The sequence below is a fragment of the Patella vulgata genome, chromosome 7 (genome assembly GCF_932274485.2).
Source record: "Patella vulgata chromosome 7, xgPatVulg1.2, whole genome shotgun sequence".
Classification (NCBI taxonomy): Eukaryota; Metazoa; Mollusca; class Gastropoda; family Patellidae; genus Patella; species Patella vulgata.
In genome coordinates, this window is record NC_065885.2 from 43,221,857 (window position 1) to 43,510,214 (window position 288,358).

General features: G+C 37.3%; 2 protein-coding genes and 1 pseudogene across 2 annotated transcripts; 2 read left to right on the top strand and 1 right to left on the bottom strand.

Annotated features, from left to right (window-relative positions):
• Positions 1–9,134: 9,134 nt before the first annotated feature.
• Positions 9,135–10,035, top strand: LOC126827967 (uncharacterized; annotated as a pseudogene).
• A 3,392-nt stretch (positions 10,036–13,427) lies between these two features.
• On the bottom strand, positions 13,428–16,248 carry LOC126827966 (uncharacterized). Its single transcript, XM_050557549.1, has 3 exons — positions 16,237–16,248; positions 14,110–14,416; positions 13,428–13,603 (listed from the first exon to the last, which is right to left on the bottom strand). Exons 1-3 carry the CDS (start codon positions 16,246–16,248, stop codon positions 13,428–13,430), a joined length of 495 nt encoding a protein of 164 aa, XP_050413506.1.
• Positions 16,249–96,808: 80,560 nt separating this feature from the next.
• On the top strand, positions 96,809–203,126 carry LOC126827965 (WASH complex subunit 4). The gene is made up of 9 exons (XM_050557547.1): positions 96,809–96,913; positions 114,438–114,577; positions 140,466–140,631; positions 141,049–141,116; positions 171,232–171,314; positions 172,367–172,409; positions 172,781–172,884; positions 202,615–202,735; positions 203,001–203,126. Exons 1-9 carry the CDS (start codon positions 96,859–96,861, stop codon positions 203,124–203,126), a joined length of 906 nt encoding a protein of 301 aa, XP_050413504.1. The 5' UTR covers positions 96,809–96,858.
• The last annotated feature ends 85,232 nt before the right edge of the window (positions 203,127–288,358 follow it).

Below are 288,358 nucleotides of genomic sequence, written 5' to 3' on the forward strand. Positions count from 1 at the left end.
ATTAATTAACCGATGCTGGTAACAAAATGGTGTGTATGATTGAAGCTCTTAATCCATGCTTTTGATAGCACTTGAATCAGGTTATAAGTATTTTAAGTATACTGAGCGCCATGGAAAACGCATCACTTAGTTTTTCGTATAACAAAATGATCCTGTAAACATATCTTATTTATTTTGCTTCTTATTGTGAACAATATTCAAATGGGAACACATCAATAACAACACATTTTTACACTTATGGATGTTTAATCTGTAATCAACGGTACAAAGTCAGAGCGGTCAAAACCAAAAGTACGACACAGATGTCAGTAGCGCGTGTGTCCTCCACGGGCTCTTACGCACGCTGTGCAGCGACGTCGCATGGAATTTACCAATGTTTGAAAGAAGGCCTGGGGCAAATTGTTCCATTCTTGGACAGGAGCAGCTTCTAAAGCAGCAATGGTGTGCATATCTGATGTCTCCGATACAGACAGCGTCCAATCTCATCCCAGACATGTTCTATCGGTGCCATGTCCGGATACATGGCTGGCCAGTCCAAGACATGATGTTGTTAGCAACCAGGTAGTCCATACTAAAACGGGAGGTATGCGGACGTGCATTATCCTGTTGGAAGTACTGAAGTTGTGGGTGCGCTCGAAACATCGGAACAACAATTGGTTGCAAGACATCATCACGGTAGGCTACAGCATTAACGCGATCCCTGCAAATGTGTAGGGCGGTCCTGTGATGAAATGTGAAGCCTTCCCCACACCATTACACTTCCCCCACCCCATCGATTCGTTTCGAAGACGCAGCAGTCTGCAAGACGTTCCCAAAGACGTACACACGTTGACGGCCATCAGCGTGATAAAGATGAAAGCGACTCTCATCACTGAAGAGCACACTTTGCCAGTCTACTCTTCTCCATGTCTGGTGTCCTTGAGCCCATATCAAACGCCGCTGACGGTGATGATCATTGAGGATAGCTCCCACATAAGGTCGTCGTGCACGGAGTCCTACTTCTCTTAGACGACGTCTTACGGTGTTGGCACTTACTGGTCCTTGTCTTCCGACGACTGCTGCACCTGTAGGAGTCGCTGGGCGGAATCTGTCATGCAGATGAGTGACCCGGATGTAGCGGTCTTGATGTAACGCGTTGTGGACCAGGACGTTGACGGTCACGTGTTGATCCAGTAACTCGAACACGTTCCACCAACCTTACAATAGTGGACTGATGACAATTGAAGTGTCTGGCAATAGCACGTGTAGACATGCCAGCCCGGGACATTCCCATGGCTTCATTCCTTTGATTTTCAGTAAGTCTCGGCATCTCTAGCTCGATTCCTTCACACGTCCAACAACAAATTACGACAGAATGACGTTTCACAGTTTATGTACTGCACATTAAGTTGAAAACATGCTTTTAAAGGGCTCACACACAATGCTGCACGTGAATATTGGGTTTTTCATGTGCATCTCGTGCAATTTTTTTTGTGCACACGGGTCGATATTTTTTGCGTTTGGGAGCATTGTGTGAAACAATAGTTCATAGTATTGCATAATATTATACTTACAAAACCACCTAGTAATAAAATATTTGGGAAAAAAAGTGATGCGTTTTCCATGGCGATCAGTATATATAAAAATAAACAGTTTACGTTCTACGGATAATATTTTATATATTGTTTCGATTTTATCATAGAAGACCAAAAGTGTGCAATAAATAAATAAACCACGAATTTTAATTGCATACTTTGTTTAACGTAACATTTGAATAGAAAAAAACCCCATTACATTTTAACATTCAAACAAAATATTAGGTTTATTGAAGTCACTCCCTCAGTTAATCCGTTAACACCCTCAAAGAAACGCCCTTATAATAAGCCAGAATTGATATATCTAGAACACATGTTTCCTTCATTTTGTGCTTGATAACGATAAGAGGATACTTGTCGAAACGTTGTGCTTTTAGAATAAACTAGTGATTGTATCCCATAAAAACTGTGTTCTGTTAATGTTTCCTTCTGTTTTGACCAACAGGAAATATCTCAAGTTGCCAAGTATATAATTACAACCACAGTTAACCTCTTGAAAGAAAGCCGCCTATAAGCCAGAATTGTTTAGATTGATGTTTATTTCCAACAAAAAAAATCTTAAGAGTTGCCAAGTATGCAATTACATTACATCCATTTTCAATCATTGCCACATTTGGATAATATCGGGGGGTTGATGGTTGAATGGTTAGCACGTGCGTGCTGTATCATAAAGTCTGTCATTGAATCAACTGTCTTGGTTTCGAATCCCCGGTTGTACATGACAAGCAATAAGGTCGCCTGTCCAACTTCGTGGGTTTTCTCCGGGTCCTCCGGTTTCCTCCCACTGCTAAAAACCCCTACGCGCAAGCGAATTATGGAAATAAAATTGAACCATATGTTAGTCCCGAAATGACCTGGTTTGTGTCGAGTGGACGGTAAACTCCATTTCTCTCTCTCCCTCTCTCTCCCTCTCTCTCTCTCTCTCTCGGATATTATCGCAACAAATTATTGAGTAAAAACGCGCATCGGTTGGATATATTCATGCATACATAAGTATTTGGTTTAAGGCAACTATTTTAGTGTTATGTTGTGCACAGACGACCTTGACATCAACAGAAAGCAAGAATACGTCTCGCCGAAAGTCCTTGACATTGATAACGTTCGTGATGTCACAGTACCCCCCAAAATGAAATTCACAGACTTGGAGAACAATCGGAATAAAATGTTTTGGAACAGTTGTGGCCTCCTCTAGCGTCTCGTACTGCCACACAATGTCTTTTCATGGATCTCAGAACATTAGTAAACACTACCCGAGGAAGACGTCGCCACTGCTCAGCAAGAGCATGTTGAATGTCCTGCAAAGTCAGTGGTGGATTCACTTGCTGACGAACACGTCGACCCAGTTCGTCCCAGATGTGTTCAAAAGGATTAAAACCGGCATTTCTTAAAAAAATTCTGGGTAGCAATTGCTGTATGGGGTCGAGCATTGTCTTGTTGAAACGTTAGTCCAGGCCCACATAAACGGAAGAAGAACAGGTTGCACACAAAGAACCCCAAACCATGACGCTACCGCCACCAAATCGGTCAACTCTCTGACGCATACTTGAGCGTAACGTTCACCACGTCTGCGGTACACTCGGGCCTTGCCATCGGCAAATCTCAAAGTGAATCGAGATTCGTCACTAAAGACAACCGAATTCCACTGTCTTTGAGTAAATCTTATGTGTCTTGTGGCCCACACAAGTCGGTTACGGCGATGAAGAGGTGTCAATATTGGTCCATTATAGGGCCTCCGAGCTCGAAGACCAGCAGCCTGCAAGCGATTTCGAACAGTTTGTGCGGTTACCCTTCCACCAAACATCTCTGTACTTGTGGAGGTTGCAGTGACAAATCTGTTTCTAAGATGACGTAAATCGTATTGCTTTGATCTTCCTGGAGTGACGTCAAACGTGGCGCTCCCGCCCTTGGGCGGTCGGCAATAGTTCCAGTTTGAAGCACTCTCATTCTAAGATTAATTATTGTCTGGCGTGACCACAGACTGACCAGCATAGAGCCTACCTATTTCACGTAGACGTTCTACATTTGAAAGGCGCGGCATTTTCTAACAAAGATGAAAATAGCAATTTTAATTTGTTTTTCCAGTTCAAGTTACGTGTGCGTGTTCAGTTTAAGCAAACTTGCATCGATTGACCTCACGAATTTGTGTTTGCACGTGTTTTTCAGGTTTTTCATCTTTATATGCAAAAAAGTCACGTGATCCACGTGACTTTAATTAAAGGCTTCTTACTACTTACTATCGTTAGAAACACTTTCAAATTTATTTGACTTACCAGAAAAAAAAATTTGTTGAAATTCATCAGTGTCAAGTTTTTAATTTGGCTGAGTATATATTAATACTTTATAAATTAACACGTAATTTTAGAAACTCCCACTATTCTGCGATATCAGGTTAGGTTGAAGTGGATGTAAAATCACAGGAACGAACAATGAGGATCCCAACAACATTAGCATTGATATTAAACAGCAATAATAATTTACGCGTTTTTTTCTCTCTCAGTTTGATGTTTTTATTGTTACAGATCTCACAGCCACGTCGTTCCATTTTCAAAATGCACAGTATGTGTTTAGATTGAATTAAAATTGATTGAACAATTATGGTTCAAAATATAGGCTGATTAATTAATTAATGACACATTCCAATGGATAAATACTATGGAATGTTAAATGCATATTTTGGGATTGTAGCTGTGAAGCATAAAATTAAAATTTAATTTCAACAGACACATTATGTTTTTCTTCTATTCCTGTAATGGAATCGCACCAGCAGGTGACTGTCGGGGTTAGTTTGAAGTTGGCTTAGGTTTTAGATTAATCCTATAAAATTAGTTGGCATTACACAAATAGTTACATTCTTGTGGGTATATAAGTACGTGTTTCTGAATTGTTTACACTTTATTTCATTGTGCGAAATTCTTTTTGGATTATATTTGTGCTTTAGGATAGACGTATAGACGAAAGCAGTTAAGTTATTTTTTTATTTCTTCTTATTTTATGTACTTGAAATATTGGGGGTTACATTTTATTTCCGACAAATTAGAATAAATATTATTTTTTTTTGTGCTAGAACTTCTCCATTCCTCATATCGTCCAACGTATCAAGTGACATTAGTTAGTTTGGTTAAAAGTTGATTAGGTTAATATTAAAGGGTTTAAATTCAGGGTTTAGCTAGATCTGACATTGTTCACCAATGGTGACCCGTGCACTCTACAGAAAGTTGGTCTCGACACGGCTAAATGTGCACGCTTCAGTTGCGTGTCTCGAACTGATTTCTGACTACCCCGCACTCTCTTTGAGTCGATAAATAGCCATGGCACGTGCAATTCTCTACAAATATATCAACTATTACAGCCGTAAAAAATCTATTGTTGACGATTTTGAATAGCAGTAAAATTTAGCTTCTTGGTTATTACAGCAGCTTTAGAAATTACGTTTGTTTTATTTTTTAAATTACTTTATCATTAACTGTACCGTTAAGAGCGGCATCTTTTGGTTTAGTACAAATAATATCTCTGAAACACTCGGGTTAGACAGGAACATGATACTAGCAGTAGTTTCATTTTACTTTTACAAGTTTCTTAAAACATTTGTTGAGTTGTCTAAAGTGCTTATTTCTAAATTCAATTTCTTGTTCTAGCTTTTTGTTATGTTTCGTAAAAAAGTAGCCTTGATTATCCCGACCTGTCAATCAGGGGTAGAATGGTCGATAGACTGGTTAAGCGAGACTAATTTCAAAACAAGGGCACGTAACCTATCTTTTACTCAAAAGTGTCTGGATGTTATGGACGACACTTGGAACTAATTTTCAGTCTATTATTTATACATGATTAATGGTCATAGAGTACAACATGATCGTTTATTTATATTAGTGACTATAATTGTGTGAAACTGATTTGAGGCTTGGCATATATATAAATAGTGTGGCGTAATTGTCGAGATATTTGGAGATATTAATTTATGGTGGGTTACCCTACCAATGGGTCTGCTTGATTTATCCGCCGATAGGCGATCCGGTTTGCAAAGGGCGTACGCCGGTCAAGTGACCGTATCGGACCAAATCAAGTAACCCGGCTGATAGACAATATGGCGTCGGATAAGACCAAAATCTTGGTTGGTGCGAGTATTTTGCCTCTGGTAGATCACATCTTGGACAGTGAAGATGATAATGACGACACAGACCGATCGTTATTAGGCTTGGCATCTATGTAAGTGTAATATAACAAGAATGTCAAAATTGAAGGGGACAGATATAAGAATATTCCACCAGACCAGAGAAAATGCCAGCAATATGTTCTTTACCAAAAGTTGAAAATGAATTAGATTTCCAGTAGAATTCCACGCCTACGAAACTCTTCGCACTATTTACGTATAACCATCACTTGCCACAATTGTTTACTATGTTTTCAATCCAAGCTAATCTATAGCAAAATCCGTCGGTGCTTTAATTTTTAACTCATTTAAACCACGGGTTTCAAATACTGTACAACCGTTCTCGCTCTTTCATTGTTGATTGCCCACTTAAATGCAGTTGTATATTGAAGAGCATTGACCTATATATTTCAGATAAATGTGTTTATACATATATGTGTATATATATATACTTCATTAAAATCATCATTTGCTTTGTTTGTAAATGTTTACATTTGCCATTTATAACAGTATTTATGTAAATATTTATATTTTATGTTGGCCTAAGTTCGGATGTTTTGATACAATAAAATCTTATCTTATCTTATTCATTGCTATGTTGACAGCCTAACCAAGTTGCAACAGTGTTTTTGGCTGGAGATTACATGTTAAAAAATTAAATGAAATGATATTTTTTTTCTTGAAAAAAAAAGAGTGTGTGGGGGTGGGGTTGGAGACCCTGTAGCCCCCCCCCCCCTGTTCCGCGATCCCTGATATAATATATGACTGCTGTGTTCATATACTTAATAATAAACAACATCTATTTGAAACATTTTCCATTGTGCAATAATCTACACTTTTAACACAAGTACTCCTATCAATGACTTATATTTTAATTTGTGATAAATAACCCCACAGTATAAAGTAAGGCAAATTCAACAAGTTTAACCGTCTTATTTTAACTATAAATATTTATTATTGTTTAATTTCTCTCACCAGCATCAGAGAAGACCGAGTTAAGACACAGAAATACTTTGAGTATACAATCTCCAGATACCTTCCAGGGCCGCCTTCGGCTCGTCCAAATGTTCGACCATAGTTCAACTAGGTCTCGAACATGCACACCCGAACTTGAAATGGTTAGACTATAGTCGCGACCATGCTTAACCAACCCTTCGAGGTCGGTTGAGGCTGGTCAAGTCAGATTAAAAATGGCGGCTCGCGACAAAACGTGTTGTGTTGGAATTGTTATTTGAAGATAGAACGTATACTACCAAAGTTGCTCCAGAACCTGAAAGTTATTTAACTTCATATAACATATTTAAGTAGGTTCCATGTTATATACTATTCAAAAAAAGTAGGGGATATTTGATTTTGGGGGCATAATACTAAAATATGCAAATGACTACGAAAAAAGTCACTATAGAACCTAACAGAAGAAACATTTCCAGTTACATGTGACGCCCAAACGCACCAATAGCTACCGCATGGAATGCAGGTGATGCTTGGGACCATCATGGGGGTCCAACCCAAGATTTGCACGACTCTGACTTTGAATGTTACAGTCATTGTGGCATTGAATTCCAGGGTGGAAACATCAGTTTAATTGTTTTAGTGACCAGAAAACAAATTTTGATATGCGTCGGCTTACCCAAAATGAAAGGTTACGTGCCCTTGGCATGCTACAGATCGGCACAACACAGGCGGTTGTGGCGCGGACGATGAATGTTTCTCAGTCTGTCATAAGCAGGCTATGGTCCAGATACCGTGATACACAATCTGTACAGGACAGACCACGCTCAGGTCGACCAAGGGCGACAACTCAAGCCCAGGATGATTTATCCGTACCTTGGCCTTGAGAAATCGTGTCATCACAGCAAATCAGATCAGCGCTCGTCTTCAAACAGACACTGGTGTGAGAGTGAGTGGCCAGACGATTCGGAATCGACTGCATAGGGGTCACCTTCGCGCCCGACGTCCTCGCGTGATCCCTTGTTTGAGAGATCATCACATTCAGGCAAGACGTCGTTGGTGTAGGGATCGTCAACACTGGGATAATCGACGCTGGAGCAATGTGATGTTTTCAGATGAGTCAAGGTTCACTGTTGATTTTTTGGACAGACGTAGGAGGGTGTGGCGTCGTCGAAACGAGCGCTTCCAAGACGTTAACGTCATCAGACATGATCGATTTGGGGGTGGTTCTGTTATGGTGTGGGGAGGCATCACTGTTGCTGGAAGAACGGCTTTACATGTTGTTGCAGGGCGTGTTACAGGCCAGTACTACCGGGACAACATCTTGGCAGTCCATGTTGTGCCGTTCGCACGACGTCATGGCCGCCGTTTCATCTTCCAGGATGACAACGCAAGATGTCACAGGGCCAGGATCGTTACAGGTTACCTCCAACAACAGAACATCACCACATTACCTTGGCCAGCACTGAGTCCCGACCTCTCCCCCATCGAGCATGTCTGGGACATGCTTGGACAGAGGTTACGTCAACGTCAACAACGTCCTGCCAATGTCCAAGAACTTGCTGCTGCGTTGCAACAGGAATGGGACAATCTGGACCAAAATGACCTTAGACGTCTCATTAGGAGTATGCCACGTCGGATCAATGCTTGTTTGGCAAACAGAGGAGGATTTACCCGTTACTGACTTGGTTGTGATGCTGTGGTAACTTTGCTGTTTGACCCCGGGTATCATTTTACCCTTATAATGGTCAGTCTGTGCCTTACTTAGTCTAACGATCATTTGGAATAAATCGATGAATGTGAACTTCATTTCATTTTGTCATTTGTTTCTTCGTCAGTTTCATTAGGTGACTTTAATAACACTTAAAAATCAAATATCCCCTACTTTTTTTGAATAGTATATAAAGTGGATAATCATGTTTTATCAATCAATTCGACCAAGACGGGTGTTAGACTAAAATTATGAAAGTGACAGTATTAGGCCTATAGTAAAAATATTTCATCTATTTGTGAATTTTATTTGGAAAAACAGAAACACAAACAAACGATTTTGTTCATAAATACATCAGTTTGATATACATTGTAAATATAAATTATGTAAATAAACTCTGGATATTTTGTTGGTTTGTTCATTTTTTTTTGTCTGGGGATAACTCGGTCACTTACTCAACTCTTGAGTAGATTTCTTGAAATCGTCGTTATCATATTCTTCCTCTGGTATGGCGTTTTCAGCATAGTCGTTGAAAACGTTCCGAGAATTTATCTCCAAAGAATGATGTGGTCATATCAAAGTTCTCATTAAGCAAACTTGCGTTTTCGTTAATTAAAAGGTTTTGTAGCTGTTCATTGAAGATAGTGGCGTCCATTTTGACGACTATGGTCGAACTAGCTTCCGTTCGGGTGTAGTGAACTATACTCTGCCGTTTAGTCGTGACCATACACGCGCACCCGAAGGCTGCCCAGATGAGTTTAAGAGGTTTTTTAAACTTAATGCTACAACAGTTGAGGAACTGTGTCAATTTCTAGCACGTATTCCAAGTAAAGGACTTTCAGTCTGGGAGATCACCAATTCCCTTAGAAAAGAAAGTTTTTATGACATTAAGATACTTGTCATCAAGCGACACAATTCATGACTTAAGTGATAGGTTTAATGTGACTGATTTCACCTTACTCCGTAGCAAGTCACAAGTTATTGATGCACTTATTACTCACCTGCTAAAGAAGTTTATCAACTGGCCAAAATCAAACAACCTTCGGATTCTGGTACAATGGATTTCCCGAATGTAGTTGGAGCGATTGATGGGTCCCATATCGCTATCGCAGCCCCAGCTGAAAACCCCAACTCTTACTATAATAGGAAAGGGTTTCATTCCATTATCTTACAGGCTGTTTGTAATGACGATATGCTGTTCACTGACATTCATGTTGGATGGCCTGGACGTGTACATGATGCAAAAGTACTAAAACACAGCAGCTTGTGGCAATCGGGGTTTTCTAAATGTTTAAATGGCCGTTACCACATTTTGGGAGATGCAGCATATCCGTTAAAAGAATGGCTTCTGGTTCCATCTAGAGACAACGGACATCTTACACGTCAACAAAAAGCATTTAATAAAGCATTTGCCCATACTAAAAGGTCGTTTTCGCAGACTAAAATACATTCATGCTCGGTCAATTGAGACAATTTGTTGCACCATCACCGCAGCATGCATTATTCACAATCTCTGCATACAAAAAAAAGATTATCTCCAGGATTTTTTGGAAGAGAATGCCGACGAAGAAGACAATAATTATAGACAGGTTATTATAGAAAATGATTTACAAGGACAGCTGAAAAGACAGCAGATTACTAACACCTTTTGAGAGTTTTGAAACGGTGTCATTCAATGAGTACAGCTGAAAAGACTGCATATTATTAACTCTATTTAAGAAATAAGATGAGGAAACAAATTCTTTTAACATTTATTATAATGACTTGTAAATAAACGCTAACATAATATTTCAACATTCTAACAAAAAGACTATTTTTGTTTTGTCTTGCAAATATTTTAGGAAACTTATGAGGGTTCACTAAGTTTATAGAACCAAAAAAGGACATAAATCCACTCTGGAATCTGACTAGCACCATAATACATTTAACTTCCGTACATTTAATTTTTGTAATTTGAGACAGATTTTCAAAAAGAATGTTTACACTAGTATCATATATGCTAGCTATACACCCGTGACTTAAACATTATAAAAGTCCTACTTTTCATTTTCATATATTAGCATACGAAAAAGGTAGCCATAGAGAAATAATGGAAAACCAGGAACTTTGAGTTTTAAGATGAACAACCCTCCAAACTGATTATAATCAGTCTAGCATATTTGGAATTCTCAAGTAATTTTAACCCTCTGTGGTTACAAGAATTTAGATGGCAGCTTAGAGCTCCAACTTAGATGCCTATTATTTCTTTTGGGTGACCTAATATATTCACATTTGAAAACAGAGTTGCCAGAGCAAACTTTGATAATTTTCATCAATATAATTAAATTCTGGTAAAGAAAATCTAGTTCTGTGAACTCACTGAATATGTTATTCTTAACTCTTAAACTTAACAAATGCAATTGCAATTATCATGTCTTAAAATAAAAATAAACGAGTATCTCTCCCAGTATTACAAAAACAATAATAATGATATCTCCCAGTATCACATAAAAAATAATGAAAATGTCTACATGTATAACATAAACAAGCGCTTGCCATGCAAGATATGCCCACAATTTTCATTAAGTTATGGTCCGATTATCAAAAGGAACCAAGATCTCTTGGAGACCAATATCTAAAGGTCCATCAAAGTCGAACTCAAAGGTCATTAGGGTGTTATGGTAATATATACTATTCAAAAAAAGTAGGGGATATTTGATTTTTAAGTGTTATTAAAGTCACCTAATGAAACTGACGAAGAAACAAATGACAAAATGAAATGAAGTTCACATTCATCGATTTATTCCAAATGATCGTTAGACTAAGTAAGGCACAGACTGACCATTATAAGGGTAAAATGATACCCGGGGTCAAACAGCAAAGTTACCACAGCATCACAACCAAGTCAGTAACGGGTAAATCCTCCTCTGTTTGCCAAACAAGCATTGATCCGACGTGGCATACTCCTAATGAGACGTCTAAGGTCATTTTGGTCCAGATTGGTCCCATTCCTGTTGCAACGCAGCAGCAAGTTCTTGGACATTGGCAGGACGTTGTTGACGTTGACGTAACCTCTGTCCAATCATGTCCCAGACATGCTCGATGGGGGAGAGGTCGGGACTCAGTGCTGGCCAAGGTAATGTGGTGATGTTCTGTTGTTGGAGGTAACCTGTAACGATCCTGGCCCTGTGACATCTTGCGTTGTCATCCTGGAAGATGAAACGGCGGCCAATGACGTCGTGCGAACGGCACAACATGGACTGCCAAGATGTTGTCCCGGTAGTACTGGCCTGTAACACGCCCTGCAACAACATGTAAAGCCGTTCTTCCAGCAACAGTGATGCCTCCCCACACCATAACAGAACGACCCCCAAATCGATCATGTCTGATGACGTTAACGTCTTGGAAGCGCTCGTTTCGACGACGCCACACCCTCCTACGTCTGTCCAAAAAATCAACAGTGAACCTTGACTCATCTGAAAACATCACATTGCTCCAGCGTCGATTATCCCAGTGTTGACGATCCCTACACCAACGACGTCTTGCCTGAATGTGATGATCTCTCAAACAAGGGATCACGCGAGGACGTCGGGCGCGAAGGTGACCCCTATGCAGTCGATTCCGAATCGTCTGGCCACTCACTCTCACACCATTGTCTGTTTGAAGACGAGCGCTGATCTGATTTGCTGTGATGACACGATTTCTCAAGGCCAAGGTACGGATAAATCGATCCTGGGCTTGAGTTGTCACCCTTGGTCGACCTGAGCGTGGTCTGTCCTGTACAGATTGTGTATCACGGTATCTGGACCATAGCCTGCTTATGACAGACTGAGAAACATTCATCGTCCGCGCCACAACCGCCTGTGTTGTGCCGATCTGTAGCATGCCAAGGGCACGTAACCTTTCATTTTGGGTAAGTCGACGCATATCAAAATTTGTTTTCTGGTCACTAAAACAATTAAACTGATGTTTCCACCCTGGAATTCAATGCCACAATGACTGTAACATTCAAAGTCAGAGTCGTGCAAATCTTGGGTTGGACCCCCATGATGATCCCAAGCATCACCTGCATTCCATGCGGTAGCTATTGGTGCGTTTGGGCGTCACATGTAACTGGAAATGTTTTTTCTGTTAGGTTCTATAGTGACTTTTTTCGTAGTCATTTGCATATTTTAGTATTATGCCCCCAAAATCAAATATCTCCTACTTTTTTTGAATAGTATATTTAAACCGAGATCTCTGGGATACAAATCGATATTTAAAGTTTCCTCAAATTAGAACTGAAACGTTATTAGTGTGTTATGGTAAAATATTTAACCGGTTTTAAAAAATGTGACCCCTAGAGGTACCACAAGCTAACAATGCGATTTTTTTACAATCAGGGGCTATAATCCATGGAGTTATAAAAATAATGACGATCTACCAGAAGCTAAAAATGCAATTTTTTAGTGCAATCTGGGGCCATGAAGTTATAGTCTGACCCATGCCAATATCAAAGGGAACCAAATAAAAATTATGATCTGTAAAAAAGTCTACAAATAAAGTGTAGACAGACAACTGGACGGACACATGTGACGACAATATAAGTCTACTTGAATATTTGGGCATATAAAAATATCACACAAAAAATAGAGAGTATCTTCCTCAGTATAAAAAAAACAGAGAGTATCTTGTTCTGTATCACATACAAAAATAGAGAGTATCTCCCCCAGCATCACATAAAAAGATAAAAAAGGATCGCAGAGTAAACATCTGCGGTATGGAATTAGGTCACGAAAAATGATTAAATTCAAAGTCTGTCACTGTAAAGTGTAGACAGACAACTGGACGGACACATGTGACGACAATATAAGTCTACTTGAATATTTGGGCATATAAAAATATCACACAAAAAATAGAGAGTATCTTCCTCAGTATAAAAAAAACAGAGAGTATCTTGTTCTGTATCACATACAAAAATAGAGAGTATCTCCCCCAGCATCACATAAAAAGATAAAAAAGGATCGCAGAGTAAACATCTGCGGTATGGTATTAGGTCACGAAAAATGATTAAATTCAAAGTCTGTCACTGTATTTTTATTTTTTGGCTACGTCCTTCAATACACCAACCAAATAGCTCCATCTTCTCACTGTGTCTTTTCTTGGCCTCGGCCTCCCTTTTCTCGAAGTTAACTTCCAAATAATCCAGCATATGATCAATTGATCTTTTCTGATTCTTCTTCTTCTTTGTAGAGGTGTCACCTGTCAAAATATGTTAAGAAAATATTTTAAATCAAGGTTATACAAATGTATGATCAGTTCACAGGTTTGTCGGACAAGGGGAAACAAATGGTATGGAAGGTCACAGAACGCTAAATATCAATAGGGTTCGTCCCCTTATGACTACAATGCTTCACACCAAATTATGTTGAAAACTAGCCTCTATCATGTTCACAAGCCAATTGTTGACGGACAGACGGGCTGACGACTATAGTATATACGCCCAAAAACAATATATGGGAGAAAAATCGTTTCTAATAATACAGCTCAGATTGACTGACACAAATTATGCATCTGGAACATTAAGCCGTGAACATATACTGTACTTTCTATTTCTGGGCAAAAACCTCGCTTTGTGCTATGATATGGTTTGAAATTTATATCCACTTCTTGCCCATTTCTTCACCCTTCAATGCCTCTTGAACAGTAAGAAGATGTAGATGGTTGATCTTGATCTTTAGGTTTCACTTCCAGGTCTTCCAGATTGCCTGAGTCAATGGTAAAAGTCGGTCTCATATCGGGCAAAGAATCAAACACAGATTCAACTTCGGACAGATCATCTTCAGAGGGTGGTGATTCACCAAATTTCTTCATTTTTTTCTTGTTTCTGTCATATTTCTGTTTTAGAGATTTTACTTTTAAGCGGCACTGCTCAGCATTAAAATTGTAGCCATATTCATTAACCTTCAGTGCAACTGTCTTCCATTTACATTTCTGGGGTTTACCGGAGTCTACTACTTTAAATATGTGCAGTAAGAGCTTTTCTGTTGTGTCGTTCCACAGACTTGGATTGCACTGAAAAAATAAAATAAAACCTGCTTAAAATGTTGGCAGTCTACTTACTAAACACCTTGAAAAGATACTGAGGTGGATAGAGAACAATCTAGTTAGAACCAGACTAAGATCGGGTACAAAACTTCCCTTCATCGTTTGTGATGAACTCTAACCTGTGTCACATCAAAGAGTACGCGTGTGTCTATAACCTGATAATGTTACAGTGAATGATCAATTGGGCACTTGCAAGATCTTGCAAGCTGATCTGTGATTGGATGTCGATCAGACATTTTGGCCTACTAAGGTGGATAAAGAACAATCTGGTTAAAACCAGACTACAAAACTTCCCTTCATCGTTTGTGATGAACTCTAATCTGTGTCACATCAAAGAGTACGGGTGTTGAAGGTAGTGATCGACAGTCGTTGGCCCGTTGCAACTACCAGGGACCAAGATAATACCACCCCGCGCCCCCGATGTGTCTTAGACGCACCGATAGAGTCAGAGGCTCCGGTAGTGTCAGAACAGGTTACGGACTCAAATTATTCCCCGACTGCGAGTGAAGTGGCAACGGACGAAGTTGCCGTCATTCCGACCGATCTTCCCGAAGCCAGTGACAACGAGGACGTTCCAGCTACTCACCCCGATGCGGAGAGTAGTCCAGAGATAGCCTCTTGCACAAGACACCACAGACAAACTCTTCCGATTATGTCCTCTAGTAGCGAGGATGAGTCTGAAAGCGAGTCGAACTGAACAATCCCCAGACAAGGCATTTGCTGAAGGGCGATACCTATAGGGGGACAACTTGTGTTGGTCTCATCCGTAGGATAAGAAAGTCTGCTGGTTTGTGCCTGGAGCACAGAAGAGGGCAAGGGCGACGCTCACTTGTTTTCCCTTTTAAGCATATAATGCGGTACTAGGCCGAAAAAAAGAAAGAAGCGCGACAATAAAGGTAAATCAAGTTGCAAAATTACTCGATTTCATTCAAAAGAAGCACAATATGGGCACGAGTACAGCAAACCCGAAGTGCCTGTATCAGCAAGACACTTTTTTTTGATTATTTTGATGGGCTCGCGCACGACCTCGATGGCAAAGGGAATGGATGCAGCAAATCTCAAAGTGAATTGTCACTAAAGACAACCGAATTCCACTGTCTTTGAGTAAATCTTATGTGTCTTGTGGCCCACAAGTCGGTTACGGCGATGAAGAGGTGTCAATATTGGTCCATTATAGGGTCTCCGAGCTCGAAGACCAGCAGCCTGCAAGCGATTTCGAACAGTTTGTGCAGTGACAAATCTGTTTCTAAGATGACAGAAGAGGGCAAGGGCGACGCTCACTTGTTTTCCCTTTTTAAGCATATAATGCGGTGCAAGGCCGAAAAAAAAGAAAGAAGCGCCACAATAAAGGTAAATAAAGTTGCCAAATTACTCCATTTCATTCAAAAGAAGCACAATATGGGCACGAATACAGCAAACCCGAATGCAAGACACTTTTTTTAATTATTTTGATAGGCTCGCGCACGACCTCGATGGCAAAGGGAATTTATGCGGCCTGCAAGCCGTAGTTATCACATTTCCCATCCGGATTTTAAGGAACACGCCAAGGTTTTGCTCGAAAGATTGGCGGTGATGGTCAAAAACAACCACAGCAGGATATCCGTTGCACACACGCAGCGGCAAATCCAACATCAGACTGAAGGGGTGCAATACGACATTGCTGCGTTGAGGGAAGAGTTGGAAAAAAACGTTGAAATTAACGATCGATTGACCACAATTAGGGACAAATTGACGCGCAGTGGTGGTCGAATTGATAATCAAAGCGACTTCATTTTTTCACGAGATACTTGTTCAACCATCTTCAGATGGCTGGCATTCAAAGGGTATCGATGTCTGAGGGTCTGACCGTGAGGGAGTTTCACAACGCCAAGAAATGTTTGCCGGAAGAGGGAGATGATATGCTACTCACAAAAACGACAATCGAAATCCTGGTAAATTTGTGATCCCGTCGGAGGTGCATCGCTTGATGGACTTCTATACTCAGCCAAATTAAAAACTTGACACTCGGGATTTTTGGGACTAGATTTTTAATATTTGGTTTAAGGCAACTTTTTTAGTGTTATGTTGTGCACATACGACCTTGACATCAACAGAAAGCAAGAATACGTCTCACCGAAAGTCCTTGAAATTGATAACGTTCGTGATGTCACAGTACCCCCCAAAATAAAATTCACAGACTTGGGGAACAATCGGAATAAAGTGTTTAGAAACGGTTGTGGCCTCCTCTAGCATCTCGTACTGTCACACAACGTCTTCTCATGGATCTCAGAACATTAGTAAACACTACCCGAGGAAGACGTCGCCACTGCTCAGCAAGAGCATGTTGAAGGTCCTGCAACGTCAGTGGTGGATTCACTTGCTGACGAACACGTCGACCCAGTTCGTCCCAGATCTGTTCAATAGGATTAAGGTCGGGGCTAAGCGACGGCCAATCCAGGACTTGGACACCATGTCTCTGCATAAACGGAAGAAGAACAGGTTGCAAAATCTGATCCCTGTACTTGGACAGCATTTAAGTTCCCTTGGACAACAACAAGAGGAGAACGTCCATGTGGACAAAAAGAACCCCAAACCATGACGCTGCCGCCACCAAATCGGTCAACTTCTCTGACGCATACTTGAGCGTAACGTTCACCTCGTCTGCGATACACTCGGACCCTGCCATCGGCAAATCTCAAAGTGAATCGAGATTCGTCACTAAAGACAACCGAATTCCACTGTCTTTGAGTAAATCTTATGTGTCTTGTTGGCCCACACAAGTCGGTTACGGCGATGAAGAGGTGTCAATATTGGTCCATTATAGGGCCAATTGTTAGTAATGAAATTCAGTCAGCCGCTATTGCTAAAGTTAATCCTAATTATAATTTTAACCGTGATCTTTTACAGTCTCTTAAGAGACCTCAAATTGATGTCAAAAAATTTGGAGGTGATCCAATTGAGTAGATGATATGCTACTCACAAAAACGACAATCGAAATCCTGGTAAATTTGTGATCCCGTCGGAGGTGCATCGCTTGATGGACTTCTATACTCAGCCAAACTAAAAACTTGACACTCGGGATTTTTGGGACTAGATTTTTAATATTTGGTTTAAGGCAACTTTTTTAGTGTTATGTTGTGTACATACGACCTTGACATCAACAGAAAGCAAGAATACGTCTCACCGAAAGTCCTTGAAATTGATAACGTTCGTGATGTCACAGTACCCCCCAAAATAAAATTCACAGACTTGGGGAACAATCGGAATAAAGTGTTTAGAAACGGTTGTGGCCTCCTCTAGCATCTCGTACTGTCACACAACGTCTTCTCATGGATCTCAGAACATTAGTAAACACTACCCGAGGAAGACGTCGCCACTGCTCAGCAAGAGCATGTTGAAGGTCCTGCAACGTCAGTGGTGGATTCACTTGCTGACGAACACGTCGACCCAATTCGTCCCAGATCTGTTCAATAGGATTAAGGTCGGGGCTAAGCGACGGCCAATCCAGGACTTGGACACCATGTCTCTGCATAAACGGAAGAAGAACAGGTTGCAAAATCTGATCCCTGTACTGGACATCATTTAAGTTCCCTTGGACAACAACAAGAGGAGAACGTCCATGTGCACAAAAAGAACCCCAAACCATGACGCTGCCGCCACCAAATCGGTCAACTTCTCTGACGCATACTTGAGCGTAACGTTCACCTCGTCTGCGATACACTCGGACCCTGCCATCGGCAAATCTCAAAGTGAATCGAGATTCGTCACTAAAGACAACCGAATTCCACTGTCTTTGAGTAAATCTTATGTGTCTTGTTGGCCCACACAAGTCGGTTACGGCGATGAAGAGGTGTCAATATTGGTCCATTATAGGGCCTCCGAGCTCGAAGACCTCGCATTTTACCGCGTTGTGGGTAGAAGCCAGGCGGCATTTGAAAACACTCGAATAATGAACAATGTTATCAACAGCAGTTCAGCGCCCAGGTGGCGACCCCATTTGTTGTGAACTCGGGGACTAGTTCATCTGGAGTCATGGCTGTCGGCGATCCACGCGAAGTGAACTCGGAAGCTAGTACAACTGGTGTTGGCGTCTCGGGCCCTGGTGTCAGAACAATATCCGTCAGATCCGTCTCCATCGTCGGTATGTTCATTCCCTTCGGTATCGTCGGTTTGGTCAGATGTGATGTCGCTTGATGACATAGTCAAGATACTGCACGGAGCCCTATTTCAAGGCATATCCCGCTGGTCCCGACGAGTCCGTACCCACCAAGGCAATGGCAGGTACACTTTTCAAGGGTACGGATTTTTCAGCAAAGTTGATGAGGAGCAAAAGAAAAAGACGGTAAAAGATACATTATGGGAGATATTAATAGAGAGTTGGCCATTCTTGCTATAACAGTTCAAAATATATGATGAAAGAAGAATGTATTGAAAATTTCAAATTACTTTATTCTGAACAAAGTTATCACTATTGTAATTTTTAACTAGAAATGGGAGTCAACTCTCTCTTCACCGTCTCTGAGAATAGACAATCGTTTGATTGACAGGCGTTAACTTCACCTACATAATCTCGATTATCAAGTAACGTTTTCAATGGCTGTGGTTTGAGACGGGGTTGCAATTCAATTCGTATCACTCATTGACCACTGCTGAGGCATTTTACCGCGTTGTGGGTAGAAGCCAGGCGGCATTTGAAAACACTCGAATAATGAACAATGTTATCAACAGCAGTTCAGCGCCCAGGTGGCGACCCACTTGTTGTGAACTCAGGGACTAGTATGTAGACTTCACACAAAAATGACCCTAAAAGAAATGACCATTAACGCCTCTCTAGTAGGTCTGGGATGTACGGCTTTACGTACATCCCAGATACTAAGGACGTATTACGTAATTATTCGCACGAGTTTTTTTGGTATGTTTTTGATGTTGTCAAACGCGCTGGTCTAGTTCCAATTGAAATTTATAGTTTTGGTAGGACACAATTTTGTATGTAAACTAAATTTCTGTAAAAAAGTAGATAAAACACCCCTAATGTGGCTAAACTTTCCTTCCAACTAAGTCATATATTGAAAATCTACAAAATCCAGTTCTCGGTATACTGATATATCATTGATCAGAATTCGACAAGAGCAGTATTGTTAGAAAAACAGAAATTGTTAGAAAAGAGACAGCAACTAGAGAAAGAGAAATTAGAGATAAAACTACGCGAAGAAAAACTAAATCTAAAGACCGAAGTGGCTATCGCAGAAGCAAGAACTAATGTTATAGATCGTGAACTTTCAAAAAAGGGTTCTTTACACTCCTGTCAAACTTTATGTTAAACAATTACATGTCAATTTAAGCAACTCGAGTGGTGTTCCAAATTTTGTAAGTAACCAAGATTGTAAACCTTTAAAAAAGGACTCTTCATACACTTGTCAAACTTCTGATAAGCAATTAAGTGTCAATCTAAGCAACTCAAATGGTGCTTCAAATTTTGTTAGTAATGAAATTCAGTCAGCCGCTATTGCTAAAGTTAATCCTAATTATAATTTTAACCGTGATCTTTTACAGTCTCTTAAGAGACCTCAAATTGATGTCAAAAAATTTGGAGGTGATCCAATTGAGTATAATAGGTTTATGAGACAATTGAATTCCAATGTTTTGATATTCTGTGACAATTTTGAAGACAGGCTTAATATTTTAGAAAATTATACTTATGGTCAACTCCACCGCATTGTCTCTGGACTCAGTTATCTTAATGCTGAGATAGCCTTTAATTCTGCCCTTAGAGAATTTGATGAACGCTATGGTGATACGGATATTATTGCTTCAGCCTTTGTTAACAAAGCATTAAAGTGGCCTTCTATCAAATCTGATAATGCAAAATCATTGGACGAATTTGGTATTTTCTTAACAGAATGTTTAAATGCTGTCAAAAACATTAATTCTGTAAAAATCTTAGATTATGCTGAGAATCTAAAGCAATTAGTCAGTAAGTTGTCTTATTATCTTCAAGATCGGTGGAGAAATGTAGCTTTAAGGGTTAAGGATGCTAATTGTATTCCCTCTTTTGAGGATTTAGATTTAGTTTATCCTCGAAGAATCTAGAAAATTATCAGATCCTATTTATGGTAAAGATGCCATGCAGGCAATTTGTTCCCCAGTACAACCCCCCAACTTCAGAGGTCACAACACTTTAGTCAAGCACCACAAAGACAGAGGTCTAAGAATTTTCATTAGAAACTCATATGTCACTATTGTGGTGAAAAACATTTTATTAATGATTGTGGTATTCGTGACGAAGACCTTTGCTTCGGTTGTCTTAAACCTGGACATCAACGTTATCGATGTTGGTATAAATTAGACTGTGTTAAGTGTAATGTAAAACATCCAACCATATTGCATAATGATAAAATTGGGGCAAAGGGTGGTTCTCATATGGAGTTGACTATGCACATGTATAATGCCCATAGTACCAGTTAAAGTTGTAAATGGGTGTAAAATTATGCTTTCAATGATCCTGGTAGCAGTGTGTGCTTCTGCACGCGTACTTTAATGCATGCTTTAGGTTTAAGTGGTAAACAAACTAGTATTAATTTACAAACTATGAATAATTATAATAGTATTCCTACTATTGTATTAAGTAATATCAAAGTTTATAGGTATAATATGTCAGATTCTATTGTTATTAAGAATTGTTACACTGTTGATCAAATTCCTGTGACAAAGAGTGATGTTTTAGTTAGTGATATCTCAAAGTATCCACATCTTAAAGATACTGACATCCCAGATTTAAACTGTGGTGTAGGTTTGTTAATAGGTAATAATGTTGTCGAAGCTTATACTCCTCAAGAGTATAGGATAGGGCCGCGAGGCTCTCCCACGCGTCTAAGACTGCAATTGGATGGATATTGTGTAATGTCATGCACGATGAGGATGAATTATCAAAATTAACTGCAAATCGTGTTTTGAGTAACAGTATAAATTTATGTGCTGAAATTGAACAATCTCAAAATTTAGATAGGCTCGTCCGGACTATTATTAATTTAGATTTTCCTGAACGAAACATTGACGATCAGAAGGAAAATTCGGTGTTAGATGAATGCTTTATTAATTGTGTCAGTGAATCAATTACCCTAGATTCTAGTGGGCATTATCGAATTGATATTCCCTTCAAAGATAATAATGTTGTGCTACCAAAGAATTTTAATATGGCAGTTGATAGACTTGAATCTTTACGGAGAAAGTTTAGAAAAAATCTGAAATTTCATGAAGAATATACAAACTTTATGAATTCCATGCTTGAAAAATCGTATGCCAAGGAAGTCCCCGAGGAGGAGCTTCATTGCGACACAGCGATAAACTATGGTTTATACCCCATCATGCGGTAGTTCACAAGCAGAAAGGGAAATTGCGTGTTGTTTACGATTGTTCGGCTAAATACAGAGGTGTATCCTTAAATGACACGTTATTTCTGGTCTAGATTTAGCTAACACTTTATTAGGTGTATTATTGCGTTTTCGTTTAGGTAAGAAAGCAGTTATGGCGGACATTGAAGGAATGTTCTTTCAGGTAAAGGTCCCACCAAAACAGAAACGGTTTACGATTTTTGTGGTGGCCTAATGGTGAATTATCTATCGAACATAAACAATATCAAATGACAGCTCATCTTTTTGGGGCGGTGTCTTCCCCAAGCTATGCGAACTTTGCCTTAAAAACTACTGCGAAAAACAATTCTAATGAATTTGTAGGCTTTGGACAAGATCTCACAAAACTTTGTAAATTAGGAGGCTTTCACCTCCATAAGTGGATAAGTAATAGTACATTCGTTCAGGACTCAATTCCGCTCGCTGAACGTGGTAAAGTGTCGCAAATATCTCTATTGGATTGCACTGAAAAAAAAAATAAAACCTGCTTAAAATATTGGCAGTCTACTTACTAAATACCTGGAAAAGATACTGAGGTGGATAAAGAACAATCTGGTTAGAACCAGACTAAGATCGGGTACAAAACTTCCCTTCATCGTTTGTGATGAACTCTAACCTGTGTCACATCAAAGAGTACGCTTGTGTCTATAACCTGATAATGTTACAGTGAATGATCAATTGGGCACTTGCAAGATCTTGCAAGCTGATCTGTGATTGGATGTCGATCAGACATTTTGGCCTACTAAGGTGGATAAAGAACAATCTGGTTAAAACCAGACTAAGATCGGGTACAAAACTTCCCTTCATCGTTTGTGATGAACTCTAAGTCGGTTACGGCGATGAAGAGGTGTCAATATTGGTCCATTATAGGGTCTCCGAGCTCGAAGACCAGCAGCCTGCAAGCGATTTCGAACAGTTTGTGCAGTGACAAATCTGTTTCTAAGATGACAGAAGAGGGCAAGGGCGACGCTCACTTGTTTTCCCTTTTTAAGCATATAATGCGGTGCAAGGCCGAAAAAAAAGAAAGAAGCGCCACAATAAAGGTAAATAAAGTTGCCAAATTACTCCATTTCATTCAAAAGAAGCACAATATGGGCACGAATACAGCAAACCCGAATGCAAGACACTTTTTTTAATTATTTTGATAGGCTCGCGCACGACCTCGATGGCAAAGAGAATTTATGCGGCCTGCAAGCCGTAGTTATCACATTTCCCATCCGGATTTTAAGGAACACGCCAAGGTTTTGCTCGAAAGATTGGCGGTGATGGTCAAAAACAACCACAGCAGGATATCCGTTGCACACACGCAGCGGCAAATCCAACATCAGACTGAAGGGGTGCAATACGACATTGCTGCGTTGAGGGAAGAGTTGGAAAAAAACGTTGAAATTAACGATCGATTGACCACAATTAGGGACAAATTGACGCGCAGTGGTGGTCGAATTGATAATCAAAGCGACTTCATTTTTTCACGAGATACTTGTTCAACCATCTTCAGATGGCTGGCATTCAAAGGGTATCGATGTCTGAGGGTCTGACCGTGAGGGAGTTTCACAACGCCAAGAAATGTTTGCCGGAAGAGGGAGATGATATGCTACTCACAAAAACGACAATCGAAATCCTGGTAAATTTGTGATCCCGTCGGAGGTGCATCGCTTGATGGACTTCTATACTCAGCCAAATTAAAAACTTGACACTCGGGATTTTTGGGACTAGATTTTTAATATTTGGTTTAAGGCAACTTTTTTAGTGTTATGTTGTGCACATACGACCTTGACATCAACAGAAAGCAAGAATACGTCTCACCGAAAGTCCTTGAAATTGATAACGTTCGTGATGTCACAGTACCCCCCAAAATAAAATTCACAGACTTGGGGAACAATCGGAATAAAGTGTTTAGAAACGGTTGTGGCCTCCTCTAGCATCTCGTACTGTCACACAACGTCTTCTCATGGATCTCAGAACATTAGTAAACACTACCCGAGGAAGACGTCGCCACTGCTCAGCAAGAGCATGTTGAAGGTCCTGCAACGTCAGTGGTGGATTCACTTGCTGACGAACACGTCGACCCAGTTCGTCCCAGATCTGTTCAATAGGATTAAGGTCGGGGCTAAGCGACGGCCAATCCAGGACTTGGACACCATGTCTCTGCATAAACGGAAGAAGAACAGGTTGCAAAATCTGATCCCTGTACTTGGACAGCATTTAAGTTCCCTTGGACAACAACAAGAGGAGAACGTCCATGTGGACAAAAAGAACCCCAAACCATGACGCTGCCGCCACCAAATCGGTCAACTTCTCTGACGCATACTTGAGCGTAACGTTCACCTCGTCTGCGATACACTCGGACCCTGCCATCGGCAAATCTCAAAGTGAATCGAGATTCGTCACTAAAGACAACCGAATTCCACTGTCTTTGAGTAAATCTTATGTGTCTTGTTGGCCCACACAAGTCGGTTACGGCGATGAAGAGGTGTCAATATTGGTCCATTATAGGGCCAATTGTTAGTAATGAAATTCAGTCAGCCGCTATTGCTAAAGTTAATCCTAATTATAATTTTAACCGTGATCTTTTACAGTCTCTTAAGAGACCTCAAATTGATGTCAAAAAATTTGGAGGTGATCCAATTGAGTAGATGATATGCTACTCACAAAAACGACAATCGAAATCCTGGTAAATTTGTGATCCCGTCGGAGGTGCATCGCTTGATGGACTTCTATACTCAGCCAAACTAAAAACTTGACACTCGGGATTTTTGGGACTAGATTTTTAATATTTGGTTTAAGGCAACTTTTTTAGTGTTATGTTGTGTACATACGACCTTGACATCAACAGAAAGCAAGAATACGTCTCACCGAAAGTCCTTGAAATTGATAACGTTCGTGATGTCACAGTACCCCCCAAAATAAAATTCACAGACTTGGGGAACAATCGGAATAAAGTGTTTAGAAACGGTTGTGGCCTCCTCTAGCATCTCGTACTGTCACACAACGTCTTCTCATGGATCTCAGAACATTAGTAAACACTACCCGAGGAAGACGTCGCCACTGCTCAGCAAGAGCATGTTGAAGGTCCTGCAACGTCAGTGGTGGATTCACTTGCTGACGAACACGTCGACCCAATTCGTCCCAGATCTGTTCAATAGGATTAAGGTCGGGGCTAAGCGACGGCCAATCCAGGACTTGGACACCATGTCTCTGCATAAACGGAAGAAGAACAGGTTGCAAAATCTGATCCCTGTACTGGACATCATTTAAGTTCCCTTGGACAACAACAAGAGGAGAACGTCCATGTGCACAAAAAGAACCCCAAACCATGACGCTGCCGCCACCAAATCGGTCAACTTCTCTGACGCATACTTGAGCGTAACGTTCACCTCGTCTGCGATACACTCGGACCCTGCCATCGGCAAATCTCAAAGTGAATCGAGATTCGTCACTAAAGACAACCGAATTCCACTGTCTTTGAGTAAATCTTATGTGTCTTGTTGGCCCACACAAGTCGGTTACGGCGATGAAGAGGTGTCAATATTGGTCCATTATAGGGCCTCCGAGCTCGAAGACCTCGCATTTTACCGCGTTGTGGGTAGAAGCCAGGCGGCATTTGAAAACACTCGAATAATGAACAATGTTATCAACAGCAGTTCAGCGCCCAGGTGGCGACCCCATTTGTTGTGAACTCGGGGACTAGTTCATCTGGAGTCATGGCTGTCGGCGATCCACGCGAAGTGAACTCGGAAGCTAGTACAACTGGTGTTGGCGTCTCGGGCCCTGGTGTCAGAACAATATCCGTCAGATCCGTCTCCATCGTCGGTATGTTCATTCCCTTCGGTATCGTCGGTTTGGTCAGATGTGATGTCGCTTGATGACATAGTCAAGATACTGCACGGAGCCCTATTTCAAGGCATATCCCGCTGGTCCCGACGAGTCCGTACCCACCAAGGCAATGGCAGGTACACTTTTCAAGGGTACGGATTTTTCAGCAAAGTTGATGAGGAGCAAAAGAAAAAGACGGTAAAAGATACATTATGGGAGATATTAATAGAGAGTTGGCCATTCTTGCTATAACAGTTCAAAATATATGATGAAAGAAGAATATATTGAAAATTTCAAATTACTTTATTCTGAACAAAGTTATCACTATTGTAATTTTTAACTAGAAATGGGAGTCAACTCTCTCTTCACCGTCTCTGAGAATAGACAATCGTTTGATTGACAGGCGTTAACTTCACCTACATAATCTCGATTATCAAGTAACGTTTTCAATGGCTGTGGTTTGAGACGGGGTTGCAATTCAATTCGTATCACTCATTGACCACTGCTGAGGCATTTTACCGCGTTGTGGGTAGAAGCCAGGCGGCATTTGAAAACACTCGAATAATGAACAATGTTATCAACAGCAGTTCAGCGCCCAGGTGGCGACCCACTTGTTGTGAACTCAGGGACTAGTATGTAGACTTCACACAAAAATGACCCTAAAAGAAATGACCATTAACGCCTCTCTAGTAGGTCTGGGATGTACGGCTTTACGTACATCCCAGATACTAAGGACGTATTACGTAATTATTCGCACGAGTTTTTTTGGTATGTTTTTGATGTTGTCAAACGCGCTGGTCTAGTTCCAATTGAAATTTATAGTTTTGGTAGGACACAATTTTGTATGTAAACTAAATTTCTGTAAAAAAGTAGATAAAACACCCCTAATGTGGCTAAACTTTCCTTCCAACTAAGTCATATATTGAAAATCTACAAAATCCAGTTCTCGGTATACTGATATATCATTGATCAGAATTCGACAAGAGCAGTATTGTTAGAAAAACAGAAATTGTTAGAAAAGAGACAGCAACTAGAGAAAGAGAAATTAGAGATAAAACTACGCGAAGAAAAACTAAATCTAGAGACCGAAGTGGCTATCGCAGAAGCAAGAACTAATGTTATAGATCGTGAACTTTCAAAAAAGGGTTCTTTACACTCCTGTCAAACTTTATGTTAAACAATTACATGTCAATTTAAGCAACTCGAGTGGTGTTCCAAATTTTGTAAGTAATCAAGATTGTAAACCTTTAAAAAAGGACTCTTCATACACTTGTCAAACTTCTGATAAGCAATTAAGTTTCAATCTAAGCAACTCAAATGGTGCTTCAAATTTTGTTAGTAATGAAATTCAGTCAGCCGCTATTGCTAAAGTTAATCCTAATTATAATTTTAACCGTGATCTTTTACAGTCTCTTAAGAGACCTCAAATTGATGTCAAAAAATTTGGAGGTGATCCAATTGAGTATAATAGGTTTATGAGACAATTGAATTCCAATGTTTTGATATTCTGTGACAATTTTGAAGACAGGCTTAATATTTTAGAAAATTATACTTATGGTCAACTCCACCGCATTGTCTCTGGACTCAGTTATCTTAATGCTGAGATAGCCTTTAATTCTGCCCTTAGAGAATTTGATGAACGCTATGGTGATACGGATATTATTGCTTCAGCCTTTGTTAACAAAGCATTAAAGTGGCCTTCTATCAAATCTGATAATGCAAAATCATTGGACGAATTTGGTATTTTCTTAACAGAATGTTTAAATGCTGTCAAAAACATTAATTCTGTAAAAATCTTAGATTATGCTGAGAATCTAAAGCAATTAGTCAGTAAGTTGTCTTATTATCTTCAAGATCGGTGGAGAAATGGAGCTTTAAGGGTTAAGGATGCTAATTGTATTCCCTCTTTTGAGGATTTAGATTTAGTTTATCCTCGAAGAATCTAGAAAATTATCAGATCCTATTTATGGTAAAGATGCCATGCAGGCAATTTGTTCCCCAGTACAACCCCCCAACTTCAGAGGTCACAACACTTTAGTCAAGCACCACAAAGACAGAGGTCTAAGAATTTTCATTAGAAACTCATATGTCACTATTGTGGTGAAAAACATTTTATTAATGATTGTGGTATTCGTGACGAAGACCTTTGCTTCGGTTGTCTTAAACCTGGACATCAACGTTATCGATGTTGGTATAAATTAGACTGTGTTAAGTGTAATGTAAAACATCCAACCATATTGCATAATGATAAAATTGGGGCAAAGGGTGGTTCTCATATGGAGTTGACTATGCACATGTATAATGCCCATAGTACCAGTTAAAGTTGTAAATGGGTGTAAAATTATGCTTTCAATGATCCTGGTAGCAGTGTGTGCTTCTGCACGCGTACTTTAATGCATGCTTTAGGTTTAAGTGGTAAACAAACTAGTATTAATTTACAAACTATGAATAATTATAATAGTATTCCTACTATTGTATTAAGTAATATCAAAGTTTATAGGTATAATATGTCAGATTCTATTGTTATTAAGAATTGTTACACTGTTGATCAAATTCCTGTGACAAAGAGTGATGTTTTAGTTAGTGATATCTCAAAGTATCCACATCTTAAAGATACTGACATCCCAGATTTAAACTGTGGTGTAGGTTTGTTAATAGGTAATAATGTTGTCGAAGCTTATACTCCTCAAGAGTATAGGATAGGGCCGCGAGGCTCTCCCACGCGTCTAAGACTGCAATTGGATGGATATTGTGTAATGTCATGCACGATGAGGATGAATTATCAAAATTAACTGCAAATCGTGTTTTGAATAACAGTATAAATTTATGTGCTGAAATTGAACAATCTCAAAATTTAGATAGGCTCGTCCGGACTATTATTAATTTAGATTTTCCTGAACGAAACATTGACGATCAGAAGGAAAATTCGGTGTTAGATGAATGCTTTATTAATTGTGTCAGTGAATCAATTACCCTAGATTCTAGTGGGCATTATCGAATTGATATTCCCTTCAAGGATAATAATGTTGTGCTACCAAAGAATTTTAATATGGCAGTTGATAGACTTGAATCTTTACGGAGAAAGTTTAGAAAAAATCTGAAATTTCATGAAGAATATACAAACTTTATGAATTCCATGCTTGAAAAATCGTATGCCAAGGAAGTCCCCGAGGAGGAGCTTCATTGCGACACAGCGATAAACTATGGTTTATACCCCATCATGCGGTAGTTCACAAGCAGAAAGGGAAATTGCGTGTTGTTTACGATTGTTCGGCTAAATACAGAGGTGTATCCTTAAATGACACGTTATTATCTGGTCTAGATTTAGCTAACACTTTATTAGGTGTATTATTGCGTTTTCGTTTAGGTAAGAAAGCAGTTATGGCGGACATTGAAGGAATGTTCTTTCAGGTAAAGGTCCCACCAAAACAGAAACGGTTTACGATTTTTGTGGTGGCCTAATGGTGAATTATCTATCGAACATAAACAATATCAAATGACAGCTCATCTTTTTGGGGCGGTGTCTTCCCCAAGCTATGCGAACTTTGCCTTAAAAACTACTGCGAAAAACAATTCTAATGAATTTGTAGGCTTTGGACAAGATCTCACAAAACTTTGTAAATTAGGAGGCTTTCACCTCCATAAGTGGATAAGTAATAGTACATTCGTTCAGGACTCAATTCCGCTCGCTGAACGTGGTAAAGTGTCGCAAATATCTCTATTGGATTGCACTGAAAAAAAAAATAAAACCTGCTTAAAATATTGGCAGTCTACTTACTAAATACCTGGAAAAGATACTGAGGTGGATAAAGAACAATCTGGTTAGAACCAGACTAAGATCGGGTACAAAACTTCCCTTCATCGTTTGTGATGAACTCTAACCTGTGTCACATCAAAGAGTACGCGTGTGTCTATAACCTGATAATGTTACAGTGAATGATCAATTGGGCACTTGCATGATCTTGCAAGCTGATCTGTGATTGGATGTCGATCAGACATTTTGGCCTACTAAGGTGGATAAAGAACAATCTGGTTAAAACCAGACTAAGATCGGGTACAAAACTTCCCTTCATCGTTTGTGATGAACTCTAATCTGTGTCACATCAAAGAGTACGGGTGTTGAAAGGTAGTGATCGACAGTCGTTGGCCCGTTGCAACTACCAGGAACCAAGAGTAAATCTTATGTGTCTTGTGGCCCACACAAGTCGGTTACGGCGATGAAGAGGTGTCAATATTGGTCCATTATAAGGTCTCCGAGCTCGAAGACCAGCAGCCTGCAAGCGATTTCGAACAGTTTGTGCAGTGACAAATCTGTTTCTAAGATGACAGAAGAGGGCAAGGGCGACGCTCACTTGTTTTCCCTTTTTAAGCATATAATGCGGTGCAAGGCCGAAAAAAAAGAAAGAAGCGCCACAATAAAGGTAAATAAAGTTGCCAAATTACTCCATTTCATTCAAAAGAAGCACAATATGGGCACGAATACAGCAAACCCGAATGCAAGACACTTTTTTTAATTATTTTGATAGGCTCGCGCACGACCTCGATGGCAAAGGGAATTTATGCGGCCTGCAAGCCGTAGTTATCACATTTCCCATCCGGATTTTAAGGAACACGCCAAGGTTTTGCTCGAAAGCATGGCGGTGATGGTCAAAAACAACCACAGCAGGATATCCGTTGCACACACGCAGCGGCAAATCCAACATCAGACTGAAGGGGTGCAATACGACATTGCTGCGTTGAGGGAAGAGTTGGAAAAAAACGTTGAAATTAACGATCGATTGACCACAATTAGGGACAAATTGACGCGCAGTGGTGGTCGAATTGATAATCAAAGCGACTTCATTTTTTCACGAGATACTTGTTCAACCATCTTCAGATGGCTGGCATTCAAAGGGTATCGATGTCTGAGGGTCTGACCGTGAGGGAGTTTCACAACGCCAAGAAATGTTTGCCGGAAGAGGGAGATGATATGCTACTCACAAAAACGACAATCGAAATCCTGGTAAATTTGTGATCCCGTCGGAGGTGCATCGCTTGATGGACTTCTATACTCAGCCAAATTAAAAACTTGACACTCGGGATTTTTGGGACTAGATTTTTAATATTTGGTTTAAGGCAACTTTTTTAGTGTTATGTTGTGCACATACGACCTTGACATCAACAGAAAGCAAGAATACGTCTCACCGAAAGTCCTTGAAATTGATAACGTTCGTGATGTCACAGTACCCCCCAAAATAAAATTCACAGACTTGGGGAACAATCGGAATAAAGTGTTTAGAAACGGTTGTGGCCTCCTCTAGCATCTCGTACTGTCACACAACGTCTTCTCATGGATCTCAGAACATTAGTAAACACTACCCGAGGAAGACGTCGCCACTGCTCAGCAAGAGCATGTTGAAGGTCCTGCAACGTCAGTGGTGGATTCACTTGCTGACGAACACGTCGACCCAGTTCGTCCCAGATCTGTTCAATAGGATTAAGGTCGGGGCTAAGCGACGGCCAATCCAGGACTTGGACACCATGTCTCTGCATAAACGGAAGAAGAACAGGTTGCAAAATCTGATCCCTGTACTTGGACAGCATTTAAGTTCCCTTGGACAACAACAAGAGGAGAACGTCCATGTGGACAAAAAGAACCCCAAACCATGACGCTGCCGCCACCAAATCGGTCAACTTCTCTGACGCATACTTGAGCGTAACGTTCACCTCGTCTGCGATACACTCGGACCCTGCCATCGGCAAATCTCAAAGTGAATCGAGATTCGTCACTAAAGACAACCGAATTCCACTGTCTTTGAGTAAATCTTATGTGTCTTGTTGGCCCACACAAGTCGGTTACGGCGATGAAGAGGTGTCAATATTGGTCCATTATAGGGCCAATTGTTAGTAATGAAATTCAGTCAGCCGCTATTGCTAAAGTTAATCCTAATTATAATTTTAACCGTGATCTTTTACAGTCTCTTAAGAGACCTCAAATTGATGTCAAAAAATTTGGAGGTGATCCAATTGAGTAGATGATATGCTACTCACAAAAACGACAATCGAAATCCTGGTAAATTTGTGATCCCGTCGGAGGTGCATCGCTTGATGGACTTCTATACTCAGCCAAACTAAAAACTTGACACTCGGGATTTTTGGGACTAGATTTTTAATATTTGGTTTAAGGCAACTTTTTTAGTGTTATGTTGTGTACATACGACCTTGACATCAACAGAAAGCAAGAATACGTCTCACCGAAAGTCCTTGAAATTGATAACGTTCGTGATGTCACAGTACCCCCCAAAATAAAATTCACAGACTTGGGGAACAATCGGAATAAAGTGTTTAGAAACGGTTGTGGCCTCCTCTAGCATCTCGTACTGTCACACAACGTCTTCTCATGGATCTCAGAACATTAGTAAACACTACCCGAGGAAGACGTCGCCACTGCTCAGCAAGAGCATGTTGAAGGTCCTGCAACGTCAGTGGTGGATTCACTTGCTGACGAACACGTCGACCCAATTCGTCCCAGATCTGTTCAATAGGATTAAGGTCGGGGCTAAGCGACGGCCAATCCAGGACTTGGACACCATGTCTCTGCATAAACGGAAGAAGAACAGGTTGCAAAATCTGATCCCTGTACTGGACATCATTTAAGTTCCCTTGGACAACAACAAGAGGAGAACGTCCATGTGCACAAAAAGAACCCCAAACCATGACGCTGCCGCCACCAAATCGGTCAACTTCTCTGACGCATACTTGAGCGTAACGTTCACCTCGTCTGCGATACACTCGGACCCTGCCATCGGCAAATCTCAAAGTGAATCGAGATTCGTCACTAAAGACAACCGAATTCCACTGTCTTTGAGTAAATCTTATGTGTCTTGTTGGCCCACACAAGTCGGTTACGGCGATGAAGAGGTGTCAATATTGGTCCATTATAGGGCCTCCGAGCTCGAAGACCTCGCATTTTACCGCGTTGTGGGTAGAAGCCAGGCGGCATTTGAAAACACTCGAATAATGAACAATGTTATCAACAGCAGTTCAGCGCCCAGGTGGCGACCCCATTTGTTGTGAACTCGGGGACTAGTTCATCTGGAGTCATGGCTGTCGGCGATCCACGCGAAGTGAACTCGGAAGCTAGTACAACTGGTGTTGGCGTCTCGGGCCCTGGTGTCAGAACAATATCCGTCAGATCCGTCTCCATCGTCGGTATGTTCATTCCCTTCGGTATCGTCGGTTTGGTCAGATGTGATGTCGCTTGATGACATAGTCAAGATACTGCACGGAGCCCTATTTCAAGGCATATCCCGCTGGTCCCGACGAGTCCGTACCCACCAAGGCAATGGCAGGTACACTTTTCAAGGGTACGGATTTTTCAGCAAAGTTGATGAGGAGCAAAAGAAAAAGACGGTAAAAGATACATTATAGAGAGTTGGCCATTCTTGCTATAACAGTTCAAAATATATGATGAAAGAAGAATATATTGAAAATTTCAAATTACTTTATTCTGAACAAAGTTATCACTATTGTAATTTTTAACTAGAAATGGGAGTCAACTCTCTCTTCACCGTCTCTGAGAATAGACAATCGTTTGATTGACAGGCGTTAACTTCACCTACATAATCTCGATTATCAAGTAACGTTTTCAATGGCTGTGGTTTGAGACGGGGTTGCAATTCAATTCGTATCACTCATTGACCACTGCTGAGGCATTTTACCGCGTTGTGGGTAGAAGCCAGGCGGAATTTGAAAACACTCGAATAATGAACAATGTTATCAACAGCAGTTCAGCGCCCAGGTGGCGACCCACTTGTTGTGAACTCAGGGACTAGTATGTAGACTTCACACAAAAATGACCCTAAAAGAAATGACCATTAACGCCTCTCTAGTAGGTCTGGGATGTACGGCTTTACGTACATCCCAGATACTAAGGACGTATTACGTAATTATTCGCACGAGTTTTTTTGGTATGTTTTTGATGTTGTCAAACGCGCTGGTCTAGTTCCAATTGAAATTTATAGTTTTGGTAGGACACAATTTTGTATGTAAACTAAATTTCTGTAAAAAAGTAGATAAAACACCCCTAATGTGGCTAAACTTTCCTTCCAACTAAGTCATATATTGAAAATCTACAAAATCCAGTTCTCGGTATACTGATATATCATTGATCAGAATTCGACAAGAGCAGTATTGTTAGAAAAACAGAAATTGTTAGAAAAGAGACAGCAACTAGAGAAAGAGAAATTAGAGATAAAACTACGCGAAGAAAAACTAAATCTAGAGACCGAAGTGGCTATCGCAGAAGCAAGAACTAATGTTATAGATCGTGAACTTTCAAAAAAGGGTTCTTTACACTCCTGTCAAACTTTATGTTAAACAATTACATGTCAATTTAAGCAACTCGAGTGGTGTTCCAAATTTTGTAAGTAATCAAGATTGTAAACCTTTAAAAAAGGACTCTTCATACACTTGTCAAACTTCTGATAAGCAATTAAGTGTCAATCTAAGCAACTCAAATGGTGCTTCAAATTTTGTTAGTAATGAAATTCAGTCAGCCGCTATTGCTAAAGTTAATCCTAATTATAATTTTAACCGTGATCTTTTACAGTCTCTTAAGAGACCTCAAATTGATGTCAAAAAATTTGGAGGTGATCCAATTGAGTATAATAGGTTTATGAGACAATTGAATTCCAATGTTTTGATATTCTGTGACAATTTTGAAGACAGGCTTAATATTTTAGAAAATTATACTTATGGTCAACTCCACCGCATTGTCTCTGGACTCAGTTATCTTAATGCTGAGATAGCCTTTAATTCTGCCCTTAGAGAATTTGATGAACGCTATGGTGATACGGATATTATTGCTTCAGCCTTTGTTAACAAAGCATTAAAGTGGCCTTCTATCAAATCTGATAATGCAAAATCATTGGACGAATTTGGTATTTTCTTAACAGAATGTTTAAATGCTGTCAAAAACATTAATTCTGTAAAAATCTTAGATTATGCTGAGAATCTAAAGCAATTAGTCAGTAAGTTGTCTTATTATCTTCAAGATCGGTGGAGAAATGGAGCTTTAAGGGTTAAGGATGCTAATTGTATTCCCTCTTTTGAGGATTTAGATTTAGTTTATCCTCGAAGAATCTAGAAAATTATCAGATCCTATTTATGGTAAAGATGCCATGCAGGCAATTTGTTCCCCAGTACAACCCCCCAACTTCAGAGGTCACAACACTTTAGTCAAGCACCACAAAGACAGAGGTCTAAGAATTTTCATTAGAAACTCATATGTCACTATTGTGGTGAAAAACATTTTATTAATGATTGTGGTATTCGTGACGAAGACCTTTGCTTCGGTTGTCTTAAACCTGGACATCAACGTTATCGATGTTGGTATAAATTAGACTGTGTTAAGTGTAATGTAAAACATCCAACCATATTGCATAATGATAAAATTGGGGCAAAGGGTGGTTCTCATATGGAGTTGACTATGCACATGTATAATGCCCATAGTACCAGTTAAAGTTGTAAATGGGTGTAAAATTATGCTTTCAATGATCCTGGTAGCAGTGTGTGCTTCTGCACGCGTACTTTAATGCATGCTTTAGGTTTAAGTGGTAAACAAACTAGTATTAATTTACAAACTATGAATAATTATAATAGTATTCCTACTATTGTATTAAGTAATATCAAAGTTTATAGGTATAATATGTCAGATTCTATTGTTATTAAGAATTGTTACACTGTTGATCAAATTCCTGTGACAAAGAGTGATGTTTTAGTTAGTGATATCTCAAAGTATCCACATCTTAAAGATACTGACATCCCAGATTTAAACTGTGGTGTAGGTTTGTTAATAGGTAATAATGTTGTCGAAGCTTATACTCCTCAAGAGTATAGGATAGGGCCGCGAGGCTCTCCCACGCGTCTAAGACTGCAATTGGATGGATATTGTGTAATGTCATGCACGATGAGGATGAATTATCAAAATTAACTGCAAATCGTGTTTTGAATAACAGTATAAATTTATGTGCTGAAATTGAACAATCTCAAAATTTAGATAGGCTCGTCCGGACTATTATTAATTTAGATTTTCCTGAACGAAACATTGACGATCAGAAGGAAAATTCGGTGTTAGATGAATGCTTTATTAATTGTGTCAGTGAATCAATTACCCTAGATTCTAGTGGGCATTATCGAATTGATATTCCCTTCAAGGATAATAATGTTGTGCTACCAAAGAATTTTAATATGGCAGTTGATAGACTTGAATCTTTACGGAGAAAGTTTAGAAAAAATCTGAAATTTCATGAAGAATATACAAACTTTATGAATTCCATGCTTGAAAAATCGTATGCCAAGGAAGTCCCCGAGGAGGAGCTTCATTGCGACACAGCGATAAACTATGGTTTATACCCCATCATGCGGTAGTTCACAAGCAGAAAGGGAAATTGCGTGTTGTTTACGATTGTTCGGCTAAATACAGAGGTGTATCCTTAAATGACACGTTATTATCTGGTCTAGATTTAGCTAACACTTTATTAGGTGTATTATTGCGTTTTCGTTTAGGTAAGAAAGCAGTTATGGCGGACATTGAAGGAATGTTCTTTCAGGTAAAGGTCCCACCAAAACAGAAACGGTTTACGATTTTTGTGGTGGCCTAATGGTGAATTATCTATCGAACATAAACAATATCAAATGACAGCTCATCTTTTTGGGGCGGTGTCTTCCCCAAGCTATGCGAACTTTGCCTTAAAAACTACTGCGAAAAACAATTCTAATGAATTTGTAGGCTTTGGACAAGATCTCACAAAACTTTGTAAATTAGGAGGCTTTCACCTCCATAAGTGGATAAGTAATAGTACATTCGTTCAGGACTCAATTCCGCTCGCTGAACGTGGTAAAGTGTCGCAAATATCTCTATTGGATTGCACTGAAAAAAAAAATAAAACCTGCTTAAAATATTGGCAGTCTACTTACTAAATACCTGGAAAAGATACTGAGGTGGATAAAGAACAATCTGGTTAGAACCAGACTAAGATCGGGTACAAAACTTCCCTTCATCGTTTGTGATGAACTCTAACCTGTGTCACATCAAAGAGTACGCTTGTGTCTATAACCTGATAATGTTACAGTGAATGATCAATTGGGCACTTGCAAGATCTTGCAAGCTGATCTGTGATTGGATGTCGATCAGACATTTTGGCCTACTAAGGTGGATAAAGAACAATCTGGTTAAAACCAGACTAAGATCGGGTACAAAACTTCCCTTCATCGTTTGTGATGAACTCTAATCTGTGTCACATCAAAGAGTACGGGTGTTGAAAGGTAGTGATCGACAGTCGTTGGCCCGTTGCAACTACCAGGAACCAAGAGTAAATCTTATGTGTCTTGTGGCCCACACAAGTCGGTTACGGCGATGAAGAGGTGTCAATATTGGTCCATTATAAGGTCTCCGAGCTCGAAGACCAGCAGCCTGCAAGCGATTTCGAACAGTTTGTGCAGTGACAAATCTGTTTCTAAGATGACAGAAGAGGGCAAGGGCGACGCTCACTTGTTTTCCCTTTTTAAGCATATAATGCGGTGCAAGGCCGAAAAAAAAGAAAGAAGCGCCACAATAAAGGTAAATAAAGTTGCCAAATTACTCCATTTCATTCAAAAGAAGCACAATATGGGCACGAATACAGCAAACCCGAATGCAAGACACTTTTTTAAATTATTTTGATAGGCTCGCGCACGACCTCGATGGCAAAGGGAATTTATGCGGCCTGCAAGCCGTAGTTATCACATTTCCCATCCGGATTTTAAGGAACACGCCAAGGTTTTGCTCGAAAGCATGGCGGTGATGGTCAAAAACAACCACAGCAGGATATCCGTTGCACACACTCAGCGGCAAATCCAACATCAGACTGAAGGGGTGCAATACGACATTGCTGCGTTGAGGGAAGAGTTGGAAAAAAACGTTGAAATTAACGATCGATTGACCACAATTAGGGACAAATTGACGCGCAGTGGTGGTCGAATTGATAATCAAAGCGACTTCATTTTTTCACGAGATACTTGTTCAACCATCTTCAGATGGCTGGCATTCAAAGGGTATCGATGTCTGAGGGTCTGACCGTGAGGGAGTTTCACAACGCCAAGAAATGTTTGCCGGAAGAGGGAGATGATATGCTACTCACAAAAACGACAATCGAAATCCTGGTAAATTTGTGATCCCGTCGGAGGTGCATCGCTTGATGGACTTCTATACTCAGCCAAATTAAAAACTTGACACTCGGGATTTTTGGGACTAGATTTTTAATATTTGGTTTAAGGCAACTTTTTTAGTGTTATGTTGTGCACATACGACCTTGACATCAACAGAAAGCAAGAATACGTCTCACCGAAAGTCCTTGAAATTGATAACGTTCGTGATGTCACAGTACCCCCCAAAATAAAATTCACAGACTTGGGGAACAATCGGAATAAAGTGTTTAGAAACGGTTGTGGCCTCCTCTAGCATCTCGTACTGTCACACAACGTCTTCTCATGGATCTCAGAACATTAGTAAACACTACCCGAGGAAGACGTCGCCACTGCTCAGCAAGAGCATGTTGAAGGTCCTGCAACGTCAGTGGTGGATTCACTTGCTGACGAACACGTCGACCCAGTTCGTCCCAGATCTGTTCAATAGGATTAAGGTCGGGGCTAAGCGACGGCCAATCCAGGACTTGGACACCATGTCTCTGCATAAACGGAAGAAGAACAGGTTGCAAAATCTGATCCCTGTACTGGACATCATTTAAGTTCCCTTGGACAACAACAAGAGGAGAACGTCCATGTGCACAAAAAGAACCCCAAACCATGACGCTGCCGCCACCAAATCGGTCAACTTCTCTGACGCATACTTGAGCGTAACGTTCACCTCGTCTGCGATACACTCGGACCCTGCCATCGGCAAATCTCAAAGTGAATCGAGATTCGTCACTAAAGACAACCGAATTCCACTGTCTTTGAGTAAATCTTATGTGTCTTGTTGGCCCACACAAGTCGGTTACGGCGATGAAGAGGTGTCAATATTGGTCCATTATAGGGCCTCCGAGCTCGAAGACCAGCAGCCTGCAAGCGATTTCGAACAGTTTGTGCAGTTACCCTTCCACCAAACATCTCTCTAGTGACAAATCTGTTTCTAAGATGACGTAATCGTATTGCTTGATCTTCCTGGAGTGACGTCACACGTGGCGCTCCCGATCTTGGGAGGTCGGCAATAGCTCCAGTTTGAAGCACTCTCATTCTAACATTAATTATTGTCTGGCGTGAACAATTAAAGGCTCTTGCAACAGTGACCACAGACTGACCAGCATAGAGCCTAGACGTTCTCCATTTGAAAGGCGCGGCATTTTCTAATAAAGATGAAAATAACAATTTTAATTTGTTTTTCCAGTTCAAGTTACGTGTGCGTGTTCAGTTTAAGCAAACTTGAATCGATTGACCTCACGAGTTTGTGTTTACACGTGTTTTTCAGGTTTTTCATCTTTATATGTTCAAAAGTCACGTGATCCACGTTCATTATTCGAGTGTTTTCAAATGCCGCCTGGCTTTTACCCACAACGCGGTAAAATGCCTCAGTCAAAGAGCAACGCGGAAGGCCTTTTCCATGACCAATCCCCAAAACTGTCTTCGGCAATGGGCCACTCATTGACCACTGCTGAGGCATTTTACCGCGTTGTGGGTAGAAGCCAGGCGGCATTTGAAAACACTCGAATAATGAACAATGTTATCAACAGCAGTTCAGCGCCCAGGTGGCGACCCCATTTGTTGTGAACTCGGGGACTAGTTCATCTGGAGTCATGGCTGTCGGCGATCCACGCGAAGTGAACTCGGAAGCTAGTACAACTGGTGTTGGCGTCTCGGGCCCTGGTGTCAGAACAATATCCGTCAGATCCGTCTCCATCGTCGGTATGTTCATTCCCTTCGGTATCGTCGGTTTGGTCAGATGTGATGTCGCTTGATGACATAGTCAAGATACTGCACGGAGCCCTATTCAAGGCATATCCCGTTGGTCCCGACGAGTCCGTACCCACCAAGACAATGGCAGGTACACTTTTCAAGGGTACGGATTTTTCAGCAAAGTTGATGAGGAGCAAAAGAAAAAGACGGTAAAAGATACATTATGGGAGATATTAATAGAGAGTTGGCCATTCTTGCTATAACAGTACATCCCAGATACTAAGGACGTATTACGTAATTATTCGCACGAGTTTTTTTGGTATGTTTTTGATGTTGTCAAACGCGCTGGTCTAGTTCCAATTGAAATTTATAGTTTTGGTAGGACACAATTTTGTATGTAAACTAAATTTCTGTAAAAAAGTAGATAAAACACCCCTAATGTGGCTAAACTTTCCTTCCAACTAAGTCATATATTGAAAATCTACAAAATCCAGTTCTCGGTATACTGATATATCATTGATCAGAATTTGTTAGAAAAACAGAAATTGTTAGAAAAGAGACAGCAACTAGAGAAAGAGAAATTAGAGATAAAACTACGCGAAGAAAAACTAAATCTAGAGACCGAAGTGGCTATCGCAGAAGCAAGAACTAATGTTATAGATCGTGAACTTTCAAAAAAGGGTTCTTCACACTCCTGTCAAACTTTATGTTAAACAATTTACATGTCAATTTAAGCAACTCAAGTGGTGTTCCAAATTTTGTAAGTAACCAAGATTGTAAACCTTTAAAAAAGAACTCTTCATACACTTGTCAAACTTCTGAAAAGCAATTAAGTGTCAATCTAAGCAACTCAAATGGTGCTTCAAATTTTGTTAGTAATGAAATTCAGTCAGCCGCTATTGCTAAAGTTAATCCTAATTATAATTTTAACCGTGATCTTTTACAATCTCTTAAGAGACCTCAAATTGATGTCAAAAAATTTGGAGGTGATCCAATTGAGTATAATAGGTTTATGAGACAATTGAATTCCAATGTTTTGATATACTGTGACAATTTTGAAGACAGGCTTAATATTTTAGAAAATTATACTTATGGTCAGCCCCACCGCATTGTCTCTGGACTCAGTTATCTTAATGCTGAGATAGCCTTTAATTCTGCCCTTAGAGAATTTGATGAACGCTATGGTGATACGGATATTATTGCTTCAGCCTTTGTTAACAAAGCATTAAAGTTGCCTTCTATCAAATCTGATAATGCAAAATCATTGGACGAATTTGGTATTTTCTTAACAGAATGTTTAAATGCTGTCAAAAACATTAATTCTGTAAAAATCTTAGATTATGCTGAGAATCTAAAGCAAGTTGTCTTATTATCTTCAAGATCGGTGGAGAAATGTAGCTTTAAGGGTTAAGGATGCTAATTGTATTCCCTCTTTTGAGGATTTAGATTTAGTTTATCCTCGAAGAATCTAGAAAATTATCAGATCCTATTTATGGTAAAGATGCCATGCAGGCAATTTGTTCCCCAAGTACAACCCCCCAACTTCAGAGGTCACAACACTTTAGTCAAGCACCACAAAGACAGAGGTCTAAGAATTTTCATAAGAAACTCATATGTCACTATTGTGGTGAAAAACATTTTATTAATGATTGTGGTATTCGTGACGAAGACCTTTGCTTCGGTTGTCTTAAACCTGGACATCAACGTTATCGATGTTGGTATAAATTAGACTGTGTTAAGTGTAATGTAAAACATCCAACCATATTGCATGATGATAAAAATGGGGCAAAGGGTGGTTCTCATATGGAGTTGACTATGCACATGTATAATGCCCATAGTACCAGTTAAAGTTGTAAATGGGTGTAAAATTATGCTTTCAATGATCCTGGTAGCAGTGTGTGCTTCTGCACGCGTACTTTAATGCATGCTTTAGGTTTAAGTGGTAAACAAACTAGTATTAATTTACAAACTATGAATAATTATAATAGTATTCCTACTATTGTATTAAGTAATATCAAAGGTATAATATGTCAGATTCTATTGTTATTAAGAATTGTTACACTGTTGATCAAATTCCTGTGACAAAGAGTGATGTTTTAGTTAGTGATATCTCAAAGTATCCACATCTTAAAGATACTGACATCCCAGATTTAAACTGTGGTGTAGGTTTGTTAATAGGTAATAATGTTGTCGAAGCTTATACTCCTCAAGAGTATAGGATAGGGCCGCGAGGCTCTCCCACGCGTCTAAGACTGCAATTGGATGGATATTGTGGAATGTCATGCACGATGAGGATGAATTATCAAAATTAACTGCAAATCGTGTTTTGAGTAACAGTATAAATTTATGTGCTGAAATTGAACAATCTCAAAATTTAGATAGGCTCGTCCGGACTATTATTAATTTAGATTTTCCTGAACGAAACATTGACGATCAGAAGGAAAATTCGGTGTTAGATGAATGCTTTATTAATTGTGTCAGTGAATCAATTACCCTAGATTCTAGTGGGCATTATCGAATTGATATTCCCTTCAAGGATAATAATGTTGTGCTACCAAAGAATTTTAATATGGCAGTTGATAGACTTGAATCTTTACGGAGAAAGTTTAGAAAAAATCTGAAATTTCATGAAGAATATACAAACTTTATGAATTCCATGCTTGAAAAATCGTATGCCAAGGAAGTCCCCGAGGAGGAGCTTCATTGCGACACAGCGATAAACTATGGTTTATACCCCATCATGCGGTAGTTCACAAGCAGAAAGGGAAATTGCGTGTAGTTTACGATTGTTTGGCTAAATACAGAAATGACACGTTATTATCTGGTCTAGATTTAGCTAACACTTTATTAGGTGTATTATTGCGTTTTCGTTTAGGTAAGAAAGCAGTTATGGCGGACATTGAAGGAATGTTCTTTCAGGTAAAGGTCCCACCAAAACAGAAACGGTTTACGATTTTTGTGGTGGCCTAATGGTGAATTATCTATCGAACATAAACAATATCAAATGACAGCTCATCTTTTTGGGGCGGTGTCTTCCCCAAGCTATGCGAACTTTGCCTTAAAAACTACTGCGAAAAACAATTCTAATGAATTTGTAGGCTTTGTACAAGATCTCACAAAACTTTGTAAATTAGGAGGCTTTCACCTCCATAAGTGGATAAGTAATAGTACATTCGTTCAGGACTCAATTCCGCTCGCTGAACGTGGTAAAGTGTCGCAAATATCTCTATTGGATTGCACTGAAAAAAAAAATAAAACCTGCTTAAAATGTTGGCAGTCTACTTACTAGATACCTGGAAAAGATACTGAGGTGGATAAAGAACAATCTGGTTAGAACCAGACTAAGATCGGGTACAAAACTTCCCTTCATCGTTTGTGATGAACTCTAACCTGTGTCACATCAAAGAGTACGCTTGTGTCTATAACCTGATAATGTTACAGTGAATGATCAATTGGGCACTTGCAAGATCTTGCAAGCTGATCTGTGATTGGATGTCGATCAGACATTTTGGCCTACTAAGGTGGATAAAGAACAATCTGGTTAAAACCAGACTAAGATCGGGTACAAAACTTCCCTTCATCGTTTGTGATGAACTCTAATGTGTGTCACATCATAGAGTACGGGTGTTGAAAGGTGTCAATATTGGTCCATTATAAGGTCTCCGAGCTCGAAGACCAGCAGCCTGCAAGCGATTTCGAACAGTTTGTGCAGTGACAAATCTGTTTCTAAGATGACAGAAGAGGGCAAGGGCGACGCTCACTTGTTTTCCCTTTTTAAGCATATAATGCGGTGCAAGGCCGAAAAAAAAGAAAGAAGCGCCACAATAAAGGTAAATAAAGTTGCCAAATTACTCCATTTCATTCAAAAGAAGCACAATATGGGCACGAATACAGCAAACCCGAATGCAAGACACTTTTTTTAATTATTTTGATAGGCTCGCGCACGACCTCGATGGCAAAGGGAATTTATGCGGCCTGCAAGCCGTAGTTATCACATTTCCCATCCGGATTTTAAGGAACACGCCAAGGTTTTGCTCGAAAGCATTGCGGTGATGGTCAAAAACAACCACAGCAGGATATCCGTTGCACACACGCAGCGGCAAATCCAACATCAGACTGAAGGGGTGCAATACGACATTGCTGCGTTGAGGGAAGAGTTGGAAAAAAACGTTGAAATTAACGATCGATTGACCACAATTAGGGACAAATTGACGCGCAGTGGTGGTCGAATTGATAATCAAAGCGACTTCATTTTTTCACGAGATACTTGTTCAACCATCTTCAGATGGCTGGCATTCAAAGGGTATCGATGTCTGAGGGTCTGACCGTGAGGGAGTTTCACAACGCCAAGAAATGTTTGCCGGAAGAGGGAGATGATATGCTACTCACAAAAACGACAATCGAAATCCTGGTAAATTTGTGATCCCGTCGGAGGTGCATCGCTTCCTTAGAGAATTTGATGAACGCTATGGTGATACGGATATTATTGCTTCAGCCTTTGTTAACAAAGCATTAAATTGGCCTTCTATCAAATCTGATAATGCAAAATCATTGGACGAATTTGGTATTTTCTTAACAGAATGTTTAAATGCTGTCAAAAACATTAATTCTGTAAAAATCTTAGATTATGCTGAGAATCTAAAGCAATTAGTCAGTAAGTTGTCTTATTATCTTCAAGATCGGTGGAGAAATGTAGCTTTAAGGGTTAAGGATGCTAATTGTATTCCCTCTTTTGAGGATTTAGATTTAGTTTATCCGCGAAGAATCTAGAAAATTATCAGATCCTATTTATGGTAAAGATGCCATGCAGGCAATTTGTTCCCCAGTACAACCCCCCAACTTCAGAGGTCACAACACTGTAGTCAAGCACCACAAAGACAGAGGTCTAAGAATTTTCATAAGAAACTCATATGTCACTATTGTAGTGAAAAACATTTTATTAATGATTGTGGTATTCGTGACGAAGACCTTTGCTTCGGTTGTCTTAAACCTGGACATCAACGTTATCGATGTTGGTATAAATTAGACTGTGTTAAGTGTAATGTAAAACATCCAACCATATTGCATGATGATAAAAATGGGGCAAAGGGTGGTTCTCATATGGAGTTGACTATGCACATGTATAATGCCCATAGTACCAGTTAAAGTTGTAAATGGGTGTAAAATTATGCTTTCAATGATCCTGGTAGCAGTGTGTGCTTCTGCACGCGTACTTTAATGCATGCTTTAGGTTTAAGTGGTAAACAAACTAGTATTAATTTACAAACTATGAATAATTATAATAGTATTCCTACTATTGTATTAAGTAATATCAAAGTTTATAGGTATAATATGTCAGATTCTATTGTTATTAAGAATTGTTACACTGTTGATCAAATTCCTGTGACAAAGAGTGATGTTTTAGTTAGTGATATCTCAAAGTATCCACATCTTAAAGATACTGACATCCCAGATTTAAACTGTGGTGTAGGTTTGTTAATAGGTAATAATGTTGTCGAAGCTTATACTCCTCAAGAGTATAGGATAGGGCCGCGAGGCTCTCCCACGCGTCTAAGACTGCAATTGGATGGATATTGTGGAATGTCATGCACGATGAGGATGAATTATCAAAATTAACTGCAAATCGTGTTTTGAGTAACAGTATAAATTTATGTGCTGAAATTGAACAATCTCAAAATTTAGATAGGCTCGTCCGGACTATTATTAATTTAGATTTTCCTGAACGAAACATTGACGATCAGAAGGAAAATTCGGTGTTAGATGAATGCTTTATTAATTGTGTCAGTGAATCAATTACCCTAGATTCTAGTGGGCATTATCGAATTGATATTCCCTTCAAGGATAATAATGTTGTGCTACCAAAGAATTTTAATATGGCAGTTGATAGACTTGAATCTTTACGGAGAAAGTTTAGAAAAAATCTGAAATTTCATGAAGAATATACAAACTTTATGAATTCCATGCTTGAAAAATCGTATGCCAAGGAAGTCCCCGAGGAGGAGCTTCATTGCGACACAGCGATAAACTATGGTTTATACCCCATCATGCGGTAGTTCACAAGCAGAAAGGGAAATTGCGTGTAGTTTACGATTGTTCGGCTAAATACAGAAATGACACGTTATTATCTGGTCTAGATTTAGCTAACACTTTATTAGGTGTATTATTGCGTTTTCGTTTAGGTAAGAAAGCAGTTATGGCGGACATTGAAGGAATGTTCTTTCAGGTAAAGGTCCCACCAAAACAGAAACGGTTTACGATTTTTGTGGTGGCCTAATGGTGAATTATCTATCGAACATAAACAATATCAAATGACAGCTCATCTTTTTGGGGCGGTGTCTTCCCCAAGCTATGCGAACTTTGCCTTAAAAACTACTGCGAAAAACAATTCTAATGAATTTGTAGGCTTTGGACAAGATCTCACAAAACTTTGTAAATTAGGAGGCTTTCACCTCCATAAGTGGATAAGTAATAGTACATTCGTTCAGGACTCAATTCCGCTCGCTGAACGTGGTAAAGTGTCGCAAATATCTCTATTGGATTGCACTGAAAAAAAAAATAAAACCTGCTTAAAATGTTGGCAGTCTACTTACTAGATACCTGGAAAAGATACTGAGGTGGATAAAGAACAATCTGGTTAGAACCAGACTAAGATCGGGTACAAAACTTCCCTTCATCGTTTGTGATGAACTCTAACCTGTGTCACATCAAAGAGTACGCTTGTGTCTATAACCTGATAATGTTACAGTGAATGATCAATTGGGCACTTGCAAGATCTTGCAAGCTGATCTGTGATTGGATGTCGATCAGACATTTTGGCCTACTAAGGTGGATAAAGAACAATCTGGTTAAAACCAGACTAAGATCGGGTACAAAACTTCCCTTCATCGTTTGTGATGAACTCTAATGTGTGTCACATCATAGAGTACGGGTGTTGAAAGGTGTCAATATTGGTCCATTATAAGGTCTCCGAGCTCGAAGACCAGCAGCCTGCAAGCGATTTCGAACAGTTTGTGCAGTGACAAATCTGTTTCTAAGATGACAGAAGAGGGCAAGGGCGACGCTCACTTGTTTTCCCTTTTTAAGCATATAATGCGGTGCAAGGCCGAAAAAAAAGAAAGAAGCGCCACAATAAAGGTAAATAAAGTTGCCAAATTACTCCATTTCATTCAAAAGAAGCACAATATGGGCACGAATACAGCAAACCCGAATGCAAGACACTTTTTTTAATTATTTTGATAGGCTCGCGCACGACCTCGATGGCAAAGGGAATTTATGCGGCCTGCAAGCCGTAGTTATCACATTTCCCATCCGGATTTTAAGGAACACGCCAAGGTTTTGCTCGAAAGCATTGCGGTGATGGTCAAAAACAACCACAGCAGGATATCCGTTGCACACACGCAGCGGCAAATCCAACATCAGACTGAAGGGGTGCAATACGACATTGCTGCGTTGAGGGAAGAGTTGGAAAAAAACGTTGAAATTAACGATCGATTGACCACAATTAGGGACAAATTGACGCGCAGTGGTGGTCGAATTGATAATCAAAGCGACTTCATTTTTTCACGAGATACTTGTTCAACCATCTTCAGATGGCTGGCATTCAAAGGGTATCGATGTCTGAGGGTCTGACCGTGAGGGAGTTTCACAACGCCAAGAAATGTTTGCCGGAAGAGGGAGATGATATGCTACTCACAAAAACGACAATCGAAATCCTGGTAAATTTGTGATCCCGTCGGAGGTGCATCGCTTCCTTAGAGAATTTGATGAACGCTATGGTGATACGGATATTATTGCTTCAGCCTTTGTTAACAAAGCATTAAAGTGGCCTTCTATCAAATCTGATAATGCAAAATCATTGGACGAATTTGGTATTTTCTTAACAGAATGTTTAAATGCTGTCAAAAACATTAATTCTGTAAAAATCTTAGATTATGCTGAGAATCTAAAGCAATTAGTCAGTAAGTTGTCTTATTATCTTCAAGATCGGTGGAGAAATGTAGCTTTAAGGGTTAAGGATGCTAATTGTATTCCCTCTTTTGAGGATTTAGATTTAGTTTATCCGCGAAGAATCTAGAAAATTATCAGATCCTATTTATGGTAAAGATGCCATGCAGGCAATTTGTTCCCCAGTACAACCCCCCAACTTCAGAGGTCACAACACTGTAGTCAAGCACCACAAAGACAGAGGTCTAAGAATTTTCATAAGAAACTCATATGTCACTATTGTAGTGAAAAACATTTTATTAATGATTGTGGTATTCGTGACGAAGACCTTTGCTTCGGTTGTCTTAAACCTGGACATCAACGTTATCGATGTTGGTATAAATTAGACTGTGTTAAGTGTAATGTAAAACATCCAACCATATTGCATAATGATAAAATTGGGGCAAAGGGTGGTTCTCATATGGAGGCCGGTCCTGCACAACAGAGTTGACTATGCACATGTATAATGCCCATAGTACCAGTTAAAGTTGTAAATGGGTGTAAAATTATGCTTTCAATGATCCTGGTAGCAGTGTGTGCTTCTGCACGCGTACTTTAATGCATGCTTTAGGTTTAAGTGGTAAACAAACTAGTATTAATTTACAAACTATGAATAATTATAATAGTATTCCTACTATTGTATTAAGTAATATCAAAGTTTATAGGTATAATATGTCAGATTCTATTGTTATTAAGAATTGTTACACTGTTGATCAAATTCCTGTGACAAAGAGTGATGTTTTAGTTAGTGATATCTCAAAGTATCCACATCTTAAAGATATTGACATCCCAGATTTAAACTGTGGTGTAGGTTTGTTAATAGGTAATAATGTTGTCGAAGCTTATACTCCTCAAGGGTATAGGATAGGGCCGCGAGGCTCTCCCACGCGTCTAAGACTGCAATTGGATGGATATTGTGGAATGTCATGCACGATGAGGATGAATTATCAAAATTAACTGCAAATCGTGTTTTGAGTAACAGTATAAATTTATGTGCTGAAATTGAACAATCTCAAAATTTAGATAGGCTCGTCCGGACTATTATTAATTTAGATTTTCCTGAACGAAACATTGACGATCAGAAGGAAAATTCGGTGTTAGATGAATGCTTTATTAATTGTGTCAGTGAATCAATTACCCTAGATTCTAGTGGGCATTATCGAATTGATATTCCCTTCAAGGATAATAATGTTGTGCTACCAAAGAATTTTAATATGGCAGTTGATAGACTTGAATCTTTACGGAGAAAGTTTAGAAAAAATCTGAAATTTCATGAAGAATATACAAACTTTATGAATTCCATGCTTGAAAAATCGTATGCCAAGGAAGTCCCCGAGGAGGAGCTTCATTGCGACACAGCGATAAACTATGGTTTATACCCCATCATGCGGTAGTTCACAAGCAGAAAGGGAAATTGCGTGTAGTTTACGATTGTTCGGCTAAATACAGAGGTGTATCCTTAAATGACACGTTATTATCTGATCCAGATTTAGCTAACACTTTATTAGGTGTATTATTGCGTTTTCGTTTAGGTAAGAAAGCAGTTATGGCGGACATTGAAGGAATGTTCTTTCAGGTAAAGGTCCCACCAAAACAGAAACGGTTTACGATTTTTGTGGTGGCCTAATGGTGAATTATCTATCGAACATAAACAATATCAAATGACAGCTCATCTTTTTGGGGCGGTGTCTTCCCCAAGCTATGCGAACTTTGCCTTAAAAACTACTGCGAAAAACAATTCTAATGAATTTGTAGGCTTTGTACAAGATCTCACAAAACTTTGTAAATTAGGAGGCTTTCACCTCCATAAGTGGATAAGTAATAGTACATTCGTTCAGGACTCAATTCCGCTCGCTGAACGTGGTAAAGTGTCGCAAATATCTCTATTAGAAGACGATCCGGTTATAGAAAGGGCCTTAGGGTTACTATGGGATGTTTCGTCGGACTCGTTTCGTTTCAAATAAACTTAAACAGCAAACCCCATACAAGAAGAGGGATCTTATCTATTGTTAGTGCCGTATAATAATGATCCTTTGGGTTTGGCCGCACCTGCACTGCTACCTGCTAAAATATTGCTTCAGGAATTATGTCAAAGTGCTTACGGATGGGACGATAAAGTTAGCGAGAAGTATTTCTAGTTAGCAACAGCTACATCTTAAGATACTGAGGTGGATAAAGAACAATCTGATTAGAACCAGACTAAGATCGGGTACAAAACTTCCCTTCATCGTTTGTGATGAACTCTAACCTGTGTCACATCAAAGAGTACGCGTGTGTCTATAACCTGATAATGTTACAGTGAATGATCAATTGGGCACTTGCAAGATCTTGCAAGCTGATCTGTGATTGGATGTCGATCAGACATTTTGGCCTACTAAGGTGGATAAAGAACAATCTGGTTAAAACCAGACTAAGATCGGGTACAAAACTTCCCTTCATCGTTTGTGATGAACTCTAATCTGTGTCACATCAAAGAGTACGGGTGTTGAAGGTAGTGATCGACAGTCGTTGGCCCGTTGCAACTACCAGGAACCAAGATAATACCACCCCGCGCCCCCGATGTGTCTTAGACGCACCGATAGAGTCAGAGGCTCCGGTAGTGTCAGAACAGGTTACGGACTCAAATTATTCCCCGACTGCCAGTGAAGTGGCAACGGACGAAGTTGCCGTCATTCCGACCGATCTTCCCGAAGCCGGTGACAACGAGGACGTTCCAGCTACTCACCCCGATGCGGAGAGTAGTCCACAAGACACCACAGACAAACTCTTCCGATTATGTCCTCTAGTAGCGAGGATGAGTCTGAAAGCGAGTCTGAAGACGAACTGAACAATCCCCAGACAAGGCATTTGCTGAAGGGCGATACCTATAGGGGGACAACTTGTGTTGGTCTCATCCGTAGGATAAGAAAGTCTGCTGGTTTGTGCCTGGAGCACAGAAGAGGGCAAGGGCGACGCTCACTTGTTTTCCCTTTTAAGCATATAATGCGGTACTAGGCACAAAAAAAGAAAGAAGCGCCACAATAAAGGTAAATCAAGTTGCAAAATTAATCGATTTCATTCAAAAGAAGCACAATATGGGCACGAGTACAGCAAACCCGAAGTGCCTGTATCAACAAAACACTTTTTTTTAATTATTTTGATGGGCTCGCGCACGACCTCGATACCAAAGGGAATGGATGCAGCAAATCTCAAAGTGAATCGTCACTAAACACAACCGAATTCCACTGTCTTTGAGTAAATCTTATGTGTCTTGTGGCCCACACAAGTCGGTTACGGCGATGAAGAGGTGTCAATATTGGTCCATTATAGGGTCTCCGAGCTCGAAGACCAGCAGCGTGCAAGCGATTTCGAACAGTTTGTGCAGTGACAAATCTGTTTCTAAGATGACAGAAGAGGGCAAGGGCGACGCTCACTTGTTTTCCCTTTTTAAGCATATAATGCGGTGCAAGGCCGAAAAAAAAGAAAGAAGCGCCACAATAAAGGTAAATAAAGTTGCCAAATTACTCCATTTCATTCAAAAGAAGCACAATATGGGCACGAATACAGCAAACCCGAATGCAAGACACTTTTTTTAATTATTTTGATAGGCTCGCGCACGACCTCGATGGCAAAGGGAATTTATGCGGCCTGCAAGCCGTAGTTATCACATTTCCCATCCGGATTTTAAGGAACACGCCAAGTTTTTGCTCGAAAGCATGGCGGTGATGGTCAAAAACAACCACAGCAGGATATCCGTTGCACACACGCAGCGGCAAATCCAACATCAGACTGAAGGGGTGCAATACGACATTGCTGCGTTGAGGGAAGAGTTGGAAAAAAACGTTGAAATTAACGATCGATTGACCACAATTAGGGACAAATTGACGCGCAGTGGTGGTCGAATTGATAATCAAAGCGACTTCATTTTTTCACGAGATACTTGTTCAACCATCTTCAGATGGCTGGCATTCAAAGGGTATCGATGTCTGAGGGTCTGACCGTGAGGGAGTTTCACAACGCCAAGAAATGTTTGCCGGAAGAGGGAGATGATATGCTACTCACAAAAACGACAATCGAAATCCTGGTAAATTTGTGATCCCGTCGGAGGTGCATCGCGTGATGGACTCAGCCAAATTAAAAACTTGACACTCGGGATTTTTGGGACTAGATTTTTAATATTTGGTTTAAGGCAACTTTTTTAGTATTATGTTGTGCACATACGACCTTGACATCAACAGAAAGCAAGAATACGTCTCACCGAAAGTCCTTGAAATTGATAACGTTCGTGATGTCACAGTACCCCCCAAAATAAAATTCACAGACTTGGGGAACAATCGGAATAAAGTGTTTAGAAACGGTTGTGGCCTCCTCTAGCATCTCGTACTGTCACACAACGTCTTCTCATGGATCTCAGAACATTAGTAAACACTAACCCGAGGAAGACGTCGCCACTGCTCAGCAAGAGCATGTTGAAGGTCCTGCAACGTCAGTGGTGGATTCACTTGCTGACGAACACGTCGACCCAGTTCGTCCCAGATCTGTTCAATAGGATTAAGGTCGGGGCTAAGCGACGGCCAATCCAGGACTTGGACACCATGTCTCTGCATAAACGGAAGAAGAACAGGTTGCAAAATCTGATCCCTGTACTGGACAGCATTTAAGTTCCCTTGGACAACAACAAGAGGAGAACGTCCATGTGCACAAAAAGAACCCCAAACCATGACGCTGCCGCCACCAAATCGGTCAACTTCTCTGACGCATACTTGAGCGTAACGTTCACCTCGTCTGCGATACACTCGGACCCTGCCATCGGCAAATCTCAAAGTGAATCGAGATTCGTCACTAAAGACAACCGAATTCCACTGTCTTTGAGTAAATCTTATGTGTCTTGTTGGCCCACACAAGTCGGTTACGGCGATGAAGAGGTGTCAATATTGGTCCATTATAGGGCCTCCGAGCTCGAAGACCAGCAGCCTGCAAGCGATTTCGAACAGTTTGTGCAGTTACCCTTCCACCAAACATCTCTCTAGTGACAAATCTGTTTCTAAGATGACGTAATCGTATTGCTTGATCTTCCTGGAGTGACGTCACACGTGGCGCTCCCGATCTTGGGAGGTCGGCAATAGCTCCAGTTTGAAGCACTCTCATTCTAACATTAATTATTGTCTGGCGTGAACAATTAAAGGCTCTTGCAACAGTGACCACAGACTGACCAGCATAGAGCCTAGACGTTCTCCATTTGAAAGGCGCGGCATTTTCTAATAAAGATGAAAATAACAATTTTAATTTGTTTTTCCAGTTCAAGTTACGTGTGCGTGTTCAGTTTAAGCAAACTTGAATCGATTGACCTCACGAGTTTGTTTTACACGTGTTTTTCAGGTTTTTCATCTTTATATGTTCAAAAGTCACGTGATCCACGTTCATTATTCAAGTAATATCAAAGTTTATAGGTATAATATGTCAGATTCTATTGTTATTAAGAATTGTTACACTGTTGATCAAATTCCTGTGACAAAGAGTGATGTTTTAGTTAGTGATATCTCAAAGTATCCACATCTTAAAGATATTGACATCCCAGATTTAAACTGTGGTGTAAGGTTTGTTAATAGGTAATAATGTTGTCGAAGCTTATACTCCTCAAGAGTATAGGATAGGGCCGCGAGGCTCTCCCACGCGTCTAAGACTGCAATTGGATGGATATTGTGGAATGTCATGCACGATGAGGATGAATTATCAAAATTAACTGCAAATCGTAACAGTATAAATTTATGTGCTGAAATTGAACAATCTCAAAATTTAGATAGGCTCGTCCGGACTATTATTAATTTAGATTTTCCTGAACGAAACATTGACGATCAGAACGAAAATTCGGTGTTAGATGAATGCTTTATTAATTGTGTCAGTGAATCAATTACCCTAGATTCTAGTGGGCATTATCGAATTGATATTCCCTTCAAGGATAATAATGTTGTGCTACCAAAGAATTTTAATATGGCAGTTGATAGACTTGAATCTTTACGGAGAAAGTTTAGAAAAAATCTGAAATTTCATGAAGAATATACAAACTTTATGAATTCCATGCTTGAAAAATCGTATGCCAAGGAAGTCCCCGAGGAGGAGCTTCATTGCGACACAGCGATAAACTATGGTTTATACCCCATCATGCGGTAGTTCACAAGCAGAAAGGGAAATTGCGTGTAGTTTACGATTGTTCGGCTAAATTACAGAGGTGTATCCTTAAATGACACGTTATTATCTGGTCCAGATTTAGCTAACACTTTATTAGGTGTATTATTGCGTTTTCGTTTAGGTAAGAAAGCAGTTATGGCGGACATTGAAGGAATGTTCTTTCAGGTAAAGGTCCCACCAAAACAGAAACGGTTTACGATTTTTGTGGTGGCCTAATGGTGAATTATCTATCGAACATAAACAATATCAAATGACAGCTCATCTTTTTGGGGCGGTGTCTTCCCCAAGCTATGCGAACTTTGCCTTAAAAACTACTGCGAAAAACAATTCTAATGAATTTGTAGGCTTTGTACAAGATCTCACAAAACTTTGTAAATTAGGAGGCTTTCACCTCCATAAGTGGATAAGTAATAGTACATTCGTTCAGGACTCAATTCCGCTCGCTGAACGTGGTAAAGTGTCGCAAATATCTCTATTAGAAGACGATCCGGTTATAGAAAGGGCCTTAGGGTTACTATGGGATGTTTCGTCGGACTCGTTTCGTTTCAAATAAACTTAAACAGCAAACCCCATACAAGAAGAGGGATCTTATCTATTGTTAGTGCCGTATAATAATGATCCTTTGGGTTTGGCCGCACCTGCACTGCTACCTGCTAAAATATTGCTTCAGGAATTATGTCAAAGTGCTTACGGATGGGACGATAAAGTTAGCGAGAAGTATTTCTAGTTAGCAACAGCTACATCTTAAGATACTAAGGTGGATAAAGAACAATCTGGTTAAAACCAGACTAAGATCGGGTACAAAACTTCCCTTCATCGTTTGTGATGAACTCTAATCTGTGTCACATCAAAGAGTTCGGGTGTTGAAGGTAGTGATCGACAGTCGTTGGCCCGTTGCACGACCTCCTTGGCAAAGGGAATGGATGCAGCAAATCTCAAAGTGAATCGTCACTAAAGACAACCGAATTCCACTGTCTTTGAGTAAATCTTATGTGTCTTGTGGCCCACACAAGTCGGTTACGGCGATGAAGAGGTGTCAATATTAGTCCATTATAGGGTCTCCGAGCTCGAAGACCAGCAGCCTGCAAGCGATTTCGAACAGATTGTGCAGTGACAAATCTGTTTCTAAGATGACAGAAGAGGGCAAGGGCGACGCTCACTTGTTTTCCCTTTTTAAGCATATAATGCGGTGCAAGGCCGAAAAAAAAGAAAGAAGCGCCACAATAAAGGTAAATAAAGTTGCCAAATTACTCCATTTCATTCAAAAGAAGCACAATATGGGCACGAATACAGCAAACCCGAATGCAAGACACTTTTTTTAATTATTTTGATAGGCTCGCGCACGACCTCGATGGCAAAGGGAATTTATGCGGCCTGCAAGCCGTAGTTATCACATTTCCCATCCGGATTTTAAGGAACACGCCAAGGTTTTGTTCGAAAGCATGGCGGTGATGGTCAAAAACAACCACAGCAGGATATCCGTTGCACACACGCAGCGGCAAATCCAACATCAGACTGAAGGGGTGCAATACGACATTGCTGCGTTGAGGGAAGAGTTGGAAAAAAACGTTGAAATTAACGATCGATTGACCACAATTAGGGACAAATTGACGCGCAGTGGTGGTCGAATTGATAATCAAAGCGACTTCATTTTTTCACGAGATACTTGTTCAACCATCTTCAGATGGCTGGCATTCAAAGGGTATCGATGTCTGAGGGTCTGACCGTGAGGGAGTTTCACAACGCCAAGAAATGTTTGCCGGAAGAGGGAGATGATATGCTACTAATACTAATAGGCGATCACAAAAACGACAATCGAAATCCTGGTAAATTTGTGATCCCGTCGGAGGTGCATCGCTTGATGGACTTCTATACTCAGCCAAATTAAAAACTTGACACTCGGGATTTTTGGGACTAGATTTTTAATATTTGGTTTAAGGCAACTTTTTTAGTGTTATGTTGTGCACATACGACCTTGACATCAACAGAAAGCAAGAATACGTCTCACCGAAAGTCCTTGAAATTGATAACGTTCGTGATGTCACAGTACCCCCCAAAATAAAATTCACAGACTTGGGGAACAATCGGAATAAAGTGTTTAGAAACGGTTGTGGCCTCCTCTAGCATCTCGTACTGTCACACAACGTCTTCTCATGGATCTCAGAACATTAGTAAACACTACCCGAGGAAGACGTCGCCACTGCTCAGCAAGAGCATGTTGAAGGTCCTGCAACGTCAGTGGTGGATTCACTTGCTGACGAACACGTCGACCCAGTTCGTCCCAGATCTGTTCAATAGGATTAAGGTCGGGGCTAAGCGACGGCCAATCCAGGACTTGGACACCATGTCTCTGCATAAACGGAAGAAGAACAGGTTGCAAAATCTGATCCCTGTACTGGACAGCATTTAAGTTCCCTTGGACAACAACAAGAGGAGAACGTCCATGTGCACAAAAAGAACCCCAAACCATGACGCTGCCGCCACCAAATCGGTCAACTTCTCTGACGCATACTTGAGCGTAACGTTCACCTCGTCTGCGATACACTCGGACCCTGCCATCGGCAAATCTCAAAGTGAATCGAGATTCGTCACTAAAGACAACCGAATTCCACTGTCTTTGAGTAAATCTTATGTGTCTTGTTGGCCCACACAAGTCGGTTACGGCGATGAAGAGGTGTCAATATTGGTCCATTATAGGGCCTCCGAGCTCGAAGACCAGCAGCCTGCAAGCGATTTCGAACAGTTTGTGCAGTTACCCTTCCACCAAACATCTCTCTAGTGACAAATCTGTTTCTAAGATGACGTAATCGTATTGCTTGATCTTCCTGGAGTGACGTCACACGTGGCGCTCCCGATCTTGGGAGGTCGGCAATAGCTCCAGTTTGAAGCACTCTCATTCTAACATTAATTATTGTCTGGCGTGAACAATTAAAGGCTCTTGCAACAGTGACCACAGACTGACCAGCATAGAGCCTAGACGTTCTCCATTTGAAAGGCGCGGCATTTTCTAATAAAGATGAAAATAACAATTTTAATTTGTTTTTCCAGTTCAAGTTACGTGTGCGTGTTCAGTTTAAGCAAACTTGAATCGATTGACCTCACGAGTTTGTGTTTACACGTGTTTTTCAGGTTTTTCATCTTTATATGTTCAAAAGTCACGTGATCCACGTTCATTATTCGAGTGTTTTCAAATGCCGCCTGGCTTCTACCCACAACGCGGTAAAATGCCTCAGTCAAAGAGCAACGCGGAAGGCCTTTTCCATGACCAATCCCCAAAACTGTCTTCGGCAATGGGCCACTCATTGACCACTGCTGAGGCATTTTACCGCGTTGTGGGTAGAAGCCAGGCGGCATTTGAAAACACTCGAATAATGAACAATGTTATCAACAGCAGTTCAGCGCCCAGGTGGCGACCCACTTGTTGTGAACTCGGGGACTAGTACATGTAGACTTCACACAAAAATGACCCTAAAAGAAATGACCATTAACGCCTCTCTAGTAGGTCTGGGAATGTACGGCTTTACGTACATCCCAGATACTAAGGACGTAATTATTCGCACGAGTTTTTTTGGTATGTTTTTGATGTTGTCAAACGCGCTGGTCTAGTTCCAATTGAAATTTATAGTTTTGGTAGGACACAATTTTGTATGTAAACTAAATTTCTGTAAAAAAGTAGATAAAACACCCCTAATGTGGCTAAACTTTCCTTCCAACTAAGTCATATATTGAAAATCTACAAAATCCAGTTCTCGGTATACTGATATATCATTGATCAGAATTTGACAAGAGCAAGAGCGGGCAGTATTGTTAGAAAAACAGAAATTGTTAGAAAAGAGACAGCAACTAGAGAAAGAGAAATTAGAGATAAAACTACGCGAAGAAAAACTAAATCTAGAGACCGAAGTGGCTGTCGCAGAAGCAAGAACTAATGTTATACATCGTGAACTTTCAAAAAAGGGTTCTTCACACTCCTGTCAAACTTTATGTTAAACAATTACATTGTCAATTTAAGCAACTCAAGTGGTGTTCCAAATTTTGTAAGTAACCAAGATTGTAAACCTTTAAAAAAGGGCTCTTCATACACTTGTCAAACTTCTGATAAGCAATTAAGTGTCAAATCTAAGCAACTCAAATGGTGCTTCAAATTTTGTTAGTAATGAAATTCTGTCAGCCTCTATTGCTAAAGTTAATCCTAATTATAATTTTAACCGTGATCTTTTACAGTCTCTTAAGAGACCTCAAATTGATGTCAAAAAATTTGGAGGTGATCCAATTGAGTATAATAGGTTTATGAGACAATTGAATTCCAATGTTTTGATATTCTGTGACAATTTTGAAGACAGGCTTAATATTTTAGAAAATTATACTTATGGTCAGCCCCACCGCATTGTCTCTGGACTCAGTTATCTTAATGCTGAGATAGCCTTTAATTCTGCCCTTAGAGAATTTGATGAACGCTATGGTGATACGGATATTATTGCTTCAGCCTTTGTTAACAAAGCATTAAAGTGGCCTTCTATCAAATCTGATAATGCAAAATCATTGGACGAATTTGGTATTTTCTTAACAGAATGTTTAAATGCTGTCAAAAACATTAATTCTGTAAAAATCTTAGATTATGCTGAGAATCTAAAGCAATTAGTCAGTAAGTTGTCTTATTATCTTCAAGATCGGTGGAGAAATGTAGCTTTAAGGGTTAAGGATGCTAATTGTATTCCCTCTTTTGAGGATTTAGATTTAGTTTATCCGCGAAGAATCTAGAAAATTATCAGATCCTATTTATGGTAAAGATGCCATGCAGGCAATTTGTTCCCCAGTACAACCCCCCAACTTCAGAGGTCACAACACTTTAGTCAAGCACCACAAAGACAGAGGTCTAAGAATTTTCATAAGAAACTCATATGTCACTATTGTAGTGAAAAACATTTTATTAATGATTGTGGTATTCGTGACGAATACCTTTGCTTCGGTTGTCTTAAACCTGGACATCAACGTTATCGATGTTGGTATAAATTAAACTGTGTTAAGTGTAATGTAAAACATCCAACCATATTGCATAATGATAAAATTGGGGCAAAGGGTGGTTCTCATATGGAGGCCGGTCCTGCACAACAGAGTTGACTATGCACATGTATAATGCCCATAGTACCAGTTAAAGTTGTAAATGGGTGTAAAATTATGCTTTCAATGATCCTGGTAGCAGTGTGTGCTTCTGCACGCGTACTTTAATGCATGCTTTAGGTTTAAGTGGTAAACAAACTAGTATTAATTTACAAACTATGAATAATTATAATAGTATTCCTACTATTGTATTAAGTAATATCAAAGTTTATAGGTATAATATGTCAGATTCTATTGTTATTAAGAATTGTTACACTGTTGATCAAATTCCTGTGACAAAGAGTGATGTTTTAGTTAGTGATATCTCAAAGTATCCACATCTTAAAGATATTGACATCCCAGATTTAAACTGTGGTGTAAGGTTTGTTAATAGGTAATAATGTTGTCGAAGCTTATACTCCTCAAGAGTATAGGATAGGGCCGCGAGGCTCTCCCACGCGTCTAAGACTGCAATTGGATGGATATTGTGGAATGTCATGCACGATGAGGATGAATTATCAAAATTAACTGCAAATCGTAACAGTATAAATTTATGTGCTGAAATTGAACAATCTCAAAATTTAGATAGGCTCGTCCGGACTATTATTAATTTAGATTTTCCTGAACGAAACATTGACGATCAGAAGGAAAATTCGGTGTTAGATGAATGCTTTATTAATTGTGTCAGTGAATCAATTACCCTAGATTCTAGTGGGCATTATCGAATTGATATTCCCTTCAAGGATAATAATGTTGTGCTACCAAAGAATTTTAATATGGCAGTTGATAGACTTGAATCTTTACGGAGAAAGTTTAGAAAAAATCTGAAATTTCATGAAGAATATACAAACTTTATGAATTCCATGCTTGAAAAATCGTATGCCAAGGAAGTCCCCGAGGAGGAGCTTCATTGCGACACAGCGATAAACTATGGTTTATACCCCATCATGCGGTAGTTCACAAGCAGAAAGGGAAATTGCGTGTAGTTTACGATTGTTCGGCTAAATTACAGAGGTGTATCCTTAAATGACACGTTATTATCTGGTCCAGATTTAGCTAACACTTTATTAGGTGTATTATTGCGTTTTCGTTTAGGTAAGAAAGCAGTTATGGCGGACATTGAAGGAATGTTCTTTCAGGTAAAGGTCCCACCAAAACAGAAACGGTTTACGATTTTTGTGGTGGCCTAATGGTGAATTATCTATCGAACATAAACAATATCAAATGACAGCTCATCTTTTTGGGGCGGTGTCTTCCCCAAGCTATGCGAACTTTGCCTTAAAAACTACTGCGAAAAACAATTCTAATGAATTTGTAGGCTTTGTACAAGATCTCACAAAACTTTGTAAATTAGGAGGCTTTCACCTCCATAAGTGGATAAGTAATAGTACATTCGTTCAGGACTCAATTCCGCTCGCTGAACGTGGTAAAGTGTCGCAAATATCTCTATTGGATTGCACTGAAAAAAAAAATAAAACCTGCTTAAAATGTTGGCAGTCTACTTACTAAATACCTGGAAAAGATACTGAGGTGGATAAAGAACAATCTGGTTAGAACCAGACTAAGATCGGGTACAAAACTTCCCTTCATCGTTTGTGATGAACTCTAACCTGTGTCACATCAAAGAGTACGCGTGTGTCTATAACCTGATAATGTTACAGTGAATGATCAATTGGGCACTTGCAAGATCTTGCAAGCTGATCTGTGATTGGATGTCGATCAGACATTTTGGCCTACTAAGGTGGATAAAGAACAATCTGGTTAAAACCAGACTAAGATCGGGTACAAAACTTCCCTTCATCGTTTGTGATGAACTCTAATCTGTGTCACATCAAAGAGTACGGGTGTTGAAGGTAGTGATCGACAGTCGTTGGCCCGTTGCAACTACCAGGGACCAAGATAATACCACCCCGCGCCCCCGATGTGTCTTAGACGCACCGATAGAGTCAGAGGCTCCGGTAGTGTCAGAACAGGTTACGGACTCAAATTATTCCCCGACTGCGAGTGAAGTGGCAACGGACGAAGTTGCCGTCATTCCGACCGATCTTCCCGAAGCCAGTGACAACGAGGACGTTCCAGCTACTCACCCCGATGCGGAGAGTAGTCCACAAGACACCACAGACAAACTCTTCCGATTATGTCCTCTAGTAGCGAGGATGAGTCTGAAAGCGAGTCTGAAGACGAACTGAACAATCCCCAGACAAGGCATTTGCTGAAGGGCGATACCTATAGGGGGACAACTTGTGTTGGTCTCATCCGTAGGATAAGAAAGTCTGCTGGTTTGTGCCTGGAGCACAGAAGAGGGCAAGGGCGACGCTCACTTGTTTTCCCTTTTAAGCATATAATGCGGTACTAGGCAGAAAAAAAGAAAGAAGCGCCACAATAAAGGTAAATCAAGTTGCAAAATTACTCGATTTCATTCAAAAGAAGCACAATATGGGCACGAGTACAGCAAACCCGAAGTGCCTGTATCAGCAAGACACTTTTTTTAAATTATTTTGATGGGCTCGCGCACGACCTCGATGGCAAAGGGAATGGATGCAGCAAATCTCAAAGTGAATCGTCACTAAAGACAACCGAATTCCACTGTCTTTGAGTAAATCTTATGTGTCTTGTGGCCCACACAAGTCGGTTACGGCGATGAAGAGGTGTCAATATTAGTCCATTATAGGGTCTCCGAGCTCGAAGACCAGCAGCCTGCAAGCGATTTCGAACAGATTGTGCAGTGACAAATCTGTTTCTAAGATGACAGAAGAGGGCAAGGGCGACGCTCACTTGTTTTCCCTTTTAAGCATATAATGCGGTACTAGGCAGAAAAAAAGAAAGAAGCGCCACAATAAAGGTAAATCAAGTTGCAAAATTACTCCATTTCATTCAAAAGAAGCACAATATGGGCACGAATACAGCAAACCCGAATGCAAGACACTTTTTTTAATTATTTTGATAGGCTCGCGCACGACCTCGATGGCAAAGGGAATTTATGCGGCCTGCAAGCCGTAGTTATCACATTTCCCATCCGGATTTTAAGGAACACGCCAAGGTTTTGTTCGAAAGCATGGCGGTGATGGTCAAAAACAACCACAGCAGGATATCCGTTGCACACACGCAGCGGCAAATCCAACATCAGACTGAAGGGGTGCAATACGACATTGCTGCGTTGAGGGAAGAGTTGGAAAAAAACGTTGAAATTAACGATCGATTGACCACAATTAGGGACAAATTGACGCGCAGTGGTGGTCGAATTGATAATCAAAGCGACTTCATTTTTTCACGAGATACTTGTTCAACCATCTTCAGATGGCTGGCATTCAAAGGGTATCGATGTCTGAGGGTCTGACCGTGAGGGAGTTTCACAACGCCAAGAAATGTTTGCCGGAAGAGGGAGATGATATGCTACTAATACTAATAGGCGATCACAAAAACGACAATCGAAATCCTGGTAAATTTGTGATCCCGTCGGAGGTGCATCGCTTGATGGACTTCTATACTCAGCCAAATTAAAAACTTGACACTCGGGATTTTTGGGACTAGATTTTTAATATTTGGTTTAAGGCAACTTTTTTAGTGTTATGTTGTGCACATACGACCTTGACATCAACAGAAAGCAAGAATACATCTCACCGAAAGTCCTTGAAATTGATAACGTTCGTGATGTCACAGTACCCCCCAAAATAAAATTCACAGACTTGGGGAACAATCGGAATAAAGTGTTTAGAAACGGTTGTGGCCTCCTCTAGCATCTCGTACTGTCACACAACGTCTTCTCATGGATCTCAGAACATTAGTAAACACTAACCCGAGGAAGACGTCGCCACTGCTCAGCAAGAGCATGTTGAAGGTCCTGCAACGTCAGTGGTGGATTCACTTGCTGACGAACACGTCGACCCAGTTCGTCCCAGATCTGTTCAATAGGATTAAGGTCGGGGCTAAGCGACGGCCAATCCAGGACTTGGACACCATGTCTCTGCATAAACGGAAGAAGAACAGGTTGCAAAATCTGATCCCTGTACTGGACAGCATTTAAGTTCCCTTGGACAACAACAAGAGGAGAACGTCCATGTGCACAAAAAGAACCCCAAACCATGACGCTGCCGCCACCAAATCGGTCAACTTCTCTGACGCATACTTGAGCGTAACGTTCACCTCGTCTGCGATACACTCGGACCCTGCCATCGGCAAATCTCAAAGTGAATCGAGATTCGTCACTAAAGACAACCGAATTCCACTGTCTTTGAGTAAATCTTATGTGTCTTGTTGGCCCACACAAGTCGGTTACGGCGATGAAGAGGTGTCAATATTGGTCCATTATAGGGCCTCCGAGCTCGAAGACAAGCAGCCTGCAAGCGATTTCGAACAGTTTGTGCAGTTACCCTTCCACCAAACATCTCTCTAGTGACAAATCTGTTTCTAAGATGACGTAATCGTATTGCTTGATCTTCCTGGAGTGACGTCACACGTGGCGCTCCCGATCTTGGGAGGTCGGCAATAGCTCCAGTTTGAAGCACTCTCATTCTAACATTAATTATTGTCTGGCGTGAACAATTAAAGGCTCTTGCAACAGTGACCACAGACTGACCAGCATAGAGCCTAGACGTTCTCCATTTGAAAGGCGCGGCATTTTCTAATAAAGATGAAAATAACAATTTTAATTTGTTTTTCCAGTTCAAGTTACGTGTGCGTGTTCAGTTTAAGCAAACTTGAATCGATTGACCTCACGAGTTTGTTTTACACGTGTTTTTCAGGTTTTTCATCTTTATATGTTCAAAAGTCACGTGATCCACGTTCATTATTCAAGTAATATCAAAGTTTATAGGTATAATATGTCAGATTCTATTGTTATTAAGAATTGTTACACTGTTGATCAAATTCCTGTGACAAAGAGTGATGTTTTAGTTAGTGATATCTCAAAGTATCCACATCTTAAAGATATTGACATCCCAGATTTAAACTGTGGTGTAAGGTTTGTTAATAGGTAATAATGTTGTCGAAGCTTATACTCCTCAAGAGTATAGGATAGGGCCGCGAGGCTCTCCCACGCGTCTAAGACTGCAATTGGATGGATATTGTGGAATGTCATGCACGATGAGGATGAATTATCAAAATTAACTGCAAATCGTAACAGTATAAATTTATGTGCTGAAATTGAACAATCTCAAAATTTAGATAGGCTCGTCCGGACTATTATTAATTTAGATTTTCCTGAACGAAACATTGACGATCAGAAGGAAAATTCGGTGTTAGATGAATGCTTTATTAATTGTGTCAGTGAATCAATTACCCTAGATTCTAGTGGGCATTATCGAATTGATATTCCCTTCAAGGATAATAATGTTGTGCTACCAAAGAATTTTAATATGGCAGTTGATAGACTTGAATCTTTACGGAGAAAGTTTAGAAAAAATCTGAAATTTCATGAAGAATATACAAACTTTATGAATTCCATGCTTGAAAAATCGTATGCCAAGGAAGTCCCCGAGGAGGAGCTTCATTGCGACACAGCGATAAACTATGGTTTATACCCCATCATGCGGTAGTTCACAAGCAGAAAGGGAAATTGCGTGTAGTTTACGATTGTTCGGCTAAATTACAGAGGTGTATCCTTAAATGACACGTTATTATCTGGTCCAGATTTAGCTAACACTTTATTAGGTGTATTATTGCGTTTTCGTTTAGGTAAGAAAGCAGTTATGGCGGACATTGAAGGAATGTTCTTTCAGGTAAAGGTCCCACCAAAACAGAAACGGTTTACGATTTTTGTGGTGGCCTAATGGTGAATTATCTATCGAACATAAACAATATCAAATGACAGCTCATCTTTTTGGGGCGGTGTCTTCCCCAAGCTATGCGAACTTTGCCTTAAAAACTACTGCGAAAAACAATTCTAATGAATTTGTAGGCTTTGTACAAGATCTCACAAAACTTTGTAAATTAGGAGGCTTTCACCTCCATAAGTGGATAAGTAATAGTACATTCGTTCAGGACTCAATTCCGCTCGCTGAACGTGGTAAAGTGTCGCAAATATCTCTATTGGATTGCACTGAAAAAAAAAATAAAACCTGCTTAAAATGTTGGCAGTCTACTTACTAAATACCTGGAAAAGATACTGAGGTGGATAAAGAACAATCTGGTTAGAACCAGACTAAGATCGGGTACAAAACTTCCCTTCATCGTTTGTGATGAACTCTAACCTGTGTCACATCAAAGAGTACGCGTGTGTCTATAACCTGATAATGTTACAGTGAATGATCAATTGGGCACTTGCAAGATCTTGCAAGCTGATCTGTGATTGGATGTCGATCAGACATTTTGGCCTACTAAGGTGGATAAAGAACAATCTGGTTAAAACCAGACTAAGATCGGGTACAAAACTTCCCTTCATCGTTTGTGATGAACTCTAATCTGTGTCACATCAAAGAGTACGGGTGTTGAAGGTAGTGATCGACAGTCGTTGGCCCGTTGCAACTACCAGGGACCAAGATAATACCACCCCGCGCCCCCGATGTGTCTTAGACGCACCGATAGAGTCAGAGGCTCCGGTAGTGTCAGAACAGGTTACGGACTCAAATTATTCCCCGACTGCGAGTGAAGTGGCAACGGACGAAGTTGCCGTCATTCCGACCGATCTTCCCGAAGCCAGTGACAACGAGGACGTTCCAGCTACTCACCCCGATGCGGAGAGTAGTCCACAAGACACCACAGACAAACTCTTCCGATTATGTCCTCTAGTAGCGAGGATGAGTCTGAAAGCGAGTCTGAAGACGAACTGAACAATCCCCAGACAAGGCATTTGCTGAAGGGCGATACCTATAGGGGGACAACTTGTGTTGGTCTCATCCGTAGGATAAGAAAGTCTGCTGGTTTGTGCCTGGAGCACAGAAGAGGGCAAGGGCGACGCTCACTTGTTTTCCCTTTTAAGCATATAATGCGGTACTAGGCAGAAAAAAAGAAAGAAGCGCCACAATAAAGGTAAATCAAGTTGCAAAATTACTCGATTTCATTCAAAAGAAGCACAATATGGGCACGAGTACAGCAAACCCGAAGTGCCTGTATCAGCAAGACACTTTTTTTAAATTATTTTGATGGGCTCGCGCACGACCTCGATGGCAAAGGGAATGGATGCAGCAAATCTCAAAGTGAATCGTCACTAAAGACAACCGAATTCCACTGTCTTTGAGTAAATCTTATGTGTCTTGTGGCCCACACAAGTCGGTTACGGCGATGAAGAGGTGTCAATATTAGTCCATTATAGGGTCTCCGAGCTCGAAGACCAGCAGCCTGCAAGCGATTTCGAACAGATTGTGCAGTGACAAATCTGTTTCTAAGATGACAGAAGAGGGCAAGGGCGACGCTCACTTGTTTTCCCTTTTAAGCATATAATGCGGTACTAGGCAGAAAAAAAGAAAGAAGCGCCACAATAAAGGTAAATCAAGTTGCAAAATTACTCCATTTCATTCAAAAGAAGCACAATATGGGCACGAATACAGCAAACCCGAATGCAAGACACTTTTTTTAATTATTTTGATAGGCTCGCGCACGACCTCGATGGCAAAGGGAATTTATGCGGCCTGCAAGCCGTAGTTATCACATTTCCCATCCGGATTTTAAGGAACACGCCAAGGTTTTGTTCGAAAGCATGGCGGTGATGGTCAAAAACAACCACAGCAGGATATCCGTTGCACACACGCAGCGGCAAATCCAACATCAGACTGAAGGGGTGCAATACGACATTGCTGCGTTGAGGGAAGAGTTGGAAAAAAACGTTGAAATTAACGATCGATTGACCACAATTAGGGACAAATTGACGCGCAGTGGTGGTCGAATTGATAATCAAAGCGACTTCATTTTTTCACGAGATACTTGTTCAACCATCTTCAGATGGCTGGCATTCAAAGGTTATCGATGTCTAAGGGTCTGACCGTGAGGGAGTTTCACAACGCCAAGAAATGTTTGCCGGAAGAGGGAGATGATATGCTACTAATACTAATAGGCGATCACAAAAACGACAATCGAAATCCTGGTAAATTTGTGATCCCGTCGGAGGTGCATCGCTTGATGGACTTCTATACTCAGCCAAATTAAAAACTTGACACTCGGGATTTTTGGGACTAGATTTTTAATATTTGGTTTAAGGCAACTTTTTTAGTGTTATGTTGTGCACATACGACCTTGACATCAACAGAAAGCAAGAATACATCTCACCGAAAGTCCTTGAAATTGATAACGTTCGTGATGTCACAGTACCCCCCAAAATAAAATTCACAGACTTGGGGAACAATCGGAATAAAGTGTTTAGAAACGGTTGTGGCCTCCTCTAGCATCTCGTACTGTCACACAACGTCTTCTCATGGATCTCAGAACATTAGTAAACACTAACCCGAGGAAGACGTCGCCACTGCTCAGCAAGAGCATGTTGAAGGTCCTGCAACGTCAGTGGTGGATTCACTTGCTGACGAACACGTCGACCCAGTTCGTCCCAGATCTGTTCAATAGGATTAAGGTCGGGGCTAAGCGACGGCCAATCCAGGACTTGGACACCATGTCTCTGCATAAACGGAAGAAGAACAGGTTGCAAAATCTGATCCCTGTACTGGACAGCATTTAAGTTCCCTTGGACAACAACAAGAGGAGAACGTCCATGTGCACAAAAAGAACCCCAAACCATGACGCTGCCGCCACCAAATCGGTCAACTTCTCTGACGCATACTTGAGCGTAACGTTCACCTCGTCTGCGATACACTCGGACCCTGCCATCGGCAAATCTCAAAGTGAATCGAGATTCGTCACTAAAGACAACCGAATTCCACTGTCTTTGAGTAAATCTTATGTGTCTTGTTGGCCCACACAAGTCGGTTACGGCGATGAAGAGGTGTCAATATTGGTCCATTATAGGGCCTCCGAGCTCGAAGACCAGCAGCCTGCAAGCGATTTCGAACAGTTTGTGCAGTTACCCTTCCACCAAACATCTCTCTAGTGACAAATCTGTTTCTAAGATGACGTAATCGTATTGCTTGATCTTCCTGGAGTGACGTCACACGTGGCGCTCCCGATCTTGGGAGGTCGGCAATAGCTCCAGTTTGAAGCACTCTCATTCTAACATTAATTATTGTCTGGCGTGAACAATTAAAGGCTCTTGCAACAGTGACCACAGACTGACCAGCATAGAGCCTAGACGTTCTCCATTTGAAAGGCGCGGCATTTTCTAATAAAGATGAAAATAACAATTTTAATTTGTTTTTCCAGTTCAAGTTACGTGTGCGTGTTCAGTTTAAGCAAACTTGAATCGATTGACCTCACGAGTTTGTTTTACACGTGTTTTTCAGGTTTTTCATCTTTATATGTTCAAAAGTCACGTGATCCACGTTCATTATTCGAGTGTTTTCAAATGCCGCCTGGCATCTACCCACAACGCGGTAAAATGCCTCAGTCAAAGAGCAACGCGGAAGGCCTTTTCCATGACCAATCCCCAAAACTGTCTTCGGCAATGGGCCACTCATTGACCACTGCTGAGGCATTTTACCGCGTTGTGGGTAGAAGCCAGGCGGCATTTGAAAACACTCGAATAATGAACAATGTTATCAACAGCAGTTCAGCGCCCAGGTGGCGACCCACTTGTTGTGAACTCGGGGACTAGTACATGTAGACTTCACACAAAAATGACCCTAAAAGAAATGACCATTAACGCCTCTCTAGTAGGTCTGGGATGTACGGCTTTACGTACATCCCAGATACTAAGGACGTATTACGTAATTATTCGCACGAGTTTTTTTGGTATGTTTTTGATGTTGTCAAACGCGCTGGTCTAGTTCCAATTGAAATTTATAGTTTTGGTAGGACACAATTTTGTATGTAAACTAAATTTCTGTAAAAAAGTAGATAAAACACCCCTAATGTGGCTAAACTTTCCTTCCAACTAAGTCATATATTGAAAATCTACAAAATCCAGTTCTCGGTATACTGATATATCATTGATCAGAATTCGACAAGAGCAAGAGCGGGCAGTATTGTTAGAAAAACAGAAATTGTTAGAAAAGAGACAGCAACTAGAGAAAGAGAAATTAGAGATAAAACTACGCGAAGAAAAACTAAATCTAGAGACCGAAGTGGCTGTCGCAGAAGCAAGAACTAATGTTATACATCGTGAACTTTCAAAAAAGGGTTCTTCACACTCCTGTCAAACTTTATGTTAAACAATTACATTGTCAATTTAAGCAACTCAAGTGGTGTTCCAAATTTTGTAAGTAACCAAGATTGTAAACCTTTAAACTGGACTCAGTTATCTTAATGCTGAGATAGCCTTTAATTCTGCCCTTAGAGAATTTGATGAACGCTATGGTGATACGGATATTATTGCTTCAGCCTTTGTTAACAAAGCATTAAAGTGGCCTTCCATCAAATCTGATAATGCAAAATCATTGGACGAATTTGGTATTTTCTTAACAGAATGTTTAAATGTTGTCAAAAACATTAATTCTGTAAAAATCTTAGATTATGCTGAGAATCTAAAGCAATTAGTCAGTAAGTTGTCTTATTATCTTCAAGATCGGTGGAGAAATGTAGCTTTAAGGGTTAAGGATGCTAATTGTATTCCCTCTTTTGAGGATTTAGATTTAGTTTATCCGCGAAGAATCTAGAAAATTATCAGATCCTATTTATGGTAAAGATGCCATGCAGGCAATTTGTTCCCCCCCAACTTCAGAGGTCACAACACTTTAGTCAAGCACCACAAAGATAGAGGTCTAAGAATTTTCATAAGAAACTCATATGTCACTATTGTAGTGAAAAACATTTTATTAATGATTGTGGTATTCGTGACGAAGACCTTTGCTTCGGTTGTCTTAAACCTGGACATCAACGTTATCGATGTTGGTATAAATTAGACTGTGTTAAGTGTAATGTAAAACATCCAACCATATTGCATAATGATAAAATTGGGGCAAAGGGTGGTTCTCATATGGAGGCCGGTCCTGCACAACAGAGTTGACTATGCACATGTATAATGCCCATAGTACCAGTTAAAGTTGTAAATGGGTGTAAAATTATGCTTTCAATGATCCTGGTAGCAGTGTGTGCTTCTGCACGCGTACTTTAATGCATGCTTTAGGTTTAAGTGGTAAACAAACTAGTATTAATTTACAAACTATGAATAATTATAATAGTATTCCTACTATTGTATTAAGTAATATCAAAGTTTATAGGTATAATATGTCAGATTCTATTGTTATTAAGAATTGTTACACTGTTGATCAAATTCCTGTGACAAAGAGTGATGTTTTAGTTAGTGATATCTCAAAGTATCCACATCTTAAAGATATTGACATCCCAGATTTAAACTGTGGTGTAAGGTTTGTTAATAGGTAATAATGTTGTCGAAGCTTATACTCCTCAAGGGTATAGGATAGGGCCGCGAGGCTCTCCCACGCGTCTAAGACTGCAATTGGATGGATATTGTGGAATGTCATGCACGATGAGGATGAATTATCAAAATTAACTGCAAATCGTGTTTTGAGTAACAGTATAAATTTATGTGCTGAAATTGAACAATCTCAAAATTTAGATAGGCTCGTCCGGACTATTATTAATTTAGATTTTCCTGAACGAAACATTGACGATCAGAAGGAAAATTCGGTGTTAGATGAATGCTTTATTAATTGTGTCAGTGAATCAATTACCCTAGATTCTAGTGGGCATTATCGAATTGATATTCCCTTCAAGGATAATAATGTTGTGCTACCAAAGAATTTTAATATGGCAGTTGATAGACTTGAATCTTTACGGAGAAAGTTTAGAAAAAATCTGAAATTTCATGAAGAATATACAAACTTTATGAATTCCATGCTTGAAAAATCGTATGCCAAGGAAGTCCCCGAGGAGGAGCTTCATTGCGACACAGCGATAAACTATGGTTTATACCCCATCATGCGGTAGTTCACAAGCAGAAAGGGAAATTGCGTGTAGTTTACGATTGTTCGGCTAAATACAGAGGTGTATCCTTAAATGACACGTTATTATCTGGTCCAGATTTAGCTAACACTTTATTAGGTGTATTATTGCGTTTTCGTTTAGGTAAGAAAGCAGTTATGGCGGACATTGAAGGAATGTTCTTTCAGGTAAAGGTCCCACCAAAACAGAAACGGTTTACGATTTTTGTGGTGGCCTAATGGTGAATTATCTATCGAACATAAACAATATCAAATGACAGCTCATCTTTTTGGGGCGGTGTCTTCCCCAAGCTATGCGAACTTTGCCTTAAAAACTACTGCGAAAAACAATTCTAATGAATTTGTAGGCTTTGTACAAGATCTCACAAAACTTTGTAAATTAGGAGGCTTTCACCTCCATAAGTGGATAAGTAATAGTACATTCGTTCAGGACTCAATTCCGCTCGCTGAACGTGGTAAAGTGTCGCAAATATCTCTATTAGAAGACGATCCGGTTATAGAAAGGGCCTTAGGGTTACTATGGGATGTTTCGTCGGACTCGTTTCGTTTCAAATAAACTTAAACAGCAAACCCCATACAAGAAGAGGGATCTTATCTATTGTTAGTGCCGTATAATAATGATCCTTTGGGTTTGGCCGCACCTGCACTGCTACCTGCTAAAATATTGCTTCAGGAATTATGTCAAAGTGCTTACGGATGGGACGATAAAGTTAGCGAGAAGTATTCATCTAAATGGTCAGAGTGGTTGTTGGATTTACCGCTATTACAAACTCTTAGAATCCCTAGGTGTGTTAAGACTATTTCGTTTTGTGATGTTGTATCAATTCAGGTTCATCACTTTTCTGATGCAAGTGAAGTCGGATATGGTGTATCAAGTTACCTGAGGCTAGTCGATAGTGACGATATAGTAAACTGCTCATTAATCTTAGGGAAATCAAGAGTAGCACCCCTGAAGAAGATTTCGATTCCGCGAATGGAATTAACTGCAGCAACAATTGCGACCAGGTTAAACAAGAAGCTTATCGACGAACTCAAGTGTCGGATTGACAAAGTGTATTTTTGGACGGACAGTACAACTGTGTTGAGATACATTTCAAATGATGCAACAAGGTTCAAAACTTTTGTAGCTAATCGAGTGTCAGTTATTCGCGAAGCTACGTCTGTTGATCAATGGAACTATATTTCGTCGAAAGAAAATCCGTCCGATGTTGCGTCACGTGGTTGTAGCGTCAAGATTATAATTGGTTTAAAGGCCCAAGTTTTCTACAGGATAACGAATCAACTTGGCCTAGTGGTAAAATTCCAAACAGTTTGGATCAGGATGAAATTAGTGATTCAGAAATAAAACGTGTACATGTAGTGACTGTAATTGTTGAACGTGACAGTCCGATTGATGAACTTGTTAAACATTATTCTAACTGGAAACGCCTTGTGTGTGCTGTAGCGCTATTAAGACGGTGTATTAAATGGTGTCGCAATAAATTAACTAGCGTTACATTAACTGCCGAAAATTTGGAGGAAGCCAAACTATGTATTGTCAAGCATGAACAGTTAAAGTTCTTAGGTGAAGTCGTCGAAGCTTGTGAGCAAAACAATCAAGAAAATAGCACCAAACTTTTAAGGTCTAAAAATGTGTCAAAATTAGATCCATATGTTGCCGATGGTGTTTTACGAATCGGAGGACGATTGCGCAGAGCTCGTGTTGGATACACTTTCAGAAGTTCGTAAAGGTTTCTGGATAATTGGTGCAAGTAACTTAATCAAATCGGTAATCTCGAAGTGTGTTGTATGTCGTAAATATTCTGCAACCAAACTACAACAGAAAATGGCTGATTGGACAGAAATAGACTACTTCGGACCCTTCGAAATCAAACGCGCAAGATCAGTTGTAAAGTGTTATGGAGTTATTTTCACGTGTATGAACAGTAGAGCAGTACATTTAGAGATTGCATCATCATTGGACACGGACTCGTGTATCAACGCGTTTTATCGCACGTCGTTCTGTGCCAAAATTTATTCGTTCTGACAATGGATCAAATTTAGTCGGGGCCAATAGAGAGCTTAAACAGTGTATTGACAATTGGAACAAAGGTAAACTAACCAAAGAATTTGCTCATAAAGGAATTCATTGGGATTTTAATCCACCCGCCGCCTCTCATTTTGGTGGTGTTTGGGAGCGTTTAATTAGGATTGTTCGCAAAGTGTTGTGTTCGCTCCAAAAGGACCAGATTAGTCGTCTCGACGATGAGTCGCTTCAAACATTAATGTGTGAAGTTGAGCACATATTGAACAATCGACCAAGTTGCTGATTTGTATGCCTTATCTCCTAATCAACTGTTTATGCGCAGGATACAAGAATTTGTCTTATTCACCATCAGCAACTGAAAAAGCAGATAGTTATACAAAGCGTCGCTGGCGCCAAGCTCAATATTTAAATCTCTCTTCACCGTCTCGGAGAATAGACAATAATCTCGATTATCAAGTAACGTTTTCAATGGCTGTGGTTTGAGACGGGGTTGCAATTCAATTCGTATCACATTTATTTTTACTTCAAATTAAAAATAAGACTTTTAATATATAGATAAGAAGCGAATGTTTGAAAGGAATGTATCAAATCAATGAGGCATAATTATAGCCGACTTCTTGTTAGCCTGTGCGTACTCTTGTACTGTAACTGGTAGGCCTACGTAACTGCCGAACAGTGATCCAATGCGACAATGGAGCTGCAATTCAACTGGGGTGATGTTAGCTGCGATGTTTATCAATTTCTATAATTTTTCTGTAAACGCGTAGCCTATAATACCGACATCCAAACTCTCATTTTAACCACAACTAAACATAATATCAAGGCCGTATACATGTATATCGAACTTTCAATCAAATTGACTGACATGCGGTCTCGCTCAACAGCGGCCTCGCTTCGTACAATTTATCATTTAGCCTCGATCAAAAATTATTTCCGGGAGTATGACGTCAACGTAACGGTTAATCTCCGCTTACGACGCCATTTAAAAATTTAATCAATCAACGAAATCCTGTTTAAATGTTTAAATCCAAGCCGAAACCAAGCCATCCGTGGGTCTACAGAGTTGATTTTGTGCTTGTTTTGTAAATAAAGATCTAATTTATAATTTCTATGACATCTGAAGCCTAAATAAAGACGTGCAATAATCAGATTTAGCTTGTTTAAAAATTTATCCCCGAATTAAATTACCAGATGCTAAGCGCGCCGTCGCGTTAATTCAGGGGAAGTTCCCTGACTGGAATCAGTATCCGAGGATTGCGTATTACGCGTTACAATCATTCATGTGGAGTGGACGACCCCGTGTTACACGGAGTCGGTCTAGCCTCTCCCAACAAATAAGAGAGAGAGAGAGAGAGAGAGAGAGAGAGAGAGAGAGAGAGAAATGGGGTTTAACGTCCACTCGAACCAAACTAGGTCACTTCGGGACTAACATATGGTTTAATTTTATTTCAATAATTCGCTTGCGCGTAGGGGTCTTTAGCAGCGGGAGGATTCCCAGACACCATGACGCGATTATTTGGGATCGGACCTTCAGTGCTCTGGAAAACTAAACAATTAAAATACAGAAACTAAATAATTAAATTACGTAAACCACACTGCACACCTAATCCAACATAAATTGAATTATGAGTATCTTATGATTAAATAGGTTTTTTTTCTATATGTCTTATAGGGATTCGTTTTGCACTGGTATCTCTAATATCAGATGTGTTTTGGGGTAAGACAGGATCCGCGAGATTCTGATAGGCGAGGAGTTGCTTTTCGATTATTAAGACAGGGAATCGCAGCCGGATTTTTTTTAAAAGCGTGCCCCGCTTTTTTTTTTATTGTTACAGATCTCACAGCCACGTCGTTGAATTAAAATTGATTGAACAATTATGGTTGATAATATAGGCTGATTAATTAATTAATGACACATTCCAAGCTGTGAAACATAAAATTAAAACGACAATCGAAACCCTGGTAAATTTGTTTTTTTCACGAGGTACTTGTTCAACCGCCTTCAGATGGCTGGCATTCAAAGAGTATCGATGTCTGAGGGTCTGACCGTGATGGAGTTTGTTTTTCCAGTTCAAGTTACGTGTGCGTGTTCAGTTTAAGCAAACTTGCATCGATTGACCTCACGAGTTTGTGTTTGCACGTGTTTTTCAGGTTTTTCATCTTTATATGCTCAAAAGTCACGTGATCCACGTGACTTTACAATTTTATGAAATTAAAGGCTTCTTACTACTTACTATCGTTAGAAACACTTTAAAATTTATTTGACTTACCAGAATAAAAAAATTGTTGAAATTCATCAGTGTCAAGTTTTAATTTGGCTGAGTATATTTGTGCTTTAGGATAGACGTATAGACGAAAGCAGTTAAGTTATTTTTTCTTATTTTTTTATTTCTTCTTAAGATTCGCGTGACAGATATATTGAAACTTGTACCCGCTAATGATGGGTGGGTAAGCTTCCCGAATGTTCAAAAAATTATAGAGGCAACGGGTGTTGAGGTATAGTAATCGACAGTCGTTGGCCCGTTGCAACTACCAGGGACCAAGATAATACCACCGCGCGCCGTCGCGTTAATTCAGGGGAAGTTCCTTGACTTGAATCAGTATCCGAGGATTGCGTATTACGCGTTAAGGTCCGTTCATACTACATCCGTATCCGTATCTGTAAATACGTGCGTGAATACGTACTGGTATACTTTAGTTACTTTTAGAGAAAGGGTTCAAATAGAATCCGGCACGTAATTGCGCACAAAAACAACTGCGTCCGTTAAGCCGGATTGATTGCTCCCAGAGCGTATTTTTGTAAAGTGCGTCCGGCATTTCGGCTAGTTGCTGGAAGAACGGCTTTACATGTTGTTGCAGGGCGTGTTACAGGCCAGTACTACCGGGACAACATCTTGGCAGTCCATGTTGTGCCGTTCGCACGACGTCATGGCCGCCGTTTCATCTTCCAGGATGACAACGCAAGATGTCACAGGGCCAGGATCGTTACAGGTTACCTCCAACAACAGAACATCACCACATTACCTTGGCCAGCACTGAGTCCCGACCTCTCCCCCATCGAGCATGTCTGGGACATGCTTGGACAGAGGTTACGTCAACGTCAACAACGTCCTGCCAATGTCCAAGAACTTGCTGCTGCGTTGCAACAGGAATGGGACAATCTGGACCAAAATGACCTTAGACGTCTCATTAGGAGTATGCCACGTCGGATCAATGCTTGTTTGGCAAACAGAGGAGGATTTACCCGTTACTGACTTGGTTGTGATGCTGTGGTAACTTTGCTGTTTGACCCCGGGTATCATTTTACCCTTATAATGGTCAGTCTGTGCCTTACTTAGTCTAACGATCATTTGGAATAAATCGATGAATGTGAACTTCATTTCATTTTGTCATTTGTTTCTTCGTCAGTTTCATTAGGTGACTTTAATAACACTTAAAAATCAAATATCCCCTACTTTTTTTGAATAGTATAGAAACTCAATCCATTCCAAGAAAAGCCTGGCCTTGTGTGCTGTGGGTTTGTGTTGTCTTGTGAAGAACACAACATGGACAAGACAGAGGAAATATTGTCTGAATTTGTCCGGATGAAAATACAATTCTTGCACCAGGTTGTGCTTTTCTCCATATTTCTTTCTTCTTTGTAACAGTTCATGGACCCCTACTCTCTTTCGTCTTTGGGTCCACAAATACAAAAGAAAGACTTCCTCTGTGTCACTGTCAGACTCCATGATTGCAAATGACAATATGTTATCTCTGACAGACAATTCAGCCTTGAAAGCCGTTTTCTATTTGAACGGCAAAACGCAGATACGGATGAGGGTGCGGATACGGATGCGGATACGTTTATGGATACGGATGTAGTATGAACCGAGCTTTACAATACGTGAACACCCAATCCAAATCTAAACGTAGACAAGACAAACCACCCTTGCAATTGACGGATATCGAACAATTTGAGGAAGATGCATGCCAAACAGTCATGGGATCATGTCATCATGAAGCGACGCCTACCTGGGCGCGGCAGAGGGCTTTTCGCCATGAAAACCATCGACAAAGGCCAGGTAATGATCGATTACAGGGGTATTTATCGGACCGGTTCCGATGGCAAGCGCGTCTACAAGTCTGGAACCATAGAAATGGGTTACATGTTCCAGTTCCATCATAACAGCACCGGCATTTCTTAACAAATTCTGGGTAGCAATTGCTGTTTGGGGTCGAGCATTGTCTTGTTGAAACGTTAGTCCAGGCCAATGTCTCTGCATAAACGGAAGAAGAACAGGTTGCAAAATCTGATCCGAATTCCACTGTCTTTGAGTAAATCTTATGTGTCTTGTGGCCCACACAAGTCGGTTACGGCGATGAAGAGGTGTCAATATGGTCCATTATAGGACCTTCGAGCTCGAAGACCAGCAGCCTGCAAGCGATTTCGAAGTTTGTGCAGTTACCCTTCCACCAAATATCTCTCTACTTGTGGAGGTTGCAGTGACAAATCTGTTTCTAAGATGGCGTAATCGTATTGCTTGATCTTCCTGGAGTGACGTCACACCTATAGCACGTAGACGTTCTACATTTGAAAGGCGCGGCATTTTCTAACAAAGATGAAAATAACAACGTGATCCACGTGACTTTAGTCGGCAATAGTTCCAGTTTGAAGCACTCTCATTCTAAAATAAATTATTGTCTGGCGTGAACAATTAAAGGCTCTTGAAACAGTGACCACAGACTGACCAGCATAAAGCCTACCTATAGCACGTAGACCTTCTACATTTGAAAGGCGCGGCATTTTTTAACAAAGATGAAAATAACAATTTTAATTTGTTTTTCCAGTTCAAGTTACGCGTGCGTGTTCAGTTTAAGCAAACTTGCATTGATTGACCTCACGAGTTTGTGTTTGCGCGTGTTTTTCAGTTTTTTCATCTTTATATGCTCAAAAGTCACGTGATCCACGTGACTTTACAATTTTATGAAATTAAAGGCTTCTTACTACTTACTATCGTTAGAAACACTTTAAATTTATTTGACTTACCAGAAAAAAAAATTTGTTGAAATTCATCAGTGTCAAGTTTTTAATTTGGCTGAGTATTTTTCTTCCGTTTTGTTTTTCAGATGTGTTTCCAGTAAGACAGTATCCTGAAGCCTAGGACGCCTTATAGGGATTTGTTTGTATTTGTTTCTTTTATGTTTTTTCTTTCGTTTGTTTTTCAGATGCGTCTGGGCTAGAACCGAGGAAGCCCAGTCCTGCATTCAGACTACCTAGATCCACCCTTTGATGCCATTATACATCGATATGACAACCCAAAATAAGTTGATTCGAGCAATAATATTTCTAATGGATTTAATGCGAAACGTCAGGTAATCTAGCATCTTCCGGCCTTGTTGATACAAACAACAGTACCTTCTGGCCACAACAGCGCCAAGCCGTGCCGTTAAATAACGAAAACTGGCTTTTTCGGCCGTGTCCAGGAGTTCGATGTTCAGGAAATTAAGCAATAATACGGTACCACACTCCCTGGGTCTATCTGCCAAATGTTGTAGCCTTCACAGCATTTGCGAGGGGCATTTCTCGGAGCGGAAACGCAAAGAAGCGTGGTCCGGCAACGAGAATGGGACGGATCTTGGCTTCTCTCATTCTTCCGCCCCATCTCCGGAGCTGTTTGGGCAAGTTCTGCTGGCAATGTCTCCCAATCGATTATTTCCTGTGTATTGGCAATTATACGGTCTGAAAACTGAAGATCGTGCGATTTCATAGAGACGTCGCACGAGAAGCTACGAAGATCGCAACAGCAAATTCTGCAGTGGTTGCATAAGGAGGGGACATTGTTAGGAACCGTCGTTCACTGGCAAGCAAAAGTATAAAGCTGTCTAGCCATTTATACAATGGGGAGCCACAACCAAGGGATTATTCGTTCGTCACCTTTTGACCGTAACTTGAACATGCTATCCCATACCACGTTTTGACCACGGCAGCGCCGTAACGTACCGCTAACAGACGAAAACTGTTTTGTACGGCCGTCTTCGGGCCCCAAGTTGAAAGTTTTGAGTGCGCTATTCAAGAAATCGGGCGAGAATGCGAAGGAAAACTCCTTGGATCGAATTTTGTGGCCTTCACAGTCCTTACAAGGGACATTTCTCGAAACCTACGAAAACTGTTGTTTTCAGGCAGTTTTCTGTTCGACAGTTTCAAAATGTCAGCGCTATCATACTCTATAAGCCACATTGTGCGAGCTTGGCTTTTCTCAGTCTCCGTGGAATGATCGGCCGTTTTTAGGTTCCCAGTCGAATATTTTCAGTACGTTGTGACGAATTATGCGACAATCGCAACCCCACTACCCAACACCGTTTATTTTTTTTTGGGGGGGGAGATAATGATCTAGCTTACTGAAAGCCACTTTTAGATTCGAGTAATAATATTTATAATGGGTTCGTTGAGGCTATCCACACCACGTTTTGGACACAGCAGCGCCATGCCGTTTTCAGGCTCCCAGTAAAAAAGTTTCGCTCTCCAATTGTCGAATTATGTGACAATCGCAGCACACTCTTTTTGGGGGTTTCGTGGGGTTATTTGTCGCTCCCAATCTTCCTCCATCCATCTTACTAAAAACCGCTTTTGATTGATATGGCAAACCCACAAAAATAGGTTTGTGGCGAAACGTTAGATAATTTAGCATCTCCAAGGCTTGGTGAGACTATCAACACCACGTTTTGGACACAGCATCGCCATGCCGTAGAGGTAAAAGACGAAAACTGATTTTTTTGGCCGTTTTCGGCTCCCAGTAGAAAAGTTTCGCGCTCCAATTATTGTCGAATTAACCAGCATTTAGATCACTGTTTTCAGCGTAACATGAGTACAGCTTCATCAAGCTGGGCATTTTCGTGCGGGGTGGTGTAAATCGGAACATGCTATTCTACAACATGTTTTGGCCACGGTAGCGCCGTAACACATTGATGACTGTGTTTTACGGCCGTTTTCGGGAACGCAGTTGAAAGATTTAATGAGTGCGATATTCACGAAATGAATGCGAAGGCGCTTCCAAATTCTCTGCCAAATTTATAAAGTGGCCTTGCCAGCCCTTGCGATAAACATTTCTCGGAGCATAAAACAAAAGAAGCCCTGTGCGACACGAGTAGAATATTCTTAGTACGATGTGACGAATTATGTGACAATCGCAGCACCTCGCCTCCGGGGGGTGGGGAGGGGTGAGGGGGAATATTTATCTGGCTTACTGAAAGCCACTTTTGATGCACTTATAAAAAAAGTTGTCTCGAGTAATAATATTTCTTATGGGTTTGATGCGAAACGTCAGATAATTTAGCATCCCCCGGGCCTGTTGAGACTATGCCGTAGCGGTAAAAGACGAAAACTAGTCTTGTTGGCCGTTTATCAGCGTAATATGAGTACAGCTTCTTCGAGCTGGGGAGCCGTGCCCCCTAGGCTTTTTTGTGCGGGGTTGTGCTGGGTTGTGCGGAGCAGAAGATGCTAAATGGATTATAAAACGTCGCAATGCCGACACTGTAGTTTTTGATAAAGAAAAATTTCAAATATCATACATTTCCTTATTGATAATGCCATATTTGAGGTTGGGGATCAGATAATGCAACTGACCCCGCCCCATTTATGGCAAACGCACATTTATATAAATACGAATTCGACTTTCAAGACCATAAAAGAAAAACAGATTACAAAGTAGCTAAAAGTCTAAACTATACCTTCCGGTACATTAATGACATAACACCTATTAATGATAACGGAAATTTCAACAAATATAAAAGTGAAATATATCCTCCTGATTAAAGAAAATTCCGGTACTATAAATGCATCTGTTCTTGACCTTAACATCAATATAATTAACAATAAATTTAATGTCGGTATTTTCGACAAAACGGACAAATTTGGTTTTGAAGTAGTAAAATACCCGTCAATCTATAGTAACATACCAGATACCACGCTATATAGTGTTTTCTATTCACAGGCATTACGATTTTTGACAATATGTAACGATAAAGAACTATTTCTCTCCCGAATAAAATCTCTTTACTTTAAGTGCACTGCCAAAGGCGCTACACAATTAAGCATTTTAAAAGAAATTTCAAAACTTCCATTACTTCAACATACCAAGTTTGACATTTCTTGTAAGTATATAACCGACTACATAGTGGATAATAATGATCCAATTTAAATTTTATTTTAGATTTTCTGTAGTTACCTAACCCTGTCTGAATTACCTCCCTTAATGTTATGCCTTTATAAATACACTTACATAGTACGATTTCTTCAACATACCTGTTTTGCATTTCTTGTGTGGGGTATTATTAATACAATTCCAATTAGTCGCTAGAACTTATGGTTTTTAAGCTTTTAACGTTATTTTATCGTCATTATCGCCCTTATTATTGTGATTTTTTATCACCTTCTAAGATATGACGTCATTCTCAGTCAGCAGACGACTGTTCCTCGAGACAGTCTACATTTCCTACTTGCTTCTTTGTATACAGTTTTGTTTTTGTTTTTTGTGACGATGGAACATGTACCCTATATGTATTAAATACTGAAGCGTTTCTTTATTGAATTTAAGAGTTTAGACTACTTTTTTTTATACATTTCACCGATGTGGTTACTTGTATAGTTGAATTTTACTATATATGCTTACATTCGTAGTGGACGCTTACGGCTAGCCCCCGGATCCATTCACTTTTTTTTTCTTTTTTTTTTTTGAATTTTCTGTATGTTTGTGTTTTCCTGAGTATGATGTTTTTGTGTAAATTTTGTGTGGTGCAGTCCCCCTGCACTTACTATTAGAATGATTATATGAGCGAAACGTGTGTTACCTCCCCATGTATTGGAATTGTGTAAAAGAGTGGCTGAGGGTTTTGACAGAGAACAGACGGGCGCAGTCACAAACTTATTATCCAAACATCAAGACCTATTTGCAGCCAATTCTATGGAACTTGGTAGGACAGATATGGTGAAGCAAACCATTAATGTGAGTCACTCTGAACCTATAAAGCAACGACCAAGACTTGTAGCCCTTCATCAGAAACAACAGATGGATAAAATGGTGGATAAAATGTTGATAAGCGGTGTTATTGAACCCTCTTGTGGTCCATGGACCAGTCCAGTCGTACCTGTTAAGAAATCAGATGGAACTTTGAGATTTTGTGTCGACTACCGGAAGCTGAATTCATTGACGATTAAGGATGCATACCCATTAAGCCTGGCGCACACTATGGGATGTCATTATACTCTGCTTTAAACCTCGAGCATAACCCTGAAAAAACCCTGAAAAAAAACCCTTAACGCCAAAGGAAGGTCTATACATATCTCCATGGAGGATAATGAATCGCTGTGTTACATAGTTTAATAAACAAATAATACTTTCATGAAGTTAAATTTGCGCGACTCAAATTAATTTTAGAGATGGCAATATTCCTTGTAACTTGACGTTACTTTTTGCATAGCGCAAATATTGAAATAATGCGTAATTTTTAGACTTACATAGATTCAGACATAACATACGCGACAAAAAATATCTGCTCATAGAAGTAGCAACCATTTAAAATTCATTCAAATCAGATACTTAACAAAAATAGATTCTTTCTACATATTCTACACTTTCGTTTCATCGACACCACCATCTTGGAACTACTCCGACCATGCCACAATAGCATGGCTCAGTATTTTCGGGCTATGGTCCGGACTAAATGAAATTCGGATTCAGTTAGTTCGACCATAGTCAAGAAATCACGATAACCGAAGGTCGCCCAGGTTGTCGCTTAACTTGTCGCCGAGGTGAGCACATTACACGATTTGTTGCCGACGAAGCGACGACTTAGGCGATCATATCAAACATGTCTGATATTGGCGACCATCGCCGCGATGGTCGCTGGCGATGAAAAATCGCTACCGACCGAGTGCGCACACTAGGCGACTTTTTGATTTTTCATCGTCGGTGACCGAAATCGCCAATGTCGTCGCGTAGTGTGCGCCAGGCTTTACCGAGAATCGACGAAACTTTGGATGCATTACCTGGTGTGAAATGGTTATTTACAATGGATCTGGCTAGTGACTACTAGCAAGTTGAAGTAGAACCAAAAGATCGTCCTAAGACTTCCTTCGCCACATTTAAGGGGACTGTACCACTTTGGGCTCTGTAACTCGCTGGCACGTTCGAACGGCTTACAGTGGTTTACAGTGGGAAGTGTGTTTAGTTTACCTGGACGACATTATTATTTTTTCCTAAACCTTTGTGGAACATTTGGATAGAATTGAGATGGTTTTAGATCGTCTACGCCAGGCTGAATTAAAATTGAAGGCCTCCAAATGTAATCTGTTTCGAGATGAGGTGAAATATTTGGGACATGTTGTGTCCTCCAATGGTATATCGACTTATCCAGCAAAGATTGAATGTGTACATGGATGCAGAACGCCAGTTAATGTAACTGAAGTTAGGAGTTTCCTTGATCTTTGTAGCTATTACCGATCAAGCGATTCTCAGATATCGCTAAACCTTTAAATAAATAAACTGAAAAAGGACAGGAATTTAATTGGACCAATGAATGTGAAATTTCATTTCAGACATTAAAACTTCGTCTAACTGAAAGTCCTGTATTAGCCCCCAACGAAATCTTTCATACTAGACACGGATGCTAGTGAGAATGGTAATGGGGCGGTTGTGTCTCAAGTGCATGTTGGTGCCGAACGCGTGGTTGCCTATGGGAGCCGATCTCTGTCTAAGGCTGAAAGAAATTACTGTATTACTCGAAAAGAGCTTTTAGCTGTTTCTATTTTGTAAAGTATTACAAACCTTATTTGCCTTGCCAGAAATTTTGATATACAACACAGGCCTGGGTGGAAAATGGAGAAAAACCAAAGTGGGAAGATGTCTCTCTTCAGAGCCCCTTTGTTAAAAAAGGTACTTACAAAATTGGAATATTTAATCGTCGAGAGACCGCTCCGGTGTTCTTTACTTAAAGCAAAATAAACTCAACAATCAAGAATTAAAACGAGTAATTGTTCCATACTCTAAACGAAATGAAGTGTTACAGTTCACTCATGATTTACCAACTGGTGCACATCTGGGGATTAACAAAACTGAAGAAAAGATAAAACAAGGTTATTATTGGCCTGGTGCCGGTTGCTCAAAGCTCTATTATCTTTTAACGATCCGTTAACATGGAGTTAACGGATCATTAACTTTAACGGAGAGAAAGGTTGTGCCTGGAAGCCCCGTTAACTTTAACGTGTAGTTAACTTGGCGTTATATTTAACGGAGGTGTTGGTTTCCATTATCTGTTTAATGATGGCATTAGTTGGCTGTAGCAAAAAGTCATAGATTACATTGTACCTATGTAATTTTCTATAGAACATTCTAGAGGGTTGGGCGATGCGGGCCTATTCCATTTTCTATAGGATGAAATTCTATACTATTTTACAGAATTTTGGCGGCCTGTAGGAAATAATGGCCCCATAATTCTGTAGTGCAAATCCCATAATTTTTCCTACAGATTTATGCTAAAATTTCTAAAGGAAAAAATAAAGTATTCTATGGTGTTTTCTGTAGTAAATTTTAGTTATCTTTTTGTCTTTAATCAAGTTTTGTGAACAGACTGCACAGTTAGTTGTCTCACTGTCTTCAGTTTCTTGTTAATACTAACTTCTATGAAGTTGTTATACATGTACATTGAATTCAAAATTTTAAAATTCAGCCAATGAACAAACAGTATTCTCTTGGATTAACTTTAATGAATCCGTTATTCGAATCTTATTCGAATATATATAGGCACACGACAAAAAACTGTCAAAAGGGCCTTTCCAGCGTTTTGCAAATTTATTTGGTATTCCCGGCGTAAGTGTTGGTGTAAAGAGCCACACTTGATCGTCAGGAGAGAGATCCTCTTTACCAGTTTTGTGATCGTAAAAATTCTTTTGGCGGGCCATTTCGACTTAAAGTTGTTCACGAACAAACTGATTAGATTCCTGCTCCATGAATGAAACTCCTCTTCAAACTGGGGTGGACGTCCAAACTGAAGATCCAAAGGAGTGTTAAATTCTCTTCCAAACATAGCATAATTAGATGTCACTCCGGAAGTTTCGTGCTGACTGGTCCTATACGCGAACATCACATAAGGAAGAAGATCATTCCAATGATCTCCCTTTTCTGTTGTACAAATGGGCGATATGGCTTGGAACACAGAGCTTTCGAATTGCTTACCTTGGTCGCTATGGATCTGTCTGGGAATACCAAACCACAATAGGAATTTTTCGACTAGAACTGTAGCAACGGTTTCCGCCTCGATATTTGGAATAGGAAAAGCATCTGCGAACTTAGTGAAATAATCACACACCACAAGAATATATCGGCTGCCATGTGGAGTTGGTGGATCGATTCGTCCCACGATGTCTATAGCGATTCGTTCGAAGGGTGCGCCTGCTGCAAATGAAGACAGAGGGGCTTTGCGTTTTCTTAGCTTAATCGCAGCACATTATTTGCACGAGTTGATGTAGCTCCAGTTTCCTCCCACTGCTAAAGACTGCTACGCGCTATCGAATTATTGAAATAAAATGGAACCATATATTAGTCCCGAAATGACCTAGTTTGTATCGAGTGGACGTTAAACCCCATTTCTCTCTCTCTCTCCGCAGGAATTTAGTATTTTCTAGTAAGATTGGGTGTCTCTACTTTCCATATCCAAACTTACCATATCTTATTCGAAATAATCTCCCTATAATTACTTTTTTCGGAATGCATCTTTAACTGAACATTTTTTTTGTTTTAATTTCAGGTTAATTAAACCAAAATAACAGCACCTATGAATGTGGTCAAATAAGGTGTGGAGGTGATTAATAGCAACATTGAATGTGGGTTGAATATGGTGTGTTAAAGATGCAAGAAAACACATGAAATGTGTAAACTGTAATGGATTATAGCCTGGCGCTATCCAAATTACAAAACACCTGCCCCTGTCCGTCCAGATGTACCTCCGGTGAAATTTGTTTGTGGACAACTCTACTCGTCACAATTATCCGATTTTAATGAAATTTAAATGTATATTTACATTCAAATCATCTGGGATCGGATTCATTTTGAACTCTAACCTCATGAATTATGGACCCTTATATTGTGCAAAAATTGGGTTTTTAGCATGTGGGCCATCCAGAGGATTTTGGCATATATTGGACCGTATCTTCCTAGAATATTACACCTGATTGTACGATCCATTGTTTTTAACTTCTGGATCCTCTAGAATTCTCAGTTTTTTTACGCCAACATTTCCCATGCCCGTATTAACCCCTCTTTGCTGAAGATTTGGCTTTCGAGTTCAGAGTTATGCCCCATAGCCAAAAACATTGAATTTGATAGGAGTTACAGTTTTTAACCGATCCTTTTCAGATTTGGTGTGAAGCATTGGATTCATCAGATCACAAACCCCAACGATATGCAGCGATTCGAAGATAACCTTTTCAAAAAAGCTTGTGAATGTGATGAGGCTACAATTTTTTAATTTGCCGTGTAGCATTGGGACCATGAGTGGACAAATCCTATAAATTCAGCAATCCACACTTAAACCACTTTTTTTGGAAACCATGTGAACGTGATAAGGCTGCAATTTTTTTTAACAGATTTTTTTCTAATTCTTTATAAAACATTGGGACAATGAGTGGATTAGCCTTATTTATATTCCTTATTCTCTTTTGCAATATGTGGGTGTATCTTTAATGGCAACCTCTTGTTAATTGTATCAATTGTGTTGTAATATTTTGAAAACAATAATAAATAATAAATATCAAAGTGTTATTTTGTTTCATGTTTGCGGTTTTGCAGCATAACTAGGATTATTCAGTGTGCTATGAAGGAAATTTAGCCCAGATGTGGCTTTTCTGAATTGTCCTCTTTTAATTAAACAGGTTTCTTTTTTTTACATGGACGACATTTTCCACATGGAACTTTGGCTTTTCAGCCCCATCACTATCACAACCAAACACCATCCTTTGCCAGGCCCTAGATCCACTGATCAGGCGAACGGTGCAGAATATCCTGGGAGGGTGGAGTAACTTTCATGACCGACACTGGGATCAAATACACCCCCCACCCCCCACCTGGTTTGTGAGCTAGGCCTCACACTGTTTAAGCCTGCAACCTTACTGGGTAGAAGAGATAATAACAACCAATAAGCACTGGGTTAAAGTGAGAAAAACACCCGATAAGCACTGGGTTGAAGTGAGAAATACACCCGATAAGAACTGGGTTGATGTGAGAAAAACACTCGATAAACACTGGGTTGAAGTGAGCAAAACACTACATAAAAACTGGATTGAAGTGAGCAAAACACTACATAATAACTGGATTGAAGTGAGCAAAACACTCCATAAGCACCGAGTTGAAGTGAGAAAAGCACTCCATAAGCATTAGGTTGAAGTGAGAAAAACACCCGATAAGCACCGGTTTGAAGTGAGAAAAACACTCCATTAGCAATGGGTTGAAGTGAGAAAAACACCTAATAAGAACTGGGTTGAAGTGAGAAAAGCACCGGTTTGAAGTGAGCAAAACACTCAATAAGCGCTGTGTTGAAGTGAGCAATACACTCGATAAGCACTGAGTTGAAGTGAGAAAAAAACCCGATAAGCACTGAGTTGAAGTGAGAAAAACACCCGATAAGCACTTGGTTGAAGTGAACACTTCGTTGAAGCCTAATTTGCATATTTGGCATGGCTTCTTCCTCACTTCAACATCATTTCTGCCTTTATTTCATTGAAAATTTGAAGTGTTGTTACGGAAGTGTGGTAGAAATGAACACTTCAGATATCAAATTTTTCACTTCAAGCACGTCTCGGTTTAGTGTCACCGACACTTTATATGGGTGGCGTCATCACTTCATTTGCGTGAGGGAGGCCACTTTATAAATTTGGCAGAGAATTTGGAAGCGCCTTTTCGGCCAATTTCGTAAACATGGTGCTGAAATACTTCAGTCGAGGAGCACGAGGAAACGAAAGCAAAAGAGCCGTTTTCGTCTGTTGGCGGGACGAGAAATGTCCCTCGCAAGGTCTGTGAAAGCCACAGCTCGGCTGGTAGATCATCTCGAACAACCAAGCATGAAAAATCCCTTGGGCGCGGCTCCCAAACTTGAAGAAGCTATGATACTCATGTTACTCTGAAAACAGTGGTCTAACACCTGGTAAGTAAGTTCGCTCCCCTTAAATCACAATCTTCAATCCTGGGCTGAAATCGACTTTTCCTTCATGCAACTAGTATTTTATAGTTGCTATTTGATTATTTTGTATCAATGTTTGCGCACATGATGACCCGTTTTATAATTTGTATTGACCACTTTGGCTAGCCAGCCAACTTTGGCGCCCGAAAAGACCCGTTTCGTCTTTTACCGGTACTATACGGCTCTTTGACATTGCAAGATCTTTAGCTTTCCGACCGTTCCGGTCCAGTATTCTTTTGTGTTTCCGCTCCGAGAAATGTCCCTCGCAAGGGCAGCCAAGACCACAAACTTTGGGGGGGGGGGGGAGTTCCAGTGAATTTGAACACTCATTCTCTTCCAATCGCGCTAAAACATTTTCAACTGGTATCCCGAAAACGGCCTTAAAAAAGCAGTTTTCGTCAGAGAGCAGTTTTCGTCTGTTGATGGAATGAGAAAATGCCTTCGCATTCATTAAATCTTTCAACTGCGTTCCCGAAAACGGCCGTAAAACACAGTTATCAATGTGTTACGGCGCTACCGTGGCCAAAACATGTTGTAGAATAGCATGTTCCGATTACACCACCCCGCACGAAAAAGCCCATTGGTCTAAATGCTGGTTAATTCGACAATTGGATATAAGAGTAGGCCGTAGTGCCGCTGTCCGGGCAAAATTTTCCTCGTTGCACACTGTATGGCGTATGCCCATTTCTGCCCAGTTCGGAGCAAAACAGTAGGACGTTAAACTCCATTTTATTTCATTTCGATTACAGTCACCTTCGGTGAGTTGTGCTCACACAACCCCGCACGAAAAATGCCCAGCTTGATGAAGCTGTACTCATGTTACGCTGAAAACAGTGGTCTAAATGCTGGATAGTCTCACCAAGCCTTGGAGATGCTAAATTATCTAACGTTTCGCCACAAACCTATTTTTGTGGGTTTGCCATATCAATCAAAAGCGGTTTTTAGTAAGGTGGATGGAGGGAGATTGGGAGCGACAAATATCCCCCACGAAACCCCCCAAAAAGAGTGTGCTGCGATCGTCACATAATTCGACAATTGGAGAGCGAAACTTTTCTACTGGGAGCCTGAAAACGGCATAGCGCTGCTGTGTCCAAAACGTGGTGTGGATAGCCTAAACAAGCCCGGGAGATGCTGAATTATCTGACGTTTCGCATCAAACCCATTATAAATATTATTACTCGAATCTAAAAGTGGCTTTCAGTAAGCTAGATCATTATTCCCCCTCCCCCCCCCCCCCCAAAAAAAACGGTGTTGGGTAGTGGGGTTGCGATTGTCGCATAATTCGTCACAACGAACGGCCGATCATTCCACGGAGACTGAAAAAAGCCGAGATTTGTCATATTCTCGTGCCGCACAGGACGTCTTTTGCATTTCTGCGCCGAAATGTGTCGCTCGCAGTGGCTGCCAAGCTCGCACAATGTGGCTTAAATTAGAGTATGATAGCGCTGACATTTTGAAACTGTCGAACAGAAAACTGCCTGAAAACAACAGTTTTCGTAGGTTTCGAGAAATGTCCCTTGTAAGGGCTGTGAAGGCCACAAAAATCGGTCCAAGGAGTTTTCCTTCGCATTCTCGCCCGATTTCTTGAATAGCGCACTCAAAACTTTCAACTTGGGGCCCGAAGACGGCCGTACAAAACAGTTTTCGTCTGTTAGCGGTACGTTACGGCGCTGCCGTGATCAAAACGTGGTATGGGATAGCATGTTCATGTTACGGTCAAACGGTGACGAAAGAATAATCCCTTGGTTGTGGCCCCCCATTGTATAAATGGCTAGACAGCTTTATACTTTTGCTTGCCAGTGAACGACGGTTCCTAACAATGTCCCCTCCTTATGCAACTGCTGCAGAATTTGCTGTGCTGTTGCGATCTTCGTAGCTTCTCGTGCGACGTCTCTATTAAATCGCACGATCTTCAGCTTTCAGACCGTATAATTGCCAATACACAGGAAATAATCGATTGGGAGACATTGCCAGCAGAACTTGCCCAAACAGCTCCGGAGATGGGGCGGAAGAATGAGAGAAGCCAAGATCCGTCCCATTCTCGTGCCGGACCATGCTTCTTTCGCGTTTCCGCTCCGAGAAATGCCCCTCGCAAATGCTGTGAAGGCTACAACATTTGGCAGATAGACCCAGGGAGTGTGGTACCGTATTATTGCTTAATTTCCTGAACATCGAACTCCTGGACACGGCCGAAAAAGCCAGTTTTCGTTATTTACCGGCACGGCATGGCGCTGCTGTGGCCAGAAGGTACTGTTGTTTGTATCAACAAGGCCGGAAGATGCTAGATTACCTGACGTTTCGCATCAAATCCATTAGAAATATTATTGCTCGAATCAACTTGTTTTGGGTTGTCATATCGATGTATAATGGCATCAAAGGGTGGATCTAGGGAGTCTGAATGCAGGACTGGGCTTCCACTACGTTTCCACACCGAGTAAAAAAATCTTCGCGTGCATTCCTCGGTCGAGCTTGTGGTATGGGATAGCATTTTCAGGTTACGGTTACCTTTCGAACATTCGCGAACGAAAAATCCCTTGGGTGCGGCTCCCCATTGTATAAATCGCTGGACAGTTTTATACTTTTGCTTGCCAGCAAACGGTTCCTAACAATGCCCCCCCCCCCCGCCACGCACACACACCATACGCAATTGCTGCAGAATTTGCTGCGGTTGCGATCTTCGTAACTTCTCGTGTGACATCTCTTTGAAATCGCACGATCTTCAGCTTTCAAACCGTATAATTCCCAATACACAGGAAATAATCGATTGGGAGACATTGCCAGCAGAACTTGCCCAAACAGCTCCTGAGATGGGGCGGAAGAATGAGAGAAGCCAAGATCGTCACATTCTCGTGCTGGACGGGGCTTCTTTCGCATTTCCGCTCCGAAAAATGTCCCTCGCAAAGGCTGTGAAGGCCACAAAATTTGGCAGGTAGACCCAGAGAGTTTGGTACCGTATTATTACCTAATTTCCTGAACATCCTATTGCTGAACACGGCCGAAAAAGCCCGTTTGGCCAAAAGGTGCTGTTGTTCGTCTCAACAAGGCCGGGAGATGCTGATTACCCGACGTTTCGCATCAAAATCCATTAGAAATATTATTACTCGAATCAACTTGTTTTTGGATCGTCATATCGATCTATAATGGCATCACACCGAGGAAAAAAACCCTTCGGATGCATTCCTTGGTTCAACTTGTGGAAAATTACGACGAAAAGAGGAAACTATTTAAGTCTTAGACGCGTCTCGTTACCAGCGGAATGTGTTTATTCCATTGGTATCCAGGCCATACCACGAGGAGGTAGCTTCTATATGGCCCGAAGAATATAACTCCCGGTGTTTTCGCACTAGTCATAATAACTTAATATGAGATAGTTTTTAATAAAGAGGACATGTGTGATAACACCAGATGTCGTATTCAAAAAAAAAAAAAAAACGCAAACGACCCATCCTCGGTTTTAGCCCAGACGCATCTGAAAAACAAACGAAAGAAAAAACATAAAAGAAACAAATACAAACAAATCCCTATAAGGCGTCCTAGGCTTAAGGATACTGTCTTACTGGAAACACATCTGAAAAACAAAACGGAAGAAAAATACTCAGCCAAATTAAAAACTTGACACTGATGAATTTCAACAAAAAAAATTTTCTGGTTAGTCAAATAAATTTTAAAGTGTTTCTAACGATAGTAAGTAGTAAGAAGCCTTTAATTTCATAAAATTGTAAAGTCACGTGGATCACATGACTTTTGAGCATATACAGATGAAAAACACGCGCAAACACAAACTTGTGAGGTCAATCGATGCAAGTTTGCTTAAACTGAACACGCACACGTAACTTGAACTGGAAAAACAAATTAAAATTGTTATTTTCATCTTTGTTAGAAAATGCCGCGCCTTTCAAATGTAGAAGGTCTACAGTCTGTGGTCACTGTTTCAAGAGCCTTTAATTGTTCACGCCAGACAATAATTAATCTTAGAATGAGAGTGCTTCAAACTGGAACTATTGCCGATCGCCCAAGGGCGGGAGCGCCACGTGTGACGTCACTCCAGGAAGATCAAGCAATACGATTACGCCATCTTAGAAACAGATTTGTCACTGCAACCTCCACAAGTAGAGAGATATTTGGTGGAAGGGTAACTGCACAAACTGTTCGAAATCGCTTGCAGGCTGCTGGTCTTCGAGCTCGGAGGCCCTATAATGGACCAATATTGACACCTCTTCATCGCCGTAACCGACTTGTGTGGGCCACAAGACAGTAAGATTTACTCAAAGACAGTGGAATTCGGTTGTCTTTAGTGACGAATCTCGATTCACTTTGAGATTTGCCGATGGCAGGGCCCGAGTGTACAGCAGACGAGGTGAACGTTACGCTCAAGTATGCGTCAGAGAAGTTGACCGATTTGGGCAGCGTCATGGTTTGGGGTTCTTTTTGTTCACATGGACGTTCTCCTCTTGTTGTTGTCCAAGGGATCAGATTTTGCAACCTGTTCTTCCGTTTATGAAGAGACATGGGCCTGGACTAATGTTTCAACAAGACAATGCTCGACCCCAAACAGCAATTGCTACCCAGAATTTTTTAAGAAATGCCGGTGCTGTTATGATGGAACTGGAACATGTAACCCATTTCTATGGTTCCAGACTTGTAGACGCGCTTGCCATCGGAACCGGTCCGATAAATACCCCTTTAATCGATCACTACCTGGCCTTTGTCGATGGTTTTCATGGCGAAAAGCCCTCTGTCGCGCCCAGGTAGGCGTCGCTTCATGATGACATGATCCCATGACTGTTTGGCATGCATCTCCCTCAATTGTTCGATATCCGTCAATTGCAAGGGTGGTTTGTCTTGTCCACGTTTAGATTTGGATTGGGTGTTCACGTATTGTAACGCGTAATACGCAATCCTCGGATACTGATTCCAGTCAGGGAACTTCCCCTGAATTAACGTACGTGCACAAAACCAGAAAATTGGCGACATCCGATGCGGCTATTTATAAGGAAGTCGCCTTCTTCTCATCAAAAATGAAAATCTAATGCTTGTAAGTATGTTTTAGGTTTTGGTAGTTATCTTAGACCTAAGATTCTTTTAGTCGTAGAATTTATATGCGAGGTCATTTGTCTACATGACGTCATCACTTGATACCATTGAAAATAAAGGAATCCGATGCGGCTATTTATAAGGAAGTCGCCTTCTTCTCATCAAAAATGAAAATCTAATGCTTGTAAGTTTTGGTAGTTATCTTAGACCCAAGATTCCTTTTTTGTCCCAATCGGAAAACTGTTTTGTTTATTCCTTATCTAATTCGTGTAGATCTTTGAAACTGTGACAGGTAGAGTTCTGAATATTGATTTTCACATGTTTTAAACTGTTAGTACTTATAACTATCGCGAAAGTTATGAACAGACCCGAAGTGAAGTAAATCTTTAACGTGCACGAAAATTGAAAGTCGGCCCTACTATGTCAATTCCCAACCGATTTTCGAAAAAGTTATATTTTTGTACAGCTGGGGATATTGCGGATGCGATAACGGTCGAAGAGAGATATCTTGTCGTTCTCATTTTTTCTTCAAAATTTGAAAATTTACTAATATTATTTCTTGGAATTTTGAGTTTTCGATTACATATTTGAACGGCAATACTATATACCAGAAAACACCGGAAAACAACCGGAAAACACCATTTTATACTGAATACCGGAAAACACCGGAAAACACTAAATAGCGGAAAACATCCTAAATACCGGAAAACACCCTAAATAGGTAACCCGGAGCCTGATCCTCTGTATGAGGTTTTGGACCAAGTGAGCGCCGATGAAGGAAGGTCAAGGTCATTACGATGTTCGTTTTACAAATAGCCCCCCCCCCCCAAAAAAAAAAGATTTCCGATTTATTTTTCTCCAAAATTTTTTTGACGAAAAAAAATTTCTGTCACAAAAAAAAAATCGAATTTTTCCGAAAAATTGGTTTTAGAAAATAATTTTACAGAGAAAAATACTGGAAAAAAAATTGAATTTTTTTTTTTGAGAGAAATTTGGGAGAAGAAATTGTTAAAAAAAATCTGAAAATAAATTTTTCTTTGACCGTAGGCGATCGCTCGCTTGTATGTTAATGAACTTGTTTCATCAGCGCTCACCTGGTCCAAAACCAATCACGAGGACCAAACTCCGCATTACTAAATAGCTACCGGAAAACTTAGAAGAGTAAACTGCGCCGCTCCGGGAGGGATCATCGTCAGGGTGGGACGGGGGTGGAGTTGTCCAGTCACGTGACGAACATAAATCTTCCGTTCCTCAACCCATATTATTTCCACAGTCATTGTCATTAATCACAAATTACGGGATGATATACGAAAATGCAGGTTTACTTTGAAATAGTGCAAATGATACTTTTCCATCTACAATCTTCAGATCAAAGGATGCAAGTTCTTACACAGTGCAGCATACTTTGTGCAACAGAAGACATCTCGAATATCGATTGTCGGAAAAAACATTTTCTCGGGAACATTTTTTTTCCGAATACGCATTCGGTGTAAGTCTTCAGCCACCAGGAAGTGGTTAACATAGTAAAGTTTTATTACGATAGTAGTACATAAAACAAATTGGTTGCCTGAGGTTCTCGGGGGGAAAGTAGCCTCATCGGCTAGAGTCCTCTATTTCACAAACAAAAACAACAATTGCTTCCTTGAAAATTTATCGATCAACCATTTCCACAGACGTCCAGCTTACCACTTCCCGTCAATGCAGTAAGATAGAATATGTAGTTTTCTCATGGACAATTGGGCGAAAGTTGGGGTTTTCTCAAGGAAAACTGGTCAACGAGTTGGGGAAAAAAGCTCGAAAAGTATAAATCCAGAAAAAAATCCTGTGTGCGGCCCTCGGAATATGATGGAATATGTTGAATATTATTATGGTTCAAGTGTTTATATTTGACCCTTGAATGAAAGTAAGCTCAGAAACAAGTAGATTTTTAGCCCTTCCAACGAGATGGATAGCTCTTGGAAAGGATAGACACTTTTCAGATTACAGCCTGTCCGAGAATTGCGTGGCATCCATTTCGTTTGGTGATTAGGACACATAGCGGTTAAATCTCGAACTTCAACTAGAACTATTCAGAGATTTATTAACTCGCTTTTGATGATACTTGCTGTTTTATGATGCGATTTTTTGTTACCTAGGAAGGAGTTGGCCTAATCGTGCCTTCCACTAATTCGTACCACCCTGATGCCAGCGTTACTGGTAAGAATCAGGAGACCGGCGCAACCGGCATATAACGGGGCCCTCAGAGGGCTGTGTTTAATTGTTTAATCTACTGAAATACTGAAACACTGAAATCTACTGAAATTTACTGAAAACTAAAATTAAAATACAAAATAAAATATGGTCAATGATGGAGGTAGACTGATTGCGTCTTTTAAAACATTCAAAACATAATAGGCATTAACAAAATTTTGGAGAAAAAAAAATCGGAAATATATTTTTTTTTTGGGGGGGGGGGGCCTATTTGTAAAACGAACATCGTAATGACCTTGACCTTCCTTCATCGGCGCTCACTTGGTCCAAAACCGCACACAGAGGACCAGGCTCCGGGTTACCTATTTAGGGTGTTTTCCGGTATTTAGGATGTTTTCCGGTATTTAGTGTTTTTCCGGTGTTTTCCGGTATTCGGTTGTTTTCCTGTGTTTTCCGGTTGTTTTCCGGTATATAGTATGGCCCTCAAACAACTTCCACCAATATTATAATCCTGGCTAACAAGAATCATAGATGTAGTTCTACATGTGTATGCAAGACTCAGCGCACAGTTGTTTTGAAACGGGAAGAATTTGGATTCTCTGCGGTATCTCACATCTTTTTGGTTGAAAAACTGGTCAATTAAGTTTAAAAACACAATATTAAGAATCCTTAATCAATCATAAACGGTGTTCAGTACAACAGGAAAATAATCCAAATGTTCCAAAAGCAAACAAACAGAAAAAACCGTCAAATTGATGGTCACACGTGCGTTGTTTACCTATTTAGGGTGTTTTCCGGTATTTAGGATGTTTTCCGGTATTTAGTGTTTTTCCGGTGTTTTCCGGTATTCGGTTGTTTTCCTGTGTTTTCCGGTTGTTTTCCGGTATATAGTATGGCCCTCAAACAACTTCCACCAATATTATAATCCTGGCTAACAAGAATCATAGATGTAGTTCTACATGTGTATGCAAGACTCAGCGCACAGTTGTTTTGAAACGGGAAGAATTTGGATTCTCTGCGGTATCTCACATCTTTTTGGTTGAAAAACCGGTCAATTAAGTTTAAAAACACAATATTAAGAATCCTTAATCAATCATAAACGGTGTTCAGTACAACAGGAAAATAATCCAAATGTTCCAAAAGCAAACAAACAGAAAAAACCGTCAAATTGATGGTCACACGTGCGTTGTTTACATCGAACGTATTAATATGAACTGGTACGGGCAGCCATTTTACGCCTCCGCGTACTATTTTCTGTACCTATTTACGCTAAATATGGAATATTTTTTATCCAGATATACTTCAAACACCTTTATTTATTTTTCTAACACTTAAAAAAAATGTTTCAGAATTTAATTTGTCGAAAGAAAAAAGTTAATATTTTGGAGTCATTAAGTCGCATCGATCATTTTCGATGTCATCCTGGCTTATCAGTGATTGTAGCGGCCAAGCGAATATAATTACTGCGGATCAGTGTGAGAATATGTGTGCTGCCAATGATTGACGCCGCACGATGAAAAGTCACGTGTTGAAGGTAGTCATCTTTTACAGAGATGTTAGAAGACTTTCGTAATCCTCTGTGGATATGACGTGAATTGATATTGATAAAGTAAAAGTAGTCACATGATCACATGAGGCGGTGTCAAAATGGCGACTAAGTCGCCAGATTGGGAATTTGACAAATTTGATGATGGATCGCTAAGTATGACGTTTTATATTGTAAAGTATAAACATAATTGTGTAAAACTCCGTGTGAGTGGGAATCTTCTGTTATCAACCTTGGTTTCAGCATGTGAAGTGAGTCTGTCTGGAATATTCCGTCGGGCAGCGTACGCCGAACGGTCAACTCATAATCATGTATTAGGGTGACCCGTGCACTTTACAGAAAGTTGGTCTCGAGACGGCTAAATGTGCACGCTTCAGTTGCGTGTCTCGAACTGATTTCTGACTACCCCGCACTCGCTTTAGTCGATAAATAGCCATGGCACGTGCAATTCTCTACAAATATATCAACTATTACAGCCGTAAAAAATCTTGAATAGCAGTAAAATTTAGCTTCTTGGTTATTACAGCAGCTTTAGTAATTACATTTGTTTTATTTTTTAAATTGCTTTATCATTAACTGTACCGTTAAGAGCGGCATCTTTTGGTTTAGTACAAATACTATCTCTGAATCACTTTCTTTAGCAGGAACATGATACTAGCAGTAGTTTCATTTTACTTTTACAAGTTTCTTAAAACAATTGTTGAGTTGTCTAAAGTGCTTATTTCTAAATTCAATTTCTTGTTCTAGCTTTCTGTTATGTTTCGTAAAAAAGTAGTCTTGATTATCCCGACCTGTCAATCAGACGTAGAATGGTCGATAGACTAGTTAAGCGAGACTAATTTCAAAACAAGGGCACGTAACCTATCTTTTACTCAAAAGTGTCTGGATGTTATGGACGCAACTTGGAACCAGTTTTCAGTCTATTATTTATAGATGATTAATGGTCATAGCTTATTAAGTACAACATGATCGTTTATTTAGTGACTATAATTGTGTGAAACTGATTGGAGGCTTGGCATATATATAAATATTGTGGCGTAATTGTCGAGATATTTGGAGATATTTATTTATGGTGGGTCACCCTACATATATGGTCTCAGACTAGCAATTATTTGCCCATTGACTTCAATGTTAAATGACTGTAACATCACAGGCTGTAGCTTTTTGCTCAACATTCCGTTGGTTCCAATCTTTATAGGCACAATGGGGACAATATTTGGCAATCTCCTCATCATAATTTTGTAGGGGGTTGACCATTTAGATTTTTTGCTACACAGATTTGAAGTTGACAGGGGTGAAAATCTCACTTCCGACACAAGAGGCGTTTTTGTGAACCGATTAGATTAGACCGATTAGCTATTATACGCATTTGTGAACCAAGTTGATTATGCTAATCGTTACATTTGTGAGACGATTTAACTCAACTGATTAGGCAAATCGACCTAATCGTCCCAGGAGGTGTTTAGGCGATTATATTTGACGTTTTCAAAATGGCGGAATGTTCGACATCGTAAGTAATTTTTAATGCTTATTGTTGTTTTTCTCCATAAAAAATGTTTTTTTAAAACGCATTTGATGTGTTTAAAGTAGCTAAGTCTCTAACTCAATATCATCCAAAATCTTCAACATTGAAAACACGATTTATTTGTCAAATTATGTTGTGATCTTAACGGGAAAAGATGGGCTTTTGATATCCAATATTTAAGACAAAATAAACATTTTACCATTGGTACACGAATCGTGTACCATAATGCGCTTCAGCCCAAGGTGGTACCAAGAGACTCGAGGGACGAGGCTAGACACATTGCACCAAATCAAACGGCGTATGTAAACTGGAATAACCAGACGCTAGAAATTTGCACTCGCTTGAGACTGCTGGCTTATTTCGCCGAACATAACGGATTTGAAATTGGAGTAAAAACGGAAACCATTGAATGTAAATCAGTTTATATACATTCATATTACAGTATTATATGCATTGCGACCCACTTTTGTCAATTTCTAGGTCCCAAATGTTAGCGATTTAGCTCCTTTAATGTTAACTTTATAGTCCACAAGAATGTTAGATCACCTCTGGCTCTAAGCAATTTTAGGCCCTCTGGGTGCCAGCAGTGTCACTGTAATCTGTAGGTAACTTGGACTACACGTGAAACACACGCCCCCCCTCGTCATGTTAGCAGAGACAATTTTTTTTCTGATCGGTGTCCGTGGTGGCAGCCATCTCACCAAATCGTAATTATCAAATTTCACATTTGTGGACCATAGCTAATCAAATCGAAATCATACCAAATCGTACTAGCAAATCAAAACCTAATCTAATCGACTCACAAAAACGCCTAATGATTGCTCTGCAGAAAGACACTTTACACCCCCTATCCCTCCGCTGTAATATCATCAGTATTACCCAAAACTGTTTTGAAATTGCAAATTTGATCCCTTTTCTCCAATTCTAGACCAAAAAGTCAACCCAAAAATGCAGGAAGAGGGGAGAAAAAAATTAAGGGAAAAATTGTCTATTTATAACTCGCACTACATTCGTCCATCATGAAATAAGGGGAAATAATTACTAGTCTTAGTCCATATAGTCATACATTACGGTTAGAAATGGTTCCACTACTGATGTCTTCCGCCTAGTTTCTTTAGGAACTGTCTCTGAGTGAACTGTGTCCGCTGACAGTTCCTACCGCTTGCTATGTATCTGCAATATGAAAATACGGTAAAATACCGCTCTTCCACACCTCTGTTCTCAGGCTATTCTGGAACTCTTAGTCTTACCTTCTATTTTTCACCGTGATTGATGTGAATGTTTATTCTTCGCAAAAGGAATCATATCTCCTCATATCTGACACAAATTTATAATAATTCAACACTATTTTCAAGTAGAATTTAGCGATTAAATAAACATGCGTGTCTGTGCATGTCCGAGTCTCGTAATGTCTGATCAGATCAAACGTATTTTGTGTAGGCCTATGTTTTTTATCACAAAATTCTGCTTGAAAATAGTGTTGAATTATTATAAATGTGTGTCAGTTGTGGCAAGAAATGATTCCTTTGGGAAGCAAAGAAGAATCAGGGTGAAAAATAGTCAGTAAGGATTTAAAAATAGCCTTAGATCAGAGGTGGGGATGAGCGGTATTTTCATATTGCAGCTATATAGTAGTATATAGTAAGCGGTAGAAACTGTCAGCGGACATAGTCCGATCAGAGACAGTTCCTAAAGGAACTATCTTCCGCCTTGCTCCAGCAACAGTAGTGGACCGTCGTAAGGCCTTCCTTTGAGCAAGTTTTGTAGTCAATTGACTAAAAAAAGATACTGACCTATAACTCAGTTACTTATCTACCTCCCCAGTGCTAAGTCTAGTTTGCAAACTATTAGCTGACCTTGATATTTTGTCATTTTCTTTTTTATTTTCATTCAGTTATCTCTCATTTTGTAATATATAAGCTTATTGACATTGTTACCTGTTTGTACCATATATTTTTGGTGTTTTGTATCTATTTGATTATATCTTTCTTTTACTATTTTTAGTAATATTTTATTATTGTATTGAACTGTGTTACATAATGTATAAATTTCTAACTCAAAAAGGTTTGCACCTGTGCCATTTGAACGTTTGCCATTTCTTTAATAAGCTAGATGAACTGAGGTTTCTGTTGGAAAATTTTGACATTATTGGTTTTAATGAATCCCACTTAAAAAATTGCATAAGTGATGATTCCCTTATAATACCAGGTTTCCACTCGCCTTTTCGTAAAGATAAATGCAATACTAGTTCTTCATGAACCCTTATTTATGTTAGGGATACATTAAACTGTAAGAGGAGAGCTGACTTAGAACACAATAATATAGAAACAATTTGGATTGAAATTAATATTAAAAATACCACCCCAATACTCATCTCTTGCACCCCTTAGCTAAAACAGGTGGATAAATGATTTTTAAAGACATGATGGACCCAATTTCAAATCATAATTATGAAATTCTTATATTTGGGATATCCATATCGATCTTTTAATTTCGACCAATTTTTACTGGACTTACATATTGGATAATTATAACTTAAAACAAATTATTTCTCCCCCAACTCGTGTGACTGACAAATCGTCCACATTAATAGACCATGTTATTGTTTCCTCCCCACAAAATACGGTATTGGTTTTTACATATAAACCGAAAACTGAACTGATAAAACAAAAAATAACCGTGCGTTTCGGTTTATTTTTGTTCCAAATTCCTAATTTTTAATTTACCTGTTTTTCGTTTCGGAAATGTTTGAAAAATTCCTAATTTTTATGTAACCGTACTTCGTTTACTTAAAGGACAATATTGGTGCCAGTCATTATCACATATGTGATAGAACTAATTCAACACGTTCCAAATATAATTTTAACTCAGAGATCATTGCTACGATAGCTGAGTAATACAGGATTCGCGAATCGGAAGTGACAAACGCCAAAGGAAAACACGAGACATACCTCTATATAACTGTCTGAAGTGCCGACTGATAACAGATACATGAGTGAATTTCTGCTCACTAATAATTCCTTCAAAGACTGAAAGTTGTTGTGTGAGACTGTGAGAGGATATCTAACAATTTATAAAAAGAATTGACTGCCAGTGGATAAGAGAACACGAAAGAAAAACAGAAAAAAAGTCCGTGCATTACCATGTTTTTATAAGGTAGGGGAAAGCAGGGTTAGTCCGACCCCATTCATATCTCGCGCCCACTCGGCCAAAGCTCGGCTGTATGACGAAGTCCGCCATTGGGACTACTTTCAAGTTCCAGATTACCAACACCGTTGCCCATGACGACGCATTTAAAGAATGTTTTACCATACAAAGATTTCAAAGTCTGAAGCTGTTTTTCTTTCAAGTTTATCCTATTTCCTTTAGACACAGGCCAGTTTGAACTGAAAAGTCTACATATGCTTCGAACGACGCAGTTTTGAGAACTTTTTTCTAAAAGCGGCAAGTTTTCCTAATAATACCCCCGTCAGACCGGGGTAGCGTCCTTACTTCGCTGCTACGGCGATGGAAAATAGTTTTAGAGCTCGTTAAGATCGCCATAAGCATAGTGGAAACGCCAGCTATCGTGCTGTAGTCACCATGGTCGCCGAGTCACCGCGTTTATTTTGAGCATGTTCAAAGCAAACGCCAAGGTTCTGCGATCTAAACTGTAAAACTATGAGTATACCACTTTTTTTTTCAAGTTTGTAGTTTTTGGGGACATTTTCTGGTCGCCGTACTGTCGCAGAGGCGCAGTAAGGACGCCACCCCGATCTGACGGGGGCATAAGTAAACTGGTGCCGCATCGCAATTGTATAGGTGTAGGTACATATCACTTACTGTCATACAGCCGAGGCTTGATGTTCGCCCATTCGGACACGGTGACTTTGAGATGAAATTACTTGTATATGCCTGTCAATACAACTATTTAATGTATGCCGTAAATTAGCCAACTCCACTGTCTTTAATCTAGTATGGTCTGCGGCAGTGGTTCTCAACATTTTTGTGCCAACGGCACACCTTGAAACACATGAAAAAACAGCGACACACCCGACTTAATATATATGAAAAATATTTGATTTTTTTGCAAAATAAAAAACATGGCAAATCATAGACGGCATACAACTGTAGCCACAGACTAGTCATAGACACATAGTATGGCTCAAACTAAACGGCACACATAGGAAGATCTCACGTCACACCTGTGTGCCGCGAAACACTGGTTGGGAATCACTGGTCTACGGTAACGTAGCTTCAAAAGTTATCGAGATATGTTGGTTTCATTAAAAATGGTGCGAACTAGCCCCGCTCTCCCCTATAGAATGAATATAAACAAGGGAATGTACGGACTATTTCTATTTTTCTCGTGTTCTCTTATCTAATGACATTCAATTACTGTATTGAATTGTCAGCTATCCTCTTACAGTCCCATATAACAACTTTTGGTCTTCGAAGGAATTATTAGTGAGCAGAAATTCGTCCATGTATCTGTTATCAGTCGGCACTTCAGCCAGTTATATAGAGGTATGTCCCGTGTTTTCCTTTGGCATTCGTCACTTCCGATTCGCGAATCTTGTATTACTCAGCTATCGTAGCAGTGATCTCTCTTGTTAAAATTATATTTGGAATGTGTTTAACCAGTTCTATCACATATGCCTGGCACCAATATTGTCCTTTAATAATTCCAAAATTTTAATGTAGCCACCACTTCCGTTTTTATTTTCGATCAACCAGACCCCCTATACTATAGAGTGTTTAATAAGTCTGGATTTCCTAGACTATTTATTTTCTCAATTCGGTTGGTTTATAATCCAAACTTTTATGCAAGCCTAAGCCGGTTGTCAATAACGCACGATGGCTTCCTCTAAAAGTAAAATGTCTCCATGGCTTGCTGACTATGAAAGATTAGATGACACAAAATGTAGATGTAATCTTTGTAAAAAACATATTTCTGCTGCATCTTTTTTTACAGTAACTTTATTGTTATTGGTAATATGTCATTATATTAATTTATTATTATGGTGTTGTGTTTGACAAAGTTTGTCAGATTTTTTTTATGGTAACTTTGGTTTTAATAGTCATAATTAAAGTCATATAACAGTAAAAAAAACCTCTTTGTTTACAATTTACATCAATATATGTTTATTATCTTTTCTAGCTTCCAAGTATTCCTATAAAATAACCATAAATCAGTACATTCATAATACAGTGTTTAAAGTGCACATAAGATGGTCCCGGAAGATTTGAGATACGTGTAGCCAATGGTTACTATATCCACTTTACGGCAAGTTCACGCCAATCTGGTTGAAATTAATTCAGTTATCTTCATTCAAAGTCGTAAAAATAGACCTTCCGTAAAAACAGCTTTGCCAATTATCGAAAACACTCTTAATCCCCTCAGACGCCAGTGACGTCACAGTGACCGAATGCATATTCGGAATGTTTATTCCTTAATTACCTATATACAGCCGGCGTGTGTATTCTTTAACGCCTGAAGGACTCCTTAATCCCACTAATTAAATAAAACAATTGACTACGGAATAATTTGTTTTGTAATTCATTTTAATTTAAGATCCAATTTAGAGTGCCTACAACTTTTAATTAATTTTTTACAATATGGAACTTATTGGACGAACACTTTTAATATGTAAAAAATATACGGGTCCAGTTATGTGGTTTTTACTGCGAGCACTTCGCTTTTCCACATAAAGTGTAGTGTCGTTAATATCTGTCATTAATTAATCAATCCGACTATAAAAGTTATACAGGCATGGGTCATAAATTAATTTCAAGTTGGTGTTAGCAGTGAGTGTTAGCGGGATTAAGAATGTTGATTAGGTAATTATCTTTTTTTACGCCGGCCAGATCAAAGACATCACTCTCAGTGGAACGTGTGGGTAATACCTCACGAACGAACTAATGGTAGAATCATACACACACACATTAATTGTATAAAATAAATTAAGTTTTACTAATAAGTTGTTTAAAATATACCCAATAATTATTGCTCACCGGTGTTTTTGAATCAAGTAGCCTTGTATTGTTTGTTGATTGGCGTTTAAACAACATTTAATTGATGGATGGATTAACGTTTTTGATACGATTAGGTTATAATGTCTAACATCGGTTATCTTCTTTATAATAAAAGTATTTTACAATTGCATCTCCTATTTTAACTTTCATTATGACAAAGTGAGAAGATGACCCGCCCTCTCTTCCCACGACAACGATTTTCAAGCCATTTTTAAAACCGTGTTTTAAAGTGATTTTTAGATAAAAGAACTTTTAATTATTTTAAATCTGTTTTAAAGTGACGTTTAGATATACAAGAACTTTTTATTATTTAGTGTTTTTACCTAACTTCTATTTTTTATTTAAGTAAATAACTTAATCAAATCAACCTGTCCATAATATCATGCATTATGTATTGGACGTTAAATTTGTAATAAACAACAACAACAACAACAGCATTGACAGTTTAATCACTCACCAAACGGCACCAGGAACTCCACGAATGATCCTGTGCAATTTTCGCGGCGAAGTTTAACCTCATTTACTACACTCGTAGTACATGGAACGATACATGATAATAAGATACCAAGCGTTGATTGGCAGAGAAATGAGTGCGATCTATTGTACATGTTATGCATAGTCATCGGAAAATTCCATATTCACTGTAGTTGTTCTTTATGTATAGAAATGGTTATTATTATTATATATAGCTAATAATGAATATATTGACAAATGACTGGCACCATTTGTATTTCTGTACTTAAGTTTGGGTTATCCAAATTACCGGTAAATGCGCTAATTTCTTGAGTCATCTTCATTTGACACGTGGCCTATTTAAACAAAGGCAGCTTGAATTGATCTACGCAAATTAAATTAAAAAAAATTATTAATCAAAAAATATTTCAGTTACGTAAACTGAAAGAATTCCTTCCATGTAAATTCCGATTAATATTTTATAAATCATATATTCAGCCATATCTCGACTACTGTTCACCTATATGGGAAAACTGCGATGTTATATCTCTTAATACTCTCCAACGACAACAAAACCGAGCATTCAAACTTATTCTAGATATACATGTAGAGCACACAAAAGATTTATCTCCTGGCATTGCGGATCTAAACTTATTAAAATTTAAGGAAAGACACTTATTAAAATATGTTCTCCTACCTTCACGAAAAAATTTATCATCGTTGCCCGGAGTATTTAACTAATGTTCTTCCCTTTTATAATACACCCTATAGTAATATTAATAACAGACTAATTGTTTCAGACCCTAGCTTTCTGTTATTAAAAATAGTATAAAATTCAGAGGATCCCAGTCATGGAATTCATTGCCAAATAATATTAAAAATATAAGCTCAATCAACATGTTTCGTAAGCATATTTATATATATTTAAGTGCTTCATAATTTAATGTTTTCTTGTTCATCCATATTTTATGGATCTATGCCATCAGCTTCCATGTTGATCCATGTACATGTACATATATTTTGTATTATACTATTCATACTTATCTTCGAGCAAATACTGTTCATATATATATATTTTTATACGTCCACATTCATAATGTGAACGTATTATGCCGTCGCCCCTGTCTGTGTGTGTGTGTGTGTGTATGTATGTATGTGTGTGTGTGTGTGTGTGTGTGTGTGTGTGTGTGTCTGTGGTTCGCCTACAGGGCGCAATTCTTCATGGATTTTCTTCAAACTTGGTATACTTATTCCTTATACCCCAAGGAAGATCCCTATTGTTTTTGGTGCATGCCCGACCCCCCGGGGCAGAGCCACGCCCATTTCTAGTATTTGTTTGTTTGTCGTCTACAGGCCACATTTCTTAACTAATAATCTTGAAACTTTGCATACACACTCTTTGTACCCTAAGGAACATCCCTATCGTTTGGGGTGCATGCCCAACCCCCAGGGGCAGAGCCACGCCCATTTTCTTTTCGTGTGTCTTTGTGTCGCCTACAGGGCGCAATTCTTACTGGATTTTCTTCAAACTTGGTATACTTATTCCTTATACCCCAAGGAAGATCCCTATTGTTTTTGGTGCATGCCCGACCCCCAGGGACAGAGCCACGCCCATTCCTTATATTTATTTATTTGTTTGTCATCTACAGACCGCATTTCTTAACGTATCATCTTGAAACTATGCATACTTATTCTTTGTACCCCAAGGAACATCCCTATCGTTTGGGGTGCATGCCCGACCCCAGGGGCAGAGCCACGCCCATTTTCTTTTCTTTTTATGTCTGTGTGTCGCCTATAGGCCACAATTCTTAATCAATCGTCTTGAAAAATTTTCATATGAATTGCTTATACCCTAAGTATGATCCCTATTGTTTTTGGTGCATGAACGACCCCCAGGGGCAGAACCACGCCTATTCCTTATATTTATTTATTTGTTTGTCATCTACAGACAGCATTTCTTAACGTATCAACTGTACATACTTATTCGTTATACCCTAAGGATGATCCCTATTGTTTTTGGTGCATGCTCGCCTCCCCGGGGCAGAGCCACGCCCATTTTTTGTATTTGTTTGTTTATCGTCTACAGGCCACATTTCATAACGTATCATCTTGAAACTTTGCATACTTATTCTTTGTACCCTAAGGAACATCCCTATCGTTTTGGGTGCATGCCCAACCCCCAGGGGCAAAGCCACACCCATTTTCTTTTTTATGTCTGTGTGTCGCCTACAGGCCACAATTCTTAATCAATCGTCTTGAAATTTTTTCATATGAATTGCTTATACCCTAACGATGATCCCTATTGTTTTTTTACCCCCAGGGGCAGAGCCACGCCCATTTTCTTTTCTTTTTATGTCTGTGTGTCACCTACAGGCCACAATTCTTAATCAACCGTCTTGAAAAAATTTCATATGAATTGCTTATACCCTAACGATGATCCCTATTGTTTTTGGTGCATGCCCGACCGCCAGGGGCAGAGCCACGCCCATCCCTTATATTTATTTATTTGTTTGTCATCTACAGATCGCATTTCTTATCGTATCACCTTAAAACCTAGCATACATATTCCTTCTATCCTAAGGAACATCCCTATTATTTGTGGTGAATACCCAACCCCCAGGGGCAGAGCTACGCCCATTTTCTTTTTTTATGTCTGTGTGTCACTTGCAGACCGCATTTCTTAATCGATCATCTTGAAAACTTTTTTATACTTATTCCTTATAGCCTAAGGCTACCTTTTATACTTATTCCTTAATCCTAAGGCCGACCTCTATTATTATTTTTGGTGCATGCTCGACCCCTTGGGACAGAGCCACGCCTAATGTTTGTGTGTCTTGTGTTTTGCCTACAGACCGCAATTCTTAACAGATCCTTTTGAAACTTTGCATACCTGTTCGAAACGTCATGCTTTTGGAATAAGACATCGATTGTTTTAAAATAAAAATTGTGTTCTGTTAATGTGAACGAAGTGTTAAACTGATAGCAGTCCTACAACCCAGTTTTATTTCACAGACCCTCAATGCAAACTGGACCATATCAAACAAAACAGGAATGTGGACGTATATTGCTGCGTTAGCGATGCTCTTGTTTTGTATAATTCTGTTCCTACCTCTCATAGTGTAAATAATATTCACATTCATCAAACAGCTCATCTAATATATTTATTATCCTTATGTAAAAAATTTGTTCTGGATTTTATGCATGCTTGATGTTGTTAAAAGGGCAAAATGTAAGAAAGGCCCCAGACCTAATTTTCTACCCTTTTGAAATAAAGTGATTATTATTATAACTCCCTTAATTTCCAATAACATTGACCACAAACTGTACTGTACATAGCTTAACATATAATAAACCAATTCCCATTGAAATAAAGGTGAAACCTTACCGTATAATTATATAATTTGATTAAACCCAATTGCTATGCGAAATTTGTGTTCAGTTTAAAATGGCTGCCGAACCAGAATCATGGAGTGTCATGTCACTCGAAAAACTGTTTGGTAAGATAAGATTATGATTTCAGTGTTCCACTCTTCACTATTTGTAACATAATTACTTATTTCCATGCAAACTGTGAAGATATGTGTTGAAAATTTTCCAATTGAACCTAATTTAACTTGTTCAAAGCCTCGAATAGTGTATCAATTGCAGCCGTAGATAAGATATCACAGCTAAAAATTGCAGCTAACATTACGGTATACAAATCTATTCCTCTCCCAGTTCAGAGCGCATATAAATATTATAAATATTACACACCTACATATACCTCTAGGGTTCCATTAGATAAGAAACCTCATCTCTCAACCCACCGTGTTTCGAGATAAGAGATGGTGCAAATCCCCAAATTGACAACATTTTTCATCAAAACAACAATTGATTATTGTTATTCATAACATTTCTGCCACATTCAACTACAATTAAGCATATAATCCTACCTAACACAGGTACAAATCATGTCTTTTTAAATCGAATCGATAATAGCCTGGCTCTCTGACATTTTAAATTTGATATCTTTGAAGTTATGAAGGTGGGGCGTCATGTACAACAGCCAATCACAGTCAATAACGTTCAGATTTGAAATCACAAGCCATTCGGGCCAGTAGATTACAATTTTTTACAAGCCCAGCCAGATCCAATTTCACTGGCCCAAAAATTCAAAAGTAGTAATACAAATTTTGTTTTAAATTCTATATTCTCTTGAATACTCTTTACGTACATTGTTCCATATAAATATTGTAATATGAAAACCTATGGGAATGCTTAAAAATTCTTGAAAGTCTGTGAATCTGTTTTGCCTCGGCGACCTGCGATTCATGCAATTCTATAATCCGTATCCACATAAATTTCTCCAAGTATCATGGTGCCAAACTTCCGTGCTAAATTGAATACTTCGCCATTCAGGTGTAGAATTCAGATTCTAAAATATCCGTAATAAATTTAAAGATATATTAGTTAAGAGTTTAATAAAGAGTTGGCCATTCATGCTATAATAATTCAAAAATAGATGATAAAAAAGAAAATAATTGAAAATTTCAGTCCAATTACTTTATTCTGAACAGAGTTGTCACTATTGGAAGTTTGGACTAGAAATAGGCATCAACAATTGTCGATCGTTTGATTGACAGATGATAACTCCACCCACATATTCTCGATTATCAAGTAACATTCTCAATGGCTATGGTACCCTCGCTTGGTAGGCCTTTCAAAACCAGTTTCCGGTGGTGACATCAGTAACTAACAGTAAACGTTAGCTTGGTCGGTCATTTCTTGATTTTTATACACCCACATTGAAATTTGGTGGTATATTGTCGTCGCCCCCGTCTGTCCGTCCGACGTCCACAATTGCTTGTGGACGCTCTAGAGGCTAAAGTTCATATCCGATTGACTTTAAATTTATATACAGTGTTTAAGGCCATGAGACGAAGAAGCCTATTGATTTTCAGCGATTTCCGATAATTACTGCCAGAGTTATGGCCCTTGATCACTTCAAAAAATCTTGTGGACGCTCTAGCTAGAGGCCAAAGTTAATATCCGATTGACTTCAGATTGATACACAGAGTTTAAGATCTTGAGGCGAACAAGTATATTGATTTTCAATGAATTTTTATGACTTGGAACAGCTAAATCCATGATACAGTATTAAAAGTTTTGTATACAAAACGTTAGCATGGGGCAGAACTTTATAAAAACCAAACAAATTCTAATGGTTTTCTGAGTTTTTGCTATTAATCAGATTTTAGTGTATTATAAATGTTTCATTACCGAAAAAAGTAAAAATATGCGACAACCCTTGTTGACTGCCCGGACGATTTAGCTGCTGTGGGCGTATGTTTCGTTGCCGGGCAACCTATCTTGTTAATTTTAAATGGACGACTGTTTAAATCCAAGCTGTATCCAAGCCATCCGAGGGTCTACAGAGTTGATTTTGAGATCGTCATGTAAATAAATGTCTAATTAATAATTTCTATAAGATCTGAAACCTAAATAAAGACTTGCAATAGGCAGATTTACCTCTTGCCTATGTTTAATATCAAAACACGACTTGACAGCTGTGGATGTGCATGGCTGCTTATTTACATGTACCGCATGCGGAGGATAGGTAACTCCCCTTGGAATTCCTTCCTCACATCCATGTCTATATTTATGCTACAAATTATATTTATATATGAAATTTTTTCCGACCTAATTATTGATTTTGTCAATTTTTCTAGTAAATTATTCATAGCCTTTACTTATGGACATTGGTTTAAATATTTTTAAATGATTAAATACACCGGACAACGACCCATGTGCATTTCCATTCCAGCCACCACTATATTTACTGTGGGGTCATTATGGTAGAATAAGTTCAGATGACTTGGGGGTGCATTTTAATTCATTTACTTATAATACTTAATAATACTTCAAATTGCTATAAACTAGTGCCAAGCAGATCAAAACAAGCGTAGATGGTGTGAGATTTATTGTTATAAAATTGACTACTTCCAACTACAGTGTGAGTAACTGTATGACAGAGCACAATGGAAACATTGCAAATGGCGGCTTTTTGCGGTACTTCTGAGCTTAATTCTAGCATTTACAAATGAATAACTAAATATATGTGACGTAGACGTGAGTATTGTGGTCTTAAGTCAATTTACTGAACAAAAAGTAGTTTTTCTTGCTACCTGTCAGATGTAAAATTCGCGACAGACGAACATTTGAGCCATTACTGATTTTTCAATCGAGAAATCCATCGCGATTTCACACGAGATCACATGACCTTGTAAAGGAAAATGTGTTTCCCAAATAATTTATGAAAAAAAGCCGTATATTTATCTTTTTTTTCTCGAGTGATTTGGAATAAAAAACGGTTGAAGGTTTCAAAATTTTCCACGAGCCAGACCAAAAATCTACTGACCACAGGCGTACAGACTAGTGCTAATTTAACACACTGCAATCAAAATGCTAACCTGATATGAGTTGCACAGGAATAATACACTGTAATTATGAATGTCCGTATCAATTTTGATAAAAACAACACTTGATTCAATTTATTGACGATATTTGCAGATAAACCAAAGTTGGACAGAATCAATTCACCAGTGAAACGGAATTTTTATTCATAAAAACGATGAACGATACTTTTTATAAGAAAATCGATAACCACGATTATTTTTTCAATTTGAGGTTCACGGTATATTTCACACTGAATCGCGATATTTTTCAATGAATTTGGTGGTAGGATGTATAGCAATAACCTATCAGTTCTGTGTAAAGAAAAATTCCAATAGAATAATATGTCTTAACCATCCAGACTTCATATCGTTGCAAAAACTGACCTTATACTAATGTTGTGCAAAATATACAACCCAGAAACTTGATAGGACAATACTTTCCATTGGACAAAATACCGGAAGCCATCAATTTTACACCAATTAAATCACATTTGACACTCATTTCGTCTTCACGATGCCTGTGTCCCTTACGAAAAGTGTTAAAAATGTTGTTTAACTTTCGACGGTATTTTTCTTTTGACTATTATGTCCACGTCCAGTAGTAATAACACTGTGTGAAGTCAAGATCGAAAAACTGCCTGCATCTTACCGATCAAAAGTGTGGGATCATTTCGGATTTTCCGTTACCTACGTAAACGGCAACATGAATGTCAATAAAGAAATTTTTGTCAGCAAAATATGTCCTCCCAATTATGGTATACAGGATTGTATTCATGTATGAGTATCTGAGTTTTGTTTGACTTGACTTGATTGTGTGTGTGTGTGTGATTGCATAATTAATTTTGTGTTTTGATTCAATCTGAGTAAAAAAAAAGTGCAAAAAATATTGGTTAAATATTAATTTTATTTTATCTATAAATAAAAAATGTAACTTTGTATCAATTAAGTCAATTTCACAATAAAAGCATGTATTGTGACGCACCCGTATCGTTGGGCTAGGACATGATACTGTATCATATCGTGGCACAGCGTATCGTTTCAGCCCTAAATCAAAGATGTTTCACTTCTAGTAGGGTTCGTATGTTTAATAAGTTCTGATAGTAGAAAATTAAGTTATTTTCAATGAAATTAATTTTGCCTGGTGAAACTAAAGGCACCCAATCGTAGCTAAAAACAAGCACATCAGTATATCTCAACGTTTTTAGCTATATTCTCTTAGCTAGGGTTCCATAAGTAAGGAAAACTGCATGCTTGCATGCTAAGTAAGACAGACTTTTTGACAAAAGAAATATTCATGAAATGAAAGGTGTCAATCTGTAAATTCCATGCATGCCATCCCTAATATTCAGTTATATGAGCCAAGATGGCAGTCACAGACTCACAGAGAGTAAGCTGTGCTGGCTCACTCACTAACCAGGAGGCTCTGGGTTGGATCCTGGTGTTTTCTGAGTAAATTCCTCTGGATTTTCCAGTGTGGTTTCCCCTTGTTAGTGATGTAGGACAAGGAACAGAGCTAGTCCTTCGAATGTTGCAAAAGTCTGGGGGATCCTGTAGGATACACACACGTTGGCGTTGTTTCATGATGATCAGGCAATTAGAAATATTATAATCAATCTATTCAAATCGGCAAAAAATGAAAAAAATCATAATTTACTGCTCAAATTTAATGAAAGGCTCCTTTACTTGGTTAGCCTTTGAAAAAGAGTTATTTTAGCTATTTTCCTGTGTGAGTCGATTTTCAAAGCTAATTTTACAAGAAACCAACAAAGATATGGATTATGGACTGTGATTGTACCAAAAATCACGCTTTTAACTTGTGGAGCCTCAAGAGGTCACAACTTTTGTTGAATTTCGATGATACTTAAAACATATATGTTAACACTGTAACCCAGGTATTGTTTAATCTTGTGTATCTAGCACTAATTTCTTTCACATTCGTTTAATATCAAATCTTTGTTTAAAAATTCGTAAAAATTGTTTAAAATCACCAAAAATCATCTAATTTGTACATGTGTCCAGTTTAAAGCTGACTGATTAATTTTGATAATGAGTGTCCAATTTACAAGTATTTAATTTCCTGATCACTGTCCAAAAATGAATCATTATACATCATTAATCAATTGGGTTGTTTATTTTTTATACGCCAACATTGAAATGTGGTCGTATATTGTCGTCGCCCCTGTCCGTCCGTCTGTCGGTCCGGCGTCCACAATTGCTTGTGGACGCTCTAGAGGCTAAAGTTAATATCCGATTGACTTTAAATTTATACACAGTGTTAAAGTTCATGAGATGAAGAAGCCTATTGATTTTCAGCGATTTCCGATAATTACTGCCAGAGTTATGGCCCTTGATCACTTCAAAAAATCTTGTGGACGCTCTAGAGGTCAAAGTTAATATCCGATTGACTTTAAATTTATACACAGTGTTTAAGGTCATAAGACAAAGAATCCTATTGATTTTCAGCGATTTCCGATAATTTCCCAAAATTCTTGTAACGTATTAGAGGCTAAAGTTATCATCCGATTGACTTTAGATTGATAATTACTTAATGAGTTGTTACTCTTAATCAGATTTTAGTGTATTATAAATGTTTCATTACCAAAAAAAGTAAAAATATGCGACAATACTTGTTGACTGCCCGGACGATTTAGCTGCTGTTGGCGTATGTTTCGTTGCCTGGCAACCTATCTTTTAACAATGATTGAGAAATTAAACACCTGTAAATTGGACACTCATTATCAAAATTGAATTGTCAGCTTTAAACTGGACAGAAGTACAAATTAAACGATTTATGGTGATTTTAAACAGTTTTTACAAATTTTTGAACAAAGATTGGATATTAAACGTATGTGAAAGAAATTAGTGCTAGATACACAAGATTAAACGATACCTGGGTTACAGTGTTATATCCCCATGATCTCGGTTCCTTTTGATATCGATGCATGTCAGATGAAACATCCTGGATTATGGCCCCTGAACGTATGCAAAATCAATTTTTTAACTTGTTCTCTGTCCACCTCTTGCAATCTTGCATGGCAACCACTTGTTATATAATTTTGCAGGGTTTTTTTTCAAGAAAAATAAATAAATGATATTTTCATACACATGGTGGATATCTCTTATCAGTCTACATGCAATAACATCTCTCAAAATATTGATATTACTTTATATCTGTAGTATATAATATCCACTGTCATCTATTTATATTCACCATCCAAACAAATAAAATAAGTTATGGTATTTAATTTTGTAGAAATAGTTGGTGAACTTCAGTTAAAAAAATATGGTAGTTTCCTGGAAGATTATGCATCACAGTTAAAAGACATTGAAGATGCATTGGATGATTCTATTGGGGATTCCTGGGATATGACCCTTGACCCCATAGCGTTACAGGTATGATAGCTTAAACACTAAATATGAATGATCTTGTGGTGTGGTTTTAATCCCAAAATTGTACATGACAAGGAGTGTAAGATTGCCTGCACAATCTGGTGTGTTTTCTCTGTGTCCTTTGAGGGAGCTAGGGTAGCTTAGTGGGTAAGACGCTGGCTCGCTAGCCTGGAGGTCGCATATACGATCTCTGCATTGGCCGAGAAAGTTCATCTGGATTTTCCGGTGTGGTTTCCCCTTGTCGGTGGTGCAGGACGGAGGGCCTGACAAGGACAGCTGTCTAGTCATTTTGAATGGGACGAAAAACCGAGGTCCCATGTACGCATTGGCAAGCATGTAAAAGAAACATTGACTGTTGGAATTCGTTACAAGAGTGGGCTGTAGCAGCACTGTCCGGGCAAAATTTCCCTGTTAGCACACTGTATGACATATGCCCGTCTTCATTAGCCCAGCCAGAGCAGAACAGTAGGATGTTAAACCCCATTTCATTTCTGTGTCCTCTGCTTTCCTCCCACTACTAAAGATCCCAACACACAAGAGAATTATTATATTGAAATAAAAATGCATCATATGTTAGTTCCGAAATGACCTAGTTTGTGTTGAGTGGGCATTAACCCTCTCTCTCTCTGCTGAAATATCTGTTTACATTGTAGATAATTGATGGAAACTCTAACTTCACCATTTTGACTAATTTCAACTGTAATAAAATATGTTCAGCAACGCAGCATAGCGGACCTCATTCACTAAAAGATTCTATTCTTTATTAAATCTTTTAAATTTTTTATAATGACTGGTGTGAGATAGAAACAGAAAAATCAGCTAATTTTACTACATTTACTACATTTGAACGGATGAGAATGTTAGCATACTGCTAGAGACTGTTGTTATTATGCATACAAAACCCCCCAGCTAATTTTACTACATTTAAACGGATGAGAATATTAGCATACTGCTAGAGACTGTTGTTATTATGCATACTCCTCGCAGTGTTTCGTTTGATTAGACCTATCCACTCAAAAACTGCCACACTCAGTGCAAATTTCTGTCCCAAATTATGACTGGTTAACAGTCCGATCAACAACCAGTACATAACGGTAAGTGTTATACCGTACTAAGCGAGACCGATTTTTACGATTATGCTGAGCGAGGCAGATGTAAGCCCCGCCTCTTTCTTGTTTAAGTCCCTCCCATTTTATTTGAAGGTCGAGTTTAGAAAGGACTATTTATTGTTAATAATAAAAGAAATCTCAAGTGCTACTACACTTACGTACACCTAGTGGTTTCTGTGGTCCTGGTGTGTGATCATCAATAGTCACTCTTAACACTTCCTGAAAATTTCAAGTCTCTACGACCAAAGGAGGTACTAGCGGTACGAAAATTCAATAGCGCGACAAAATGTACTCTCACTGACCTGTTCTACTGTGTACTCGGAGTAGTATAAGTAGTCAATGAATTTCCCTATTTCTGGAATATACTGTCAGATATTCTAAAAATATGTGAATCACTTACTGAAATATAATTTGATTTACAAAATATTATTTTTCAATGTAAATTAATTCATAGAAATACTTTATAATCTTTCAAAATTAAGAAAATTAAGGCCGATTGTATACCTATTCATGTGGTATAGTGCGATGAATTCTGCTATTTCTGTGATGTATAAGATGCTATTCTTAATTTATATAATGCAATCACTCAAATATTATTTTTCTATAAACATTGATTCATATAAATACTTTATAATCTTTCAAAACTTAAGAAAAAGTCCCACCGCTAATCGAGGCCGACTGGATTCAAAGTGTGCATACTGCATAGCTAGGCCGATTAGACTATACACGGTATTGGTTAATGCATTTTCGTGTTTCTGGGATATATAGTATAATGTCCTTAATATACGTAAAACGCTCGAAAGAATTATGATTATTTTATGAAAATCGATCGAAAAAATATCCCCAAATCTTTTAAACATTAGAAAAAAGCGGACTGCTAAGCAAGGTCGATTGTATACTTCATGTGGTATAGTGCGATGAATTCCGCTATTTCAGTGATATATCAGATACTATTCTTAGTTTATATAATACAATCACCAAAATATTATATTTCGATGAAAATTAATTCATAGAAATACTTTATAATCTTTCAAAATTAAGAAAATGTCTCACTGCTAAGCGAGGTCGATTTTATACTTCATGTGGTATAGTGCCATGAATTCCACTATTTCTGTGATACATAAGGTACTATTCTTAAAGATATTTAAAACTAGATAATGTAAAGGCAATTTGCTGAAAATTTCAGTCAAATTGATCCACAATGATCCGAGAAATAAGCAGTAAGCGATCAAAACTGCCGCATAGCCTCGGTCATCATTACTAAAGTCGGTTCGACAAAAATCATAGTCTCGATTATCCACTTAATCGTTAAATTAAGAAGGAATTATGCAGCAAATCGGAGATAAATCCAACAAATGTCTAATTAATAGTTTATATAACATTTCAGGCCTAAAGAAAGACATAGAATAGGCAAATTTAGCTCTTGCATAATGCATGTATTATTTATATAATACATAGAAATATTTTATAACCTTTCAAAATTAAGAAAAAGTCCAAGCTAGGCCGATTAGACTCTATACGCGGTATTGGATAGTGCATTTCCTTGTTTCTGGGATATATAAGATAGTGTGCTTAATATACGTAACACATTAGAAAGAAATATCATTATTTTATGGAAATCAATTGAAAAAATATCCGCAAATCTTTTAAACGTAAGAAAAGGTCTGACTGCTAAGCGAGGCCGGTTGTATACTTCATGTGGTATTGTGCGATGAATTCAGCTATTTTTGTGATATATAAGATACTATTCTTAGTTTATACAAGACAACTACTCAGATATTATTTTTCTATGAAAATTAATTCATAGAAATACTTTATAATCTTTCAAAATTAAGAAAAAGTCCCACTGCTAAGCGAGGCCGATTGTATATTTCATGCATAGCGAGGTCGGTTAGGCTCTATACACGATATTGGGTGATGAATTTCTGTGTTTCTCGGATATATAGTATAATGCCCTTAATATATGTAAAACTTTCGAAAGAAATATCATTATTTTATGAAAATCAATTGAAAAAATATCCACCAAAACTTTTAAACATAAGAAAAAGTCCCACTGCTAAGCGACGTCGATTGTATAGTTCATATGGTATAGTGCAACGAATTCCGCTATTTCTGTGATATATAAGATTCTTTCTTAATTTATATAATGCAATCACTCAAATATTATTTTTCTATGAAAATTAATTCATAGAAATACTTTATAATCTTTCAAAATTAAGAAAAGGTCCCACTGCTAAGCGAGGCCGATTGTATATTTCATGCATAGCGAGGCCGATTAGGCTCTATATGCGATATTGGATGATGAATTTTCGTGTTTCTGGGATATATAGTATAATGTCCTTAATATACGTAAAAGGTTCGAAAGAAATATGATTATTTTATGAAAATCAATTAAAAAAATATCCCCCAAATCTTTTAAACGTAAGAAAAAGTCCCACTGCTAAGCGAGGCCGATTGTATACTTCATGCATAGCGAGGCCGATTAGACTCTATACGCGGTATTGCATTTCAGTGTTTCTGGGATATATAGAATAATGTCCTTAAACCCTTAACTGTGTAATTAATTTGACGTTAACTACCCCCTATTGCGTCATTAATTTGACGAAATTTGAGTGGTCTTAAACCAAAATACAACTAACAGTAAATAGAGTTGTCTCCCTTCAATTAGATTCCTCGACCAGACGTAATAATACGTCCAACCGCGTGGTAAGATTGTGTTCGAAGAATAGGTTGGGGAAAATACCTCCAGGGCGTTATATTACGTCCTACACACGGTGAGTGGCAGTTGTCCAGGACGTTATATAACGTCCTGCGCAGTTAAGGGGTTAATATACGTAAAACGCTCGAAAGAAATATGATTATTTTGTCAAAATCAATTGAAAACATATCCCCCAAATCTTTTAAACATCAGAAGAAGGCGGACTGCTAAGCGAGGCCGATTGTATACTTCATGTGGTATAGTGCGATGAATTCCGATATTTCTGTGATATATCAGATACTATTCTTAGTTTATATAATACAATCACCCAAATATTATATTTCGATGAAAATTAATTCATAGAAATACTTTATAATCTTTCAAAATTAAGAAAATGTCTCACTGCTAAGCGAGGCCGATTGTATACTTCATTTGGTATAGTGCGATGAATTCCGCTATTTCTGTGATACATAAGGTACTATTCTTAAAGATATTTAAAACTACATAATGTAAAGGTAATTTGCTGAAAATTTCAGTCAAATTGATCCACTATGAACCGAGAAATAAGCGCTAAGCGACCGTAAATCCCGCAATAGCCTCGGTCATTATTACTAAAGTCGGTTCAACAAAAATCATAGTCTCGATTATCCATTTAATCGTTAAATCGAGAAGGAAAGTTGTGCAGCAAATCGGATAATAATACAACAAATATCGCAGGCTAACGACATTGAGAGTTGATTATAGTCTGGATACGTTAATCAATGTCTAATGAATAGTTTATATAACATTTCAGGCATAAAGAAAGACCTACAATAGGCAGATTTAGGTCTTGCATAATTTATGTTTAATTTATATAATACAATCACTCAAATATTATTTTTCTATGAAAATAGTATAATGTCCTTAATATACGTAAAACTTTCGAAAGAAATATTATTTTATGGAAATCAATTGAAAAAATATCCCCCAAAACTTTTAAACATAAGAAAAAGTCCCACTGCTAAGCGAGGCCGATTATATAGTTCATATGGTATATTGCAACGAATTCCGCTATTTCTGTGATATATATAAGATGCTATTCTTAATTTATATAATGCAATCACTCAAATATTATTTTTCTATGAAAATTAATTCATAGAAATAATTTATAATCTTTCAAAATTAAGAAAAGGTCCCACTGCTAAGCGAGGCCGATTGTATATTTCATGCATAGCGAGGCCGATTAGATCAAAGAGAACGGCTGTCATGTTATTTCTGTTACGTCTTTTTATACGCCCAAATTGAAATGTGGTCGTATATTGTCGTCCGTCCGGCGTCCACAATTGCTTGTGGACGCTCTGGAGGCTAAAGTTAATATCCGATTGACTTTAAATTTATATACAGTGTTTAAGGCCATGAGACGAAGAAGCCTATTGATTTTCAGCGATTTCCAATAATTACTGTCAGAGTTATGGCCCTTGATCACTTCAAAAAATCTTGTGGACGCTCTAGAGGCCAAAGTTAATATTCGATTGACTTTAAATTTATACACAGCGTTTTAGGATCATGAGACGAAGAAGCCTATTGATTTTCAGCGATTTCCGATAATTACTACCAGAGTTCTGGCTCTTGATCTCTTCAAAAAAATCTTGTGGACTCTCTAGAGGCCAAAGTTAATATCCTATTGACTTTAAATTTATACACAGTGCTTAAGGTCATGAGACGAAGAATCCTATGGATTTTCAGCAATTTACGATAATTACTGCCAGAGTTATGGCCCTTGATCACTTTGAAAAATCTTGTGGATGCTCTAAAGGCTAAAGTTAAAATCTGATTGACTTTAAATTTATACACAGAGTTTAAGGTCATGAGACAAAGAAGTCTATTCATTTTAAATTTATACACAGTGTTTAAGGTCATGAGAAGAAGAAGCCTATTGATTTTCAGCGATTTTCGATAATTACTGCCAGAGTTATGGCCCTTGATCACTTCAAAAAACCTTGTGGATGCTCTAAAGGCTAAAGTTAATATCTGATTGACTTTGAATTTATACACAGTGTTTGAGGTCACGAGGCGAAGAATCCTATTGATTTTCAAAGATTTCTGATAATTACTGCCAAAGTTATGGCCCTTGATCACTTTGAAAAATCTTGTGGACGCTCTAGAGGCTAAAGTTAATATCCGATTGACTTCAAATTGATACACAGAGTTTAAGATCTTGAGACGAACAAGTATATTGATTTTCAATGAATTTTTATGACTTGGAACAGCTAAATCCATGATACAGTATTAAAAGTTTTGTATACCAAACGTTAGCATGGGGCAGAACTTTATAAAAACCAAACAAATTCTAATGGTTTTCTGAGTTGTTGCTCTTAATCAGATTTTAGTGTATTATAAATGTTTCATTACCGAAAAAAGTAAAAATATGCGACAACTCTTGTTGACTGCCCGGACGATTAAGCAGCTGTGGGCGTATGTTTCGTTGCCTGGCAACCTATCTTTTGTATTCCTGATTGTTTTCAAATTTGAGTGAAGTCTGTGTCACTACAGGCCCAGGACTGTACAGTGCAGTGGATGCTTACGGCTGGCCCCCGGATCCATTCACTTGATTTGATATTTGTTTATTTGGTGCAATGTCTATTTTCTGTCGTGTTCGCAGGTTTATCTTGTAGACTTTTGTTTTACGTGTAGTGCGGTCCTCCTGCACTTACTATTAAAACTACAATATCTCTGGAATGGTTGAGTTTGGAGGGTGTAAATGTATTACGGGTAGATAGGAAAGTAGTACAGATGTCTCAGAAAAACAAAGCAAAATGACGTCCCTGTTACGTCATACCGTCATACGCCCAACTATTTGCAGAAATCCAATATGGCCGCCATTGAAACTTAAAACTCTGACATCTTGGGAATGGTTGAGTTTGGAGGATGTAAATGTATTACGAGTAGATAGGAAAGTGCTACCAAAGAACAAGAAAAACAATGCCAGGTGACTTCCTTGTGACATCATAACGTCATAGGTCAATATGGCCCCCATTGGCACCTTAAAACTCCAATATCTCGGGAATGGATGAGTTTGGAGGGTATAAATCCAATATGGCCCCCATTGGCACCTTAAAACTCCAATATCTCAGGAATGGATGAGTTTGGAGGGTATAAATGCATTATGGGTAGATAGGAAAGTGCTACCAAAGAATCAGAAAAACATTGCCAAATTATGTCACCGTGACGTCATACGTCCAGTTTGGAGGCTGTAAATGTATTACGGGTAGATAGGAAAGTAGTACAGATGTCTCAGAAAAACAAAGCGAAATGACGCCCCTGCTACGTCATACGGCCAACTATTTGCATAAATCCAATATGGCCGCCATTGAAACTTAAAACTCTTGACATCTTGGGAATGGTTGAGTTTGGAGGATGTAAATGTATTACGAGTAGATAGGAAAGTGCTTCCAAAGAACTAGAAAAACAATGCCAGGTGACTTCCTTGTGACGTCATACGGTCAATATGGCCCCCATTGGCACCTTAGAACTCCAATATCTCGGGAATGGATGAGTTTGGAGGGTATAAATCCAATATGACCCCCATTGGCACCTTAAAACTCCAATATCTCGGGAACTAGAAAAACAATGCCAGGTGACTTCCTTGTGACGTCATACGGTCAATATGGCCCCCATTGGCACCTTAAAACTCCAATATCTCGGGAATGGATGAGTTTGGAGGGTATAAATCCAATATGACCCCCATTGGCACCTTAAAACTCCAATATCTCGGGAATGGATGAGTTTGGAGGGTATAAATGCATTACGGGTAGATAGGAAAGTGCTACCAAAGAATCAGAAAAACATTGCCAAATTACGTCACCGTGACCCTCATGGGGCGTCGATTAGGAACTTCTGCACGCGTGATGTCAAAGGTCACAAGCAAACATTGAGCGCTTGATGTACAAGTTGATAAACTTTATGAAGAGTTAGACGTACAATACTTTCTGAGATAAAAATGACGGAAAAAGACGCGGGTAGTGGATAATCCGAGAATTTAATTAGGATTTGATATTTCTAATAAATAGAAAGCGATTAAAGACAACATCGTCTTAGGTATGCAATGAATTCTCCTCTGACTCCTAAGACGTGACGTAAACATGACCTGGTTTGATTGAATTTTAATAGCAGGGCATTCCTTCGCAATTACAGTGTTTGAGAAGGATTTGAAGCATAATTATGACAAATTTATTAATTTGAATATGTTTTTGGTCCATATATACCATTAAATCACCCAGTTTGTACGCGGGAACCCATCTTTAACAGGAATATTTTACTTGGTTTCTGATAGACCTGGATTTCAATTATGGACTGTACAATTCTTCTGATAACATTTCTTCTTTATTGACGATTTCAGGAACTGTAGTGTCAAGTATGCAATTGGTTCAGGTTCATGCGAATCGTTGACTATGAATTTCAATCTTTAAGTTGGCGTCAGGTGAATTAGTTAACAAAGTTGGCGGGTCTAGTTCTGGAGCTTCTGTCCATGTGTCTCTAGAAGTTCGGTCATGTGGTGTATTACTCATTAAAGAAAGACAAATATGGGTTTTATTAGAGAATATCTGAGATTAGTTACAACATGGAACCATCTTGAATAATTAATCAGGATGTCACGTGACAAGACAGGAATGCAAGATCATGTGACTTTAAAGGCAGTTACTGTAAACCTACTAAATATGTGCCACATACACTACAGTCCTCTCATTCTTAAAATGTTGTATTATAAAAATAAATACATGCATTACTATTTGTAATTTTAAAAAGTATTAAACTTATTTGTTCACTACTTTCACTATAATGTTCATTTTCAAATGTGTAGTGAATTTATATATAGTCACAACATAAAGTTATATTAATGGATAAACTGAACATATAAATTAATAACTAAAATTGTCTTTATTAAATATTTAATCTATCTGGTGGACGATGTTGTCGTCTGGGATATCGTGGTTCTATCGGAGGTGGATCTACATTCGGTTGTTGTTGTATGATCAGCTGCAGGTAGTGGAGATAGATTATTCGGTTGTTGTTGAGGTATATTATTAATTACTGGATGACTGTATTCTATTTCAGTTTCATTAGTTGTTAAATCTGGTGTTGTACTGGATTCTAGTAATTGATCAATATGTCGTCGCCATATAACACCAGCTGATATTTGAACATGATATGAATAAGGACCTGATTTCTGGATAATTGTTCCTGGTACCCACTTTTTCTATCCGGAATAATTTTTAGCAAGTACAGTTTGTCCATTGTGATGGGGTTTCTCCTGTCGTTGAATGGGGCATTGACCTATAACACATTAGAAATTTAGATAATTTGAAGCTTATCGAGTCTGAACTATTTTTCATGGATTTGAAAGCACGCTTAAATGTCTGAACCATTTTCTCAGCTAATCCATTAGAGGCAGGATGATATTGTGCAGGGAAAGTTTTTCGAATACTATTATTTTTTAAAAATGTTTTAAACTCTTCCGAAGTAAATTGTGGACCATTGTCACTTACGAGTTGGACTGGAATACCATTGCGAGAAAATACATGTTTTAGTACATCAATTGTCTTTGCTGAAGCTGTTGATTTCATTTTAAATATTTCTGGCCATTTAGAGTGCGCATCTATCATCACTAAAAACATTGAGCCTTGAAATGGACCAGCAAAGTCAATATGTACTCTTTGCCACAGTATTTCAGGATATTCCCATGGATGTAGTCTAGTAACTTGAGGTAAGTTTTGAACTTGTTGACAATCACAACACTGTTTTACGACTGATTCTATTTGATGGTCTATCCCTGGCCACCAAACGTAACTTCTTGCAAGTGCTTTCATGCGAACAATGCCAGGATGCGTATCATGAAGAACTTCTAAAATTTGTGGAATTTGGAAGGTAGGATAACTCTATTACCCCACATTAAACAACCATTCACAAGAGAAATTTCATATCTTCTAGAGTAGTATGCAGTTAAATCAGTCTTATGTTTTGGTAACCATCCTTTCATGGTCGATTCATAGACTTTTAGTAAAATAGGGTCTTTAACTGTTCACGTCGAATTTGATCACTTGTAATTGACAAACAGTCAATTTTTTTTAATTGAAAAATTGTATCATTGTCAACAACTGTAGAATTACTAGATTCTGATTCAACCGGTAACCGAGATAATCGTCAGCATTTCCGTGTTTAGTTGTATTTCTGTATTCAGTATCATAGTTGAATCCAGTTAAAAATAAAGCATAACGTTGAAGTCTAGCTGCTGTCATTGCAGGAATTTCTTTCTTTGGGTTAAATATTACTGTCAATGGCTGATGATCAGTTAGAAGGAAGAAATGTCTGGCAAATAAATATAAATGGAAACGTTTTACACCCCACACTAACGCCAACGCTTCTTTATCTATCTGTGCATATTTTCATTCTGTCTTCGTTAAAGATCTCGAAGCATATGCTATTGGTCTCTCAGTTTTATCTGGCATCACTTGGGTTAACACCGCTCTGACTCCGTATGTACTTACATCATATTCTAAGATTGTTTTTAACTCTGGATCGTAGTGTGCCAATACTTTGTCAGATGTCATGAGTCTTTTAACCTCATTAAATGATTTATCACATTTATCACTCCAATCCCATTTCCTATCTTTTTCTAAAAGTTTGTTAAGTGGTTGAAGCACTGTAGATAAATTCTGTAAAAAATAAGAATAGTAATTGACTAGTCCTAGGAATGACTGAAGTTGTGAAACATCTTGAGGTATAGGTGCCTTTAATACAGCCTCGATCTTATTTTGAGATTTATGTAGTCCTTGACCACTTATTTCACGACCACAAAATGTTTTTTTATCTTTGAAGAATTCACATTTTGAACTATTTACACGTAAACCATATTTCTGGAAGTCTCTTTAAAACTTCTACAATATTGTTCAAATGTTCTTGTTCGGTTTTCCCAGTTATAATCATGTCATCAAGTATACACTGTACATGTAAAATGCCATCTAATACTTGATCAATGGCACGTTGCCAAATAGAAGGAGAAGAGGCAACTCCAAATACAAGTCGGTTGTATTGGAATAGCCCTTTCACCCTTTGTGAGTATTTATCGTCAGAAGTTTCTTGGACTCTTCGTCTACTTCCATATGTAGATAAGCTTGTCGCAAGTCTATTTTGGTAAACTTCTTTCCAGCTCCAATTGATGGAAATATATCATCGATTCTAGGTAGTGGATACTGTTCTACTAACATAACAGGATTTATGGTAGTTTTAGAATCTCTGCATATTCTTACATCAACACCGTTTGATTTTATGACAGGTACAATCGCTGAAGCCCATTCACTCCATTCGACTTTCCGTAAAAATACCTTCTTTTTCCAATTTAATTATTTCAGATTCTTCTTTTGGCCTCAAAGCATAAGCAAGTTGTCTGGCTTTACAGAATTTTGGTGTAGCATTTGTTTCAATGTTAATTCTGGCTTTGATATCTTTCAAAGTTCCAATGCCGTCTTCTCTGTGTGTGTGTGTGTATGGGTGTATGTGTGTGTCTGTGTGTCGCCTACAGGCCACAATTCTTAAGTGATCATCTTCAAACTTTACATACTTATTCCTTATACCTTAAGGATGATCCCTATTGTTTTTGGTGCATGCCCGACCCCCAGGGGCAGAGCCACGCCCATTTTTTGTATTTGTTTTTTTGTCGTCTACAGGCCACATTTCTTAACGTATCATCTTGAAACTATGCATACTTATTCTTTGTACCCCAAGGAACATCCCTATCGTTTGGGGTGCATGCCCAACCCCCAGGGGCAGAGCCACGCCCATTTTCTTTTCTTTGTATGTATGTGTGTCGCCTATAGGCCACAATTCTTAATCAATCGTCTTGAACATTTTTCATATGAATTGCTTATACCCTAAGTATGATCCCTATTGTTTTTGGTGCATGCCCGACCCCCAGGGGCAGAACCAAGCCCATTCCTTATATTTATTTATTTGTTTGTCATCTACAGACCGCATTTCTTAACGTATCATCTTGAAACTATGCATACTTATTCTTTGTACCCTAAGGAACATCCCTATCGTTTGGGGTGCATGCCCGACCCCCAGGGGCAGAGCCACGCCCATTTTCTTTTCTTTTTATGTCTATGTGTCGCCTATAGGCCACAAATCTTAATCGTCTTGAAAAATTTTCATATGAATTGCTTATACCCTAAGTATGATCCCTATTGTTTTTGGTGCATGCCCGACCCCCAGGGACAGAACCACGCCCATTCCTTATATTTATTTATTTGTTTGTCATCTACAGACCGCATTTCTTAACGTATCAACTTTACATACTTATTCCTTATACCCTAAGGATAATCCCTATTGTTTTTGGTGCATGCTCGCCTCCCCGGGGCAGAGCCACGCCCATTTTTTGTATTTGTTTGTTTGTCGTCTACAGGCCACATTTCTTAACGTATCATCTTGAAACTTTGCATACTTATTCTTTGTACCCTAAGGAACATCCCTATCGTTTTGGGTGCATGCCCAACCCCCAGGGGCAAAGCCACGCCCATTTTCTTTTTTTTATGTCTGTGTGTCGCCTACAGGCCACAATTCTTAATCAATCGTCTTGAAATTTTTTCATATGAATTGCTTATACGCTAACGATGATCCCTATTGTTTTTTTACCCCCAGGGGCAGAGCCATGCCCATTTTCTTTTCTTTTTATGTCTGTGTGTCACCTACAGGCCACAATTCTTAATCAATCGTCTTGAAAAATTTTCATATTAATTGCTTATACCCTAACGATGATCCCTATTGTTTTTGGTGCATGTCCGACCGCCAGGGGCAGAGCCACGCCCATCCCTTATATTTATTTATTTGTTTGTCATCTACAGATCGCATTTCTTATCGTATCACCTTGAAACTTAGCATACATATTCCTTCTATCCTAAGGAACATCCCTATTATTTGTGGTGAATACCCAACCCCCAGGGGCAGAGCTACGCCCATTTTCTTTTTTTATGTCTGTGTGTCACTTGCATACCGCATTTCTTAATCGATCATCTTGAAAACTTTTTAATACTTATTCCTTATAGCCTAAGGCTACTTTTTTATACTTATTCCTTAATCCTAAGGCTGACCTCTATTATTATTTTTGGTGCATGCTCAACCCCTTGGGACAGAGCCACGCCTAATGTTTGTGTGTCTTGTGTTTTGCCTACAGGCCGCAATTCTTAACAGATCCTTTTGAAACTTTGCATACCTATTCGAAACGTCATGCTTTTAGAATAAAGACATTGATTGTTTTAAAATAAAAATGGTGTTCTGTTAATGTGAACGAAATGTTAAACTGATAGCAGTCCTACAACCCAGTTTTATTTCACAGACCCTCAATGCAAACTGGACCATATCAAACAAAACAGGAATGTGGACGTATATTGCTGCATCTTTAGCAGCAGTTTCCATACCAACTGATATACGAATAGACTTTTCAAATGTAAGATCTGATTCAGTCAGTAGTTTTCGTTGTATGGTTTCATTTTGTAGACCGCAAACCAATCTATCTCGTAGACTATCATTTAGATGAGTGCCAAATTCACAATGAGTAGCCAGTCTTTTAATCTCTGCCACAAATTGGTTAATGGTTTCACCTTTATGTTGATCTCTTTTATGAAATCTGAATCTCTCGGCTATTACCAGTGGTTTGGGTGGTAAGTGAGTCTTCAAACACTCCACTATTTCATCAAAACTTTTTCTATGTGAACGTTCTGGTGACAACAAAGTCTTTAAAAGTCCATAAGTTTTAGAACCCATGCAACTTGGTAATGAGGGGACCCTCTTTTCATCATTAACATTATTTGCTATAAAGTACTGTTCAACTCTTTCAATATAAGTTTCCCAGTCTTTACAGGTTTCATCAAATCCGTCTAATTTTCCAATTGTCGTCATTGCCTCACTGTTTCAGACTGTTTATACTCGAACAGTAGAGTCTCTTCAAATGGAGGGGGGTTGGATGGCTGAATGGTTAGCGTGCGCGCGCTGTATCATAAAGTCTGTCATTGAGTCGACTGGCGTGGTTTCGAATCCCCGGTTGTACGTGGCAAGGAGTAGGGTCGCCTGTCCAACCTCGTGGGTTTTCTCCGGGTCCTCCGGTTTCCTCCCACTGCTAAAGACCCCTACGCACAAGCGAATTATGTAAATAAAATTAAACCATATGTTAGTCCCGAAATGACCTAGTTTGTGTCGAATGGGCGTTTAACCCCATTTCTCTCTCTCTCTCTCTTCAAATGGAAATTTAGCATATAAAACCTTGTACTTATCTCCTTCTTCTTCTCTAATAATAAACAATAAACATCCTCGTCGCCAACTGTGGTGTATTACTCATTAAACAAAGAGTTTATGATAAGACAAATATGGGTTTTATTAGAGAATATATGAGATTAGTTACAGCATGGAACCATCTTGAATAATTAATCAGGATATCACGTGACAAGACAGGAATTTGGTTGATAGTTTTGTGTTTAATAACTTCAGCATTTACAAATTCTACAAAATCTTGAAAATCAACCTTTCTATATTGTGACAGTCTTATTTGTGCCAACTTTCCTTGCAGTTATTTGGTAAAGTTCAAGTAATCTTTTGGAATGGTTCATTTCATCTAGTTAACCTACATCTTTCATGGCGTTCAGGCAACTAGAGAGATATATGGCAAATTTACTTAAACATGCATTATGCAAGAGCTAAATCTGTCTATTGCAGGTCTTTAATTAGGCCTGAAATGTTTTCTAAAGTATTAATTAGACATTAATTAACTGATCCAGGCCTTAATCAACTCTCGATGGCATCAGATTTCTCCGATATTAAATAGATTAGAATGGTTCAGCGATACTTTGATTTAATCAAATATGGAGGACCGAGACTTAGCTTCGATCAACCAGTATGGTGGTTGAAATTATTGCACACATCTGTCAAACCTTCAAAGGCTAATATCTTCGCTTGCAATAGAGTAATTTGAATGAAATCTTCAAATTATTCATTTTACATCATCTACTTTCGAACTATTAGTGGACGCTTACGGCTAGCCCCCAGATCCATTTACTTTGTTTTGAATTGTCTGTATGTTTGTGTTTTCCTGAGTATGATGTCCTGTCCGTGTGTAAATTTTGTGTGGTGCAGTCCCCCTGCACTTACTAATAGAGGTCATAATTTTTATCCGATTTGAAAAAACGTTTTAATGTATCACCGTTACACCCTAAGGATGGCTGAGTTCGAATTTTATGAAAATCGGCCCAAAACTGCTGGGCAAAAAGACCGCCCCTCGTTCTCAAATAGTGTAAAAATATGGTATATCAAAGTTGTGAACCCTATAGAGGTCACAATTTTTATCCGATTTTGTTGAACCTTGAAATATAGGTTTATACCCCAAAGATCTCGGTTCCTTTCGATATTTGCGCATATCGAATTGTAATTTCCTGAATTATGGCCCTTGATTGTAGGAAAAATCACTTTCTTTTTAGCTTGTTCTCTATCCATCTCTCGAAAATGTGGGCGCATCCTGTCTGGCAGCCGTTGGTTGCATTTCATTTTGCTGTTCTATTGAACTACGAATATCGTCCTTTTGTTCAACAAATCCAACCGGGTTCACATGATCTTGACGAGTAGACAATGATATTTCATTTTGTTGAGGCGTTTTATCAGACAATTTACCACAAACTTCATTATTACGTTCAACAGTTTCGACTGGTAAATGAACTGCAGGTGTTACATGACCTTGATCTGGAGGTGAAGGTGTTTCATCACGTTGAGGTGTTTCATGCAATCTATCAGATAGTTTACCATGTGATGAAACAGCTGAGTGGTTGCTTACTTGATCTACAGGTAACTTTGGTGATTTTGAAGGAACAGGTGTACATATATCTATAGGCCTACGGATTTTGTGATTCAAAATGTGTGAGAGGGCCTTTTTTCTAGCGTTTACGATTTGTAATTGAGTTCGTAATTCTAATTGTTCTTTTGCTCCTTGAGGGCTTGTCGTTCTTTTGCAAACGCAAGCTTTGTTAACAATTCAGCTTTCTTTGCTGCTTCTTTTGCCTTCGCCCAGAAAATAGAATTAACCGAGATGAACGATGCCTTTGATTTATGACTATTGTGAGATGAACTGACACTTGATACTTCGTCAAAATCGGAAGATGCTACATGTTCCGCCATCTTGTAGAATCCATTTACAACAACCGTTTAACTTTTACAGTCTTAAGCTCAAAACTAATATAATGACCAAAGCCATTATAGGAGTCGTTGAACAATAAACACACAAGCTTCTTTAATACACTGTTGCTATCGCTACTTTATTCTTATTACATTTACAGTATCATTTGAAGGTTTACGATAATTCTTTTTATACAATTCATCACGTTAACTTTAGGACGTTATACAATAGATCTACAACATGTGGAACTTTACTTTTGGTTACAGCAACAGTAGTAACAGACAGGTTTGCTACAATAAAATCAAAAATAAAAATAATTTTAAGTTTGATATACAAGTACATAAACGTTTAGGCATAATCTACGTTTGCTTTAGATACCATAAATTGAATAATAATAATGTTACTTACAGCTTGTGGGGACTGTAAAAACAATACAGTCTCGTAATTAACGAAACGATAAAACAATCAACAGTCAACATGCAGTTACACATGTATCAAAAACATTGACTAGGACCATGAATTAATAACTAAATTCTGGACTAGAAAGGATGACATAAATGACAAAAAGTGGATTATTGCCGTAACAGAAAGACTTGATAAAATATCACATCTTTTTGCCAAGCTAGGGAGAGGGCAGACAAGGGTTTCAAGATAGTCAAAAATAAAAGCAGGTGACCTACAAAATTTAATGTTTTTATTCCCTCCAGAATGTCCCTGGCCTTAGTGTCATTATTCACAACAGCCAGTGTTTCTAATAGTAAGTGCAGGAGGACTGCACTACACACAAAACAAAAATCTACAAGATAAACCTGCAGACAAGACAAAAAATAGACATTGCACCAAATAAACAAATATCAAATCAAGTGAATGGATCGGGGGGCCAGACGTAAGCGTCCACTGCGCTGTACAGTCCCGGGCCTATAGTTACACAGACTTCACTCAAATTTGAAAACAATCAGGAATGCAAAAAAGACGTAAGAGAAATAATGCGACCAATCTTGACAGTGGTCGTCTCCTCAATGTTATGAGGTTGTAATCTTTCTTCAGTTGACTTGCATCTAGAAATTTGTGCTGGACCCATCTTGTACCATTTGATTTACAGGGCTTTGATGCATGAACACCCCAGGCCTCACCTAATTCTCGAAGTTCATGTAGTTTCTTTGGACTTCTCCTGTACAATGTATACAAAGATTGGAGCTTTTCTGTAACTGTATCCATGAATGTATTTTGAAGGCATCTCTAACAGACAATTCAAGTCTGTGATTGAAGCAGTGTACATTTATATGGCCACAAATTTTTGTGGCCAAACCTCGGTGGACACCCATATTGACGCTTGCACCATTGGCACTTAAGACCTATCCATTTTTTCTTGAAGTTAGTAATACCTAAGTCGGTTAGAGTGGATTCTATTAAATCTTTCAAACCCTGGGCAAACCCATCTGTTACTTCTTTAAGTTTTAACATAGAACTTTTAACTTCCCCAGTTTTATTGTCAATATAAATTACATATATGATTTCTTTTTCTTGAGTTGCATTATCGGTGCTCCCGTCCGTTAATATTGAAAAGTAATTTGAATCATTTATTTCAGAAACCATTTGTTTTAACATCACATCTGCGATACATTCTGTAAATTTTCTGCACCCTTGGTAATTTATGTAAGGTCCCACCAAAGAAACACCATGCTTTTGTTCCAGTTCTGCAATTTTGATGAACTTTGCAAATGCCATCTCTTCCTTGGCCATCATATACGAAAGTTCTATTAATTTTTATACGCGAACATTTTCATGTGGACGTATATTGTCGTCGCCCCTGTCCGTCTGTCCACAATTGTTTGTGAACAGTCTACAGGTCACAATTTTTATCAGATTTAAATGAAACTTGAAATATAGGTTTATCACCCTAAGATCTCGGTTCTTTTCGATATTGGCATGTATCGGACTGTAACTTCATGGATTATGGCCCCTGATTGTACGAAAAATCACGTTTTTAGCTTGTGAACACTGTAGAGGTCACAATTTTTATCCGATTTTGTTGAAACTTGAAATGTAAGTTTATAACCCAAAAATCTCGGTTCCTTTCGATATTTGCGCATATCAAAACGTAACTTCCTGAATTATGGCCCCTGATTGTACGAAAAGTCGCGGTTTTAGCTTGTGAACCTTATAGAGGTCATAATTTTTATCCGATTTAAAAAAACGTATTATCATATCACCGTTAAACCCTAAGGACGGCTGAGATCAAATTTCGTGAAAATCAGCCCAAAACTGACAGACAAAATGGCCGCTGTTCATTCTCAAATAGCGTAAAAATATGGTATATCAAGGTTGTGTACCCTATAGAGGACACAATTTTAATCCTATTTTGATGAAACTTGAAATGTAAGTTTATAACCCAAGGTCTCGGTTGCTTTCGATATTCGCGCATTTCGGAACGTAACTTCCTGAATTATGGCCCCTGATTGTACGAAAAATCGCGATTTTAGCTTGTGGAACCTATAGAGGTCATAATTTTTATCCGATTAAAAAAACGTATTATTATATCACTGTTACACCCTAAGGACGGCTGAGTTCGAATCTTGTGAAAAACGTCCCAAAACTGACAGACAAAATGGCCGCCCCTCGTTCTCAAATAGCGTAAAAATATGGTACAGTTCTTTTGGACCGAAATCGCGGCGACAAAAAACTCTCAGAATCCTCTTAGATTTCGCGGTGAAACTTCTCTTGATTCCGCACCGTTTTTTCTCTAAGATTCGCTTGGAATCCATCGTGTTTCGCTAGGAATTCACCATGTTTCTCTAGGAATTCACCGTGTTTCGCTAAGAATACACCATCTTTCGCTAAGAATACATCATGTTTTACCATGCTTCCCACCAGGAATTCGTGAGCCTACCTTAAGTTAGGGTCGAACTAATATTGTCTATAATAAATTGAAGGAGTTGTAATATAGTAATGCTGCCGTGAAAGAGTGTACATATATAATGTACAGGGCCGTTTGAATAACAACAAAATGAGTTAGGTAATCTCGGGAAAACGTTGACCGGCATTCTGTATCAGTTAGAATTTTTTTTCCAACACACTGTACATGCATTACGTGGGGCCAAAATGTATGCAAACAATGAACAACTTACAATTTTTTAAACTTAAACGTATCATTTCATCTTCGTCTATAACTTAGATGTAATCTATCAATTATTGGCTGCTATCAAATCCAAACTTTAAATTATATACGATGAGCTTTTTCACATTACTTCATTACTCGCAGCTTCAGTTAATCTAAATCATTAAAGCACAGCGTCATAAATCACTCCACGCTGCTCTTAATGGTAAGTCACGCGGTCAGAAATGCGGGAAAAGATTGGTACTATATTCTGCGTTATTCGGCGAAAAGTATTTAGTAAATCTTGACTGTCACTGGTACATGATAATAATGTATTATGACGAATTAAAACGATATGGGTGGGAGGGGGTACACTGTGAAGATCGCAAAGGTGACAGCGTCATGTATTTGTTATTTTACAAAATATGTATACATATAATACCGTACATTTACATGCATTCAACAATATACACTACACTTTTTGAATAAAGCCATTTCACACACACAGACGTGTACATTACATGCGCATGTCATATATTTAAACAATGGCCACAAGTGTGTTAATTCTCTCCTTCACTCCGTTATAATTTACGTATTTTGAGTACACTTTCTGAATGATTCCATTCTTTTGTACGAATCCATGACGACGACTCGGACCATGTTGTTTTAATAAGTTAATAATTGCCTTTGTTTTAATATGACTACTGGAATCAATAATAAAGTGCTGTTTTAATTGTTGTTTTAATAAATTGATAATTGTGTTTGTTTTAATATGCATCTGTTTTCTTTGAAATAATAAAATGTTATGCACTTATGCGTAGTATTTTTTCATCATGAAGCACATCAAAGAAAATCAGTTAAAACATTGATAACTGAGTAGTGATTAATTCGTGTGTATCTGTACTCACCCGGGTTACTAGCTGCAATATTTGTAGCCGTGATAATTCTTAATCACGGCTACAATTGATACAACTATTCGAGGCTTTGAGCAAGTAAAATTAGGTTCAATTGCAAAATATTCACAGTTTGCATGGAAATAAGTAATTATGTTACAAATAGTGAAGAGAGGAACACTGAAAAATCTTAATCTTATCTTACCAAACAGTTATTCTGTATTTTCGAGCAAAACGGAAGACATCAGTAGTTGACTACTCGAACCAATAATAAAGTGTTGTTTTAATTGTTGTTTTAATAATTGATAATTGTGTTTGTTTTAATATGAATCTGTTTTCTTTGAAATAATAAAGTGTTATGTACTTACCCGTGGTATTTTTTTCATCATGAAGTACATCAAAGAAAAACAATTAAATTGTAGATGTAATAAAGATAAATATTTGCTAATATGTACTTACCGGCAGCGGACATTGTTAAGTTATGTATATACTCACCTATAAATTATTCGCCTCTTTGTATTGTAATTTAATTATAAATAACATATTGTCTGTATTATATTTTTAAAATGAATAAGTCAAGCCTTATAATATAATTTAATTGGTCCGAGTAGCAAAGATAATATGGGTCCGATATTATGCAATATCGATGCAGGTTCAATCACGAAACTTGCGTGTACACCGCCTAAGTAGTATAACTTTCGAGCTTCTAGATTTTAAACGTAAACATATATGTATAGGCTTATAGATTGCAGTTACACAGGGTACATGTATATGCAGTAGGAAATCGGGAAGTTGGACGTGCCAAAAAAATGGAATCATTCAAAAAGCGTACTCAAAATAAGTAAATTATAACGGGGTGAAGGAGAGAATTAACACACTCGTGGCCATTGTATAAATATATGACATGCGCATGTAATGTACACATCTGTGTGTGTGAAATGGCTTTATTCAATATCCGCTTCCACCGAAATGAATTGGTCGACATAGAGTAGATGTATATTGTCACAGCGGAGATTTATCTACGGCTGCGCAAAATCCCGTAAGAATATTCCTTATGTATACATAATTTGTAAAATAACAAATACATGGCGCTGTCACTTTTGTGACCTTCACAGTGTACCCCCTCCCACCCATATCGTTTAAATGCAACATAATGCATTATTCTCATATACCGGTGACAGTCAAGATTTGCTAAATACTTTTTCGCCGAATAATGCAGCATAAGAATATAGTACCAATCTTTTCCCGCGTTTCTGACCACGTGACTTACCGTTAAGTGCATCGTGGGGTGATTTATGACGCTGTGCTTTATTGATTTAGATTAACTGAAGCTGCGAGTAATGAAGTGTAGGATAAAGCATGAGACTGAGGTTATGCTGGGGAAAGAAAGACTGAAGAAAATAACCTGAGAAAAAGAAAAACCGAGGCCAGCAGGCCAAGGTTTTTCTGTCGAGGGTTTTTTCTGAAGATTTTCTTCCCCAGCATAACCGAAGTCAAGGACTTTATCTTGCTTATAAACCGTCTATGTTTACATGTACGCAAAATGAGAATATCCCAGAATTCCCATAAGAAAAACCTTAGATCATGTTTTCTTATAGAGAAAAAAAAACCTACCCTGGAAGAATAACCTGTTACAGGTTTAAAGAAAAACTTTCAGAAGAATAACCCCAAATTTCCCTGTATATATTCAAAGCCGGCCTTGACTTTCAGACCTCAAGTTATTCCAGGCATAGAATATACCCCAAAGATCAAAGACATTACTTTTTTTTTCAACATGCTTAAATCGGGATAATATCGGCACTCAAGCGATTCACCGTTTTCCACCGCGAAACACTGTAATACACCGCGAAACTCCTTATTTCGCGGTGATTTGGATAGCTGGCGTTTCGCTAGCGATTCTCCAAGATTCCGCCGCAGAAGAGGGAGTTTTTATCGCCGTTTTCGGCAATTCTAGTCCCAAACTCCAGCCGCAGAGTGTATACCAAGGTTGTGGACCCTATAGAGGTCACAATTTTTATCCGGTTATCGAGACTCTGCTTGGCAACATGCTTTAGGTCCTGATCATGAATAAGGTCAGTATGCACCTCACACACCATCAGGTGGTTCAGTTGTTTTTGCGTCATAGAGTTGCGCAACCAAGTTTTGATACGGTGCAGCGTGCTGAAGGATCGCTCGGCTGAACAGGAACTAGCATGGTTCAGCAGTGTTAGACGGAGAAGAGCTTCGACAGAAGGGAACAACTGCCTCACTTTAGGTGACATACTGAGGAACGCTTCGTGCACAAGTGAAATAGATTTGGCTTAAAAACTGGCGCTTGAAGAATGGCAATTCTTATTCCAAGTCCCAATTCAGTTCCGGATAAGTAGAATAAGAAACAAGCTTGCCATCGTATTGTCCAGAATCTCATGTGGATATAAACCTGAAAATCTGCACTGGCGATGAAAATCATAATGTGGACAGAGACCTATTCGTCCCCCCTTCCGATTATAAGAAGGGGACTATTAAAATGTGTTCGTCTATCTTTCCGTCACACTGTTTCGAATGTTCAAACTTGGTGTAGGTATTTATTAGGTCAATGCCTTGATGGAGTTCATAGATGAGCATTTTCTGCTTAGGGTAAGCAGAGATAAGCAATTTGATTGGTTGATGCTTTGGGACACAATAACTTTAGTTCTAATTAAGTGAGAGAGATGAAACTTGGTGTATAGTTTTATTACATCAATATTTTGATTATAATGCCCATGTCAACATGTACCTCTGACATGAACCCTAAAAACCACCTCGGGGATCATCTTGATCGGCAAATGAGCCAAGGGACATCTCCTGCAAACAGACATCAGCTTGAGCAAGCTTTATTGCAAGCATGGTAAAGGATTCCCAATGATGTCATAAGACAGCTGAGTGACGACATCCATGAGGTGACTCGTTTTGGCATGTATCGATGCCACACACTCTATTAATGTTGTGTCTTGTCAAATTATCAGACTACATAAGGACTTATTCAAGGGTTTCTCACTCATGTGTGTGTAATTAATTATCTAAACCACATTGATCGTTTTCAACCCTGGCTTGTGGCCAGTATACTAAATTTGTTAATGTTTGGATTTTTGCTCCAGACATCAGAAACTTGTTCCTCTCAATAAAATATTCATCGTTTAAAGATCACCGGAAAAGCTTTATAAATTTTTTAAATAATGCAAGTAATTATGTCAACATATCCTTTCCTAGGTCTAACACGACCGCGAATCACAGCTTGTTTATTGTCCACCGCCTTTCAAAGACAGCAGGGAACTATTAAAATGGGTTCGTCTTTCTGCCTGTCACACTTTTTGGGACACAATAGCTCTCTTTCTAATTGAGCTAGAATGCTCAAACTTGGTGTAGATATTTATTAGGTCAATGCCTTGATGGAATTCATAGATGAGCATTTTCTGCTTAGGGTAAGCAGAGATAAGCAATTTGATTGGTTGATGCTTTGGCACACGATAATGTTAGTTCTAATTAAGTGAGAGTGATGAGACTTGGTATATAGTTTCATTACATCAATACCTTGAATAAGTTCGATAATGAGCATTTTCTGCTCAGGGTAAGCAGAGCGATAAGCAATTTGATTGGTCAAGACTTTGGAACACAATAACGTTAACTCTCCATTTAATTGAGGTAAAATATTTAAACTTTGTGTAGGTGTTCATTAGGTGAATGCCTTGATGGAGTTTGTTGATGAAAATTGTCTGCTTACGGTAAGCAGAGATAAGCAATCTGATTGGTTGATGCTTTGGGGCACGATAACTTTGGTTATAATGAAGTGAGAGCGATGAATCTCCAAATATAAATGAAATGGGGTTTAAGGTCCTACTGTTCTGCTCCTATACTGGGCTAATGAAGACGGGCATACGCCATACAGTGTGCTATGAGGGAAATTTTGGCCGGGCAGCGGCACTATCGCTTACTCTTATATCGAATTCCAACTGCCAAGGGATCTTTTACGTGCATTCCAATGTATACATGGGACCTCGGTTTTTTGTCTCATCCGAAGGACTAGACAGCTGTCCTTGTCAGGCCCTCCGTTCTGCACCACTGACAAGGGGAAACCACGTCGGAAAATCCAGATGAATTTTCTCGGCCAATGCAGGGATCGAACACCCGACCTCCAGGCTAGCGAGCCAGCGTCTTAACCACCTAGCCACCGTGGCTCCTCTCCAAATATAGATTCATTATATCATTACCTTGACTAAGTTCGACGATGAGAATTTTTATACGCCCACATTTTCATGTGGACGTATTATGCCGTCACCCCTGTCCGTCCGTCCACAATTGTTTGTGGACTCTCTACAGGTTACAATTCTTATCCGATTTTAACGAAACTTGAAATATAGGTTTATCCCGAAAAGATCTCGGCTGCTTTCGATATTGGCATGTATCGGATCGAAACTTCATGGATTATGGCCCCTGATTGTTCGAAAAAATCACGTTTTTAGCTTGTGGACCCTGTAGAGGTCATAATTTTGATCAGATTTTGTTGAAACTTGAAATGTAAGTTTATAACCGAAAGATCTCGGTTCCTTTCAATATTCGCGCATATCGGATTGTAACTTCCTGAATTATGGCCCCTGATTGACAGACAAAATGGCCGCCGTTCGTTCTCAAATAGCGTAAAAATATGGTATATCAAGGTTGTGGACCCTATAGAGGTCACAATTTTTATCCGATTTTGTTGAAACTTGAAATGTAAGTTTATAACCCAAAGATCTTGGATCCTTTTGATATTTGCGCATATCGGATCGTAACTTCCTGAATTATGGCCCCTGATTGTACGAAAAATCACGTTTTTAGCTTGTGGACCCTAGAGAGGTCATAATTTTTATCCGATTTAAAAAAACGTATTATTGTATCACCGTTACACCCTAAGGACGGATGAGTTCGAATTTCGTGAAAATCGGCCCAAAACCGACAGACAAAATGGCCGCCCTTCGTTCTCAATTAGCGTAAAAATATGGTATATCAAGGCTGTGGACCCTATAGAGGTCACAATTTTAATCCTATTTTGTTGAAACTTGAAATGTAAGTTTATAACACAAAGATCTCGGTTCCTTTCGATATTTGCGCATATCGAATTGTAATTTCCTGAATTATGGCCCTTGATTGTAGGAAAAATCACTTTCTTTTTAGCTTGTTCTCTATCCATCTCTCGAAAATGTGGGCGTATCCTGCCTGGCAGCCGCTGGTTTGCTTAGACTTAGGAGCGATAAGCAATTTGATGGGTCAAGACTTTGGAACATAACCACTCTGCTTTTAATTGAGGTAGAATGTTTAAACTTGATGTAGATGTTCATTAGGTGATTGTCTTGACTGAGTTCAATGATTAACATTTCGAGCTGAAGCTAAACAGAGCTAATCAATTTCATTGGTCGATGCTTTGGGACAAGATAATCTTGATTCTATCTGATAGAGAGTGATGAAACTTAGTGTATAATTTGATTGTTCGAGACTTTTGAAAAAAATAAATGTGCGATTAATTAATATGTGTCATCTATTTATTTTAAGATTTCGGCGGGGACATCAGCCTTACTGTTGGCTTGTTGGCGGAAAGTTATGACTACTCATTGAGAACAGCGGAAATCGCTAACTTTGAAATTTTCCTGTGGCAGCTAATATTGACATTCGGGATTGTGTTATACTTATGGAAAGGATATATGTTGACATAATTACCTGCATTATTTTAAAAATTTATGAAGCTTTACCGGTTGCCTTTAAATAAAAACTGTCTTTGTCTTTTTTATGGAACATGTACACAGAGTGTCAACTTTCTTTTGCCCGGTAGTTTAGATGGACAAATGTAATGATTTTTTCAGTATTTTTTGATACCATTAATTGATATGCCTTACTTATACCATATTTCTTTTACAGCTTCTCCCTTATGAACAGACCAATTTATTAAAGTTAATTAAGACCGACAATAAGATATTGAATAAGATTATTACTGTATTAGCAGCACTTTGTTGTGAATTGCAAACATTAAAATATGAAGCAGAAAATAAATTTTATAATGCCTTGTTATTCTATGGTGAAGGAGGTGAGTATTCTAATATTTATTGACTGTATAATACTACTTTGTCACTTTTAAAAGCTGAACTCTGATTACAAAACTACAGAAATAATTAAATAAAATGAGTTAATGCCCTAAACAGTCACCTTACTTGTTTTCAATTTGTAGAACAAACATAGCTACTGATTATGGTGTATAACAAGAGAAGCTTAAAACATATTCATTGGAAAAGTACAGAAAAGTACAATTTACACAATACAATTATATTAATTTATGGCCAAGGAATAGTAGCTGGTGGTGGTGACAAGCTATAACTCAGTGTTGTATCTAGTTCACTATATCCCTTCTCTCTTTCATAAAAAGGACTTTGTTAGTTTCAAGATAATAAATGTTCACAAGATATTAAAGATGAAAGAGTTTGATGTCAATTTGTTAATATTGTAGAACTAGAACAAGGGTTAGAAGATGGAGATGCTCAAGTACAGATGGGTAGAATGATACCTTTATTTCAGGTATAATATAATTTACTATATATCATGATATATCTTGATTTACTCCTCTAAAATCCTATTACATTATATTATATTTGCTATATACAGTAGAATCTGTATTCAGCAGCCACTCAACAGAATTTTCATGACGACTCCATAACGGGAGTGCCGTCTTAATAAAATCTCAGTGTTTGTTACATCAACTAAAATTTTACGCTTGGATGCATTGGTAAATTTGGCCGTTGGTGAAACTTGCTTGTAACGAAACTCCTTTGACTCAAATCTCTGATATAAATTCTGTAAATGTGTCATTATGTACCTTTGTTATGTATTTGATAATATTAACCTATTTTTGTGAAGAAAAAGCACATGTACCTATTTTTCTGGGGGTGCTAAAACTTCTGTTTATCAGCAATGCGGTGATGAAAAATAGATAATAGATCTAGGGTTTATTGTTAGTTTCGCCATGCTTTTTTCCTGATCCGTAGGGGGGGGGGGCCAGATAATTAACTGTTAATCACGGAAATTAGAGGCGCTGCGGCGGGATGGTATCATTCAACAATGGCTGTTGAATGGGCAATATTATATTATATTATGTTATGTTACTATATATCATGATAGATCTCAATATACCTTTCTAACATCACCTTATATTATATTTGTCCCCCGCCTTTCGAGGAAAGCAGGAGACTATTAAAATGGGTCGGTCGGTCTGTCTGTCCGTCACACTTTTTGGGACACAATAACTCTCTTTCTAATTGAGCTAAAATGTTCAAACTTGGTGTAGGTGTTTATTAGGTTAATGCATTGATGGAGTTCGAAGATGAGCATTTTCTGCTTAGGGTAAGCAGAGATAAGCAATTTGATTGGTTGATGCTTTGGGACACAATAACTTTAGTTCTAATTAAGTGAGAGTGATGAAAATTGGTGTATAGTTTTATTACATCATAACTTTGACTAAGTTCGATAATGAGCATTTTCTGCTCAGGGTAAGCAAAGCGATAAGCAATTTGATTGGTGGAGACTTTGGAACACAATCACCCTCCTTCTAATAGAGCTAGAATGTTCACACTTGGCGTAGGTGTTTATTAGGTAAATGCCTTGATGGAGTTTGGAGTTAGAAGATGAGAATTTTCTGCTTAGGGTAAGCTGAGATAAGCAATTTGTTGGTTGATGCTTTGGGACACGATAACTTACGATAACTTTAGTTCTAATTAAGTAAGAGTGAAGAAACTTGGTGTATAGTTTCATTACATCATTTACCTTGACTAAGTTCAATAATGAGCATTTTCTGCCCAGGGTAAGCAATTTGATTTGCCGAGACTTTGGAACACAATAACTCCCCTTTTAATTGAGCTAGAACGTGCAAACTTGGTATAGGTGTTTATTAGGCGAATGTCTTGATGGAGTTCGAAGATGAGCATTTTCTGCTTAGGGTAAGCAGAGATAAGCAATCTGATTGGTTATTATATCATTACCTTGACCAAGTTTGATGATGAGAATTTTCTGTTTAGGCTAAGGATCAATAAGCAATTTGATTGGTCAAGACTTTAGAACATAACAATTAACTCTGCTTTTAATTGAGGTAGAATGTTGAAACTTGATGTTGATGTTCATTAGGTGAATGTCTTGACTGAGTTCAATGATTAACATTTGTAGCTAAAGCTAAACAGAGCATGTGAGTTTATGCCATTTCTGATTTCATAAAACTAATTGAACATTTTCATTATCACCGGAAGTACTGTACACTTACATGTTACAAATGTATAAAATGAATTGATATTGCTGGATTTAGTTGATTCGGCGTCCATTTTATTTGATGTGTGCAATGCTTATGTGGAAAACTGTTTAATGGTTTCATCGGTAATGGAAGTGACATATGTTTTGTTACCAGTAAAATTGCCTTTCGGCAACGGAAGTGACGTAAATTTAGCAAAAACTACAATTTTGAGAGTTCGGTACCACTTTTTGAAAGCAAATATTATTTTTGTCAAATCTGGTATAACTGAAAGGGTGTGCCCTGTAAAGGCGCAGAAAACATCGGACTCACTTTTTTTAATTTCGATTTCATTTTCGGGTCATTTCGATTTAAAGGTGAAAAAGGGTGAAAAAATGAGCTATTTACAACCCATTCAGGCTTTTCATATTTTAATATATTTTTTCGCAACTTTCATAAACTAGTAGCAATAATCCATACAAAGAGAATGTATGTGAAAATTAGTTTGTAATATAAGCAGTTGCCGAGAAATGGGCAATTTTGCATGAGTCCCTTTTTACGCTAGTTTGCCTGTAAAAGTGTCAATTATTACTCGATTTTCATAAAAGTGACACCATTTGATGCATAATGTCAATTTTAACTAGGCCAAACCATTTTAACATTTTTAATGTCACCGGAAATGACGTAATTTGGGCAAAATATGTATTTATAGCCTTCAAACCAGTAATTTATTCAAACGATTTGTTGTTTGTTTAAACTTTTGATATTTGATTCCGATCAACTAATAGAATGAACCGGAAGTGAAATATGTTCAAGCGTAACGGTCACCGGTGAAACCCGTCATTACTGCATCACAGTTCTAGTTATGAAGTTTGTAATGGCTTTTGTGATAGCCGTATCTCTTGGACCTGGGTGACAACTGCGTATTTTTTTCAAAGATTTCCAGAATAGTTGGTTGAAGTGACTCTGATGACTCACAATCCCCACCTCCAATATGCATACCCATGTCCTCACCGGTTTCTTTCTTTTCTGAAAATGCCACAGGACGGAAACTGAGAACACTAGGATGATGTCTCTTCATGTGTAGTGTTAGGTTTGTTGTATTATTACAGTATTTAACACTTGCATAACATTTTGGGCAAATCGCATAACTTTTATCAATTTCACCGTGGTCAGTTTCTCAAAAACCAACATGTCCCCAAATTGTGGACTTTCCTTTGCTGTTAGAAACAATTTTATGTGAATTTCCGGTCGCAGTAGCAGAAAGTGATTCGTTAGTCCACGATTTTGATGAACATGGCGATTCACTGCCATTAGCTTGTATTTGTGACAATAGGTTTAATGAAGGTTGCATCTGAAGCAGTGATGGGATTTTGCCCGTATATTCCGGACTTGTCCGAATCTTTTTTCCAAACGCCCAAAATTGTCCGACCGGGAATATGCCCAATCGGACATCAAGACATGGTGAATAATATTCAAAATTCCGAAATTAATATAGTTTACTGGCGTCTCCCAGTGAATATGTATTTTCGCAGATTCTCGATCTAAAATGTCGATCCTGATTATTTAAACATTTTTTTCTATGAAAAATGAGAAATTTCAATTCAAAATTTTGAAAAACAGTCGAGTTAGAGCAGATGAAAGTCGACAATTATGCAAAACATACCTAACTTCCATGAAATATTTAGCCTTTACCATGACCTTCAATCGCTAGGTCATCAGGGATACAATTTGAAGTTCACACATTGCTCTATCGACAAACCATATCTCATTCGAAAATATTGAAAAACAAATGAGTTAGCGTTGGGATTTAAAAAATTTTCTTGGCGGACATTTTTACGGAAAATAAAGGGGTATAACTCTTATCATTATTTAAGCAGACTGATTCATACCACTATTAAAATCACGTTTTTAGCTTGTGGACACTGGAGGTTACAATTTTTATCCGATTTTTATGAAACTTAAAAGGTATGTTTATAACCCAAAGATCTCGGATCCTTTCGATATTCGCGCATATCACATCGTAGCTTCCTGAATTATGATCCCTGAATATACGAGAAAACACGTTTTAATCTTGTAGTCCCTCTTAATGTCACAAATTTTATTCGACTTGGTGAAACTTTTATATTATACTTTTATATCCCAAAGATCTTGGTTCCTTTTGATATTGTCGCATGTCAGACTGTAACATACTGGATGATGGCCCCTGGTTGTACGAAAAATCGTTTTTTAATTAGCTTGTTCTCTGTCCATCTCTTGCAAAATGTGGGTGTATCTTGCATGGAAACCGCTTATTCATATTTAATTCCCGTATGGTATTCAAATTTATGTCAGTAGTATTCCTACAAAATTACTGTTTTTGTAGTACGATAGAATGAAATTTGCCGATCCGTGCCTGTTTCAATCAAATTCACGCCATTAATATTCCCCCATAATTACGAGTCTTCATTTATACGTCAGCAAATGAAGAAAGGCGTCCGAAATAAGAATTATTTGTGGTGATGTAAAATCATTTTGGTAAAATGGTATTTTAAAATTACATTAATAGTTAAATCACTTGTAATAGGCATACATAACTTTGTCGTGTGGCGTACGTGACCGTTAACATATAACACATACAGGCACTGCCTTACATAGTAAGTGATTTTCGTGCGATAATCGGGATCGCGGGAAAGTTCCACTGTAGATGGGAATTTATATATGGTGTCTTAAAAGAAGTAGTTTCATTACGGAAAATAAGTTAAAGGTTTAATAGCTAACAATAGACAGAGGTTTTGAAATTTATAATGACTGTCCATTGATTTGGGGTGTTATATACTATTAGGATAATATGTGACATCAAGGACTAGTTTCTACATGGTGTCGGTTGATATCAATGAGATTAAATTTTCCACCACCGAGGTGATCACGTAGATAAAGTTGATACTCACGCTTATTGGATTGATGAAAAGTCCGACAAAAAAGAAGCAATGACTTCTGTTCAAGATTAGATTGATGACTTTCCTGACAAAGTAATAAGTCAGTAATACAAGACAGATTAAGCAGGTAAACAACGTAGGTGTAAAGACGGTATAATACAATAAATACGCTAATCACTTAATTACCTAATCAATCCAGCCTATTTTCAACAATTATTGGGATGAGTGGTAGTTATACACTCAGTTTAATATATTAATTTTGAAATTCTGAATATTATTCATCATATCTTGATGTCCGATTGGGCATATTCCTGGCCGGACATTTGGAAAATAGCGTAGGACATGTCCGGAATATACGGGCGAAATCCCAACACTTAAGAAACTGAAATTCGACGCGAAAAGTGACGAATTTCGTAAATTTCGGCACAAATTTTCATGCTGTTGAAGGTTAGTTGACAACGATTTTATTTTTTATGTTGTTAGAACAGGTCAAGCTGCAAATAAAACGATTTTCAATTTTATCGCAAACCCAGCTCCAGTGGAGTTGTCGCAATTTGAAGAAAGAGTATAATTCAGGTGTCTGCAGACACGTATTTTGTGTAGTGCCATGACCCCTACGGAAAGAGAGGTTGCATTAGGTGACCATTATAATATGGTAGGGTGAGACCTGGACTATAATCACCAACCAAAACTTAGTTCGCCATTGGTCGATTAACGGCTATAGCAATGCTACAAAAATGGTCAAAATTTAAACTGAAAATGACGAAAATCAGCCGAAAAACGTAATCGGGCTGTATCTCAGAAACGGTTGATTTCTAAAATCAGTGATTTTGGCTGGGGAGTAGGCTCGATGGGTCGACCAAACCCTGTAAATATGAACTCATTCGGCCGACCCCCACCTTCGAACCTTCTGCATGGTTTTCTCGCGGAATGGCTCTTAATAATGATTAGGTGATTAAAACTAATCATTTATTTACTATTTATACGAGTAAATTTTGTAGATTATCATTTCTTATTCGGCCTTCATCTGTATGTACGAGTAAATTTTGTCAAGTGTATTATTTCTTATTCGATCTTCACCTGCGTAATGGAAAAACTCCGTAATAAGCGTACTCGTGTAGAATTAGCCCTAAAAGCAAAAGTAGAACTTATCAAAAAGAGTGAGGATAGACGCCAAAGACAATTGGCCGAAGAATTTGGAATTGGTAAGACCCAGGTACAGACTATTTTGAAAAGAAAGGCAGAAATTCTTGATGGATACGAAGCAACAGGAAACGCCTCTGTGTTCACTCGCCGATGGAAGAAATAAACACTCTGATGTGGGCGTGGTTTCAGCGTGTGTGTGGCAAAGATGTGTCGATCTCCGGTCCTATGCTTCGTGAAAAAGCTTTGCTATTCGCCAAAGAACTAAACATTCTGGAATCTGATTTCAAAGCATCGAATGGCTGGCTCTGCAGATTTAGAGAAAGACACAACATTTCATTTTTGATAATGTGCGGTGAAATTGGTAGCGTAGATGACGATGTTGTGAAAGAATGGACTGATAGGGTACCTGACATAGTCATTGGTTACGAGGCCCGGGATATCTACAACATGGATGAGACAGGAGTGAATTATCGCGGCCTCCCTGATAAAACGCTCTCTGTTCGTGATGAAACTTGTTCTGGTGTTAAGAGATCGGAAGACAGACTAATTGATAAACTGTTATGCTTTGTGTCAACATGTTGGGAGAATTTGAAAAGCCCTTTGTTATAGGCAAGGCCCTAAGCCACGGTGCTTTAGAAATTTGAACATTTCTCGTCTGCCGGTTACGTGGAGATCCAATAAAAAAGCATGGATGACAGGATTTTTGTTTAAAGAATGGTTGCAGGATTTTAATCAAAAAATGAAGATAAATAAAAGAAACGTTTTGCTATTCATGGACAATGCTCCGGGCCACCCGGATATGAAACTATCAAATGTCAAGGTCATGTTCCTGCCTGCCTACACAACATCAAAACTCCAGCCACTTGACCAGGGAGTTATTAAAAGCTTCAAGTCATATTACACTAAGAGGTTGATGAGATCTGTGCTAGGTAAAATTGATAATGACGACACGATTGATGCCGCACAAGTGTGTAAAAACATTAATGTTTTAGATGCCGTCAGATATGTGGCAGAGTCTGTTAAAGACGTTAGTCCGTCATGTGTTCTAAAATGTTTTAAGAAATGTGGAATTTTGACAGACGTTGACAACATGGACGGTGAAGATGAAGATGACAGGCCCCTAAGTGAACTAAGAGACTTAATGTTAATGATGCAAGAACGACTGGGATTGACAGAACTCATGACAGTGGACGAGTATCTTGAAATGGACAGCGACTTACCGGTTTGTGAAGAATTTGACGATAGCTGGGAAAGACATTTAATAGAAGAGGCCAATAAACCAAAAGATGGTGAAATTAGGAAATAGAGAGTGATAGCCAAGATGATATAGAGGACAATGCAACCCAAATTACACATAAAGAAGCATTTCAATATGTTGATAAACTTAAAAACTTTTGTGCATCAAAAAATCTAGATAAACTTTTGGAACAAATTCAAACATTTGAAACAGATTTAGAGGCTGAATCAGTAAAGATTAAGTGCAGCAATACACAGACAACACTTCTGAAATGTTTTAAGTAAATCTAATGTATAAAATTATTATTATGTTTTCAGGATTATTATTTATGTATACATGTACCCTTTATTATTATGTTTTCATGATGTGTAATTATCATTTATGTATATAATTATTATTATGTTTTCATGATGTGTTTTAATTAACATTACATCTGTTATTAGTAATAAAGTACACATATGTCTATATAATTTACCTAACACTGTCTGTTTTTCTTTCAAATTGCCTTAAGCATGCTTACTCAGTAATGAGACCAACTCACTATTAAGACCACACCTAGACAGTCCTTTCACTGTATCTCTTTTCCATTGCCACTTTGTTGTTAAACAGACGTTTTAGCGCCTCCTATAATATTACATACAGAGTTACACCCCCTGTAAATCGGGGACAAAATCAGCAATATTTTTTTTGTTCATGTGCTTTTTTGATAAAATAAAATTAATTCATCGATTTTCTTCACAAAAATGGATAAATATTATCGAATGCATCGCAATGATAGAAAGTAGTGTCAAAGGTTGGTACAAAATGACAAGTTATGTCCGAGATTTGAGTAATCAATTTTCGTTCCAAATTTACCGATGCAAGTATTGGTATTTGCTCCCGATGCATCCAAGCGTAAAATGTACTTGATGTCAGCACAAAAAAACACAGAGATTGTATTAAGAGGCCACTCCCGTTAAGCGGTCAGTCGTGAAAATTCCCTTGGGTGGCTGCTTAATGCAGATTCTACTGTACATCCATGAGTAAAAACAATTTAACAATCAAAACATAACATTAGTTAAGACTTATAACAACAACCATTTCCCTTTGAATATGACTTCACTATCTCTCTTAAATATAACAGATTAAATTGGGGAATGAAGCCACCAACTATATACTAAATTGTTTTTACTCATGGATGTACTATAAATGTAAGGTTATTCTTCATTATTGATCCAATTAGTACTCGTACTGATAACACCTAATGCACCAGAGCTCCAAAGCTATCGACTTAATTTATCTCAGATAAAGTAGCCTAGCTAAGACTCCAAAAAGACTTCTCAAATCCAGAAAGACTACTAGATACTACAAAGATCATCCAGTAGACGTGGTACAAGGGTTAATCAGCGAACTGGATGTATGAGATGTGTTGTTGACGTTTGGGAAAGTAGGACGAGGGGAAATGTGTAGGGAGTGAAGTGCTGTAAAGGGATAGTTAGATGTATTATGAATGGTTAGAGTGGCTGTGGTGTTACGGTGAAATACTATGCCGCCACCGTAACACCACAGCTTTATGATTTGTTAGACAGGAGTGATGTAATGGGTGTCAACAACTGGGTATGCTGGTACCGTGGCAACGTAGCCGTGAAATATATATTGTGGGGGGGAAGGGCGGAAAGGGAAAAATATACAATGTTGACAGTATGTGCCAGGCATGAGGCTGCGCAGACCGAGCGGCAGCTCGATAGGGAGTGTGTGGGAGGGTCACCCTCATAAAAATTTTTTTTTTAAAATTTTAGTTTTCTGTAAGCAGTGAAAACACTATTTTGGCATTGTTTGCGGGGTTAAACCTAAAAATCACATTAATACACCTATTGCACGATATTGTGAAACTAGCTGACGAAGACAGCTCGGGCGGCGATTGTTCGACTCGGGGCTGCTCTGTCAGTATCTAACAAACGCATTTAGTTCGCGTACAACTTTTAAAAACCGAATGTCAGTATGGTATTTCTCACATAATTGGTTATCGCAAAAACAGAGTAAACTGAAAGCGAGTAATCTCGACTCAAACCTATAGTCTATAGCCTACTTACTACACTCGTCACTAGGCTTCCTATATTATTGTTTGTGGACGGATTACTACTCAGTGATAAGCCTGCGCCGCAAAAAGAGGTCTCGCCTTTTATTATTAGTAGGCCTATAATGACTTCCTCATGTGCGGCAGGTTAGTTTGCTTCTAAAAACACTGTTTTCCGTTCCAAAAAATACAAAAGTAATTTTCTACCAGATGACCATGGTTCTTTTCACCGAGACTAGATAATTTCTCTCGGTGTAAGGATATAGCTATGGATAAGTTCATACAAGGTCAATAAATCCGCGGTCACTTCGGGTCACACTGTTGAGAAAATAAACCGATGGGTTTGTTTAGTAGCAAATCGAGCGTGAATCAACTGAGTTTGTACTGAAAAATTTTTGAGTGATATGTATGAACTGTCTTCACACATTCGGTTTATAATTAGCGATACACAGGTACAGTGGCAAGTGTTGTACTTCACAGACTGTTTACCTCCGAACTACCTCCGCACGAAATCCCCGATTTGGGTACTTGTTAAAAGAAAAAGAAATAGTACCTGTGCGCATGCCAGTAAAAAAAACCTAAGAGTTCGCGCATAAAAATGCCCGAACGTACCAGACGCCAGGTCATCTAGTCCAAAAATAGATTTATGGTTGTCTTTATTTTTATTTTTATACCTTCACATGGTATAAGGCATATCTCAGAAACTACTTGTCGGATCAATTCGATGTCTTCGGTTTTACTGGGAAAGTGGGTTTGACTTAAATTTTAAAGCTATTTCTAACGTTCTGCAACAATGCGAAATGTCCGAAATCACCGACGTTGTCGTTTTTCGAAATTTTGCCATAATGTTATCAATAATTGTTGGTTTGTAATATTTGATACATTTTGACATAGCTGGAGACAAGGCACATAGCTGCAGTTCTTTAGATTTTTTATTTGCGACGAATCTTCGGAGATATAAGGCACCAAATTTTGAAAATTTAAATTTTTACAAAAAACTTTTTTATTAATGAATATTTTTATGTGGTATTTTTACCTAGGATTAAAGAATCATCTGATTTGACCAAAAATTGCAACAGTTTTTGTCACGTATATTTCCTTGGCCCCCATTGGCTAATTTAATTATTTAATTATTTATTGTTCGATTTGGATAAAACAAAGTTCATATGCTCCGTGGTCCAAAATGTCATTTTTTTTGTTACCAGTAAAGTTGCCTTTCGGCAACGGAAGTGACGTAAATTTAGCAAAAACTGCAATTTTGACAGTTCGGTACCACTTTTTGAAAGCAAATATTATTTTTTTCAAATCTGGTATGACTGAAAGGGTGTGCCCTGTTAAGGCGCAGAAATCATCGCGCTCAGTTTTTTATACGCCCACTTTGAAATGTGGTCGTATATTGTCGTCGCCCCCGTCCGTCGATCCATCCGTCGTCCACAATTGCTTGTGGACGCTCTAGAAGCTAAAGTTAATATCTCATTGACTTTAAATTTATACACAGTGTTTAAGGTCTTGATTTTCAGCGATTTCCGATAATTACTGCCAGAGTTATTGCCCTTGATCACTTCAAAAACTCTTGTGGATGCTCTAAAGGCCAAAGTTAATATCCAATTGACCTTAAATTTATACACAGTGTTTGAGGTCATGAGAAGAAGAAGCCTATTGATTTTCAACGATTTCCGATAATTACTGCCAGAGTTATGGCCCTTGATCACTTCAAAAAATCTTGTGGATGCTCTAAAGGCCAAAATTAATATCCGATTTACTTTAAATTTATACACAATGTTTAAGGTCATGAGACGAAGAAACCTATTGATTTTCAACAATTTCCGATAATTATTGCCAGAGTTATGGCCCTTGATCACTTAAAAAAAAAATTGTGGTTGCTCTAGAGGCTAAAGTTAATATCCGATTGACATTAAATTTATACACAGTGTTTAAGGTCATAAGATGATGAAGCCTGTTGGTTCTCAGCAATTACTGTCAGACGAACACTAATGAGGTACCTCCTATGGAATGTGAAACGCCAATTGACCAATAAATAGACAAGACAGAGAGGCATCCATCCGGACTGTCATCATGGGGGCTAGGTAAAAGCTCTACAACTAACTGTAATGGACTGGCCCCCAGATGTGCTGAGCTGAGATAATGCATCAGCCGCAACCCCAAAGATGTAATATGCCTCCAAGAAACCAAGCTACTACCAACCAAGAACGACATTTACTTGCCCGGATAGACTTCTCAGAGAAGGGACAGACCGGGCAGCACGACACGTGGCGGCGGTCTTGCCATCTACATAAGTGATAACGTAAATTATATTTCTGTTTCGCTGAACGTAGAGGACCCTCTAGAAGCAATGGGCATAGCCATCACATTGAGCAATAATACAAAATTGACAATAGTGAATGTCTATGTACCCCCAGATGTGTTACGAGAAAACTAGTTGACTTCCAGTCACTTCTTGACCTGCTTCTGCAGGGCGAATCTATGTTTTGCAGGGTTTTCAAGGCAAAACACGTCCTGGGGGGGTCACCGATGAATGACTGTCGGGGGATTAGCCTATGCTCAATAATAGAAGAGAACGACCTATGCGTACTGAACGACGAGAGCCCTACTTTTGTCGGGGGAAACGCCCCACCTTCGCACCTAGATCTCACGTTCTGTACGCTTGGCAAGTACACGTAGATGAAACACTTGGCAGTGACCATCTACTGATAGAACACTGCATTCAGACTGAAGCAACCAGGGAAGTCTATAACGGGAGTCCCAATTGGAAAATGAAAGAAGCTGATTGGGCCAACTTCCGTGTAGGCTGCCTTGGTTGGAAGGAAGAAGATATCATCGATGCCAACATCGACGTGTACGCTACCAACATCACGAGTTCTATTATAGGTGCTGCAAACGACTCCATTCCCAAGACTTCTGGTGGAAAACCAAGGATTAGAAAACCTTGGTGGTCACTAGAATGTCAGAAGGCGGTTAACGAAAGAAACAAGGCACTTCGCATACGGAAACGCCACTACAATGAAGTCAACCACCAAAACTACCTAAAGTTGAAATACGCTGCAAGAGACACCATCCAGAAGGCACAAAGTGGGCACTGGATGACATTCTGTAATACGTTGAATAAAAACACGCAAACGGGTGTCGTCTGGAAGAAGCTGAATGCCATGAACGGGAACCGCAGATCATTCAACATACCAAACCTTGAAGATGGAAATCAGTACGTTACCAACGGCAAGGAAAAGGCAGATCTACTTGCTAAAACATTTGCAGACGCAAGCAGAGATGAAAACCAATCACCAGAGTTTCTGAAGAGGAAGGAAATCTTTTACTCGCAGCACCCTTCATTAGTAATTGAATCTAATGAAGAGGCTGACCCAATCAACCTACCCTTCTCTGAGGAAGAGTTAAATAAGGCTCTTTCCCTCAAGAAGGATAGTGCGGCTGGTGAGGACAAAGTAAAGTACTCAATGCTGAAACATCTGCCTAGAAACGCCAAAACGACACTACTAAACTTCTTCAACACATCCTGGCTGTCAGGAGAGGTACCTAAAGAATGGCGGAAAACAAACGTCATCCCTCTACTGAAACCGGGGAAAGAGGGGACAAAGGCAGAGTCCTATTGACCGGTAAGCTTGACATCCACACTATGCAAAACCTTGGAGACAATGGTTAACATCCGATTACAGTTCTATCTGGAGAGTAACCGAATGATCGACGAAAATCAAAGCGGGTTCAGGGGTGCCTGTTATGTGCCATGTTTGTAGATCTGACCAAGGCTTTCGATTTGGTTTGGTTAGACGGACTGCTCTTTAAGTTAGGACGTATCGGTATAACGGGCATACTGTTTCGGTGGATCAAAAGCTTTCTGAACGATAGAAGGATACAGGTGAATGTTGGCAGATTCCTGAGTGCCGTGCAAATATTAGAAAATGGCACGCCTCAGGGGTCGATCATCAGTCCCACCGATTTCAATATCATGATCAATGACATACAGAAATCGTCCTACCTCGATGCCAGAACTGACTTAGCTAAATTTGCTGATGACAGTACCATATGGAGGAAAGGGAGGAGCTTTTGTGAACTGCAAAAGAACATGCAAAAGGCTTTAGACAAATTCATGACATGGGCAAACGACTGGGGATTTAAAGTCTCAGAGAAGAAAACGGTCAGTATGCTCATGAGCAGGGATAGTGGGATAAGCAGAATGACTCTGTGTATGAACGGGAAAACCATCGAGTTTAAAGACCGAACCAAGTTCCTTGGCGTAATTTGACCGAAGGCTGACCTGGAAACCACACATCGACTTGACTGAAGATAGATGCTCCCAAATCCTAAACTTAATGAGAAAAATAACGGGTAGCACGTGGGATGCCAATAGTTACATTAATGATGGTGTATCGTGCTCTAAACGCTCTGTATTAGACTACGGCTCTTTGACCTTCATGAACTGCACGCCAAAACTCTTAAGTAAGCTTGACACCATCCAGTGCAAAGCTCTGTGTATTGTGACTGGCGTAGGGCTTGGGACTAGGAGAGAGGCATTACTACAGGAAGCCGGGGAGTTGCCCCTATCCCTAAGAAGAAAATAACTAGCGACAAGGTATTGGGCCAAGATCTCGCAACTGGGCGAAAGATCCCCTACTTTTGTCAGTCTACAAAAGACAAGATATGTGAGAGATCCTAGAAAGAAAAGCTTCGGCCAGGGTATCAGGGAAACAATCAAGGAACTGCGACTGGGGGAGCTCATGATAAGTGAACACGACCCCCCAGCAATCGCCCATTGTCTACCTATACCGCCGGTCAATCTAGACCTACTACAGAAAACCAACAAGAAAAACAACCCCACTGCTACACATGCTTTTTCTCTAGAACACCTGGAAGACAACTGGCCGTCTGATGACTGGGACCATGTGTACACGGATGGCTCACGCAACCCTGAAAGGGGCATTAGCTCGTTTGGAATATATCTGCCAAACAGGGAACAGGGAATAAGTAGGAAACTGCCCAATAACTGTTCGGTGTACACTGCAGAGCTTGTGGCCATTCGTGGCGCTATATCATGGATCTCCCATCAAAAGACTAGTAAGTTCGTCATTCTAAGCGACTCTCTGAGCAGTCTGATTTCAATCCAAAATGACAACTTGGACTCAAGACGAGAAGTCATTTTGGAAATCAGGCAGCTGTACCAGAGGGTCCTAAAGAAGGGAAGCAAATTAGAGCTCGTGTGGATTCCATCACATGTCAACATTAGAGGAAACGAGGAGGCAGATCGACTCGCCAACGAAGGTCTCAAGGACACAGCCCCACTCCGCACCATATACTACAGCACCACGGAAATCTACAGTATGGTTAAAAGACAGGTCAATTCATTCTGGGAATTAAAACTGATTAAACTTGACACATACAGATTCCGACTGGATGACAAAATCTACACGAAGACAGCAATCAATCACCCTAGAAGAGATATATGCAGACTTATATCGAAACTAAGGGTGAAAGAGCGGCTGCGAGACTACAAACACCAAGTCATCGTCTGTGAGTGCAGAGAAGAATGTAGCACAAACCATGTCCTGGGAGACTGCAAGGTATACAAGGAGGAGATAATGGAACTAGTGAGAATGATGGAGACTAACAACATACCACTCAACACTAAGAACTTACTCTTCCCGAGACCAGATCTGAAACTGCAAATCTTCAAACAAATCCACGCCCTAATGGACACAGTTGGACTAAGTAGCACAGTGAAGTCAGACGGGGCCATAGGAGATTAATACCAAACTGGCAGGATAGTGGAGTAAGGGAGCGTCACGATGAGACGGACTCGGCATCTAAACACTATTCCGGCAAAAAATAGACATCAAACCTACAGAGTGGGATAGGAGAGTAAGGGGAGGTCACAATAAGATGGGCCTGGCACCTAAACACAAATCCCACAAAGATGACATCTACCAAACTAGCAGGATGGTGGAGTAAGGGGAGTTACGGTCAGACGGACTCAGGACCTAAACACTATTCCGCAAAAGAAACAGATACCAAACCCATAGAGTGTCATTGTGGTGTAAGGGGAGGTCACGATAAGACGGGCCTGGCACCTAAACACTAATCCCACAACGAAGACATCTACCAATCCAGAAGCAGAAGAAAACATCTACCAAACGATATGTTTTTTACTAAATAAAGGGAAGAACTTCCCACAAAACCCAATCCATGGCCTAAGGGCGAAAATGGAAAGATTGCAAAATCTTATTCTAACAACAGGAAGCAGCTTTGGCTCTCCTTTTTCTTGTCTGCGATATCACTTATGTAGAAGCAGACGTTAAAACACCAGGATACTACTACTCATTATTGATCACTGCTTGATACAGTTATGAAGAAATACCATGGTGCCGTATCAGCTTATATCCATCGAAAAAAAACGAATACAGTAATTTATTCAGGAATATTACGGACATGAATTTCAAGCCGATACGTGAATTAAATATAAAAATTATTCCGGTGTACCTGTTTGTCGTTATTTTTGTGGTAATTACATGTAGTAAAATAGGATATTTCTCATAACAAATTATCAAGAATTGTTTTTGTTGAAGTCTGGTTATAATGAAGGGAATGGAAGCTTAAAATTTTAAAACCCAGTTCCTATCGGAAGCTCATTTGAACCAATGATATAAAGTGTATTTATAAATGTTAGCCACAAAGTTGCCTATAATTGACAGGGATGTAATATAATTTATAAAAATATATATAATATACAGGGTATTTACAATGATGGGGTGATGATGATGTGAAAAGCAATATTATATTTACGAGTATCTGTGTAATTGCGGTGTGAATAAAATTTAGTAGACTGACAATCAATTGTTTCTGAATTGATCTCCAATGTTATTGTCTTCAGTTGCTATTTTTGTTGCCCAAACTCAAACAATCGAAAAGGTCGGGCGTTGATTGTCAAAATTTGTCAACCTTTACCCCCTTCAACATCTTACGATGGTTCATTTAGCTCATCAATGTGCAATGTTGTGATGAACACTGTCGAAAATACAAGCAAAAACATTGACTTTTTAAGAGAGAACTTTTTTTTTCGTTGGGATATTTAATTGTACAATGGATTTTATGTAACAAAAGTGATTTCAAACACATAGGCAAGTTTTTTATAACAATTATTAAGCAGTTTATTCACGACGGTTCAGACAGTAGGTGAATGCCTTGATGAAGTTCGAGGATGAGTATTTTCTGCTTAGGGTAAGCAGAGATAAGCATAAGCAATTTGATTGGCTGATGTTTTGGGACAAAATAACTTTTGTTCTAATTAAGTGAGAGTGATGAAACTTGGTGTATAGTTTTATTACATAAATACCTTGTCTAAGTTCGATAATGAGCATTTGTCTTCCTGCCTAATCTTTACCCCCAGACATATTGACATTGAAAAGGAAATTTATTCCTTAAATGACATAATATATTTTAATTATTTAAATGACATAATATTTACATTAATATAGTTAACAATCATTCTAACAAAATATATATCTTACATAAATGAGCGAAATTAGTTAACGGCTGAACAAAGATGGGGGGTCCAACACTGCCATAAATTGAACTTCTTACAGAAGTGAAATTCCCCCATCAATGAAAGGATGGATTAAAATTGAATTTTTTAGAAATGGTGACATAGAAAAGTAAAAACAAAAACAAAGGATGGTACGTATCATCCATGTTTATAAGCATTATACCAATAATTTGGGGATGTGCACAAGAATTTTTTAATACAACTCTATTCATGGAAGATGTAAGGAAAGCTCCTTAAACTCCATAATACAGCAATATAAAAAATATAATTAATATAGACATGGTTGAATGTGACACAAAATATAACATTACATGATGGAATGCCCTTTGGTCTTCCACCCTACTATATGGAATGCTCATTACCCTTCCATTAAACTATATGGAATGCTCATTGCCCTTCCATCGTACTATAAACATGTCAATATAAACAATTCTCACATTCTAAATCTAATGACAAAACAACATACTTCGTAACATGTATGAATTTATGAAAGAATGCTCTTGCTCTTCCCTTGGACAACCTAATCACATCACAATCATTTCACGACTAACAAAGGTAGGTTTAATGACTGTGCAATGTCCAAATACGAAATTTCAGGTATCATGTTACATATTAGTGAAAATCACATCCATTTCTGTTTGTAAATATGTAAATAGTTTTCTGGTACAATCGTATTTTCATAATTTAAATCCAATAAATATCACACTATTAAAGGGGTATTCAAGTAAAAATACTGGTCTAAATACGAAATTCCAGATACCATGTGAAGTATCACTGATTGCTCTTTTCAAATATGCAAATAAGATTAAAGTTGAAGTGAAGGAAGGGGGGGTGGGGGACTAAACTAAACTAAAATAAAGTTACAGGTCTTAATCAAACATTTTCTATGTCCATACTAAAAGATGTATAGTCATTCCTCTCTTTAAATATATTATTTATTTGTAGGGCACAATGCTTATATATTGCTGTTTCTTAATGGATCAAACTAGGCTACTCAACTCTGTTTTTGAGAGACCGGAAAGAGTGGGGGTGTTTAAAATATAAAAATACGGGTATTAATACGAAATTCCAGTTATTGTGTTATAAATTACTGGAAAGTATGTTTCTTTGGCTGCTTGAATCTATCAATTATTTCCTGGCACATTCAAAATTACGCACGGTCGTCTGGATAGTTTCTTATGGTGTGCCAGCTTGATTTCTTTTGTCGTACGGTAAATATCCGTATAGTGTGCTTGTGCCGGGTTTCCATATATGTTAATAAGTCACGTGATATCCTACATTTGCATATGCAAGATGATGCTGTGCAAAAGTTGCTATGTAGAAAGCGTGAAGGACAAATGGGATGTGGCAGAGCGCAAATGTAAAATGTAATGAGAGAAATGTAAAATGTAGACACATCAAAAAAAGCATTTTCCCACAAAACATTTGTCATTTAACACTTAACATTTGACGTTTTACATTTAACTCTTGCTTTAGGGGTATTTTGACTTTATCAATATCGGTATTAGGACTTTGTTCATTGTACTTTTTACATATAATCAATGGAAACGACATTGTCGCAGAGCATTTAATATTGGCAGCAATACCCTTCCATATAATGTGGGAATTCAAATATATTTCTGAAATGCATTAGATCTCCAATGCCCCATTTGCTGTATATTATGACTAGTCATGCTGCTCCAATCCTTAAACTGTGAACCTTGTATTTAGATGTGTTTTGGCTTGCCCATTGCAATGAATAATGAAGATGTGTATAAAAGAAATGTTTAGAAACGAGTCAACCATCGAGAAAAGAAAACAGTTGACCTGGAAACAAGCCACGCAAATAAAGGAAATCTACAATAGTTGTTACTGGACATAAACATGGGTTTGATAGGTTAGGAGAAATAATTAACTTTGCACAATGTTTATCTTTACTATGTTTAAAATGAGAAATGTCCAGATGCAGAGACAAAGGCTGATTACGTTTGTCTGACACAACAATAATGTCTTGAAATTGCAAAGCATGACTATCTTTTCCTGTTGAAACTATTTCTCGCACCCACAATAAACCATAGAATGCTAATAAAAATATGGCTTTCAAAAATGTTCTTACAAAAATTGTGTATTGAAAATGATCAAGGGAGATAATCAAGTTTTTCAATATTGGAAGGGTTATTGGCAGTCTCTGGTCAACTGTTGCAGTTTCAGCTTGTAATATCCCTGCATCATTTTCCTAATAAGGAAATGAGAAGAAAATAGGGGAAAGCACTTCATCTGCTCAGAATAAGCAATAGCAGATAAAGAAGTAGAGACTGTAGAGGGAGACAGTTTGTTTAGATGACAATGAGAAAGAAATCGCAATATATGGTCAACTTGGAGAGGAAAAATTGGGATTCCAGGGAACTGTGTATTTATGAAAGACGGATATTTATCAATAGCCCTTTGATAAAGAACTGTTGATGATAGTGCCAGAGCAGCCTTAATGATAGAAGATGCATGCTGTCTTAAAATCTGATGCTGTGGATTGTGTGTGGTAATGGCGTTGGGTAAGTTTCTGCATTTGGGAACATTTCTTGAAACTTGAGAACCTGCAAACGAGACAATAAATCAGCAGCTGTATTTTGTATACCTGGAATATGCAAACAACGAAAACAGATATTATATTTCAGCATTTTGCTGACCAAGCATCGAACCAATTGCATAATAATGCAAACACAATAGAAACGTTCGATTTTTTTCTACTTTGTATACTATGCTTCAACATGCAGATCTTAAAGATAATTTAGATTGGTTTGTAGATAAAACCTTTAATGGAGCTTTCGGGAAAGGCAGAAACTTGATGGCCATTTATGCAGAAGATGCTAAATGGATTATAAAACGTCGCAATGCCGACACTGTAGTTTTTGATAAAGAAAAATTTCAAAATATCATACATTTCCTTATTGATAATGCCATATTTGAAGTTGGGGATCAGATAATGCAACAAACCATTGGTTTGCCAATGGAAACTGACCCCGTCCCATTTATGGCAAACACACATTTATATAAATACGAATTCGACTTTAAAGACCATAAAAGAAAAACAGATTACAAAGTAGCTAAAAGTCTAAACTATACCTGCCGATACATTGATGACATAAAACCTATCAATGATAACGGAAATTTCAACAAATATAAAAGTGAAATATATCCTCCTGAACTAATATTAAATAAAGAAAATTCCGGTACTATAAATGCATCTGTTCTTGACCTTAACATCAATATAATTAACAATAAATTTAATGTCGGTATTTTCGACAAAACGGACAAATTTGGTTTTGAAGTAGTAAAATACCTGTCAATCTATAGTAACATACCAGATACCACGCTATATAGTGTTTTCTATTCACAGGCATTACGATTTTTGACAATATGTAACAATAAAGAACTATTTCTCTCCCGAATAAAATCTCTTTACTTTAAATGCACTGCCAAAGGTGCTACACAATTACGCATTTTAAAAGAAATTTAAAAACTTCTATTACTTCAACATACCAAGTTTGACATTTCTTGTAAGTATATAACCGACTACATACTGGATAATAATGATCCAATTTAAATTTTATTTTAGATTTTCTGTAGTTACCTAACCCTGTCTGAATTACCTCCCTTAATGTTATGCCTTTATAAATACACTTACATTCATAGTACGATTTCTTCAACATACCTGTTTTGCATTTCTTGTTTGAGGTATTATATTAATAAATTATATATTGTACAATTACATAACTTAATAATTCCGATTAGTCGCTAGAACTTATGGTTTTTAAGCTTTTAACATTATTTTATCTGGATTATCGCCCTATTATTGTGATTTTTTATCACCTTCTAAGATATGACGTCATTCTCAGTCAGCAGACGGCTGTCCCTCGAGACAGTCTACATTTCCTACTTGCTTCTTTGTATTCAGTTTTGTGTTTGTTTTTTGTGACGATGGAACATGTACCCTATATGTATTGAATACTGAAGCGTTCTTTATTGAATTTAAGAGTTTAGACCACTTTTTCATACATTTCACCGATGTGGTTACTTGTATAGTTGAATTTTACTACATATGCTTACATTCGTATTTCGTGTAGCATATAGCAGATCATGACTCATGCTGGCATTACACAATGGGTTCTTTGGGTTGTATTCCTAATTGTTTTCAAATTTGAGTGAAGTCTGTGTCACTACAGACCCGGGACTGTACAGCGCAGTGGACGCTTACGGCTAGCCCCCGGATCCATTCACTTTTTTTGAATTGTCTGTCTGTTTGTGTTTTCCCGTGTATGATGTCCTGTCCGTGTATTTGTTTTTGTGTAAATTTTGTGTGGTGCAGTCCCCCTGAACTTACTATTTAGCTGTTTGTTTACTATGTAATCAACTGAAAGATTGTCAGTGTAGAATTCAACACAAGAATTTTTAAGGCAGTCGGCATACAGTTCCATAGTAGCTATGGGATAAAGTTTCGACCAAGGAATGACAAACCAATGATTGTTTAACTGTACAGCGCAGTGGACGCTTACGGCTAGCCCCGGATCCATTCACTTTTTTTGAATTGTCTGTATGTTTGTGTTTTCCCGTGTATGATGTCCTGTCCGTGTATTTGTTTTTGTGTAAATTTTGTGTGGTGCAGTCCCCCTGCACTTACTATTTAGCTGTTTGTTTACTATGTAATCAACTGAAAGATTGTCAGTGTAGAATTCAACACAAGAATTTTTAAGGCAGTCGGCATACAGTTCCATAGTAGCTATGGGATAAAGTTTCGACCAAGGAATGACAAACCAATGATTGTTTAAAATTCCTGCACAAGCTTTATTGCTAGCATCTGTGTACATAATCAAAGATTCAGAAGTTTCCCAAATATCAGACAGTATCAAAGCATGCCCATTGAAATTATTTACAAAAACTGACCCGCCTGTAAATCTGCTTTCGCATCGAAATTGAGACATCTTCTATCATACGTTTTCTTTAAACCAATTATTGTATGGTCAATCAATCGTCTAAAAGAGTTCTACCTGGGCAAACTACATAGCATTCAAAATTCAACAGACCTATTATTGATTGAAGCTCTTTGAGAGTAACTTTGGTTTTATGATAAAGCAACTCTTCTAACAGCAAACTTAACTTCAAAAGTTTGTCATTTGGGAGTCGGATCTCCATTGCAATTGTATCTAATTTCAGCCCCAAGGATGTAATCCTAGTCGTAGGATAAACAGTCTTTTCCTCTTTTATTGGGACACCAATGTCTTGACAAAGTTTATAAAAATTGTTCAAAGCAGTAGAACAAGAATCACTGTTGGGTTGGCCAACAAACAGAAAATCATCTAGGACATGGACGCAATATGGAGCTTCTAATATATTGCTTATTATCCAATGTAATGCAGAACTAAATTTTTCAAATAAGTTACAAGAGTAGCTCAGACCCATTGGCAAGGTTTTATCGAAATAGAATTTATCGTTTATTTGAAATCCCAATAACGAAAAATCATAGGGATGAAATGGAATTAATATGCATGTTCAATGTCTGTCTTGGCGAGTAATGTCCCTTTACCTAGTGTTCTGATAAATGTCACAGTATTGTCAATAGTTTGATACATTACTGTAGAATAATTTTCAGGAATAAACTCATTTATAGACTTCCCAGGGGGATACAACAAATGATGAATAACACGCCAGACATTTGATTCTTTCTTGGGGACTAGTCTCAAAGAGACACTTGCAAGGAAGGGATTGGAAGTATATCATATGGTCCAGCCGCCCTACCTGTATCTAACTCTTTTTGGATTTTATCTTTTAAGATTGAAATATTCTGTACAGATTTTAAGTTTTTCGATGTACGGAAAGTCCTAGAACTAGTGAATGGAATTCTAAACCCATTAGAATACCCATCAACAAAAACCTGTTGATCTGCATGACCCACTAACCATTAATTAAACTACATGAATTAATTGGTGTAACAATTTTTCTCATTTAACAATTTCAAAGAATATTTATCCGAATCAGTTATAGTTTGGAAACTAAATGTAAGATTGTTTCCTGAACGAGAATTTTGTTGGCACTGCAGCAGGTGACTTGTTTATAATGGAATATGTTGCGTTAGATGGCAAATAGTTTGATATTCTTGCTGGTTGGGTTGCCCCACTTGACTGTCGAGTTGATCCACTGGCAACAATGGGGCATAATGACTTGCTATGGGGTCCACGACAGCGTTGGCCACAATGTCTATAGGAATATGTTGGTCCCCAAGGACAAGCCCCTGTGTTATTGTATTGCCAACAGATCTTACCAATTTCCTCTTTTCTGTTGGGGCCAAATCGAAAGGTATTTGAACGAAATGATGTTTTGTTTACTGAAGACCTAAGTTTATACTCTATGCCTGAAGCCAAAGCAATCTGGTAAACCTTTGTCATTTGAATAACTCATCATATGCAATGGCTGCCTGTTTGCAAGTTTGATTTTTTGTCCATCCGTCACACTTTTTGGGACACAATAACTCTCTTTCTAATTGAGCTAAAATGTTCAAACTTGGTGTAAATGTTTATTAGGTCAATGCCTTGATGGAGTTTGAAGATGAGCATTTTCTGCTTATGGTAAGCAGAGATAAGCAATTTGATTGGTTGTTGATGCTTTGGGACACGATAACTTTAGTTCTAATTAAGTGAGAGTGATGAAACTTGGTATATAGTTTCATTACATCATTACCTTGACTAAGCAGAGCGATAAGCAATTTGATTGGCCGAGACTTTGGAACACAATATCTCTCCTAATTGAGCTAGAATGTTATAAGTTGGTGTAGGTGTTTATTAGGTGAATGCCTTGAGGAGTTCAAAGATGAGCATTGATTGGTTGATACTTTGGGACACGATAACTTTAGTTCTAATTAAGTGAGAGTGATGAAATTTGGTGTATAGTTTTGTTACATCAATACCTTGACTAAGTTCGATAATGAGCATTTTCTGCTCAGGGTAAGCAGAGCGATAAGCAATTTGATTGGTCGAGACTTTGGAACACAATAACTCTCATTCTAATTGAGCTAGAATGTTCACACTTGACGAGGGTGTTTATTAGGTGAATGCCTTGATAGAGTTTGATTAAGCGCATTTTCCACTAAGGCTAAGCAGAGATAAGCAATTTGATTGGTTGAGACTTTCGAACATATAACTTTGGTTCTAATTGGGTGAAAGCAATGAAACTCTAAGTATAGATTTATTATATCAATACCTTGACTTTAGTTGGATGATATCATTTTTCTGCTTAGGCTAAGTAGCAATAAGCAGTTTGCTTGGTCAAGGCTTTGGAACATAACAACTCTGCTTTTAATTGAGGTATAAATGTTCATTAGGTGAATATCTTGACTGAGTTCAATGATTAATATTTCCTGCTATAGCAGGGAACAAAATAACTGTTGACAATTCGTTAGCAGTGTGAAATAGTTTTAATAAATTTTTGCTAATCAAATCAACTTTTGATTAGCAGTTTTGGTCATTTGAGGTGCAGTTAAAATCTGTCATGAATACTCAATATTAATTAAATGTAACAGTTTACTTTTAAGTTTGCCTTGATAGCCCATTTACATTAATATTACAGTAGCTATGTTTATTAAATTTTGGGGCTTATTGTCATTTTGAAAAATATTATTTTTTTTGTATTCATATTTTGTGCATTATTTGCAAGTTACTGATCTCGCAGGGCATGAATTGTATTGTGTATGATATTTTCAACACCAATCCGTTATGTGTGCTAAACGAATTCCAACTGCAGACGACATATTTCATGTTGATGTCATGTGGTCTGAATTACCATATCGTAATTTTGTCCACCTTGGTTACATAGCCATCATGAGAGTAAAATCACACATAATTAACTAAAAATGCATGTAATTGCTGTGAACGAGATCGACCGCAATGTCAAATTTTCAGTTTTGCAAAGCAGTAGCTTCCAACTAATTACGTATATGCCAAACTTCGAGCATTGTTTTGATCATTGTAAAAGTTATTTAACATCGAAAATCATGAATATTACGGTCAGACTAAGCATTAGAGAGAAGAGTGAAGACACGGGTGAACCAAAAACATGCGGTATAGTAGTCACGTTTTCCAGACGCATGACCAATATTTCCATAATTTCTTATGTCTGGATAAGTTCGACTGAAAAAAGACTATTGTTTTTGTTAAAATTTATTAGGGTTTCACACTGCGTAGCTTGTGTGAAACACTATTGTTTTTGTTAAAATTATTATTCTTCTTATTATTATTCAAATTCCATTTTGATTAGATCTCAGCAACTGCTTGTCGCATCGTTTCGATTTTTTCGGTTTTACTGGGAAAGTGGGTGTGACTTAGAGGATAAAGCTATTTTGAACGTTCTGCGACTATGCGAAATGTCCGAAATCACCGAAGCTATCGTTTTTAAAAATATTGCAGTAATTTTAAAAATAATCGTTGGATTTTAACTTTTGATACATTTTGGCATAGTCGGAGACAGGGCACATAGCTACGCTACTTTTGATTTTTGATTTTCGGCAAATCTTCGCAGATATTAGGCGCCAAATTTAGAAAATTAAAATTTTTACAATAAACTTTTTTGTTTGTGAATTTTTTTTTAGTCGTGTTTTACACAAATATAACGAGTCCTCTGAAAAAATATTGTCTCGGTAATTTTCCTTGGCCCCCATTGGCTAATTCAGTTTTTCAGTCCTAGATTAATTATTTATTGTTCGATTTGTATAAAACAAAGTTCATATGCTCTGTTGTCTCAATTGTCATTTTTTTTTGTTACCGATAGAGTTATCTGTCGGCACCGGAAGTGGCGTAATTTTACAAAAAACTACAATTTTGACAGAAAGCAAATATTATTTTTTTCAAATCTGGTATAACTGAAAGGGTGTGCCCTTTAAAGGCGCACAAAATGTTGGGTCCAGTTTTTTTAATTTCGATTCCGTTTTCAGGCTATTTCGATTAAGATGTGAAAAAAGGTGTAAAATTAAGCTATTTACAATCCATCCAGCGTTTTCATATTTTAAAATATTACTTTGTAACTTTCATAAACTCGTAGCAATAATCTATTTATTTGTAATATGCGCATTGCCGAGAAATGGTCAATTTTGCATGAGTCACTCTTTACGCTATTGTGCCTGTAAAAGAGTCAATTATTATTGGATTTTCATAAAAGTGACACCATTTGATGCATAATGTCATTTGTGACTAGTTCAACTCAATTTAACATTTTCAATGTCACTGGAAATGACGAAATTTGGGCAAAAACTGTATTTATAGCCTTCGAAACAAATAATTGATTCAAATGAGTCGTATTTAGTGTTTGTTTAAGATTTTGATATTTGATTCTAATCAACTAAAAGAATGAACCCATACGATCATATAGATATCACAAAATGGTTTCTAACTTGTTCAGTTGCGGAGAAATAGGCAATTTTCAACAGGTCACTTTTCAAGGTTTTTTGTCCACAAAAGTGTCAATTATTATTCGATTTTCATGAAATTTTCACTGTGTGATACCTAATCCCATTTACGATTTCATACAGGTAATTTAAGATTTTCATTATCACCGGAAGTAACGTGATTTTGGCAAAAACTGTATTTTTAGCCTTCAAAACAGATATTTTATTCAAATGAGTCTGATTTGTAATGTTTTTAAAATTATGATATCTGATTCCAATCAGCTAATAGACTGAACCCATACGATCATACAGATACCAGAAAATGGTTTCTAACTTGTACGGTTGCAGAGGAATAGATGATTTTCTACAAGTCACTTTTCAAGGTTTTTGGTCTATAAAAGTGGCAATTATTATTCGATTTACATAAAATTTTCACCATGTGATGCCTTATACCATTTCTGATTTCATAAAACTAATTGAACACTTTCATTATCACCGGAAGTACTGTACACTTAAGGTCCGTTCATACTACATCCGTATCTGTAAATACGTGTGTGAATACGTACTGGTATACTTTAGTTACTTTTAGAGAAAGGGTTCAAATAGAATCCGGCATGTATTGCGCACAAAAACAACTGCGTCCGTTAAGCCAGATTGATTGCTCCCAGAGCGTATTTTTGTAAAGTGCGTGCAGCATTTCGGCTAGTGAGCCGAGCTTTAGCCAATCAGCGAGTACTTTCCCCTTTTTACATCATCTCCCCAAATAGAAACTCAATCCATTCCAAGAAAAGCCTGGCCTTGTGTGCTGTGGATTTGTGTTGTCTTGTGAAGAACACAACATGGACAAGACAGAGGAAATATTGTCTGAATTTGTGCGGATGAAAATACAATTCTTGCACCAGGTTGTGGTATTCTCCATATTTCTTTCTTCTTTGTAACAGTTCATGGACCCCTACTCTCTTTTTTCTCTTTCGTCTTTGGGTCCACAAATACAAAAGAAAGACTTCCTCTGTGTCACTGTCAGACTCCATGATTGCAAATGACAATATGTTATCTCTGACAGACAATTCAGCCTTGAAAGCCGGACGTTTTCGCGTTTTCTATTTGAACGGTAAAATGCGGATACAGATGCGGGTGCCGATACGGATGCGGATACGTTTATGTATACGGATGTAGTATGAACCGAGCTTTACATGTAACAAATGTATAAAATGAATTGATATTGCTGGATTTGGTTGATTCGGCGTCCATTTTATTTGATGTGTGCAATGCTTATGTGGAAACCTGTTTAATGGTTTCATTGGTACCGGAAGTGATATGTATAGGGTAACGTGGCACCGGTGAAACCCGTCATTACTGCATCGCAGTTCTAGTGATGATTGTTTTTACCAAAAAAACAATCATCCAACAAATTGGCCGTTTTATTTTTCACTTGAGTATATCTCAGAAACTACTTGTCGGATCAACCCGACATCTTTGATTTTACAGGAAAGATGGCATGACTTAGAGATGAAATCTATTTCGAACATTCTGCGACAATGCGAAATGTCCGAAATCACCGAAGTTGTTTTTTTCTAAATATTGCCGTAATATTATCAATAATTGCCGGATTTTAACATTTGATACATTTTGACATAGCCAGAGACAAGGCACATAGCTACGGGTTTTTAGATTTTTGATTTTCGATGAATCTTGGGAGATATTAGGCGCCAAATTTTGAAAATTTATATTTTTACAAAATTTCTTTTTTATTAATGAATATTTCTTTATGGTATTATATCCAGGGCTAAAGGGTCATCTGATTTGAGCAAAAATGTCAACAATTTTTGTCTCAGTAATTTGCATTAGCCGCCATTGGCTAATTCAGTTTTTTGGTCCTAGATTGATTATTTATTGTTCGATTTGTTTAAAACAAAGTTCATATGCTTCTTTTTCCAAAATATCATTTTTTTTGTTACGGATAGAGTTACCTGTCGGCATCGGAAATGACATAATTTTAACAAAAACTATAATTTTGACAGTTCGGTACCACTTTTTGAAAGCAAATGCAATTTTTTCAAAATTTGATATTACCAAAAGGATGCGCAATGTAAATGTGAAAAACAGTGTAAAATTAAGCTATTTACAACCCATTCAGCGTCGTCATATTTTAAAATATTTCTTCGTAACTTTTAAAAACTCGTAGCAATAATCCATACGAAGAGAATGTATGTGAAAATTAGTTTGTAATACGAGCGGTTGCCGAGAAATAAGCAATTTTTGAATGCGTCACTTTTCACGTTATTTTGCCTGTAAAGAAGTCAATTATTATTCGATTTTCATTTTTTTTTACCGTTTGAAGTGGTATGCTAAGTTTGACTAGGTCAAACCAATTTAACATTTTCAATGTCAGCGGAAATGACATATCATTTGGGCAAATGGGCAAAAAATGTATTTTTAGCCTTTAAAAGAGATATTTTATTCTAATGAGTCATATTTGTTATTTTTTTTAAAATTTTGATATTTGATTCTAATCAACTAAAAGAATGAACCCATACGATCATATAGATATCACAAAATGGTTTCTAACTTTTTCAGTTGCGGAGAAATAGGCAATTTTCAACAGGTCACTTTTCAAGGTTTTTTGTCCATAAAAGTGTCAATTATTATTCGATTTTCATGAAATTTTCACTGTGTGATACCTAATGTCATTTACGATTTCATACAAGTAATTTAAGATTTTCATTATCACCGGAAGTAACGTGATTTTGGCAAAAACTGTATTTTTAGCCTTCAAAACAGATATTTTATTCAAATGAGTCTGATTTGTAATGTTTTTAAAATTATGATATTTGATTCCAATCAGCAAATAGATTGAACCCATACAATCATACAGATACCACAAAATGGTTTCTAACTTGTACGGTTGCAGAGAAGTAGACGGTTTCTACAAGTCAATTTTCAAGGTTTTTGGTCTATAAAAGTGGCAATTATTATTCGATTTACATACAATTTTCACCATGTGATGCCTTATGCCATTTCTGATTGAACTAATTGAACATTTTCATTATCACCGGAAGTACTGTACACTTACATGTAACAAATGTATAAAATGAATTGATATTGCTGGATTTGGTTGATTCGGCGTCCATTTTATTTGATGTGTGCAATGCTTATGTGGAAACCTGTTTAATGGTTTCATTAGTACCGGAAGTGACATATGTTTAAAGTAACGTGGCACCGGTGAAACCCGTCATTACTGCATCGCAGTTCTAGTTGCAATTTGAATTTTGAGGCACTAAATGTTGAAATAAATGGTACTATATCTGATAAAAATGATTTGAAACTTTAGAGATTCTCAACCAAAATTTTGCTAATCAGTTTTTCCATTGACTCGCAGTAACATCGGAAATGAATTGCAAAGTGCAATGCGAACCCGGTCATTTTGTTCCCTGTGCTAAAGCTACACAGAGCTAAGTAATTTATTGGTTGATGCTTTGGGACAAGATAACTTTGATTCTAACTGATGAAGAATGATGACTATGCTTAGTCACTAAGCATAGATAATCAATTTGATTGCTCGATACTTTTGAAAAAGATAAATGTGCAATTAATTATGTATGTCATCTATTTATTTTTTTGATTTCGGCGGGGGACATCAGCCTCACTGTTGGCTTGTTTTTTTTTAGCTTATTCTCTGTCCATCTCTTACACAATGTGAGCGTATCTTGCATGGCAACCACTTGTTTTAGCTTGTTCTCTGTCCATCTCTTGCAAAATGTCGGCATATATTGCATGGCAACCACTTGTTTTAGCTTGTTCTCTGTCCATCTCTTGCAAAATGTCGGCGTATATTGCATGGCAACCACTTGTTTTTACATTGATTTTCAATATATAACTGTTCAAGATTATAAGTACTCTACAATTAAACCATATGTATAGAAATAAATATTTTTCAGGAATTGTCTTGTTTTGTATCGAGATCATATTGCAAAATGTGGGCGTATATTGCATGGCAACCACTTGTTTTTACATTGATTTTCAATATATAACTATACAAAATTATAAGTACTCTAAAAACAAGCCATATGTATAGAAATAAATATTTTTCAGGAATTGTCTTGTTTTGTATCGAGATCATATGATGTCATCAGAAATGTTTGTCAACAACTGTCGTCATTACACAACGCATATAGGTATACATATAACTAATGCTTTTTATATGCCCACATTTTTATGTGGATGTATATTGTTGTTGCCCCTGTCTGTCCACAATTTGTCAGAATTTTTAACGGAACTTGAAATATAGGTTTATATCCCAAAAAGCTTGCTTCCATATGTATTGGAATGTAAACTTCATGGATTTTGGTCCCTGATTGTATGAAAAATCACGTTTTTAGCTTGTTTATATCCCAAAGATGTCCGTTCTTTTCTATATTCGCGCATATCGGACGGTAACTTCCTGTATTTAAGAAAAACAGCGTTTTTAGCTTGTTGACCCTCGACAGATCACAATTTTTATCAGATTTTAAAAAACGTTCAAATATATCACCGTTACACCATAAGTATGGTTGAGTTCGAATTACATGAAATACTACACAAATAGTATAATCAACATTTAATACCAAGAATGTCACAATTTTTATCTGATTTCGATGAAAGTTAAGATATATGTATATTTCCCAAAGATGTAGATTCCTGTCAATATTGACGCATGTCGGAGAGTAACATCCTGGATTATGGTCCCTGTTTATACGAAAAATTGCTTTTTTTTAGCTTATTCTCTGTCCATCTCTTGCAATTGTGGGCATATCTTGCATGGCAACTGCTTGTTATTAGAAACTTGTAAACTTTTGTGTAGAAATTCTTTTATTTCCAGAGCAATTTTTTGCCCTACAAGTGTATTTCATGTAGCAATTTTCTTACATTGAGCAGCACTTGATTTTTAAAAAATTTAATATCCAGTCATAACACAAATTATCTCTAAAATAAGCTATATTATTTCATAAAAAAATCATTAATAAGATGACTGAAGACCTACATGAAATTAAGTTTACTATAAAAATTTTGAAAGCTTATAATATAGTAAAGAAATATAAATGTGGTTCAAACTATATGATATAACTTTTGCATTGATCAAATAATAAGATTATGTCGCAAAATTACTGCTAAAATCCATGCTGACAGTATTCAATGTTAATAAATAACTGATTATTGAAGTTATTATTTATATTATGTATGTTTGTAGAAATGGACCTAAACTGATTGATGTTACTGATGTACATTTTACAGTAAGTATTTTATATTGAAGTATAAATTGTTTACATTTATACTATTGTACATGATAACTGTTATGTTTTAAAATTTAATTTGATTAAAGAGTTACTATTACAGTACATCCCATCAAAAATAATTATGTATCAAACTGGATAAGTGTGATTTCTTGTGAGTCATATGGAAAACATGAACAACCACATATTTACAGAGTGGATTTTCACAGCAACATGCAGAAATGGCCATCAAGTAGTCTTTGGATCACACCTCTGGAGTCGACTGAGTTTGATATATATGATGATATCCCACTAAATATCTAAATTGCCTATGACATTATCATGTGCTTTGAGCTTATGGTGTACAATATATTTTGATGTGTTTATTTCAGCCAGTATATTCTCATATAGCTGATTTGCTGGGTGTATTGATTACATTAGACAACATTATTTCTTCTCAATCTTTTCTACGTGATCATTGGATGTTATATAAAAGGTATTAGTATGGTAGATGTATCTAATTTCATAAAGTATAAATATTACAAAGAATTATTTTTTTCCCCCCCGCCTTTCGAAGAAAGCAGGGGACTATTAAAATGGGTTTGTCCGTCTGTCTGTCCGTCACACTTTTTGGGACACAATAACTCTCTTTCTAATTGAGCTAGAATGTTCAAACTTGGTGTAGGTGTTTATTAGGTCAATACCTTGACGGATTTCTAAGATGAGCATTTTCTGCTTAGGGTAAGCAGAGATAAGCAATTTGATTGGTTGATGCTTTGGGACACTATAACTTTAGTTCTAATTAAGTGAAAGTGATGAAACTTGGTGTAGAGTTTCATTACATCAATACCTTGACAAAGTTCGATAATGAGCATTTTCTGCTCAGGGTAAGTAGAGCGATAAGCAATTTGATTGGCCGAGACTTTGGAACATAACAACTGCTTTTAACTGAGGTAGAATGTTTAAACTTGATGTAGATGTTCATTAGGTGAATGTCTTGACTGAGTTCAATGATTAAAGTTTCAAGCAGAAGCTAAGCAGAGCTCATCAATTTCATTGGTCGATGCTTTGGGACAAGATAATCTTGATTGCATAAAAGATGACCCTGACATCTACTGACAAACAATTTCAAAAAGTTCTATACTCGTAAGTAAAAATAGTAAATTCAATAGACCTACAGATCAAAGATATTGAAAATGAATCAACTGTAGATGCAAATATGTTACTCTCTCTGATGTCCGTGCTTTGCATGTCGGAGGCGATGTGTATCTTCGTTTATAAAACATGTTAACTTAGTTATATAATCTGTTATCCCCTGTATTCACAGTGTATTATTCATACCCGATGTTTTTCTCTTATGATCACCTTACTCATATTTTAGTTAACTAAATACTTATTCACGAATGTAGCAGGTAAAGGCCATGTTTTTTCTGAGATGACCTTATTATCAACTGCCTCTGCTGGTTTTTAAATTGTGTATGCTTGATAACGGCTACTGTGTCAATAATAGTAATATGGTATTATTGTTCTTAATCCCTTATTATCCATTTTGTAAGGTAGGTAAAAAGTAAATAGAATTTAGGGCAATTAAAAAGCAGCATATATTTTCTTGATACAGGCCTTACTTTTAAAGCAATGATTTGAAAGTTTCAGGGCGTATTTGCTTCTGTGGGCTGAAATAGGTGGTGGGAGGTTATGGCAAGCAAAGTCTGATAGTGGCTACGAGTGTTGAACCTTCTAAGTTTTTAATCCAAGAACGCTGAATCTTAACTTGTCTTTGACCTTAGCCGACATTAAAATAAAATAAAATGGGGTTAAACGCCCTGCTTTTCTGTACGGTACCTTTGCTAGGGAACATGTGTATAATATTAGTGAATATTATATTACTACATTTAAGATCCCTTATTATCCATGGTGTAGGTGGGTAAAAAGATATAAATACAATTGCTTTAGAATACTATACTCAATAATGCATGGTGTAACTTGAGTGTTGACGTGACAAGGCGTGACCTGTCTTACCGAAACATGTCAGCACTCTTTGGAATTCTAGTTTTTATTTATTTTTTGTTAATACATTTCTCGATAGCTTGGCTGAGGGTCATTTTTATGGTATTTGAAAATGTCAAAATTTCGAATTTGTCTTTGAAGTTTTTCGTACTGACAAAGTTGTTTACAGAACAATTTTTTTCTTCATTTTCAAAAACTTTGAAATCAGGTCAGATGTTGATGGCAAAAGATTAAGTAGGTCATTTGATGCTTATTTTGAAAGTTTGATCAAAATTGGTTTGTAAACAAAGGTTCTGTGCAAATTTTATAATGTCAAATTTTGCCCAGATGAATACTTATTACAACTAAGGTAATAATTCTTTTCTGTTTAAGATTATTGACAAAATCATTAACATCTGAGAGGAAGTGAGGCCTGGTCGTTATGACTTGGCCAGTTTATGGTCGATTTAATTCGGTTGAATTAGTTCTCATTCTAATTCTGCGAGTTTTTGGTGGATCTTTATAATTCTTTTTATACGTCTACATTCATAATGTGTACGTATTATGCTGTCGCCCCTGTCTGTGTGTGTGTCTGAATGGATTGTCGTGAAACTTTGCACACTTTTTCCTTATACCCTAATGATGATCCCTATTGTTTTTAGTGCACGCCCGACCCCCAGAGGCAGAACCACGCCCATTTCTTGTATTTGTTTGTTTGTTGACTACAGGACGCATTTCTTGAAACATTGCATGTTTGTTCTTTGGATCTTAATAATTCTTTTTATACGTCTACATTCATAATGTGTACGTATTATGCCCCTGTCTGTGTGTGTGTCTGAATGGATTGTCGTGAAACTTTGCACACTTGTTCCTTAAACCCTACAGGGGGCAATTCTTAACAGATTCTGAAACATTGCATACCTATTCCTTATACCCTAAAGATGATTACCCCACCCCCAGGGCCACACCGATCTTTTCTTTGTGTCTCTGTGTGTTACCTACCGGCCACGATTCTTAATGGAACGTCTTTGAACATGGGATATGTATTCCTTATAGCCTAAGGATGACAACTGCATGGCCTGATCCCCAGGGGCAGAGCCACTCCCAATTTATGCCTTTAGCGCCAGAGGGTCACAATTCTGAATGGATTATCTTGGAACTATGTATACTTATTCCTTATACCCTAAGGACGGCAACTATTGATGTTGGTGCACCATCCCCACCCCCTGCCCTTTCGGCAGTGCCACACCCTCTTTACTGTATACCGTAAGGATAGCAACTTTATTTCGGTGCATGTACTGACCCCCAGGTGTGTGGTATCAGACCTACTTTTTTGTTAGTTTTTATCTGTAAATACACTTTAGGTTGCAATAATTAACAGATTTTGTTCAAATTCAGCATATCAATCATTTCAATAACAGGGTGGTACCTATTTATATTGTTCCATATCCAAACCCCAAGGGCAGAGCCACGTCCAATTTTTGTATTTATTGTCTACAGGCTGCAATTCTGAATGGATCATCTTGGAACTTTGCATATTTATTCCTTGTACCGTAAAGACAGCAACTATTTATTTTGGTGCATGCCCTGACCCCCTGGGGCGGTGTCACACCCACTTTTTTGTTAATATTTTGTTTGTAAATTTGGCAAAACAAACCCAACGCCTAGCCTTCTTTGTCTCTTGTCATATTACGGCGATTTCATATTTCATTCTCTTCATTTTAAAAAGTACCCTATCAATCAAAGCAGGAATATGGAAATATATTGCAGTGTAAGCGATGCTCGTGTTTCTTATCGTTTTTAAACGGCTTGACTGATTTTTCTGGAACGGGGGGGGGGGGGGGTTCAATATGATTCCACCAATATGGAGGGCTTTGGAGGCAGACCACCATTAAATTTCACCATCTAGGTACCCACAAATTGTAGTTTGTCTATTTATTGCAATTCTCTCTCGGTCTCTTTTCTCCCCTTTTGCATGCCGATTTTTGTTGATTTTTTTGTCTAGAAAGGCTGAAGGGGGTTTGAATTAACATTTTCTGCCAGGTTTTGGTAATTATTCATGATTTAGAGGCAGAAGGATAACAGGGTTGGTTACGGTGATGTGTACGGCGAATAGTTATGTGTTTTTAGAATGCTTCTTCAAGTTTGTGTATCTCAAAATTTTGTTGGTCAACCTCATACAAATTTTGGTGCAAAGACATGACCATTTGTTTATCTGTCTGTAGTGAAAAACATTCAGCCCAACAAAAATTTGGGGAAAAGTTGGAGCCGGGCAAAGAGGACAGAATTAATGTTGAAGTCTATGTGGAAACTAATGGTGGTCTGTCTCCAGTATATAAACAACCTGACAGTGAGTGGATGAGGGACCTAAATTTGATGATACAGTCTCCAAATTGTCAGAAAATGTGATATATGACATTTTGATAATAAAAAAAGTGAAGTGGTCAAATTTCAAAAATATTTGACAAATTTGGGAGGTGAATTTTTGATTTTAGTCTAAATTTTGTGATTTTCAGTGTTTATTTACTTTTCAAAATTAGTTGAAAATATTTTAATGTATAATTTTTACTTTTTCTGCATCATAAAGGTTAGACGGGAAGAAAGTATCATAATTTCACTCAATTTTGCCAAAAAAATCATGATTACCACTAATGTTACTGTCAAAATTTAATTATTCATCTGTTGCAAAATGAACCAAAATGTCTCGCATTGGAAAATGGAAAGGATCCATGTGTTTGTCAGATATTGAAAATGCATCAATATTTTCACAGAAATTTGAAAATTAAGAAATTTAGTCTAATTATATACTGCTAAGGTATGTTAGAATTTTCAAAACATGAGTGAACTGCATTTTGCTACTATGTCTCTCTGATTTAACACAATTTTAATCTTTAAAAACCTGAAATTAATGCATTTCCCTTCTCAAGAAACTAAAATCAATGTGTTTGCAGAGAAATTTCTCTGTCTTCATTTCATTTAGACTGGCTCCCCCTCCCCACCCCACCTCTTTTCTTGAACATGATATTTGAATATTCAATTGAAAATTTATTGACTCCAAATTAGCAGTAATTGGATTTTGTGCTTGAATTATAACCAGGCATTTTATTTTGCACCAACGAATAGTTACATTTAAGATTTCAAGGATTTTTAGGACTTTTTGTTTATGGCCAAACATGTAATCCTATGACATTTCTTCCAAAAGAGCCCACACCCCAAAATGGATACATTGTAGATGTGTCTTTTGCAGTTAAATGTTGTACATTTTGGATGTAAATCTATCATTTGTGGTGATCTTTTAATATGTGGCACCTACAGAGCAATAAAATATTAATTAATAGCCTTTTCACACTCCTTAAATATGTCTTAACTCACTTTTTGCATCTCATTTTGTCAGGAAATTGATGTACAGATTATAACAACTTGTTTCCACAAAATAATTACACTATTCAATTTTCAAGGATACCTCTGATTTTTAAAGTTTTTTAAATACTGAAATATTCCCATTTTTATACGCCCACATTGAAATGTGGTCGTATATTGTTGTCGCCCCCGTCCGTCCGTTGGTCCGGCGTCCACAATTGCTTGTGGATGCTCTAGAGGCTAAAGTTAATATCCGATTGACTTTAAATTTATACACAGTGTTGAAGGTCATGAGATGAAGAAGCCTATTGATTTTCAGCGATTTCCGATAATTACTGCCAGAGTTATGGCCCTTGATCACTTTGAAAAATCTTGTGGACGCTCTAGAGGCTAAAGTTAATATTCGATTGACTTGAAATTTATATGGAGTGTTTAAGGTCATGAGACGAAGAAGCCTATTGATTTTCAGCGATTTCTGATAATAACTGCCAGAGTTGTGGCCCTTGATCACTTTGAAAAATCTTGTGGACGCTCTAGAGGCTAAAGTTAATAGCCAATTGACTTTAAATTTATACACAGTGTTTGAGGCCATGAGATGAAAAATCATATTGATTTTCAACGATTTCGGATAATTACTGCCAGAGTTATTGCCCTTGATCACTTTGAAAAATCTTGTGACGCTCTAGAGGCTAAAGTTAATATTCGATTGACTTTAAGTTTAAAGTCTTGAGACGAACAAGTATATTGATTTTCAATGAATCTTTATGACTTGAAACAGCTAAATCCATGATGTTAAAAGTTTCGTATACTAAACGTTAGCATGGGACAGAACTTTATAAAAACCAAACAAATTCTAATGGTTTTCTGATAATTACTTAATGAGTTGTTACTCTTAATCAGATTTTAATGTATTATAAATGTTTCATTACCGAAAAAAGTAAAAATATGTCTGTGTATGTGTGTGCACGTTTGTATATGGTGTATATCGAGGACACACATCTGAATACACACCTTCTAATCGCAAACCTGTGTCAACCGAGGACATCCTTTGTTGAACTGAGGACTTTTTGAACTAAATCCAGGACTGTAACGATGTTCAGAAGCCCGGATTTAATATCCCATTTGATTTTATGGTCGATCTGAGGTGTTCCGCGTATTCTACAGTTAGGGTGTATCTTTTGTGTGTGGGAGAAATAAGTTATTATTCTGCCATATCTAAATTTAATGACAGTTTTATAATAATAATAATAAGTTCTTTATTTTCAAAAGGGTGAAAAATTAGGCTTTGCAGCCTGTTTACAATTCTGCCCTTAAATGACAATAGACAAAACAAACATACACATATATTATACATACAAGGAAACTGAATAATGAAAATCTATTCTTTATTAATACAAATCTATTAATACAAATGTGTAGATAAGGAATTTATTTTAGGTTTTGAAGCAATAATCATACATTTAGTTTTAGATTCATTGATTATCATGTCATTGGAGTTGCACCATTGTATAATTTTATTAGTTTCTGACTGAAGTGTAGAGTTAAGAGAATCAGAATTGGTAGAAGAAGAATATACTGTGGTATCATCAGCAAAAAGATCACATTGAGCTGTCAAATTTAGAGGAAAGTCATTAATAAACAGATTAAATAGTAGTGGTCCAAGAATGGAGCCTTGAGGAACACCATGAGTTATGAGATCAAGAGAGGACTCGGTTTCACCAATTTGAGTGCATTGATAACGCTCAGATAAGTACGATTCTAATAATGTGCATAATTTGGTAGAAATTTGGTATAATATTAGTTTCTGAAGTAACAGGGAGTGATTGACCATATCAAAGGCTTTACGGAAATCAAAGAAAACTAAACCAGTGTATTGACCTTTATTAATGGCAGAATAAACATTTTCTGCAATATTTGTAAGGGCAGTATGACAAGAAAATTTGGACCTAAAACCAGACTGATGAGAATAAAGTAAATCGTGATCCAGGAGAAAGTTTAGGGTTTAGAAATAGTTTGAAGTATAGATATGGGGCGATAATTATTGGGCTGGGATTTTGGACCTGATTTATATAATGGAAGAACTTTAGCCTGTTTAAGGGTGGACGGAAAAATATTCTTATCTATACAAAGATTATAAATAAATGTCAATGAATCACAAAGAATTGGAGCACCAAGTTTAAGAAAATGAGGACCAACTTGATCTAATCCTATTGATTTGGAAGTATCAAGAGAATGAAGATATTGGAATACATCAAATCTTGATATGTAGGGAAGATGACACAAGGTATTGTTTTCAAGATGATTAGATACAAATGTAGATATCACATTAGAGGTAGAACGATCTAAATGATTTGATGGACTAGGTATAATGGACTTTGCAACATTAACAAAATGAGCATTAAAAATATCAGGGGCAACCGGAATGGAAGAACAGTCATGAGATTTACCCTCAGAATTAGCAGTATTGATGGCTTTCCAAATTTGTTTACTGTTTTTGCGATCAGTGACTAATAATTCAAGACATTTCCTTTTATTACTACGAATAAGAGATTTAACTTTATTACGAAAATGTTTAAATTGCAGAGTATTGCCTTTTTTCTTATGAAAATCACGTTCATGAATATAATGAAAAACTTCAGGGGTTATCCAATCAGGTTTATGAACATTTTTGACTCGTTTGGTTTTTAAAGGGGCATGTTTATTAATAATGGGCAGTGTAATATCATACCAGTTGTCTAGTGCAACCCATATGATATTAAAAATCATGCAATCTTGTCATTATATTATTTCAGACTGAAATTTCAAAATTTTTATCTGGCGTAACATATAATAAGATTATTGCCGAAATAATAAGGATAAAATAATAAATAATCAACAATTGAAATATTAATAAGTTGTGCAATTTCAAGTAGTGACACTTGTTAGGATGTATGAAGCTAGTTTCAATTGTCTTATATAATGTGTAGGTACCACTGGACAATATTTGCCTTGCAGATGTACTACAGATAGAAATTGATGAGCCTCGGGAGGCGTCGGGAATAGGTTTCCCGGTATCTCAGGGGAGCTCCAGATCCACATAGAAACTCCGGGGATGATTCCCTGGAGCTTACGCGAAATATTTGTTTCCCCGGGGAATCACCAAAGCATCGGAGATGCCTCAGGGGAAAAAGTATTTTGCGGAAGCTTCAGGGAAGCATCCCTGGAGCTTCCCCATCTTGAAAACATCTGAAAAAAAATTTTCAATGTCAGGAACACATTGGCCTCCTGATGCTTCCACATGGCTCGTGACGACTACGGAGCTTCCTCTGCACACTAGCTGGGTAATTGGGATCATGAATTTCCATCGGCAGTATATCGCCCAGGGATGGGATTTCGCCTGTATATTCCGGACTTTTCCGACGCTATTTTCCAAACGCCCAAAATTGTCTAACCGGGAATATGCCCAATCGGACATCAAGACATGGTGAATAATATTCAAAATTCCAAAATTAATATAGTTTACTGAGTGTACAGCTACAACTCAACCCGATTATCGTTGATAATAGGCTGGATTGATTAGGTAATTAAGTGATCAACGTATTTATCGTGTTATACCGTCTATACACCTACCTTGATTAACTACTTAATCTGTCTTGATTGGCTGACTTAATCCTTTGTTGGACAGTTCATCAATCTAATCTCAAAGAGAATTCATTGCTTTCCCTTTGTCGGACTATTCATCAATCCAATAAGAGTGATTATAATTTTAATCTAAGTGTTAAACTTGTGGTTTCTACATTGACTTTTACATTTTAATCACAGCATGTACCAACCGACAGCATGTTTAAACTAGTCTTAGATGTCACATTTCGTAAGAGTAAAAAACACCCAAAATCAGTGGACAGTCATTTTGTTTGCGATATCTTTTACGTCTTTTAAGACTCCATATAGAAATTCTCATTTGCAGTGGCATTTCGCTGCGATCTCAATTGCTGTGCGAAAATCGCTTATGATGAAGCTATGTGCCATGAGTCACGTACGCCATATGCTGCAGGAAGCTATGTCTTTTTACAAGTCGATACGGATCGGCAAGCTTTCATTCTATCATATTATGAAAACAAGTAATTTTATAGAAATATCACTGACATAAATTTGAATACCACAATTAAATATGAAAAATAGCGAGGTGTTCCCTGCTTACAAGGCAGTGCTTACGATGAAGCTATGTGTTATGAGTCACGTACGCCATACAGTGTCTTTTTATGGATTGGCAAACTTTCATTCTATCATATTACGAAAACACGTAATTTTATAGGAATATCACTAAGATAAATTCGAATACCGTACGGGAATTAAATATGAAAAATAACGAGGTTCACCTATTTTTAATACTACAGGATTTGAATATTTTGTTGACACATGATTTTTAATTGTGGTATGAATACGTCAGCTTAAATAACGATATTTTCGGTAAAATGTCCAACAGGAAAAATTTTGAAATCCCATCACTGATATCGCCGATGCAAAAAATGCCCAGTAGGACCTAGGCATAAGTGCCGACAAAATGCCACCACGCTAGAGACTGAGGTGTCCCGACATGAATATTCACTCGATGATGTTGATTATCGGCGAAGGTACCCCAGAGCTTTCCCGATAATTGGGAGACATCCCCGATGCTTCATTGCAATTGCTCGGGGGACATTCCCAGAAGGTTTGTGACCATAGCCAAAGCATCCGTGCACATTCACCAGACCTCCTCGATTGCTTAGTATGTTCTATTTCTCCTGGGACTACTCTGTTTCAGTGGGACCTAGGCGTTAGTTCGTGAAATATAGTTAGTGATCTGGCATTTTCAAAATTGTACAAAAGAACTCAATATGAAACACTGGGTTTTGTTATTAATATTTTGATCCACACATCTTAAGTTATGCTAGATCCCCACATAATACTTGAAATGGCTGCTGATTAAGGACGATCCCACACTTAACTTAAACAGTGTATTTCATACAAGTAGTATGTCAAATAAACATACATAATAGTTAAACTTGTCTTGTTATGAAAATCTTTTTAACGTTTAGATTGATGAATTGTCGTTAAGAGATTTGATATCAATGTCGCATAAACAAATGTTCCATAAACAGAAATTTCGTTTTAAGTATATGTAAGTTAGTATCTTGAAAATTAAAGTTAATATCAAGTTAGTATCTAGAAATTCAAGTTAGTAGTTTAATAGTTTAGGTTAATATCTTAAAAGGTTAAGTTAATATCTTAAAAGTTTAAGTTAATATCTTAAAAGTTTAAGTTAATATCTTAAAAGGTTAAGTTAATATCTTAAAAGTTTAAGTTAATATCTTATAACTTTAGTTAATATCTTAAAAGTTAATATCAGAGTTTATGTTAATATCTTTAAAGTTAAATAAAATATCTTTAAAGTTTAAGTTAATATCTTAAAAGTTTTAAGTTCTTAAAAATTTTAAGTTCTTAAAAATTTTAAGTTCTTTACAATTTTAAGTTAAGAACTTAAAAATTAAGTTAAAATCTTAAATGTTTAAGTTAGAGATGCATTCCCATGTACAAACTGTATGATTTGATGATATATTTGGGCTAAAAATATATTCAAACTAATTAATCTATCAGACATCCTGAATAAAAATATTGTTTATAAAAAAAAAAATAAATCTATCAAATATTTGCTTCAAATTCCTCTCAAAACATTGTATTCGGGAGGAAGTGCCCCAAGATGTAAAAATCTATTTTTAGAAGCCATGATTGTCACGTTACTTGATTTAGTGAGGGTCCATTTTAGAATGTATTTGTCATTACTTACTGTTCATTTAACATACATAGTGAAGTCTAAGTAAATTCTTTGATTATCCTCTGCCAAATTATTTTTCCCCCGTTTGATTACATGGTCTGTTGTACGTTTAAACCACTCAATGTTCCCCAAACCACTTAACTATTCGATTAAGAAATAATAACTGCTTCCTAAGTCAATCTGGCAGACAATAAGCCGTTGGGCTGACAGTAAAGTAATACCCTGACATCTTTGCCCAGTGCCTGCTCAATCCAGTATTTTTCTAGTAAGATTGAGCGTCTCTACTTTCCATTTATAATAAATTTGCCATACTTTTATTGGAAATAACTACGCAATAAATACTTCCCTGAGAATGTATCTTAAATATCTTAAAAGTTTAAGTTAATATCTTAAACCGGTTTAATTGGTTTAGAACATTAAAAGTTTTAAGTGGCTGAATTAATAAAAATGTTCTTTCAGTGGACTGCTCCTGTGGTCAAAGGGAGCCTGTTCTCGGATATAGTGTTGAAGCCACTCAATTTATATTATTGATATACACTTGTAACACTTGCCATACACCAATTTTAAACAGTTATATCGTATTTTTTCCCATGTGTGGTCAAAGGCGGGACAAAAACGTAGCTATTTACAGGTTAAAGACCACAATAAGTGTCAAGTCCACAGTATGATAGTATAGAGCAAATGACCTCATTTGGCTGCATTCTTAACTTACACCATGTTTGTCCTCCATTAAGCATAACTAGCATAGAGACTCGGTCTGTCGTATTTTCCCAATTATTTGCAAACTCCTGTGTGTCCGCATTTCTTCTGTAAAAAATCAAATGCATAAAATATATAAATTGAGGTATAATTTATATCTTTTCATAATCGTTTTATGTACTAGAGTTCAGAAATAAAGGTGCTTTTCAGCTACATGCAGTATTTATCAAAACCTCGATTAGGAGGATCCAGTCAAAGTCCTCGATTTACACCATATATACATGTGTGTGTGTGTCTGTGTGTTGCCTACAGGCCACAATTCTTAATTGATCATCTTGACACTTTACATACTTATTCCTTATACCCTAAAGATGATCCCTATTGTTTTTGGTGCATGCCCGACCCCCAGGGGCAGAGCCACACCCATTTCTTGTATTTGTTTGTTTGTCGTCTACAGGCCACATTTGTTAACGTGACATCTTGAAACTTTGCATACTTATTTTTTGTACCACAAGAAACATCCCTATCGTTTGGGGTGCATGCCCAACCCACAGGTGCAGAGGCACGTCCATTTTTTTTTTGTGTGTCTATGTGTTGCCTACAGGCCACAATTCTTAATCGATCGTCTTGAAAAATTTTCATATGAATTTCTTATACCCAAAGGATGATCCCTATTGTTTTTGGTGCATGCCCGACCCCCAGTGGCAGAACCACGCCCATTTCTTGTATTTATTTGTTTGTCATCTACAGACCGCATTTTTTAGCGTATCACCTTGAAACTTTACATACTTATTCCTACTATCCTAAGTAACATTTTTGTGGTGCATGCCCGACCCCCAGTGGCACAACCACGCCCATTTCTTGTATTTATTTGTTTGTCATCTACAGACCGCATTTCTTAGCGTATCACCTTGAAACTTTACATACTTATTTCTACTATCCTAAGGAACATTGTTGTGGTGAATGCCCAACCCCGAGGGGAAGAGCCATGCCCATTTTCTTTTTGTGTGTCTGTCTGTCACTTACAACCCGCAATGCTTAATCGATTATCTTGAAAACTTTTTTGTACTTATTCCTTATACCCTAAGGCTGACCTCTATTATTTTTGGTGCATGCCTGACCCCCTGGGACAGAGCCACACCCAATGTTTATGTGTCTTGTGTTTCGCCTACAGGCCGCAATTCTTAACAGATCCTTTTGAAACTTTGCATACCTATTCCTTATACCCTAAGGATGACCCCTATTGTTTTTTGGTGATTGCCCAACCCCCAGTGGCAGAGCCGCACCCATTTTTTCTTTGTGTCTCTGTGTGTTGCCTACAGGCCACAATTCTTAATGGATCGTCTTTGAACTTGGGATATGTATTCCTTATAGCATAAGGAAGACAATTGCATGTCCCGACCCCCAGCTTCAGGGCCACGCCCAATTTTTGTGTTTATTGTTTACAGACCGCAATTCTGAATGGATCAACTTGGTACTTGGCATATGTATTCCTTATACCCTAAGGGCGCCAACAGTTGATTTTGGTGAATGCCCCGACCCCCAGGGGCAGAGCCACGTCAAATTCTTCCCTTTATCGCCCGAAGGCCACAATTCTGAATGCATTATCTTGAAACTTGGTATACTTATTCCTTATACCCTAAGGACGGCAACTATTGATGTTGGTGCACGCCCCGCCCTTTGTTGATGTTTTGTCTTTAAATGATATACAGGTTGCAATTATTAACAGATTTGGATCCAATTCGGAATGATCCAGCATAGGGTTGTACCTATACCTATATATATTGGTCCATGTCCAACCCCCAGGGGCAGAGCCACACCCAATTTTTGTGGTTTTTTGTCTACAGACTGGAATTCTAAATGGATCATCTTGGAACTTGGCATATTTATTCCTTATACTGTAAGGATAGCAACTATTTATTTTGGTGCATGTCTCGACCCACAGGTAAATACTCTAAAGGTTGCAATAATTAACAGATTTTGTTCAAATTCAGCATATCAGTCATTTCAATAACAGGGTGGTACCTATTTATTTTGTTCCATATCCGCCCCCCCAATGGCAGAGCCACACCCAATTTTTGTATTTATCGTCTACAGGCTGCAATTCTGAATGAATCATTTTGGAACTTTCCATATTTATTCCTTATACCATAAAGACAGCAACTATATATTTTGGTGCATGCCCTGACTTCCTGGGGCAGTGTCACACACATGGGAGGGTCCGGGGGGGGGGGGGTCTGAATATACTTGGACCCCCCCCCCAAAAAAAAAAAAAAAATTTACATAGTAGGCCCTAACTCCTATTTATATACTACAATTATTAGGATTAGTTAAGATTCTATCTGTATAAGACAATGTACAAATTAAAACACAAACATTTATGTTTACTTTTTGAAATCCATTTATAATACACAAAATGTACTAAATACTTTAAATGTCTATACAACTTTCTTGTAAATGTCAATGTGTATATGTATATAGTATTGTAGTTAACAAGGGGATTGTCAAATATGCATCCTCATAAACTAAAGTTATGTGATCAAGTTTTGTTTCATTTGGATCCTCCTCATAAAAAGTCTATTTGTCGTGTTGTTCAGAACTCAAGCTTAACATTCAGTATGTAAAAGTCATGAAAAAAATATGAATACGGCACCCCCGGACTTAAACATGATAAACATTGTATTGGTGTGATGTTTTAGTTTAACCCTGTTAAATATGCCAAAACAGTGTTTACAGAAGACTGAAACTTTAAAACATTTTTATGGGGGTGGCCTTTTATGGGGGTGACCCTCCCACACTCTCCCTATCGCGCTACATCGGCTTCTGCAGAGCCTCGTGCCTCCGGCGTCACAGATTGTTAACATTTTATATATATTCATTTGCGGACCCTCCAATATATATTTCACGGTAACGCCTCTGGTCACACCCACTTTTTTGTTAATAATTTGTCCGTAAATCTGGCAAAACAAACCTAACGCTTAGCCTTCTTTGCCTCATTCTCTTCATTTTAAAAAGTACCATATCAATCAAGGCAGGAATATGGACGTATATTGCAGTGTTAGCGATACTCTTGTTTAAAAAAGTTAGTGCTTTGTGACCCTTTTATTAGAGTGGTTGGTTATCACTTACATACAGCATTTGTTTTACATTGATCAATCCATATTTTGATAAATAATTCATAGTTCTTACAAGTACCAGTGTTTATATGTATGTATATAAGCCAGGGATGGAAGAACATGGCTATTAAAAAAGTTAGTGCTTTGTGACCCTTTTATTAGAGTGGTTGGTTATCACTTACATACAGCATTTGTTTTACATTGATCAATCCATATTTTGATAAATAATTCATAGTTCTTACAAGTACCAGTGTTTATATGTATGTATATAAGCCAGGGATGGAAGAACATGGCTATTAGCCATATTCCTTCAATAGCTTGTCCACTTATGTGGACACAAGTTGGATTTGTTACCACCGTGACATTTTTAGGGGGTGGGCTTACAAGTTTCATTATAGTTCCTTACAGTTACCTTCAATGCAACCAATTTGCAGTTTGTATTCCTGTATTATGGCCAAGGTTTCTAGAAATAAATGCCTTTCATCGCAGAAATAGGCAAATATTGGCATTTTCAGACATACAAAGTGTAAAAAATGGACCATTTTGTAGAAAAGGTTAAAAGAATTTTTGAAAAATATTCCATTATTTTGAATATTTTTGATGTGACTTGTTTGAAACTCTTTAAATCTTTTTGCAGAACTCACATTTTGACAAAATCAAGAAAGAATCTTAAATTCTAGAACAAAAGGCCCATGGACCTGAGCTGCAACCTGGTATACATAACTTTAAAGAGTCACAATTTCTGCAATAATTATTTTTTTTTTGATTCTGTATTATAATAATGTTTCAAAAATAAATGTAAAGCTATGAAGAAAAAGAATTTTAATGATATATGAACTTATAAAACCATATAGGAGGCAAACCACCATTAAATTTCACGATCTCAGTACCCACAAATTGTAGTTAGTCAATTTATAGCAATTCTCTCTCTGTCCCTTTGCATGCCCTTTTTTGGTGATTCTTTGTATAGAATGGACGAGGAGGATTTGAATTTACATTTTCTGCCAGGTTTTGGTAATTATTCATTATTTAGAGGCGGAAGGATAACAGGGTTATCAGGTTGGTTATGGTCATATTTACGATGAATAGTTACAAGTTTTTAGTATGCTTCTTTAGGTTTGTGTATCTCAAAATTTTGATGGTCAACCTCACATAAATTTTGGTGCAAAGACATGACCATTTTTTCTCTGTCTGTAGTGAAGAGCATTCAGCCAAACGAAAATTTTGGGAAAAGTTGGAGCCGGTCAAAGAGGCCAGAATTAACATTGAAGTCAGTGGGGAAATAAATGGTGTTCTGCCTCCATATAAGTTTCAGTTATCTTCCTTTATTTTTCAGATTATTTTTTTGCCCGTGTGAAATGTTTGTCGTTATAATTCAGCCAGTTTTTGACCGATTTTAATAGTTTCTTTTTTCTTTTTAAGATTCCAGATATAATCCATGACATGTGGCGATGAATATGAAAGCTTTCATAGCTGCCTGGCAGATCTAGTTATTTATTATTGTTATTATTTAAAATAGTATATTATATGTTACAGTCAATTTGTGTAATCAGTCATTTCATGTAATGACTAAATGAATCAGTCATTACGTGAAATGCCTGTGTGCGCCAGGCAATATGTGCAATGACTGAAAATCATGGGCAGATATTACGCGAAATGACTGAAGTACTGTCAAACCACAAAAATTCACTGTAAAACATTTATTGACTTCACTTCCAACGTTAAATCATACATTGCAGAATATTAATTATAACGAAATATTAATTCTTTTAAACAAAATATTAACTCTTTTAAACGAAATATTAATTCGTTGAAACGAAATATTAATTCGTTGAAACGAAATATTAATTTCATCACAAAAGTCTTACTGTCAAATCACTTTAAAATCCTGACTGGTTCATCACTCAAGTCACTTGTTTTTGCATAACAGGCTGCTATGACAACGGCTGGAGCATTTGATTTTGATTTTGAAGCATTTGCATCTATTCGTCCCACATCTCTTGGAACCCGCACAATTGCACCGGACATACCCCTGTCCACCGCAGCTGGATTCTTTATGTACAGCCTGACGAAGTGCATCAGATTCAGTAAGTAATTGTTGGGGACACAAATCAAACTGATTGCGTGAAAACTTCCCTTTTAGAAACCCTGTTATTCTTATCACGGTCGATGATTATTCCCAGAATATTACGTGGATCACCACGACCCCTATCCACTAAAGGGATAGGTACAGCTACGTTGTCTCCCACCTGCCCAGTGGCTAGTTCCAATCGACTCCTCTTGACCATAGGCTGAGCTTGTATCATCTGAGCACAGCTGGCACAATTTTATTCACATAGGATGTTTTGCAAGCAGGCATTTTGTAAATCGAAGGGACTATTCCCCTGTTCAATTGGGCTAGCTGGAGGTTCAAAGTCAAAATCCAGACTGGTAGTTTGTGTCGGTTCCTGACTGGTAGTTAGTGTCGGATCCTGACTGATAGTGTGTGACGGTTCCTGACTGGTAGTTTGTGACGGTTCCAGACTGGTAGTTTGCACCGAGTCAAGTTTGGTTGTTGGGTCTTGCAGACTGGAAAATGTGAACAATAAATCTTCCTCACTTTGCATCGGTCTTACAAAAGATGATGATGTTAATTCAACTTTAGCTTTATATCTAAACATAGCGGCATAAAAGTGATCGTTTGATTCCAGAATGCAGACTGGAATTTTTCTGGAATTGTACAAATTTTATGCCCACAGACCAATCATTTGTGTTATTATCTCCCATCCAAGCAAAACTCGTATATGTCACCATTTGCCATTTCCACAGACCCTTGACTTTGAGGGTGTCGAGGTTTACCATGAACCATGACCAGTCAGGACCACAACAGCTTCAGTTCAGAGATAACACTATACGACTGGTACCGTGGAATCTCGGGTAAATAGCGTTATTATCTAATCTATGTAGAATTATTCATAAATATCATTGAATTGGGCCTAATAGCATTCAATTTGTCCTTCACAACTTAAATCTCAACGTGCAATTTTGATTACCAAGCGTTAATTAACTAGTGTTTAGTTTGTCGACACGTGTGTAATTATAAGCGTCCCGCTTAATTTTCACGACTGTTCAATAATTAGTTGGACCGTTCAATTTCCCGAGTTGTGATTAAAATTAGTCGAGGTGTCCAATTATGCCAGGTATTCAATTCTGTTGCCGAACATCCAATTTCACATGCATAGTTCAGATTTTAACGAAATGTTTATATTGAAGGAGTTGTAATATAGTAATGCTGCCGTGAAAATGTGTACATGTATAATGTACAGGCCGGTTTGAATAACAACAAAATGAGTTCGGTAATCTCGGGAAAACATTTACCGGCATTCTGTATCGATTAGGATTTTTTTCTAACGCACTGTACATGCATATAACGTCGGCCAAAAAGTATGCAACAATGAACAACTTACAATTTTTATACGCCCACATTTTCATGTGGACGTATTATGCCGTTGCCCCTGTCCGTCCGGACATCTGTTCGTCCGTCCACAATTGTTTGTGGACTCTCTACAGGTCACAATTCTTATCCGATTTCGACGAAACTTGAAATATAGGTTTATCCCCAAAAGATCTCGGCTGCTTTCAATATTGGCATGTATTGGATCGAAACTTCATGGATTATGGCCCCTGTTTGTACGAAAAATCAGGTTTTTAGCTTTTGGACCCTATAGAGGTCACAATTTTTATCCGATTTTGTTGAAACTTGAAATGTAAGTTTATAACCCAAAGATCTCAGTTCCTTTCGATATTTGCGCATATCGGACAGTAACTTCCTGAATTATGGCCCCTGATTGTACGAAAAATCACGTTTTTAGCTTGTAGACCCTATAGAAGTCATAATTTTTATCCGATTTAAAATACCATTCTATTATATCACCCTAAGGATGACTGAGTTCGAATATTGTGAAAATTGGCCCTAAATTGACAGACAAAATGGCCGCCGTTCGTTCCCAAATAGCGTAAAAATATGGTATATCAAGGTTGTGGACCCTATAGGGGTCACAATTTTTATCCGATATTGTTGAAACTTGAAATGTAAGTTTATAACCCAAAGATCTCGGTTCCTTTCGATATTCGTGCATATCGGACCGTAACTTCCTGAATTATGACCCCTGATTGTACGAAAAATCACGTTTTTAGCTTGTGGACCCTATAGAAGTCATAATTTTTATCCGATTTAAAAAAACGTATTATTATTATAACCGTTACACCCTAGGGACGACTGAATTCGAATATCGGCCCAAAATTGACAGACAAAATGGCCGCCGTTCGTTCTCAAATAGCGTAAGAAAATGGTATATCAAGGTTGTGGACCTTATAGAGGTCACAATTTTTATCCGCTTTTGTTGAAACTTGAAATGTAAGTCTATAACCCAAAGATCTCGGTTTCTTTCGATATTCATGCATATCGGACCGTAATTTCCTGAATTATGGCCCCTGATTGTACGAAAAATCGTGTTTTTAGCTTGTGGACCCTATAGAGGTCATAATTTTTATCCGATTTAAAAAAACGTATTATTATATCACCGTTACACCCTAAGGACGACTGAGTTTGAATTTCATGAAAATCGGCCCAAAATTGACAAACAAAATGGCCGCCGTTCATTCTCAAATAGCGTAAAAATATGGTATATCAAGGTTGTGGACCCTATAGAGGTCACAATTTTTATCCGATTTTGTTGAAACTTGAAATATAAGTTTATAACCCAAAGATCTCGGTTCCTTTCCATATCGGACCGTAACTTCCTGAATTATGGCCCCTGATTGTACGAAAAATCATGTTTTTAGCTTGTGGACCCATTAGAGGTCATAATTTTTATCCGATTTAAAAAACCGTATTATTATATTACCGTTCCACCCTAAGGACAGTTGAGTTTGAATTTTGTGAAAATCGCCCCAAAATTGACAGACAAAATGGCCGCCGTTCGTTCTCAAATAGCGTAAAAATATGGTATATCAAGGTTGTGGACCCTATAGAGGTCACAATTTTTATCCGATTTTGTTGAAACTTGAAATGTAAGTTTATAACACAAAGATCTCAGTTCCTTTCGATATATGCGTATATCGAAATGTAATTTCCTGAATTATGGCCCTTGATTGTAGGAAAAATCACTTTCTTGTTAGCTTGTTCTCTATCCATCTCTCGAAAATGTGGGCGTATCCTGCCTGGCAGCCGCTGGTTTTACAACGTATCATTACATCTTCGTCTATGACTTAGATGTAATCCATCAATTATTGGCTGCTATAAAATCCAAACTTTAAATTATATACGTCATACGATGAGCTTGCAGCTTCAGTTAATCTAAATCAATCATTCATAGAGCACTCGATCCACTCCACGGGGCGCTTAACGGTAAGTCACGTGGTCAGAAACGCGCCAAAAGATTGGGACTATATTCTTAGTTTGTCTGTGTTAATCGGCGACAAATCTCCGCTGTGACAATATACACCTACTTTAAATGTCGCCCAATTCATTTCGGTGGAAGCGGATATTGAATAAAGCCATTTCACACGTGTACATTACATGCGCATGTCATATATTTATACAATGTCCACAATGTCAAACTGCAGTTATTTATATATTTGATCTTTTTTGTGGGTTTAATTTGTTTACAAATTATCGTGCGTACCACTGAACTATAAATGCTCGTATCTTAAAATTGATCACACGCAGTACCGTCATTTCCCGATATCATAACCAACCCCAATTTGATTATCCGATATATTCTAATCGCCATTGTTATCAGATTAACCAATCTGTTTTCGAATCAGCCATTATATTGTAATCATATTTTCATACAAAACAGCTTTTCGCTGATTAGGGTATGTTTGTTTCCCTTCTTTCAACAGCTTAGATGACCCTTCTTGGACAATTAGGCACGGCTCCATGTGTCGCCTAGCTTATTCCATTCTAAAAGCATGCAATCGCCTTTGGAAATCACTTAAGTGTCTTTTTTTTTTATTTCGGTCGCTTTATTTGAAACGATTTTCATAATAAGCTGTAGTAATTTTTTATTTTTTTTTTACTGCCAATTCTGCTTAATTGTGTGCGCCACGAAATCTAAAAACTTGACGTAAAATAAATCATAAATACAGGTTTAGAATAGGGTTATAGCATGATCTACATGTATTTATTAAAGGCCTGTTAATCCAGTATGAACAATATGGAATATTAAATATGTGTCCGTATTTACCAAAAATAAATCACATAAAACAGATGAATAATACAACGTAGATTTGAAACAGAAAGTCTTCAAGTATATGCGTAAATATGTTTCCCTTTTGTCTAAATCCCATTTATAACTGTTTGATCTCCTTTTGCAGAGCAAAGACTTGTTATTTTGAATGATACCGAGAAATCACTTAAAGCTGTTACAATCAGAGAAAATATTATAAACATAAAGGGGGCCTGGGGCATTAACAATGTGATAACTCATAAAAAAAATAATGATGCACACCAAAGTTTTTGCATAAAGAGATGGTTTGTCATGTATATTTCAGTAAATTTCACTCTGAGAAGTAGTAAAGGTGAGATTTGTACGTTTACACAGTATAGTTTTCTCGCGTTTTAGTAAATTTCTACAAATATCGGTAAAATTCTAATTATCGCAACAAATCTACTACGAAGAGGCTAAAATTTGTAGGTACGGTGTGTTAATTAACAGGGGTGAGAAATTGACTGAAAGGTGATATAATTATCGCTAGGGGTGAAAATCTCGGCGACGGTGTGTTTTCTGTACCGGTGTGTTAATTAACGAACGGGTTAAAAACGACTGACACGGTGTGTATTCTTTGTTTGGTGAGTTTTCTCGAAAGCGTGTTATAACTGCAGCAAAGGTGATTTATCAAGGACCAGCAGGCTTTATCTGACGCGTAGGTGTTAAATCTAATTTACCGTGCGATTTTTTGTTCGACCGTGTTTTACGCAGTTCGGTCTTTGTTAAATGTAGGTCTTTATACATGGATTTATACGTGGGATAGGTACGTATATCCTTTCTTATACGTATTTCATTTCTTGATGAATACTATGTGTTTTGTACTTCGTACCATAGTCGGACTGCAGTTATTTATATATTTGATCTTTTTTGTGGGTTTAATTTGTTTACAAATTGTCGTGCGTACCACTATATAAATGCTCGTATCTTAAAATTGATCACACGCTGTACCGTTATTTCCCGATATCATAACCAACCCCAATTTGATTATCCGATATATTCTAATCGCCATTGTTATCAGATTAACGAATCTTGTTTCGAAAGCAAGTTTATAAATGTAAAATTGCACAATTAATGAAAATCTATAAGTTTTCGTCACTGCTATATTTACTACGCGTTGGTGTATTAATATTTTAATGTATAGTTTCTTGCCTGGGTCATAGATAGGACTACCGAGAAAAGTAATTTCCTCACTATATATAACAAATGATAACTCACATATCAAAGTACACTGATGAAAATAGAGACATGCGCCCGCTTCCGCCCACGGTAATATTGCCCATTGTCGAACATTATTCAGATTCGATCGAACTCTGTGTATAACAAGCTCGTCTTTGAAAGAATAATACTGATATATGACCTAATATTGAGACGCTTGTTCATATAGCCGCTTGTTTTCCATTGTATGAAATAGCTTTATTAATTTACTCCACAGTATTAAGAAACCACAGGTCCTGTGTCGGTTCGTGCACACTTTTCACACGGAACTGTTCTTTGATGTTGACAGGCACACACAGTTAGCTCTGCTCTTTGATGTTGAGCGGCGAGTTGTTTCTCGTGCTCGTGCTCGAATGGATCAGATGATAAAGTTGGTTGGAATTGTTACAGTTTATTTCAATAAGTACAACAAAAAGGACAATTTTGTAATGTGGGTGAATACTGTGGTATATTCAATTTTGATCTTATTGCAATGGATAAATGTGTGGTTCACTTTTCGAGCATCTCATTTAAATAAAGCTTATTCTATTAACATAATATGTATATATTATATTCATTTCATTTTTTTTCTCCTAGGAAATTTTGGTTAGTATCTGAAACGAAAAAAACTGTCCAAGTCATTATATTATGTTGTAATCAGAGAAATGTTCAAACAAAGAAATGAACTAGACAAGATAAAGAGTATAAGCAATACCATTATTTGTTGTCACATATTTTAATTGATTTCTAGCTTTATATACATATAATACGTTCGTTATTTGCTACATGTATATTTGTTGCAATTGTATTAATGTTCGTTTATTTGTTACATGTATATTTGTTGTATTGTATTTATGTAATTTTTGTAATTGTATGCTGCTCCTCGTGGGCGTTTTTATGCAATAAAATTTACTTACTTACTATTGATGTTTATATGCGTTCATAATTAAATGTTTTAATTAAATCGTAACGTATGAATTGTGTCCTTTATTTTTCATCGAATTGGCAATTTTTATTAGCCAAGACATTCGCTGCTACACGCATATTTGCTCCAATAATGATAGTTTGTGGAATTTTATGGGGTTTTAAAAGAAACATAATCAATGGGTGGAATTTAAGACTGGGCAGGGCGAAGACGGGGAAACATTATCATGTTGTTATTCAAATTATTCAAAGACATAAGGCCAAGAAATACGCGATGACATTGAAAAGAAGAAAATGCTTGTGCTACTATGCCGACATTATCACGGCGTACGTGGACTAATGCTAAATCATAGAACTATGATATTTTGCTATTGCATATTTCCAAAAAAAAAAAAAAAAAAAAAAAATCTTTGTGGAAAATTTAAAGTCTTTTCTAATAATATTAACAGATTATTTTTTGTTTGGTTGTTCTTCTTTTTGGATTTGTTAAATTATTTAAAGGAATTTCCAATTCACATAGTAGAAATTTACATTTCTAATTATAATCACCAAATTGACACCAGAGCATGAACTATACGCTTCGCTGATCACCAACTTGTAACAACATTGACCTAGATGTTATATAACTGCTGCCAGGGGCAATAAATGGACACACAATTCCATTGTAACTGTATAATGTGTATTATAAACCAAAGGTAAATTTATAGATTTCAGAACAGAACAATAATATTCCAAATACATTCACTGTCTTGTTATATGATGACTTTGGTTTAATAAAATTTAAAATTCGTCATGACTCTGTAAGTTAATAACGATGTGTTGTGTATCCTATTTAAAAACTAATCTGTCAGCGACACAAACGCCTCAAGGGATTATGTACGTAAGCTATAGATATTTTAATTACATCAAAGGTGTATTAGAAATTACTGTTGATCTGAAATAGTTTCTTTTTAAAAAATTCATAACGTGGAACTCAATATAGAATAATAAATAGCCAGAAATATTGAAAATGAAGCTATATAGGTTTAAAACATAGTGAATATGTCGAAATGGGTAACTGCAGCAAATAAATTATTATTGCCTAATTATATAAATATATTCCTATAAAGGTAGTGGCCTAATTCTTTCACGCAATTTTACATGTCGATGTGAATAGAATACATAACAAATATAGTGAAATTTACTGAAATATACATGACAAACCATCTCTTTATGCAAAAACTTTGGTGTGCATCATTATTTTTTTTTATGAGTTATCACATTGTTAATGCCCCATGCCCCCTTTATGTTTATAATATTTTCTCTGATTGTAACAGCTTTAAGTGACTTCTCGGTATCATTCAAAATAACAAGTCTTTGCTCTGCAAAAGGAGATCAAACAGTTATAAATGGGATTTAGACAAAAGGGAAACATATTTACGCATATACTTGAAGACTTTCTGTTTCAAATCTACGTTGTATTATTCATCCATTTTATGTGATTTAGTTTTGGTATATACGGACACATATTTAATATTCAATATTGTTCATACTGTATTAACAGGCCTTTAACAAATACATGTAGATCATGCTATAACCCGATTCTAAACCCGTATCCATGATTTGTTTTACGTCAAGTTTTTAGATTTCGAAGCGCACACAATTAAGCAGAATTGGCAGTAAAAAAAAATAAAAAATTACTACGGCTTATTATGAAAATCGTTTAAAATAAAGCGACCGAAATAAAAAAAAAAGACACCAAAGGCGATTGCATGCTTTTAGAATAGAACAAGCTAGGCGACACATGGAGCCGTGACTAGTCCGTGCAACGGATGCGGGACCGAGAGTTAGATTTCTTTACGTTTGACTAATTGTTCAAGAAGGGTCATCTAAGCTGTTGAAAGAAGGGAACCAAACATACCCTAATGCGAATATATCGGGAAGACGTCATGTAAATCTGCGAAAAGCTGTTTTGTAAGAAAATATGATTACAATATAATGGCTGCTTCAAAAACAGATTGGTTAATCTGATAACAATGGTGATTAGAATATATCGGATAATCAAATTGGGGTTGGTTATGATATCGGGAAATAACGGTACAGCGTGTGATCAATTTTAAGATACGAGCATTTATATAGTGGTACGCACGACAATTTGTAAACAAATTAAACCCACAAAAAAGATCAAATATATAAATAACTGCAGTCCGACTATGGTACGAAGTACAAAACACATAGTATTCATCAAGAAATGAAATACGTATAAGAAAGGATATACATACCTATCCCACGTATAAATCCATGTATAAAGACCTACACTTAACAAAGACCGATCTGCGTAAAACACGGTCGAACAAAAAATCGCACGGTAAATTAGATTTAACACCTACGCGTCAGATAAAGCTTGCTTGTCCTTGATAAATCACCTTTGCTGCAGTTATAACATGCTTTCGAGAAAACTCACCAAACAAAGAATACACACCGTGTCAGTCGTTTTTAACCCGTTCGTTAATTAACACACCGGTACAGAAAACACACCGTCGCCGAGATTTTCACCCCTAGCGATAATTATATCACCTTTCAGTCAATTTCTCACCCCTGTTAATTAACACACCGTACCTACAGATTTTAGCCTCTTCGTATTAGATTTGTTGCGATAATTAGAATTTTACCGATATTTGTAGAAATTTACTAAAACGGGAGAAAACTATACTGTAAACGTACAAATCTCACCTTTACTACTTCTCAGTGGTTATGTATTCTATTCACATCGACATGTAAAATTGTGTGAAAGAATTAGGCCACTACCTTTATAGGAATATATTTATATAATTAGGCAATAATAATTTATTGTTGCAGTTACCCATTTCGACATATTCACTATATTTTAAAGTCATAGTTTTAAACCTATATAGCTTCATTTTCAATATTTCTGGCTATTTATTATTCTATTGAGTTCCACGTTATGAATTTTTTAAAAAGAAACTATTTCAGATCAACAGTAATTTCTAATACACCTTTGATGTAATTAAAATACCTATAGCTTATGTACATAATCCATTGAGGCGTTTGTGTCGCTGACAAATTACAGTTTTTAAATAGGATACACAACACATCGTTATTAACTTAGAGTCATGACGAATTTTAAATTTTATTAAACCAAAAAGTCATCATATAACAAGACAGTGAATGTATTTGGAATTTTATTGTTCTATTCTGAAATCTATAAATTTACCTTTGGTTTATAATACACATTATACAGTTACAATGAAATTGTGTGTCCATTTATTGCCCCTAATAAAGTCTGGCAGCAGTTATATAACATCTAGGTCAACGTTGTTACAACTACAAGTTGGTGATCAGCGAAGCGTATAGTTCATGCTCTGGTGTCAGTTTGGTGATTATAATTAGAAATGTAAATTTCTACTATGTGAATTGGAAATTCCTTTTAATAATTAAAAAACAAATCCCCCAAAAAAAACATCCAAACAAAAAATAATTTGTTAATATTATTAGAAAAGACTTTAAATTTTCCACAAAGATTTTTTTTTTTTTTTTTGGAAATATGCTATAGCAAAATATCATAGTCCTATGATTTAGCATTAGTCCATGTACGCCGTTATAATGTCGGCATAGTAGCACAAGCATTTCTCTTTTTCAATGTCATTGCGTATTTCTTGGCCTTATATTTCTTTGAATAATTTGAATAACAACTTGATAACGCTTCCCTGTCTTCGCCCTGCCCAGTCTTAAATTCCACCCATTGACTATGTTTCTTTTAAAACCCCATAAAATTCCACAAACTATCATTATTGGAGCCAATATGCGTGTAGCAGTAGCAGCAAATGTCTTGGCTAATACCAATTGCCAATTCGATGAAAAATAAAGCACACAATTACGATTTAATTAAAACATTTAATCATGAACGCATATAAACATCAATATGTGACAACAAATAATGGTATTGCTTATACTCTTTATCTTGTCTAGTTCATTTCTTACAACATGATTACAACATAATATAATGACTTGGACAGTTTTTTCGTTTCAGATACTAACCGAATTTTCCTATGAGAAAAAAAATGAAATGAATATAATATAATATATACATATTATGTATAAGCTTTATTTAAATGAGATGCTCGAAAAGTGAACCACACATTTATCCATTGCAATAAGATCAAAATTGAATATACCACAGTATTCACGCACATTACAAAATTGTCCTTTTTGTTGTACTTATTGAAATAAACTGTAACATTTCCAACCAACTTTATCAGCTAATCCATTCGAGCACGAGAAACAGCTCGCCTCTCAACATCAAAGAGCAGAGCTAACTGTGTGTGCCTGTCAACATCAAAGAACAGTTCCATGTAAAAAGTGTGCACGATCGGACACAGAACCTGTGGTTTCTTAGTACTGTGGACTAAATTAGTATTTTGATGAGATTTGAAATATATGTTTAGATCCCAAAGATCTCGGTCCCTGTCGATATTCGCGCATATCTCACCGTAACTTCGTGGAATATGGTCCCCGATTTTACGAAAAATCGCGTTTTTAGCTTGAAGTTCTTCTAGATGTCATAATTTTTATCCGATTATAAAAACCGTTTCAATATATCACCGTTACGCCTTAATGATGACTAAGTTTGAATTTCATGAAAATCGGACCGAAACTGCTCCTCATACGCAAATAGTGTAAAAAATATGTAATTCCAAGAGTGTGGACACTCTAGAGAACATAATTTTTTATCCGATTTTGATCAAACTTAAAATGTATGTTTATTTTGCAAAGATCTCGGTTCCGTTCGATATTCGCTCATATCACACCGTAACTTCCTGAGTTATGACCCCTGAATATACGAAAAATCACGGTTTTTTAGCTTGTAGTCCCCCTTGATGTCACAATTTTTATTCAACTTGATGAAACTTTTATATATACTTTTATATCCCAAAGATCTTGGTTCCTTTTGATATTGTCGCATGTCAGACTGTAAAATACTGGATGATGGCCCCTGATTGTACAAAAAATCGCTTTTTATTTTGCTTGTTTTCTGTCCATCTCTTCAAAAATGTGGGCGTATCTTGCATGGCAACCGCTTATTCATTATTTAATTCCCGTATGGTATTCAAATTTATGTCAGTAATATTCCTACAAAATTACGTGCTTTCGTAATACGATAGAATGAAATTTGCCGATCCGTGCCTGCTTCAATCAAATTCAAGGCAGTAATATTCCTCCAAAATTACGAGTCTTTGTTTATACGGCAGCAAATGAAAGAAAGATGTCCGAAATGAGAATTACTTGTGGTGATGTCAAATCATTTTCGTAAAATGGTATTTTAAAATTACATTGATAGTTAAATCGCTTCTAAAAGGCATACAGAACTTTAGCATATGGCGTACGAAACCATTAACATATAACACAGACAGTAGTTTCGTAGTAAGCACTGCCTTATATGGTAAGCGATTTTCGTGCGATAATCGAGATCGCGGGAAAGTGCCACTGTTGATGGGAATTTATATATGGTGTCTTAAAAGAAGTAGTTTCATTACAGAAAATAAGTTAAAGGTTTAATAGGATGTTATATACTATTAGGATAATATGTGACATCAAGGATTAGTTTCTACGGGCTGTCGGTTGATATTAATGAGATTAAATTGTCCGGCAATGGAGAAACAACTGAGGTAATCACGTAGATAAGGTTGATACTCACTCTTATTGGATTGATAATTAGTCCAACAAAAGAGAAGCAATGACTTCTGTTCAAGACTAGATTGATGAAATAGCGTAGGGCATGTCCGGAATGTACGGACGAAATCCCAACACTTAAAAAGCGGAAATTCGACGCGAAAAGTGACGAATTTCGCAACTTTCGACACAAATTTTCATACTGTTGTAGGTTAGTTGACAACGATTTTATTTTTTATGTTGTTAGAACAGGTCAAGCTGCAAATAAAACAATTTCCATTTTTATCGTAAACCCTGCTCCAGTGGAGTTATCGCAATTTGAATAAAGGGTATAATTCAGGTGTCTGCAGACACGTGATTTGTATAGTGTCATGACACCTACGGAAAGAGAGGTTGCACTGGATGACTATTATACTATGGTAGGGTGAGACCCGGACTATAATCACCAACCAAAACTTAGTTCGCCATTGGTCGATTAACGGCTATAGCAATGCTACAAAAATGGTCAAAATTTGACCGGAAAATGAAGAAAATTAGCCGAAAAACGTAATGAGGCTGTATCTCAGAAACAGTTGATTTCTAAAATCGGCGATTTTGGCTGTGGATTAGGCTCAATGGGTCAACCAAACCCTGTAAATATGAACTCAATCGGCCGACCCCCACCTTCGAACCTTCTCGTGGAATGGCTCTTAACATGATTTCACTTAAATACAAACACCTTTAGAACAAAGACCCTACAAAGGCTGGTTAATTAAATCAGTGTGTGAGTGATTCCTCCAGATTGAAATCATATCATTCATCTATTAAAAGGGCAATGGGGCCTTCCATTAAACTAAAAATTTAAACTTATAAGTTCATTAAATTTCAATAAAAACTACCATTCTACAGACCTAATGCCCTGAAGCGAAATAAAAACTAAAAACCAATATTAAATGTTTTCTTAAAAGTTTGGGTTGTCATTTTATGTGTTAAGCCTACACATATTGCCTGATTTGCAAAATCTGCAATCAAGCATTATGTGTAAAAAAAAGGGTAGGAATTTTAGTCATTTAGTGTAATGTCTGGAATCTTCAGTCATTACACGTATTGCCTGGTGCTCACAGGCTCTTCGCGAAATGACTGATTCGTTTAGTCATTACGCGAAATGACTGATTACACAGATTGACTGTAAACATATATATTATGGTAGGCTACATCTTTAAATAGTTTATTTTCAAAAATTTATATAGAATGGTGAAATCGGTACGACATGATCCAGGAAAGTTTAGTGTTGCTGAAGAAAAATTACGTCCTTTTGAGAAATTATTAATGTCACTTGAAGGAAAATTATTAGATGGAATGATTTATCAGGTATATATAAATTGTTTCATGGAAATATACAGGGCACAATTCTATGGAGTACAATTCTTCTTCTGTCAGACATTTTAATCCCTTTGATGCAGGTTGATGGCATTAAATCCAGCCATCTTGGCATGTGATGTTTAATTCAAATGTGGTAATGATTTATAGTTCCATCTAACTTTATGTATTGAGTTGATATAGTTTTGTGTAGATACTAACTATATTTCATCAATATAATTCATTGATAAGCTTTGATAATCTTTTTGTTTTATAGAATTGTGTTGAACAGCAGTTTGATAATAACAATGTTAATTGTACTAAAAACCCACTATTAGCTGAAGAATTTGCTGTCAATATTCGTGATATTTTGATAGAATTAGAAGGAAGAATTGGTGAGTAAACCAAATGTTTGTATTTTATCAAGCTTAACACCTGGCTCCGAGTACAGTAATAAGTTCACATTAAACATTATTTCCGAATGCAGTTTTTATATGCCCAAATTGAAATGTCAGGCCCTTGATCACTTTGAAAAATCTTGTGAAGCTCTAGAGGCTTAAGTTATCATCCGATGGACTTCAGATTGATACACATAGTCTAAGGTCTTGAGACAAACAAGTATATTGATTTTCAATCAATTTTGATAACTTGAACAGCTAAATCCATGAAAGTAAATGTTTTGTATACTAAATGTTAGCATGGGGCAGAAACTCTTGTTGACTGCCCGTACGATTTCGCTACTGTGGGCGTATGTTTCGTTGCCTGGCAACCTATCTTAATCATTTTTTGTGGTACGTTTTTGTTAGATGTTAGATGCATCAGGAAAGATGAATTTACATAAACTTTGGCCTATTTTCAAATCCATTATATCAGTATTGTATTTACTCATGTCGTACTTGGGGTAAACTATGGTTTAAACCGAATGCATCTGGAAATTTTGGGATGAAGGAGTCTTGTAAAATAAATGAAATATAATATATTTAAAACTTGCAGTTCTCAATTCTATATATGCTTAAATAAATTACTTTTCAGATTCTAGTTCCACCACTCAATCTCCTTATAACTATCAAATTATATTTTGGTTGTTTATATTTTTCAGGAGAAAATAATGAAATAGATCAACGTTATAAGTTTGTGGGTGTCTGTGGTCTCTATATTCTTCATTTTCAAATATTTAGAGTTGTTGATAAGAGATTATTCAAACAAATATGGGACATGTATAAAAAGGTATGTTTTGTTTAATTTAGTGAAAAAGTTAATATTATTTTTACTATATTAATGAGATACTTTTGTAGGATGTGAATAATGATGATGCAATGTGTATTGGCAATAATGTCCCTAGTTGTTTGGATATATATTATTAATTAGTGATGGTCTGATATGGCTACTATCGGTTTTACTGTTATCAGATATTGACACCGAAATATATCGGCCAATACAGGTACAATTACCGATAGTGGTGGATATAAAGCTATTACACATTAAAATGACCTAAATGTCATGATAATCGATGTAGATACATGTCATTGTTAGTCAGGAAACACCTGGTACTATTTTACTTTGGGGAATCAAACGAACACAATGTTTTTTGAAAGAATAACTGGGTCACACTTCCTACACAGTCAAAAATACAACCCATCTATTATAAACTTAATTATTTGCTGCATGATTACTTGACAAAGTCGAGATAATTGTCTCCCGCCTTTCGAAGAAAGCAGGGGACTATTAAAATCTGTCTGTCCGTCCGTCCATCCGTCCGTCACACCTTTTGGGATACAATAACTCTCCTTCCAATTGAGCTAGAATGTTCAAACTTGGTGGAGGTGTTTATTAGGTCAATGCCTTGATGGAGTTCTAAGATGAGCATTTTCTGCTTAGGTAAGCATAGATAAGCAATTTGATAGGTTGATGCTTTGGGACACGATAACTTGAGTTCTAATTAATTGAGAGTGATGAAACTAGGTGTATAGTTTCATTACATCAATACCTTGACTAAGTTCGATAATGAGCATTTTCTGTTTAGGGTAAGCAGAGCGATAAGCAATTTGATTGTCCGAGACTTTTAACACAATAACTCTCATTCTAATTGAGTTTCCAACCTCGTGGGTTTTCTCTGGGTCCTCCGGTTTCCTCCCACTGCTAAAGACCCCTACGCACAGGCGAATTATTGAAATAAAATTAAACCATATGTTAGTCCCGAAATGATCTAGTCTGTGTTAAGTGGACTTGGTGTATAGCTTTATTACATCAATACCTTGACTAAGTTGGATAATAAACATTTTCTGCTGAGGGTAAGCAGAGCGATAAACTATTTGATTGGTCGAGACTTTGGAACACAATGACTCTGCTTCTAATTGAGGTAGAATGTTCAAACTTAATGTAGGCATTCATTAGGTGAATGCCTTTATGGAGTTTGATGATGAACATAATTGTCTGCTTACTGTAAGCAGAGATAAGCAATTTGATTGGTTGATGCTTTAGGACACGATAACTTTAATTCTAATTAAGTGAGAGTGATGAAAATCAAACTTGGTGTAGAGTTTCATTACATCAATACCTTGACTAAGTTCGATATAGAGCATTTTCTGCTCAGGGTAAGCAGAGCGATAAGCAATTTGATTGGCCAAGACTTTGGAACATAACAACTCTGCTAACTGAGGTAGAATGTTTAAACTTGATGTAGATGTTCATTAGGTGAATGTCTTGACTGAGTTCAATGATTAACATTTCAAGCAGAAGCTAAGCATAGCTCATTAATTTCATTGGTCGATGCTTTGGGACAAAATAAACTTGATTCTATCTGATAGAGAGTGATGTAACTTAGTGTATAGTTTGATTGCTCGATACTTTTGAAAAAAATAAATGTGGGATTCATTAATATGTGTCATCTATTTATTTTGGAATTTCGGCTGGGGACATCAGCCTCACTGTTGGCTTGTTTTTTTTTTAAAAATAGAACGCAAATAATATAGTCCTTCACGTTGGCAGCAGTGTTCACAGTAAATATAAGTATAACTTTTAAAAAGAAATATCGCCCCAAATGACGGTCACTTCATGGCTATCGGCATTTGACATTTCTATGGCGGGAATTGTCTTCTTTTCTTCATTGCGTCGAAAATAAAAATATATAGTTCAAATCTTCGACAATGTAATATTCCTCTATGTAGCTTGTATCAAATCCTAAAAGTTTTGATTCAATTTAGCTTTCTAAAGTCTAGAATTATTATCCATAAGTTTTGTGGTATAGCCTTCTGGAAGCGTGTCCAAGATGGCATCCGACACGCTTGATCTCGGCTGGAGTATACGTATTCTTTGCATCATAATGTCAAAAAAAATATATAAATAGTTGATTCCTTCGACATTATCATATTCCACAATATGCCTGGCAGTAAATCATAAAAAATCTTGATTCCATTTCACTCTCCACATCATAAAATTATCAGCCGTAAGTGACACTGTGAAAAAATTGGAATAATGCTAAAGTCGTTGACGCAGTGTGAATTTTCACCTCTGACCTATTACGTAAATACCGGAAAATCCTTTGTTGAAACGTATGTTTTTTATTCGATAATTAACGAATATAACATTACTTTTCATTGGGTGTTTTATTTTTATTACTCAATCACCATTAATTTAAGAAGTAAAAGCAATAGAAATCAGTTGATTGATCTGGTGCTTTTGTTCGCTAATGCCGTTGCCAAGTATGATGTGTCCTCGTGTTGATTCGCTACCGCCAAATGACAGGTGCAAACTGATTCGCACTCGTCAAAAATGGGTTAATTGAGGTAGAATGTTTAAACTTGATGTAGATGTTCAAGGTGAATGTCTTGACTGAGTTCAATGATTAACATTTCGAGCTAAAGCTTAGCAGAGCTAAGCAATTTCATTGGTCAATGCTTTAGGACAAGATAACTTTGATTCTTTCTGATAGAGAGTGATGGAACTTAGTGTATAGTTGATAATCAATTTGATTGCTTGATACTTTTGAAAAAAATAAAGGTGCGATAAATTAAAATGTGTCATCTATTTATTTTGGGATTTGTCATGAGACAAAGAAGCCTATTGATTTTCAGCGATTTCCGATAATTACTGCCAGAGTTATGGCCCTTGATCACTTCAAAATTTCTTGTCGACGCTCTAGATGCCAAAGTTAATCTCCGATTGACATTAAATTTATACAGTGTTGAAGGTCATGAGATGAAGAAGCCTAGTGATTTTCAACGATTTCCGATAATTACTGCCAAAGTTATGGCCCTTGATCACTTTGAAAAATCTTGTGAAGCTCTAGAGGCTAAAGTTATCATCCGATTGACTTCAGATTGGTACAATTGATTTTCAATGAATTTTGATAACTTGAACAGCTAAATCCATGATATTAAATGTTTCGTGTACTAAACGTTAGCATGGGGCACAACTTTATAAAAACCAAACAAATTCTAGTGATTTTCTGATAATTACATAATGATTTGTTACTCTTAATCAAATTTTAGTGTATTATAAATATTTCATTACTGAAAAAAGTAAAAATATGCGACAACTCTTGTTGACTGCCCAGACGATTTAGCTGCTGTGGGTGTATGTTTCGTTACCTGGCAACCTATCTTTAAAGTATGAAAAAGGCCTTCGTGATGTACTGCTGCATTCTCCAATTCTATAATTTTGATCATCATGCTATGGGCTCAGTCCATATTCAAGTCAGAAGTTTTATCGGGTGGACTGTTGTACGTTAATGTCTATTTGCACATGCGCAGAAATGGTATTCTTAAAAAAAAAAACGCATGTCTACCCAAACTCTAAACAATGTATGAATAAGGATTAAAAAATAATGTAGACCAGTAACGATTTTGCACTGTTTATTCTTCCTTTTTATGGCCTCTATGAGATTATTGTATTATGACTAAACAGCCATGGAGGCGGCAACTAAAATAAAGGTAACAAATGTCAAGCAAAAATAATGATTTATTTACAACTCGAACGATATTTTAAAAGTATCTACCGAGTCCTTTTGAACAGATATCGGCGACTCTATTATCGGCAAAATGGCTGAGGATTGACTGATACCAATTTCTACCGATAGACCAATTAACCATATTATAGATACATGTACATCTGATGGGTAATGTCTTTAGTCATTTAGTTATGTTGATGTACCACATGTACATCTGATGGGTAATGTCCTTAGTCATTTGTTATATAGATACCATGAGCACATCTGATGGGTACTCATTTGAGATATATTATAGATACCATTATTTGTACTAAAGATACCATGTATACATCTGATGGTTAATGTCTGTATCTCTGTTATAAATTATTGGTATATATTATGTCTCCATCTGATGGTAATTACTCATTTGATATAAATTGTAGATACCATGTGTACATCTGATGGGTAATGTTGTATGGTTTCCATGTCAGTTTATACAATCACGATTACCTAATATAGATCAGTTATTAGATAGAAAAGCTCAATTATCTGTACAAACACACCTAACAACATGGTTACAACAAAAAACTAACATGTTAACAAGGTCAGTACAAGCTTATTTTCCTATTTATGTGCCCACATTTTTTCATTTAGATATATTATACTTTCGCCCCTGTCCTCGGTCCACAATTTGTTTGTGGACACTCTACAGGTCATAATTTTTATCCGATTTTGATGAAACTTAAAATATAGGTCTATCTCCCAAAGATCTTGGTTCCTTTCGATATTGGCATGTATTGGACCATAACTTCATGGATTATGGCCCCTGGTTGTGAGAAAAATCACGTTAGCTTGTGGTCACGCTGCAGATCACAATTTTAATCCGATTTTGATGAAACTTGAAATGCACGTTTATAACCCATAGATCTTGGATCCTTTCGATATTTGTGCATATCGGATTGTAACTTCCTGAATTATGGCCCCTGATTGTATGAAAAATCGCATTTTTAGCTTGTGGCCCCTATAGAGGTCACAATTTTTATCCGATTTAAAAAAAAAAATAAACATTAGAATATATCACTGTTACACCGTAATTTTAGTTGAGTTCAAATTTCGTGAAAATCGGACCAAAACTGCCGGACAAAATGGACGCCTTTCATATTCAAATAGTGTAAACATCAGGTATATCAAGGTTGTTGACCATCTAGAGGTCACAATTTGTATCCGATTAAAAAAAAAACATTTGAATATATCACCGTTACACCGTAATGTCAGTTGTGATGGTGATATATTTAAACGTTTTTTTAAATCGGATAATAATTGTGACCTCTAGAGGGACCAGAAGATAAAAACATGATTTTTCTTACAATCAAGGGCCATAATTCAGGAAGTTACGATCCGATATGCACGAATATAGACAGGAAGCATGATCTTTGGGTTATAAACATGCATTTCAAGTTTCATCAAAATCGGGTTAAAATTGTGACCAGAAGCTAAAAAAAAGTGATTTTTCATACAATTAATTTCCATTCCACCATAATGAAGGTGAATTCGAATTTAGAGAAAATTGAAATGAAACTGCTCAACAAAATGGCCGCTCTTTGTACCCAAATTGTGTAAAAGTATGTAATACGAAGGTTGTGGACCCTCTAGAGGTCACAATTTTTATCCAATTTTGATGAAACTTAAAACATATCTTTATATCCCAAAGATCTCGGTGCCTTTAGATATATGCGCATTTCATACCATAACTTTCTGGATTATTGCCTCTGATTGTACAAAAAATCGCGTTTGTTTTTAGCTTGTTCTCTATCCATCTTTTGCAAAATGTGGGCGTCTCCGGCCTGGCAACTGCTGGTGAATCATACTTATTGGGCTGTTATACATCATATTATTCTTCTTAGAATTATTTTTTGTCGATTCTTAAGATTAGTATTTGTGTAATAAGGTAAATAAAATAAACATAATGATGATAGTCTAGAAGTGAGCATTCAACATCAGTCTTACCCATATTACTTCACAATATGAGAATATTATAACACCAAGGTATATTTGTTTATTATACGCCCACATTTTCATGTGGACATATATTGCCGTCGCCCCTGTCCGTCCGTCCACAATTGTTTGTGGAGACAGTCTACAGGTCACAATTCTTACCCGATTTTGACGAAACTTGAAAGATAGGTTTATCTCCAAAAGATCTTGGTTGCTTTCGATATTGGCATGTATCGGACCGAAACTTCATGGATTATGGACCCTGATTGTACGAAAAATCATGTAGAGGTCACAATTATTATCTGATTTTGTTGAAACTTGAAATGTAAGTTTATAACCAAAAGATCTCAGTTCCTTTAGCTATTCGCGCATATTGGATCGTAACTGCCTGAATTATGGCCCCTGATTGTACGAAAAATCGCGTTTTTAGCTTGTGGACCCTATAGAGGTCATAATTTTTATCTGATTTAAAAAAACGTTTTAGTAAATCACTGTTACACCCTAAGGATGGCCATCCCTCGTTCTCAAATAGCATAAAAATAAAGTATATCAAGGTTATGGACCCTTTAGAGGTCACAATTTTATTTTGATTTTGATGAAACTTGAAATGTAAGTTTATAACCCAAAGACCTTGGTTCCTTTCGATATTTGCGCATATCGGATCGTAACTTCCTGAATTATGGCCCCTGATTGTACGAAAAATCGCTTTTTGTTTAGCTTGTTCTCTATCCATCTCTTGCAAAATGTGGGCGTATCCTGCCTGGCAGCCGCTGGGTTTTCACTATTATTACATTAAAGGAATTTTTAATACTTTTCTTTGATTTAAAACACATTTTCTGAGATACAATTCTTGTAGATCATTTATATTCTTATTCATTATCAGGTTGTCTCAGAAGTATAATTTATATCAAAATACTTCATTTATTTTTACATTAATTAACTTAATTATATCTTGAACACCCCATACTAAAGTTACTTTAATAATCTTTTTATATTATTGGATAGTAAGACCAGGTTAGTTGTGTTGTTAGATCGCCATCTTTTTTACAGTTAGATGCTAATTGTTGTGGGTTTTATTATTTTGCATGGTTAATGTTAACTTAACAAACCCTACTTGTATCTGTTCGAAATGATAAAAACTGAAATTAGAAGAAAATCTTGTAGTTGTAGGTGTAAATGTTTAATATTATATTTTACAAACAAACAGCTCAATTATCACATGTAGTATATTTACCATAAAGAATAGAACAGTCTAAATATATGCACAGTACAGTAGAAATATATTCATGGTCTAGTAAAAATGTCACCTCTTACTTACTGTAGCTTTGTATTTTTAATGGCTAAAATACCTTACTGTAGTTATACATTGTAGTTCATATCTAATACTCAATTACCTTTTACTCTGTATCTAGCATCTTAAAAATCCTTACTGACTTTTTTTACTATCTGTTTTAATTAATAACTAAAGCCTGGCACACACTATGTGACAACTTAAGCGACGAGTCTGGCGACAAATATCGCCTCAATATAAATGGATTGAGCACACTACACGACGACTTTGGCGATCACGGAAAAAACACCCTGTCACGTGCTTCGTCATGTGACACCTGTAAATTCATTTTAGTCGTCATCGCGTTGAATACTTCAATTAATATTGTTTTGTACATGATGATCAGGCGGTGACGTAGCCTTCTTAGTACAACGCCCGTCGAGTGCAGTGCATTTATAGTATTCTAAGTAACTAGCTCAAATTGGGCAACTCTTGCATGTATAGAAAAACAAGCTACGTGAGGATGAGTCCAGAAATATTCCAGAGAATCCTAAATATAATCAATCCTCTCGTTGCCAAACAAACAACCAAGATGAGACAACCAATAAGCCCAGGTGGGCGATTGACAGTCACTCTCCGTTTTCTCGCTACAGGTACTGGGGAAAAAAAACCAACATTCTAATTACCATCTATGAATCCTAGGACTATATTATTATTGAGTACATTGCTATATAGACGGAACAATCCACTCTGCCTACCATATGTATTCGACAGCTTTGCCAGAATTCCAAACTTAATTTCAATTAGTTAGTTAGGGCTGAATTAGATTACCCGAGTCACATAATATTATACATGCAACAGAAAAAAATTCTGAGAAATCTTGTGTGTCGTTATGTCACATGAGAAGAATAACCAAAAATGCTTGATTTAATAGGTGAATTTATTTTCTTCATTGTCGCTTAACTTGTCGCCGAGGTGAGCACATTTACATGATTTGTTGTCGATGAAGCGACGACATGGGCGATCATATCAAACAAGTCTGATATCGGCGACCATCGCCGCGATGGTTGCTGGCGACAAAATATCGCTTGTGATCAAGTGCGCCCACTAGGCGAGTTTTTGATTTTTCATCGTCGGCGACCGAAATCGCCTATGTCATCGCGTAGTGTGCGCCAGGTTTAAGAAATAATAAGAAATATTCAACAAATATCATTTGCAGATCCCCAAAAAGTATGGATTTGAATTTAGTTTTGTAGTTTAATTTTTAATAGAACATTTTTTCAAAAGTACTTTCTAAATGCTCTCATATGAAATTACATCAACTTGGATAGAAATTGCACCTGTTTAATAGCAGCATAGGCATTTAATACCTTTGTCTTCATGGCCCTAATGTAAAATGTTTTCTGTTAGATTCAAAACTATTGTAAACGAAAATGGGAGAATGTCCGAGATAGGATATTTTTATTTTAAAACCCATTCAAAACGGTTAAATTATACATTTTAGTGTGAATCAAAATAATTGTACTTTTAATGTTTACAGTTCACAATATTTTGATGTAATGTGCATTTTTTAAAAAGAATACTTACATGTATTTTACTATTTGCATGTTTTATTTGTTTTAAATTTAATTCAATGTGTTTACCGCCTAATGTGACTAGATATCAGTGCAGTAGAATCACTGAGAAGTAGTAATAGTGTGATTTGTACGTTTAAGGCATAGATATCTACCGATATCGGTAAAATTCTAATTATCGCAACAAATCTAATACGAAGAGGCTAAAATCTGTAGATACGGTGTGTTAATTAACAGGAGTGAGAAATTGACTGAAAGGTGATTTAATTATCGCTAGGGGTGAAAATCTCTGCGACGGTGCGTTTTCTGTACTGGGTGTGTTAATAATGAACGGGTTAAAAACGACTGACATGATGTGTATTCTTTGTTTGGTGAGTTTTCTCAAAAGCGTGTTATAACTGCACCAAATGTGTTTTATCAAGGACTAGCAAGCCTAATCTGACGCGTAGGTGTTAAATCCAATTTACCGTGCGATTTCTTGTTCGACTGTGTGTTTTACGCAGATCGGTCTTTGTTAAGTGTAGGTCTTTATACATGGATTTATACGTGCTGTAGTTATATCTGTGCCTTCTTTAATCTATGCGTATTTCATTTGTTGATGGATACTACATTTTAGGGCTGGACGATATTTTCGGTAATTCGATAAATCGCCATATTAAAATTTGAATTCCGATATTTTATAAACCACCTAAAAAATCGCGATATAATGATATATCGTATTGTGTGTTTTTCTATCGATATACCGGTATTTTACACGATATAATCACGATATTATGTGCTGCATTTAGGATGGGATTGACATCAAACAATTTACGACATTACGTCACGATCAATGACTCGGATATGACTTGTCACTTGTTCATTGACAAGGCCTACTAAATACATGACTAGTCTAGTAGATTTCTCGATTATTAAACTTGATAAATAAATTCATAATTGAAAAATTATTATTTAATTTATATTTAATTTAATGCTGTGCAACACTCATGGCGTAATATCTTCTCTTCGCCGACCTCGATCGATTTATCATTGGCACTGTTGGGAAACAGTTATTATCATTTAATGTATGATGCCGTTTGTTAGTTAACTATCATTTTGTGTGTGTGTTTGGGTGGGTTTTTTTTTGCCAATTTTTAAACTGAAGCCGATTTAAATAAAAGTGAAATTGCGTGTAGATATTCGAGATTTAGACAAACTCCAGAGTTACGCGCTGTTGTAGTGTACCGAATAGGAGAAATTACGTCTGGTTCTTTGAGTCTACTCATACCCACATGTTATTCAACATTTTGAGAGATGGCGGAACATTGCGAAGCTCAAGCTGATTGAACAGTACTCAGTAGTAATAAAGCCTAAAAAAACATTGCACGAGTCGTATATGGCTCTACTTTGGTTTTGATGAGAACGACGAAGCGCAAACAAAAGTTTTATGTAGATTTTGCAAGCGTCGTGTAGCTGCAAAAGGCGGCAACACCAGCAACTTGTATGTTCATTTAAAAATACATCGCCCAATTGAATATGCCGAACTTCAAGAGAGGGGGAGGGAATGACCTGTTTTTAACACTTATATAATCACATCTTTTATTATAAAACTAAAATATCGGGATATATCGCGATATATCGTTAGCTTTTTATAATAAAACTAAAATATCGCGATATAGTGATATATCGTCATTTTTTTGGGAAATATCGCGATATTTGATTTTACTAATATCATCCAGCTCTACTACATGTTTTATACTGCGTACCATTGTCTGGCTGCAGTTATTTCTATTTCTTGTCTCTTTGTGGGTTTCATTTGTTAACATTATTGTGGTACCACTGAACTATAAACGCGTGTGTCTTAAAATCAGTCGCGCGCAATATCGTTATTAACGATATCCCGCCAAACCTCCATTTGATTATCCGATATATTCTAATCTCTATTGATATCAGATGCTCTAATCTGTTTTGAAAGCATAATTATAAACAAAAAATCTCGCAATTAATGATAACCTGTAAGTTTCGTCGCCATTATATTTTATAAATGTATTTCTTACCTGGGTCGTAAATAGGGCTATCCAAAGAAATGAAATGAAATGAAATGGGGTTTAACGTCCTACTGTTCTGCTCCTATACTGGGCTAATGAAGACGGGCATACGCCATACAGTGTGCTATGAGGGAAATTTTGCCCGGGCAGCGGCACTATCGCCTACTCTTATATCGAATTCCAACTGCCAAGGGATCTTTTACGTGCATTCCAATGTTTACACGGGACCTCGGTTTTTCGTCTCATCCGAAGGACTAGGCAGCTGTCCTTGTCAGGCCCTCCGTCCTGCATCACTGACAAGGGGAAACCACGTCGGAAAATCGGGATGAACTTTCTCGGCCAATCTATCCAAAGAAACAGAATTCCATCACTATATAACAATAGATAAATCACATACCAAATAACACTAATCATGTCTAATAATAGAGACTCGCGTCCGCCTCCAACACGTGGAGCTGATCATCGAACATCTTCTGGTATGCTCTGATTCCATCACACTTTGTGTAACAAGCTTGTCGTTGCATTCACAATACCGACCTATGACGACCTATGGAAATATGGGTTTTACAAGAACAGCTAAATTTAAACACATAACTTATATTCCCATTGTTTACGATTGTATGAAATAGCTTTATTACTTTACTCCACGGCACTGATAAACCACAGGTACAGTGGATTCAGTCTCATTCTTATTATAGAATTTATACTATCCGGAGAGCACGTTTTTCACATGAAATTGCTCTTTGATCTCAGACCCAAAGGCGACACTGTTAATGGATTAGCTGAAATAGTTGGATGGAATGTGACTATTTTTACCTGTTACAGTTTATTCCAGGATGACATACTGTGTTCTATTCAGTGTTGGTCTTATTGCAATGACATAAATTGATGTTTTACTGCTCTGTCATCTCATTTGAATAAAGCTTGATATTTTATTAACATGTATACAATTTATTTTGTTTCTCATAGGAAATTTCGGTTAGTATCTCAAATGAAAAAACCCAGCCCAATTATAATCAGAGAAATGTTCAAACACACAAGTAAAATAGACAAGACAAAAATACAAGCAATACCATTATTTATTATTACATTATTGATATGCATATGCCTTCATAATTAAACGTTTTAATTAAATTGTAACATATAAATTATCTGCTTTATTTATTTTTTCTTTAATTGGCAGTTGTTATGGGCCGAAGCATTCACTTCTATACGTATTAGCTCTGCTCCAATAATGACATTTTGTGGAATATTGGGCAATTCAACAGAAGCATAGTCAACAAGTGGAATTTAATAGTAAGTGCAGGGGGGCTGCACCACACAAAATTTACACAAAAACAAATACACGGACAAGACATCATACTCAGGAAAACACAAACAGACATACAATTCCAAAAAAGTGAATGGATCCGGGGGCTAGCCGTAAGCGTCCACTGCACTGTACAGTCCCGGGTCTGTAGTGACACACACTTCACTCAAATTTGAAAACAATCAGGAATACAACCCAAAGAAACCATTGTGCAATGTCAGCATGAGTCATGATCTGCTATATGCTACACGAAATACGAATGTAAGCATATGTAGTAAAATTCAACTATACAAGTAACCACATCGGTGAAATGTACAAAAAAGTAGTCTAAACCTAAATGCTCTAAAATCAATCAAGAAACGTTTCAGTATTCAATACATATAGGGCACATGTTCCATCCATCACAAGAACAAAAAACAAAACTGAATACAAAGAAGAAAATAGGAAATGTAGACTGTCTCGAAAGAAAGCCGTCTGCTGACTGAGTGGCGTGACGTTATAAAGGCATAGGGAGGTAATTCCTGAAGACAGGGTTAGGTAACTACAGAAAATTTAAAATAAAATTTAAATTGGATCATTATCCAGTATGTAGACGGTTATATATTTATAAGAAATGTCAAACTTGGTATGTTGAAGAAATGGAAGTTTTTAAATTTCTTTAAAAATGCGTAATTGTGTACCGCCTTTGGCAGTGCATTTAAAGTAAAGAGATTTTATTCAGGAGAAAAATAGTTCTTTATTGTTACATATTGTCAAAAATCGTAATGCCTATGAATAGAAAACACTATATAACGTAGTATCTGGTATGTTACTATAGATTGACGAGTATTTTACTACTTCAAAACCAAATTTGTTCGTTTTGTCGAAAATACCGACATTAAATTTATTGTTAAATATATTGATGTCCAGGTCAAGAACAGATGCATTTATAGTGCCGGAATTTTCTTTATTTAATATTAGTTCAGGACGATATATTTCATTTCTATATTTGTTGATAGATGTTATGTAATCAGTGTATCGGAAGGTATAGTTTAGAGTAGTTTAGACTTTTAGCTACTTTGTAATCTGTTTTTCTTTTATGGTCTTGAAAGTAGAATTCATATTTATATAAATGTAGCTTTGCCATAAATGGGGCGGGGTCAGTTCCCATTGGTAAACCAATGGTTTGCTGTTTTATCTGATCCCTAACCTCAAATATGGCATTGTCAATGAGGAAATGTATGATGTTTTGAAATTTTTCTTTATCAAAAACTACAGTGTCGGCATTGCGACGTTTTATAATTCATTTAGCAGTATAATCAAGGACCAACAGGCTTTATCTGACACGTACGTGTTAAATCAAAATTTAGGAAGTAAAACTGTTTTACCGTGCGATTTATCATTCAACCGTGTGTTTTACGCACAAATACCCAGCAGTCAGTGCTCAATTTGAATATAGAGAGTAAATCCAGCAAAAACAACAGAAATATATTTCTGCTTTATTACTAAAAAGACGCGCACTCACCGTTGCACATTTATTAAATTTATAAAAACGTGCCACGTTGCGTAAATTATGCATCTTACCTTCAATAGCAATATCCATAAAACAGAACTCTCCATATTGATAAATAATACGGCACAACCAACCGAACAGTTGTAATTTCCACAAAAATGATATATCTAAACTAAAATTACTTTAGCTTTTCACTAAATTTACATCGCATACAATCCGACGATCCTCATTCCAGAATTTGTAATTTATAAAAGCCGCTTTTATGCAATTACAGAATTGTCCCATGATCTAACATATCAAAGAAGCACATACGCCCGATATGACACGTAATCATTTTTCGAGACTTTGTAGATTGGACTTCCTTGTTGTGTTTACTTCGTGATCCTAATATATAAAACTACAGGTTAAATGATTTCTTCAACTTTATTATTAAGCGGTATTGGCTTCAAAGGTCCCTCGTTCTCAATAAATAATAGCTGCTCGGAATACCTGCGTGAGCTCTGATGAGTATAACACAAAACACTCTCTTTTATAACCCCCTAATTTCTGCACGTCCTAGACTGACCTTGACTTTAATTTCCATCCCAAATATGGAATAAACCTCCCCATTTCCCAAGACCAGTGGGGGGGGGGGGACATTACCTTATTTGGTCTACCAACCATATATCATAAACAGATAGAATTTGATGGATATTTTGACAATGGTTAGGATTTTACCAAAATATCTCGGGGGGGGGGGGGGGGGGGGTTTACATATAAACATGTTGTTTGCTTTTATTAGTACGTGTGATTCGACTCTATAGAAAGAGTTAACCAACAATTTTTCAAAGACCCAATATTGTCTTAAGGACCAAAGTCTTAAAACTTGTCTTCTATTCTTTCGACTATACCTGCCGTTTATACTGCATACCATATAGTCACGCTACTTATAGATAAAGTTGCATTTAATAAAATAAAAATATTGACTTTAATCTATCGCACGAAATGCAATGTCGTCATTTATAAATATCGAACAGGTAGACCCCAATTTGAATATCCCCGGGTATATAGCGAATAAGTCAAATTTGCTGTATGTAAATATACTGTCTTCTTAATCTTATGACTGGCACCTGAAATAACCCAGCCACATCAGAAAGCAATATCAGGTTTATTTTATAATCATTTTAGACATTGTTTCATTTGATTAAACGCGCAAGTTCACATATTGACCTTTGATTGATGGTATGCATTGAAGACCGTGCCGTTGGCGCCGAAATGAAAAATAAAAATCAGCATGGTATTGTATATCTGTCCCGTGGATTCAGCAAAGATTTTAAAGTTCCATAAACTTATAATTACTGAACGATGAATCTGCTCCCGATAGAACTAGACGATATAAACTACTTGGGATATGATGAGAACATTTAAGAACGTGTTCGTGAGAAAAGCATGCAAAATGTGACAAGGCCCTAAATCATGAATCCGGACCATACCACCACTGTTGGTTCCTTAGGACCCCCAGATGCACATGCAGGCATATTGCGATCCAAATCCCACCAGTACCCACAGAAATTATTTTTCGTTATTTTCTTAAAAATAATGGCTAATTTTAATGCATTTCTTAACTAAATTTTAAGTCTCACTCACGCAACGGATACTCACCTGAACGAAATTCTTTTTAGGGATTTTGTAGGCCTACTGTCCCTTGAAATTTTCCACAAAATTATTTTCACTTGAATCCAGCCATAGAGCCTGGGTTAGAGTTTCGATACATGAAGTCCATGGCATCAAATAAAATAGGCTATGTTTCGACACGTTTCTCTTCACTGCGGCGGGGGTGGGAGCGAGGGTGAATACATGTGCTTTTAGTACTTTATCTCCACTATATATATCAACAATAATATTGGATGCAGCTCGCCCCAGTTTTTCGGAGTGAGTGTTGAAAGTAGGCACACTCGGCAGATATTACGACACTTTCGGATACGATGTAAGTTAAGTTATTGTCAACTTTTCTGCCATACATCAAGATGAAATTTCGAATGTAGCTTCCCCAAGATAATACAAAGCCCAGAAGGGCACTTCCGGTATCAGTGACGGTATCGGTTTCTTGGATTTGACACTAATATACCCATGTGACATATCGCTGAAAAGGTCATCACATGTACATTACGATTCTGTCATTACCACACGTTTTTACAGAGACGTCAAGGGAATATGGCCAAAAACATCGCCGCAAACTTGATCTGAGTATATGAACGCAACAACACAATGTTCATTCGGGTACTTGTTCACCGTACCACATTTTATGTGTTTAGTCCGCTCAGAAAATGAGCACTTTAGCATGGAAAACGCCATTTTAGAGGCTAAAATCCAATAATATTGAAATAAAAAAACTTTCACTTTTTTTTCTTGCAAAGGGATTAGGGCATCGCTGGATACCAGTCAAACAAACAGCCCAGACACCTGACCGGAGGCGGGATATAAGAGCCATGATTTCTGAAACATTATCAGAGTGGAAATGAAATTAAGATGAAGATAAATCAATAGAGATCAAGATAATCAATCAAAAAATACCTCCTAAAGCGAGTAAATACCCAAAGTTCCCAGGGTTCCTGTGATTTGCATAGATCCGATGCAGTGAAACTTTTTTCAGATTAATTATGTGTCACTAATATTCTTCAGCCCTCAAGGTCGATGTCGACCATGCACCCCGCCGCAGTCGAGAAAAACGCGTTTTAAAATGGGTCTAATTTCAGTGTTTTGGATACCTAGGTTTTTCAAACTAGTCTCATTTCTACACTCCAACTTGAACTTCGTTGATATTGGGCATATATTGAGGGGAACCCAAGGTGGTTCATACTTCATTATGAACAGTCTCGAAAAATGTGTACCGGAGCCGCAGTTGCCGTCAAAAGTATGGTATTTTTCTCACTGAAAATAGCGTCGTTTTAAACCCAAAAAATCGGGGCGACCAAGCTCCGCAATCAGGCGGAGCAGAGACCTACTTTATTTTCTGTGGGGTCTGGGGGCCCCCGGGGTACCAACCACCAAGTTTGATCAAAATCGGTTTCCTGCTGCCTTATCACTTTTTGCAGAATTTGCATGGTCTTCTCACGGACTCGTTCTTAAATAGTTCATCAATAACACTGTCTACATTTCCAATCGTTTTTTAAAATACAAAATTAGAGCCTTAGTATAGCCATCTTTTTGTTATGGTTGATTGATCAGAATGTTTGAAAACGTTGACCTCGAGGTGTTGCGTAACAAATGCGGTGTTTTGATACTTGATTGGGGCCATAAAGTAATAAACTAATTAACAAGCTACACGCGGATTATTTATTTCAACCAAAATCTGTATTAGAAGTTGCTGTCTGAATTACGGTTGTTAATTTTGTTTATAGATTTATTAATTTACTGTTTTCGCTAACTTAAAAAATCGTGCAAACTGAAAAATAAGGTAATTTATGGTTAAAACTTTTGATGGCATGTAAATAGAATATATACAAAAGTGTATAGTAAATTTACTGCAACCAGTAAAAAACTATCTCTTGATACAGGCGTATCAGTTTTATGGAATAATCAACCATTTAGTTTAAGATGTTGTACATATCTATATTCTTTTAAAAAAACCTATTTAAAACACAGTTATTTAAACAGGGCTTTTAACCGACACTACATGTCCATAATCTTGATTTTTGTCCCCCGCCTTTCAAAGAAAGCAGGGGACTATTAAAATGGGTTTGTCCGTCTGTCTGTCTGTCCGTCACACTTTTTGGGACACAATAACTCTCTTTCTAATTGAGCTAGAATGTTCAAACTTGGTGTAGGTGTTTATTAGGTCAATGCCTTGATGGAGTTCGAAGATGAGCATTTTCGGCTTAGGGTAAGCAGAGATAAGCAATTTGATTGGTTAATGCTTTGGGACACGATAACTTTAGTTCTAATTAAGTGAGAATGATGACACTTAGTGTATAGTTTCATTACATCAGTACCTTGACTAACTTCGATAATGAGCATTTTCTGCTCAGGGTAAGCAGAACGATAAGCAACTTGATTGGCTGAGACTTTGGAACACAATAACTCTTCTTCTAATTGAGCCAGAATGTTTAAACTTTGTGTAGGTGGTTATTAAGTCAATGCCTTGATGGAGTTCGAAGATGAGCATTTTCTGCTTAGGGTAAGCAGAGATAAGTAATTTGATTGGTTGATGCTTTGGGACACGATAACTTTAGTTCTAATTAAGTGAGAGTGATGAAACTTGGTGTATAGTTTCATTACATCATTACCTTGACTAAGTTCGATAATGAGCATTTCTGCTCAGGGTAAGCAGAGCGATAAGCAATTTGATTGGCCGAGACTTTGGAACACAATAACTCTCATTCTAATTGAGTTAGAATGTTCACACTGGGCGTAGGTGTCTATTAGGCGAATGCCTTGATGGAGTTTGAAGATGAGAATTTTCTGCTTAGGGTAAGCAGAGATTGGTTGATGCTTTGGGACATGATAACTTTAGTTCTAATTAAGTGAGAGTGAGGACACTTGGTGTATAGCTTTATTACATCAATACCTTGACTAAGTTTGATAATGAGAATTTTTTTCAGAGGGTAATCAGAGTGATAAGCAATTTGATTGGTTGAGACTTTGGAACACAATAACTTTCCTTCTAATTGAGGTAGAATGTAGGTGTAGGTGTCTATTAGGTGAATGTTTAAACTTGATGTAGATGTTCATTAGGTGAATGTTTAAACTTGATGTAAATGTTCATTAGGTGAATGTCTTGACTGAGTTCAATGATCAAAATTTCAAGCTGACGATAAGCAGAGCTAATCGATTTCATTTGTCGATGGTTTGGGACAAGATAATCTTGATTCTATCTGAGAGAGAATGGTGAAACTGAGTGTATGGTTTGATTGCTCGATACTTTTGAAAAAAATAAATGTGCGATTAATTAATATGTGTCATCTTTTTATTTTGGAATTTCGGCGGGGGACATCAGCCTCACTGTTGGCTTGATTTAAGATTAAATTGTCACTTTGTAAAGTGTCCCTAAGTAAGTTACATGGAAGGGCGCACTATAATAATATGTGACCTCATATATCAAAGTGAGTCGGAATACGCAAAATCTAATCTAATAAGTGAAAATATTGATTTTGATCAAAATTGAGATTTTCACAAAAATGAGTCTATAAATTTACTATCTATCGACACAAAAGATCAAAATAGCAATAAAAGATTTTAGAACACCTTTATTTGAACGTTTTGTAAAATTACCGTATTCTTAAATCTGTCCTATTTCTTAAAATTCTAGGCGAAATTAGTTATTTTTCTTCGCTCGCCGTGGGACGACCGGTCATTCCTCTTGCATAATAATTGACATCGTTGTAAAGCAGAGAATCTCTAGTTTACAAATATGATCAAATTAATGTTGATGAATTGATTTTGAACGGAGACAATCAAGTTTTGAAAACTCCTAAAAAATATAAACCACCGCGCTTGTTGCTATGCTGTCTACAAAACTCGATTGCTGATTGGCCCAGACACCGAGTAAAAAGCATTATGGTTACGTGGCTGACTCGAGCGGGTGATAAATATTTGGTTTTGGCGATAATGTTTTTGGTTACCTACATGCGATTCACTCTGATAAGTGGCAGAAAAAAATTAATTCTGATCGTATATAGATTGCCGTTGAGTGTTAATCCAAACCACGTGGCTGATTATGTAAATTAATCGACATGCGGGTGGGTGTCATTGAGTAATACTAATCAACTGTCACGGGTCAATGATAAAGCCGTCGACAACTCCTTATTTACTCCGAATAATTAATCCAAGTGGTAATTATTTGATATCTCATATCATCTTTAAAAAAATAATTTATAGGCATTAAATGGCAATAAACAAAATGGCCAATAATTTTCTTTTCGAAGAGAATTTTATTGATAGATGAATTCCCTTTACTGTCACTTCTTCATACGGCATGCAAAGTAAGAAATGCATCTTGGATATTATTGTTTAAAATTCTCTTATTACTATGGGTCGAAAAAATGTGACCAACGAGCCTAATTGCGACGATTCTCGAGTCTGCCATTGTTTAATTACATCAATGCCAGAATGCACGAAAGTGAACGTAAGTATTTCTTGACTATGAAATTGTCATTTCTATAGGGACTCATATTTTGATACCATTACGGTACCTGAAAATAATAATAGACCTATCATACACGCAAAATCTTATTTTAATTCATGTGTTAAATGAACACGCATTCAGCTGTGGTGGCTTCTTTGATGATTATCCAATCAACAATCTTAATCTCCTGACCACTAGCTGGCACTAGGGTGCTAATTAATTGATGAGATTAACTGTTAATCTCACCAAAGTTGTAATATACAAAACAGACTAATGTATTGATTATTCTTCAGTATAACACTATCATGTGAGTGCCTTTACTACGATTTTTGTCGTCAGCACCCTTGAAATCCTAAATAACAATATGCAAGCATCGCTACCAGTAGATAAAATCAAACGAATTAAAGAAATATTACAAAGTTACTGTGCACGAAAAAGAATTACTAAACGTGAACTTTTGAGCTTGCTAGGCCACCTTAACTTTGCTTCTAGAGTTATTGTACCTGGGAGAAGTTTTGTGTCATATTTACTATCCTTGATTTCAGTGGTTAAGGAATTGCATCACCACATTTTCCTGAATGCTAACTGTCGAAAAGATATGTGCATGTGGTTATCATTCCTCGACGACTGGAATGATAAATCATTCTTCTACAACGTCAATATTACAGAATCGGCAGACATGGAAATGTATACGGATGCAAGTGGGGCCAAAGGTTATGGTGGCTATTTTCAAGGGAAATGGTTTTCATGTTCCTGGCCAGATGACTTAAATTTAGGACAAGACGACATGTCTATTGCATTCATGGAACTAGTTCCTATTGTTACCTGCGCTGTCATATGGGGACATATATATGGGCTAAGAAACGCATATTATTCCACTGCGATAATATGGCTACTGTGGGCATCATAAATAAAGGACGAGGTAAATCCAATAATGTAATGAAACTTATGAGAAGGCTTACTTGGTGTGCAGTTAAATTTAATTTTGTCCTCCATGCAGTACACATCGAAGGTCGTTACAATATTTTAAGTGACTGTCTTTCTCGTTTAAAGGTGGAGAAGTTCAGAGAACTAGATCCGCTCTCAGAACAGTATCCGGCCGCTACTCCACCTGTCCACGAGCTCTACCTCACTTAGAACTAATAGTACAAGACCTTCTTAATACAGCATTAGCACCCAGTACCATCGTCGTGTACAATACCGGCTTGTCAATGTTCAAAAGATTTTTGCTTTTATTTAATCTGTGGGGCCATGTGGAGACACTCCCAATGGTAAATGAAATTGTCCTCCTGTCTTTTGTAGCATACTGTGCCAATCGGAAGTTGAAATACCAGACAATTAAACTGTACTTAGCTGGAATTCGCTACCATTACATTCGATGTAACATTAGTACTCCGTTGACTCACATTGATAAACTCTATAACTTACAGTATGCCTTGAGAGGGGTAAAAAAGATGGAGAACAATTCCAAACCCAAAAGGCTTCCTATTACTTTCGATTTATTAGTCAAAATTTTTAAAGCTATCCGCATTAAGGTTAATTTTTATGATGCGGCGATGCTATCTGCAGTCTGCTCTTTAGCTTACTTTGGATTTTTGCGCTGTGGAGAATTTACTATTAAATCAAATGGTAAATTTAACCCTAAGGAAAACTTAACAGTCTCTGATGTCATACTTAACAAAAATGGATTTGTTTTGAATCTAAAAACGTCAAAAACAGATGTTTTCAGATTAGGGGTAAAGGTACCATTTGAAAGACAACGAATTGAAACTTCACCTATTAGTTGTCCAGTCAAACTTATGTTAGACTACCTTCATTTAAGACACCAAAGTGGAGCCGGTAAATCGGATCCATTATTCATTAATAGTAAAGGAATGACACTAAATAGAGACTATTTTATTCAAATCATTAAAGAAATTATTGAGTCTTTAGGTCTCCTGTCAGATGGTTATAACGGCCATAGTTTCAGAATAGAAGCAGCTACTACTGCTGCAAAGGTTAATGTACCCGACCACTTGATCAAAACTATGGGACGTTGGTCATCTGACTGTTACCAAAGATATATCAGAACAGATCTCAAGGCTGTTACTATTGCTCAACAAAAATTGTGTCATTTGTAAATAAGTTCACTAACGTAATTTAATAAGTTCACTATAATGTAATTTGCCTATCATACTGAACAGCAAGTATGACAAATACATGTATCACAAACCAAAATAGTAATGGGCATTTTACGTAATGGTTTATGTTCTGCTTTCAACACTCCTAACATTTTTGGGGGGCTTTCATTTCAGGTTTAAGTCCACTCATGCCACCGCATAAACCTTCATTCCATTTGGCATCCTATTAAGCTACTGCTTAATTTTATCCCCTCAAAAAATGTGGTTCAGCAATTTTAGACCAAATTGGGTTAACATGAATTTCTAAATTAGTAACCAAGGCAACCATGGCATCCAATTCTGTGATTCTGTATTTCGGTTCCTTCGGGAGCTGCCTTCGGTTCCTTCGGGAGCTGCCATCGGTTCTTTCGAGAGCTGCCTTCGGTTCCTTCGGGAGCTGCCTTCTTACTCTTACCTGTCTCTAATTCCGGTAGACCTAGATCTACTGCCTAGCCATGGCTTGCCTGTCTCATTGTTATAATATTACGCTGAACATGAGTGGACTCCTGTACTCCCATATTGCCAAAGATTTAAATTGTTATGATGATATTATAATTAGACCTTAATAAATGCCAATGTTAATAAGATTTAAATTGTTATGATTATATTATAATTAGACCTTAATAAATGCTAATGCTAATGATTTGAGTGTATAACCCAAAGATCTCGGTTCCTTTCGATATTTGCGCATATCGAATTGTAATTTCCTGAATTATGGCCCTGGATTGTAGGAAAAATAACTTTCTTTTTAGCTTGTTCTCTATCCATCTCTCGAAAATGTGGGTGTATCCTGCCTGGCAGCCGCTGGTTATAATAGCTAGCAAATAATTTATGATATTTGTATACTTTCGGAAAGAACATATAGCTCGTTATAGTCATTCAGATGGGAAGAAAAACCGAGGTCCCGTGTACACATTGGTGTGTACGTAAAAGATCCCTTAGCAGTTGGTATTCGATATAAGAATATGCCGTAGTGCCGCTGTCCGGGCAAAATTTCCCTCATAACACACTGTATGGTGTATGCCCGTCTTCATTAGCCCAGTTCAGAAGCAGAACAGTAGGACGTTAAACCCCATTTCATTTCATTTCATTTCATTTCATTTCAAAGCTGCATTTGGCTGTTCATCTAATTGATGTGATTTATATTTGATATCTGTGATTGATATCCGACTATCATAAAGAATGGCCTATTAAAAACTAACATCTAATAACAAGCTATATGTTCTTTCAGAAAGTATTCAGATATCATAAATTATTTGCTAGCTATTATAAAAACGTACAATGCACAAACAGGGTAAGCGATATGAACAACCTTCCCGAAGAGCTACCAATTTGTCAGAATTTTCAAAGCAAAAATTGACAAAATTTATAGTTTAATATCAGTATCTTTTTAAATAAAGCAACGGAACAGCTTTCCAATATGCGTGAATATGCTCGTGCACGCCTTTACATGTGATAGAATTGTTACTTTGATCAAGGAGCTGTTATGGCTCTGCACGGACTATGCGTGAAACAGTTAGACGTGAAGTCTGAAATGGTTGAGTTGACATTTGAATGGTACAAATTTGAAAACACAAATAATAACTTGTCGGAAGACGAGAATAAGTATATTTACGAGAATCAGTATATTTACATATGGCAAATGTGGCTTATTCGCTATATACACGGGGATATTTAAATTAGGGTCTACCTGTTCGATATTTATAAATGACGACATTGCATTTCGTGCGATAGATTAAGGTCAATATTTTTATTTTTTTAAATGCAACTTTATAAGTAGCGTGACTATATGGTACGCAGTATAAACGCCAAGTATAGTCGTAAGAATAGAAGACATGTCTCCAAAAATGATTACTTGTCATATCAGGCGTATGTGCTTCTTTTGTTTTATTAAATGCAACTTTATAAGTAGCGTGACTATATTGTACGCAGTATAAACGCCAAGTATAGTCGTAAGAATAGAAGACATGTCTCCAAAAATGATTACTTGTCATATCAGGCGTATGTGCTTCTTTGATATGTTAGATCACGGGACAATTCTGTAATTGCATAAAATCAGCTATTATAAATTACAAGTTCTGGAATGAGGATTGTATGCGATGTAAATTTAGTGAAAAGCTAAAGTAATTTTAGTTTAAATATATCATTTGTGTGGAAATTACCACTGTTCGGTTGGTTGTGCCGTATTATTTATCAATATGGAGATTTCTGTTTTATGGATATTGCTATTGAAGGTAAGATGCACAATTTACGCATCATGGCACAAAAGGCACAAGGTTGGACAGGCGACCCTACTCCTTGTCACGTACAACCGGGGATTCAAAACCATTAATAAAGACCTACCCTTAACAAAGACTGATCTGCGTAAAACACACAGTCGAACAAGAAATCGCACGGTAAATTGGATTTAACATCTACGCGTCAGATAAAGCCTGTTGGTCCTTGATAAAACACCTTTGGTGCAGTTATAACACACTTTCGAGAAAACTCACCAAACAAAGAATACACACTGTACTATGTCAGTCGTTTTTAACCCGTTCGTTAATTAACACATCTAGTACAGAAAAAGCACCGTCGCAGAGATTTTCACCCCTAGCGATAATTAAATCACCTTTCAGTCAATTTCAAACCCCTGTTAATTAACACACCATATCTACAGATTTTAGCCTCTTCGTATTAGATTTGTTGTGATAATTAGAATTTTACCGATATTCGTACAAATTTACCAAAATCGGTAGATATCTATGCCCTAAACGTACAAATAACACTATTACTACTTCTCAGTGAATACTGCCAGAGTATAATAAATACACAATGGAAAGAGCAATTTATGTTTATAATACTGATTGGGAATATATTGGTTACTTTTCAGATATTTTAAAATGCAAGAAAAGTATTTGTTATACCACATCATTAGATTGATCAGAAACATTCAACAGTTGTTTTTATACGTGCACATTTTCATGAGGCTGTATATTGTTGTTGCCCTTGTCCGTCCATTCACAATTGTTTGTGGACACTCTACAGGTCACAATTCTTATCCGATTTTGATGAAACTTGAAAAATAGGTTTATCTCCAAACGATCTCGGTTCCTTTCGATATTGGCATGAACTGGATTGAAACTTCATGGATTATGGCCCCTTATTGTACGAAAAATCATGTTTTTAGCTTGTGGACACTCGATAGGTTAGAAATTTTCATCTAATTTTGATGAAACTTGAAATGCTTGTTTATAAACCAAAGATCTTGGTTCCTTTCTGGATATTTGCATATATCGGATCGTAAAATCCTGAATTATGGCCCCTGATTGTACGAAAAATCGCATTTTTAGCTTGTGGTCCCTTTAGAGGTTACAATTATTATCTGATTTAGCTACACGGTAATGATGATTGAATTTGAATTTCGTGAAAATTGGACCAAAACTGCCGGACAAAATGGCTGCCCCTCGTACGCAAATAGTGAAAAGATATGGTATATCAAGGTTGTTTGTAATACCAAGGTTGTGGACACTCTAGAAGTCACAATTTTTATCCCATTTTGATGAAACTTGAAATGTATTTTTATAATCCAAGGATCTTTGTTCCGTTCAATATTTGTGCAGATCAGACCATTACTTCCTGCATTATTGCCCCTGATTGTACGAAAAATTATGTTTTTAGCTTGTGGCCCTCTAGAGGTCACAAATTTTAATCCAATTTTAAAAAATGTTTAAATATATCACCGTTACTCCCAATGTATGTAATACGAAGGTTGTGGACCCAATAGAGGTCTGAATTTTTGTCTGATTTTGATGAAACTTAAAATATATCTTTATATCCCAAAGATCTCAATTCCTTCCAGGCCATAACTTCTTGGATTATGGCCCATGATTGTACGAAAAATCGTTTGTTTTTTTTTAGCTTGTTCTCTATCCATCTCCTGCAAAATGTCGGCGTATCTTGCCTAGCAGCTGCTGGTTTGATTGTCAATTACCCCTGCTTGTATAAAGCTTGAAATTGACTATTTGTTTGTACATGGATTTATGAAGTAAAATCTCATTTGATGAAATATGCAAGTAGTTAAATCTAAAATTAAAACAGTTTGATTGAGACATTCAGTTTTAATAGTTAGTTCAAACAGCAGTTTATTTTATGATATTTTAGTTTCAAGATATAGACATTTGATCTGAAATGATTTTTAATGTTTTTATATTTTCATGTGGACGTTACTGTCGTCGCTCCTGAGTCCTGTCCATCTGTTCAGCCATATTTTGTTGTGAACACTTACAGGTCACAATTTTAATCCAATTTTGACGAAAATTGAAATATGGTTTTATATCCCAAAGATATCGGTTCCTTTAGATATTGGCATGTATCGGACTGTAATTCCAATGGATTATGGCCCCGGTTTGTATGCAAAATCACGATTTTAGCTTCTGGGCACTCTAGATGTCACAATTTTTATCCGATTTTGATGAAACTTGAAATGTATGTTTATAACCCACTGATCTCGGTTCCTGTTGATATTTGCGTATATAGGACCATAACTTATTATGACCCCTGATTGTGAGAAAAATCACGTTTTTAGCTTGTGATCCCTCTAGAGGTCACAATTTTTATCTGATTTTAAAAACCGTTCAAATATATCATCTGTCCATCATAAGGACAGTCAAACTGTGGCAGCGCCAAAGGGGGGAATTAATCTTGTCTGCCCTCTGTTTCCCCCCCCCCCCAATAATTTTAGAAAATAAAAGAAGTATTTGTGATACGTTTTGGTAATCAATACCCTACGGTGATTAAATCCCACATCCCCACTTAGTCATAGACTGGCATGTTGTACAGCCTTCTGAGTGATTTCTTACAAGCCCATCCTGCTGTAAACCTACTATAATCAATAACATGCGAATCACTTGAAAAGTGCTTTTTATACGCCCACATGGAAATGTGGTCGTATATTGCAGTCGCCCACGTCCGTCGGTCCGTCAGTCTGTCGGTCCGTCCGTCGTCCACAATTTCTTGTGAACACTCTACAGACTACATTTATCATCTGATTGTTTTGAAATTGATATATGTTGTTTGCATTAGTGAGATGAAGAAGCCTATTTAATTTCAATAACTTCCGTTAATTTCGTTTGGAGTTATGGCCCTTGTTTCACTTTGTTGCACCTTGTGAATGCTCTAACGACAAAAATTATCAACCGATCTGTATGAAATTTATATGCATCATTTAAATTAGTAAAACAAAGAAGCCTATTGAATTTCAGCAATTTCCGTTAATTACATCTAGAGTTATGGCCCTTGTTTCACTTTGTTGAATCTTGTGAACGCTCTAATGACAACAGTTATCATCCGATCTGTTTGAAATTGATATGCATCATTTAAATTAGTACAACGAAGATGGCTATTGAATTTCAACAATTTCCGTTGAATACACCGTGAGTAATGGCCCTTTTTTCACTTTGTTGTACCTTGTGAATGCTTTAACAACAAAAGTTATTATTCGATCTGTATGAAATTTATAGGTATCGTTTAAATTAGTAAAACGAACAAGCCTATTGAGTTTCAGCAAATTTCCGTTGATTACATCTAGAGTTATTGCCCTTGTTTCACATTGTTGAATCTTGTGAACGCGTGAACGACAAAAGTTATCACCCAATCTGTATGAAATTCATATGCATCATTTAAATTAGTGAAATGAAGAAGCCTATTGAATGTCAGCAATTTCTGTCAATTACTTCTAGAGTTATGGCCCTTGTTTTACTTTGTTGAACCTTGTGAACGTTCGAATGACAAAAGGTATCATCCGATCTGTATGAAATTGATATGTATTATTTGAATTAGTAAAACGAAAAAGTCTTTCGAATTTCAACAATTTCTGTAGATTACTTCCAGAGTTACAGCCCTTGTTTTAGTTTTTAGAACCTTGTGAACCCTCAAACGACGAAATGTCATCTGTATGAAATTGTCTATTAAATGCTCCCTAATTACCTACAAAAGAACAAATATATGACAACTCTTGTCGACCGCTTGGACGATTTAGCTGCTGTGGGCATATGTTTAGTTGCCTGGCAACCTATCTTTACCCTCCTCAAAGTTTTTGGGTATAGGTTCAACGCGGCGAGAATATGCATTCACTTGAAACACTCACTTTGTTCGTTTGACACCTCCCTCTCTGTTTGGATAAGCTGGTGATTTGGCGACGAACAGTATCTGGTCAGCTCTATTTATCTCGACGACCAGTATCTGAAATACTGCCAGACTGCATTTCTGGCAGTCTATTTCTCAAAATATTGTGGCGAAAATATTCATTCACTTTCACTCACTCCGTACGTATGTCACTTTCGTCTCTGGTCAGATAAACCAGTGATTTGGCCACAGACGGTATCTGGTAAGCTCTATTTATCTCGACAATCAGTGCCTGAAATACTGCCAGATACTGCATTTCGGGCGACAGATGGTATCTGATCAGATCTATTTATCTTGACGAACGGTGACTTACTGAATACTGTCAGACAGCATTTCCGGCAGTCTATCTTTCAAAATTTTCTGGGGGAGGTCAACCGTAAGGACTCCCTACTTTGGCACTCGTGACTGGGTTTCATCGAGGTTTGCAAGTCCGTTCGTTTGACACTTGATCTCAACGATCAGTGCCTGAAATACTGCCAGGCTGCATTTACGGCAGCCTGTTTTTAAAATATTTCTGGGGGAGGCCCCCAACCCCTAGTAGAAACTCGTGCCTTTGCCCCCTTAACCTTGGACTTTGCCCCAGCTTTGCCCCTCCAACCACCGGCAGCTGCCGCCGTCAAGTCTTAATTTTGTGAAATTCAGACGGATACTGCCGGAGAAAATGACTGCTCCTTGGCTGCAAATAGTGTAAAAGTATGTAATACCAAACTTGTGGAACCTTTCGACGTCACAATTTTTAACTGATTTTTGCACATATTGGACCGTAACTTCCTGGATTATAGCCCCTGATTGTAAAAAAAATCGCCTTTTTAGCTTGTTCTGTGTCCATCTCTTGCAAAATGTGGGCATATCTTACATGGCAACCGCTTGTTTATTTTATTAAAGAGATGTACAGTTATATAGTACACAAGTATCAGCATGGATGGTGAAAATGGAATCTAATTTAGCCAGAGGTTCAACATTAATGGAAGATTTAAATAGTAGAACTATTCTTTTTATACAGGTAATTACAGTAAGCCTCGCATAAGTCGGATTCGTATAAGTCGGTTCATCGCTCAACTCGGATAAAATCGTTTGGACCCTTTGAGCCTGCCCACATCCTGCCCGCCATGTGGACGTATATTGTCGTCGCTCCTGTCCGTCCGTCCACAATTGTTTGTGAACAGTCTACAGGTCACAATTTTTATCCGATTTCAATGAAACTTGAAATATAGGTTTATCACCCTAAGGTCTCGGTTCCTTTCGATATTGGCATGTATCGGACTGTAACTTCATGGATTATGGCCCCTGATTGTACGAAAAATCACGTTTTTAGCTTGTGAACACTGTAGAGGTCACAATTTTTATCCAATTCAGTTTAAACTTGAAATGTATGATTATAACCCAAAGATCTTGGTACCTTTCGATATTCGCGCATATCGGAACGTAACTTCCTGAATTATGGCCCCATGATTGTACGAAAAATCGCGTTTTTAGCTTGTGGACCCTATAGAGGTCATAACTTTTATCTGATTTAAAAAACCGTATTATTATATCACCGTTAAACCCTAAGGACGGCTGAGTTCGAATTTCGTGAAAATCGGCTCAAAACTGACATACAAAATGGCCGCCCTTCGTTCTCAAATAGCGTAAAAATATGGTATATCAAGGTTGTGGACCCAATAGAGGTCACAATTTTTATCCGATTTTGTTGAAACTTGAAACGTAAATTTATAAGCCAAAGATCGTGGTTCCTTTCGATATTCACGCATATCGGACCGTAACTTCCTGAATTATGGCCCCTGATTGTATGAAAAATTGCGTTTTTAGCTTGTGGACCCTATAGAGGTCATAATTATTATTCGATTTAAAAAATGGTATTATTATATCAACGTTACACCCTAAGGACGGCTGGGTTTTAATTTCATGAAAATCGGCCCAAAACTGACAGACAAAATGGCCGCCTTTCGTTCTCAAATAGCGTAAAAATATGGTATATCAAGGTTGTAGACCCTATAGAGGTCACAATTTTAATCCTATTTTGATTAAACTTGAAGTGTAAGTTTATAACCCAAAGATCTCGGTTCCTTTCGATATTCGCGCATATCGGAACGTAGCTTCCTGAATTATGGCCCCTGATTGTACGAAAAATCGCGATTTTAGCTTGTGGAGCCCATAGAGGTCATAATTTTTATCCGATTTATAAAAATGTATTATTATATCACCGTTAGACTCGAAGGACAACTGAGTTCGAATTTCGTGAAAATCGGCCCAAAACTGACAGACAAAATGTCCGCCCTTCGTTCTCAAATAGCGTGAAAATATGGTATATCAAGGTTGTGGACCCTATAGAGGTCACAATTTTTATCCAATTTTGTTGAAACTTGAAATGTAAGTTTATAACCCAAAGATCTCGGTTCCTTTCGATATTTGCGCATATCGAATTGTAATTTCCTGAATTATGGCCCCTGATTGTACGAAAAATCACTTTATTTTTAGCTTGTTCTCTATCCATCTCTCAAAAATGTGGGCATATCCTGCCTGGCAGCCGCTGGTTCTTATTGAATTTCTGCGTGTAACTCAGATTTCCTATGTCGGATCTTTGCTCAACTCGGATCCAAATGTTCGGTCCATTTGATCTAATTTGGGCTTTTTTCCATCGCCTAAGTCGGATCAGCAGTATGTTCAGAATTTGACTAAGTCAGTTTCGTACCGATGGCCTAAAACGTGGTTAGGTATTCCATGCACAGAGCCCTAAAATACTTTCCCCTATCATTTTGCCTCAAATCCTATTTGACGCGATGCAATAATAGAATTTCCCCTGTCAACAACGGACAATAACAGGCATGATAATTTCATTGGCATTATAATACATGGACTGAATGCATGCTGCACGAGACGGGGAAGTTGGTTGTGCGTTTTTACTAGTGATAAAATGTCAATGTAATTTTAATAAAATACCTTTTTATAAAGAAGAAAACAATACTCCAACAATATAATAGAAAGATTCCCTCAGAAATTCCTCCAGTATAAATTAATTTTAAATCCAGTTGTAATTTATTATTGAATTCACAAACAGAATGTGCCGTTACTGTGTACGAGACAACGAATAAAAGAGTTCCTGACATTACCAGCCAGCAGGATCTTCTATTCGACCCCCTCGGAATATGTTGCCACCTTTTTAAATGACACATGGTTTTTTTTCTATTTGTACTGTCTTCTACGGCTTCTATTGTTGTTTTTCGTCAATATGATTATCGCTATATATGTTAAAATATTAAAAAATCTGTAAATAGGCGAACAGCCTTCCCAGATTTCTCTCAGCTACTAGTTTCGTTCTTATTCAAACTCTTCAGGCTTAAATGAGGATGTGCGGTGGCCCTCTATATATAGTGTCGGTGGGCACTGGAGCACATGTGACATCACAGATGGACCGGAGGGCGATCTTTGGCACCGGAGTCGATTATTCTGAAAAGTGTGCAAAGATATTCGGCTAAGAATTTGCTGTCATGATTATGCTTTTTTGCATTGACTCAAGGCTCCTAACCCTTTTGAACTCTTAAGTTTAAAGTTTTCTAAACTAACGAGGGCTTAAAAATATTAGGTTATGGGCGTATATGCACTAATTTTTTATTAGTTTTCGCCGTGGGGTTACCTAGCTAAGAATTATGCTACTATTTCGCATACTTTCAAAAGTGGCTCTAGGAAAATCTTTCTTGAATTCAACAAGGAGCCCACGAGGTTGTTTCAGCATTTCTCGATTGAAATGTTGTAAAAATACCCAGTCTAACATCACAATAGGGGAAGTTCACCCCGTTCCAAAGAGACTCAGGGTAGACTTCATCTCTGAAAATCAAACCGGAGCAAAGTCCGCCAATCAGAAAGCGCTTGTTCTGCCATTAGCAAGTTATACGGGAGCACAAAACACTCCGAAACTTGAGCAGCAAAATCAGCCACCTGGGTATTCAAATAGACTATCACCAGGCGTGCCTGGATAAACAAATGATACCGAGACAGTTTAGGCTGAGAATTAACTCCGGCTTCATTACGTGCAACACAGTACGTTGCTTAGAAATAGACTATGAAAGACATAGCCAAAATCTTCTCAATTTTTATCTTAAAAGAGGCTACCCACAAAAAGTAGTGTCGGAAAATAAAAACAGGGCAAAATCTCTAGCCAGAAAAGACCTGTTAAGCCCGTCTACGGCTACCATTTTGAAAAAACTAAAGTCACTCGTTTTAATCACGGATTATAATCCAACTGCTGTTCGAGTTAGCATGCTCATAAAAGAGAAATGGCATCTATTAACCGGATCGGACATGTGCCGTTCCATCTCAAACATCAAACCAATCACGGCATTAAGGAGGAATCCTAATTTGAAGGATACGCTGATGAAAGCAAGACTCATATATCTACCACGGGACCCGCAAACCAGCGGAGTCACGGTTCAAAATCTTTTCGAAAAATGTATCAAGAAGGATTGTGATATCTGATACAAATTAGACCAAAATAACTACTTTATTAGTGGTATAACTGGCAAGAAATATTCCTGCCGCAAAGGCTATAATTGTTTAAGTAGAAATATAGTCTACCTATTAACATGCTCCTGCAAAAAACAATCGTAGGAGAAAGCAAACGTGCCTCTTCAAAACGAATAAAGGAACACTTTGCAGATATTAGACACAACAGGCCAAAGCCGGTTGCACTACACTTCAACTTAGATAGACATGCGAGTAGAAAGGTTATGATTAAAATTATAGAGCTTTTAAAGACTGACTCGGATAACGGCAAAAACGATGTCGTAAGGAAAGCCAATGAATTCAAATGGATTCACACTTTAAGAACATTTGCACCGGATGGCATTAACGATAAGATGTAGTCCCGAGGGGTCCCCCACTTTATTGTTTACTCTTTTGTTAAAATATTATGTACGGGAATTGTTGTACTAGTGAATTGTAATCTATTGCCGGACATTGGATTTTTAATTAGCAGTTAAAGCTGTAGGGGTAAGTCAGAACACGGGAATGTCTTACTCAGCTCAATAATATACAATCAGCTATATATTCTGTATTTTATAATTTACTTATCAACAATTACAAGAAAAAACCTCAGAACGCAGTACAGACATGGACATTATAGAATTTATACGGCATCTGATTAATCGTCACTACTTTGAAGCAGTTATTATCCAGCTCTTGCAGTTTATTTCTAATCGAGCTAAGATTGAATTTCGGTCCTCAGCTAACTCGGATCTTCGCTGAACTCGGATAAAATTGGTCAGTCCACTTAGATCTGACTTATGCGAAGTTTACTGTACTAAAATGAAGCCGTAGATTGGAGAAAAACTGCTTTACTGTACTATACTACAGCTTCACTTCAAAGCTTTCTAGTTACACAATAGTTTTTTTTTGTTGGGATTTAAGACCAACACATGCAGAAAGCAACATAATATTGCATTATACTACCATCACCCTGTCATTCTAATACCTTTGTTATAGCAAAGACAGGCTGTCTAGTCATTTGGATGGAATAAAAAAATGAGGTCCCATGAACACATTTGAAAGATGGACTTTGATATAAGAGTAGGCCTTAGCACACTGTATGACACATGCCCATCTTCATTAGCCCAGTTGGAGCAGAACAGTAGGATGTTAAACCCCATTTCATTTCATTTTTCACATTTGTTATGTAATTACAAAAATTACATTTGATGGTAATAAGGTTGAAAATAATGCATTTGACATGGCTGTGTGGATATAGGTTTTTCTAAATTTTGATATGATTGTTTTAATTTCAGGGTTTATTATATGCCTGTAATTTAAGTCATTTAATCAGAACTGTGATGAATTTACATGTAGCTTTACAGAAACCAATGACTAAAACAGCAGTTCTTTCCCTTTGTAAACTGGTAGAATTATTGAAGGTAAATATATGGTAACAAATAAAAATCACATTATAAAAATGCATTTTGTGGATGGTTAACTATAATGTTGATTAGAATATGGGAAGTTTCTGAACAATATTTTATGTTCACGTTTGTTACCGGCCACGGCAAAATGAGTCGGAATGCACGCATTCATATAATGAGATAAAGACAAAATAAGTGCAAATAATTTTTTTGATCGAAATTGAGATTTTCACAAAAATGAGTCTATAAATATACTATCTATCGACCCAAAAGATCAAAATAGCAATAAAACATTTTAAAACACCTTTAATTGGACATTTTGTAAGAGTACTGTATTCTTAAATCTGTCTTTTTCTGAATATTCTCAGTGAAATTAGATATTTTTCTCTGCTTGCAGCGGTACGACCGGTTAATCGTCTTGCAAAATGCTTGGCATCGTTTGTAAAGCGTAGAATCTCTAGTTTATAAATATGACCAAAGTATGTTGCCAGCATGTTTGCTGATTGGCCCAGACAACGCGTGCAAAGCATTGTGGTTCCGTGGCCGCATCGACTCCCAAACGGACGATAGAAATTAGATTTTGGTAATGTTATCTACATGCGATTCACACTGAGAAGTGGCAGAAAACAACTTAATTCTGATCATATATAGATAGCCGTTGAGTGTTAATCAAAACATTGTAAATTAATCAACAAGCTGTTTGTGGTCATTAAGTAATACTAATCTGTAAACACTTCACACGGATTAATGATTAGTTGATTGATAATTAGAAATGATAATGCCGCCGACAACACATTATTTACTCCAAATAATTAATCAAAGCGGTAGTTATGTAATATCTCGTTTCGTCTGTTAGAAAATAATTTATAGGCCTTAAAAATGGAAATAAACAAGATAGCCAATAATTTTCTTTCCAAAGGAGGATTTTATTGATAGCTGAATTCCATTTACTGTCTCTTCATACGGCATGCAAAGTAAAGAATGCATATTGGATATTATTGTTTAAAATTCTATTATCACCATGGGTCGGAAAAATGAGAACGACCAACGATTCGAAGCGTGACGATTATCGAGTGGGGAAAATAATCTGCTATTGTTTAATTACACCGCCTCAAAAATGCACGAAAGTGAACGTAAGCATTTCATGCTGATGAAATTGAAATTTATATTCTATTAGGGACTTATATTTTGATACCGTTACGGTACCTGAAAATAGCAATAGACCTATTGTACACGCAAAATCTTAATTCAGTCCTACAGCTGTGGCGGCTTCTTTGATGATTAAAATAGACTACTAAACTTGAATGCCAAATCAACAAACTTAATTTTCTGACAACTCTCACCAAAGTTATAATATACAAACTTAGACTACTAATGTATAGATTGTTCTAAATTATAACACTATCATAGGAAATGTGAATATGGCGCATGTGTTGTGGATGTTTTGCTATGAAAAGAGTGCATTTACTTGTATTTTCGTCTTCAGCACCCTTTGGAAACCTAAAGAAGAAAATATTAATATTAAATGACAAAATAACGAATGATTTAATGGCATATTCCTGTGTAATATTGTTTTAGAACATACCGACACCTTTAACTTGCGTTTTCTAAAAACTGCAGATGTCCGTGCATTCAATTCATTTGCAACTATCTCAGAGCTCTCACGACCACCCTTTTCCATTCTCGAACATTAAACAGTCAGCCATGCCCAATGAATTAATAAATTAAATTCTTGTAATGCAATTATATTTGGTGTCCATTTTGAAAAACAATATGGAGGATACAGTCCGGTCGACCCCTGATGCTACAACATTCATATTAAGTGCCTAATAAAACATATACAATGACATTGCACCAGACAGGTACACAAATCAGAATTGTCATTTTGGTCTCCATTTTGATAAAACAAAATGGTCGATATTGTCGGAGAAAATTTTACTACGACGATTATGATTTTGGTTATTATCGGATTGACTCTTATACTGCAATTTTTTTGACGTAGCACCCGTGAAAACCCATACAATGATATTAATAAACACGTAACTTGTGAAAACTAAAAAATTTGTCATTTTGGCGTCCATTTTGGAAAAAAAAATATGGCGGAAATTGTCGGCTAAAATTTTGACTGCAATTTTTGTCTTCAGCTCCCCTGAAAACCTCCTGAAAACAATAGTCAACGACAAAACAGCAAATAAATGGCCTGGTTGCTATGGGATTTTGTTTTGAAACATACCAAATCTTTGACTTGATTTTTCTCAAAACTTACTGTGTTCAAGCAGACACAGCTCAGTCAATTATTGCCCGATTCAAACAAACTATACACCAAATTGAAGGTATTGAGTTGGAGAAGTGAAAATAACAATAACTCAATTTTCAAAATTTCCTCATTGCGACTCATTATGCCATGATGGGTCACATTTGTCAATAAAAAAAATTAAATGATATGTAAAACTGTTATTTGCAGGCAATAGAACATACATTCCATAGAAGAACAATGTTGATAGCTGAATCACTCAGCCATATTGTACAACATTTATGCTTTGGTGCATTAAATTCTCTAGCAACAGCAAAGGTTATTAAAGTTTTATTATCTTATTTATTTTTATGCGCCAACATTTTCATGTGGACGTATATTGTCGACACCCCTGTCCATCCGGCCACATTTTGTTTGTTGACACTCTATAGGTCACAATTTCTATTTGTTTTTTATATGCCCACATGGAAATATGGTCGTATATTGCCGTCGCCCCCGTCCGTCCGTCTGTCTGTCCGTCTGTCCATCCGTCCGTCCATCCGTCCATCGTCCACAATTTCTTATGAACACTCTACAGACTACATTTATCATCTGATTGTTTTAAAATTGATATATATGTTATTTGCAGTAGTGAGATGAAGAAGCCTATTTAATTTCAATAACTTATGTTAATTTTTTCTGGAGTTATGACCCTTGTTATCAACCGATCTGTATGAAATTTATATGCATCATTTAAATTAGTAAAACAGAATCCTATTGAATTTCAGCAATTTATGTTAATTACATCTAGAGTCATGGCCCGTGTTTCAATTTTTTGCACCCTGTGAACGCTTTAACGACAAAAGTTATCAACTGATCTGTATGAAATTTATATGCATCATTTAAATTAGTAAAACAAAAAATCCTATTGAATTTCAGCAATTTCCGTTAATTACGCCGTGAGTTATGGCCCTTGTTTCACTTTGTTGTACCTTGTGAATGATCTAATGACAACAGTTATCATCCGATCTGTTTAAAATTTATATGTATGGTTTAAATTAGTAAAACGAACAAGCCGATTGAGTTTCAGCAAAATTCCGTTAATTACATCTAGAGTTATGGCCCTTGTTTCACTTTGTTGAATCTTGTGAATGCTCGAACGGCAAAAGTTATCACCCAATCTGTATGAAATTCATATGCATCATTTAAATTAGTGAAATGAAGAAGCCTATTGAATGTAAGTAATTTCCATCAATTACTTCTAGAGGCATGTCCCTTGTTTTACTTTTTTTGAACCTTGTGAACGTTCGAACTACAAAAGTTATCATCCGATCTGTATGGAATTTATGTGCATTATTTGAATTAGTAAAATTAAAAAGCCTTTCGAATTTCAACAATTTCTGTAGATTACTTCCAGTGTTATAGCACTTATTTTAGTTTTTAGAACCTTGTGAACGTGCAAACGATGAAAATTATAATGTCATTTGTATGAAATTGTCTATTAAATGCCCCTAATTAGCTACAAAAGAATAATTATGTGACAACCCTTGTCGACCGCTCGGACGATTTAGCTGCTGTGGGCGTATGTTTTGTTGCCTGGCAACCTATCTTTTACAAAACTTGAAATATAGGACTATATCTCAAAGATCTCGTTTCCTTTCGATATTAGCATATATTGGATCGTAACTTCATGAATTATGGCCCCTGATTGTACAAAAAATAACATTTTCATACGCGCACATTTTCATGTGAACGTATATTGCTGTCACCCCTGTCCGTCCACAATTAGTTTGTGGAACCTCTCAAGGTCACAAATTTTATCCGATTTTCATGAAATTTGAAATTGAATTTTTAACTTGTGGGCCCTCTAGAGGTTACAGTTTTTATCTGTTACACTTTAATGACAGTTGAATTCGAATTTCGTCAAAATCGAACCGAAATTGCTCGACAAAATGGCCGCTCCTTATATGCAAATAATGTAAAAGTATGTAATACCAAGGTTGTGGACCGTCTAGACGTCACAACTTTTTATACGTCGCCCCTGTCCGTCCGGACGTCCGTCCACAATTGTTTGTGGACTCTCTACAGGTCACAATTCTTATCCGATTTTGACGAAACTTGAAATATAGGTTTATCCCCAAAAGATCTCGGCTGCTTTCGATATTGGCATGTATCGGATCGAAACTTCATGGATTATGGCCCCTGATTGTACGAAAAATCACGTTTTTAGCTTGTGAATCCTATAGAGGTCACAATTTTTATCCGATTTTTTTGAAACTTGAAATGTAAGTTTATAACCCAAAGATCTCAGTTCCTTTCAATATTCGCGCATATCGGACCGTAACTTCCTGAATTATGGCCCCTGATTGTACGAAAAATCGCGTTTTTAGCTTTTGGACCCTATAGAGGTCATAATTTTTATCCGATTTAAGAAACTGTATTATGATATCACCGTTACACCCTAAGGAAGGTTGAGTTCGAATTTCGTGAAAATCGGCCCAAAATTGACAGACAAATGGCCGCCGTTCGTTCTCAAATAGCGTAAAAATATGGTATATCAAGGTTGTGGACCCTATAGAGGTCACAATTTTTATCCGATTTTTTTTAAACTTGAAATGTAAATTTATAACCCAAAGATCTCGGTTCCTTTCGATCTTCGCCCATATCGGACCGTAACTTTCTGAATTATGGCCCCTGATTGTACGAAAAAACCGTATTATTATATCACCGTTACACCCTAAGGAAGGTTGAGTTTGAATTTCGTGAAAATCGGCCCGAAATTGACAGACAAAATGGCCGCCGTTCGTTCTCAAATAGCGTAAAAATATTGTATATCAAGGTTGTGGACCCTATAGAGGTCACAATTTTAATCCGATTTTGTTGAAACTTGAAATGTAAGTTTATAACCCAAAGATCTCAGTTCCTTTCGATATTTGCGCATATCAGACCGTAACTTTCTGAATTATAGCCCCTGATTGTACGGAAAATCGCGTTTTTAGCTTGTGGACCCTATAGAGGTCATAATTTTTATCCGATTTAAAAAAATCGTATTATTATATCACCGTTACACCCTAAGGACGGCTGAATTCGAATTTCGTGAAATTCAGCCCAAAACTGACAGACAAAATGGCCGCCCTTCGTTCTCAAATAGCGTAAAAAATATGGTATACATGTATCAAGGTTGTGGACCCAATAGAGGTCACAATTTTTATCCGATTTTGTTGAAACTTGAAATGTAAGTTTATAACCTAAAGATCTTGGTTCCTTTCGATATTTGCGCATATCAGACCGTAACTTTCTGAATTATGGCCCCTGATTGTACGAAAAAACCGTATTATTATATCACCGTTACACCCTAAGGAAGGTTGAGTTTGAATTTCGTGAAAATCGGCCCGAAATTGACAGACAAAATGGCCGCCGTTCGTTCTCAAATAGCGTAAAAATATTGTATATCAAGGTTGTGGACCCTATAGAGGTCACAATTTTAATCCGATTTTGTTGAAACTTGAAATGTAAGTTTATAACCCAAAGATCTCAGTTCCTTTCGATATTTGCGCATATCAGACCGTAACTTTCTGAATTATAGCCCCTGATTGTACGGAAAATCGCGTTTTTAGCTTGTGGACCCTATAGAGGTCATAATTTTTATCCGATTTAAAAAATCGTATTATTATATCACCGTTACACCCTAAGGACGGCTGAATTCGAATTTCGTGAAATTCAGCCCAAAACTGACAGACAAAATGGCCGCCCTTCGTTCTCAAATAGCGTAAAAAATATGGTATACATGTATCAAGGTTGTGGACCCAATAGAGGTCACAATTTTTATCCGATTTTGTTGAAACTTGAAATGTAAGTTTATAACCTAAAGATCTTGGTTCCTTTCGATATTTGCGCATATCAGACCGTAACTTTCTGAATTATGGCCCCTGATTGTACGAAAAATCGCGTTTTTAGCTTGTGGACCCAAAAGAGGTCATAATTTTTATCCGATTTAAAAAAAAAACGTATTATTATATCACCATTACATCCTAAGGACGACTGAGTTCGAATTTCGTGAAAATCAGCCCAAAATTGGCAGACAAAATGGCCGCCGTTCGTTCTCAAATAGCGTAAGAATATGGTATATCAAGGTTGTGGACCCTATAGAGGTCACAATTTTTATCCGATTTTGGTGAAACTTGAAATGTAAGTTTATAACACAAAGATCTCAGTTCCTTTCGATATTTGCGCATATCGAATTGTAATTTCATGAATTATGGCCCTTGATTGTAGGAAAACTTGAAATATAGGTTTATCTCCAAAAGATCTCGGCTGCTTTCGATATTGGCATGTATCGGATCGAAACTTCATGGATTATGGCCCCTGATTGTACGAAAAATCACGTTTTTAGCTTGTGGATCCTATAGAGGTCACAATTTTTATCCGATTTTTTTTAAACTTGAAATGTAAGTTTATAACCCAAAGATCTCAGTTCCTTTCGATATTCGCGCATATCGGACCGTAACTTCCTGAATTATGGCCCCTGATTGTACGAAAAATTGCGTTTTTAGCTTTTGGACCCTATAGGTGATTTGCACATATCGAATTGTAATTTCATGAATTATGGCCCTTGATTGTAGGAAAAATCACTTTCTTGTTAGCTTGTTCTCTATCCATCTCTCGAAAATGTGGGCGTATCCTGCCTGGCAGCCGCTGGTTATCTGATTTGGTTTAAACTTGAAATGTTCCTTTCGATATTCGCGCATATCGGATCAAAACTTCCTGAATTATGGTCCCTGATTGTACAAAAAATAGCGTTTTTAGCTTGTGGACCCCACATAGAGTTCACAATTTTTATCCGATTTTAAAAAAAACTTTACAATATATCACAGTTACTCCGTAATATAATGTTTGTTGAGTTCAACTTTCGTGAAAATCGGGCCAAAACTGACAAACAAAATGGCCACTCCTTGTACGCAAATAGTATATACATCTGGTAAATCAAGGTTGTGGACCCTCTACAGGTCACAATTTTGATCCGATTTCGATGAAACTGGAAATACATGTTTATAACCCAAAGATATTGGTTCCTTTTGATATTCGCGCATATCGGATCAATACTTCCTGAATTATGGCCCTGTAGAGGTCAGAATTTTTATCGGATTTAAAAAAAAAACGTTTGAATATATCACCATTACACATTAAGATCTTGGTTCCTTTTGATAATCGCTGATACCAGAACTTAAATTACTGGATTATGGTCCCTGATTGTTCGAAAAATCGCATTTTTAGCTTGCGGATTCTTTAGAGGTCACAATTTTTTTCCGATTTTAAAAACCGTTTAAATAACATCACCATTCCACCATAATGAAGGTTGAATTCGTATTTCGGGTAAATCAAAATGAAACTGCTTGACAAAATGGCCGCTCTTTGTACGCAAATTGTGTAGAAGTGTGTAATACGAAGGTTGTGGGCCCTCTAGAGGTCACAATTTTTATCCGATTTTGATGAAACTTAAAACATATCTTTATATCCAAAAGATCTCTGTCCCTTTTGATATTTGCACATTTCAGGCCATATAAAAATCATATTTATACGCCCACATTTTCATGTGGACGTATATTGTCGTCGCCCCCGTCCGTCCGTCCGTCCACAATTGTTTGTGAACATTCTACAGGTCACAATTTTCGTCCGATTTTAATGAAACTTGAAATATAGGTTTATCACCCTAAGATCTCGGTTTCTTTCGATATTGGCATGTATCAGACTGTAACTTCATGGATTTTGGCCCCTCATTGTACGAAAAATCACGTTTTTAGCTTGTGAACACTGTAGAGGTCACATTTTTTATCCGTTTTGGTTTAAACTTGAAATGTATTCTTATAACCCAAAGATCTCAGGTTCCTTTCGATATTCGCGCATATCTGAACGTAACTTCCTGAATTATGGCCCCTGATTGTCCGAAAAATCACGTTTTTAGCTTGTGGATCCTATAGAGGTCATAATTTTTATCCGATTTAAAAAAACGTATTATTATATCATCGTTAAACCCTGAGGACTGCTGAGTTCGAATATCACCATTATTTTTATCCGATTTAAAAAAACGTATTATTATATCACCGTTAAACCCTGAGGACTGCTGAGTTCGAATTTCGTGAAAATCGGCCCAAAATTGACAGACAAAATGGCAGCCGTTCGTTCTCAAATAGCGTAAAAATATTGTATATCAAGGTTGTGGACCCTATAGAGGTCACAATTTTTATCCGATTTTGTTGAAACTTGAAATGTAAGTTTATAACCCAAAGATCTCGGTTCCTTTCGATATTTGCGCATATCGGACCGTAACTTCCTGAATTATGGCCCCTGATTGTACGGAAAATCGCGTTTTTAGCTTGTGGACCCTATAGAGGTCATAATTTTTATCCGATTTAAAAAATCGTATTATTATATCACCGTTACACCCTAAGGACGGCTGAATTCGGATTTCGTGAAATTCAGCCCAAAACTGACAGACAAAATGGCCGCCCTTCGTTCTCAAATAGCGTAAAAAATATGGTATACATGTATCAAGGTTGTGGACCCAATAGAGGTCACAATTTTTATCCGATTTTGTTGAAACTTGAAATGTAAGTTTATAACCTAAAGATCTTGGTTCCTTTCGATATTTGCGCATATCGGACTGTAACTTTCTGAATTATGGCCCCTGATTGTACGAAAAATCGCGTTTTTAGCTTGTGGACCCAAAAGAGGTCATAATTTTTATCCGATTTAAAAAAAAAACCGTATTATTATATCACCATTACATCCTAAGGACGACTGAGTTCGAATTTCGTGAAAATCGGCCCAAAATTGGCAGACAAAATGGCCGCCGTTCGTTCTCAAATAGCGTAAGAATATGGTATATCAAGGTTGTGGACCCTATAGAGGTCACAATTTTTATCCGATTTTGGTGAAACTTGAAATGTAAGTTTATAACACAAAGATCTCAGTTCCTTTCGATATTTGCGCATATCGAATTGTAATTTCATGAATTATGGCCCTTGATTGTAGGAAAACTTGAAATATAGGTTTATCCCCAAAAGATCTCGGCTGCTTTAGATATTGGCATGTATCGGATCGAAACTTCATGGATTATGGCCCCTGATTGTACGAAAAATCACGTTTTTAGCTTGTGGATCCTATAGAGGTCACAATTTTTATCCGATTTTTTTGAAACTTGAAATGTAAGTTTATAACCCAAAGATCTCAGTTCCTTTCGATATTCGCGTATATCGGACCGTAACTTCCTGAATTATGGCCCCTGATTGTACAAAAAATTGCGTTTTTAGCTTTTGGACCCTATAGGTGATTTGCACATATCGAATTGTAATTTCATGAATTATGGCCCTTGATTGTAGGAAAAATCACTTTCTTGTTAGCTTGTTCTCTATCCATCTCTCGAAAATGTGGGCGTATCCTGCCTGGCAGCCGCTGGTTATCTGATTTGGTTTAAACTTGAAATGTTCCTTTCGATATTCGCGCATATCGGATCAAAACTTCCTGAATTATGGTCCCTGATTGTACGAAAAATAGCGTTTTTAGCTTGTGGACCCCACATAGAGTTCACAATTTTTATCCGATTTTAAAAAAAACTTTACAATATATCACAGTTACTCCGTAATATAATGTTTGTTGAGTTCAACTTTCGTGAAAATCGGGCCAAAACTGACAAACAAAATGGCCACTCCTTGTACGCAAATAGTATATACATCTGGTAAATCAAGGTTGTGGACCCTCTACAGGTCACAATTTTGATCCGATTTCGATGAAACTGGAAATACATGTTTATAACCCAAAGATATTGGTTCCTTTTGATATTCGCGCATATCGGATCATTACTTCCTGAATTATGGCCCTGTAGAGGTCAGAATTTTTATCGGATTTAAAAAAAAAACGTTTGAATATATCACCATTACACATTAAGATCTTGGTTCCTTTTGATAATCGCTGATACCAGAACTTAAATTACTGGATTATGGTCCCTGATTGTTCGAAAAATCGCGTTTTTAGCTTGCGGATTCTTTAGAGGTCACAATTTTTTTCCGATTTTAAAAACCGTTTAAATAACATCACCATTCCACCATAATGAAGGTTGAATTCGTATTTCGGGTAAATCAAAATGAAACTGCTTGACAAAATGGCCGCTCTTTGTACGCAAATTGTGTAATACGAAGGTTGTGGGCCCTCTAGATGTCACAATTTTTATCCGATTTTGATGAAACTTAAAACATATCTTTATATCCAAAAGATCTCTGTCCCTTTTGATATTTGCACATTTCAGGCCATATAAAAATCATTTTTATACGCCCACATTTTCATGTAAGTTTATAACCCAAAGATCTCGGTTCCTTTCGATATTCGCACATATCGGATCGTCACTTCCTGAATTATGGCCCCTGATTGTACGAAAAATCGCCTTTTTAGTTTGTGGACCCTATAGAGGTCATAATTTTTAGCCGATTTAAAAAAAAAAACGTTTTAGTATATCACTGTTACACACTAAGGACGGCTGAACTTGACAAAATGGCCGCCCCTCGTTCTGAAATAGCGTTAAAAAATGGTATATCAAGGTTGAGGACCCTATAGAGGTCACAATTTTTATCCGATTTTGTTGAAACTTGAAATGTAAGTTTATAACCCAAAGATCTCGGTTCCTTTCGATATTTGCGCATATCGAATTGTAATTTCCTGAATTATGGCCTCTGATTGTACAAAAAATTGCGTTTTTAGCTTGTGGACCCTATAGAGGTCATAATTTTTATCTGATTTAAAAAAACGTATTATTATATCACCGTTACACCCTAAGGACGGCTGAGTTCGAATTTCGTGAAAATCGGCCCAAAACTGACAGACAAAATGGCCGCCCCTCGTTCTCAAATATCGTAAAAATATGGTATATCAAGGTTGTGGACCCTATAGAGGTCACAATTTTTATCCGATTTTGTTGAAACTTGAAATGTAAGTTTATAACCCAACGATCGTGGTTCCTTTTGATATTCGCGCATATCAGAACATAACTTCCTGAATTATGGCCCCTGATTTTACGAAAAATCGTGTTTTTAGCTTGTGGACCCTGTAGAGGTCATAATTTTTATCTGATTTAAAAAAACCTTTTATTATATCACCGTTACACCCTAAGGACGGTCGAGTTCGAATTTTGTGAAAATCGGCCCAAAACTGACAGACAAAATATGGTATATCAAGGTTGTGGACTCTATAGACGTCACAATTTTAATCCTATTTTGATGAAACTTGAAATGTAACTTTATAACCAGAAGATCTCGGTTCTTTTTTAATATTTGCGCATATCGGACCATAACTTCCTGAATTATGGCCCCTGATTGTACGAAAAATCACATTTTTAGCTTGTGGACCCTATAGAGGTCATAATTTTTATCCGATTTAAAAAACCGTATTATTATATCACCGTTACACCCTAAGGACGACTGAGTTCGAATTTTCGTGAAAATCGGCCCAAACTGACAGACAAAATGGCCGTGAAAAAGTTCACAATTTTTTATCGGATTTTGTTGAAACTTGAAATGTAAGTTTATAACCCAAAGATCTCGGCTCCTTTCCATATTCGCGCATATTAGATCGTAACTTCCTGAATTATAGCCCCTGATTGTACGAAAAATCACTTTCTTTTTAGCTTGTTCTCTATCCATCTCTCGAAAATGTGGGCGTATCCTGCCTGGCAGCAGCTGGTTTCCATATGCATATGACATCACACTCACACACTCACCAAATGTTTATTTAAGTGTGTAATGTTCTACATCTATATCACTATATAAACTAACCAGTTATGATGTATTCTCGTTTAGGTCTGACTGCTCTTAACGCCCTAATATGTCATTGGCATTTGTCGATAAAATATCAAATATCTTATGGCTTAATCCGAGTTGATATGTACTCAGATTGATTATTTAACATTTCATTTCAAAAAACAAAATCAAAATGCCAAAGCTAGATAATGTCCCGACTTGGATGCAAATGGATTTAAACTAATAAAAGATGGCACTGTCCTGTTAATAGCGCGTGTGTTACAAGTTGGTTAATTTCAATCAGGTCTGTGTGGACTATGGAGTTAAACCGACTTCATGCACATACGACTTTTAGCTGTTTGTTTTATGTGCTCTTTAGATTTCTATAGATCAAAACATCACAGAATATTATGTTGTTATATCATCTCATTTTTATTATTTTCAGAAAAGAATAATATCAGATAAAAAGTATAGTGAACGTAGATTGGATGTTTTATCAGCTCTTGTTTTAGCTGAAGCAGCTTTACATGGTCCAGGTAGACTTTTTAATTATATAACCATATCCTATTCACTATTTAAGCTTATATTTCATCTTACATATTAAATCATTAAAATCTTCATGCGACCGGTAACTGAGATATACTTTGTCACAGTGTAAATGTAAGATTAGCAATACATGTAAAGGGAAATATTGTACAGGTACATAATTAATGTATATATGAATGCGTGTCATTAAGGCCAGACATTTTTAATTTCATGGTTTACAGATTTTTTGGCAGCACTTTAGGTTGGGTAGGTCAAAATAAAAATAAAAATAAGTTTTTTTTTCAGCACAGAGTTATCATATTGGTTGGGTAGGTCGGTTAAAAAACCAAAAAAAAAAAACCCACAAAATATTGTTAACAAAACAAAATAAGAGTGTGATCACTGTTAACCAGTATAAGGTGTCACAAACTAGGAAATGGGTTAATTATAAGAGTCTATTCCCTTTGATATAACTAGACTTCAACAAAAATAATTCTTGGTAATTTATGGAGAATGCCGTATGTATGTGATTACCACAAAAATAACGACAGAGGTACACCTTTTGAAAATTTTCCATATTTAATTCACGTACCAACTTGAAGTTCACGTCAGTAATATTCCAGAATAAATTACCGTCATTGTTTATAAACTTTATTCGTTTATAAACTTTATTCGATGAAACGTTCGCGTTTCTTAAGTCGATGATCTAATATTCCAGAATAAATTACCGTCTTCGTTTATAAACTTTATTCGTTTATAAACTTTATTCGATGAAACGTTCGCGTTTCTTAAGTCGATGATCTAAAATATTAGTATTTTTCTACTATTGCCAGTATCAGAAAATGCCGTACATGTAGCCAAAATAGGCTAATACGGCACCATGGCATTTCTTCATAACACAATTTGTAGTTTTCTGCCTATCACGCAGCAAGTCACGTACTTGCAAAAGTTTTTATTCATGCGCCAATGATAGCCACACGGTACAATTGTCACGTGACATCCATACTTGAAACTGTTTAAAAAAAAATTCCGCGCGATTATGATATAGCCTTCAATAAAAACGACAATATTTTTAAATTTAAGCCTTTGTCAGAATGTGTATAAAATAAAATAAATCATAACGGTAAGTGCATTTAAAACTGGTTTGACCTAATTCGCCACCGATATGTCACGTGTCATTGAAATTCAGCATTGGAGATGCCATCAGGAAAATATATTATTAAATGATTGTTTCTCGGTGTATTCTGTGTTCTAATCAGGGGATTATATTCAATGAAGATTTAAATTTACCTAACAATTGGTCAATGAATCCATCAATGTATGATCCAGTTATTATTATAATATCTACCGGTACCTGGAATTCATACGCGGCGTGGAAGACGCTCGATTGGCAAACCATGCCGAGATCGTCTTCTTTCGTCACGTAGGTTTCAATTCATGGTCTTCACTGAATAATTTTTTCAACGATACAGCGATACGGCCATATTACATATCGATATAAATATCGCTGGAACGTATCGATACATATCGGTGTATCAATATATCGACACAGCCCTAACAACGATACCTGTATTGTATGTGTATCGAAATGTAGCTTGTTAAGAAATTCAGAAGTAGTATATCCATATAAGTGCGTATAGTGTCCGATGAATTTATTTTCACAAATGATCTTTGATTATTTCCCGTTTCTTGCCCCACGTTGAGGCACAGATATCCTGCCATTTTGAATGACAGTTCTCGTGGGATAACGCTCTCGCTCATGTTGTCTTACTGCACAGCACGCGATGTTTCCTAGTAAATACACGGTATACATTGAAGCCAATGAAGGGTTCATCAAAATGAAAATTGATAAACATTAATAAAAAAAATATGACAACAAACAAAGATTTTATTTCGTGTATGGGTCGGAAATAAAATAAAATTCAATTCTCAAGTTACATATTTATTTTTTTATCGGGAGGTTCACGCTTCAGTCGGCGGGTCCGTAAAACGAAAAATCAAAAAAGTGTCGCCTAAATGGGAAGTCCCAGATTTTACAGACGATCACTTACCACTATAACTTCTAGAGAGGATATCCAGGCACTTACAACACAGTGTAGAATTTGGAGACTTATTGCCAACCTCACAGGGAAACTGAAGTTTTAGACAGTTGCAAAGGACTAGGATAAAGTTTTACGAGCGTTAACCATATTTATACACCCACATATTTGTTTGTGGACACTCTACAGGTCACAATTAACAATTAATTCTTATCCGAATTTGACGAAACTTGAAATATAGGGTTATCTCCCAAAATCTTGGTTACTTTTGATATTGGCATGTATCGGATCGAAACTTCATGGATTATGGCCCCTGATTGTACGAAAAATCACGTTTTTAGCTTGTGGACACTCTAGAGGTCACATTTTCTATCCGATTTGAAATGTATGTTTATAACCCAATCTGATTAAAATACAGTAGAATCTGCATTAAGCAGCCACCCAAGGGAATTTTCACAACTGACCGCTTAACGGGAGTGGCCTCTTAATAAAATCTCGTTGCTTTTTGTGCCGACATAAATTAAATATTACGCTTGGATGCATTGGAAGCGGTAAATTTGGCCGTCGCTGAATCTTGCGCCGAACGAAAATTCTTTACTCAAATCTCGGACATAACTTAACGGTAGTGGCCTCTTAATAAAATCTTGTTGCTTTTTGTGCCGACATAAATTAAATATTACGCTTGGATGCATTGGAAGCGGTAAATTTGGCCGTCGCTGAATCTTGCGCCGAACGAAAATTCTTTACTCAAATCTCGGACATAACTTAACGAGAGTGGCCTCTTAATAAAATCTCGTTGCTTTTTGTGCCGACATAAATTAAATATTACGCTTGGATGCATTGGAAGCGGTAAATTTGTCCGTCGCTGAATCTTGCGCCGAACGAAAATTCTTTACTCAAATCTCGGTCATAACTTCTGTAAACTTGTCATTTTATACCAACCTTCGATACTACTGTCTACCATTGTGATGCATTCGATAATATTTATCCATTTTTGTGAAGAAAATCGATGAATTCATTTTATTTTATCAAAAAAGCACATGAACAAAAAACATCGCTAATTTTATCACCTATTTACAGGGGGTGTAACTCTGTATGTAATGTTATAGGGGGCGCTAAGAGAGATACTAGATGATCGTGACAAAACTCAGTACTTTTATTTTATTCAATCAGTATCAAATAATGTGTCGTTACGCGTGAAAACAATGACCAGGTTAGTCGTTAAATAAAACAAAAGATTAATTACAGATAATCCCGGGTTGATTGTTATTTTTACATTTCTTTTTACCTGATCAGTGGGGGTCCAGTTAATTAACTACTACTTACGGGATTAGCGGGGGTGTTACAAAGAACGACAAGATGGTATCATTCAACAATGGCCGTTGAATGGGCGATGCTTTGTTGAATTTATTAGTAAAATAGTGACCGCTGGTCGCGTTAGAGGAGTGACCGTTGAATAAAGAGATGAAACAACAGAATTTCTACGGGGGGAATTTATCGTGACCGCTTACAAGGAGATGACGCTGAATAGAAGTGGCTGCTCATACAGATTCTACTGTACAGATCTATATTTCGTTTCGTTTTTTTATACTTTCAATGGCCTACACTACATGAAGATCTGGTTTTGACCCTATGACGTCAGACATTGATTAATCAATCAGCGTTGACATTTCTAGTGGTTTTACCCACAGTTCCGTGCATTAAAAGGCCAAGAAGTCGCCGTGACATACAATTTCATTGGCTAATCCCTCACATCATTCAGAACATGTCAATGATAACTATTCTTCCAGATCCTAGTGTAGTAAAGACAAGTAAAACGAAATTTTGAACTATAAAAAAACGAAACGAAATAGGATCTGTGTTTTAATCAGATTGGTTTATAACCCATAGATCTCGGTTCCTTTTGATTTTCACGCATATCGGATCGTAACTTCCTGGATTATAACCCCTGATTGTAGGTCACAATTTTTTATCCGATTTAAAAAACCGTTCTAATATATCACCATTACACCATAATGATGATTGAGTTTAAATTTTATGAAAATAAAATGGCTGCTCCTTGTACGCAAATAGTGTTAAAGTATGTAATATCAAGGTTGTGGTCCCTCTAGAGGTCACAATTTTTATCCAATTTTGATGAAAATTAAAATATATGCTTATATCCTAAAGATCTTGGTTTCTGTCGAATTTCATGAAAATCAGACCGAAGCTGCCTGACAAAATGGCCATTCCTTGTATGCAAATAGTGTAAAAGTATGTAATACCGAGGTTCTGGGCCCTCTAGAGATCAATATTTTGATCCGATTTTGATCAAACTTAAAATGTATGTTTATATCCCAAAAGTCTTGGTTCGGACCATAACTTCCTGGATTATGGCCCCTGATTGTACGTTAATCCACTGCCTGTGCTAGACCCTTTTTTATACGCCCACATGGAATTGTGGTTGTATATTGCCGTCGCCCCTGTCCGTCCGTCCATCGTCCACAATTTCTTGAGAACACTCTACAGACTACATTTATCATCTGATTGTTTTGAAATTGATATATGTTGTTTGCATTAGTGAGATGAAGAAGCCTATTTAATTTCAATAACTTCCGTTAATTTCTTCTGGAGTTATGGCCCTTGTGAACGCTCTAACGACAAAAGTTATCAACCGATCTGTATGAAATTTATATGCATCATTTAAATTAGTAAAACAACGAAGCTTATTGAATTTCAGCAATTTCAGTTAATTACATCTAGAGTTATGGTCCTTGTTTAACTTTGTTGAATCTTGTGAACTCTCTAATGACAACAGTTATCATCCGAACTGTTTGAAATTGATATGCATCATTTAAATTAGTGCAACGAAGAAGCCTATTGATTTTAACAATTTCTGTTAATTACGCGGTGAGTTATTGCCCTTGTTTCACTTTGTTGTACCTTGTGAATGCTCTAACGACAAAAGTTATTATCTGATCTGTATGAAAATTATATGTATCGTTTAAATTAGAAAAACGAACAAGCCTATTGTGTTTTGTTGTATAGCCATATATCAGTTCTAAGCATGTATTATGGTGGTCTGTATCCTACTACTAAGGATACATGATTTATCTCCCTTACATATTGCCTGTTGTAAGACTTGATAATGTGTATGATTAGGAGTGAGCTCCCCTGAAATGAAGTGAATAAACATGTGCCTATGATAAAGTCTTTGTTGCTATGATCAATCTTCTTCGATGAAAATATAATAATTAGTGTGGACTTGACAGCACACGACATGGTGGAGACGCCAAAGAGTTCCCCTATCTAAGTATTGGACACTGATTTTTTAGTGGATGGCTAATTTTAACACAGATTTTCATGGAATGAATGTGAATTAATTGTGTTCCATGTGGCACCAGTAATTCTTGTGAGAAATTTCAGACATTAATCTATAAATTAGTGTTTGTAACTATTCCGATGAGCAGCTAGAAAACCTAGTTACTACAACAGTTTACTCAAGCTAACCATTGTTGATTGGACTTTTAGGTGTGAACGGTCACATTATTTTTAGCACTAATACTAATAGTAGGCCTACTAGTAGGCCTATTGCAGACAAGTGGCCTTTTATTTTGACTTGTGTTGGTGTCCTGTATATGTACAGAAACTCATAACCATGTTCGATGATCTCTGATTTAGTGATTACAAGTGTTTTTCAACATTGTGATTGACTGTTTAAGTTTTAAGCTGTGTGTAATGGAATTGTGGAAGCCGAAAAATACAGCTCTCAAGTTTTTTACCAGGACATTCCAGTTTCACAGTACATGTGACATAATATGATCACAGACTTTAACATTTGTGTCTTGTAAATTCTAGTTAAATATCCAATCAATACAGTTTTGTATCTTTGTCATTTGAAATTGTTCATTCCTCAATGTATTCTATTAATGACATTTGTAGATGTTAATCTTTGCTAGCAGATATTTGTACATCAAATCTAGTAATCCCATTTTTGTGAAACCATATAAGTTTATAATTATATATAATTGCCAAATACTGTTACTATTTCAATCGCAGGCTTACTAATCATCTTTCCCTTTGAGCTTTATCCAATCCTTTTGACGTTGATCAATTTATTTAAGACCTTTAGTTACTCATTATGGAGAAAATGATTGACCGATTTGATGGCAATATTATTGATAGAGACAATGCTAGGGCCCACACATTAAGCTTTGAGGACTATTTATATCAAACAGACATATCACCCGAGGATGGAGATTTGGAACATGTAGTTCACCTTTTTAAACAGTCACTAAAGGGTTCTGCTCAGTTATGGGTTGAAAAACCGTGATTACGATTCTTATGCTAGTTTGAAAGAACAGTTTATAAATAAGTTCTCTACTACCAAGACTACTCTTGGTCTGTATTCGCAATATTCAAGCTTGCAATATGACTGTTCTCTTTCTCCAATTGACAATCTGGAGAGGATAACAAAACAAGCCTCACAGTTGGATTATAATGCTTCTCAAATCCGTGATAAGTTTATATCAGTTCTACCTAACAATTGTAAGCAGTCTGTCATCATGGTCAGTTCTGATGACACACCAGTAGAAACTCTTGCTGCTAAAGCCCAGCGATACTTTGATGTCAGTTTCAGTATTCCCTCTTCAACAGTGAAAGAAGTATTCTTCAGTATGTCTGAATTACAGGACAAGGTCTCAAATTTGACGTTGGATTTGAGTACTCCTTCCCCATACAATGATAGTCCTGTCAGGAAGGTCCAGTCAAACCGTATTCTACACAGATAGAAACGTTTCTCAATCTAGGTTTCATCGATCTCAATCACCGCATAATTCTCGTTCATTCTATAGGACTCAATCACCTCATAGGGATCAGTCTAGTGCTCCTACGACTAGTCGAATAGCCGTAAACGGTTAGAACTGGACGGTTAAACGGTTCGAATTCAATGGTACGGTTATTCGGAGATGTCCCCCATTACATAGAGTTGTGTCTGATTATATACCTATTTATAACAAAACTTGCCCGTTGTCATTTTGTATTTGATGTTTGAAAATCTTAGAATGTAACAGTCGTCCTACGATGTCGACTGCTAAAAAATAATACTATTAATAGCACTCGTCGTAGTCATACGGCAAAGTCAACGGACCTTGTTCTGACTTTTGCTATTGTTAATCCAATCTAAGTACTTCTCGGCATTTCTAACTATATTCTACCTTGTTTATTATTTACTTCAAAACGTAACCACCATTCAAAATATAATCATAAAGGCTAGAAAATGACATGATACTAGATTTGTTACGACATTCAACGACATTCAACTTTGGTTTTTAGTTAAATTAACCAATCATAAAAATTCTACTTGCAAGCGAGGATTTATTTTTTTATTGTCCAATCAATAGACGCCTTCCAATTTACTTTATTCTATTCTTAGTAACATTGTGTAATCATAATATTATCGCCATCTGTCACGTACGAAGGGAAATAGAGTATTGTTTTGTATATTATCGTTATATCGAATTAAAAAATGTTTCAAATGAACCAAGTTAACCAGGTAAATAAATAACTACAGCCTTAGATAGTTTAAATTTTCATTAAAGAATTGTACATGTCTGAAAAAATTCCTGAAATTTTTGCGCGTGTAATGCCTTTTAGGCGAGTATAGCGTGCGCACGAGTAATGACTCGCACCTCCTGACAAGCTCTGTTTTATGTTTAAAATTGATACCATACGGTTAACGGTTACTAACCGATTAATAGCTACGGCTATTCGAATAACAAAAAGTCCTAACCGTAGGAGCACTAGATCAGTCTACTTTCCACACTAGATCACCATATCCTTATAATTCTCGTTCATCCTATAGACACAATCACCTCCTAGGAATCGGTCTCCTCATCCATCCAGAAAACGTCTCATATTTTGTGATTATTGTCTTTATCCTGGCCATACTTGGCAGTTTTGTTACGTTCGTCAAGAGCATCTTTCTCATCCATCCAAATGGTGCTACCAAATCTCGTCAGGATTTTTGAATTTGGGAACATTTGATAATAATGCTCCAAAAATGTTCCCCAATTTCAATTTTGTAACGAAAGCCCATTCTGCAAATGCGGACCAAGAAGTTATTGTTCAGTTAAATCGTTCAAACTATTGTAAAGGTGTTTTGCCTGATAAGAAATCAGTCATTTTTTTGTTTGACAGTGGTGCATCTAAGTCTTTAGTACCACAGTCTGTTATTAACTCGTCTTCATATTTGTCAAGTCTTTCTGTACATACATTGGAAAATAGTTTAAATTTTCGTATGGGTAATGGTCAAGTATTGACTTGTTTTTCATTCATGTTGGTTAAAATTTTCATACAAGGCTCTTGTTTTAATGTTAAAGTTCATATTGCCCCACATTTGGTGGGTATTGATTTAATCTTTTGTCAAGATTCCCTGTCAGAGTTAAAAGGGTCATTACAATTTGATACAAATCAATTTTAGTGCAAGTCTAAGAAGGTATCATTTACTCCAACACACAGTGTTTATATTCGCCCTGGCCATACACGTTACGTGCCATCTATATACCGGAATCGAGAAGTTCTTCTTAAGACAATGTCAAAGGCACCCTCTTCCTCGTATATATACTCAGCCAAATTAAAAACTTGACACTGATGAATTTCAACAAATTTTCTGGTAAGTCAAATTAATTTTAAAGTGTTTCTAACGATAGTAAGTAGTAAGACGAAGCCTTTAATTTCATAAAATTGTAAAGTCACATGGATCACGTGACTTTTGAGCATATAAAGATGAAAAACCTGAAAAACACGTCCAAACACAAACTCGTGAGGTCAATCGATGCAAGTTTGCTTAAACTAAACACGCACACGTAACTTGAACAGGAAAAACAAATTAAAATTGTTAATTTCATCTTTGTTAGAAAATGCTGCGCCTTTCAAATGTAGAACGTCTACGTGTTATAGGTAGGCTCTATGCTGGTCAGTCTGTGGTCACTGTTGCAAGAGCCTTTAATTGTTCACGCCAGACAATAATTATCTTAGAATGAGAGTGCTTCAAACTGGAACTATTGCCGACCACCCAAGGGCGGGAGCGCCACGTGTGACGTCACTCCAGGAAGATCAAGCAATACGATTACGTCATCTTAGAAACAGATTTGTCACTGCAACCTCCACAAGTAGAGGGATGTTTGGTGGAAGGGTAACTGCACAAACTGTTAGAAATCGCTTGCAGGCTGCTGGTCTTCGAGCTCGGAGGCCCTATAATGGACCAATATTGACACCTCTTCATCGCCGTAACCGACTTTTGTGGGCCACAAGACACATAAGATTTACTCAAAGACAGTGGAATTCGGTTGTCTTTAGTGACGAATCTCGATTCACTTTGAGATTTGCCGATGGCAGGGTCCGAGTGTACTGCAGACGAGGTGAACGTTACGCTCAAGTATGCGTCAGAGAAGTTGACAGATTTGGTGGTGGCAGCTAATGGTTTGGGGTTCTTTTTGTGCACATGGACGTTCTTCTCTTGTTGTTGTCCAAGGGAACTTAAATGCTGTCCAGTACAGGGAGCAGATTTTGCAACCTGTTCTTCTTCCATTTATGCAGAGACATGGGCCTGGACTAACGTTTCAATAAGACAATGCTCTACCCCATACAGCAATTGCTACCCAGAATTTTTTAAGAAATGCCGGTGTCCAAGTCCTGGATTGGCCGTCGCTTAGCCCCGACCTTAATCTTATTGAACACATCTGGGACGAACTGGGTCGACGTGTTCGTCAGCAAGTGAATCCACCACTGACGTTGCAGGACCTTCAACATGCTCTTGCTGAGCAGTGGCGACGTCTTCCTCGGGTAGTGTTTACTAATGTTCTGAGATCTGTGAGAAGACATTGTGGTAGTACGAGACGCTAGAGGAGGCCACAACCATTACTAAACACTTTATTCCGATTGTTCTCCAAGTCTGTGAATTTCATTTTGGGGGGTACTGTGACATCACGAACGTTATCAATGTCAAGGACTTTTGGCGAGACGTATTCTTGCTTTCTGTTGATGTCAAGGTCGTCTGTGCACAACATAACACTAAAATAGTTGCCTTAAACCAAATATTAAAAATCTAGTCCCAAAAATCCCGAGTGTCAAGTTTTTAATTTGGCTGAGTATATTAGCAACATTGCAACGCAATAAAACCATCGTTCCTGTATCTAATCCTGGAAAAAAGACTCTTCATCTTAGGCCTTCTCAACACCTATTTTATTTTAACGCTGATAATCTCTTTTTATGTGATTCGTCAGATTTTGTACACCATTCACAACAAAGTTCTCAGCATTCTCAGAGTGCTCTTTCAACTCATAAACCGGAGTTAAGGTCCTTCAGCAGAACATCAATTTGTCTGATGGTTGTATCTTGTCGCCTACTCAGAGAGAGAAGTTTTTAGACCTTCTAGTTAAACACAAGGATGCCTTTAGTCTATACGGTGAGATAGGTCACTGCCCAAATTTAGAAGTAGATATAGAAGTCACTGATTCTCGTCCATTTTATATTCGTCCATATCACATAAATGAAAGCGATAAACAAGTTATTGATGCAGAACCTGACAAATTAGATATTATAGCTGAGGGTCATCAATCTTATACCTCTCCGATACTAGTATTGCCCAAGAAAGGCAACACTGAAAAGCGGGTTGTGGTCGATTTTCGTCATTTAAACAACCGCATTAAAAGGTATAATCATCCATTCCCTTTACTAGCTTCGACATTACAACAGATAGGTAATGCCTCTCCCAAAGTTCTCAGTTGTTTGGATTTAAAATCTGCCTTTTTCTCTTTGCCCCTAATGCTCAACAATATACTGGAATCTAGTCATATCATGGCGGTCGACATTTCTATTTTAAAAGGCTATCTCAGAGCCTAAGTGTTTCACCTGCCATTTTGCAGACAAAAACGGATAAAATCCTATCTAAAGTTCCTAACAGTCGTCATTACTGCATTGCACACCATGATGACATTATTATCTTTAGTAAAGATGCCCAGGATCATAGTAAGCATCTTCAAGCAGTCTTCCAAGCCCTAATAGATAATGGTTTAAAAATTTCCCCTGGTAAATGCTCATTCTTCAGGCGTGAGGTCATCTACATGGGCCATATCATAAAGGTAAATGATGATGGACTTGTCATTCTGAAGGTTTTGGCAGATCGTTGTCAGTCTATTCAAAATCTCATCCGTCCTAAGTCCAGTAAAGATGTACGTCGATTCATAGGAGCTGTAAACTACGTATCCAATTTTCTTCCAAGGTTACAAGAGGTAATGCAACCTCTCCATGGGATTTCATAAAAAAAGTCCAAGTTTGCATGGTCAAAAGTACATGAAGAGGCCTTTCAGAAAGTCAAATCTCTGTTAACTACACCACCAGTCTTGTATCTTCCAACGGCAACAGGTCATCTTACTCTCTATAGCGATACAAGCCGTTCTGCAACTGGCTCATATTTGACACAAGTCATCCATGGTAAAGAAATAATCTTAGGGTATTACTCGAAGAAATTACCTCCAGCATGCGCCAATTACAGTGTCACTGAACTAGAAATGTTTGGCTTGCTAATAAACATCACCCATTTTCAGTTTCTTCTCCAAGGAGTAGAATTCACTGCTGTTGTGGATCATTCTGCCATTGTCCACATTCTGAGCTCTAAGAAAGAACCCTGCACTTCACGCCTTAAAGATGGGTTCCCAGAAAAATATTTATCAGGTGGTTATTTCCAATAAAAGTTTGGCAATTTTGGTATATATGGAAAGTAGAGATATCCAATCTTACTAGAAAAACACAGGATTCCCCGAAAAACACTCATGGAGCGTATACAGGACAAAAATGTAAGGGTTCCCCTAATCAACAGCCCGACGAACTTCTGCACGTGTGATGTCAAAGGTCACAAGCGAACATTGAGCGCTTGATGTACAAGTTGATAAACTTTATGAAGAGTTAGACGTACAATACTTTCTGAGATAAAAATGACGGAAAAAGACACGGGTAGTGGATAATCCGAGAATTTAATTAGGATTTGATATTTCTAATAAATAGAAAGCGATTAAAGACAACATCGTCTTAGGTATGCAATGAATTCTCCTCTGACTCCCAAGACGTGACGTAAACATGACCTGGTTTGATCGAATGTTTATAGCAGGGCATTCCTTCGCAATTACAATGTTTGAGAAGGATTTGAAGCATAATTATGACAAATTAATTAGTTTGAATGTGTTTTTGGTCCATATATACCATTAAATCACCCAGTTTGTACGCGGGAACCCATCTTTAAGAGGCTTATCATCAAGCTTTCTCAATATTCTTTCTGCACTTGTTATAAAAAAGGTACAGTATTAGCTGATTTTTTGTCCAGGAGCTCCACTGATACTCATGATAGTGAAATTGATCAGGTGGTCCCCACAGCCTTTGCCTTTTTAGACTTTGCTTTTCCCATTCTCTTGCAAGTTAATTGACCTATTACTCGTCGGTATGCAAAGGAACAGCAAATACCTATCCCAGATCTGTTTCCCAAATCTAAAGTTAATTCACCTGTTTGCATACCATCTTCAGTATCCCAAGAAGATATACCTCCAATCACTCCTACGTCTGATTTCGTCCCAGATTCAGAATCATTCGATAACCTGTCTCAGACACAGACCTCACATAGGAATGTTTCCAACCAGGTTATCAACCCCTCTAAACCGTCAAAGCCTCCTCCTTTGACCAAAGTGCCAACTCACACTGTAACATTGGTACCGTTTAATCTAGCATAAATAGCGTTAATTTCTACTCTGTGTCCAATTATTCATAAATATTGTTGAATTTCGGCGAATTTGTACTTCTATCGAATTTCAATCTCACTGTTTAATTAACTAGTGTTCAGTTTCTCGACATGTGTTGAATTATAAGCGTCCCGTCTAATTAGCACGACTGTTCAATAATTAGTTGGACCGTTCAATTTCACGTTTTGTCTGACACAAGAGACATATTGTTAGCGTCTGACACATGTGTATTAATTCTACAAGCCTTCTGTGTTTATTGCCTGAGATAATCGCACAGCTTTTATTTCGCCTCTTGGTACATGATGATGATCGATTTACTCTTCAGTTAGCCATTCCGGAATCAATGTGTAATGGCTTAATCCATCAGTATCATGATAGCTAGTTATCATGTTCATACCTATTTAACCCTACGGAAGTTATTCTATTTTCCCAACATGTTTCAGCGAATTACACAATATGTCAATACATGTTCAACCAACAATTCAAGCCCAAAACAGATACAGCCAGAGTATTCCGAATCCCTGAGGAATATAATGTCTTCAGCAAATTAAGCGTTGATTTTAAGTCTATGCCCACATCAGTTTCTGGGTTCAAACATCTTCTTGTTGTATGCGATGAGATAACACGTTTTGTTATTTGTGTTCCTACAAAGTCTGTCGATGCAGAAACAGTTTGCGAAGCTTTAATTCAGAAGGTTGTTTGCCTATTTGGTCCTCCATCAGTTATCATATCTGATGCTGCTTCAAGTTTTACTGGAAAACTAGTGTCTTCCCACTGTACAGCCCTTGGTGTTAGTCAGAAAGTGATTAGTGTTGCCAATCATGGTAGCCTTCTAGTCGAACACCACATCAGGTCAATTTCAGACTTCTTAAAGGTCAACTTAAATCAATATGGAACCGATAGGGTCAGATATGTGTCTACATGCTGCTATGCATACAACTCCTTTTCTTCATCACGATTAGGTAGTTTTTGTCCTTACGAATTAGTGTTTTGTCGTAAACCGAAAAATCTTACCCATCCAATTGGCAATTTGATGGCATTTGTCGCACCTATTCGGATTATATTTCCCAATTGAAGGACAGATTTGATCATATGTCAAAGACCATAATTGATTTACAGAAACGTCAGCAGGAATCACAAAACATTAGTGTTGCTCATAATCTGAGTAAGAATCCTGTTTATGGATTGGGCCAGCTGGTGTATGTTCTCAAGCCTTCATCTTCCAGCTTAACTTCAAATTCACGAAAAATCAAGGCTGATTGGTGTGGTCCTTTGGTTGTTCATCAGGTACTCGATTGAACCCATTACGTTCTTGCCACATTGGATGGCAGTGTGCTTTCGGACGTCTATTCTATTAACAGACTAAAGCCATGCTTTGTAAGGTCACCTAATTTCCAAACTAAAATTACTCATATTGATCAACTGCAAAAGGAGCTGGGTAATGTTCCAGCCAATAATGCTCATACCCTTACGGAAATTAATTCTTTATATTTAATTACTGATGAGAATGATATTGTACTACTTTCATTCAATGAGAATGTACTCCCTTATAATAGGATCACCAAACCAGTTAATTTACATAAGTATGTAAATAATAGTGATGATAGTCATCATCTTGCTAGTGTTGGGATGTTATCCAATTATCAGTTAACCCAACAATGTCATGTTTTACAAAATGTTTCTAATGTTTCTACCGTGGAGCTGAAGAAAGCACGGTTCAAGTGTGGTTCCCTACAAGTTTTAGTTACCATACCTCACACAGAGGCAAGCCATAGGTCTTCTTGGATCCCTGTAAATTCTTGCCCTACATTATTTGCCATTGTCAATAACCTTATTCATGACAATAACCTCCAAGTTACAGGTAGCATTAGTAAATATAGATTGATTAACACGTAATATTGATATTGTAGTGTTCATTCAGAAACCCAGCTGTATATCAACCGTAACACTGTAGTTATCTACAACATGTGTTTTAGTACACTCATGGGGTTTGGAGCATTGTGAATGTTCACTTCAATAGCTTCCATATCGTTGTAGACTTTCCTCTACTTATATATGTAAATGTATTGTTTGAGTTATAATATGTACCATAGTTTTAGTTTTGCTTTTCTTAAAATCATAGTTTACATTTTGTCAAACCAGTTGTACTTTGACAGTTTTTGATTTCAGTCAGGGGGATGTTGTATAGTTCTAAGCATGTATTATGGTGGTCTGTAACCTACTACTAAGGATACATGATTTATCTCCCTTACATATTGCCTGTTGGCCACAGATCACTAATTATTTCTCCATTGACTTTAATGTTAATTCTCGTCTCTTAGACCGGCTCGAACTTTTTCCCAAATTTTCGTTGGGTAGAACGCTTTCTGCCACAGATGGAGCAACATGTGGCAAACTCTTGCCCAAAAGCATGTATGAGGTTCACCATGAAAAACTTGAGATACACAAGTTGGAAGTAGAGACAAGTAAACATGCAATTTCCGGCCCTACATTTCAACGTAACCAACCTCACAACTCTTGTATCCTTCCGCCTCAAAATCATGAATATTCACCAAAACCTGGCAGAAAATGTATGCAAAAGGGGGAAAAAGGGAAAGGGAGAGAGAGACTAAAAATAACTTTGGCCCTTGTTTCGTGGGTGACGGCGTAGAAATATTTGGTGAGCTGTGTCCTATACAGTGATGGGATTTTGTCAGTATATTCCGGACTTGTCCGAATCTTTTTTCCAAACGCCCAAAATTGTCCGACCAGGAATATGCCCAATCGGACATCAAGACATGGTGAATAATTATCAAAATTCCGAAATTACTGAGTGTATAACTACCCCTCAACCCCATTATCGTCGATTATACGCTGGATTTATTAGGTAATTAAGTGATCAATGTATTCATCGTGTTATACCGTCTAATAATAAACCTACCTTGATTAACTACTTAATCTGCCTTGATTGACTGACTTAATCCTTTGTCGGACAATTCATCAATCTAATCTTAAACAGAAGTCATTGCTTTCCCTTTGTTGGACTATTCATCAATCCAAGAAGAGTGATTATAATTTTAATCCACCTGTTTACCTCGTGGTTTCTCAATTGTCGAGCATTTTAATCGCATTGATGTGAGCCGACAGCATCTATAAACTAATCATAGATGTCACATATCCTAAGAGTATATAACACCCTAAATCAATGGACAGTCATTTTGTCTACGATATCTTTTACGTCTTTTAAGACTCCATATAGAAATTCTCATCCACAGTGGCACTTTCCCGTGATCTCGAGAGCCGCACGAAAATCGCTTACGATCAAGCTATGTGCCGTGAGTCACGTACGCCAAACGCTGCAGGAAGTTACGTCTTTTTACAAGTAGGTACGGATCGGCAAGCTTTCATTCTATCATATTACGAAAACACGTAATTTTATAGAAATATGATTGACATAAATTTGAATACCACAATTAAATATGAAAATTAGCGAGGTGTTCCCATTTTTATTACGCACAGATTTGAATATTTTTGTGACATTTTATCAAGAAGAAAACGATTCTTATTCCGAAAGTTCTACATTCATTTGCTGCCGTATAAACGAAGACACGTAATTTTACAGGAATATTAGGCTTACTGTTGTGAATTTGATGCCGAAGCAGTGGACAGTCATTTTATTTGCCATATCTTTTACGTCTTTTAAGACTCCATATAGAAATTCTCATCCACAGTGGAACTTTGCCGCGATCTCGATTGCCGCGTGAAAATCGCTTACAAGGCAGTGCTTACGATGAAGCTATGTGCTATGAGTCACGTACGCCATACGGTGCAGGAAGCTATGTCTTTTTACAAGTAGGTACGGATCGGCAAACTTTCATTCTATCATATTACGAAAACACCAAATTTTATAGAAATATCACTGACATAAATTTGAATACCGTACGGGAATTAAATATGAAAAATAACGAGGTTCACCTATTTTTATTACTACAGGAGTTGAATATTTTGTTGACACATGATTTTTAATTGTGGTATGAATACGTCAGCTTAGGATAAGAGTTATGCCCCTTTATTTTCGGTAAAATGTTTGACAGGAAAAATTTTGAAATCCCATCACTGGTCCTATATAGGGGTGAAACTTCAGGTATCACCAAAAGGCCTTTTTTATTTGTTTCCCATGTGTTCTGGCAACATGCTGGTGTAAGGAAATCAAAATCAAAGAATAACTGCAAAAATGATGGCCCTTTAAGTATACATGCTGCTTTATGTACAGTAGTGCATCTCCGGGCCATGGGCCTTTTGTGCTAAAATTTAAGAATCTTTCGTATTGGGGGCAGTATTTGAGTTCTGTGAAAAAATTAGACAAGTTGCAAATAAACTACGTAGAAAACACCCATAATTTGGAATTTTTTTCAAAAAAATAATTTTTTACTGCCAAGTCATGAAAAATGTACCAAATTTACATGTAGCATCTTTTAAAATACCAATAATTTTCCACTTTTTTAAATATCCAAACTGGCAAGAAATATATTTTTAGAATCTGTGGACAATATGCAAACAGAAAAATTGCAAATCAGTTGCATTGATTGTAATTGTAATATTTCGTGACTTACTAAGTTGAACCACCAAACACACTAGTAGACGAGCTGTGGTAGAGACGTGTTGATAGTTTGGTAGCTGTATAATAAGTGACTCATTTAACATCAGTTACGTCACACTAATCATGTGACCTTTATAAAAACCCTCATTTACAATATTCCTCCCCGTTTTGTTGGCAGTTGGTCACGGATAAGGGTACAGGAGGGAATCCTACAACAAGCCAGGGAACCTCATACAGGAACCAAACATCTTGTTAAAATCTGTATGTACAGTAAAACTGAAAGCTATCTACATAGTAAAATCATTAAAACTTCTGGCGAACACTTCAGGTCAGAGTAAAAACATCCTGCAACGCCTTGCCCAAGAAATGAATTAGCTGGAATCAATTCATCAACTGTAAGCATGTTAACTTCCAGAACATCATTGATTCTAAGTGAATAGACTCCAGGCAGGGCAAAACAACACCAGTTTCTAGATCTGGAAATGAATGTCTGTGTTGCTCCAACCATAATGGAACGTCGTTCAAGCCTTGCTTGATCAGATCACGGTCGATAACTATTTGTTGTTTTCTGGCATCCAATTGATACAATGTGAGGGTTGCAGCAATACCAAGATAAGGATCCTTCCAAGGAGGTGGCAACTTCATACGCTGTTCAGTCTTGTAGGACGAATCAATGACATACCCAACATCACCAAGCACGAACCTGATAATGTTATGCAACAAAGACCTGCAACTAAAGGATCGGTACTTCAAACTAACCAAGTGGCAGAGATCTCCCTTTTACATTGTTGGATGCTTATTTCTGCGGTGGTATAACAGGAGACCCGGCTACGGTCACTCATCTCTGACACAACCAGCCCTATGGGAAAGTTGGCACTCCTTCGAATCGTTCCCACCTGCTTGTGTATCACAACTGTTGTAGGGCTCCAGTCAGAATGAGATGGCATAACAATTTTAGCACCAGTTTCAGCTCCTATGAAACCTGCCTGAACATCAACTTTGGTATCAGGATCTACAGACAGCACAGAACCTTGTCCTAAACAGACAAAGCAATTAGAGTCTTTCACAAATCCGGCACTGGTTACACTGGAAATATTTTCTTCGGAAGAAGGTATGCGATTTACGGAAGCAACAAGAATCTCTACTCCGTCCGAAAGGGCACTATTCATCACACAGTTATTCTGTACTGGAGAGTGCAATCCAATAGTAACATGGTCGAACATAGGAACCACACCAAAATCCAAGAAAGAACTTTCAAATGTTGTAGTATTACTAGGCAATATATGACCAGAAAACGGCGCAGAACCGATACCCTTCAATCGAACAGCTTTTCTTAGCTCTACTTTCTCTACCCCATTCAAAAATGATGTTGATATCACTGCATTAGTTTGCTGTTCGAACAAGTAGATGGGTAACACTAACCTTACCCCAGAAGGTCCACTCCAAACATGACAAATCTGATTAGTATGAATTGGGCTTTCTGTTCTTAAGACTGGTTGAACACCCTCACAGCCAGTCAACTGAAGTTTAAAGGATTGATTCCGTCCCCAGCAATTGATTGCCACAGTGCGTGTTGAACCGCAGTGGCACCACCTGGTGAAGCAGAGCGAAGACGAGACCAAGATGGTGACCTGGACAACTGGCCAGAAAAGTGGTCAAACGTGTTGCGCGCATCTTGAGATGAATGGATATAAGGGTTAAGATATGGAGACTGGCTACAATCAGAAGAATTGCGATCATCTGAATTCTGGTACCACTGATTGGGCACTGAAGAGCTGAATCTGTAAAAGGGATGTCGTGGTGTAAGTGTATTCTGTTGAATGAACCGCGTGTCATAACGCAGCATACTCTGTCGGGTATCGAACATTTCTGGTCTATGAGCAACACCATGAACTTTAAAGGTTGATATTATCTCCGTCTGTTGCATCGGGACAGGTTTAACTCCAGAAGCTGATAGTGATTGTGTATGGTGATCACGATTTTTAGATGATGAAAATCGCCGTTGAGCATTAGCATCACCTGGAGAATGCCGAGGAGTCCAAGGAAGTTTGCAGGAAAGCGAATTGTGACCAGACCTGGACTGTGACCTGAAGGACTGACCGTAAGGGTGGTCAAACGTTTTACGTGAATCCTGACATGGATAGGCATTAGGATTGGGGGATGGACGTTGAGGTTCAAGCGGCTTGTGTTGGGTGGACCGCGTATCATAACGCAGCATACGAGTGTTAAACATCGCATCCTTAATCCAAGCTACATCCTTCCGCAATTGTGGAAACGGAGTCCGAGCATCAGCTGATCTTTCAGTAACGCCACAAACTTCATTGGCTGGTGGTGAGTCTGATGACTGGGCCTGAAAGGAAGCGGGTTGCCCCCAAATTATCTCATTTAGACTAGACAATACCTGTCATCAAAACCTGGCTTAGAACCTGGTACTTGCTGATAAATTCCTACTGGAGTCCGGGAATTGACAGCGAGGGCAAAAGTATTAGTCAAAGGATTTTTATTCATCTCAGAAATAGAGCTAAAGCCATCAGCAGGGACCGAGGACTGAACATCAGAAACAAAATGACCAGGTCTTTCACACCTGCTTTCTTTTGGAATGGTGGCTAAATTTGTGGAGTAGGCATAACTGGAGAAACTGGAGTAGGAGTAACTGGAGTGGGCAATGCATGCAGTTGTGTAGATTCAGACAAGGGAAACTGTAAATCAACACGTTCCAATATAGAAGTCATCATTCCACAAAGCTTTTCTGTTGTTTCACGCTGTAAAGTAAATAGTGCATCATACTTCCCAGACAGTTGACCGCACAGCTTCGCTTGACTAGCCTCAAATTGGATTAGCGTCAATGCCTGCAGTGCATCTACTGGTCTGCCATCAAAGATGGTGCCAAAGGTAACAGGACCCTCATCAATCCATTTTCGCCAAATTTCAGGCTGCAACCCAGTGACCTCCCCTGCATCAGACATCGTTATGATGCCTAAAACATCCCTTTCTTCTATAATATCCGTTGCCTCCACTTTTCCAATTCTATCAAGTCTCATTAATGACTCTAAACCCGCGGTCTGTATGTCTATAGGAGCCATTCTCCCCTCTTCTTCAATGAACACTGACAAAGAAAATTCAGACAATAAAACAGGTTATCTTTATTGTAAATTATCACCAATTGGTTGTAAGTCAATATTCAGAAGATAATTTTGTTAACTTGACTTTTTATGCACCTATACCAATAATACGTGCAATAGGGACTGTAGCTGATAGAACTTGAAGAACCGACTTGGAAAAGTCAGCAAAAAATATTAATTTATAATTCAGACAAAAATTAAATAAGTTTTCACTCGATGTACATCAGCACAATTCGTGAAAATTAGCGGGAATAAATACACTGACTGAGATTAATTAGAAGTTGTAAATTTTGGCAGCTGTGACCGCCTATAGTAAAGTGTAACTAAGGTGTCGTGACCACTTTTCTTCGTTTACGTGAAACAAAGAATAATACTGTAATTATCTGTAGGAATGGATTTATGCTGTAATCTTTAATATGGTTATTGAAGCGTCGTTTATATACTCTTCTCTCTCCTTTCTTCTTGTTGGACCTTCAGAAATCTCTGAAAGCTATGACCTACTTTTCAAGCGTGAAATTTACAACACACCTGATTGACTCGACCTACTTGAAATTGCTGAATCAGCACTTTCTTCAGTCGATAAACCAATATTCAATCGTAGTCGTAGACGAGTGAATTTACGGCGACGCCAATGTAATATTTCGTGACTTACTATGTTGAACCACCAAACACACAAGCAGACGAGCTGTGTTAGCGACGTGTTGATAGTTTGGTAGCTGTATAATAAGTGACTCATTTAACATCAGTTACATCACACTAATCACGTGACCTTTATAAAAACCCTCATTTACAACATAATATTAGAGATTTATACTGAAACATGTGTTCCTACCCCCTGAACATGCCACTGATGGAATCAATCTAATCTTTGGTTGCAGAACTAACATTATCAAAGGAATCTGTCAAACAGCTATGTTTTACCATCCCTGGCTAACATATGTGCATAGAAACTAAAATAGGTGTAATAAATATGAATTATGGTTTAAAATAGGCCTTGATGAATAAAAAAAAATGCAATATTTAGTCTATGATCACTCCTCTCTAACAAAAGGGTCACAGGATACACATTTTTCACAAATTTGGGAATATTTCAATGTTTCCAACATCTCAAACCTCAGAGGCATCATACAAATATTTATTGCAATCCTAGTGCTGAAGCAAGATGTCTGGACCTTTACATCAATTTCCTGAAAAAATGAAGTCAAAAAGTGGTTATGACAGAATTGACAACAAAAAGGAGGCCTGAAAAGGAGCAAAATTTACATTTTATTGTTCTATAAGCAACATAAATGCAATAAACACCACAAATCATAGATTTTGATAAAAAAAATATTGAACATTAAACTGACATTTACAGATCTACACCAGTTTTGTACCAGGGTGTGGTCTCATTGGCCTGACATGTCTTATGGTTCTAAGTTTGGCTTTAAATAAGAAAGGTTAGAAATCCTTGAAATGCACAAAATATCCATTTCTTGGTGCAAAATAACATTCCTAGTTGCAATTCAACCACAAATTCCAATTTCTATCATTTAATTGTCAACACAGGTGCAATTAAATCTCCCAAAATACATTAATAAAAAAAGGTTGGGGTGGGGCATTTATAGCCTCTCTAAACAGAATGATGGAGTAAAAAATGTCTAGAAAGACTGGAGGACATGAAGAAAATGCAAGAATTTAATGTTTCTGAGAAGAAAAAAATGCTTATTCTGGGTAAAATAGTGGCAAAATTGAGCCAACACCTGTTTTGAACATTTTGTACAAACCCATCTGCTGTACATTATTAACTGAGTGTGACTAAATTTCAATTTTCTGTAGGAAAGCTGGAGCTATTTCTAAACCTGACAAACTTATAGATCCCATCTAAGTTATATTAGCAATGAAAATAAGGGCATTTTTAGACATTTTGATTCATTTGAGTAGTCATGAAAGTATTAATTTCTACCTCGAAATGGGAGAATCTGGAGATTTTCTGTGAATATTCCTGATTTTTAGACAAAATTAGGTGAAATTACAATACTATTCACTTTATCTGTGCTTTCTGAGGCAGAATAAGACAAAATTGGACATTAAAATATTTTTCTTACTGTTAGAAATTAAATAAAAACTGAAAATTGAGAAATTTGCAGTAAAATCACAACTTTTCGCCAAAGGCGATAATATTTTTTAAGATTTAACATGTTTTTTAGTTTTTCCGTACTCAAAATATTTTATACATATTTTCTGATAATTTAGTCTTCATATTTTCAAAACTAAGGCATGTCAGTCACAGCCTTGTTATACACAGACAGGCCACAGATCACTAATTATTTCCCCATTGACTTTAATGTTAATTCTCGTCTCTTAGACCGGCTCTAACTTTTTCCAAAATTTCCGTTGGGTAGAACGCTTTCTGCCACAGATGGAGCAACATGTGGCAAACTCTTGCCCAAAAGCATGTATGAGGTTCACCATGAAAAACTTGAGATACACAAGTTGGAAGTAGAGACAAGTAAACATGCAATTTCCGGCCCTACATTTCAACGTAACCAACCTCACAACTCTTGTATCCTTCCACCTCAAAATCATGAATATTCACCAAAACCTGGCAGAAAATGTATTTTCACACCCTTTTTTTTGATTCTACACCAAAAAGTCAACAAAAATCGCCATGCAAAAGGGGAAAAAAGGGGAAGGGAGAGAGAGACTAAAAATAACTTTGGCCCTTGTTTCGTGGGTGACGGCGTAGAAATATTTGGTAAGCTGTGTCCTGTTGTAAGACTTGATAATTTGTATGATTAGGAGTGAGCTCCCCTGAAAGGAAGTGAATAAACATGTGCCTATGATAAAATCTTTGTTTCTATGATCAATCTTCTCCGATGAAAATATAATAATTACTGTGGACTTGACAGCACACAACAGTTTCAGCAAATTTCTGTTGATTACATCTAGAGTTATGGCCCTTGTTTAGCTTTGTTGAATCTTGTGAACGCTTGAACAACAAAAGTTATCACTTAATCTATATGAAATTCATATGCATCATTTAAATTAGTGAAATGAAGAAGCCTATTGAATGTCAGCAGTTTCCGTCAATTACTTCTAGAGTTATGGCCCGTGTTTTACTTTGTTGAACCTTGTGAACGTTCGAACGACAAAAGTTATCATCCGATCTGTATGAAATTTATATGCATTATTTGAATTAGTAAAACGAAATAGCCTGTCTAATTTCAACAATTTCTGTAGATTACTTCCAGAGTTATGGCCCTTGTTTTAGTTTTTAGAACCTTGTGAACCCTCAAACGACGAAAATTATAATGTCATCTGTATGAAATTGTCAATTAAATTCCCCTAATTACCTACAAAAGAATAAATATGCGACAACCCTTGTCGACTACTCGGACAATTTAGCTGCTGTGGGCGTATGTTTTGTTCCCTGGCAACCTGTCTTTGAGGAAAAAAGTGGGTTTGGAACTAAATGCCAAACAGTACTTATGGAAGCTTTTATGAAAATTCTTTTTGTGTGTTGGGATGGGCATGAGCGAGGTTGGGCTAAGAGGAAAAAATAGAATTTGGAAATTTGCATAATCATGTAGTCACGTGACGTCATGGCGGCCATTTTGGATTTCTCATTTCTCACTAAAGCTAACACGAAAACGAATTTTTCTCCATGAAATAGTTATGGGATATTGTTTTTTTCACTGGATTTTAATAAAGATATATAAAATGAACAAAAATATCAATAACAGCCATGAGCAATGCCACCACGAACATGCACACCACGTCTCCCCCTGCCATGACCACGTGCGGATTGCAATACCTTGTTTTTACTTTCACTTTCATCCTCAAGACCCATATCATTATCACTATAGTCAGTCAATGGATCTACACGTTTGTGACTCAGGAATTGCCTACGATTTTACGATCCAGCAGGCCAGCATTATTATCAACATCAGAATTGTCGTCAGAATCTACTGAAGATATACTACATAGGGCTATCATGTTCACGTTGGGCTTATTCATCATGCACGAGAGACATAGCCATAGGCGGAAGGTTGCGTAACAAATCACGCACTTCATACTACCAATCACTGTCCTAACTACTATTATTATCAACTAACTGGAAACAAATTATGTGTATCAGTACCCGCCTCGAAATTCACGACTTCACAGAGATTGCATCGTCTACGTTGTCACTATGCACTCCGCCATTTTACGGTTTGCCACTTTGAAACATGTGGAAATATGTTCTAGTGTATAGAAAATACAATAGATGGCACTTGCAGCTACGGTGTTAATTTTAGCGAGCGCCATACTCAGTACCCGGTAATACCGGGTACGCGCATTTTAACGACATTTTATAATACCTGGTACCGGGTAGATGCAATGAAAGGGTTAAAAAACGTTTAAATATATCACCGTTACACCCTAATGAAGCTTGAGTATAAATTTTTTGAAAATCAGACTGGAACTTCCTGACAGAATGGCCGCTCCTTGTACGCAAATAGACAAAATCAGCTAACGTGTCACGTGACTTGAAATGGGTGTTTACATTTGTCTCAAAACGAGGCTACGTTACAATTTATAGTAATAAAGCGCGGAAAAATGTTTCTAAGATCTTGTAAGAGCCAGTGATTTACTTTGTATTGTATAAAATAACTTTTTCGTATAATATATATACCAGTAACTAATAACTTATTTATATGTGCAGTTTTTATCAAATCTTCGATTGATAGTAGACTATAATTAGCTATCACTACCAGCACTCAGCAGCGAATAGGCTATCGCGGTACGCTGAATTGACGGCATTATTATTGCATGGCTTCTACTACACTGCATTGTGTATGTTGTTCTAACCACGCTGGTTGTTGCGTGTGTGTTACAAAGCTGATAAAACACTGGACCAAATCCCTTCGTAGTTTCCCAAAAATAAATCCAGTCACATGGGCCGCATGGTTAAAACAAGGAGGTAAAAAGAATGTTGGTGAAAAAAGTTACAAATTCTTTCGTGAAGCCTACGTCCATGAGATATACACAGCACAATATCGGTCTGACCCTGTTGGGTATATATTTCACTATATTAAAGCTAGATTTTATCGATCACTGAAAAAAACAAAGAACCACATTATATATATCTAGTACTCGAAGCAACAGGCGAAGTTGAAAAACACGCCTCTCATGATTAAATCCGGCTTAGAAAAGGAACATGTTGATTCTCAAGTGGAGTATTTGAAAAATAAAGAAAAACCTCCCCCATTTTCGTATTTGTTGAGCGATTAAATCCGGCTTAGAAAAGGAACATGTTGATTCTCAAGTGGAGTATTTGAAAAATAAAGAAACACCTCCCCCATTTTCGTATTTGTTGAGCGATCAACAGCCAGGCGTCCTCATTAATACCGTATTCGGGAACATGCCACTAGGTTCTTGTTTGTCATACCAAATGCAAGATTTTGTTCGTCCAAATGCCAAATTCATAAATAATATTATAAAAGGAGTACAATTTGAAAATAGGCCCAAGTTCATTAACTTTCCTGATATCCCAATAGTTAATCCTAGTGAAAACGCTTTCCATTTAGATCTGCCGGATTTGTCCGTAAAAAACGTTTGCCTTGATCACATTTTTATAGGAATAAATAAAGCACACGCAAATAACGTCTTTATTTCTAGACTGAGTTGACTGTCACTTAATATATATAGAACTAATTATGAGAAAAAAATAATGTTTTTTTTGTTGTTATTTTGTGTCGATAAACCTTTGCGATAATTACTGCCAAAGTTATGGCCCTTGATCACTTCAAAAAATCTTGTGGATGCTCTAGAGGCCAAAGTTAATATCCGATTGACTTTAAATTTATACACAGTGTTTAAGGTCATGAGACGAAGAAGCTTATTGATTTTCAGCAATTTCCGATTATTACTGCCAAAGTTATGGCCCTTGATCACTTCAAAAAATCTTGTGGACGCTCTAGAGGCCAAAGTTAATATTCGATTGACTTTAAATTTATACACAGTGTTTAAGGTCATGAGACGAAGAAGCCTATTGATTTTCAATGATTTCCGATAATTACTGCCAGAGTTATGGCCCTTGATCACTTTGAAAAATCTTGTGGACGCTCTAGAGGTCAAAGTTAATATGACGATTGACTTTAAATTTATACACAGTGTTTAAAGTCATGAGACGAAGAATCCTATCGATTTTCAGCGATTTCTGATAATTTTTGCCAGAGTTATTGCCCTTGATCACTTTGAAAAATCTTGTGGACGCTCTAGAGGCTAAAGTTAATATCCGATTGACTTTAAATTTATACACAGTGTTTGAGGCCATGAGATGAAGAATCATATTGACTTTTAACAATTTCGGATAATTACTGCAAAAGTTATGGCCCTTGATCACTTTGAAAAATCTTGTGACGCTCTACAGACTAAAGTTATCATCTGATTGACTTCAGATTGATACACAGAGTTTAAGGTCTTGAGACAAACAAGTATATTGATTTTCAATGAATCTTTATGACTTGAACAGCTAAATGCATGATGTTAAAAGTTTCGTATACTAAACGTTAGCATGGGGCAGAAGTTTATAAAAACCAAACAAATTCTAATGGTTTTCTGATAATTACTTAATGAGTTGTTACTCTTAATCAGATTTTAATGTATTATAAATGTTTCATTACCGAAAAAAGTAAAAATATGCGACAACTCTTGTTGACTGCCCGGACGATATAGCTGCTGTGGGCGTATGTTTCGTTGCCTGGCAACCTATCTTTTTACTAGCATCAGGCTCAATGAAAGACTCGGGTAAAAAATGTTCACTACATATTTTTGTTGAAGAATTAACATTAAAAAATCTAGGGTCTCGTTTCATTTTCACGATCCATGCTTTTAAGAGAGGTTTGTTGTTTATTGGGAGACCATGAAAAGATAAGTCCTTACGCTTTTCGGAATTGTTTTTACACCCTCCTGCACAACAATAGTGTGGAATAATTATAATAATAACAATGGCGGGTGTCGGCACAAAGGCCTACACCGGTCCGGTACCTAAATGTTAGTCACAAGAATGTGGACAAATCGATAATAATAACATAATATTAAAACAATAGTAAGTCGTATATGTTTGGGATAAACACTTGGGAGTTCTGTAATGTTAAAATAATAAACTTGATTAGCTTTATAAAACCATAAACGGTTTGTTTATGTTGTTACAACCATTACACACGCTACGCTATGACGCGAGAGTTGTACTGTTGTACCCAATTCAGATCATGTGACATGCTCGATGACGTTAGCAGTTTTTGTCTATAGTGTAAAAGTAAGTAATACCAAGGTTGTGGACCCTCTAGAAGTCACCGTTTTTATCAGATTATGGCCCCTGATTGTACGAAAAATTACGTTTTTTAGCTTGTGGACCCTATAGAGGTCACAATTTTTATCCGATTTTGTTGAAATTTGAAATGTAAGTTTATAACCCAAAGATCTTGGATCCTTTTGATAATCGCGCATACTGGACTGTAACTTACAGAATTATTGTACAGACAATACGTTTTTTAGCTTGTGAATTTATGGAGGTCACAATTTTATTCTGATTTAAAAAAACGTTTGAATATATCACCGTTACACCTTAATGACAGTTGAGTTAGAATTTCGTGAAAATCGGACCAAAACTGACGGACAAAATGGCTGCCCCTCATATGCAAACAGTGTAAAAATATGCTATATCAAGTTTGTGTACCCTCTAGAGGTCACAATTTTGGTCTGATTTTGATGAAACTTGAAATACATGTTTATAACCCAATGATCTTGGTTCCTGTCAATATTTGCGCATATTGGATCGTAACTTCCTGAATTATGGCCCTTGACTGTTCGTAAAATCACGTTTTAGCTTGTGGTCCCTATAGAGGTCACAATTATTATCTGATTTACAAAAACATTTGAATATATCACCGTTACACCGTAATGTTGGTTGAGTTTAAATTTCGTGAAAATCGGACCAAAACTGTCAGACTAAATGGTGCCCCTCGTACGCAAATAGTGTAAACATCTAGTATATCAAGGTTGTGGACCCTCTAGTTAGAGGTCACAATTTTGATCCCATTTTGACGAAACTTGAAATACATGTTTATAATCCACAGATGTTGGTTCCTGTTGATATTTGCGCATATCGGATCGTAATTCCTGAATATGACCCTTGATTGTGCAAAATTTAGATGTCACAATTTTTATCTGATTTAAAAAAAAACTGTATGAATATATCACCGTTAGACACTAAGACCTTGGTTCCTTTTAATAATCGCACATATCTGAACATAACTTCCTGGATTATTGCCCCTAATTGTTCGAAAAATCGCATTTTTAGCTTGCGGATTCTCTAGATGTCACAATTTTTTTTCCGATTTTAAAAACCGTTTATATATAGCACATTCCACCATAAGGAAGGTTGAATTTAAATTTCGGGAAAATTGAAATGAACCTGCCCCATAAAATGGCCACTCTTTGTACCAAATTGTGTAAACGTGTGTAATACGAAGATTGTGGACCCTTTAGAGGTTACAATTTTTATACAATTTTGATGAAACTTGAAATGTATTTTCATAACCCAAAGATCTTGGTTCCTTTCGATATTCGCACATATCAGACCATATCTTCCTGGATTATGGCCCCTGATTGTACATTATTTTTTTAGCTTGTTCTCTGTCCATCTCTTGCAAAATGTGGGCGTATCTTGCATGGCAACTGCTTGTTATCAGATTTTGATGAAACTTAAACTGTATGTTTATAACCCGAAGATCTTGGTTCCTTTTTTGATATTCGCGCATATCGATCGGACCATAACTTCCTGGATTATGGCCCCTGATTGTACAAAAAAACATTTCCTTTTTTGAGCTTGTTCTCTGTCCATCTCTTGCAAAATGTGGGCGTACCTTGCATGGTAACTGCTTGTTTTTAATTAAAATATATCTGGGACTCCTCCTTTAAATTATCATATATTTGGGGAGGTTAGGGATCTTAAATCATTGTTCTCTTTAAACACTTTGTTTTCATGTAGATTGCTATGATTGATTACTGTATTTTATCTCATTAGGATCTAAAGAACGTCGATTGATAGTAAAATTAGCTCTAGGTGTTGGAACTAAAATGGTGAGACTTATATGCATTATTAATATGATGTAGAATAGTGAAATGAAATAAAGTGAAGTTGTCTAGTAGCTAGCAAATATTTAATTAGCATCTCGAGTACGAAAGGTTTGAGACCCGGAATTAGTAGATATGTGATCAGGGCCCCCCAAAAACGCAACTCTTGAGTAATGCTTTTGGGGACACCAGCAGGGGGCATCCGTCACATTACCCTCAAAATTTGGTTTCTAACACATTTTTGAGTACAACAACCAAATCAGTGTCAAATGGTTCTTTGTTAGTGTTGGAAGCTAATTGAAGAACTCTTCAGTGCCCCTTATCACATATCTACTAATTCTTAGTCTCAAACATTTCGTACTTGAGATGCTAATTAAATCTTTGCTATCTCCTGGGCTAAAATGGGTTTTAACTTTTTTATACGCCCACATTGAAATGTGGTCGTATATTGTCATCCCCAGCCGGTCGGCCGGCGTCCACAAGCAAAAGATTTGATATTAAAGGAATGTGAAAGAAATTAGTGCTAGATACACAAGATTAAACAATACCTGGGTTACAGTGTCTAGAGACCAAAGTTATCATCTGATTGACTTTAGATTGATAAGCACAGTAAAAGGTCTTGCTTGAGACAAACAAGTATATTGATTTTCAATGAATTTTGATTTCTTGAACAGCTAAATTCATGATATTAAATGTTTGGGATACTAAATGTTAGCATGGGGCAGAACTAAAAGCCAAACAAATTCTAATGATTTTCTGATAATTACTTAATGAGTTGTTACTCTTAATCAGATTTTAGTGTATTATAAATGTTTCATTACCGACAATAGAAAAAATATGCTGCGGTGGGCGTATGTTTCATTGCCTGGCAACCTATCTTTTAACTAACCAGGCTCATGAAGACAAACATACATCTTCTTGTGTACTATGATGGAAATTGTGCTTCTTTTACATGTATGCCAATATGGATATGTACATTGGAATTTGTTTTATGGTTTCAATGACTAGACACTTTTCCCGGCCAGGCCAATCCTGAGGAACTTTCTCCACAAACACTGCAATTGAGCCATACTCTTGGAGCCACCATGGCTCCCTATAAAATAGCGTAAGAAAAGAAATTATATTTATATGTTTTTAAAATTATCAGATTGAAATTTATTTGTCAAATTTATCTTCTTTCTGACTTGATGTTATGTAATGTATATTTCTGTCTTTCAGAGAGCATTTAAAGATGATGAATTAAACTCACTATCAGAAATATTGAGAAAACTTGATGTTATTTGTGATTTCCGAGAAAAGTAAGTCAAGAAGAACTATCAGCTGGATTTGCAGATATTTTGTTTCTAGAAACCTTTTAAAAATGACAATTTTTTTCTTTGATAATGATTTTTCTTGAGACTTTAACTGCTAACATAGCTATGTATTATAATTAATAGATATATATTGTTATTTTCTGTAGAATAAGACAAGCGTGTGATTGTAGTTTTATCTACTGGCATAGAGTTATCTTTCCTTTGTATTTAACTGATGTATGTGATAATGTTACAGATACTCACAGAGTACATGTAAGTTTTAAACATTTATATGTTTTATTGTCACATAAACAAACCTTAAAATATATAACAACAGGAAAGTAATATTTCAAATCAGATTACCTTTTAGCAAATTGAGCTTTCAGAAGCCAAAAGCTTTGAGAGACTTTATAATTTGAAGGCTATATAGGAATAACCAGTGCTGTAGATTCAAGTACAGTGCACCCTGTCACATCCGACATCGCATTACGCAGAGTGTCGGAATACCCAGTTTTCTCAAAACCGGAAATATTGTAACTTCGAAAACCGGAAGTATTATTATAATGTAGCTTCGAACATAGAACTTCGAATCACCTTTAAGAATGATAAATATTTCTGTACATTCAAAATTTTATTACATTAATTTTTATTTCATTTAACAGGCGTAGGCATTTTGAATAGGTCAAGTCTGTCGTTAATTTATCTTCTTCGCCTTCTTCAGTTGATCGCACTCTTGTCTTTGCTATCACGTGTTCATTGATAATGGGCGTACTCGATTGAACGTTTCGGAATTGAATTCTCTCAATCCCAAAAATAGTGACAATCGAGTGAAAATGGGTACTTTGGGCTACAACGCATGCGTCAACTGGATAATAAATATCTCATCCAACCATGCAGCCGAACTTGTCTACGATATCACCTTAGGTGAAAGTGGACGTAAAATTCTAGAAACGAATGAACGAATGATGCAGCCGAAACCTGTTCGTCGTGTTTAATTACGTCACAATTCTACTCACACCACCTCCGTCGTCGGGACTGACAGAACTGTGACAGGGCTGAATTCCGCGTAACTCGGGACGTTTCGGACTGTGAATCGAGCATCCCCAGGTTGTCGTCACACGGTTCGAAGAGATCCGTAGGGTGACCAAACTTATAGGTTATTCAGGTTCAATCGGCACGGCAACAAATGTTTCGTACAGATGCTAGGAATGTTTTTACGACTGTGAATTTTGGGAAAAATTCGTGGATATTCTTGAGTATTTGTCACAACTGTCGTACAAGAGATTAAAATTATCAAAGTAATCAACAAAGACCCACGGTAGCGAGTTTTAATCTCACAGATAATTGATTGTTGATTGCTTGTTAATCTTTTGTGGCTTCACACCCATCCAGTTTTAATCTCACGGATAATTGATTGGTAAGTGTTTGCTTCACACCCACCGATTGAAGGCTGGATTATACAGTGTCGATTCAATGGAAATCGTATGACGGGCCGGCTGATTGATGTCGTAATCCGAAACCTACAGAGGTCGAATTACCCAGAGATTTTTTGGCTGAAGTAATAAGGAAATAAATCGGGACATGAAAATGGTGTCAGATGTAACAGAGTGCCGGAGTGATCACAGGTTGGATGTGACAGAGTGCACTGTAGTCATATCTCTGTGATAGAATGCAATGTCAGAATTATTACTAAAGTGTATAATATATATATTTTTAGTATATGTTTGGTGCTTTAAGAGATTGTGTATCGCCTATGACAGTAGTAAAACATCTACCAACAGCATCACATCTTATGAATGTCTTTGAAAATGAAATAATGACCAATGTTCAAGGGGTAATTATTACCTATATCTAAATAACAGTGACTCCACCAAACTATAAGTGGAATGTGTCAAATGTTAAATGAAAATAAGTATCAATTCATTGATATTGTAAGAACATTTCCACTTATTCTATTAAAAGAGACACTAACACTGTTTTTCATAGTCAGATATAATTAGACCAACGTTTCAAAGAGGTACTCTCTTCTTCTTCAAGGTAATAAATAAAACATTTAAAAACAATCTCTAAGGAAACAGAGATGACGTCATACATATATATAACAATTTGACTGTGGAGGAATAACTAGCACTCAAGTCACTCACTAACAACAGTGATATCGTTATTAAATCAGCAGACAATGGAGGTGCTGTTGTCATCCAGGACAAGGACAAATATATAGAGGAAGCCCTTAGTCAGTTAAACAATACGGAGTTTTATCAACTCACTGATATAGACCCCACATCTAAATTCAACAATGAAATCAAGAAAACTATCGAAGAAGGTGTCAAACAGGGTGATATCAATAACGACATGGCTGCTCCTTATCAACAAGAAACCTCAACCTGGTCGATTCTACACTAAACTCAAAGTACCTAGCCCTATAATTGGTTGTAACGATACACCCACTGAATATATATCAGCTTTCGTAGATCACAACTTAAAACCATTTGTTCCTTGTCTGCAATCCTTCGTTAAAGATGATATGGATTTTTTACGACATATTGATGTTATTAACTCTACAGAACCACTAGGCGAAGAAGATCTGTTATGTACCATGGATGTTAAATCACTTTATACAAATATACCTCATCAAGAAGGCATAGATAGCTGTAAAGCATTTTTGGAGAGCAGACCAGCTGACAGTAAACCGTCTACCTCCTTCCTCTGCAAACTAATGCATCTTGTACTTAATCCTCTTGAACAGCCACACTTTTGGAAACGCTACATAGATGATATATTTTTTATTTGGCGCCACGGAGAAACTAAACTTCTCAAATTTATCGAATATATGAACTCCACCCACCCGACTATCAAGTTCACATGTAACCACTCAAGAGATTCGATTAGCTTCCTGGACATTTCAATTCACAAAATCAATGACCGCTTAGAAACTGACCTATTCTCTAAGACCACTGACACTCACCAATATCTACATTGGGGATCTTGCCACCCTCACCATACTAAACGTAGTTTACCTTACAGCCTCGCTTTTCGCCTCAGACGAATCTACTCATTACCCGTATTCCTTAAAAATCGCTTAAATGAACTACTGAATTATCTGCGCAAACGTGGTTACAAAAGAAATGTTATAACTGATGCTAAAAGAAAGCTACTAGAATCTCACGCTCAGATGCTCTACAACAACATCAAAAAAAGAAAGATAACCGAATCCCATTTGTTCTTCCCTTCAATCCAAGACTCCCAAACATTGGAGAAATTATACAAAGATACATGCCTATTCTTCACAAATCTAATCATTGTAAGACTGTTATACCCAACCCTCCTGTCGTAGCGTATAAAAGACCTCGCAACTTGGGCGACACATTGGTCAAGTCTAAACTACCTAAAGCTCCAGAGACACCAGGATTTTACAAATGCAGTAAAAAATGTATTACTTGTACTTGGCACTGTCAAGAAACCAACACTATTACGAGTAACTGCACCAAGAAACAATTCGCAATTCGGAAACATCTCGACTGTAACTCTTGTAATATTATATACCTAATTACCTGTACCAAATGCAACCAACAATACGTTGGAGAAACTCAACAAAAACTCAAAGAACGGATATATGGACATAGATCAGATATCAACAATCATGCAGACTCCCCGATCGCCAGACACTTCAACTCCCCTAATCATAGCATAGACCATCTCCGAGTCACCGCCTTTGATCAGCTCCATAATGCCACCACTCATTCACTTCTTAATAAAGAAACATTTTGGATTAGAACTCTTAAAACTCTTGAACCTCTAGGTATTAATAATAATCCTCAAACCATCTTCCCCATCAGCACTTTTTAGACTTTCCCCCTTTTTCACACGCTCCTGGTTCCACACTCTTCGTCATAGTTCCCTATGACGTCATCTCTGTTTCCTTAGAGATTGTTTTTAAATGTTTTATTTATTACCTTGAAGAAGAAGAGAGTACCTCTTCGAAACGTTGGTCTAATTATATCTGACTATGAAAACAGTGTTAGTGTCTCTTTTGTTTATCTACTTTAATATTTATCTAGTGAAGAACACTTCTGTATCGGATTCCTCGATCCATTGTTTTCATATTCCTGTTGGACGCGGATTCTACACAAGTTTTGCTTTTTATTCTATCAAAACAGTAATATTTACAGGTAGTTTTATTTTTCAGAATTTATGCTTACTTGATTAATATACTCTTAAAAAAGTAGGGGATATTCAGAAACAATACAAAAATGCGGAAATGCACTGCTGTTTTTATTAGAGGTAACCAGTGTATGTTAATAACACGCCAATTGCCTACAAATGAACATAAACAGTTCATATGGGCGGCTTATCTGACGGCCCCATTTCACTCGCAAAGAGATACACCGTCAAAAGTGAAAATGGACGTTTTTGATTTTTGTCTTAATAATGAGTAATTGCTCCACCAATCCTCAGACATTCAGCAATTCGTCGTGGCATGCTCCTAATCAACCATCCAATCTGACCCACTCCTCTTGCAGTGCCACAGCCAATTCTTGCAGTGTTCTTGGTCCATGACTATTTATCATATCACAACCTGCATAGGTATTTGCATTTCAATATCCCCTACTTTTTTTGAAGAGTATATTTGAATTGATTGTTATTTTAACTGACATACATTTATTATATAGAATCTATTAGATCCACTATGTAGATATATAGAAACTGATCTGCGTTTACATATACATCAACATCTACAGTTAGATGATAGAAACCCTTTTAAAGTTGGAATGAAAGATCTATCGCATCTTCTTAAAATACGACCAATTCGATTCTTTGATAAATATATCAATGTCAAAAGTAAGTAAATATTAAATTTGATATCAAAATACACAATATTTGCCGAATAATTACAGTTATCCGATCAGAGAGCATATTTTCTACGGAGCATAAAACTGATTCTTATAGACTTCATATCATGCTTGCCATTGTAATTCTGCTTTTAATGAAATTTTGTTGCCGGGAAATTCATGCTTAAAGTCTCTGATCGTCATTTAATCACCTGCAAACTACAATATCGTCTAAGTTGAATCTTTTAAAGGAATATCAGACCAAATATGATTCAGTTATGTTTAGTATTTACAAGTATATATTCATTTGAAAATTTATAATCAATTGAAAATTTTGTCAACAATCGACATCCTCTGCAGACAGTATGATTGGGATATGATCAAAGCAAGCCAGCACCACCTATAGCTTTAATCTTCTCTAAACTCTAATAACTTACAATGAGTCACTTTTTAATCAGATTGAATCCAAGTCGGAAAATTATCTATCGTTCATATTTTGATTTTGTTTTCTTAATTAAATGTTAATTAATTAAAGTATATTTAAATCTGTGAAAAATTAGATATTGCCTAAGAAATGCAAATGTAGATCAGCAACTTTCAGATATGTAAGACCTATGGTAAAATGACTTAAGTTATGCGTGACTAACTGAAATCTTAATTCAAATAAACAATTTTTGCCCGCCGCCTTTCGAAGAAAGCAGGGGACTATTAAAATGGGTTCACCGTCTGTCTGTCTGTCTATTCCGTCCGTCCGCCTGTCCATCCGTTAGTCCGTCACACTTTTTGGGACACAATAACTCTCTTTCTAATTGAGCTAGAATGTTCAAACTTGGTGTAGGTGTTTATTAGGTCAATGCCTTGATGGAGTTCGAAGATGAGCATTTTCTGCTTAGGGTAAGCAGAAATAAGCAATTTGATTGGTTGATGCTTTGGGGCACGCTTACTTTAGTTCTAATAAAATGAGAATGATGAAACTTGGTGTATAGTTTCATTACATCATTACCTTGACTAAGTTCGATAATGAGCATTTTTTGCTTAGGGTAAGCAGAGCTATAAGGAATTCGATTGGCCGAGACTTTGGAACACAATAACCCTCCTTCTAATTGAGCTAGAATGTTCAAACTTGGTGTAGGTGTTCATTAGGTGAATGCCTTGATGGAGTTCAATGATTAACATTTCGAGCTAAAGCTAAACAGAGGTAAGCAATTTCATTGGTTGATGCTTTGGAACAAGATAACTTTGATTCTATCTGATAAAGAGTGATGAAACTTAGTGTGTAGTTGAAAATTTGTCATCTATTTATTTTGGGATTTCGGCGGGGGACATCAGCCTCAGTGTTGGCTTGTTCCTATACTATTAAAATGAACCTAATATTAATTACACTGTCATTGTCTAATCTTATAAAATGAATTTTATATAAATAAGATGAATATTGTATATTTTATAGGTTTTGTTGAACATTATCTCAGTAGAACATTCTATAATCTAACAACTGTAGCACTACATGATTGGAAAACATATGGTGAGATGAGAAATATGGCTGAACAGAAATATGGTTTAAGCCTAGTAGAACCCCATCTTCCTAGTCAAACTCTGGAACAGGTATACCATAATTAACAAATGTCAAATATTGAACATGCTTATCATAATCAAATGAAGATTGATATGACAGACATTCGAATTGGAATAATTACTCATGGCGATTATTCACTATTCAATGTCAAATAAGCTATATGAATTTGATCAATTTTTTTTCTGTTTTTTTTTTTATAAACAATATTTTTATTCAGGTTGACTGAATGGGATTGGGGAACAGGTTTAGCCTATGTAAAACCACTCTCCCTAAGTAATTTATATATATATGTTATTAATGCAAATGGGTGTATATACATAGTTAAAATGGCAAACACGTACATATTATATAATGTAATAAAATGGATGAAAATGTACAGTATATATAGCAGTTAATAATTATACATTTACAAGCATAGTAAGAATTTGTATACGCCCACATTTTCATGTGGACTTATATTGTCGTCGCCCCTGTCCGTCCGTCCACAATTTGTCTATCTCCCAAAGATCTCGGTTCTTTGTGATATTGACATGTATCGGACCATATCTTCATAGATTATGGCCCCTGACTGTATGACAAATCACGTTTTTAGCTTGTGGACAGTCTAGAGGTCAGAATTTTGATCCGATTTTGAAATGCATGTTTATAACCCAAATATCTTGTTTCCTTTCGATATCGGATCGTAACTTCCAGAATATTATGGCCCCTGATTGTACGAAAAATCGTGTTTTTAGCTTGTGGTCCCTCAAGAGGTCACAATTTTTATCCGATTTTAAAAAAACATGTTAGTATATCACCATTACACCCTAAAGATATTTGAATTCGAATTTCGTGAAAATCGAACCTAAACTGCCGAACACAATGGACGCCATTGT

Coding starts and splice junctions, on each gene's coding strand:
- LOC126827965 (XM_050557547.1), top strand. CDS start 96,859: ATGGCGACTAAGTCGCCAGATTGGGAATTTGACAAATTTGATGATGGA. Junction 140,632..141,048: donor GTTATTCTATGGTGAAGGAG/GTGAGTATTCTA, acceptor TTAATATTGTAG/AACTAGAACAAGGGTTAGAA. Junction 171,315..172,366: donor TCATTACACAACGCATATAG/GTATACATATAA, acceptor GTATGTTTGTAG/AAATGGACCTAAACTGATTG.
- LOC126827966 (XM_050557549.1), bottom strand. Junction 13,604..14,109: donor GACTTTTACCATTGACTCAG/GCAATCTGGAAG, acceptor ATATTTTGACAG/GTGACACCTCTACAAAGAAG.